General features: G+C 37.7%; 6 protein-coding genes and 1 non-coding gene across 15 annotated transcripts; 3 read left to right on the plus strand and 4 right to left on the minus strand.

Annotated features, from left to right (window-relative positions):
• Positions 1–17,303: 17,303 nt before the first annotated feature.
• LOC130856064 (tumor necrosis factor ligand superfamily member 4-like) lies at positions 17,304–17,855 on the minus strand. Its single transcript, XM_057740244.1, has one exon. The coding sequence runs from the start codon at positions 17,850–17,852 to the stop codon at positions 17,304–17,306; it is 549 nt and encodes a 182-aa protein (XP_057596227.1). The 5' UTR covers positions 17,853–17,855.
• A 5,782-nt stretch (positions 17,856–23,637) lies between these two features.
• Positions 23,638–64,714, plus strand: GPR160 (G protein-coupled receptor 160). 4 transcript variants are annotated; one of them, XM_057737735.1, is made up of 5 exons: positions 23,638–23,832; positions 24,546–24,686; positions 25,570–25,866; positions 59,864–59,981; positions 63,305–64,714. In XM_057737735.1, exon 5 carries the CDS (start codon positions 63,374–63,376, stop codon positions 64,388–64,390), a length of 1,017 nt encoding a protein of 338 aa, XP_057593718.1. In that variant the 5' UTR covers positions 23,638–23,832; positions 24,546–24,686; positions 25,570–25,866; positions 59,864–59,981; positions 63,305–63,373; the 3' UTR covers positions 64,391–64,714. The 4 variants fall into 4 exon arrangements, with proteins under 4 accessions (XP_057593718.1, XP_057593717.1, XP_057593716.1 ...); XM_057737734.1 differs by lacking the exon at positions 25,570–25,866 and adding an exon at positions 63,098–63,172; XM_057737733.1 differs by lacking the exon at positions 25,570–25,866.
• On the minus strand, positions 56,234–56,360 carry LOC130856229 (small nucleolar RNA SNORA40). Its single transcript, XR_009054520.1, has one exon. It is a non-coding gene; the product is annotated as a small nucleolar RNA SNORA40 (small nucleolar RNA).
• Positions 64,715–65,543: 829 nt separating the features above from the next.
• PHC3 (polyhomeotic homolog 3) lies at positions 65,544–140,813 on the minus strand. 5 transcript variants are annotated; one of them, XM_057737729.1, is made up of 16 exons: positions 140,782–140,813; positions 138,072–138,237; positions 134,597–134,740; positions 133,395–133,472; positions 116,216–116,374; positions 114,037–114,135; positions 107,341–107,587; positions 100,468–101,339; positions 100,136–100,183; positions 95,947–96,100; positions 90,917–91,167; positions 87,635–87,794; positions 81,987–82,101; positions 80,455–80,587; positions 80,132–80,363; positions 65,544–74,428 (listed from the first exon to the last, which is right to left on the minus strand). In XM_057737729.1, the coding sequence occupies exons 1-16, from the start codon at positions 140,793–140,795 to the stop codon at positions 74,274–74,276; spliced, it is 3,027 nt and encodes a 1,008-aa protein (XP_057593712.1). In that variant the 5' UTR covers positions 140,796–140,813; the 3' UTR covers positions 65,544–74,273. The 5 variants fall into 5 exon arrangements, with proteins under 5 accessions (XP_057593712.1, XP_057593711.1, XP_057593714.1 ...); XM_057737728.1 differs by having other exon boundaries at positions 134,597–134,752; XM_057737731.1 differs by lacking the exon at positions 116,216–116,374 and having other exon boundaries at positions 134,597–134,752.
• A 21,277-nt stretch (positions 140,814–162,090) lies between these two features.
• PRKCI (protein kinase C iota) lies at positions 162,091–229,195 on the plus strand. 2 transcript variants are annotated; one of them, XM_057738651.1, is made up of 18 exons: positions 162,091–162,534; positions 175,149–175,270; positions 194,873–194,962; positions 196,620–196,670; positions 199,478–199,563; positions 201,042–201,182; positions 204,366–204,420; positions 205,448–205,506; positions 210,702–210,878; positions 211,321–211,418; positions 212,385–212,471; positions 214,319–214,454; positions 220,121–220,208; positions 221,203–221,328; positions 222,500–222,579; positions 223,955–224,044; positions 224,420–224,535; positions 228,338–229,195. In XM_057738651.1, exons 1-18 carry the CDS (start codon positions 162,434–162,436, stop codon positions 228,423–228,425), a joined length of 1,791 nt encoding a protein of 596 aa, XP_057594634.1. In that variant the 5' UTR covers positions 162,091–162,433; the 3' UTR covers positions 228,426–229,195. The 2 variants fall into 2 exon arrangements, with proteins under 2 accessions (XP_057594634.1, XP_057594635.1); XM_057738652.1 differs by lacking the exon at positions 175,149–175,270 and having other exon boundaries at positions 162,092–162,534.
• Positions 229,196–259,287: 30,092 nt separating this feature from the next.
• Positions 259,288–261,315, minus strand: LOC130854994 (basic proline-rich protein-like). Its single transcript, XM_057737811.1, has 2 exons — positions 260,082–261,315; positions 259,288–260,000 (listed from the first exon to the last, which is right to left on the minus strand). The coding sequence occupies exons 1-2, from the start codon at positions 261,313–261,315 to the stop codon at positions 259,288–259,290; spliced, it is 1,947 nt and encodes a 648-aa protein (XP_057593794.1).
• On the plus strand, positions 260,116–286,277 carry SKIL (SKI like proto-oncogene). Its single transcript, XM_057739261.1, has 7 exons — positions 260,116–260,542; positions 262,183–263,947; positions 275,187–275,284; positions 277,114–277,346; positions 280,428–280,669; positions 280,957–281,181; positions 281,861–286,277. Exons 2-7 carry the CDS (start codon positions 262,850–262,852, stop codon positions 282,017–282,019), a joined length of 2,055 nt encoding a protein of 684 aa, XP_057595244.1. The 5' UTR covers positions 260,116–260,542; positions 262,183–262,849; the 3' UTR covers positions 282,020–286,277.
• The last annotated feature ends 2,081 nt before the right edge of the window (positions 286,278–288,358 follow it).

The raw sequence follows: 288,358 nt of genomic DNA on the forward strand, positions 1-288,358 counted from the left end.
ATTCATCAGTTGATGGGCATTTAGGTTGCTTCCATGTCCTGGCTATTGTAAACAGTGGCGCAATGAACATTATGGTACATGTTTATTTTGGGATTATGGTTTTCTTAGTGTATATGCCCAGTAGTGGGATTGCTGGCTCATATAGTAGTTCTATTTTTAGTTTTTTAAGGAACCTTCATACAGTTTTCCATAGTGACTGTAGCAATTTAAATTCCCACCAACAGTGCAGGAGGGTCCCCTTTCCTCCTCACCCTCTCCAGCATTGATTGTTTCTAGATTTTTTGATGATGGCCATTCTGACCAGTGTGAGGTGATACCTCATTGTGGCTTTGACTTGCATTTCTCTAATGATTAGTGATGTTGAACATATTTTCATGTGTTTGTTAGCCATGTGCATGTCTTCTTTGGAGAAATGTCTATTTAGGTTTTCTGCCCATTTGTGGATTAGGTTATTTGCTTTTTTGGTATTAAGCTGCATGAGCTACTTGTATATTTTGGAGATTAATCCTTTGTCAGTTGCTTCGTTGGCAAATATTTTCTCCCATTCCAAGAGTTGTCTTCTTGTCTTGTTTATGGTTTCTTTCACTGTGCAAAAGCTTTTGTTTCATGAGGTCCCATTTGTTTATTCTTGATTTTATTTCCATTATTCTAGGAGGTGGGTCAAAAAGGATCTTGCTTTGATGGATGTCATAGAGAGTTCTGAGTATGTTTTCCTCTAAAAATTTTATAGTGTTTGGCCTTCCATTTAGGTCTTTAATCCATTTTGAGTTTATTTTTGTGTATGGTGTTAGGGAGTGTTCTAATTTCATTCTTTTACATGTTGCTGTCCAATTTTCCCAGCACCACTTATTGAAGAGGCTGTCTTTTTTCCATTGTATACTCTTGCCTCCTTTGTCAAAGATAAGGTGCCCATATGTGCTTGGGTTTATCTCTGGGCTCTCTATTCTGTTCCATTGATCTATATTTTTGTTTCTGTGCCAGTACCATACTGTCTTGGTCACTGTGGCCTTGTAGTATAGTTTGAAGTCAGGAAGCCTGATTCCATCAGCTGTGTCTTTCCTTTTCAAGATTGCTTTGGCTATTCAGGGTCTTTTGCGTTTCCATACAAATCATAGAATTTCTTATTCTAGTTCCATGAAAAATGCTCTTGGTAATTTGATAGGGATTGCGTTGAATCTGTAAGTTGCTTTGAGTAGTATAGTAATTTTCATTATGTTGATTCTTCCAATCCAAGAACATGGTATGTCTCTCCATCTGTTTGTATCATCTTTGATTTCTTTCATCAATGTCTTATAGTTTTCTGCATACAGGTCTTTTGCCTCCTTAGGCAGGTTTATTCCTACCTATTTTATTCTATTTGTTGCAGTGGTAAATGGGAGTGTTTCCTTAATTTCTCTTTCTACTCTTTCATTGTTAGTGTATAGGAATGCAAGAGATTTCTGCGCATTGATTTTGTATCCTGCCACTTTACTAAATTCATCGATTAGTGCTAGTAGTTTTTCTGGTAGAGTCTTTAGGGTTTTCTATGTATAATGTGTCATCTGCAAAGAGTGACAATTTTACTTCTTTTCCAATTTGGATTCCTTTTATTTCATTTTCTTCTCTGATTGCTGTGGCTAAAACTTCCAAAACTATGTTGAATAATAATGGTGAGAGTGGGCACCCTTGTCTTGTTCCTGTTCTTAGAGGGAATTCTTTCAGTTTTTCACCATTGAGAAGGATGTTGGCTTTTGGTTTCTCATATATGGCTTTTATTATGTTGAGGTAATTTCCTTCTGTGCCCATTTTCTGGAGAGTTTTTATCATAAATGGATGTTGAATTTTGTCAAAAGCTTTTTCCACATCTATTATCATATGGTTTTTATCCTTCAATTTGTTGACATGATGTATCACATTCATTGATTTGCATATATTGAAGAATCCTTGCATCCCAGGGATAAACCCCACTTGATCATGGTGTATGATCTTTTTAATGTGCTGTTGGGTTCTGTTAGCTAGTATTTTGTAGAGGATTTTTGCATCTATATTCATCAGTGATATTGGCCTGTAATTTTCTTTTTTTGTGACATCTTTGCCTGGTTTTGGTATCAGGGTGATGATGGCCTCATAAAATGAGTTTGGGAGTGTTCCTTCTTCTGCTATATTTTGGAAGAGTTTGAGAAGGATAAGTGTTAGCTCTTCTCTAAATGTTTGATAGAGTTTGCCTGAGAAGCCATCTGGCCCTGGGCTTTTGTTTGTTGGGAGATTTTTAATCACAGCCTCAATTTCCGTGCTTGTGATTGGTCTGTTCATATTTTCTATTTCTTCCTGGCTCAGTCTTGGAAGTTTGTACTTTTCTAAGAATTTATCCATTTCTTCCAGGTTATCCAATTTATTGGCATATAGTTGCTTGCAGTAGGCTCTCATGGTCTTTTGCATTTCTGAGGTGTCTGTTGTTACTTCTCCTTTTTCATTTCTAATTCTGTTGATTTGCATCTTCTCCCTTTTTTCCTGATGAGTCTAGCTAACGGTTTATCAATTTTGTTTATCTTCTCAAAGAACCAGCTTTTAGTTTCATTGATCTTTGCTATTGTTTACTTCATCTCTTTTTCATTTATTTCTGATCTGATTTTTATGATTTCTTTCCTTCTGCCCACTTTGGGTTTTTTTTTTCTTCTCTCTCTAATTGTTTTAGGTGTAATGTTAGGTTGTTTATTTGAGATTTTTCTTATTTCTTGAGGTAGGATTGTATTGCTAAAAACTTCCCTCTTAGAACTGCTTTTGCTGCATCCCATAGGCTTTGGGTCATTGTGTTTTCATTGTCATTTGTTTCTAGGTATTTTTTGATTTCCTCTTTGATTTCTTCAGTGATTTCTTGGTTGTTTAATAGTGTATTGTTTATCCTCCATGTGTTTGTATTTTTTACAGTTTTTTTCATGTAACTGGTATCTAGTCTCATGGCGTTGTGGTCAGAGAAGATGCTTGATATGATTTCAATTTTCTTGAATTTACTGAAGCTTGATTTGTGACCCAAGATGTGATCTATCCTAGAGAATGTTTCATGTGCACTTCAGAAGAAAGTGTATTCTGTAGTTTTTGGATGGAATGTCCTATAAATATCATTTAAGTCGAGATACTCTAATGTGTCATTTAAAGCTTGTATGTCCTTATTTATTTTCTGTTTGGATGATCTGTCCATTGGTGTAAGTGGGCTGTTAAGGTCCCCTACTATTATTGTGTTACTGTCAATTTCCCCTTTTATGGCTGTTAGCATTTGCCATATGTATTGAGGTTCATATGGCAAATTCTTGGATTGATCCCTTGATCTTTGTGTAGTGTCCTTCCTTGTCTCTTGTAATAGTCTTTACTTTAAAGTCTAATTTGTTTGATATGAGTATTACTACTCCAGTTTTCTTTTGACTTCCATTTGCATGGAATAACTTTTTCCATCCCTTTACTTTCAGTCTATATGTGTCCTTTGGTCTGAAGTGGGATTCTTGTAGGCAGCATATAGAAGGGTCTTGTTTTTGTATCCATTCAGCCTGTCTGTGTCTTTTGGTTGGAGCATTTAATCCACTTACATTTAAGGTAATTATTTACATGTATGTTCCTATTACCATTTTTTTTAATTGTTTTGGGTTTGTTTTTGTAGGTCTTTTCCTTCTCTTGTGTTTCCTGCCTAGAGAATTCCTTTAGCAATTGTTGTAAGGCTGGTTTGGTGGTGCTGAATTCTCTTAACTTTTGCTTGTCTGTAAAGCATTTGATTTCTCCATCAAATCTGAATGAGATTCTTGCTGGGTAGAGTGTTCTTGGCTGTAGGTTTTTCTCTTTCAAGACTTTCAGTATATCCTGCCATTCCCTTCTGGCCTGCAGAGTTTCTGCAGAAAGATCAGCTGTTATCCTTACGGGTTTTCCTTTATATGTTATTTGTTGCTTTTCTCTTGCTGCTTTTAATATTTTTTCTTTGTGTTTAGTTTTTGTTAGTTTGATTACTATGTGCCTCGGTGTGTTTCTCCTTGGGTTTATTCTGTATGGGACTCTCTGCCTTTCTTGGACTTGATTGACTATTTCCTTTCCCATGTTGGGGAAGTTTCCCACTATAACCTCTTCAAATATTTTCTCAGACCCTTTCTTTTTTTCTTCTTCTTCTGGGACACCTATGATTTGAATGTTGGTGCACTTAATGTTGTCACCGAGGTCTCTGAGACTGTCTTCCATTCTTTTTATTCTTTTTTCTTTTTCCTGCTCTGTGGCAGTTATTTCCACCATGCTGTCTTCCAACTCACTCATTCTTCTGCCTCAGTTATTCTGTTGTTTACACCATCTAGAGTATTTTTAATTTCAGTTATTGTGTTGTTCAGTACTGTTTGTTTGCTCTTTAGATCTTCTGAGTCCTTATTAAATGTTTCTTGTATTTTCTCTATTTTGTTTTCAAGATTTTAGGTCATCTTTACTATCATTACTCTGAATTCTTTTTCAGGCAGTTTTCCTATTTCCTCTTCATTTGTTTGGTCTTGTGTGTTTTTATCTTGCTCCTTTGCCTGCAGTGTGTTTCTTTGTTTTCTCATTTTGTCTGATTTATAGTATTGCTGTCTCCTTTCCCTATACTGCCTAGTAGTAATTCCTCTTATTTCTGCCCTCTGCCCCCTGTGGTGGGGTTTGTTCAGTGTCTTGAGTAGGATTCCTGATGGGAGGGTGTGGTGCCTGTTTTCTGGTGTGTGGATCTGAGTCTTTTCTCTCTGATGAGCAGGGCTGTGTCAGGTGGTATGTTTTAGGGTATCTGTGAGCTTAATATGGCTTTAGGTAGTCTGTGTGCTGATGGGTGGGTTTGTCTTCTTGTCTTGTTTGTAGTTAGGTGTGAGGTATCCAGCATTGGCAGTTGCTGGCAGTCGAACAAAGCCGGGTCTTAGACTCTGATAGAGACCTCCATGAGAATTCTCTGTGATTAATATTCCCTGCAGCTGAGGGCTTTCTAGTGGTCTAGCATCCTGGACTCAGTGCTCCCTCCCCAGAGTCTCTGACTTGACTTTTGTTCAAGGAATCCAGACTCCAGAGATTGTTCATCCCAGCAATAAAGGGAATTAAAAAAGATTATCCAGGCCCCAGAATAATGGTAAAAGGTTAAGTCCAACAAACATTACTGAATCAAGGAAACACATACACGCACAAGAAACACAAAAATAGAGCCCAATAGAACATAAAGCACTAAAACAACCTGACAGAACCACCCCAGAACACAATCAGATGATTAAAGAGAAAACCAACAAAAATTCAAAACAAAAAACAAAAACAAAAACAAACAAACAGGGAAATTGTGAAAACGAGGACCAAATATAACAGGGACCAAATAGAAATGGAGCAAATATAACAAAGAGCAAGAAAACAACCAGATAGTCTGAAGATCCCCAAAATGAAATTAGACAATTATAATTAGAACTAAGATTAAGATGAAAACTGATATCAAAAACCGAAGCAGTGTGTCACCTGAAGAATAAAGCAAGGAAACAGAGCAGACCAATAATATTGATTAAAGGTATAATAAGATAAAATAAAATAAGAAGGGATAGAACACAGAGCAACAGAAGAGCGTAGTACAACTGGAAATACAAAAAGAAAAAGGAAAGAAAAGAAAATAGGAATGTATTAAAGATAAAGAAGAAAAGACAATAGGGGAGATAAACTCAGCACTACAAAAAAGCTAGCTAGAAATAGAAATATATAAAAAAACGAAAAAACTAAAAATAAAAATAAAAATAAAAAATAGAATAAACAATATGTTATAAAACCTGAAGATCCCTTAGGACTAAGATTGTTAAAAAAAAAAAAAAAAAAAAGCCAGAACTGACCACAGAATGGATCAGATCAATAGAAATAATAATAATAATTCTGTTTCCTTGGGGTGTCAGCTGTAAGTGTCCTTGTACACACCTTGAGCTTCAGGCCACCTTCACCTCCCCAGGAGGCCCTCTTCTGCCTCTGGGTTGAGCTCTGGACCTGCTGTGGGTCCTATGGGGTCTACTTAGGCTCTGATCTGGCCCAATTCCTGTGTGTGCTTCCTCCCACAGTCCCCAGCTGCCAGAGCTAGAGCTTTTTCATTTGTGGAAACATTCATTGTTTACTCAGATATTCCAAAGACATAGGTTCTACCTTGCTGATCACAGGGATTTAGCCTGCAGCTTGTCTATCTGATGGAAAGATTCTAGAATCTCTTCCTTAGCCCCGCTGTCCCTGGTGTTCAGCTTTGGTTTTGTCCCTGCTTCTGCATGTGGTCTAACTGCCAGAGTCTGGTCCTGAGGCTGCCTTGGAGCTCTTTGGGTTTGCCTCAGTGAGGGTTTCCTTTACTGTTCATCTGCAGATGCAGGTGTATGGGGAGGGGGAGGCTTTGATAGTGGCTCTTCTTCCTGCATGTGACTCAACAGTAGCATCCTGTTTGGATTGTGGGAGCTGCGGGGATGATGCCAAATGTTCAGGGATGGAGGCAGCCACGGGTATAGGAAATCTGGCCTTAGTGTGGTTCTTTACTGGTGCCTGGTGCAGGGCTCCTGATGGGCAGCCCTCGGGGGCTTTTTGTATTACTCTGCAACCAGCTGAGCTTCCTTTATTGTTCATCTGTAGGAGCCAGTGTGTGTGGAGAGAGAGGGAACAATAGTGGCTCCTTCCCCTGCATGTGAGTCCACAGTAGTCCCCTGCCTGGGTCACAGAAGCCCTGGTGGCAGTGGTGGTGCCAATTGCAGAGGGAAGCTGGTGGCCTTGGATGTAATAGGAATGTCTCCAGAGATGTCTTTCTCTGTGAACTTCTTCTGGCTCTCAGCCGAAGGCACACCAGGCCAGCCCTGCCAGGGGGCTTTTTCTATCCCTTGTTGACTGCAACAGCAAGGCCCAGAGGGGGCCTCCCTTTGTTCATCACAGGCTCTGAAAGAGAGGCTACAACAGTGGCTCCTCCCTGCTGCTTGTGAGTCAGCAGTAGGGCACCACCACCATGGCCACCCAGCTTTCTGTGGTAGGCATTCTTTGCTGCGGATTCTTCCCTCCTGTCCCCTCACAAACTAGACTTCTGATGTGACAAGTAGCCCCACTAAAAAAGCCTTCATGCTTGGCTTTTGGACCCCCCTTTTCTACTCCATTTCTCATTCCAGGGCTAAAATCACAATAATAGTGCAGATAGGGAGGAACAAAGTGGTCTGATGCAGACTCAGTCACCAAAACTACCTGGACCCCAATCCCAGATCCCTCATTTTTGTTCAGGGACACCCTAAGGTAGCTCACAAATGCTCCCCAGTGGCCACAGTGGTCCTTCTGTGACCCCAACATGCGTCCTTCCTCCCTCACCTGGGCTCAGGGACCACCTAGTCTCTATAACCATCCCTTCCTTACTATGCAGCTGTCTCCCTTCCTGCCATAGTTGCTGCCCCTGTCATCATCCTCCTGGTGTCACATTGTCTCATCCCAGCTGCCTTTTGCCTGGCTCCAGCTGTCACTACTCTGCCCCTTGGAGCCTCCTGCTCTCCAGTTCTGTCATTTGTCACCAACAGACTCTGTTTCATGAGCCATCTCCTTCTTTTTATAGGAAGGTGACACCAGGCACCAGGTAGGTTGGACTGGAAGGTGACTGAGCAGCACTGGCAAGGATGCACCCAACACCCTCTCTGACACCAGTGGCCACCCAGGTATTGTGTGCATGGTGAATTCCTTGCTTATCAGGTACAGTCACATGAGGATCTTAATCTCTGATCCAGCTTCAGCCCTATTAGCCAGTCATCTATCCATCCATCCATCCATCCATCCATCCACCCATCCATCCATCCATCAATTGTTCAGCAAATATACATCGCTGATAAATACAAATGAGACAGGCAATTTCAAGAACTGTGGATACAGCAAGTACAAGACAGAGAAGACCTCCAGGCCCTTAGAAGGCTATTTTTCAGTGAGGTGAAACAGACAATAAAAAAGCCTACAAACAATAATTTTAGAGAGTAATGTGTTCTTAAAAAAATCAAGATTGCACAGAAAACAAGAGGAGGGCGAGGCCAGTACTTTAGGTCAGGCTTAGGGAAGGTCCCTTGGAGGAAGTTACATTTAAATAGATGCCTGACCAGGTCCAGTCACGCAAAGGTTCTGGGAAATGGCTCCAGACAGGATCAACAGTGCCAAGGCCTGCAGGCAGGAAGGAACTTTGCCTGCTCAGAATGAGACATTGTGAGTGAGGAGGAGCATGGTATGGGTGAGGTAGGAGAGGCCGGCAAAGGGCTCTATAAGCCTGGTGCAGGGGAGTCTATGCACTGATGGACCACTATGCTGCTCTGTGGAGAGTGGACTGCAGTCAGGAAGCTGTGGCAGAGGAGAGGAGTGTGGTGTGCATTAGGGGACAGCGTGGAGATGGGAAAGGGGGCAGATTCAGAATATATTTTTAGTGTAGAGACAACAGGATTGCCTTACAAATATATCCTAAACATGTTACAGTTCTGGAGGTCGGAAGTCTGACATGGGCCTTGGGGGCTAAAATCAAGGTGTCAGCAAGACTGTTTTCTGGAGGTTCTGGGGGAACATCTGTTTCCTTGCCTTTTCCAGCTTCTAGAGGCTGCCTGTCTCCTGCAGTTTCAAAGCCAGTACTAGCTTCACTCCAACTTCTGCTTCCATTGTCACATCTCCTCTGACTCTCTTGCCTCCTCTTTCATTTTAAGGACCCTGGTGATTACATTGCGCCCACCCAGATAATCCAAGATAATCTCCCCATTGTGAGATTCTTAACTTTTTCACATCTACACAGTCCCTCTTGCCGAATAAGGCAACATATTCCCAGGTTCTGGGGATTGCAGTGTAGACACCTTTGAGGGGGCCATGATTCTGCCTACCACATTCTCCATAGATTTTTTTTTCTTGATGCTTGGTTTAATTGTAACCTTTAGCCATTTCTGAAGCTCTGGCATTCTTTCAGTTAACTGTTCAGGCCTTCCTTCCTCCCTTCCTTTATTGGACAGCCATTTTCTGTGCACTTACTGTGAGCTAAATAGTCTGCCAGTTATTATGGGGAGAAAACTATACACCCAGACCCTACCCTCAGGGAGTTTACAGTCGGCTTTCCTGGAGAGCCTAGTTACTGGTCCAACTAAAGCAAGCTGGCTGTCGTGAGAGGACACTGCAAATAAGACAGGCACTTCAAAAGGCAGTTAATGAATTGGCACCTCTGCTGAGCTTCTCCCATGGGGGTAATGAAAACACTATCTAAGACTCAGGAAGAAACATCAATAAATTCACCCAAGGTGGAGACAACTAACAACGAAGAATGGGGGCCGAGATTTGAAGAAATGACTCTCCCTGAGTGGGCACCAGTGCTGCCCTGGCCACCCCACACTCACCCAAAGTCTCGCTACCCACCAGCCATCTTCTCTGACCTGGCTCTCTACCTCTCCCAGTGCAGCTTTCTGGAAAACATCTGAGCCCTTTCTTGGCAAATGTTCTCTCAAACCAGTCTCAGGAAATGCTTGACAAAACACTCAGCCCCCAAAGAGTTCTTATCTCTTAAAGATACACACTGAAATATTTACAGATGAAATGATACCAAGTAGGGGATTTGCTTCTGAACAAACATGTGGGAGGAAGTGGCTGGGTGGGTACAGATGAAACAAGCGTGGCCATGAGTTAATCATTGTTGAAGCTGGATGATGGGAACATGGGGGTTCATTATAATCTTCTATTTTTTTGCTTGTTTAAAATTTTCCATAATAAAAAAAGTGAAGAGGAAAGAAGGCCCCACATTTTACCTTATGTCATTGAAAGAAACTTAACTTTTAGATATATTTTACTGCCTAAATCATTGCCTAGACTTAAAAATAAATAAATGCAGGCATATGAACATTTGACAAACAGTCATTTTGTACAGTCTCTGGAGTCACAGCAGGGAAGAGAAAGTACTAGATATCTTGTCTACTGATCGTCTTGAAACAATAATGGTCCTGTCCCCCAGGGAAGAAACACATAAAACTCTGGAACATTATTCCAGTAATTGGATTCAAAGGGCTAAAGATATCATCTGGGAAAAGATAGTTTAACTAGATTAAGAGATAATTGTGGTTTCTTTATGATGGAGGTGATGAACTGGCTTGACCTGTCTCAGAATTTTCATATATTAATTTCCAAGCAGCATTTTAGCATTGTAATCCCTTTGAATCATGAAACTGTACAAGCCTGATTTGAGTATACTGAAGAATCCTTCCATCCCAGGGATAAACCCCACTTGATCATGGTGTATGATTTTTTTTAACGTGCTGTTGGATTCTGTTGGCTACTATTTTGTTGAGGATTTTTGCATCTATATTCATCAGTGATATTGGTCTGTAATTTTCTTTTTTTGTGACATCTTTGCCTGGTTTTGGTATCAGGGTGATGGTGGCCTCATAGAATGAGTTTGGGAGTGTTCCTCCTTCTGCTATATTTTGGAAGAGTTTGAGAAGGATGGGTGTTAGCTCTTCTCTAAATGTTTGATAAAATTCACCTGTGAATCCATCTGGTCCTGGACTTTTGTTTGTTGGGAGATTTTTAATCGCAGTTTCAATTTCATTACTTGTGATTGGTATGTTCATATTTTCTATGTCTTCCTGATTCAGTCTTGGAAGATTATACCCTTCTAAGAATCTGTCCATTTCATCCAGGTTGTCCATTTTATTGGCATATAGTTGCTTGTAGTAGTCTCTTATGGTGCTTTTTATTTCTGCGGTGTCCGTTGTAACTTCTCCTGTTTCATTTCTAATTTTATTGATTTGAGTCCTCTCCCTCTTTTTCTTGATGATTCTTGCTAGAGGTTTATCAATTTTATTTATCTTCTCAAAGAACAAGCTTTTATTTTTATTGATTTTTGCTATTGTTTTCTTTGTCTCTATTTCATTTATTTATGCTCTGATCTTTATAATTTCTCTCCGTCTACTAACTTTGGGTTTTGTTTGCTCTTCTTTCTCTAGTTTCTTTAGGTGTAAGGTTAGATTGTTTATTTGGGATTTTTCTTGTTGCTTGAGGTAGAATTGTATCGCTATAAACTTCCTTCTTGGAACTGCCTTTGTTGCATCCCATAGGTTTTGGATCGTTGTGTTTTCATTGTCATTTGTCTCTAGGTATTTTTTGATTTCCTCTTTGATTTCTTCAGTGATCTCTTGGTTATTTAGTAGCATATTGTTTAGCCTCCATGTGTTTGTGTTTTTTACCATTTTTTTTCTGTAATTGATTTCTAATCTCATAGCATTGTGGTTGGAAAAGATGCTTGATATGATTTCAATTGTCTTAAATTTACCAAGACTTGATTTGTGACCCGAAATGTGATCTATCATGGAGAATGCTCTGTGTGCACTTGAGAAGAACGTGTAATCTGCTGTTTTTGGGTGTAATGTCCTATAGATATCTATTAAATCCAGCTGGTTCATTGTGTCATTTAAAGCTTGTGTTTCCTTATTAATTTTCTGTTTGGATGATCTGTGCATTGGTGTAAGTGGAGTGTTAAAGTCCCCCACTATGATTGTGTTACTGTTGATTTCCTCTTTCCTAGTTGTTAGCATTTGCCTTATGTATTGTGTATATATATTTATATTTGTATATATATTTATAATTGTTATCTCCTCTTCTTGGATTGATCCCTTGATCTTTATGTAGTGTACTTTTTTGTCCCTTGTAATATTTTTTATTTTAAAGTCTATTTTATCTGATATGAGTATTGCTACTCCAGCTTTCTTTTGATTTCCATTTGCATGGAATATCTTTTTCCATCCCCTCACTTTCAGCCTGTATGTGTCCCTAGGTCTGAAGTGGGTCTCTTGTAAACAGCATATACACGGGTCTTGCTTTTGTATCCATTCAGCCAGTTTGTGTCTTTGGGTTGGAGCATCTAGTCCATTTACATTCAAGGTAATTATCAATATGTATGTTCCTATTACCATATTCTTAATTGTTTTGTTTTTGTTTCTGTAGGTCCTTTTCTTCTCTTATGTTTGCCACTTAGAGAAGTTCCTTTAGCATTTGTTGTAGGGCTGGTTTGGTGGTGCTGAATTCTCTTAGCTGTTGCTTGTCTGTAAAGCTTTTGATTTCTCCATCGAATCTGAATGAGATCCTTGCTGGGTAGAGTATTCTTGGTTGTAGGTTCTTCCCTTTCATCACTTTAAATATATCCTGCCACTCCCTTCTGGCTTGCAGAGTTTCTGCTGAGAAATCAGCTGTTACCCTTATGGGAGTTCCCTTGTATGTTATTTGTCGTTTTTCCCTTGTTACTTTTAATAACTTTTCTCTGTCTTTAATTTTTGTCAGTTTGACTTCTAGGTGACTTGGCATGTTTCTCCTTGGGTTTATCCTGCCTGGGACTCTCTGCGCTTCCTGGACTTGGGTAGCTATTTTCTTTCCCACGTTAGGGAAGTTTTCGACTATAATCTCTTACAATATTTTCTCAGGTCCTTTCTCTCTCTCTTCTCCTAGAATCCTATAATGTGAATGTTGTTGTGTTTAATGTTGTCCCAGAGGTCTCTTAGGCTGTCTTCAGTTCTTTTCATTCTTTTTCCATTATTCTTTTCCGCATCAGTGATTTGCACCATTCTTCCAGGTCACTTATTCGCCCTTCTGCCTCAGTTATTCTGCTATTGGTTCCTTCTAGTGTATTTTTCATTTCAATTATTGTGTTGCTTATCTCTGTTTGTTTGTTCTTTAATTCTTCTAGGTCTTTGGTAAACTTTTCTTTCAGCTTTTCAATCTTTGCATCCAGTCTCTTTTCAAAGTCCTGGATCATCTTCACCATCATTATTCTGAATTCTTTTTCTAGAAGGTTGCCTATCTCCACTTCATTTAGTTGTTTTTCTGGGGTTTTATCTCGTCCCTTCATCTGGTACAAAGTGCTCTGCCTTTTCATTTTCTCTGTCTTACTGTGGCTGTGGTTTTCAATTCCACAGAATGAAATACTGCTGATACTGCTTGATACTGCTGTCTGCCCTCTTGTGCAGGAAGCTATCTAAGAGGCTTGTGTGTGCTTCCTGATGGGAGGGCCAGTTGGTGGGTAGGGCTGGGTGGGTGGAGCTCAGTAAAACTTTAATCCACTTACCTGCCAATGGGTGGGACTCTGTTCCTACCCTGTTTGTTGTTTGGCCTGAGGCTACCCAGCATTGGAGCTTACAGGCTCTTTGGTGGGGCTAATGGCAGATGGACTCCAGACTCTGGACTCTGGGGGAGCTCATGCCAATGAGCACTTCCCAGAACCCCTGCTGCCTGTGTCCCTGTTCCCGCGGTGAGCCACGGCTGCCCCCCACCTCTGCAGGCAACCCTCCAACACCAGCAAGTAGGTCTGGTTCAGTCTCCTATGGGGTCACTGCTCCTTCCCCCTGGGTCCTGGTGAGCACACTTTTTTGTGTGCCCTCCAACAGTGGAGTCTCCATTTCCCCCAGTCCTGTGGAGGTCCTGCAATCACGTCCTGCTGGCTTTCAAAGTCTTATTCTCTGGGGATTCCTCCTCCCATTGCTGGACCCCCAGGTTGGGAAGCCTGACGTGGGGCTCAGAACCCTCACTTTAGGGCTTCCTGGGTGGCAGAGTGGTTAAGAATCCACCTGCCAATGCAGGGGACACAGGTTCGAGCCCTGCCCCAGGAAGATCCACATGCCACAGAGCAACTAAGCCACAGCTATTGAGCCTGCGCTTTAGAGCCCATGAGCCACAAATATTGAGCCCATGTGCCACAGCTACTGAAGCCCATGTGCCTAGAGCCCGTGCACCACAACAAGAGAGGCCACAGCAACAAGAAGCCCACGCACCACAACAAAGAGTAGCCCCTGCTCTCCGCAACTGGAGAAAGTCTGTGTGCAGCAACAAAGACCCAACACAGCCAAAAGATAAATAGAGAAATAAATAAATAAATTTATAAAAAAAAAAAAAGAACCCTCACTTTAGTGGATGGACTTTTGTGGTATAATTGTTCTCCAGTTTGTGAGTCGCCCACCCAGCGTTTATGGGATTTGATTTTAACGTGATTGTGCCCCTCTTACCGTCTCCTTGTGGTTTCTCCTTTGTCTCTGGATGTGGGGTGTCGTTTTTGGTGAGTTCCAGTGTCTTTCTGTCAATGATTGTTCAGCAATTAGTTGTAATTCAGGTGTTCTTGAAAGAGGGAGTGAGTGCACATCCTCCTACTCCACCATCTTGCCCTTCCCCCTAGCATTTTATATTGTCTCCTTACGATCCTGAGGCCTTCAGGCTGGGCTACGTTCAGTGCCGAGAAAGCCCATCCTTTATCCTCTTTCACCCTCTTTGCTCAGCTTCAGCTACTGCTGCTCTGCTATCACCCTGCACATCACTTCTCAAGAGGTCCCCACGCTAAGGCTCAATGCCCCCTTGTCTGCTCTCTCAGTCCCCTGTGCTTCTCCTCCAAATATACATACATAATTTTGTAAGTAGTCATGCAAAGCTGTCTCCCCTCTTAAAAATAAACTCTGGGCATAAGAGTTGTGTGTGCCTTATTCCTTAATGAGAAACCCAGCACACAATCCCTTCCCTACAGGAGGTGCTTGATAGATATTTGTTGAATGAGGTCCTGAAGAAGGGTAAACACAAAAGCCACATCCACTTCATGTTATAAATTGCTTATAGACAGGTGTCCTCAATGTTTTATAACCGTTAGAGCAGTGTTCAGACCTTCAATTGTCAGTGTATTTTGTTATATTCAATGTGACTTCTTTCAAAGATTATGAGATGCGTTATGCTAGACACTGAGGAGTCAAACTGAATAATACATGGATCCTACCCTCAGAGAGCCAAGTCTAGTGGAAAAGATAGTCATTTAACTATTTAAAAATTGGTAATTTCTCATGTTTTATGTATATGAACCAGAATATTTAATTAGACAATTTGTAAAGTGTCAAACAACTAAGAATAAACAGGAGTTTGCTGTAAAAACAACAGCTACTGTCTACTGGATCCTTCCTTTGGGCCAGGTATAGTATAAAGCATATTTCACACATGATTTCATTTAATCCTCATAACATTCTTTGAGATGTGCCTTATTATTTCCATTTTACAGATTTGCCTCAAAAACTACCAAGGTATTAAAAACTTAGGCAACTCTCAGTCACCCAGGTTTTGAAACCAGGAGTCTAGCACTCCTACACTTTGCTGGGGCTGAGTGGTGCTGCAGGAAACACACAATAAAGAACACTTTCCAATTCATCAGTGCTTTCCACTTGGTGTCCTGGTTTCAGAAGCGATGCGGGCACACTTTCATGGGAAAACAGCAGCCGTTAAAAAACCTGTTACTGATAAGGGCAGGTTCCTGTGGGCCGAAGGCACTAGCCACTGAATTTGGACTTTGTACCAAACCTCTCCTATAAAAAGTATAAACAGGAAACTTTCAAGTTGTGAAGCTACTGCTGCCATGAAGTCAGCCTGTCCTAGCCGAACTGAAAGCTCTGCGTTGTCTCCTTCATTGTATACCGCATCTTGTCTGCTTACCCCCATAGATGGGTTCTGACCAAAAGGAAACTTATTTTAAAAGGGAGAAATTGTTAAGGTATACATACGTGGACCCTGAACCATGAAAAGAGATTTTGTATTAATTATGCATATTTAGGAATTTGTTTTAAACTTTTTAGTAAGGAAAATGTCAGTCATATACCAACGTAGACCAAACAGTGTAACAAACCCCCATGTACCCATCACCCTGCTTCAACAATGATCAGCTCATCGCCAATATGTTTCATTTATATTGCCAGCAACTTCTCCCCCCTCCCCTCCCCACCCTGTTTCATTTTGAAGCAAACATACTTGGGAATATTTTGAATGTTGTGTTCTGTTGGTAAAGAATGTATGCAATGGATAGAATAAATAAATATGACTTAGCAAGATATCTGAGGTCATGGGAAAAAGAAAGAATAGGCTCTGTGATTTTTGACCGCAGAAGACGGGAGGACTGGCATGGACTATGGGCGGCGTTTGCACAGGCAAACTATAATGCCCGTGTGGGGAAAGTTTTGTTTTTTTTTTTTTTACCATTTTTTAAAGTTTTTATAAAAACTTTACATTTGTAAAACTTTTGACACAGAAAACTTACAAATCATCTGGAAATTAAGAAAAATCATTTGTCCACAATTCCATAAGCCAGATACATTAAGAAGGACATTTCAACTAAACATTAGGTGATTTTTATTCTCTTGAAAGCCCTGGTATTGGCTGATTATTGATCCTTCTAGCTTCAATTATCAATGTGAGGTCATACGTGATATTATGGTGGTTTTAGACAGAGATCATGATTTTTTATCAGATGGAAGAGCATCTCAATGTCTTTTGACATAAAGTTGCAACTGATCATAGAATTGCTTCAGTTTTTTGAAACTAGCAAGGTGGTACATGAGTAGAAGGTGTGGGGCTTAGCATGTATCTCAGCATAAGCAGGAGGATGGGCATGTGTTACTTTGCCTCTGTGGCAAAGAATGTGATTTCCTCCCCAGACTATTTAAATTCCCACTGACTTTTACCCCGAGAGGTCCAGTTTCACTGCTCTCCTATGTGATAAAGAAAACCCTCACAATCAATTATCTCACTCTCTCAGTTTAGAAAAAATCTCTCTCAGTTTTCCTTAAATCACTGATCAGATTTTTCACAGTGTTACATCCCCAAGATGGTTCTTTGAAGGGAAGCTTCTATCAAGAACTTTTGGAGGCTGGGAAAGCAAAGTGGAGGGAAAAAAATAAAGAAAAAAGCCCAGAGCACAGAGTATTCCTTAGCCAGCTATCTTCATCAAGTCCTGACAGCTGTTCACAAGTTGATTTTCCTTTTGAACTCTGCCACATGGGAGAGGTATTTAGGCAATATGCAAATTACAACCAACTTCATCTTGGAGAGGCACCTTTGGCTGCCAGGAGTCAGTCCACACCACCTTTGGCAGATTCATAACCCCTCTCCTTGGTCTTCTTCATTTTGACAAGGCCAGAGGTCAAATATCCAGCAAATGGTAGTCAAGTGTCTTTTTCAACAATGAAAGTTTATTATGATAATTTTCTGACCAAACAGAAACAACATCTTGAGGAAGAGGCACCTATTTTTCTCACTCTCTCGGAGGTGCCTAATAGGCCTGAGGCAATCTTGAGGGATGAAGGCTAGGTGATTTAGAAGATATAAGGATAAATACATAAAGTTAACTGGTACGTAAAATAAAGTTTTAAATATCCCTGAGTGGGGGGAGGGAGTGATCTTCTGGTCACATCTCACGTGTAGGTACATGAGCTGGAGTGACTCCTCCACTCTCCAGGAAGAGTGTCCTGTCCACTCCCAGTTTGGCGTTCATGCTGGTTCCTGGCTTAGCTGCAGCCATCAGATCCTCAGTAGACACAGAATCCACCAGGATTTTGATGAATGAGAATCAATTCCCCACCATTCACCTGGATGTCTTCGCAGGAGGCATTGTGAGTGGTCACATTCAGGTAGACTTTGTCCTTGAAAGCCAGATTGGCCACTGTGACAGAGTCAACAGATTTGACCTTGTTCAGGGAGAGGAGGGGTTCCCAACCCTTCCGGTACTGAAGCCTGAGGCTGAGCTCCTGAGAGAAGTAGCCCTTCAGAGAGATGAGATAAAACCCATCACAGCTGATGATGATTGAGTTGTTCTGCACCTTCATGGTTCCATCCTTGTTTGGGGATGTGATGATGAAACCGTTCTCATTTTCACACTTGGTAAACTGCACTCTTATACTTTGGATTGGAGGGTATTGAGATGGCACCTGAGCATAGAAGTGCAGACAGATGTAGGTGAGACACAGGAGCAGCCCCAGCCCCTGAATTACAGAGGCTACCAGCAATAGCTTGTTCCTCAAGAATCTCCGTCCTGGTGTATTTCCAACATGCTCGCCCAGGGGTTGGACCCCTTCCATCTTCACAATAGTATAGAATGGTGAGTTACACCAGATATTGTCTGAGGTTTCTTCCAAATCTCTAATTCAATGGTTCCATGATAAAGCAGAACATAGGGTGTGATATTAACATAGAAGAGAAGCTGGTTTCCTTGGGGCCTCGGCAGCAGCCTCCACATGACCTGGCTCCTCAGGTGGTTGCTCCCCGGCCTCCTGGCCGCCACTGCTGCCCTGGTGTTTGCCGTAGCCTCGTGGTTCCTGTGATCCACTAAGCCCAGATCTCCTTCCTCAACGTAGCATTCTCTGGCCTCTGGTGCCGGACCCTGCACACAGATTCAGATCTTATTGCCAGTTGGTACACTCCCAGGCAGTAATAGCCAGGGTCATAGTAGTGGCCTGAGGGAGGAGGCTGCATGGCTGGCACGCCGTGGAAGCCCCATGCCTCCATGAACTCTACCGGTTGTGAACGCGGGCGGAATGGCGGCTGACAATGGCCGTGGGGAAAGTTTTGACAAGGGAATGTGGTGGGTCTGTCACATGTCTTGAGCTTACTACCTCTGCCTTTTGTTTTCCCCCGCAGCACATTCGCCACCAATATAATGAAATCACTTCTTTGTGCATCTATATTGACCTACCCCCTGCCTCTTTCCCCCCACCCTGCAACCCCCCTTACCTAAACCATAGCTGCAGGAAAGGAAACCCCAGAGCAGCATTGTCCAGTCGAAATATAATGTGAGCCACACGTGTTCATTTTACATTTTTTAATAGCCATATTGTAAAAAGAAGAAACAAGCAAAATTAATTTTAATTTTATATTTCATTTAACCCAATATATATAAAATATTATCATTCCAACACAGTTATCAATATATACAATTATTATCCAGATAGTTTACATTCTTTCTTTTGTGCTAAGTCTTTGAAATGCAGTGTGTATTTTATAGGTACAGCATATCTCAATTTGAACTACTAATATTTTAAGGACTTAATTCACAGTTATGACTAGTGACTACTGAATTGGACAGGGCACAGGGTAGGGGAGTCAGTAGCTACTTTGCAATTTTCTTGAAAATAATGCTACTAAAGATTTCTAGTAAAGTTGAAGTACAGTGTGTATATACTGGGCTTCTCCAGGAAATATACTGAAATGAACAAGAGAAAACAACTAAAAGCTTAGACAAGTCCATCTATATACGCAAAGAAATAACTACAACCTCCAAAATCCAGGCTATGAAGAAATGTGGCGCTTCAGATCTTTTTTTTCTTTAATAAATTTATTTATTTATTGGCTGCATTGGGTCTTTGTTGCTACGCACAGGCTTTCTCTAGTTGCAGTGAGTGGGGGCTACTATTCATTGCAGTGGACAGTCTTCTCATTACAGCGGCTTCATCTTGTGGTAGAGCACAGGCTCTAGGCACGCAGGCTTTGCGAGCAGAGCACGGGCTTAGTTGCTCCCTGGCATGTGGGATCTTCCTGGATCAGGGATCGATCCTGTGTCTTCTGCTTTGACAGGTGGATTCTTAACCACTGCGCCACGAGGGAAATCCCAGCTCTTCAGATCTCAAGCAAGGTTCTCGGTAGAAAGGACGTCAGCCGTTCGTAAGAGGTTCTCCGTTTACCACAAGTATGGTAAAGTGTAGTGGCTCTGAGTACTCAAATCCTGGTTCTGTTCTTTACAAGCTGTGTGTCTTGAGCAACTTCTTTCATCTCTCTGTGCCTCAGGTTCCTCATCTATAAAATGGGGATCATAAAATTTAGGGTGGTTGTAACAATTAAATGAAGTAATAGGGTAAAAACACTTAGGACCAGATGCCTGGCCATATTAACCTCTCCATAAATGTTAACCACTAAAAACAAAAATAAGTAAAGACCTGAAAAAGGTAAAGGATTAAGTCCTGTGTTATCTGGAAGAGAGTTCCAAAAAGAGATAGCAAGTGTAAAGGCGCTGAGGCAGACGTCTACTTGGCATATTAAAACAAACAAATGAACAAGCCACCAAGGAAGCTCCTGCTCTGGCTGGAGCAGAGATGGGAGTCTGGAAGGAGATGGTGCAGAGAGGTAATGGCAGTGGGGGCTGACAGTGTAGCTCTATAGGCCATTGTAAGGACTTTGACTTTGACTCTGAATGAGAGGGAAGCCCCTGAGAAGTTTGACCAGAGAGGAACAATATCTGACCTACCTTCTAAAATGACTATTCCAGGGAATTTCCTGGGGGTCCAGTGGTTAGGACTTGGTGCTTTCACTGCTGTGGGTCCACGTTCAATACCTGGTCGGGGAACCAAGATCCCGAAAGTTGTGCAGTGCAGGCAGAAAAAAAGAAAAAAAAAAAAAAAGATTATTCCAGCTGCTGCGTTGCAGATGGGTTGAAGGAGGACAAGGACAAAAACAGGGAGCCATTCATGAGGCTATTCCAATAATCCAGTCAAGAGATGGATGGTGGCTTGGACCTGGGGAGGAAGCAGTGAAGTGGGGAGATGTGGTCAGATTACACAAATGGGCAAAAGTGTAGGGACAAAGATGTTCAAGGCAATGTAGTTTGTAACTGAGATAAACTAGAGATAACCTAAATGTCCATTAATAGAAGGCAAGTTAAATAAATTATGGTACATCTTTTTTTTAACTTAAAAACTTCTGTAGTGATTGAAAGAATGTATTATTTTTTTAAATTAAAAGCCAAAGTGAATAATACTAATTTTTAATGTTATTCAATTTCAGCATAAAGGGATATGTTGTAGTTTCAACAAAAGCATATTTTTTGGACCATTAAAACATCTTGTTTGATAACTAAAAATACAAACCTAGAAGCACTGAAATTAGAGTTTCTTATTTAAAAAAAGAGAGTCAAACAGAAATATACATGTATACCTGCTAAACTAGTGTACCAGTAATTCATGGCTGGTCACTACAAAGTCTCTGCTTCTATTCTTTTTCTTTTAAAAACTTTGGTAGAGCATATATTGTCTACGAGATTGGAAACACAACGCTAGGCAAGGGCTGGTTTTTACTGAAACTCTAAGACTGACTTTGCTATTACAAAGCATCTAAGATCTGAATAGACAAAAGATTTGTCTAAAGGGTGAGACTGGTAAGTGGATATATGATTCCAATTCTACATATTGGCTTGGCATCCATTTGGTGGAGGCTCTAAACTGATCATTTATTAATCAGTCACCATATGGCAGGAAGCACTGTGCCTTGTATTTTTATGACAATTTCTAATTTTACAATATGTAATCTAATTTTACAAAATTGCCCAAGGTCATTAGCTAAATAAATGGAAGAGCTGAAATTCATAGATTGTCTCATGCCAAATCCAACTCTCTTTCTGCTGTCACACTGTATTAAGTAGGGTTGGCTAGATTGATTTTTGAGGTGTTTCTCTGGAAAGAATAGCGTATCCATTAGGATTGCATTCAATTGCTTGCAACAAACCTTAACCAAGAGTGCTTTAAGCAAGTAAGGGGATTATTTTTCTCATGTAATAATAAGTCTGGAGCTCGGCAGTCTGCCGTAGGTGCTGCTCCTCCTTTTCTCTTGTGTGTTGTTCTGTGGTCATAAAACTGTTGCTCACGCTCCAAGCTCACAGCAATCTCACAGCCAGGATAAAACAGAAGGAGAAAAGAGGTGCTGTCCATTTTTTCTCATGTAATAATAAGTCTGGAGCTCAGCAGTCTGCAGTAGGTGCTGCTCCTCCTTTTCTCTTGTGTGTTGTTCTGTGGTCATAAAACTGTTGCTCACGCGCCAAGCTCACAGCAATCTCACAGCCAGGATAAAAAAGGAGAAGAGTGGTGCTGTCTGCTTCAGGAAAGCAAAAGCCTTCTCAGGACTCTCTAGGCAACTTCCTGCTCCACCTCATTGACCTGGAATCGAGTCATGTGACTGCCACACAAGGCCTTCCAGCTCCATGCGTTGTGTCCTGGAACAAAATCTGAGCTCTCTTAGAAAGGAAGAAGGGTGCATGGATGTTAAGCAGACAGTAAGCAGTGTCTGCCCCATGAAAAATATCTAACAGATCAAAGATGTTGGTGGCAACAAAGCTGCCTCAAAGTACTACTGGATCAAGTGGATTCTAGGGGCTGTGGGCACCACTGTGGATGTATTTTGCTGCAAGAGAGGAAGGGAAATGTAGTCTTTGTTCTAAGCAGGCTTGGGCTCAGCTTTAATTCTATTATTATGGAGGAAGGAGAGAATGGCTATTAGGCAACAAGAAAGGGCTCTTCCACAGCCCCTCCACCAGCCCCTGAAAGTGAATTCCCCTTGGGAAAGAGTCTGGTGTGCACAGCTATGTGCTCTGGAAACTGTTCTAGACAGGAGCGGTGTGAGGGCAGTTGTTGACACAGGCTTTGGAGTGGAGAAACAGCTGTGGGCACCTGAGGATGCTGAGAACATCTGAAGAGAGTTCTTTCAGCCTCCTGGATTGGCCTGGGAAGGGTCATTAAGAGTGCAGGCTAGCTCCTCAGAGCCACCTCCTCCCAACCCTGTCACTAGCAAGACACCTCACCTTCCTAGTCCTCATTTTTCTTTTCTTTAAAGGGGAGTAATAACCCTACCATGTAGTTTGAAGTGATGCATGTCCAGTTCCTGTTTTTTATACCATACACTGCATAGATGGCAGGTGTTATTTTTGATAGGAGCATGATCTGGCCCCCACACCCCCTGCTCTACCTCAATTCACATCCTCTTCTTCTCAGCTATATTGACTCACTTGCTATTCCTCTGTCAGAACACGCACTCTCTGGCCAGCTGGCTTTCCTTACAGTGGAATCTTGGCTGAAACACTTCACATCCTGGTGAATCCTGTAGTCCTTCAGGACTCTGCACACCTGCCCCTTCGCCAGAAATTCCTCTCTGACCTCCCCAGGTTGGGTCAAGCTGCTCCTCAGGCCATCTAGCAGCCCACATTATTTCTATCATGGTTCAGTTCTTACTGCACCTTTGGGCGGGCAGTTGCTAATTTCCTTGCAAGACCAGTAAAGTCTTTCTGGGAGGTTAAGAAAGGCCCAGGCCCCTCCCCTTGTTCAAGGCTCTTCAGGAAAAGGAGGAGGAGGAAATTGTGCTATGGGGTTTTTTTTTGTTTGGTTGGTTTTTGTTTGTTTTTTGGGTTTGTTTTTTTTTTTTGTTTTTTGTTTTTTGCTGCACCGCCAGGCATGTGGCACTTAGTTCCCCCACCAGGGATCAAACCCGTGCCCCCTGCAACAGAAGGGCAGAGTCCTAACTACTGGATCACCAGGGAATTCTCTGTGCTGTATTTTAAATGTTTAAATGATTGGCAAGTCGTAGGTGCTCAACAAATATTTGTTGAATAAGTATAACAAATTAGTAATGTTGATGCAAAAAAAAAAAAAAGGCAATGCAGTAGAAGTGTGCTATTTGCAAATATGCAATTTTCAGATTTTTATTTTAACATGTGAATTCATAGTGCATTACAGGCGGTTGTTCATATCAAGTTCTGTCACTCTGTGTATACCCTCCTCTGGAGGAAATTGACAATGGCCCCCTGCCCACCCCGCTAAGGAGATGGGAGCTCCTTGGGCCGGGGAGGAGGTGGAGGGATCTGAAGGCCCGGTACGCAAGAAGGGGTCTCACCTTCCAACCCCACACCCTCGGGGCGTGCCCTGTGCCAGCCTCGACCCCAGCCCCTACCCCAGCCCCTACCCCAGCCCCTCTGCTGGGGTCTGGGTGGCGGCCTCGGACGCCTCTCGCCGCCCCGCCCGCAGGCGGCGCCCTCCGGCCCGGCTGCCGCCGGGGTCGCGACGGGGCTTGCGCGCTCAAGGGACTGCGGCCGCACTTCCTGGTCGCCGCGCGCGGGGCCGCTGCGGGGCCCCACAGGTCGTGCGCGCCGACCCCGCCCGTCCCCGGTCACCTGGGGCCGGGCGCGGCAGCGGGCCGGGCGCGGCAGCTGCCCGGGCGGTGACCTCGCAACGGCTCTGGGCGGGCGCCCAGCTCTGTGGACGCGGAGCGCGAGCCGGGAGCCGGGAGCCGGGGGCCGCCGCGCCTCGGGTGAGCTGCGGGACCCGGCTGCGGCTCGCCCCTGCTTCCCCACCCGGGGCTCCGGGGGGCCGAGGGCACCGCGCCGCTCTCCGCTTCCCCGGCGGCGCCCTGCGCTGCGGGGAGAGAGAGGAATTTCCAACCAGGGACTTGAGGCTGCGGTTCTCTATGAGGAGATCCCGGAGCGGGTGGGAGCCCTGGGCTGAAAGCCAAGGACGCCCGAGCCTGGCCGCTCCGGCTGGGGGCGATCGTAGCCTTCGCGCCTGGGGTCTGTCCGGGTGTGGAGCCCGGGGGGTGGGGTGCGGGGACGGGACCGGTGGCCTGGGTTGGGGGCGTACTCACACCCCAGACTCTCGCACACCCTCTCCAGGGGAGAGAGCTATGGAACCTTATACGACAGGTGATGTTTTAGAAACAGTGTGTGTAACTTTCCTTCCTGTCACACCGAGGTGGGCGTATAGGCACGGACACACACGCTCGTGTATTCGTTGGGGCGGACTCTGCGTCCCCTCTCTTGGCCCTCGGGCTTTGGGGACTGTGCTCCCGCGAGCGCGGGCATTGGGATGAAGCCCGAGGGCTTTTCTGGCTGTTTGTTCTCGGAGACCGTGGCGTCCTGGTTGCTTCCTCCGTGACCAGCCTGGATGGCTCCAAATTCTCTCGAAATAACCTGGGACCGCCCTCTGGAATTTGTTGGCTCAGGGAAGCTCCTTTTCTCACCTGGGCAGGTGGCCTCGGGAGGTGGCAGCAGGGCCCGCCCCTCCCCGCATTCCGGAGGCGACCGCGAGAACCTGGCTTGCGGAGGAAGGTCCAGCTGGGAGGAAACGCGCTTGCTTCGCCCCATTGCTTCGCTTGTGCAAATGACTCGGGTAAGGCCGGGGGCGGTTGTTGCTTAAGCCCCAGAGATAAACCCACACAGATCAGAATTGCAAAGGACACTTGAGTGTTTGGATCTCAGAATTGTTCATTGCTTCAGGTGAAATCATTTCACTTGTGCTTTTCAGATTATTTTTAATCTTCATTAATTATAAAACGACTAATTAAAATATACATTTTTTTCTTGACAGCCTCTAAGACGAGTTTCTTTTTGGTACCTCTAGAATAGAATTATTGGGAATTGCAGGTGAGGATCAGCCTGGCTGCTATGAGAATTATAGGGACCGGTGAACCTGTGGTTTAAAAACTGTTTCAGAGACAGAAGGCGGCCATGCGATGTGTAAACCTTGGTTGGGTTCTGATTTGATGAAAATAGCTTTTTAAAAATTGTGCCAATAGAGGAAATTTGTACTGGTTATTTTATAGTATTAAGAATATTAGTGTTTAGTTACTTTTGGTAATGGTATCATGATTACAATTTTTTAAAAAACTATGTTAGAAGTACATTCTGAACTTGAAACATAAGTTGAGGATTTGCTCCAAAATAATCCAGTTTTGAGGAGGGTTGCTAGTGAATAAGTGAGGGGGAACAAGATGAAGGGAGATTGGCCATGAATAGTTGAAGCTGGATGAAGGGTATGGGGGTATGGACTGCCTTGTACTCTTGACTCTACTTTTGTATGTTTGGCATTTTCCTTTAAATGTAACACCACCTGTGGAGCTTTTTTTCAGAAGATAGATTTGGAAGGTAACATTAATGATTCTAGATTCAAAGCCTTCCACAGATCCTCACTCTTTGTTAACTGGGTATAAAGGCTGCCTCTCCAGACTCATGACAAGTCTTTTTCTCCCTCCTGTCACTTTATTTTGTTGCAGAGGCATAGAGCATTTGCTGAGTGTGACAAAGCTGAGAGGATCAAGTTGATGCAGGTGGATGCTGGGTCAGCTTTTTTTTATACAAAGGATATTAGCGAGCCTGGTGGTTGAGTTTTCTCTAAACAGACAAGTTGTGTAAAATGTGTTAGCAATTTTTCTGAACTGCCCACATCCTTTCCAAGTTATACTCATCAAAAAACAGAGCTCAGAGTAGTGAACACACATAGGATTTGTGTCCACTTGTGGAAGCACTATATACATCAATACAAAGTCAACATTATGAAAACGAATCACAAGGTGAGTGGAGATCTACTTATTACCTGAAAGAGATCTTATCTGTGTATGTGGTTTTTTTCCTGTTCTTACCTTGTTTGCTTCAGGTATCATGCAGTGTAAATATTTAGCAAAGAACCGACTCCTAAAATTTCTGTGCATTGTTTTCCGAGAACCCTGTTTTCAAGAGGCGTGATGTGGGAAGTAATATCTATATATTCCCCCAACTTATTTATTTTCCCCCTCTGGATTTATCGTATAATTCCTACTCATTCTATCATGCCTGATCAGTAATTTGGAAAAGTGATGATCGTACAAGGGAGCTATTAAAGTTCATCCTGTAAGATAAACCCATATTTCTTAGTAGCTTTCATGGAACTGATTTTTACCCCTCCTTGCTTTTAAGAGAAAACAAGCCAAGTAAATTATATCCGTGATCGCTGTAAGTTGAAGTGTGAAATGAATCCCCTCAGCCTAGACCTTGCCCATGTAGATTCACTAGGATAAAAGAAGTTGTAAAGATGCTTTAAGTCAGATTCCGTTGAAGAAATGCCAAAGCATGTCCCAGTTTCCTCATAGCGCATGGGAAAATGAGAGAACCAACCAAAATCCCCTCACTGTTGGAAGATATCATAGTGAACTCATGATGGTATGCAAGTGAAGTTGTTTGGCTTGTGACAGTTTTCTTTGTGTGAATAAAAGAAATGTGCAACTCTGAAGTGATTTTATTTTCTACCTCAGTTCTCTAAAACAAGCGCATGGAGAGAGAAAAGAAACTTGCCGGGCCCTTAAGTGACCAGGCAGTGACCTCATATTTGCTCTCCTCTGTGAGAGAATGGTGAATTTGGGCTCTGGAGAGTGAATTGCTAATAGCCGTTTTAAGGAATTACCACAAATGTGACACCATCTTCTTCCTGCATCACGTTATGAAAGGGTATAAACACATTAGAAAAGCAAATTACATACTGCTTTGTTGGCCTAGAAATGAGAGGAAAGGGTGTTGGCAATCCAGTCAATAATCCTCTTCTAATTTGTAAGCACTCTCCTCTCATCTACATCACTTCATCCTGTCCCGTGAGGTGGAGCAGCGGTGCTGGAGGATTATTTTAGTTTTTAGCAGATGAGAACACTGAAAATCTAAAGAAGCGAAGCCTTGCCAGGTGGTTTCATTAGAGATATGGGGGAAGGAAATTTAACATTCATTAAGAGGTCAAGTCGTCTTCACACACATGTTTTTAATTCTCACAAAGCTCTCTAAATTGGGTATTTTTAACCCATGTTGCAGATGAATTTGTAGCTAAGAGAGGTTAGTAGTTCACTTGAGGTCTGGCAGCTGGTAAAAAATAGAGCCAGGATTCAAATTCAGACCTGTTGGATCTGAGAGTTTATGTTATTTCCAGCCTCTGTGCTGGTCCAAACTGTAGCAGACAGCAGAGCTGCCATACCCAAGAGTTGGTTAGTTAGTTTAGGCAAGCTGTCTTTTCGCCACACTCAACTACTTTGGTTACAAACTGGAGGCACGTACCACATGCAACCAACAGAGATGTTTTATCAGGCCAGTGCAGAGTTTGGGGAAAAAAAACAAAACTGAGCCAACATTGACAATTGGAAGATTTCAAATATTCTGCCCCCAAGAATCCTGAAGGCGGTACTGGAGCAGCCCTTTCTCTAGAGAAGGGTAGTGTACTCCGGTTCCCGCTGGTCTCCACCACTCCCTACAGTGGTCCCCATCCTTAAGACAGGGAACCATCGCACTTGCACCATTGTTTCTTATAGTAAGAGGTCTTCCTATGTGTGCATCTACCCAAAATGGAATAACCAAAGAGAGCTTGAGGGCTCTTGTCCCAAGAAAAAAGGGAAAGAGCATATTCCTTTGAGAGAATGAAGACTCTTGGGTTTACTCTGCAGTGATTCTATAACAGAAAATTCAAGGTACAGCATTAGTTTTCTCACACCCTGTCTGCGTCACTCATTTACATAGAACTTTAGAGTTCTGTGCAATACAATAAAAATGGAGTACATGTGTGGGCAAGCCGCTGCAGAGAAAAGGAGCGCCTCCAAAATCCCAAACCACTGACTCTTTGTGAGTGGGAAGAGGGGTCTTGTCCAACCTGGCGCTTCCCCGGGGTGTCTTGTGGGCTTGGGCTACCAAGGAGCCCTACCTCTTTAAGCAGCCTGACTTTGGGATCCAGAGGGATCTTGAGCTTGTAGGCTGGCTCTCTGCTTGAGGGGGTCTCAAAGGTACTCCCCTCCCCCTCCTCTGCCCACCCCTCTCCAGCTGGTGACGAGTCTGTCCTACACACCCCTGAGGCATAGCCCTGTCGGAAAGGTCCGCAGGCAGGAGGAACTGAGGCTCCCTAGTCTAGCCTTTGAGAGGTTTCTGTGGTACAAGGCCAAGGGTGGCCTGATTCCTCATCTTGAAACTTTCACTTAAGGGTCATGGGATAGATGTTCTCACCTCTGTCTGTACGTGGAGTTTCATCACAGTGGAAGCTTCTGTTTAGAATTTTGTTTCCTTCCCCTGAATTCTGAGTATTTGTGGCTGTTGGGTGGGTGTGTGGGTGTGGATGTGGTGGGTACGGCAGAGGTTGTGAGGAGGAAGTACAGATGAAACTTTGTGTGGTTTTGAGGACACGTCAGGTGTTGTTTTGAGACCTTTGTCACTGGAGCTATCTGTCTAGGTGTGTGCGTGCCTCAGTGTGAGAAGAAACATGGGACAAGGTGGTGCTTCAGGCAGACTGCCTTGTGTGGTTGAAAGAAGTACGTTAGATGCTGAGGGGTTTCCTCAGGCTGGCGGGTTGATGGGATCTTTTCTGGAGCGCTCTGGGCTGCAGGTGTGTGGGTGTGTTCTCAGGTGGGTGATTACGACTCCCTGGTCAAACAGGAGGCCGGCAAGGAGAGCGGGTGGATTCCTGGCCACAGCAAACAGAGCGGAGGTGCGGCGCCCCTGAGTGTGGACTCTCGCCAGGTCGCTGATGTCATTCTGGTTCTCCCACCACCTTGCTGTGTGACCTTGACTTATTATTTTTTTTTTAACCTCTCTGCCCTTCAGTTTTCTCCTGTGTGAAATGGAGGTACTAATAACACCTATCTCAGTGGGCTGTGAGGATGAAGGGGCCCGCGGAGTGCCTGGTGTGGAATAAGGATCCCCTCAGGTTGGCTATTGCTGTTGTTGGGGCCCTGCCTCCTTCGCTTTTGCCTTTATTTGGGGGGTTACCCCCCTCCCACACCCCACTCCCCAGAATTTTAGAAGGCAGGCTGCAAGGTAGAAATGCTTTCCGGCTCTGACCTTCCTGTTTTCAGAGGGAGCCTGGCCTGCCTTGTGGCCTTAGGGAAGTGCTCTCCATGACAGATGTCAACAGGGGTTTGGTGGAGCAGCAGCTTTGGAACTGATGACAAGAACAGGGCTGGGAACCAGGGGGCTTTGCTTTGGCTCAGTTGTTAGGGGATTAAAATGTGCTCTGACTCTGGAAAGGAGATGGATCCCTGGCTGCCTCCTTATGGAGGAGGAGCAGGCTGGGCAGATGGGACAGACGCCTCTGCCTCGGCGGCAGGGCTCCCGGCCACCTGAGTCCTATCCGGTGCCTCTTCTGTCAGCTGGGGACGCACACTCCTCACAGGAATGTCGCGAAGAGCTAACAGAAATATTACGAAATCCTGACCCAGGCCCAGTGAAGTACTGCGTCCAGCTTGCCCTTTAGTGGTGAAATCAAAGACCAGGTACTTTCAACTTGGAGATACTTTCAACCTGGAGAAGTAACAGAGGTGCTGTTAACCTGTATTTACAGAGCATTTTGTAGTTTTAAAAGGGCTATCTAATTCGATCTTTTGACCAGTGGTGCAGGGTTATTTGTTTGCTTTGTTTCTGTTGCCTTTTGCTCTCTGTCAGGAGAGGTGCACAAGTGAACTGAGGTTCAGGCCGGAGGTGAGCCCAGAAATGGGAACAGAAGGGTGCGTTTTACTTTATCAGAGAAGGTAACCTGAGTTCGTACTCCTTATGGCCTTAAGGAATCATAGGGAGTGGTGACATCTGGGGAGGGAAGGGGGAGAGTGAGAGCTGAGGTTCTCGGGAAGCTGAAAGCATCCCTTGATGCCCCAGAAGACTGAGTGGAGGGGTAGCCAGTCCCCCCAGAGTGCCCTGCAAGCAGCCGAGGCAGAGGTTGCCCAGTTGACAGCTCCTGCCCAGACCTATTCACGGACGTGCCGGCGGGGCTCAGAGAGGAGGAGGGGTGCTGGGCTGTTGGGCTCCTTCCTCCTCCTGCCCAAGTCCAGACCCTCATGGAACTGTTGCCTCCTCCTTCTTTTCTCCTCCTCCGCTCCCAGCCAGGTGTCCCAGTGAGATACTAAGCAGCCTCCATGGCCCTCCCCACCGCAGCTCATAGCCCACAGAGCTGCCCCCTTCTGACTGCTCTGGGGGGGATTTCCCTCCACGGCCCCTGCCGTCTCCCGTTGGTGTCCTGGCCTCTGCTGCCTGCTAGTCCTGCACAGGGGCCTTCCAGCCTTTCCACTTTACGTTATTCTGGAAAGTTGAAGGGAAGAAAGTCACGTGGCCCCACTCTCCAAGGATCCAAAGATATTATCATTTTGGCATATTTCCTTCCAGTTTTGTTTTGCCTTTATGTTTTAAAATAAATTTTAACATTTTATAAACATGCGTTTTATGTTCGCATTTTAACAGAGTTGTCATACTGTGATTAATATTTATCACAGCATTTTTCCCATGTCTTTACTATTATTATTTGTCATAATTGCATGCTGTTTTAGCCATTTTTAGCCATTCTCTTAATATTAGAGAAATAAGTGATTGCTCATTTTTCGATATTGTGAATCATTCTGAGTTGACGGTGCGTAACCCTTTGATTCTGGGCTATACTAAATATATTTGTACTCCAGCCCTGGTTCCTGAGCTCTTGAGGCGTGGAGTATCTTTTGTTATTCATAATAAGTGCCTTTCTACCTTACCTGAGTTTATGCTAATGAGGTGATTCTTAGCGACTGGGGGCTGCTTGCCAGAGGAAGCAACCACTTGATTAGAGGGATGGAACGTTCAGCCCCCACCTCCCCACCCTGGGAAGGGGAGAGGGGCTGGAGAATTGAATTCAGTCGCCCATGGCCAGTGATTTAATCAGTCGTGCCTATGTAATGGAACCTCCATAAAAATCCTAAACAAAGGGGTTTGGAGAGCTTCTGAGTTGGCGAACCCGTCAAGGGGCTGGGAGGGTGGTGTGCCCAGAGAGGGTATAGAAGCTGTGTGCCCATTCCCCATGCCTTGCCTTATGCATCTCTTCCATTTGGCTGTTCCTGAGTTGTATCATTTATAATAAACTGGTAATTGTAAGTATTTCCCTGAGTTCTGTGAGCCACTGAAGCAAATTATCGAACCTGAGGAGGGGATCATGGGAACCGCTGATTTATAGCCACTTGGTAGAAGTACAGGTGACAACCTGGGACTTTCCACTGGCATCTGAAGTGCAAAGCAGTCTTGGAGACTGAGTCCTCAATCCACAAGAGTGAGCCCTGTGCTAACTCTGGGTAATTAGTGTCAGAATTGCTTGATGTGGAAAAACCCACACATTTGGTGTCAGAAGTGTTGTAACTAGAGATGGTATTTTTACCTTTCATTTTCATTTCACGTTATTTGGGATGGATTTCTTTTTTTTCTTTTTCTTTTCTTTTTTTCTTTTGGCTACACCTTGCAGCTTGTGGGATCTTAGTTCCCCAACCAGGAATGGAACCTGGGCCCCCTTCAGTGGAAGTTCAGAGTCCTAACCATTGGACCACCAGGGAGTTCCCTGGGATGGATATCTATAAAAATAATTAGTAAGTCAAAGGTTTTATTTTTTATTTTATTTTTTAAAATTTTATTGAAGTATAGTTGATTTACAATGTTGTATTAGTTTCTGGTGTACAGCAAAGTGATTCAGTTATATACATATTCTTTTTCATATTCTTTTCCATTATGGTTTATTACAGGATACTTGAATATAGTTCCCTGTGCTATACAGTAGGACCTTGTTGTTTATCTATCCTATATACAAGTTTGCACCTGCTAATCTCAAAATCCCAATCCCTTCTCTCCTCCACCTTGGCAACCTCTAAGTCTGTGAATCTGTTTCTGTTTCATACATTAGTTTATTTGTGTCAGATTTTAAATTCTACATATAAGTGATATCACATGGTATTTGTCTTTGTCTGATTTACTTCATTTAATATGATAATCTCTAGATCCATCCATGTTGCTGCAGATGGCATGGCATTATTTCATTCTTTTTTATGGCTGAGTAGTATTCCATTGTATATGTGTACCACATCTTCTTTATCCATTCATCTGTTGATGGACATTTAGGTTGCTTCCATGTCTTGGCTATTGTAAATAGTGCTGCTGTGAACATTGGGGTACATGTATCCTTTTTAATTATAGTTTTGTCTGGGTATATGCCCAGGAGTGAGATTGCTGGGTCACATGGCAACTCTATTTTTAGTTTTTTGACAAAACTCCATACTGCTTTCCATAGTGGCTGTATCAATTTACATTCCCACCAACAGTGTAGGAGGGTTCCCTTTTCTCCACATCCTCTCCAGCATTTATTGTTAGTGGTGTGAGTCAAAGGTTTTGAATGGTAAAAAGTTATTTTTCTGATTACAAAAGCAATAAATTTTCATTGTGGAAAATCTGGTAAACATGGAAGAGCCTAGAAAGAAAACGCACACCCATGTGCTCACCAATCAGAAATAGTCACTGTGAGCAGAGCTTGGATCCGCCCCTGCAGGATGGGTGCCATCGACAGCCTTGCTTTGACACGTGTGGCCCGTGGACCAGCAGCATTGTGAGCTTGTTAGAAGTGCAGAATCTCAGGCCCACCCCAGCCATAGCAAATCAGAATCCCTCTTTTAACAAGATCCACATTCAAGCTTGAGAAGTATTGGTCTACAAGGCCATGACCTTACCCATCATGAGTGGCCTGGCATTAATTACCTCTGATCTGCATATATTCATACATTTTTCCTCTTTACCCAATATTGGAATAATAGTGTATGTACCACTGGTTTCCAACCTCCCATCCTCTACCATTAGACTATCTGAGGATAACAGCTGACTCCCCTCAGTAACACTGATTCTGCAAAATCTCTGAGAGGTAGAGGGGATTCCTTTACAAGTATGTCCCCCTGTGAGAAACCCTGATATATACAGCTTTTATATCGATTCTGTCATCTAACTTGTATTGTTAGCATTTTCTAGTTCTTTAATCTTTCTGAAGAGCTTATCTTTCATGGCTGCAGATAGTAGCTCATCTTATGACTGTCATAATTCATTTGACTGCTTCCCTATTGTGAGGCATCTAAATTGTTCTCCTTTTAGGGAGGGAGAGTGTTCTGTATGCCGAAGTGAGCTGCTCAGGCCGTAATTACTTCCTTCAGCTCTCTGATTATTTCCTTATGATGAATTCCTGGAGATAATGGATCAAAAGGCACCAGCGTTCTAAACACTCTTTAAAATGCAGCAGGAGGATAGGAAGTACACCGACATAGACCCTGCCGGGCACTGGCTGGTGTGGTCTGTAGACAGGTTCTCTGGGGTGCAGTGGTCACACATTATACTTCGTCTCACACGGCGAGGCCCAGCTTAGAGCAAATTCTAAGGTGTGACTCCCGGGGGACTGGGGAGTGGGAGCGAAGTTACCTGTGATGGTGGCATTTCTTCCTCCTGGCCTGAGTCCTGAGTTGTAATAGCTGCCACCGACCAGGCAGCTGCTGCCTTCAGGGTGTGTCTGCATGTTTTAGCTTGCCTTCCAGTGGCAGGAGCAGGCAGGATGCAGGGTTAGTAGAGGCCTGAAATGACAACTTCACTTACTAGTCCTGAATCTGCTGGACCTGACTGGCGCCAAACTTGTTTTTGCTTCATAAATCTGTGACTGTTAGGTTCCTAAGACTTTTTCCTCCCAGGAGCAGACCAGGAAACTCATGTTAAATAAACTGTATTCTGAAAGGTACACGCAGATTCTGTCATAAAGAAAAAATGAAATATCAACATTGTATTTGTGATTGAGTCATAGTTTGAACTTGGATGTCAGGAATATGTTATTGGCGCTCTATAAATATGTTTGGAGTAAATGAACGAATGTGCACAGAATGAGTGAGGTTATCCATATACAGATATGAAATATATTTGTGTGTATTACATGACATAATTAAAACATTTTAAACTGAATATTAAATCATTAGCCATTCATTTATAGTAACTATTTGACATGTTATGATTTCCAAATAGACATACACATACCATAGTTTCTGGAAAGAAGTGTGGTTGATTCCGAGTTTGTCCACAGCAAACAACAGACTCTTTTATGAATGGAATACAGTATACAATAGGAAAACAAAAGTGGCTTCTTTTGTCAACATGATGCTTTGAGATTCACGCGTGTTGTGTATTTCAGTAGTTCTTTTTTTATTAATAGCTAATATTCTACTCTTTGATTATACCACCCTTAATTTATCCATTCTGCTTGGAAGACCATTTGAGTTGTTTTCAGTTTGGGGCTTTTATGAAGAAAACTACTATGAACATTCTCTTACAAGTCCTTTTTTTTTTTTTTTGAAGATTTATTTATTTTATTTATTTATTTACTTTGGCTGCTTTGGGTCTTCATTGCTGCATGTGGGCTTTTCTAGTTGTGGCCAGTGGGGGCTACTCTTCCTTGTGAGTGGGGGCTGTTCTTCCTTGCTGTGCATGGGCTTCTCATTGTGGTGGCTTCTCTTGTTGCAGAGCATGGGCTCTACGCACATGGGCTTCAGTAGTTGTGGCTCTCGGGCTTCAGTAGTTGTGGCTCTCGGGCTCAGTAGTTGTGGCACACAGGCTTAGTTGCTCCAAGGCACATGGGATCTTCCCGGACCAGGGCTCGAACCTGTGTCCCCTGCATTGGCAGGCAGATTCTTAACCACTGCGCCACCAAGGAAGTCCCTACAAGTCCTTTTTTAAAAACACAGTTTTATTGAGGTGCACTTTACATGCCATAAAATCCACCCACTGTAAGTGTACAATGCTATGATTTTTATAGGCTTGTACAGCCATCACCACAATCTAATTTTTGAACATTTCTGTCGCCCCCAAAGTTCCCTCATGCCAGCTTAGTCCCCACTCCTAAGCCCAGGCATCCGCTGACCTACTTTCTGTCTCTTGCCTTTTCTGGATATTTCCTATAAGTGGAATCCTAGACTATGTACGCTTTTTGTGTCTGGCTTCTTTCACTTAGCATATTTTTGAAGTTCATCCACTTGCAGTATGTATCAGTAGTTTATTCCTTTGTATTGTTGAATAGTATTGTTTTATGGATGTACCACATTTCGTTTATTTCTTCACTAGTTGATGGACATTTGAATTGTTTCTGGTTTTTGGCTGTTATAAATAATGTTTCTATGAACATTCATGTACAGGTGTGTGGGGGCCTGTATTTTTATTTCTCTTGGGTAGATTCTTAGGAGTGTAATTATCAGATTATATGGTAAGTTTATGTTTAACTTTTTAAGAAACTGGTAAACTGTTTTCCTAAAGTGGCTGTACAACGTTAGATGTACCAACATGTACATCTAACAACGTATGATGGTACTGATTTCTCTACATTCTTGCCAACACTCAATATTGTTAGTTTTGTTTGTTTGTTTAGGTTACATTTATTTATTTATTTATTTATTGGCTGCTTTGGGTCTTCATTGCTGCACTCAGGTTTTCTCTAGCTGTCGCCAGCAGGAGCTGCTCTTCATTGCAGTGCGTGGGCTTCTCAGTGTTGTGGCTTCTCTTGTTGCGGAGAACAGGCTCTAGGTGCACAGGCTTCAGTAGCTGCAGCATGCAGGCTCAGTAGTTGTGGCACACGGGCTTAGTTGCTCCTTGGCATGTGGGTTCTTCCTGGACCAGGGCTCGAACCTGTGTGCCTTGCATTGGCAGGTGGATTCTTAACCACTGTACCACCAGGGAAGTCCCTGTATTGTTAGGTTTTTTTATTATAGTCATTCTAATGGCTATATGAGGGTATCTTAGTACAGCTTGTGTGGGTTTTTTTTTTTTTGGCCACACCACTGGGCTTGCAGGATTAGTTCCCCGACCAGAGGACTGAACCTGTGCCCCCTGCAGTGGAAGCTCAGAGTCCTAACCACTGGACCACCAAGGAATTCCTTTATTACAGTTTAAATTTACATTTCCCGAATGACTAATGATGATTAGCACCTTTCCATGTGCTTATTATTATTAGTCATTTATATATCTGCTTTGATGAAATATCTAGTTAAATCTTTTAAAGACAAAGGTTTTAAATTTGGTGAAATCTAAGATATCAATTTCTTTTATGGTTTGCACTTTTCTTTTGGCTGCGTTGGGTCTTAGTTGCAGCATGTGGTCTCTTCTTCTTCATTGTGGCACTTGGTCTTCTCTCTAGTTGTCAGGGCAGGTTTTCTCTCTCCAGTTGTGGCACGCGGGCTCCAGGGCGCTTGGGCTCTGTAGTTTGCGGCCTGCGGGCTCTGTCATTGAGGCGCAAGAGCTCAGTAGTTGTGGAACGTGGGCTTAGTTTCCCCGTGGCACGTAGGATCTTAGTTCCCCAACCAGGGATCAAATCTGCTTACCCTGTATTGCAGGATGAATTCTTTACCACTGGACCACCAGGGAAGTCCCTATGGTTTGCACTTTTAATTACATAAGTAAGAAATATTTCCCAGCTGTGTACAAGCCTTTTTTTTTTAATAGACTTTATCTATTAGAGCAATTTTAGACTCACAACAAAATTGAACAAAAGGTACAGTTTCCCAAAGAGATTTCCCATGTATTTCCTGCCTCCACATATGCATAGCCTCCCCTATCATCAACATCCCCAATCAGTGGTACATTTGTTACAATCGTGGAACCTACATTGACACATCATAATCACCCAAAGTTCATAGTTTACCTTCAGTTCTCTCCTGGTGTTGTACATTTTGTGGGTTTGGACAAGTGTATAATGACATGTATTCACCATTATAGTATCGTACAGAGTAATACTAAAAATCCTTTGTGCGCCACCTGTTCATCCCTTCCTCTCCTCTGAGCCTTGGCAACTGCTCATCTTTTTACTATCTCCATAGTTTTGCCTTTTCCAAAATGTCATGTAGTTGGAATCATACAGTATATAGCTTTTTCAGCTTGGCTTCTTTCACTTGGTAAATGTATTTTTAAAGGTTCCTCCATGTCTTTTCATGGCTTGATAACTTTTTTTTTTTTAAATGCTGAGTAATCACAGTTTATCCAGTCACTTTCTGAAGGACATCTTTGTTGCTTCCAACTTTTGGCAATTACGAATAAAACTGCTATAAAGACTGTGTATAGGTTTTTGTGTGGACGTAAGTTTTAAACTCCTGTGGGTAAATACCAAGGAAGGCGATTGCTGGGTAGTACAAAAAGAATATGTTTAATTTTGTAAGAAACTGCCAAACTAATCTGTCTTCCTAAGTTGCTGTACGATTTTGTATTTCCACTAGCAGTGAGAGTTCCTATCGCTCCACGTACTCACTAGCATTTGGTGTTCATACAGGTCTTTTTGTGGACGTGTATTTTAATTTCCCCTGGGTAAATACTTAGGAGTGGAAGTACTGGATCATAGGATAGATGTATATTTAAATGCCAGACTTTTCCAAGAGGTATGTCTTTTCCAATACTTGGTTAGGTCTTTTTAATTTTAGCCATCCTGATGGATGTGAAATTATATGGCTACGTGCTTTTAATTAGCTTTTTCCTGATGACTAATGATGTTGAGTACCTTTCCATATGCTGTTGACCATTTGTTCATTTTTCTTTTGACCTGTCTTTTCAAGTATTTTGCCCATTTTTGTTTTGCGTTGTTTGTCTTTTTAGTATTGATTTATAGGCACTATAGGTAGGTAGGTAGATAGATAGTCTGGTAGTCTGAGCACAGATCCATTGTTAGATATATGTATAGTGAGTAATCTCCCCCAGTGTGTCTCTTGCTTTTTCATTTTCTTATAAGCAGAAGATTTTAATTTTAATGAGTCTGCTTTATAATTTTTTCTTTTATTGTTGGTGCTTTTGTGTTTTGCTGAATAATTCTCTACCTACCTGCAAGATTGCAAAGATTTTCTTTTTTGTTTTCTTTATAGATGCCTTAGAGTCTTAGCTTTTATGTTTAGGCCTGTGATCAATCCTGAATTAATTTGTGAGTATGGTGTGAGATGGGATTGAGCTCCTTCTTTTTCATACAGTTATCCATTTGGTCTAGCACCATTTATTGAAAAGACTTTCCTTTCCTCCATCGAATTGCCTTGGTACTTTCTTGTAAATAGAGTGGACTGTTGGACCTCTCTACTCTGTTCTGTTTGTGTGTTCTTAAGCTAGTACCACACTGTCTTCAGTTCTGTAATTTATCAGTCTTGAAATCAGGTAGTGTGAGCCCTTCAACTTTGTTGTTTTTCAAAATTTTTCAACTATTCTGGCCCTTTGCATTTTTGTTCTTTTTCTTTTAATTAATTTTTATTGGAGTATACTTGTTTTACAATGTTGTATTAGTTTCTGCTGTGCAGCAGAGTGAATCTTTTGCATTTTCATATATGTTTTAGAATCAACTTGTCAATTTCTACAAGAAAGCCTGGTTGAATTTTGATCAGGACATTGAATCTACCAATCTAGGGAGCATTGACATTTTAACAATATTAATCTTCCATAGACTTAGTATATCTTGCAGTTTATTTAGATCTTTACTTTCTCTCAGCAGTGTTTTATAGCTTTTAGCATTGATGATTGGTACATATTTTTAAATATTTAATCCTATGTATTTTACATCTTAAAGTCTATTGTGAATGGCAGTTTTTACATTTTCAAATTTTGTTATGTATATATGCAATTTTAAAAATTGATCTGCAACCTTACTAAAGTAACTTAGTAATTCTAGTAACTTTTAGGTAGATGCCTTAGAATTTTTCTGTATATACGAGGGTTGGTCAAAAATTATCCGCACTCTGGCTGTAAAATTTACAGAAGTTTTAATATAACTGGAGTGCGGATAATTTTTGACTCACCCTCATATAAACATTATCTACAAAGAGTTTTGCTTTATCCTTTCTAATCTCATGCCTTTTCTTTTACCTTGCCTTGTTCCCTTAAGGGAAAGGTGGTTTGTTTTTCACAATTAAGTATGATGATAGCTGTAGATTTTTTTATAGATGTCCTTTATCAAGTTGAGGACATTCTCCTCAATTCCTACTTTGCTGAGAGGTTTTTATCATGCACGGATGTTGAATTTTGTCAAAAGCTTTTTCCTGCATTTCTCAAGATGATCACATGGTTTGTTTTCCTTTGTTCATATGAATATGTCTCTTCTTCATCTTTTGGCACTTTTTCGTCATGTCAAATTAGAGAACTAGATCACTGGTACTACTTCTATCACTTGAACATCTTGGAATAATTCAGGGAATGTAGGTTCAGGAGCATGATTTAGACAATTTGAATCTGATAATCTCCATAAAATACTTCATAAACTAAAAAGCACCATATATATTTAGGTAGAATTATTTGACTTAAGGGGCCTGCCTATCGCTCCAAACTTCTCTTAATCCCTGAAACTTATGCCATTAGTCTCATGCTTAAAAAAAAATCAACATGAAAATAACAGAACTGTACACAAGGAGATTTTGAGCTTAAAAGGTCTTACTTCCTACTTGCTGAGCTTGGGAGACCTAACTTATGGATATGACAAAGTCCTTCCATTTAAGTGTCCAGTAATAAAAAAAATTCTCCAAAAAATCTGTATACTCATTGCCTATATCCCAATTCTTCATTGACCTGAAAACCCTGGGAGACTGTGAAGTCTATGGTCCTTGGTCTAAGCACTGAAGAAATCAATGCCTTGAAGGGAATTTCAGATGATTTTCGGTGAAGCTATCACATTCTCAGACTTCAGACTATGCTACAAAGTTACAGTAATCATAACAGCATGATACTGGCACAAAAATAGACACATAAATTAATGGAACAGAATAGAAAGCTCAGAAATAAACCCACACAATTATGGACAATTAATCTATGACAAAGTAGGCAAGAATATACAATGGAGAAAAGACAGTCTCTTCAATAAGTGGTGCTAGGAAAACTGGACAGCTACATGTAAAACAATAAGATTAGAATATTTCCTCTAACCATATAGAAAAATAAACTTAAAATGGATTAAGGACCTAAATATAAGACCTGAAACCCTAAACCTCCTAAAAGAGAACATTGGCAAAACACTCTTTGACACAAATTGAAGAAATTTTTTTTTTTGGATCTGTCACCTAAGGCAAAGGAATAAAAGCAGAAATAAACAAATGGGACCTAATTAAACCTAAAAGCTTTTGCACAGCAAAGGAAACCATCCACAAAACAAAAAGACAGCTTACAGAATGGGAGAAATATTTGCAAATGATATGGCTGACAAGGGGTTAATATCTGAAATAAACAGCCCGTAAAACTCAATATCCAAAAACAAACAAACCCAATCAAAAATGGGCAGAAGACTTCAATAGACATTTTCCCAAAGAAGACATACAGACGGCTCTATATCACTAATTAGTACAGAAATGCAAATCAAAACCACAATGAGATATCACCTCACACCTGTCAGAATGGCTATCATCAAAAAGAACACAGGTAACAAATGTTGGCGAGGGTATGAAGAAAAGGGAACCCTTGTACACTTTTGGTGGGAATGTAAATTGCTGAAATCACTATGGAAAACAGTATGGAGTTTCCTCAAAAAACTAAAAGTAGAACTACCATATGATCCAGCAATTCCACTCCTGGATGTATATCTGAAAGAAAAAAAAAAAAAAAACAAAACCAAAAACATGAATTCAGAAAGATACATGTACCCCATTGTTCATAGCAGCACTATTTACAATAGCCAAGATATGGAAGCTACTGAAGTGTCCATCAACAGATGAACGGATAAAGAAGACATGGTATATATACACAATGGAATATTACTCAGCGTTAAGAAAAGAATGAAATTCTGCCATTTGCAGCAATGTGGATGGACCTAGAGAATATTATGCTTAGTGACATAAGTCAGAGAAAGACAAATACTATATGGTATGATGTATTTGTGGAATCTAAAAAATAAACAAATGTATATACCAAAACAGAAACATGTTCACAGATTAAAAAAAATAAACTAGTGGTTACCAGTGGGGAGAGGGAAGGATGGAGGGGCAAAATAGGGGTATAGGATTAAAAGATACAAACTACCATGTATAAAATAGATAAGCAACATGGATATATTGTATAGCACTGGAAATTATAGCCATTATCTTATAACTTTTAATGGAGAGCAATCTGTAAAAATTCTGAATCACTGTGCTGTACACCTGAAAACAGTATAATATTGTAAATCAACTATACTTCAATAAAAATAATAAATCAATATGAGGAGATAATGGGCTTCCTAGGTGGCGCAGTGGTTAAGAATCCGCCTGACAATGCAGAGGTCACGGGTTCGATCCCAGCTCCAGGAAGATCCCACATGCTGCGGAGTAACTAAGCCCGTGTGCCAAAAAAAAAAAAAAAAAAAAAAAAAAAACAATATGAGGAGATGTGTATATTGTATTTTCCAAATCCTGAGAAAATGGAAAAAAACAGGTGGGTGTTTATGGTAGTAGTGTAAGCCAACATAGATCTGTGATTCTGTTGTTGATGACTTATGGGACAACTAGACCCTGGTTGATTGGGTAGGCTATCCCAGGTTGTGTGAAGTTGAAAAAAGGATCTCCCTTAGGTAACTGGCCTGGTTCACTTTCTCAGCAAGGACCAACAGAGCCACAGTTTTAGAAACTACGGACAACTGAACTTGAGCAGTGTCATGTTCTGATTGTTGAGACATCCAAGGAGCCATGTTCAGTAGCTTGGGACTGTGAGTGAGGTCTCACTGAGCACAGTTTTCTGATTGGTACTTTCCAGATCATTGTATGCTTAAACCCCTTCCTTTGCTTTAGAGCAGGACTAACGTTGATGATAATCATTGAGAACTAGGAAGCAGTCTCTAGTTCAAATGTCCTTTGCAGACAATCTCTTTATAAACATGTTTACTGAGCAGGCCTCCCATATGTATTTGGACATTTCAGGTGGTGGTGCAAACACTAGCTCCCAAACTAACATGCCCTACTTTTGAACAACTCCCAACCTTGTAACCCTTTAACTATTGCTCTTGTGAATCCCTTTCCCATATGTGTTGACTTCTTTACGTATATTTATATTTATTGATATCTTTCTTAAAATTTGGTGGCAAAAAGAATTAATACAAGGCATGGAACGCCTTTCTCTTTAATTCTGAACATTGTACTTGTATTAATCTATTTGTTCACACCAAAAGGATGAAGAGGTGAATAAATATGTGTGGAATTTGCGATAAATAAGAAGACACTGTCACCGTGTGAGGGAGAGATATGTGAAAATATACATCACCAGAATATTAATTTACAAGCAAACCTAGAGCATTGGGTAAAAATTAATGATAGCTGTATGGAAAACTGAATCTCATCAGTGTAACCTAATTTTTTCAAGAACATTGTAAGGATCTGGAGGAAACAGGGCACATATATCTTGACTTTCTCATGCTGTTGATTTAATTATGAATAACATAATCGGCAACAACCCAGGGAAACATAGTTTAGCTTATATGATACCAGCAGTCAGACGGTGGGAAGATCGGAGATATTAAGAATAGGGTGCTGCTGTGGGATAGCACTTACCGTTTAACCCTTCAGAGGTCAGTCTGAGACCCAGTTCTATTAAATAAACTTTAATCTATGACTGGTGATGTATTTTGTATATGTTTGTGTGCCAGAAATACTGGAAACAGAAGTCAAAATAACTTGGATAGATAAATTAGGTACTTACAAACTGGACAGTGTCAAATGAATACTAATTTTGTAAGCAGGAAGTTCAAATTGGAGAGTGATTAGCTTTTTGCCTATTCTGGCAGAAAAAGGCAGTGGGCCGTGGTGAATCACAGGGTAGTTGAGCTATCAATAACTGTAATACGAGTATGTGCAGAGTACCACACCTCATAAGTCAGTGCTCTGGCTAAGAATACTTATGTGAGGCTGAGAGCAGGCAGTAGATACAGTGAAGACTTACAGTGGATAAAAATTTGAAATAGAAGCAGGGACATATATGCAGCAAGATGGGAGGGATATGAAGAAGAAGCAATAAGATTTTGTATTTAGAATGGGCTAAAATGCTATAAAGTAGGTAAAAAATACAGTGGCTCAAATTCAGTACAAGCTTATTTCTCTCACGTAATGGGTGGGTATTTCAGGTCATTGGGTGGCCCTCTGTGCTCAGGGACCCAGTTGATGGTAGCTCTGCTACCTTCACCATGCGTCCTTCAGAGTTGCTCTGATTGCCCATAGGAAGGAGGAATGAGCTTTGCCCAGAAATGGTTAATATCGTGTCTGCTCACATCCCATTGGCTAGAAATCAGTCATGTGAACAGACCTAGTTGCAAAGGCGACTGGGAAATATAGGTCCCCTGTGTGTTTCAGAAAAAGAAGAGGGCACAAATTTTGAGAACTGCTAACCATTTCTGCCATACCTCTAAGAAACAGTGGATAGCAGATTTCTCATCAACAATAAAATTTAGAACACAAAAGAGTACATACTTTCAGCTTAGAATTTAACACTAGTTAAACCATCATTCAGGAATGGTCAGCAGTCCCTATGGAGGAGAATTTGGCAATATCTGACAAAAGTGTATAAATAAGCATTTACCCTTTGACCTAGCAATCCCACTTATAGTAATTATTCCAGAGGAAACACCTCCACAAATCATTTTTGCAGAAAATACTTTGCAACTATAAACCAGAAACGAGTGATAAGGGGTAGGTGGATATGGGTGGAGGGATAAGAATGGAAATGGAGCTTTTCTGAGTATCAGTTTTTATATACGTAGCTTTGACTTTGAACCGTGTAAGTATTTTACATATTCAATTACATAAAATTAATAAAAATGAAAACAAAGCAAATCCTGTAATTGAAAATACAAAGAACAACTAATAATCAAAAACAGTATATCAAATTGATTATATAACCATGAAGAAAAAAGAAAGAATTCAGGTAACTTTTTAACACAGTGCACAGACTCTGTACCTGTAGTAGTACATAGTCTAGGGCAAAAAGAGTGGCATTTATTTATATGGTTAGTTGTTGGCAATGATATCAGTGTAGTAACTCAGACTATTTAGGATGTATTGTAGTTAGAATAAATCAATATCTTAATGTAACTGGGAACCAGGTTATCATTGTGGAAGAAGGAAATAAAAATAAGGATTGAGATAAGGAAGAATCCTGTGCTGTTAGCTTTGAATTGGAGGTTATCAGTATCAACTCCTGATTAAAAAAAAAATTCTAGTCCTGCCCACTAAAAAGGCCTGGAACCAAAGATACACTGTAGCAATGTGCACACCTCTCGCCCAGGTTTTGCTTTCTAAATAATGTTTTTCACTAAAAGGAACTAGAGCTCCTTGGAAAAAATGACTGGGTCTGCAGAGGTACAAGGTGCCCAAAAGCAAACAAATGCTTAAAGACCGGACATGTCAGGAGGACACAGAGTTCAGGTGGAGGGAACTCTGACAGCATGAGCATGGGAAAGTTTAAACATTCAAAAGAATGATAATGGCAGTGGACTATAACATACTGAATAAAAACAAATCCACGCATCTATATTTCCAGGGGAAAAAAATTGCTAGTTTGTAAAAGCAAAATGAGTCATAGAATTAGAAAAAATCACTATTTTGCAATTCCCAGTGTGATGATTGATTCAGGCAGTGAACGCTAGAACGATTACGTCAGACTTTGCTGGGGAACAGCATAGTCTTAACAGTCTCAAGGTATCACCTTAGAGATGGCTTAGTGATTACAAAAGGGAAAAGGTACCTAGGTGTACAGTAGAGAAATATGGCAGACACCTCCTTCATCAATTGCTCTAACTTAATGAGACAAACTGACAGAATGGGACATGTAATCTAGTGTTCTTTCAAAAAATGCTTATCTAGTATGGAGGAAACAATTAGACAAATACAGATTGTATAATATTCTATAAGACGATTGGCCTAGAGTCTTAAAAAAATATCAGTGTCATAAAGCATCAAAAAGAAAAAAATAGCAGGGAACTATTCTAAACTAAAAGAGACCAAAATGACATAAGTAAATGCAATGTGTTATCCTTGATTGGATCCTGGACTTTTTTTAAAAAGCTGTAAAGGATAATATTGGGACAATTGGGAAGATTTTAATATGTACTGTGTATTATTATGTTACTAACTAATGTCCCGGATAAAATAATGGTATTGTAGCTATTTAAGAAAGTGGTTATTATTCTGATCACAAAATAAAAAATCATTGTACGGAAAATGGGAACATATAGGGGTAGCCTATATAAGGATAACCATTGTTAAAATTTGGTATACTTTCATCCAGTCTACATGTATTTAAACAAAATTGAATTGTACCATACATGGTTTTTAATATTGCTTCTTTTTGTTCCATATTATTGATAATTCTCCATTTCAATAAATAGACCTCAAAGACATTATTTTATTCATTTTTTAAATAAATTTATTTATTTATTGGCTGCGTTGGGTCTTTGTTGCTGTGCACGGGCTTTCTCTAGTTGTGGCAAGTGGGGGCTACTCTTCATTGTGGTGCATGGGCTCCTCACTTGCGGAGGCTTCTGTTGTGGAGCATGGGCTCTTAGCTGCACAGGCTTCAGTAGTTGTGGCACATGAGCTCAATAGTTGTGGCTCACAGACTCTAGAAAACAGGCTCAATAGTTGTGGCGCACGGGCTTATTTGCTCTGGGCATGTGGATCTTCCTGGAGCAGGGATCGAACTTCTATCCCCTGCATTGGCAGACGGATTCTTAACCACTGCACCACTTAGGAAGTCCTCAAAAACATTATTTTTAATGGTTATATAATATCTCTGCATGTTTTCTTTTTTAATTTAAAATATATTTTTTATTTTATGATTTATTACTATATTTCATCCATTCTAACATGCCATCAACTGTGAGAAATTATTATTTTATGTACCACTAAAAAGAATATCCTGCCAAATTATGATGCAGTGTTTTTGTTGCTTTTTGTTTTTTGCTTTTTCACTTTAAATTGTTATATTTATTGAAAGAGCCCCTGTAGACTTATTAGTCATAGTTTTTTTTTCTTTTGGTCATACCTTTTTTGTATATGCCTAATTAGGAAGTTATAAGCAAAATACATTGGTTAAGGTCTTCCTAGAACTTCTTTGCATTGAGTGTCCAACTTTTCTAAATTACATTTCAATTTAGTCTTCAGTACCTGTGTTTTTTCACCTCAGTATCACCGCGAAAAGCATTGGATGGTACAGCGTATAGTGGTGCTCCACTCTCTTTGAATTTTACACTTTAATTGGGTGAATTGTATGGTATGTGAATTATATTCCAATAAAGCTGTTTAAAAAAAAAAAGTGTCCCCAAACACATGGAGGGGCATACCATGTTCTTGGATTGGAAGAATCAACATTGTGAAAATGACTATATTACCCAAAGCAATTTACAGATTCAATGCAATCCCTATCAAATTACCAATGGCATTTTTCACAGAACTAGAACAAGAAATTTTACGATTTGTATGGAAACACAAAAGACCCTGAATAGCCAAAGCAATCTTGAGAAGGAAAGACAGAGTTGGTGGAATCAGGCGTCCTGACTTCAGGCTATACTACAAGGCTGCAGTGATCCAGACAGTATGGTACTGGCACAAAAACAAAAATATAGATCAATGGAACAGGATAGAAAGCTCAGAGATAAACTATGGTCAACTAATCTATGACAAAGGAGGCAAGGATTTACAATGGAGAAAAGGCAGCCTCTTCAATAAGTGGTCCTGGGAAAACTGGATACATACATGTAAAAGAGTGAAATTAGAACACTCTTTAACACTATACACAAAAATAAACTCAAAATGGATTAAAGACCTAAATGGAAGGCCAGACACTATAAAACTCCTAGAGGAAAACATAGGAAGAACACTCTTCGATGTAAATAACAGCAAGATCTTTTTTGATCCACCCCTAGAATAATGGAAATAAAAACAAAAATGAGACCTAATGAAACTTCAAAGCTTCTGCTCAGCAAAGGAAACTGTAAGCAAGATGAAAAGACAACCCTCAGAATGGGAGAAAATATTTGCAAACGAATCAACAGATAAAGGATTAATCTCCAAAATATATAAACAGTTCATGTAGCTCAATATCAAATAAACAAACAATGCAATCAAAAAATGGGCAGACCTAAATAGGCATTTCTCCAAGAGGCACATGAAAAGCTGCTCAACATCACTAATTATTAGAGAAATGCAAATCAAAACTACAATGAAGTATCACCTCACACCGGTTAGGATGGGCATCATCAGAAAATCTACAAACAGTAAATGCTGGAGAGGGTGTGGAGAAAAGGGAACGCTCTTGCACTGTTGGTGGGAATATAAATTGATACAGCCACTATGGAGAACAGTATGGAGGTTCCTTACAAAACTAAAAATAGAATTACCATATGACCCAGCAATCCCACTGCTGGGCATATACCCAGAGTACACCATAATTCAAAAAGACACACGCACTCCAGTGTTCATTGCAGCACTATTAACAATATCCAGGACATGGAAGCAACCTAAATGTCCATCAACAGAGGAATGGATAAAAAAGGTGTATGTATATACAATGGAATATTACTCAGCTGTAAAAAGCAATGAAACTGGGACATTTGTAGAGACATGGATGGACCTAGAGACTGTCATACAGAGTGAAGTGAGTCAGAAAGAGAAAAACAAATATTATATATTAACACATATATGCAGACTATAGAAAAATGGTACAAATCAACGGTTTGCAAGGCAGAAATAGAGACACAGATGTAGAGAACAAACATATGGACACCAAGTGGGGAAAGCAGGGAAGGTTGGGGGGTAATGAATCGGGAGATTGGGACACCAAATTGTACAGTCTAAATATACGCAGTTTATTGTATGTTAACTGTATCTCAATAAAAGCTCTTAAGAAAAAAAAAATGTTCCATTGTTATGTCTGCAAATTCTGATGCTTCCTGATCTTACCAGGTGTCGACAGAGATTGTTTCAAACAGCAACCTGGAGTTCTCAAATGGTCTTTGAGTGGTAGTTGATCAAAACATTGAGTGACCGTATTTGCCTAGACCTGCCACCAGGAATAAGCCCTGAGTTCATTCCTGCACAGGCAGTGACAAGCCACAGTCTGACTAAGAGTGATTATAAGTTGCCATCTGCATCCTGACTTAAGAGATACAAAAAATGCTGGGAAACCGTGTGCCCTAAAGTAGATGAAATACAGTATTTTGTTTTAAAATAAAATTTCTTTATTTTCATTTTAAAATATAATTTTAATATTTATCCAAGTAACAAAAATACATTATTCAAAGGATTGAGTAGTTGGGTCACAAAGCTTATTCCAGGAGGGGGAAAATAGCCATTCCTCTGCCTGTTCCCCACAGGCAACTTCCACGCCTTTAGCTGATGGTATTTACCTCTGTACCTCCGGTAACATGTTATAGCACAGTTTTCAGTGTAAGCCTCATCTGTTGACTTCCTAGAGCGAAGATGATTACCTAGGCCTCTTTCTGCCTTGCTGGCAAACCCCACGACACCGTCACTATACCCGTGAACACTGTCCAGAGCCCATCCTGTCAGTATCACTATGTTACAGTTGGGGTTAGAGCAGTACATATTCATAATGTTAATGTTATAATGACTGCAAAAACTATCCACAGCTAACCAGTGTTGTATATTATGTTTCCTTTCCTCAACAGCTTTTTTTGTTTTCCTTGGAGTGGTCTCTTTGCCTCTTTGTTTCTTTATACATCACAGTAATTCAACTGCAAACTCTTCCTCATTTCTGTATATCTCTTTAAGTATGCTCAGAGGTATTTGGAATTTTCATCTCCTTGTAGCCACATGCGCTACTCTAATTTAGATTGTATGCTCTATACCTGGTGTATTCTAATCTTCTCCCACCTGCGGACCCTTTTTCCTCTTTGCTAATGAATCCTGTTTCCTGGATTCCATGTCTTTCTCTTTCTTAGTTTATTCCCTCGGCTTGATGAAGTATGCCTTCCATTTGCTTCCTAAAAACTTTGTTTGATGCAGACATTTTTGAGACTTCACATATTTGAAAATGGCTTTGGTTTATATCTATACTTAATTGACTTTATTTAAATTAATTGACTTAGCTTGGCAGAGAGTTCTGCATTGGAAATTAATTTTTTCCACTAAAGACTTAAAAGCCTTTAAAAGTAAGTCAAATACGTAGTTTGTATAGTTGAGAATTGTACCAGTTTGTAGATAACTTTAGTTTTTTTTCCTTATTCAGTCTATTTAATTTTTTTAAATTATTAATACATTCACATGGTTAGGAGAATTCTAATAGTAGGAAAAGGGTATTGAAGTTTCCATCCCATCCATGACCCAATCTGCCAAGTTCCTGCCCATGTTATCATTGTTTTCTGACCAAAGTGTCCTTCCAGGGTTTCTTTATGCATATATGGAACTATGGGTTTTTTTCTCACCCCTTTTACACAAGTGGTGGTGCATCCTATGCACTATTGTGTGTCTTGCTTTCTTCCACAGTAATGTGTCTCAGAAACATGTCTATGTCAGTATATGGGAGAGTTTCTTCCTTTTTAAAAAATAACTGCATAGTATTGCATTGGATGGATGTGTCATAATTTATTTAACTATTTCCTTATTGATGGATATTTAGATTATTTCATTCCTTTATTATGAACAGTGCTTCCATAAATAATCTTATAAAAACACTTAATTTTTCATGTATACAAGTGAATCTGTAGGATAAATCCTTAGGAGTGGAATTGTTGGCTCAAAGGACATATGCAATTGTTTGCAATTTTGATAGATACTGTCAAATTGCTTTTCAAAGGAGTTTTTCTAGTTATATTCCTACAGTCTCACAGATAGTCTATTGACAGATTTGGGGGAGGGGGTATGCCTATCTTTTTAGGAGGTAGATAGTATAGTTTAAATTTCTGGTTTTCTTTATGAGTGATGTTGACCATCTTTTCATATGTTTAATAGCTCATTTTCCTTTTTTGTGAATTCTCTCTTCCAGTCCTTTGCTCATTTTACTGTTTCACTATTGGACTTTTGATCTTTTTCCGTTTGATTTCAAAGAGGTTGTATTTTGTAATGTGTTTTTTCCAGTTTTCTTTTGATTTTGCCTATGGTTTTTATGCCAGAAAGTGTTGTTATTATTTGGTTGAACTTAACAATTCCTTAGGGTAAAGGTATCTCTGGCTTCTGGTGTTGCTGAGGTGCCTAACCCCATTCTGATTACAAACACACACACACACACACACACACACACACACTTGCCTTTTTACTGAGAAATAAAATACAGATACAGAAAGCCATACATAAAAATATATAGCTTAACGAATTATCATAAGGCAAACACCCTGGTAACTAACACTCAGATAAAGAGCTAGACTTCTGTTTCAAGAGCCCCTTCCCCCAAAAAACTTGACTCAGTGTAATCCCTTTCTTGCTTTCGTTTTTCTTTTAATTAATTTTATTGTAGTTTGTTTACAATGTTGTTAATTTCTGCTGTACAGCAAAGTGACTCAGTTATACATATATACACATTCTTTTTCATATTCTGTTCCATTGTGGTTTATCACAAGATGCTGAATATAGTTCCCTGTGCTACACAGTAGGACCTTGTTGTTTATGCATCTCATATATACTAGTTTGCATCTGCTAATCCCAAACTCCCAATCCTTCCCTCCCCCACCTCCCCTTCCTGTTGACAACCACAAGTCTGTTCTGTATATCTGTGAGTCTGTTTCTATTTCATGGATAAGTTCATTTATGTCGTATTTTAGATTCCACATATAAGTGGTATCATATGATATTTGTCTTTCTCTTTCTGACTTATTTCACTTAGTATGATAATCTCTAGGTCCATCTATATTGCTGGAAATGGCCATATTTCATTTTTTATGGCTGAGTATCCTTTCTTGCATTTCTAAAAAATAGTTTTATCACCCAAATGTGTGTCCCTGGAGACTTTAGTTTAGTCTTACCCTTTCTTTAAAAAGTATTTGAGATGTCTTTCAAGTCTCTCTTTCAATCTATAGATCACTTTTCTATTCCTTCTATTGAAGAACTGGATCACTTGACCATTATAGTTTTCCATTGTAACTTTTGCTGATTGCACACTCATGGTGCAGCTCAGTATGTCCCTCTGTATTTATTTCCTTGTTTGAAAACAGCTTTATGGAAGTATAACTGACATGCAATAAACTGCACATACACATTTTGCTGTATGTCTACCCCTGTGAAAACACCACCAGGGACTTCCCTGGTGGCACAGTAGTTAAAAATCCCCCTGCCAGATCAACTCGGTGATGGGTGATGCCTTAGAGGGCCAGGACAGGGAGGGTGAGAGGGAGTTGCAGGAGGGAGGGGATATGGGGATATATGTATAAATACAGCTGATTCACTTTGGTGTACCTCAAAAGCTAGTACAAGAGTGTAAAGCAATTATATTCCAATAAAGAGCTTAAAAAAAAATCCCCCTGCCAGTGTTTGATCCCTGGTCTGGGAAGACCCCACATGCTGCGGAGCAACTAAGCCCATGCACCACAGCTACTGAGCTGTGAGTAGCCCCTGCTCACCACAACTAGAGAAAGCCCACGTGCAGCAGTGAAGACCCAATGCAGCCAAATATAAAAAAATAAATTCACAAATAAAGACAATTATTAAAAAAAAAAACAAAACACCACCAGCATCAGAAGAGTAAACACATTTATCACCCCCAAAGTTCCTTGTGCGCCTTTGTAATTTCTCCCTCCTCCCCATCCCCTGTCTCCTCAGCAACTAATTATCTGCTTTCTGTCATTCTAGGTGAGTTTGTATTTTCTAAGATTTTATATAAATGAAATCACACAACATGCATCCTGTTTTTCGCCTGGCCTCTCACTCAGCATAGTTATTTTGAGACTCGTCTGTGTTCTCACATGTATTGATAGCTCTTCCTTTGTATTGCTGAGTAGTGTTCTGTTCCCTGGATGTACCACTCTTTTGTTTATCCACTCACTTGCTGATGGAAATCTGGATTGTTTCCAGTTTTGTGTCCTCTGCACTTCTTGCAAATTGGCAGCTGGATCCAGAGATTTGATTAGACGCAGGTTCAGCCTATAGGAGGCACAGAATGTCTGGTCCCTCTCCTGCTGTGACGATCGTAGCCATAGGTGCTTCACGCCTACATCCGTTAAGTAATGGGTGAAATTCCAGGTCTACAACTTATTTTTCATTTGTAAGTTGGAACACTTTTTAAAGAGATGCTTCTCCTCATCTACTACTGGGTTACCCAGTGGTACATCTCATATAAGCCAGGATAAATGCTTTATTTTTTCCCTTCATTTACTGATTTTCAAGATATCCGTTCCATCCCTTAATTCTTTGTACAAAACTTGTTCTTGTTGTGGTGGTTTCTCTTGGAAAATTGGTTATCTCTTCTCTTTGTTATCACTCTTTTGAAATTTCTGATGTATCTCAGCATGAGTCTGTTTTCTTCATCAAGGTGGAGCGTTTTCAATCTTGAAAAAGCTTCAGTTCTAGAAAATGTTAAGCCTCTTCTTCCTTGATTCCTTTCCTTCCAATATATTCTTTTTGTGACTTCTATTAAGCAGATTTTGCACCTGCTGGATTGGTATTCTATTTTCTTATGCTTTATCTTCTTGTTCTACATTTTCTGGGAAATTTCCTGAAATTTATTTTCTAGCTCTTAAGTTCAGCTTATCTTTTCTGCTATCAGACTTTTATTTTCCAAGAGTGATTTCTGTGGTGGTTGTTTTAAATAGCCTCCTCTTCTTGTTTCGTGGATGCAATATTTTCTCCCTGAAAACAATGAGTTTCTGAATAATGTTTTTTTCTAGCACTGTCTCTTTCCTCCAAGTTACCTTTTTTTCTGCTTGTGGATTTAACTTTTCATTGTAGAGATTTTCATCGAATGTCTAGGGATCCGTGGATGTCTAGGGCATAATCTGGGATGTTTCCTTAGGGAAGACTCAATGTCACTGTCTTTAGATATTTCTCCCTGGGCTGATTCCTAGAGAAGGATTTTTGGATCTTTATGTTTTGTGATGATGGCATTCCTGAAATCCAAGTGGGGAAAAGAAGGCTGGAGAGATCTCAACTTTTAATATGTATAATTTTACTCAGTCTCCATTTTCAGCACATTACCCCTTCATCCTCAACTCTTGCCACAGTCTAGAGACTCTCTTTCACCCTTGCCAGAGGAGAAGACATCCATTCTTATTCCATAGTTGGGGAGAGTTACCTGTTGCATTGAGTTGGGGAAGGGATCTGGGATCTGTTTATTTCATTTGCAAATAATCCTCGTTTTTAGCCCCATCTTTGCATCCCTTTTCAAAGTTACCTGGGCCAACAATTCCTGAGCCTTTTGAGGGCCCTAAGATATAAATTAGGTTGCCGCTGTGCTTTCTGCATTGCTGGCATTCTTCAGCCTATTATCAGTATATATGATTCCTCTGAAGATTTTATTAAAAACGCAGATTGATTCAGTAGTTCCAAGTTGGAGCCTGAGGTTCTGTATTTATAACAAGCTCCTAGGTGATGCTTATGTTCCTTTTCCTGTTTTCTTGGAAAGAAAAGAAGCAGCTTCATTGGAAGTTGTATCGTAATTTATGTAGCCAATTTCCTATTGCAGGATATTTAAATTGATGCCAGGTTTTTACTTTTAAATTCAATATTGTGAGATGAACAGCCTTAAAAATAAATTAATAAAACACACCCATTCCATGTTCAGTTTGAATTTTGAAAGATGTATATAAACTTGTTGAACCACCACCCCAATCCAAATAAAGAACATTTTCATCTCTACAAAATGTTCCCTGGTGCCTCTGCCCCAACCTGACCTAGGTTTCCACTCATGGCGTTTCTGGCCCTACAGATTAGCTCTGCTGTTCTAGAATTCCATATAATTGGAATCATACAGTCTGTACTTTTTTGTGTCAGGATGCTTCATTCAGCATGTTTTTTCAATTCATCCCTGTGTAACATGTATCAGTACTTTAGTTCTTTATATTGCTGAAAATTATTCTACCACATGGGTATATTACAGTTTATTTATCCTTCTCTTGGTGGTGGATATATGGGGTTTGGAGCCGTGGTGAATCAAGCTGCCACACACATTTGTGTGCAAGTCTTTTTGTGGACATATGTCTTCATTTTTCTTGGGTAAATACCTGAGAGTAGGATTATTGTATAAAATGGTAATTGAATGTTAACGTTGTAAGAAATCTCCAAACTGTTTAAGCAATGTCAGGTTTTTCTACTTCCTTGTCAACAAATGTATTGTCAGTCTTAAATTTTAGCTCTTCTAATTGGTGTGCAGCAGTATCTCCTTGTAGTTTTTATTTCCCCAACGTGTCTGTTCAGATATTCTGCCTGTTTTTCTAATGAGCTAATTGTCTTAGAGTTGTAGGAGTCCATTCATGTTCTGGGTCCAAGTCATTGGTAAAATATTTATTGTGAGTATCTTCTCCCAGTCTGTAGCTTGCCTTTTCGTTTTCTGAACTATGCTTTCAAAAAGAAGTATTTGCTTTTTAACAGAGTCCAGTTTATCAACTTGTGTATGTGCATGTCCTGAGAAAGCTACGCCCACTGTAGTGGGTGCCTAGTGTCCCCCCAAAATTCTTGTCTATCCGGAATGTAACTTTATTTGGAAATAGGTTTTTGCAGATGTAATGAAGGTAACATCATACCAGAATGGGGTGGGCCCTAAATCCAGTGACCAGGGTTCTTACAAAAAGAGGAGAGGACACACACAGACATACACAAGGGAGAAGGCTGTGTAAAGATGGAGGCTGAGGTAGGTGTTATGCTGTCACAAGCCAAGGAATGCTAGGAGCCTCCAGAAGCTGGAAGAGGCAAGGAAGGATGCTCCTCCAGAGCCTTCAAAGGGAGCATGGCTCTGCTGAGACCTTGATTTCAGATTTCTGGCCCCCAGAACTGTGAGAAAATAAATTTCTGTTGTTTTTGACTACCCAGTGGTAATTTGTTATGGCAGCCCTAGGAAACTAATACATCTACCTAGGACCACAACAATTTTCTCCTGTTTTCTTCTAAAAATTTCAGTTTCATTTCTACATTTAGTCTTATGATCCATTTTGAGTTTGCTTATGTGTATGGTGTGAAGTAAGGGTTAGGGTTAATTTTTCCCATATGGATATCTGCTTTCCAGCACCATTTTTAGAAAAGACTATCCTTTTCCCTCATTAATTACCTTGTACTTTTGTTGAGAATCAATTGACCATAAATGTGTGGGTCTACTTTGGGATTTTCTTCTGTTCCATTGATTTATAGGATTATCCATATGCTAATACCCCCCCCCCTCTTTATTTCTGTACCTTTATAGCAAGTCTTAAAATCAGGTAGTGTAAGTTCACCAACTTTGTTGTTCTTAAAAATTATTTTGGCTCTGCTAGGTCCTTTACATTTCCATATAAATTGTAGAATCAGCTTGCTAATTTCTACAAAAAAAAAAACCCTGCTGAGTCTTATAATCCATCATATATGTCTTCATGGATTTAGGTCTTCTTTAATTTCTTTCTGCAATGTTTTATTTATTTATAAGTGTAAAGGGTTTTTTTTAATTGTGTAACACAGGAGAAATTATTTAAGTCAATACATTTTTAAGGAATTTCATATGTTCTGATTCCTTCCACTGCCAGTCACTTAGTTCCTCCAATGTTTGAGTCTTAATCTTCAAGATAAGACAACCCTTTCAAAAAGAACTTTTGTTCAATCCACAGTTGTCATGTCCACAATTCTTTTAGGTCAGCTTCTTTGATCTCCAATAGAACATGGACACACTTTAGAAATTCCCCACCTGTAATCTTTGGGATCCAGTTTCCTCAAACAATTTTCTTTAGGACTGTGTTTAGGGTCAGAGGAGACGGAGCTGACTGGCTCTGAATTTTAGACACCATCTAAACATGCATTATGTTGAAATCATATTCACTCCTAAGAACAAACAGTACGGTACATATTCACACCCTAGAACAGTACATATTCACACCCTATGGGGCTATGCCAATACCTTTTTAAAGTCCAGATACTGTGTTCTCAAGATAAAACCCTTAAAAAATTAGAGTACTAAGTCAATATTGCTGATAATTTCCCTCATATCTTATGCTTTTAAATTATCAATTCTATAGTCCTGGAAGCAACCTTTATGTGTATCAATAACCCCATCAATTGAATCTGTTTTAGGTATCATGTTCCTTCTTATCTGTATCAAAACTCGTACTGAACAATGAGTTCTGGGTTGCAAAAGAGGATTTATTTTTGCACCTGTCTATAAGTCTTTGTCCACAAATTACACAAAAGCAAACAGAAGTGCTATTTCTGCAATGTTTAAAATACTCACAATACTGTGCTTGTATGTGCTTTGTCAAATTTATCCCTAAATGTTTCATATTTTTGATGCTATGGCAAATGTTATTCATTTTCCAATTATCACTGGTATATAGAAGTATGATTTTTAAAAAATTAACTTGCAACCTTGCTAAATTCACTTGTTACTTTTAGTAGCTATTATTGCGGACTTTCTAAGTACATGATCATGTCACCCATGATTAAAGACAGCTTTACTTCTTTCCAGTCTACATGCCTTTTATTTCTTGTGAATGACCTATTGCGCTGGCTAGGACGTCTGATAAAATGTGAGGAGGGTTGAAGAGTGGACATCCTTGCATTGTTCCTGATTTTAGGGGGAAAAGGGCCACTCTTTCAGCATTTGAGGTTAGATGTGGGTTTTTTCATTGATGCTTTTTATCTCATTGGGAAGTTCCCTTCTATTGCTTGTTTTTGTGAGAGTTTTTATCATGTTGGATTTTGCTAAATGCTTTTTCTACATCCATTCAGATGATATATAATTTTTCTCCTTTATTCTGTTAACATGATGAATTACATTGACTTTCTAATGTTAAACCAAGATTGCATAAGCTGTGATGTATTAGGTTATATTATTATTTTTTATATTAATGACTTTATAGTATATATTTTATTAAGGATTTTTGCCTCTATATTCTTGAAGGATGTTGTTTATAATTTAGCTTTCTTGAAATGTCTTTGGTTTGTCATAAGGGTAATTCTGGTCTTGTAAAATGAGTTGGAAGGTGTTTCTCTCTTCTGTTCTAAGTTTGGTATTTCTTCCTTAAATATTTGGCAGAATTTGTCAGTGAAGACATCTGATCCTAAACTTCTTTGTGGAAAAGTTTTTAAGTATAAAGTTAATGTCTTTAATAGGGATTTTTAGGGATCTTTTTGTTTGTGTTTTGGTAGATCATGTCTTTTACAGAAATTTGTGTTTCATCACAGTTTTCTCATTTATTGGTATAAAATTATTCTTTTTTGAAAAATATTTACTTATTTATTTTGGCTATACCATGTCTTAGTTGCAGCATGTGGACTTAGTTGCAGCATGTGAACTCTTAGTTGAGGCGTGCGGCATCTAGTTCCCTGAGCAGGGATCGAACCCCAGGCCCCCTGCATTGGGAGCACACAGTCTTACCCACTGGACCAACCAGGGAAGTCCCGGAATAAAATTATTCTTAATAGTCCCCTATTATCTTTTTAATGTTTGTAGTATCTGTACTGAGGTCCTCTCTTTCCTAATTTTGCTAAGTTCTTTCTCAGTTTGGTTGGAGGTTTACAATTTTATTGGGTTTTGTTTTTTTCAAAGAACCAGCTTTTGGTTCATTGTTTTTTCTGTTATTTTTCTGTTTTTAAAATTTCTTTTTATGCTCTTTATTATATCCTTCCTTTAGCTTACTTTGGGGTTTAATTTACTCTTCTTTTTCTTTCTTTCTTTTTTCTTTTTTGGTTGCACTGCGCAGCTTTATGGGATCTTAGTTCTCTGGCAGGAATTGAACGTGGGCCCTCGGCAGTGAAAGCGTGGAGGGAGTCCTAACCACTGGACTGTGAGGGAATTCCCTTACTCTTCTATTTCTTAAGGTGGGAATTTAGGTCACTGAATCAAGACCTTCTTTTCCAATATAGGCCAATATGAGAATATCAAAACAATACAATGCAAAAGCAATTAATGTAGTGGAAATTAAAACTGAATTTTGATTTTGCTGATTTTCTTATAGTTGCATTGCTGCTTTTCAAAGTGATTTTTTCTACTGTAGATTTATAAATTCTCATAATATAAATACATGCTAATTCTTAAAGAAATATTAAGGGTACAGAGAATTATAAGGAATTTTGTGTGTCAGGATAGGCCATAACAGAATCCTTCCAGCTTGATACAACAACCTTTATTTCTCGTTAACACTGTACATCCATTCTGAATACATCCATTCACCCAGGGCTTTGCTCCACTGCCCCACAGTCACTCAGGGACCCACCGGCTTGAGCTGTACCATCTGGAACACAACCTGCTTACTCCCTGTGGCGAGGGGACGAGAACACGGAAGGGGCCCTCATCTGATCCTTTGGGTACCAGTAATCTACAGAGTCACTCTTACTTGGAAAGCTCTTCCACATACACAAATCGGATCTCTTTCTACATTTCCAGTTGTGAGTTGAGCCATAATTGTGGCTTACTGAAGAGCTTTGAAATCAGACCTGAGGTTGAACTTCAGGCTTCCACATTTAGCAGTCCTACATCCTAGGGAAACATGCTTGTTAATTCCCAAGCTTTTCCTCATGGGAAAAAATGATATCTGCCTTTCCTGATTGTTGTAAGGATTAGATAAAAGGTATATAAAATCCACGGACAACACTCAGCGTATTCTCTCTCCCAGGGGCTTTCATTACTTGCGAGGCTCAGCAAATCTAGCTACAGTGCTAATCCCATTTTCTGTACAATAGTAGACCAGAATGTTTATGGTGCTAAGCTTCCATCCTACTGTTTAATGCAGATGGTTTTGTTAAACGTTTCTGTGATTGCATAACACAACTATTTGATTGTAATTATGCTACAACATTATATGCATGCCTGTTTTTACTCTTAAACGCTCATGAAGGTACAGCGGATTTTCCAAAAGCTACGTGTGATATCACAGCTGATTTTATAGATGAGAATTCAACTGTCTGCTGTTGAGCCAGATACTAGTTTGTGAAATGTGAAAGTGCCACTCTGCTCAATTTTTTTGTTTGGAAAAATATAATAATTTTTAACTTTAAAAAATGTTACTTACGTTAACATCCAACAAGTGTCAAAAGGTCCTGAAACAAAACAGTTTGAGAACTGCTAGTTTAGACTCAACCTGTGGGTGGAAATTGCAATGTAAGCAGGATTTCTGTAAACAGATGCCATGTTACCTGCACGCGTATCTTGGGCTCTTTTGTGACTTTTAATGTAAATATCCCCCCTCTTCCTTTTGCTGGAAAAAAGAATATAAGCAGTTAGTTACTTGCTCTAATCTCACAAATAGTTACAGTTTTTCTTTTTTCTTTTTTTTTAATAAACTTATTTATTGGCTGCGTTGGGTCTTCATTACTGTGTGGGGGCTACTCTTTGTTGCAGTGCTCAGGCTTCTCGTTGCGGTGGCTTCTCTTGTGGTGCACAGGCTTCTAGGAGAGCGAGCTTCAGTAGTTGTGGCACACAGGCTCAGTAGTTGTGGCTCATGGGCTCTACAGTGCAGGCTCAGTACTTGTGGGGCACCGGCTTAGTTGCTCCACAGCACGGGCTTAGCTGCTCAGCAGCATGTGGGATCTTCCCGGAGCAGGGATCGAACCTGGGTCCCCTGCATTGGCAGGCGGATTCTTAACCACTGCACCATCTAGGAAGTCCCTAGTTACAGTTTTTCTAAGCAGAGATCTGGAGACAGTTACACTGAACTCTGATTATTTAGATGGCTATTAATAATGGTTATTTCTGTTTTCTTTCACACAGAGCTTATTCATATGGCATTGTGGTATGCCAGGAACCAAAAGTAAGATAATTAAAGGCAGTAAAATTGAAGTAAAATAGGAAGATTATCAGCCAAGAAAGACCTGCTGGAGAAAGCAGAGTAAGTATGGTGTGTTCCTAAGAATTAATTGGGTTATAAGTGGAAATGCAGAGACTGGGTCAGTGAAAAGAAATCGTTGTTTCCCTCAGGCCCTACTAATACTTCTCAACTGGCCAGATCCCACAGCAAGTCCAAAGATGCGTTGAAACACACTTGCACATTAACTTCTTAAGTTGTATATGGAGCATGACTTCATTCATAAGTAGTTTAAAACATCATGCAGCAAAAGGATCATGTCTTAATAAATCTCTGAATCCTAGTAGTTAACGTGCACATTTTTTCAAGGGAAAACTGGGGACAGGTAGCCTATCGAAGGCTTTTTGTCTTGTGCGGGGAGGTCTTTTTAAAGAACAAAATAACAGAATTTTGAATACTTTCAGTGGTTTATGGAGGAAGTAAGGTTTAACATTTTCATCTAAGAAAGTTTTGATTGGTTTGCATGATCACAGTGTTCAGGAAGCACTGTAAAGTGACCAAAACCTCATTTTCCGATATACATTTTCCATACAGTCCCTTTGACTGCTTTCTGTTGCCTCAAGTTGCATATCTTCCCTAGGCCTTATTTTTCCTGTCTCTGAAGTTTATTCTAGCTTTATGATTCTCTTATTGCATTTCAGATTTGTCTCCTTCCTCCCAATCTTCTTCTGAAGAGATTCTTGGTTAGTGCCTTGGTGGCTGTAGCTGACGTCCCCTTCCCCCGAATCTTCCTCAGACCCTGGGAAACACTCAGAGTTCCTTCCCTCCTGCAGGGATGGGCCTGCTGTCCTGGCCTTCCAGTCACCTCCTCTTGGAGAGTCAGTGGTGAAATGGAAACTGGGGAAACATCCCTTGGATGTCGCCCACTTAAATATGATTCCTTAGCTTTTACTTTAATTTTGGATTGGACTATAAAGGATACAGTCATTTTCTACTGATAATTCTTTTTTTCTTGTATCCTAAACATACTTTTTTAAAAAGTGAGTCTTTATAAATATGAACCCACACGGTTTCCCTTACCCACCCCCATTCTAAACCAACATTTGCTATTTAAAACTAAGCCTGTTTTTTTTTCTTGGCACAAGGAGGATTTCATATGGTCTTATCATTCCACCCAGGTTTCCTTATCCAAGACCAGTAGTATTTATCAAGGTGGTAGCCATGATTCTGTGCCCTTGTATATCAAATCTGGAGTAGAACACTTTTTGGGAGGGTAAAGTTAAACTATATGGTATATTTAAATATAGGGAAAAAATTGAGCATACAAAAGAACTTGTTTCATTTGTTCTTTTACAACCTATAGTTATGAAAATAGGTATTGGATGATTTTTTTATTATTGTCTTTACATATATACACCTGTGTGTGTGTGTGTGTGTAAATAGATTTTGTGCCTTAATAACTGAGCTGATGACAAGGTAGAGTATGTTAAAGAAAAAATGACTTATGACCCTTGTTAAAGAACAACGAGGCAGACTTTATTCAAGATGATTGCAGTAGGTGTGGGGACCACAGTAATGGGATTTTGCAGCTGAGGTGGGAGGTATAGGGATTGGACTCAACTCCAGATACAACAAGGAAAAGTGGGAACGTATAGCCAAGGAAGAAGGCTGGGGTCAGTGAATGGACTCTTACTAAGGAAACATCAGGGTAAGAGGGGATTCTGGTTAACTGACCTACCAGAATTCTCGCTGAAGGCAAGTCACAGTGATTAGACATCACCTAAAGGATGGTGAGGATGAGGAACCTGATCAAGTATTGAGAGAGATCAGATACTGAGGGTGAGAGATTCCGGCTAAACTGACTTAGCAATATTCTTGCTAAAACTACAATGAAAAGACAAATGCAGAAGCTCAAAAGTTGGGCCTGAGGAGAGCTGAATTCTCTTCTCAACTAAGAGAGACTCTTTGTCAACTTAGGGTTCATTCTGTCAACAGAACTGGTGGTCCTCTCCTACACCAACTTTCTTCACCCTCAGACAGTATCCTCACTACTTTCTTGAAATTAATCATCAGCTATCTGTTTTTAGGCAAATTCAGTTATTTTACTTTTCAGACTTGATATTCCCTTTTTTTCCTTAAAGTTTGAGAAATTCAGAAAAACCTATATCACCATATTAATAACTTGATGTGTACCTTTTTAGTCTTTTTCTATACATGTATAATATCTGTAAAAAATCAGATGACATGTTGCTGGATAATTTTTTATTCTGCATTTCACTTAAGTAAACATATTGTGGAAATTTGTCATGATATTATTTTCTTAAACATGTAACAAATTCACAAGTCATAACAATACCTAACAAGTATAGAAAAGGTAGAGTGGAAACTAAGTCTTCCTATCCCGAGAAACATTTTTAATGGCTGCGTAACAGTACATCATAAGGATGTATCACTTGTAATCCACCCCTAATCGTTGACACTCGTGGGTAGGTTTTTGTTATTTGGGGGTTTTGTTTTGCTGTTATAAAACACTGGTTGAACAGTCTTGCAGAAACAACTTTGGGTCAACTGTGTTTTGTGTGTGTGAGTGTGTGTATGTTTTTTAAGGATAAATTTGTGTGTGTGTTAAGGATAAATTTCTTGAATTTCCTTGCTTTTCTTCCATCCTTTTCTGATTTCTTTTTCTTTGAACTTTCACTTTCATCAGCGTTTTCCTGCTTCAAATGCATTTACTCAGGCTCAACTCCTGTTCCTTTACCCTTACCTAGTAATCCTTCATGTTCTCAGGTACCCCACTCAGTCCCTGCTCCTTTCCTATATTCTTTCATCTCTCCAGGTGCCACACCTGACAGATCATATCCAGAAGATGAATCTTTTTCCTTAACCAATATTCTCATGATTTTCAGCTGAACCATCTGTTTTATATCTTTGAGCTTCAGAGATTTATTTGAATGATGATCCTGCGGCTAAAAAGCTTTGAAAACAGCTATTACTAAAGGGGCCTCATAAGCATTACCTAAATTTCACAGACAGAAAGACAAAAACGGGCAACGCTGTCTGGAGTCAGAGTGGGACTGACCACCAGCTGGCAGTGGGTTGTTCTGAGTATTCTTATCAGGCTGCTATTTGAAGCCTATATAGATATAAAAGCACCCCAACATATATATATTAGTAATTTATATAAAACTGTTTGGTTATAGATCTGAGTGTCCTGGACCATCTGGGCCTCAAAGAATGACCAGAGTATACCTATTAATTCTTCTTGGTCATATTCTGTAAGTATGAGAAATGTTAGTTTATTTGGGGAAATGATTAGATTTTTGAGACGAGGTGCTTACTTTGTAAAGTTTTAAAATAGTGACAGCATCAAGATAACATCAAGGTTTTCTTTTCACTTTTCTCTGCAGGAATGGAAAATAAAGTGAAGCATTGTTTTATTGTAGCAGCAAGCCTTTGAAATTAAAAAAAAAAAAAAAATGACTGCTCTTACTTCAGAGAACTGCTCTTTTCAGTACCAGCTACATCAAACAAATCAGCCCCTAGATGGTAACTGTCTATTATTCTTGATTATACTTGGGAAAACATTATTAAATATCCTCACTCTGGGAATGAGAAGGAAAAACACCCATCAAAATTTTATGGAATATTTTTCCATTTCACTAGCATTTACTGATCTTCTGCTTTTGGTGAATATTTCCATTATATCCTATTTCAAGGATTTTGTACTGTTAGGCATTAGGTTTACTAAATACCACATCTGCCTATTTACTCAAATTATTTCTTTTACTTACGGTTTTTTGCATTATCCAGTTTTTCTGATAGCTTGTATAGATTATTATCTGAACTTCTCTAAAGCCACCAAACTTCCACTGAAGTGTCAAAAAGTATTTTATTTCTTTACAGTTATTTTAATTTGGATTTCAGTCTTTACTTATGTTTTGGGAGATCCAGCTATCTACCAAAGCTTGAAGACACAGAATGTTTATTCTTATCAATGTCCTTTCTACATTAGCATTCAGAGTTACTGGTTGTCATTTTCCATGGTGATGATTTTATTTATGGCTTTTATAACCTCTTGGTCCGAAGTTATTACCTTGGTACAGGCTGTTAGGATAACTTCCTATATGAATGAGACGATTCTGTATTTTCCCTTTTCATCCCATTCGAGTTATACTGTGAGCTCTAAGAAAACACTCTTGCCCAAGTTGATTATCTGTTTTCTTGGCACCTGGTTACCATTTGTACTACTTCAAGTAATTATCCTCTTACTTAAGGTACAGATTCCAGCATACATTGAGATGAACATTCCATGGTTGTACTTTGTCAACAGTTTTCTCATTGCTACAGTTTTTTGGTTTAATTATCATAAACTTAATTTTAGAGACATGGCATTACCTGTGGATCCATTTATCAACTGGAAATGCTGCTTCATTCCACTTACAATTCATAATCTTGAGCAAACTGAAAAGCCCATATCAATAATAATATGTTGATGTTGCCATGTTAAAACTAAAACAGCTACAAGAATCGTAATTTTACAAACAGGAAAGAAAGAATGATGACTCAGGACATATACAGAATGAACTGAACTGAAGCTCTCGCCCTCATCCCAAACTTCTATACCTTTTCAGAATGTGTCTTTTTAGGGCTATGATATTATTTATTAGGGTTTATTTGTTTTAACAAAATACTTCCAAGAAGAAATATTTATACCTGTTGGCCATACTGATATTTGTGTTACAGAAAATTCTGTTATGTAAATCTAATATTCACTGCCAACTTTTCAGATTTAAATAAACATTTTTATTAAACTCAGAGCAAGACAATCAAGATTGTTTTCTTCAAATAATTTGGTGTAAATATTCTTTAACATAAGGGGAAAGATTAGCTCAATTTAAATTTAGCTAATTTTTTAAAATATATGTCTGTTCTTAATGCAAATATTCCTAAAAGTTTTGGTTGCTCACCTTACAGAACTGGGAGTGGTGACTGGGTCTCTTCCATGACGTAACAAACTCCTTTTCAGTTGTAACTTATCTGTCATATATTTGGGTGACAACCTGTAACCGCACTGGCAATGTATCACAGCGTGACAGTACAGTTTCTTATCCTCAGCACTACTGACATTTTAGGTTGGATACTCCTTTGTTGTGGGAGCTGCCCTGTGTGCTGCAGGATGGTTAGCAGCACTTCTGCCTTCTATCCACTAGATGCCAGTAGAACCTCCTTTCCCAATCATTACAATCAAAATGTCTCCAGAAATTGCCATGCTTCCCTCGGTGGGCAAAACTGTTCTTGGTTGAGAACTACTGAAGTGACGCAATCTAAATGGCAGAAAAATCTGCAATCAATCACTCTGTTAAGCTACGTAGATACTGTCTAATTTACCAATGTATAAACCTGCTCTACTTCTCTGTGTTACTTTCCTTCTGAATGTATGGTTTTTTAATTGCCCATACATAGGACTGAGATATTTAAATATATTTTACTTAATTAGTAAAGACTTATCCTCTCTTTCTGCAGATTTTAAATCTGGATAATGTATAACTATTTCAAGCCCCTCATTAAGCTGTTGGTTTATTTAGAGGATGCCCCATGCCTCATAAGCTTAAAGAAAAAAATTATTCAATAGACCAGCCAAATGGAAGAGGCTTTTATTTGTAAAGAAATGAACTCACAACTGGTCTACAATATATTATTGTAATATAAACAATATAAATAAATGATCCTGTAGGCCCACTAACCTTCCATCCAGACCCACATGAAGCAATGTTACAACAATATTCTATGTGAAAATGTGCAGGTAACAAAGGTGCAATTACAAGCAAGTTTAAGCAGCAGAGTATAAGGTGCTTTAATTTAACAGTTAATGTTGCCATCAACAAACATTTGAATGTTCAATTTTACTTCACTGAATACAGACACAACAAATATGAAAATCTAAAATTCATACACATGCTACTGTTAATATGAAAGTGCTTTCTCTTTTTTAAAAAAATACACCAAATGGACATTCTTTTTACATAGATCATGGTGTGCTCTTATAATGCAAAATTAACTTCATTGTCAGGTTATACATGTTAAAACTGTAGCTACAGACACCAATCTAGGAACGCTAATGCTAAGAGTGCTAAAACTATCTCATTTCCTGTAAGGAGGACTCTAGTACAATATCCAACATAAAGAATACATCTATATATAATCTTAACATTTGTTTTTTGTAAAGATAAAAAATGTTTTCTTTCCCCTTGGTGATGCTTTGTTCATCCTGGGTGGATCAGTGTTTGAGGTTTTAATATGAAAGTCCTATTTAATTAGAACAGTGGGAGGAAGCAAAAGGAGGAATTAAAAAATCAGTCACCATGTGCTTGCTTAAGGATCAAAAAAAAAATTTTTTTAACTTTATCACAATTTGCCTTTGTTAAATCAACAACAAAAAATGGTTTCAACGAGCAAGACAAAAAGCACTAATTTAACAAAGAGGCTTGAAATGCCTGACACCAGTGTCAGTATCCATCCTGCACACTGCTGTCTACAACTTCAGCCTTCACCACAAGCTCACCCCTTATTCTGAGGATAGTTTCTGGAGCTTACTTTTTTTTCCTATGGAAAAAACAAAAAGACCAAGCTTTTGAATGAGGTGATTGGGAATCTAGTTAAATGTCTTGGAAATTAGATGTCCAAAATGATACCATCTTTGCACATTCCCACTGACTTTTTAAAATTTAGAATACACATACAAAAAGTATTTATGTAATAGATATTTTAACAGCAAAAATATTTGAAAAACTAATTAAAATATTTTAAAACTTTTAACTGGTACCATGGTAAAATTTTTTTAAACCCAGACTATCTGGTTACTTGGATGTTAGTGTTCCTATTTACAAACACTTTATTACAGATTCTGGTCTAACACGTATTTGGATATTGTCCTGCTTTTAAAAAGCTGAGACTGTGACACATAAAAGATCTTTTTAATATATTTTCATTCTGTATTTTCATTCTGTATCTTCATGGAGAATGTTAATATCAAGGGATAGTAATATGTAAAGTTGTGTCAGTAGGAAATTACGTCATTCGCAGAATCCTAGGGTGGCAAGGGACCTTCTACCTTATTAATCAATTGTCCCATTCTACGTTTACTCCCCAAATACTTGTAAATTCAAGCTCCAAGCACGGAACTGTTTTGTTTACCAGTTCTGCATTTTAAAGGAAACCCTTTTACTATGTAATATATGTGTGCTTTCTAAAAAGAAGATGTCTGTGATAATAGTAAACTTTTATGAAATCTTTCTTGCTTCTAAAAAGACAAAAACAAAATAAAAACCAAACCTGTTCAGCGAGCTCCTCTGAGATCTTTCAGTTTTCAAAAGTTACTGCACTGTCAATACTGGGTGTAAAGCTTTTGTAGTTCAAAACGTATAGTAAGTCAGCACCAGCTTCTTTGTACTATTTTGTCACACACCCTGTATAGCAACACCTCTGGAATAGATTCAAGTGTCAAAACAATTCTGAGAAATATGGGCTGTCACAACAGTTTCAAAATGTAAATCCTAATATTACGTACCTTTAATTTTGTAACCTAATCAGATATACAGATTAGTATGCAAAATGTGTTACAGGAATTGTGATGTGAGTCCCTCAGACCCCTTAGATATCACCTAGCCTAACCCTTTACCCAGTACATAAAACTTCTCTCTCTGTTCCAACTTGACATTCAGTACATTAAGTAATAATAATTACATACATGTTTGTTTAAGCCACAATCAAAAATGGGGGGGGGGGGGGTGGAGGGAGGATTTTGTTTACTTATTACTAGTTCCCTAAGTCAAGTATACCACACACTGCATAGTAAATGTCCAAATGGTTTGCTAAATGGATGGATAAATGAATGACAGTGTTCAGATGTGTTCATGTGTTGAGTGATTTAGCAAGAAGCATTTAGAAAAATGTCCCCATTTGCTGTCTGTGTGGATTTTCGACCTTAATCTTTAGGAGAATAAAGACTGTGGGTGACCCAGAAAATGGATGCTCAACAATTAGCTTTTAGCAAAAGCTCTTAAGTGTGAAATGAACCATTAAAAAAGGAAATTAGGAGAATTAAGTAGGATCAACTTTAAAAAATACCCCATTATGTGGCCTAGAATCATAGTTTTATACAGCTTAAAGATGATTTAGCAAAATCAACATTTTGAGTAGTATAGGCTCCATACTGTATATTCAGAAGAGGAAACAGGTTAAAAGCTAAGTAACTGCCTAATTCACCAACTAGAAATAAAACACTAGTCTCCCAGCCAGTGTTTTATCTTCATCATGTTAAATTTGATGATTATGTTCATCTATTATTTACTACTTAAGTAATTATTTAGTACTACCTAAAACATAATTAATTATGGCTTGAACATGAGCATTCTGAAAGATTTTAAGCAGTGGACAATCTGGTTTGCTTGAGGCAATACTAAAAAAAGTTTCTTTTTCTAAAATAGGTTGATGTTCATTTCACTACCATTCCCCACCACTCTCATAAACACCAACTTTTTCACCTCCATCAATTAAAGCTCCACAAAATCAAGGATTTAACACTGATAATAGTCCCTTAAGTATAACTTTTAAGTCAATAAATGACAGCTACTATCAATCTTTAAGATTACTGGAGTCAATTTAAAATAGGTGGTCTAAAAAGAACTTATTTTTATTACTTTTACATTTAAAACTATACCATGTTAGCATAATAGTGCTTTAAATTTATATTGATTTCTTTTTTCCAAATTAAAATCTATTTATTACTTCTTTTAAACAATACATTTTAAGACCTTTGCACAGGTTTTCTATGGATTCATACTGATGCCACCAGTATCACTGAGAGCAACTGTACTTTTCAAAGGCAGTAGAAAAAAATATTTTTTTAATGTACCTTTTCTCTAATGTCTGAGGTTGAAATTGTCACCTTTAAGTAAATGTTCACAAGCTATAAAAGGGAAAAAAATGAAACATCTGTGGAAAATATTTCCCAAAGCTTCCAAAACACAGATGGCACTTAAGAAGTGTGTTCATGTGTTAGAGTAGAATGGGAGAGTTTTCATTATAGAAAGTTTTCACTATAGAAGCTGGGCTTCGGATCTGAAAAGGAGGGCTGGTCTCCCTTTTCATGTATGTGTACTAAAATGAAAGTTCAGGAAAAAGCCGGATGTTTTGCTCTGGAATATGATGGTATAAGTTGTATTTGTATTATAGTGCTTTACAACTTTCAAAAAAAACTATCATAGTAATATTTTAAAATAGATTAAATAAGCTCTGAAAAATAATATGTAAAACTTTAAAATTCTTAAAAATTTAGGAAACTTTTCCCAAAGAAGATAATATAATTTTCAACATTTTTTTTATTGAAGAAATGGCTTATATTAGTGCTATGAGGGAAACTATATAACGATACATTTTATGAACTTCTAACAAAAGAGGAATATCTTCCCAAAGAATTTTTTAAAGATGTACAGCTTATAATAGGTTGAAATTAAATTTTAATAAGATTGCATATTTACTTTCCCTAATACTGTATTTGTGCTTATTTAATTGAATCACAATTGTTAAGATGAAATCAAATGCTCTAAATAGATTCAGAAAATACCAATATTTATCAGTGTAGGTAAAACAGTTCATTTTATGATCCACACTACTGTGCATCAAAGAACTAGAGGTAGGCTTGTGTTTACTGAAATTCGCGCTAATAAACAGAACCCTATAGCTCTTAGTCATCCAATTCTTAGACTGAGACACAACCTAACAAAATACTGTCTTAAAAAATGCCTTTCTTTGTAACAATCCACAAGGTTGATTCAACTGTAGTATCTGAAATTGGATACTCTCTCCTCTATATAATTCTGATAACTCAATTACAACAATTAACCTTTGCATTCTTGACAAATATTCTCCAACGTAATAGGTGTCAGCTTTTTCAGAAGTCAAAAATCACCCATTTGTGTATCATTGGAACTACTAATATGCTCCTAAGGGCAGAATCACTTGATAAAGAGAGTAAAAGAATGAGTTTGATTACAGGTAAATCCTGACATTAAAAAAAACTATACCCTGTTTATGGCTGTAACTGGGACCCAGCCATTACAATTCATTATCTTGAACTACTGATGGCCATATGTATACTGCACCACCTCACTCTGTTAACCACATTATCCTCTTGGGTCTGGAATGCTTTTCCTCCTATTTGTCTCCTCCTCCACTTCCCCGTCCTTTCCCCTAGAAAACGTTCCCCAAGGCCCAGTTATAGTTACATGTCATGCACAGGAAACGGACAGAGCAAACACTGCACAAATGGCCAGTTTCCACTGCCCAGAGGATTCACGAAGACACGACTATCAGGTATTAGCAATTCCTGCCCCAGTTATCTCCCTAAAATTAACCCTACTACAAAGTCCTCTGTAGGGATTTCCAGGCAAAAGTCTCTCTAAGAAGAAAGTTTTTACACAGTTTCCTTGGGGCTTGAGGAGGGAAAGGGGAGCGAGTCTCTTTCGTCCTACTAGGCAATGATGCTCAAAGCCGTTGCCCGGCAGCAGCATGAGTTGCTGCCATTCACTAAGGGTGAGGATCTTCAAACCACAAAATATAACCAGGCCGTTCTGCTTGAAAAGGTATCTCTGAAATGTTTTAACAGTGTGTCCAGCCAGGGATTTCTTCTACTTGATATGGCTATGAGGATAGCTTCATTCCCATACACCTATAATAGTTTATTCTTTCCAAGAAATACATGTTTACAGACTGTAAACACAGCCTAAGACTACACTCAATCTATGTATTGCCTCCCTACCATACTTGTGCCATGGTGGTACCAAAACCCTACAAATACAAATAATGGGACTTCATAACATTTAATTAAACACGTCAGTGACATGGGGCACTAGGATTTCAATCCAAGATTTCAATCTAAGACTAGTGTCTGAATAAATGTCTGACTATAATATCACACCGGATATGGGAAGATAAGCTATGTCGAAAGTTAAAGCCGGCTACCTAAAAAAATCATTTCTACTTAAAACTAGGTAAAACATGAATGTTAACTTCAAAAGTGCAGAAATTTGTTCAGCACTGACACTGAAGTGGGATAAACTAACAAAGTGCCAGGTCTCTTGTCTGCTTCTCCACCATTCTCAAGCTCCTTCACTAACATTTCTTTCCTTCTATTCCACGTTCTCTATTCCAAGGGGACGGCCCTTAAACTGGGACTTTAAAAAATATCTGTTTAGAGGATGCCCCAGCATATTAAAAGTACCATCATGGAAAAATTACCAGCCACTTAAAAAGTGACAGGTTGTGGGACAGCACTCTCAGACTATTATATCAAAGCTGCATAGCTGTGTCAGACACATGCCTACACAGGCTTGATGAAAATGCACATCGTGTAAGAAACGACTTCTATAAACCAGCTCTGTGTACTTTCTTAGGAACACATGGCTTAAAGCAAATAAAATTTCAAACTTGTAGGGATTTTCTTCCTCAATAGGAAAAGAGTGCATCAGTATAAAGAAGTCAGAAAATGCAAACTTAGGTAGCAAAAAGTAGGAAGAACTTTCCATGTCCCCTTTCTGCTTGTCATTCCCTCTCTTCAATCAAAACCCTAAAACAACTAGTCATATGAAGGAAAGTGAAAATAACAGCACTCTCCCTGCCTATTTCATACTAAAACTGTGCTTAAAGCTCAAGAGAGAGGTGGACACCCAGTGTTATTGTCTATATCCATTATATATAACTGAAATTTTGAAACTCAGATGGTTAAATCATCCAGAAAGAAACAGCTGCATCAATGGGAAAACTACTAGTTAAAAGCCAATGAGCCATTTCTAAATAAAATAACTTGAAAAAAGTAAGCGTATTTTCTGGGTATGTTTTGAGTGCGGACAGCAGAAGATCTGGACTATTCTTAAGATTATTGTAAGATTTAGGATTATAAGGTGCTCTCCAATGGAAAGCCCTCTTGTAAGTTTTCTTGGATACCTAACACAGTGCTTTTTGCTTGCGGGCTTTCAGTAAGTACATAATGAATGATATCAGAAGAGGGAGTAAACAGGAGAGCCTGTAACACAGTTCCAAGTTAATGCCTTAAAGGCTAGACACAGATGCAGTTATGGGAGGTAATCATTATTGCTAGGGGAGTCTATCCCCAAAGAATCAATTCTGTATGAACTGTGTGTGGATCATCTGTGACAAAGTTTTAATTCCAGGGGAATTTTCCTTTGTGCCCTTCAGCCCTCATACAGTGGACCATCTCCTACTAATGCTTAGCCTATACACGTGTTCTAAAACTGCAAGATGAAGGGAAAAGTCAAAGCATGTGACAACTCTGTCATAATGATTAACTGCTAATAAATGAAAATTGACTACAGAATACCTACCTTTCCTTGAAACTGTAATCCAATAATTAAAAATGTGATATAAAGAAAGATGTGACATAGACTACAAGCTATTGTAGGTCTGGAACATGAGCCTTACACTATATTACATAATTCTAATCCTACACATAACTATCAGTAAACATCTTTTTTTTTTAAACATTACTACACAAAAGAATCCCACAAAGTATACATTCAAACAAGAGGCATCTAAAGGTTAAAAAAATTACCCGCTGTATTTTTGTATAAAAATAATCAACATTCTCTAATGTACACAAAGCCAAAAGATAAATATCTGTGATGTCTTTAATGACATCTTTAGTCTTCTACTAGTGTAACACAATCTTTCTTAAAAGATCAGTGACAATGACTGAAACCCACAGACTCTTCCTCACTTACTGAACTTCTAACAAATATCTGTGTATGTTCCTTGAATTAGTAAAGCATTTCCATTGTATGGTAAAGATAAGATTAAAAAAAGATTAAAACATTTTTGATGTCCAGGACTATAACGCTCACAGGGCTCCCACAATTTTTAGTGCCATAATTCCAACAGAACACTAACTGTTCAATGAAAGGTTTTGCTTTAAATTTTTTTTCCCCTGAAACATGGACATACAAAATTAGATCCAATTATCCAAGAGGGCTTTGCAGGAAGCATACAAGGATTTAGTCAAGGAAAAAAGAATGTGCATTCTAGCTAGGTCCAGCTTGTTCAACACTAGAAAAATCCAAAGATCAACCACATAGCCACTACACAGTATCGCCCTGCCAGCAAAGGCTGTGCACTGGTTCATAAGGCATAATCGTATTATGCCTTCATCAGTGCAGGGAGCAATGAGAGAGAATTATTATAAATCAATACTGAGTGTCAAATTATTGGTATGCTAGTCCTCATTTTACAGGCCAACTTAATGGATTTTCCTCCTTTTTCTAGAATGCATAAAACTGGGGAAGATACTCCAGCAGAACATTCACTAATGCTTGTGAAATACTTCCATTGTACAATGTATTCCCTATTACATTCCCTTTTCTTTCCCCCCCACCCTCCTCAAAACATCCCTCTGGGTGAAAAAGAGCAACATTTATCCCCCCTACATTATGGTTTCTCAACCTCGGCACTACTGACATTTTGGACCAGATAACCCTTTGCTGTAGAGGGCTGTCCTGTGCGATGTAGGATATTTAGCGACATCCCTGTCCTCCACGCGCCAGATACCAACAGCAATCCACCCCCACCCCTAAGCTATGCTGACACTGTCAGATATCCCCCGGGGAATAACACTGACCTCTGGTGAGAACCACTGCTCTACATGAACAAAAACTAAGAGGAAAACTAAATTCCTCAGTCACACCAAATTCTTGGTCAAATCTGGAATAGAAACCAAATCTTCTAACTTCCAGATCAGTATTATTCATGCTAGAATGCAATCCTTTTTATAGACAAAGCAATTGTCTAAAAGACATGTTTTTTAAAACATACACTGATATCTCGTTGCATATAATTCCAGTCACTGGACTCCAAAATTATTCCTAAATTACTCCTAAATTATATCTCTCATGACAACCTATAGAAAACTTAGAGGGTAGAAAAATGTATAAGAAAACCAAATCGAAAGAGGAGAAATGTAAATCATTAAATTACTTTCAAAAGGATTTTTTATATTAATGATAAACATCACCTTTAAAAAAATTATCTAGTAAAACACTTTGAAAAATATCATGGCCCTCTATAACAAGTCTTTCAATGTTGTGTATAACCTGTAAAATTAATTCACCAATGTTACCTAATTATGAAAATGTATCAATATAATGAATTATTATATCTGTAGAAGAAATGTCAGCCTTTGATGCAGAGATCCCAATGTGCTTGGCTATCCACCACAGTAAGTGATAATATTTTAGGCCAACTTGAGCCTTTACCTTACAAGTCTGTTTAAGAGTAAAACTGCTGTTATCTCAAAGCCTCACGATCCTGTTAAGATTCCTTCAGAGAGTTAATGCGTGCACAGATCTTTAGGGCTGGGCCTAACTTGATATTCATTGCACTCATAAGATGGTCTTCTTTTAGCAAGAGAAGAGCCTGTCCATCAATCTCCTGTGCTCTGAACTCATCTGCAATATCCTGGCAGCCTAGAATTTGATCAGAGGAAGGATGTTAGAATTATTACACGACAATCAGATGTTACTCCTAACAGTCACAGTTATTCTCTCACTGGGCCTGAGTATCTGAAATACAGGCTGAGAAACAAATGAAATTTATTGATGAGTCTTGGGTTCACTCTGAAGGAGAGAGTATTTCTTGACATTCTAAAAAGAATTTGAAATCCAGGTAAAGCAATTTACTTGGAATTCTTGTTCTAAAAATAATATTGCAGAAATAATTAGTAAGAGTCAGGTAAAATGTACAGATTCAGTCCAGATATATCATAAAAAGGACAATGTTGTCACCTGAAAGCATGCCATACATACAAGAAGTTTGGATTAACTAGTTATTATACCTCAAGAACTTTTCTTTGTATAACATATCCTTCACATAAAGGTACAAAAGAATAAAATGTAATGTTCTGCCATTTAAACAATTTAGAAATATTTTCTCAAGTACCACCTTCACTATCATTTGTACCTTTATTCCTATTTACAACCTTCAATTGCCAGGCACATCCAAAACATTTTTATTATCCACTTAGAACAGAACCAATCCATCAAAATTATAGTATCAATCTACTGCTGAAATGTATTTACAACATTCAACTTGTATTTCAACTTCAAATCTTAATATCACTGGACTCACCTCCACTTCTGATAAGAAAACATAAATTCTCATTGAAATCTTGAGCTTGCTGGCTAATCTCTTGACAAAACCACTATTTTACCTCTCAGCATAAACCAAGTGCTTTAGAGCAAGTAACAATGCGAGCACTCAACTTGGACCTCAAACGTTTTTATTATATACCAAATTTTGCACAGCCAGGCTAATAAGCTTCCCCACTACGGGTAAAGAAACCAGCAGGGAAGGTAATGAATTAAGGAACCAAGAGAGGAGAGAATGCAAAAATGTGGAAGCTTCCTTATAAAAGACAAAATTATGAAAGTGAATTTAAGAATAAAAACTAACAGCCTAAAGTCTTTCTTTTTCATTCAAATCAGCATTCTAAGGGAAAACATAAAGAAAAAGATAATGCAAAATGGAAATGGTTACATTATACCTTTGGATACAACTCGGCTGGAATGATTATTCTTTCTACTGCAAATGTATCATCTTGTTTATATAAGATAATAATGTCATCCCTATAACCCCAGCACTAAGCACAAAACACTGTAGGTGCTAATACATATATTTTTAGATAAGTCAAAGATTAAATGAATGAATAATGAACAAAACCAGAATCTGCTTAAAAGGAACTATCTGTACGAGTAATACAAACTTTTTTTTCTGTATTCAGCTGTGTGGCCAAGCTTTTCTCTTGGTTACTTCTTTTCCCGTCTTTGTTTGGTTGCATCCTTCCTCTTTCCTATATAGCAGTCAGCTTTTCAATTTCTGTATTTTAATAATTTCTCAGGTTTTTAAAAAATGACATTTCAAAAGTACCGTATGCAAAATTTTTGTGCTTTTGGCCATTTACCATATAAAAGAAACTATATAGTTAAAATGGAATTACTCACCATAGAAAAGCCCCTTTTCTTTTCCCAGAGGTAGCTCTCAAAACTGGGCAGACAAAACTGACTAATCTTGCATCTAGTTGTGACTTCATCCTTCTTTTTTATGAAAGAACTTAATGTTCTTCTCTCTTCAGTCTTACTTACAAGAACACAGGAAAGAAAAGAAGAGAGAGAAAGACAGCAAAGGACTTAACTTAGATTCAGAAAACAGAAGCAATGAGAAGTAACGAGGACCATAAAGAGCTACATTTGGGAATAGAAACCAGGAGTTCTCCATGAAGAAATTCACAGCATGTGCTCGCTCCTTGGTTTTATCAGCTCCCTCTTCAAATGTCTTCTTGTACATAGACAGTAAATGTATTAGCAAAATAATAAAGAACAAAAAGTGGGGAAACAGCATGATCAAGCAGGAATGAATTACCTTCAGAATTTTAGATCACAACTTTCTTAAGCCAACCACAAAAAGGATATGTATGCCATCCATTAGTATAGAAATGAACACCATAAAGTGATTTTAAAAAGAAGGCGGGGGGGAGGCAGAAGCAAATAAACTTCTTAAAACTTATCAGAGAAAGATAAACTAAAAAAAAAAAAAAACACCTAAATGCTCAAGGTATACTGAGCTAAAGTTCTATGAATTTCTGACATATTTAGAATCTACTTTTGTAAAACAGCTGACACCCCAGGGACATCACAGAACATACCCCAGCTGCAGCAACCAGTCAGCTCAGCTGGCTTTACATCTCCAAAAGCAGCCATCATGATGGGCATGGACCTCTCTGCACATGGCCATGAGTCCCAAATGAACCTTACAAGTGTCCAGTCATTTTTCCAGCTAAACCTAAAATGAAAACACCCCACACAAAAACTAACCTCAGTAAGGATGACTGAAAAGATGTCTATCACCTGCACTCCATACTACAGAATAAACAAGTCCCAATAGCAGTATTATGAAAACCAGTAAACAGTCATGTTTTTAGACACTACCTACTTTATAGGCCTACAGAGAAACCAAATCTACTGCAAATTCACAGATCAATAAATACAGACTAAAGTGATCTTTGCAAAAGGCAGTTTACTGTATCAAGGAAGAGTTAAAGAAGATAACTGCAGGAAACTGAGAATAAAAAGAACCATTCCTATAGAGAACTTTTTAATGTACAAAAATTTAGAAGAAAATAATTTTTCCCTCTGGTAGCAGCTCTGAGATTGGTCTGCATACCAGCTCTAATATAGTCCCACCAAGACGGTTCACAAGATGACACTACACAACAAGAAGAGAAAACTCTAGGAATAAATATAAGTGCCCTGATGAAAGAGGGAAACTTAGCCTCAACTGGAAAGAAAGAAAATACAAGAGATTACAAAATTTACAAATTTGTTCACTTCATGAGAAAAGCTCAGGGGAAAAAAAATCCAGCCCTGAATAAGCTGAAAGAGGCTCAAAAGGAAGTTTACAAAGACCAGAGGAACATAGAGAAATGAAGATAACAGCATTTTCTGGCTGAGATTTACCTTAAGTTACAGGCATTATTCAGAGAAAAACTTTGAGAAAGAAGATGTAACTGATCACACAAATAAGCCTGTCATTTAGCCTGTCAAAGCACTTTAGAAATACTCCCATTTAATCAGGTAAAAGAAAAGCAAAGTTATATTCAGCAGACTGTTAAAAACAGTGCCAAGCAATTCCAAATTATAAAGCATTCTGCTTTATATGTAATGTTCTCTAAACAACTAGCAACAAAATTAAGTGTCCTGATGAACTCAATAAGAGGAGCACCTCAAGTTATAAGAAATAATTTTTTTCAATTCAAATGAAGCAAGAGTAAAACAAAGGAGTTAGCCTTTGTACTAATAAAGCAGCCAAGAGTAGCCTCACAGCCAATGGATGCTTGGGAAAATTAGAAAACCAGCCCTAAAAAAAAAAAATATGTAGTCTTAGAAGAATCAGCAGTAACTATTATTTGTTAATTATCTGGCCAACTACTTTCCTCCATCCCAAAGGAAAAGAAATATTTCCCCCCAAATGAGAAATCAGGCTAACAGCTCATGTACCCCATTTGGAAGACTGAGACTATGTCTGAAGATGAAAGAATCAAAGTCCAGCCCCAGGGATTAGTGTCAGTTCCAATATTAATTCTCAAGATATCTAGACTGGTATAAAACTTAAAATTTATTTCATTAAATATTAAAACCACACCAAGTGAAAACTCACCATTCTCTAATACAACAACTTTTTAAAGCAGATTCTAAACCCATCTGGTCAGCATTTAAATCACACCTAAGGGGTTTCCTAGGTGCATGCTTAAAAATCTTCCCATGAAAAATGTATCCCTTCTTTAAACAATTTCATCTTTCTTTAAAAGTGACCATATCTTGTTTAAAAAAAAAAAAATTAACATTTCTAAAACAAGCTATTGAAAAAAAAAAAAATTTCAGAGTTCTGTATATATATATCTTCCTCAACTTATATCCTGATAAACGCATCGTTAAGTTGAAAACATCAAGTCGAAAATGCATTTAATACACCTAACCTGCTGAACATCATAGTTTAGCCTAGCCTACCTTAAATGTCCACAGTTTAGCCTAATGTAAGTTGGGCAAAATTATCTAACACAAAGCCTGTTTTATAATAAACTGTCGAATATCTCATGTAATTTATTGAATACTGTGCTGAAAGTGAAAACCAGAATGGTTGTGTGGGTTCAGGATGGCTGTATCAGTTATTTACCCTCATGACAGCGTGGCTGACTGGGAGCTGCCTTGCCCAACCTGAGGAGAGAGTATCGTGCTTCATGTCACCAGCAAAAGATCAAAATTCAAAACGTGAAGCACAGTATCTATAGAATGTGTATCACTTTTGTACCATCATAAAATGAGAAGTTCATTAAATCGACTCATCACAAGTCAAGAACCACCTGGATAAGGTTAAATGGCTGATGGATTTTTTTAAAAAGCAGAATACTTCTGGATATACTTTCTTCACTCATACAACACTTCAATTATTTACTTATTTACGTATGTATTTCGGCCGCACCACATGGCATGTGAGATGGTTCCCGGACCAGGGATCGAACTCGGGCCACCACAGTGAAAATGCCAAATCCTACCTCGAGGCCACCAGGGAACTCCCAACACTAGCTGTAAGTTTGCTTCTGAGACAGTGGTCACCTTCATAGAAAGATTCATTAGCAAAAACAGATGGATTAATTTTAATAAACCTGTAGACATGTTCAAAGGGGATATATTTTTCTGGAAAGCTTGTGTCAAGAGAAATGATATGATTCACCAAAAAACCAAAATGGAACAAATATTTTTAAAATCTTATTTTCCATATTCATAAGGTCAAAGTGAATGAAGAAGACGTGCTGATCTGCCTTAGCATGTATCACAGGTGGGTTTCGGGATGAACAAAGGTGCGGCTGTCTCCCGCAGCCCGCCCCTTAGAGAAAGTGGAGGTAAAAGATTACTGCTGTAGTAAAGAAAAAAGATGAAGCACATAACGACCTAAGCTGATGGAAAGAGCACCAAATGAGAGAGCAGCAAACACAAATAAGAAAGCAACCCTCAATATTGGAATGGAATATCATAACTAAATTTCAGTTGGCTACTTAATTTTAGAAGTGTTCTTGATGTCTATCGCAAAGAATCAAAGAATGCAGCCTCCTTTAAAAAGAAACAGCTTGTTTTTTTTAAAGAAACCAAAATTTTATATTCTAAAAGGTCTTGATTAGCTTTCAAAAAGGTAAAAAAAAAATATAGTCTCTCTTATTTCATTTAAAAAAGGTTAAATTAGGAAATAAGGAGGAAATAGAACAGAAAACTGGAAGAGCAGAAGGGAAGAAGTGTCTGACTCAATCTCTCTACTGACCTCTCGAGAGAAATCAGACTGAAGAGAAGAGAGCACCTTTAATATCTTCACCGGTTGAGGTGTCACAGCAGAAGCAGGACTAGTCAGTTTTTATCGACTTGGGGGGTATGAGAAAATACCCAGTTGTGCTGAGGGAATAAGCAAGAGGATACAGATCACATTTCAATAGTGAATGCCATTTAATGAGTACATATACACAGAACTTCCCTAGCCCTGCTGTGCAATAGGTGTGGATGGGTCTAACGTCATTCCTGGGTGTGTGCGCAAGACAAATATTAAGGTCAAAGTGGAGAATCACATACCAGGCAAAGAATGGATGAAGGCCCACACGTCATCAACTGTCCATATAGATGGCTCTGTTTGTGCAACTGGCAGCAGGTCACTGTTCTCAGGCATTTTCCTCATTCTCACATCCCGAAGCTCACGCTCTCTTTCCCGTTCACTCTGCCTGCGCAGGCGTGTTGTCATAGCAGATGGCACAGAATCTTCATGAGAAGCCAAGTCTTCTTCTGCAGATGGATAAGTAATTGGAAGCTGGAAAATGTAGTACAAGTAAAATACAGCATTGCACTTTCCTTGTATTTCTGAAAAGGGTATTGTACATTGAATCAAGGTTTCTACAGACCTGCCTAAGGATATGTTCTCTTGCTGCCCCATCAGGGCCACTTGGACGACGGCCACGATGCCCAAGACTCTGATTATCAGGCTTACGATTCCAACGACTAAGTGCAAATTTTTTAGAACAGCTAACATTGTACCTAAGAAATTCAAGTAAGAAAAAATATTAAATGATGTATGGGACACTCCATTTAGTAACTAATTACTCCATTTAGTAATTAATTATGACCTTAAAGTGCAGTTGTGAATCAGTAAGTACCATTTACAGAGAAGAGAGAGTAACTTTACACTTGGTATTTAGTCCCTAAATATTTGGATATCTAAGACAGATAGCTAGGCAGATATGTAAACAGCAGTTCTTGCCTGACCTAATTTATCTTCTCCTCCTTGCTCTACTCTCATCAGCATTTTCCTATGTTAAGACCCCTAAACCTCTAAAAAGCTTCGCCTAAAGGTATAATAACATGACAACTCAGCAATCATCTCTGGGAGAATGATGGTAGTGTGTTAAATGTCCTGAAATATTTCTAAATAGTCAAGAAGTTCAAAATATTCTGAAAAGCAATCCTTCTCCATCAGTTTTTGGTCCCTTAGAATCACAGAGCCTCTATTCTTTCTTGTGGTACATGCAAACTGGAAAACTCCAAAGTCAAAACAGGAGTTACATAATTTGATTAGGACTATCACTAACATGAAAGAATATCTGAAAAACAGATTGACAATTGAAAAACCAACAACCCATTTTTAGAGGAAAATACTTCTACTACTTATTTAACTTAAGTTTTACTAAGTATATTTTAGAGGCACCATACTAAACAATATATTCAAGCAAGAAATTCCCTAGATGTATCTTTAAGATCTTAAATTCTCTGAGAGAATAACTTTTAGAATAGAGAACAAATTTCAAAATAATCAACCTGTGCACACACTTCACCTTTAGCGGGAAATACCTGTATCAGGATTTATTATCAGAATTAGATGGGGTTTCTTTAATGTAAACTAAACTTGTGACTAGATCAATGAAGAAATTTTTATAGTAATATTATTCACCTGTAATATTACTATTGAAAATACAGATTTAGAAAAGACAGGCATTTTGTTGTCAGACAATGTAAAAATGTGGAGAGCTTATGCTATAGCTGTCCCACTTAGAAACCTAATATAAACAGGATATGGTTAAAAGAAATGAAAACATTTTAAAATATAACAAAGTAAATCCAGGCATTTCAATATTGATAAAACAAATATTGTTTTGACACCATAAGGACTAGCAGTCTATTCACAGGAGGGATTCTCCTAAGCATATTCTTACCACCAGAAGGTTGCTACTTCAGTATCAGATTATGCTGTGTTATGAATATGCAGTTTTCACGGAGCAAAATTTAACAACTAAATAGCAAAGTAGCTCCAGATAATGCTTATTTGATATCATTCCTCTATAATATCTACTTCTGATTAATGGTAAACTCTACAAGTTTTTTGGTTTTGTTACAGCAGTTGTTGGCTTGTGCTTTAGGATATTCAAGAGAACAGAGATACCTTTTGGCACATGACATAGTGCAGAATCGTTTTGACCGCAGAAATTCATTAGCATACCCCATCTTTCCACAGAATTCACACTTGAGCAACTCACTGTCCATTTCTTCTAATGTCTCTAAAAAGAAGAAAACAAAGAAAAAACTTCCAAAAATTTAATTGTGGCAAATTTTCTTTTAGTTTCTACGTTGGTTGGATGCTGCTAGTGTTCAGACCCTCCAGGAAACTTAAAAGGAATGGTCTTTTAACTTTTCAATCCATAGTCACTCTGGCAAGGCAAAGCCCCCAAAACAACCACTTCCACCAATTCCCTCTTGCTCCTGCATAAAAATTTTATGAGGTTTTCTCTATATAAATAAGCATTTTTAAAGGTTCGTTTTGCTAAGAATCCAACCGATCTAAAATGTGCAAATAAAACAAAACCACTACCTTTCAAAAAGCATCATGTAGTATATGAATTTTGATACAATGTGCTATGTACAATACATATACAGCAAAGAACACAATTCTAACTAGAGAAAATGAGAATGATTCCAAAAAGAAGGTAAAATTTTGATGTCTGATTTCAGAGGAGCATTTAAAATAGTTAACACTCTCAAAGATCTGCAGTGTACAACGGAATATATGAAGATGTATTTATCTAATTATAAAAGTCCCTTTTAGTCATATCATACTAAAAATAGTTCACATTTATCTTCAAAATCACCAATAGTTTTATAATTTCTAACCTCTGCTCCTTTTTGTCAGGGTGCTCTCTGTTAAATGAGAATGTCCTTCCTCTACCTCTATATCCATAACTTTCTTCAAGTCATACCACAGGACCCAAAAAACTTCCCACCTAAATCCTCATGTATTCAGCAGCAGTCACCTATAAGCAAGCAACTTAATCTTCACGACCCACAGTTTTCTCATCTGTAAAATGTGGTTTATAATACCTTTCCCAAAGAATTGCAGTAAAGATTATATGAATGCCCAACAAGTAGCAGGCATAAAAAAGTGACAGCTCCATTTCCTATTTTCCACATAAGAACTAGGAGTACCAGGATCTGTAATAAATGCTTAAGAAATACTTTGATGAAAACTTAAATTCTTAAATCCACCATATTTTGCCATTTTCATGCATCACCATAATTCCTATGCCGAGTCATATGAAATATACAAAAAAAGAACTCCACTAACTACAGCTTTTAGCTATGAGCTCCATATGTGCTTTTCTATGTTATTCATTTAACCAAGACTTGCTAAGATGGAGAAAGGGACCCTGTAATGTAGATATGGATGGCATGTACTCAATACATTCAAGCATCACACTATCCCAGTGTTACTGGAGAAGCAAATGGCAAAGTGCTAAATTAAGTGAAGGCAGCAAGAACTAAAAAACATACTGTGAAATATTTAAAGTTCCAAGGGACATCCAAATACAGTGTCATGACCAATCAAATCATAAACTAGCAAGTGATCATCTCAAGGAAATTCTCAGGACCATCTTCATAAGCAAAACTCACCTATTCAGTAGCAATGAGGAACAGAGAGTCTCAAACCAAGTAAAGTAAAAATCGCTCCTTCCACTGACCTGGAGATGGCTTTCACACAGCTGTGCCCCACAACACATTCTTGCAACCTAGCTTCATAACTTCCAGAAGTATTGTTTTTACTTTGTCACGCTTGTAATCAGATCTGACCTTGAAAAGCATGTACTGGAGACAGAACCTCTCATTTGACCACCACTGCCACCAATCCAGCCCCAAAGAGCCCATTTCTCAACTTGTTCCATTTCAACTATACTGAAAGCTTTATTTCAAAAGTTTGTATTAATTAACATAACAATATGCAACACTTGATAATAGGTTAGAATACCTTATGAAGGAGAAGGAAATGTTTTTGCTGGTGAGAGAGGGGAGATCCCAAACAGGTATGGTCTAAGGGTTAACAACCTGACAAAAATAGAACATCAGTTTTATTTCTCATAAAGAAGAGAGGAACATTAACAGATTCAAAAAAGTCCAATTCTAATGTTTGGTCAGAATTTCAACAAATTTGGTAATGTTACCAAAGCTACTTTTTCACATTTGTAAATAAAAAATTACAGAGCCAAATAAGTTTTAAAAAAACTATTGCTTTAGCTAATAAAGATGGGATTCTATGGCAGAGACAGCTGGTAATTCCCTAATATTCATTCTTCGCTTTTCTCCCACAGTAACAGAATCCTAATTTTTAGCTAGGAATATGGCCACTGAGAATAAGAAGTATAGTTTCTGCCCTATGTGTGGCCAATTTCTGACCAAATTCCAGGTGGTGCCCTTTCTCCCATCTTATTAGAATGCGATCACGAACATTAGCTATCTTGGAAATGTGAGCAACTTCTAGGGATAGCAGAGCCATGAGACACCGAGCACTTAGGTGCCCAACACAATGGAGCCCTGCACTGCTTACCTTTACACTATGTCACAGAAAATTAAACTTTTTTATTTAATCAGGTATTATTCTGGGTCTCTAATGGAATGGCCAAATATATATCCCAACCAACAGAGATCCCCGATTTTTCTCTGCAAGGAGTTACTTTCCAATTTTCCTGAAGACTTGAGATCACATGACAATCAGCAGCAAAGAAAGGCAATGAGATAGAAACCATGATCGGTGTGATCATGGGATCACATACTACCAGGGAAGACATAAGATATTTTGGTAAATCACATTTTGGTTGGAGATTCTGGTTATAGAACCAGTCCAAATAGAGAAATAATTTATCCTTTAAAAAAAGAATAATCCTTATATTGTTTTTCATACTGAATTAAACTGTATATACCACTAAAACCAAAGCCACTAAATAAGTGACTTCTCATTTCACCCTATAGTATTTCCCATAAACACTGAAGTATACAGTAATGGAAACACTTTACCAAATTACCTTGGGAAATTATTAAGTATTTTAAAATTTGATACATTTTCAGTAAATACATCTCCACTATGAAATAATCTTTTTTTTTACTGACTATAGTTAACATATAACAGTGTGTAAATTTAAGGCGTACAATGCTTTAATTTGATACATTTATATGACTGCCTTTGTAGCAATATTGAGCACTTCTATCATATTACATTTTTATCTTTTCAGTCATTGGGATAATTAAGTTTGAGTCTCTTAACAAAGTTGATGATTACAGTACAATATTGTTGTCTATGTTCATTATACTGTGCATTAGATCTCTATGGCTTATTTATTATTCATTGCATAGATTAATCATCTTTAAATCTTCCTTTTCCTTACTCCGGTATCTTGTTCTTTAAAACTACCCTCTGCCTTGTCTTCCATCAATCCTTTCCTTCCTCTTCCCACTGTAACTACAAGTATCAATTACATGCCAAACCTCTACATTCATCCTACACATGACCAGCAGAGTTTCCAAAAACACTCGTGTTTGAGTCACCTGCCTAAAAATCTTCAGTAATCATCCTCTTGACAGCAAGATAACTCCTAACGCCATAGTTGAATATCAAGGTACGCTAGAATCTGACTGCTTTACTACCCACTACTTCTCTAACTCAACTGTCTAACTCTTCACCGCCCCCTCCTGAAGTTACCTAGCACTTGCACATCTTTTGTGCATTTATTCATGGTATGCTAACCTGAAAGTTTCTTTTTGTTTGTTATCTTAAATCTATGCTTTACCATCTAAGACCCAGGTCAAATCCTATCTCTGCAGAAAACTCACCAAACTGGCAATAATCTCACCCAGTTTTAAGGAGCCAAGTTCTTACTGTCTATAATAATTCATTTAATACCTACCATATGTTGCTCCTTAGTTATCTTTCTGTTGTGGAGACTGCTACTTCCTACTAGATCAAAAGCTCCTCTGGGTTCTAGCATAGTCCAGCATGTTTTATTTGTATTATATTATAAACCATGAGCATCACAAAATATGCTGTGAAGCTTTGTAAGCAGTTATCCATTTTTCTCCAATATGTGCACACAAGAGGGCACATTATATATGCTTATTAGCCTATAAAATTTTTGTTTATACACTTATAGATATAGGCAAGAAAAAAAAATCCCTGCACACTCATCTTTACTACTCTTCATCTCAAATGAAAAATTTTCTCAGATAAACAGTATGCGTAACCAAAAGCAAGTATTTAGGAATTAAATGAAATTAAATTCATAATAACAAAAGGCAAAATGTAGACATTGTTTGGATCCCGATTTGAATGAAATAACTATAAAAGGACATTTATATAAGTTAATCAATTATACAACTGAGGAAATCTGAATATGGACCAGGTATCGGATGACACCAGAGAATTATTAATATTGTTTTGTGTGACACAGCATTAAAATGTACACTTTTTATAGATGCACACTGAAGTATGTACTGGCAAACTACAATAACAACTATGACTTTTTTTTTAAACAGAGGAAGAAAGGAAGAAAAGGGAAAGAGAAAAGCAACAGAAAGAGAGAATGTAGGGAGAAAAAATAGAAGGGATGGACGAAGCTAGTGTGGCAAAATAATGCTTAAAACTGGGTAATAATGTTGAGCCTGGGTGAGCTGGGATTCATTATACAGTTCTCTCTAATTGTATGTATGTTTGAGATTTTTTCATGTTTAACACTCTTTTAAATAAAAAAAATCAAACTGAACTCAACCTAAGTTAGCAGTAAAAGACAAATTTTATACTACTATCAAACTCTTTGCTATTCAAATAAGAAGTAAAACAGTGATAAATACATTGCGACAGTTCATAAATTACCAAAATGAGCTGCCTTCCTCTTAAGAATTAGGAAAACTGCGAGCCAAGTCAGTATCTATTTTGCTTACCATGCTATTTTACTTAATTTAGAAAAGTACAGGCACATAATGTATACTCAATAAATATTTACAAAATGAATAAATTTTAGATGAAATATACTGAGGATCTAGTGAGGATAATTACTTGGACACAGATGTTAACTAATTCACTATTTTAGAGCCCTGACTATACTAAATGATATTTAATTAAATTGAACCCATCAACTATAGAGCCATGATCAGAATCAATAAAAAATAAAATATACCATTTCTGCATTTATTTGTGTTGGTTTTCCTGAAGTCACTTTGCATACCACTTTGACTTTTATGGAATATTCACTTAGAATAAGGTCTATAAAAAAAGATTCTTTGACAGTGAGAAGATTTAGTGATATTTTCCTCTTTGAACAAATTTAATCACCTTTTGATTGAAGACTACATCCTTAACACAATTCTAATACCCACCTGATATCAAACATCAGAATAAAGTCTAAACCAAACAACCCAGAAGCTCTAAATTTTTAAGCAAACTCAGCAAAACAGTCATTTACTTAAGTCTTCTTAAGAAAGAGAATTAGTTGTTTGATCCTAAAATTCTGAATTACTTTCATATATAATGGAACTTTTCCCACCCACACTCCTTCAAATGTCAAACTGTTATTATACAAAATAACATCAATCTTGCTATCTTAATTATATGGCCATTAACAGTCTGGTTAGCTTTCCCACTATTTTAGTCAAATCATTATATGAGAATAAAACTAAATACTTCCAAGTGAAAATCTGTGTGGAGTAAAAATCCGTGTCCCATTTCAAGCAATAAAAGTCAAAGTTAAAGGGTATCTTAAAGAAGACTCCACAAACCTTCAGCAATCATGTCTTCCATCTCCGTGTCAGATGAATTATCTGCATGTTTTGCATTATTCTGCAGCTCTGGCTGAACACACACAGAATCTATCACCTGATTATCCAAAATAGGCCTTTTTTTCACAGGCTGTTCAATCAGCAAAGATGAACGACTCACCTTTAAAAGACAGAACAAAATGAAATAATCTTTTAAAAGACTTTCAGAAATAACGTAGTTTTAAAATCTCCTGAAATAAAGGTATCTGTGATAATTTTCTTATATAACTGATCAGATCCATTCACTAAGGGCTTTTTTCCTTCAGAAAAGGTTAGGCAATCTGAACACAAACGCTCTATATTACAGGTCATGTGCAGTATGGACACTTCAAAGTCTCAGTCAAATGGAACCAAGGGTCCTAGTTTAGGCCGGTAGACTAAAAAAGTCTTAAAAAAAATCAGTAATAAATTTTGATTAGCGAGTACAGTCAATATATTTTTTCTGCAATAACCTTTAAGATTTATTTTTCATGCACGAAACTTTTATTTGTAGGATTATGTCCTCAGGATAGATCATTATTGTATGTATTTTAAAGATAAAGGAACTAATATTCAAAGTGTGCAGGTGATTTCTTTACAAAAGCAGAATCAGGACTAGAACTCAAGTCTCCTGACGCCTAGTTCAGCAACCTACTATAATCAAAAAAGAAATAGAAAACTCCTCAAACATTAACATTAAAATCAACAACAAAAATAATTCACTTCAGTACACTTGCTTAAGTCATGAAAAGTTATTTTAGAAATATTTTCAGCAAAAACAGTCTAGACCAAAAATATTTACTGATTCACTAGTGAACTCTCGGCTAATCTGAAAAAATGGAAGCTTTCATTCTACTTGAGAATGCTGGTCAAGTCTCCAACAGTTTCCACATATGAACAACAGCTTACTGGAAATTTCTGCATGTAACCCTGGAGAATAATCACCCATAAACTTTTTTTTTTTTGGCCTGGACACACAGCTTGCAGGATCTTAGTTCCCCCACTGGGAATCAAACCTGGACCCCAGCTGTGAAAGCACCAAGTCCTAACCACTGGACTGCCAGGGAATTCCCAACCCATAAACTTTTAAATTTTGTTCATTCCAGTTAGTGTATGTAATATGCTTCAAATAAAATTAATGGAAATCACTGCTGAAAAAACTGTAACATACAGTGCTGCTAAGAGTACACACTTCTGGTATATGAACAAATTTAAATAATCTTCCAGAAAATAATTTGGCAATATATATCAAGTCTTATGAATACATACATAATGTGATCCAATATCTATACTTTTAGGAATTTATGATAAAGAAATTATTTCAAAAGTGGATTTCAAATGTGAATGATTTACATACAAAGATATTCCTTTCAGGGCTATCTGAACAGCAAAAAAATGGAAACCTGAATGTCCAACAATATATCTGTCCCTCAGCACCTGCAGGGGATTGGTTCCAGGACTGTAGAGGATACAAAAATACGCAGGTCCTCAAGTCCCTTATGTAAAATGGAATATTATTTGCATATAACCTATGCACATTCTCCCATATACTTTTTTTTTTTTTTTTTTTGGCCATGCCACGCGTCATACAGGATCTTAGTCCTCGACCAGGGATCAAACCTGTGCTCCCTGCATTGGGACCGCGAAGTCTGTAACCACTGGACTGCCACGGAAGTACCATCCCATATACTTTAAAAAATCTCTAGATTACTTATAATACTTATATACAGTGTAAATGAGAAATAGTTGCCCATGCATGGCAAATTCAAGTTTTGCCTTTTGGAAGTTTCTAGATTTTTTTTTTAATATTCTTGATCTACAATTGGGTTGACTCCCCAATGTGAATCCTGTGGATATGGGAGGCCAACTGTAATGGAAGGATTACATAAATTACAGTTGTCCAGAAAGTGAAATATTATGCAATCTTCCAAAATGTTTCCAAAGTACTACTAATCAAATGAGAAAATAAATGCTTGAGATTTACTAAGTGAAAGAAGCTGAACTATATATAAAATAATAATCTTGATCATATGAAAATATATATATTAAAATACTCTGTGGTATTAGGATTATTTGTTCTGTACATTTTCCAAAGTTTCCATTAAAAAAATAATACATTTTTTTTTAATCTGGAAAAAAGAAGTTGTAACTGTCACTAGTAATAATCAATAATAATAGCTAAGGCTATTAAGTGCCAGGCACTACATAGAACAATTTATGCACATTCAGTCCTCACAATAACCCTAAGAGCAAAGTATCACCTCCATCTGCTTCTATTTGCTGGATGAACAAATGAATTTCTAAAAGGCTGAATGACTTCACAAAGGTTACACACTCAGCATGTGGCAGAGCCAGGATCCAATCACTGAGGAGTAGGGAGGGAAAAAACCGTTCCTCCACTCACTGTATCAGAGATTCTTAGATCCAAGTTTAATATACACACAGTAAACTGAAAACAAAGGCAACCGATTAGATAATCAACTACCACAGTGCAATGGCAATGCACTACCTGTGAATCTGAAAAATAAGATGGTTCAAAGGTCTTCAAAATACGTAATTTTGTTTTCTTGTCTTTGATTTGGGCTTTGATTTTGGCCACTTGTCCTGGTATATTTTCAAAGGAAAAATGTTCATCTCTAGATATTAGCATGTAATGTAGCTAATGTAGCTGTAATGTACAGCTAGTCTCAAATCACAGTACTTTAGTGACAAGATAATAGCACCTCAATTTTGAGGTGAACATTTTGAAGCATTTTTAAAATCTGATTGAAGGCTGAAACTCAAAAATAATGAGAAAATCTGTGTGTTAACTATAAATCATAACTGGGTAACATCAGAAGTATCAGATCACTGGGAAGTTGTTATTTTCTGTGTCCAAGTTAAGGTTCACAAAGTATCACACTGTACAAGAAACACTATTAAAAAGAAAATAATACACTTTAGGTATCATGTCAATCCCCTTAAAAAGAAAAACAGAAAGCTTATTTCATTGGAGTAAACATCTAACTGCCTTCTCTAAAAATTATAAAACTGATATTCTTCTATCTGGAAAATTTTCTCCTTAGTTTATACATTTAAATGGCTGACATAAAATTCTAGAAGTATATCTGGAAATACATAAAGGATATATAAAAAAATTCTAGATAAAAGATTAACAACTTTTGAAATAAAGTTACAAGCTTTTTATTAGAGAACAATAGATTATACATTTTTAAATAATGCTACATGAATAATTTTAAAAATGCAAATTTGCTTGCTACTTACAGGAAAAGGCTCCAATCCCTCCTGAATCACAAAGCCTTCAATAACATGGGTCAAGATCTGTGGCTTAACAATAGCCTGTGGAGGTTTGTTTTCTACACTGGGTATGCTACTGGGCATAGATGTACTATTACTCCTTGTTGTAGCAGCTGGAAGTAAGAGCGGAGGTGGAGGAACGGACACATGTGAAGGATCTGATGGAGATTTAATTACTGAAGCACTGACTGATGCCACAGCAGGTAATTCTACTTGCTCTGAAAAAAAAAAAAGTCATTTTTTTAATCTTTAGCATTCTGCCCAGGCAAATATGAAAGAAGATTCAGGAACAAACACTAGTAACAATAATAGTTAATATCTGGTGCTTTAAAAAAACATTCTGGGGACTTCCAGGTGGCGCAATGGTTAAGAATCTGCCTGCCAATGCAGGGGACTCGGGTTCAATCCCTGCCCCAGGAAGATACCACATGCTGAGGAGCAACTAAGCCCGTGTGCCACAACTATTGAGCCTGCACTCTAGAGCCCGTGAGCCGCAACTATTGAGCTTATGTGCCGCAGCTACTGAAGCCCACATGCGTAGAGCCTGTGCTCTGCAACAAGAGAAGCCACTACAATGAGGAGCCCATGCACCACAATGAAGAGTAGCCCCCACTCGCCGCAACTAGAGAAAGCCCGTGTGCAGTAAAGAAGATCCAACACAGCCAATAAAAAAATAAACTTAAAAAAAAAAATTCTAAGGAGATCTTTATATTTATTATCTCATTTAATCTCCACAATAACCTGATAACCTTTAATCTCCACAAAAACATACTACTTACAGAGGAAGGGGGTAACTTGCTCAAAGTTATCACTCCAACTTTGGTTAAAAAAACTGTCCCATAAGACATGAAAATGTTTTAGAATGTCAATTTAAGAATAATTATGAAAAAAAATTTTTTTAATTTTAAGCTACACAGATACTAAATTCCTATGTTTCTGTTTATATATTCCATGTGGCATGGGGGGAAAAAGTACTTTAATCATGAAATCCATAAAATAAGTAGAAATTTTCATGAGTTATACAGGGCATTACCCTTTATTTCAAGCTAATCCACATCCACACACAAATGTTCTTTGTTGTTTTTTTTGTTTGTTTTTTAATAAACTTATTTACTTATTGGCTGTGTTGGGTGTTTGTTACTCTGCGAGGGCTTTCTCTAGTTGTGGCAAGCAGGGGCTACTCTTCATTGTGGTGTGCGGGCTTCTCATTGCGGTGGCTTCTTTTGTTGCGAAGCACAAACTCTAGATGCGCAGGCTTCAGTAATTGTGGCACATGGGCTCAGTAGTTATGGCTTGCGGCCTCTAGAGCGCAGGCTCAGTAGTTGTGGCGCCTGGGCTTAGATGCTCTTGCAGCATGTGGGATCTTCCCAGACCAGGACTTGAACCCGTGTCCCCTGCATTGGCAGGCAGATTCTTAACCACTGCGCCACCAGGGAAATCCCTCTTGTTGTTATTTTTAACAACTCTTCAGTGACACTGCACCTGTCATTTTGGGGGAACACTGTAGTACCAGGCAACTGCAAAATGCTGGGCTGGATCACTGTGATTCCTCCCCTTCGAACACTGAGGGCCACGATAAGACAGATCCACAGACCACGATGGAGACTTTACCTACCCATTCGATAGCACTGAACCTTTACTAAGCTGTACCAAAGTGGAGAGAGAGAACCAGCTGACAGCTAGGAATACCAGTAAGTACAAGATGTCTGAGAAAAATAACAAAAAAAAAGAGCATGTGGTAAGTATAATAATTCCACTTACTGAGCACTTATGTCCCAGGTACTGTGTAAATGTCTTATATGTTGTAACACATTAGTCCTCAAAACTAGCCTATGGGTAGGTACTGTTATTATCTCCATTTTATAGATGTGGAAACCAAAACACAGGAAAGATAAAGTAACTTGCCTAAAGGAACACAGCTAATAAGTAGTGGAGCTGCAATACTAACCCAAGCAGTTGGGTTCTAGAGACAGTGCTTTTAATTGCTACGGTAACTCCTCTCCACCATCAGTATGAAAAGGACTGATATCACTATCAAAGATGCCCAAAATATAGCTCAGTTAGGTAGAAAAGAAAGAAATCCCTATCGAATAAAAATTTCAGCTAACAAAATAGTGTAGTAATAATTGGTGTGGTGTCAGAAATGGAAAAGCTAACAGTTCACTTAGTCATTTGGACATAATATCACTATGTAGTGTATCACAGCAATATTACAGTCATAAATTAACCTAGTTCCAGCAAATAATCCACCAGGATAAACTGTACTGGAAAACCTATTTAAAGTCACAATCCCTCATTAAAAACTAAAAAAGAAAGTCAGCAGGAAATACTGGTTTGCTGATTTCTAAGAACAAATACACAATTTGTACACATGCATTACCAGACTGAAGAACTCCATAAAAATCCTATCCCACATACCCAATTTTCACATGCACTCCTAGAGAAAGAGATAAAAGATATAATTCTGAACAGGGACTAAAAAGCAATTTTTCTGTTGGAGGAAAATATAAATCTATGGAGAACTGAAAAATAAGATAAATTTTAATTTCCCTTACAGATTTACACTCTGTTACTTTAGAAATATAAAGCTGCATTAAGTATAATGTGGTTTATTCAGAAATTACTGCTTAGTACATATTCTAACTAATTTTTGGATCACACACAAATAGACCTAAGTTTTGTTGAAAACAAAGTTGTAAGTTACTGACTTCTTGAAGAAGTTAAGAGCTTTTACTTGCCAGATTATAATCAGCTGTTAAAATCAAAAACACAAGAAATACTGACATATGGTAGAACAAAAACACAATTATTAAACTCTCTAGATTTAAGACAACTGTTAGAGAGAAACGCCAGGTTAACTGATAAGAGTTTGCTACAGGTTACTCTGCCTATTCACAGTCTCATTTTCTGAGCAAGATCTATGAGTTTTCTCTTTTCTATAGATGCTTTTTAAAGAATTCTTATAGATTTATGAAGACTGAATCATGGGTGGAAACAGGTCCCACTATTTTTATAGGTTAGTTTATTACATGATTTGATGAGCAACCTATGCTTGCTTTCCCCCGCATATACTACAGAAAAGTAGTTAAGTTTGAAGTAAATTAAAGGAAGACTCAAAATATACATTGTACTTAGACAATTGAGCCAGAGGGATATGCCTGCCAGGATCTGAAACTATATTCCTGAGGAAATAACGTGAAGATATTCTTGAGTTTCAGTATCTCAAAAATGTTTAGATTTTCTTGAGTATCATTAGCAATGCTTATTAGGTAATTAAATTACAGTCACAATTCATGGTTAGTATCCAATTAAACTTATATTTCTGCTTTTAAATCAAAACTCCAAGAAATCTGCAGCAACATAAATCCATTTTCAATGTACACAAAGACTTAATACTATAGTTAGGTTTTCTTAAATCTATCTTTTGAGGTATTATTTTGAATAAGCAAAGGCAATAATATTGAACTAGTCTTAAATACTTTATATAATTTTATTGACTGTTTCCTATTTTTCAGGAGGGGGAAAAAGTTGGAGGAAAATTGGTTTTCCCCTCCATAATTTCCAGAGATTCACACTAGTAGTAAATGATATAAGCTAGAAAGAAGAGAATTAGAAATGTGGCATGCTGAAGAAAAGAGAGGACAAGGGCTGCTTTGGTAGCAAAGTCAGTGCCCCAGTACAGCTTGTTTCCATGCCTGTTATGGTGGTTCTTCTTCACTGAAAGTGATCATGAAGGCCATGAGATACTCAACAGAACAGAATACTTACAACAAAGCCTGAACCAAGATTAGGATAAGCGGTCAGGGAACGTTCTATAAAGGACATATGGTCTCTGCAATGACTCACCTTTGTTTCAGTAATGCAAAAGTAGCCATAGATAATATTTGAAAAAAATAAACGTGACTATGTTGCACAGAACTTTACGCATGGACAATAATATTTGAATTTCACATAATCTTCACATGACATGAAATACTACTCTTCTTTTGATTTTTTTTTCACACGTTTAAAAATTTTACAACCATCCTTAGCTCATGGGCCATACAAAAACATGCAGCAGGAAAGATCTGAAACGGGAGCTATCATTTGCCAACCCATGATCTAAATGAAATATTCAAAATTCAAAAGAAAAAAAAAACACTAACACAAAATACATCTTTTTTAGGACTTAGACACTGGACTGTAGATCATAATGTTTTAGTAAAATACCTAGGATTCACAGTCTCACTTTGATATTGTGAGACGTATAGAGAAGATTTACTTGAACTCGTAAGTAGTTCTTAAGTAGTGAATAAGAATTTGAACACTTAAGCTCAAGAATTTTTTAAGCCTTAATTTAAGTGCTGTCTGGGAAAGAACACTTTTTAAAATATTTACTGAGACTTCCCTGGTGGTACAGTGGTTAAGAATCCGCCTGCCAGTGCAGGGGACACAGGTCTGATCCCTGGCAGGGGAAGATCCCACATGCTGCGGAGCATCTAAGCCCCGTGTGCCACAAGAAGAGCCCACATGAAGCCTGCGCACCGCAACAAAGAATAGCCCCAATCAGAGAAAGCCGGCATGCATCAATAAAGACCCAATGCAGCCAAAAATAAATTTAAAAAAAAAAGTATTTACTCAGTCTGAATCACAAGCAATTAGGAGGAATGACTTTAAATGCTCTGTGATTTCTGGAAAGTATAATTGAAATCTTCTGATAGAACTTTGATTTATTCTAATTTTTAAGCGAGAAATAGCTTGACATAAATCTGAATGGGCATAAAACACATCTGTATCAACAACTAAAAATTCAAAGGGTGAAATATGTTTTTGATTTGGGTTGTTCCTCATCGACTTTTAATTGTTCCTCATCAAAAAAAAACTTGAATTCTAATCTTTGTTTTGCTGCAATTAATTACATAATAAATTAGTTTAATACCATCTCTAGTGAAAAAAAACTTTTTCCAATACTAACATTTATCTAATACAAAATTCTCCAAATCTAAGCATTGCCTCACCTAACAAAGGATGCTCAGAAGTCAGATCTTCTCCTCTCCCCACAGTTATAGCTGCTGGAGACAATGTGGGTGGTGGTGGAGTTCTGTCCATCCGGACACATTCTTCTGACTCTTCTGGCATTTCTTCTTCACATACATCCTCTACTTGATAAACCTGCAATGACAAACCACACTGCCTAAAAATGTTTCTAAAATACATTTAATAAGGTGTTCCTAATTTAATTAACAAAATAAATTCTAAGTGTTTTAAAATTTTAAAGGCAAAATGACTATTTGACAGATTGAAAGGAAAACTTTAAAATCATTCAAATGAAGTTTTTCATAATACTTGATGACTCATAATATTTGATGATAGTTCACTGAAAGCAAGTTGTGGATCAGTATCTAGGCTACTAAGGTTTCCCAAAAGGTGAAACAAGTCAGGACATATTTTTGTTAATTTTTTTTAAATGTTTTGATTTTATACACTCACGTAACTATTTGGGGAATTTAACTACTGTAGTTTATTAATTTCCAATTGTCATAAATCAAAATAGATATTAACGCTTTTCACAAGCATGTTAAGTAAATCTCCAAAATGACACATATTATATAAGGAAATGTACTACATTACAGGCTCTTCTTTATTATAGTTGTGTGAATTAAAGATTAAATTTTGAAAAGCAATGTCTGAGTACCTACAAAAAAAGGTATGTGATTACATTTTTAATCTTCTGATCTACTCAAGAATCTAGTGAATTTTTATAAGCTAATATCAAGTAAACAGAAAGCATCTGCCCCTGAAATAACACACACACACACACCCCATCCTAAACCATTTGACATATTATTTTTAGTTTTTTAATACTGTTCCATACTTATAGAAGAAAGTTTTCACATCTTTAACTACCTTGTTATCCAATGGTAAAGATAATACTTAGCAAGAAAACACGGACTCAAAAGCACTCTGAGAAGGAACTTAAACTGAAAATGTCTAACCTATTATTGATTTTTTTTATTAAATTTAACACTGAATTTTCAAAGTCCACTTGTAGAGACTGACACAGGTATTTTAATTTGTCATCATTTTTTAATTTAACCATTATTTCTGAAAGATGACAGGTTACTAAAAACAAAGCCACAAAGCAATTTACCCCTCTTCTTTTATGTACAAAGCTTATTACTTACGTTTATAAAAGCTGAGTTTTTAAGATAACTTACCCAAACTGATTAATATTTCTAATATCAAAACAAAAAATACTGCAACAACATTCACAAAAAATTTAAATGACATTGATACCTAATACTGTATATATTGTAATGAAACTATTGAAAACCTTTAATGATTTGAAATTAAATATAAAAATGATCAATATTTCTGAAACCAGCATAAACAATGTGTGATAAAAAGGACTATGAAGTTTTACCTACGAAGGCATATCTAACAACCGCAATAGAATCTAAAAACCAAAACAAAGGAACAAACAAAAAAAAACCCTAATTTTTCAAGACTCTGTTAAGAATAAAATAGCTTTCCTTTTGTTTTTTAAAAAATTTTAAAATCCTTTGTTACTGATAATTTTATATCAAATATAATATCCAGAGCTGTGATTTGAATCAGCTACTAAGTAGGCAACATTTTAAAAGTTATTTGCTCACAACCCTGCATCTGGAAACCTGTTTCACCAAGAGAGAGTTCCTTGCCTCACGTCTGGATCCTCAGGAGTGAAAGCAGTCGTTCGTTATTGCACAGTGCAAAAATGATAGCTGCTAGTACCTGTTCATGACGATTTTTTAAAAATGATGATAATGTCCAATACAGGGAAAGTCATCCAAAAAAATGTCCTGGGGGTTAAAGGAAAAACAAAAACAACAAAAAACTTCTAGTGAGGGGCATCTGCTGTAGCAGAGATTACCTTAATTTGGCACAGTGGTGTGGATGTTGATTCAGAGGTAATTAGACAAGTAATGGTTTTATCAACCAGCTCAACTGTATCTATGCAGCATTCCTCTATTAGATATTACTTTTCTTCCAAAGATCTTTTCATAAAATGCTGAAACTCCCTCTTTAATATTAATGCTATCACAAGTTCCTCAAACATCTACTACAGTACCTTTTAAGGAATCAAAGGTCATGCAAGATCACGCTCAGAATTCTGATTTTTAAAATATAATAAGAGCTTCAAAGGATTAAAAGAGGCAAACACAAATAGCATATTCTGAAATAATCCACCAAAGAATACTGTAAAGTACTTTTCATTCTTTACAGGTAAGCCTAACTATACATACTTTCTTCCAAATCGCTCATGTAAAGGCAAAAGAGGTAGGCAAAAGCACATCTGTCACTGACATCTGGCACCATCAGCATAAAAAAATCTAAGTGCAACAACTAAAAGACTGAATAAAGCAAAGAAGTGAAGGTTTTTCTCACAAGATCATCTGGAAACTATACATCACAATTTCTCTTTAGTTCATAACTACAACTATTCTATAACAATGGTTGCCCAACTTACCTCAATAAAGTAAGCACATTAGTCCTATCTGTCTCCCTTCCCTAAATAAACTGTGGAAAATATTCATTAGTTCTAAATTATCTACACTCACCACATCTTACTTATCATACCTAAATGTCAAAGAAAAAATCTTTTAAAAAACACACTGATTTTAGTTTGAAAATTCACACTTATCTTTGAAAATTTCACATCTCTTAAAAAGTAAATAATCTCTCTACCTTTAAATATTTGAAACAACCAGGAAATTGTGAAGGGATGTGTAATTCATGAAGAAATATGATGGTAAAAAAATAGATTTGATAAAGGTAATTAAAGAAAAATATAGCAATTTAATAAATAGGCTATGGTACTCAAAGAAAGGTAAAAGAAAAGAATGATAACATGGAAACATCTACAGCAAATATGACCACCCCAGTTATAGCAGAGAAAGCTGTTCTTCTCATGAAAAAAAAAAAAAAAGAAATTCCAAAAATGATATAACACAAATTTTAAAGAAGACAAGATTAATACAGGGCAGAAAATAATAAGATCTTAGATATTTTTAGCTTTAATTTAAGTGTTGTTGTGTTTTTGATATTTCTATCCAAACATGTTCCTCCAAGGTTCACCCTAACAAAAATAATTAGAAAAATATAAGGCATATAGAGATATTTTTTACTTGTGAAAACCAATTCACTGAACTAGAAAGTGAGAATATAAATTCAAATTAAATTTGATTTCTTTGAAGGTACTGTACACCTGAAGCCTGTGTTTTTATATTACAATATCCACTGTAAACTCTTCAAAAATCTATTAAAAGAAAATATAGAGACATGACCATCGAAATACAAACTTATTTCTAGATGCCCATTGTTGTCTTCATCAAGCTCTGCTCTTAACAAAAGTGAATAGGAAGTGGAATTCAGTCTCTTCATGCCTGTTAAGGTCAGTTAGATTGACAAGAATAAAGAATCTATAAATCTGCATCCTGAGAACCAAAATGTTTCCCATTAAGGAACAGACTTTGAAACTCATTTCCTTTCTGAGCTAATGGTTGTTAGTCTTTAAGTGATAAAAATCTCTTTAGTGAGGTTTGATATAAAACCTCTTTTGCAAATACTGTTTTCCTCAGTTATAAATTTAATTATGAATTTGATTTAGAGACCTTATTTAAACTATTATAAATTATTTTATAATTTTAAAAGTCCTTTATAGAATGTTTAAAAGAAAAACATTTTTCAGGATAATTTTCCTTTCTAGGCAATATGTACCATTTTTAGAGTTTTATTTTTATAAATTTCACCACAATCTCAGTTATTCAAAATTTTTACTCCTCCCAATGGATTTTTTCATCCTCAATATTCAACTCATCCACTGAGATTTTCTTAACTTTTTAAATGAGAACTATTTTAAGTACATATTCTCCCTTAGTAGAAATTTAAAAATCAGAAGTTTAATCATTCTAAAAGATGGCCTACAGTTAATGATTTTTTGCAAAGTTGGATTCTTTCCTAGAATAACTGTTTTTTATAAAATTTTAATTACAAAATATAAGTTTACCAAAAAAATTATATCATACAAGCATACCTCCACCTTGAAGCAAAAGCCCCGAAAAAGCCTGGTACTTCAGAATGCATACAACCAAAAAAGGTTAGCTAGATAAACCATACGTTTAAGAACATACAAGCCAACAGAAGGGATCTATGAAGGATAATCACCTTAAGAGAAAAAACTTTGTGCAGATGACACTGGTTCAAATGCATTCCCTTGGGGAAAAAAAATCAACTCTGTAAAGATAGCAGATGGATTTGTTTAAATAGTAATAAAATTAACGAGGGACTTTAATAACCATCACAAATTATCAAGCATGCAACCATACTACAACAAATGGCATTTTTTTTTTTGGCCATACAGCATGTATGTCAGACACTGACAGAAATTTCAAGCTTTTTAAATTCATAGGCATTTATATCTAATGACATATAACGTAAGAGAAAACTGTTTTTACTTTCAGTTCAGCAAGAAAGTCAAAGAGCTTCCAAGGGCTTACCACTGGTGGATCAACAGGTGCTGGTGGTTGTACTTGTAGGTTTACCGCAACAGTCTGTGGAGGAGGAAGAGTCTGAAATGGCAACTGGACCAAAGCTTCTGCAGCTGGAAGCTCCTCTTCTGACACCAAAGCATTCTGCACCAAAACCTGGCCCTGGGATAGAATTTCAGGCTGCACTTGTAAAGACTGCATAGACTGCAAGGGCAGTGGTGGAATCTGAGCTGGAGGAGATGTCGACATCTGCGGAGGGGTTGCAATTGGGATTGGAGAGGACTGCAGGGTTGAATATTGCTGATGTGATGCTGGAGACACAATCTGCTGACCTGGAGACACCAAGGCGGACTGCTGAACTGGGCCAATGTGTACAACAGGGGAAGCTGGAAGTGGAAGATGGGATGGAAGATTCAGCTGTGCTGGAGGTTGCACCTGATTAGCAGTGGACTGCTGCAAGTTTGACCCTTGCTGGAGAGCTGATGACACAAGAGGGTGTGGCTGAATAAGTGCTTGTGGATGAATAATTATAGCAGGAGACTGACTTGGTGAATGAGGTGGTGGAGGAGACACCACTACAGACTGCTGTGCTGACTGTGACTGGCTAGGAGACATTGTTAAAGGAGGGGGATGACTCTGAATTGGTGAACAATGCTGTGACTGGGCACTGCTGGGAGCGGGAGGCAGGCCATGGTTTTGGAGTGGAATACAGTGCTGGGATGGGGGTGGGTCTTGAGTTGGATTTTGAAGTGTGATTGGCTGAATCTGCTGTTGCTGCTGTTGTAGTATCAGCTGATGATGGGAAACTTTGGGAGGTGGTGAATGAAGAGGAATCTGCTGATGTTTTATTAGAGGATGAGGCTGAACTGGAGGATATGAAGCTGTGAGAGAAAAAAATGACAATTAGTATTTATTTCAAATATAATCACATAAATTTTAAATAAATCTAAAGAAGGAACGTTTTCACAGCAGAAGGTCATAATCATCAGAAATCTATTACAAGTCTTCCAATATGAGTGACTTGAAAATGTAATGACAAATAACTTTTCTTTGGAAAACTACATAATTTCATAAAACAAACTGTACTGTGGTAAGTTCCAAAAGAAAATTGCCTAAAACAACTGATTCATAAATGTGAATTTACACATGATATATTCTTATTAAATTTTATAGGTCACCAGAATATTTCCACTGACTTTTAACAGGTTATCCACTTGAATTCCTTCTCTGGGAAGAAGAGTGTAACTGAACAAGTATAATATAAAGATAAATTCAAAATCATAAAATAAAGGTCTCATCCTTTCTAATCAATGCCTAAGCATTCTTCCAACTAACAGTCAATGTAATTACTTATAAAGCTTCCCAAATAAGTTTCGAAATTTGAACCCAGATGAACCATTGCTACTATTTGACCCAGGAAAATATTTTGCATAAAAAGTTATTTCAGTTAAGCAAAACGCATGTGTGAATCCTACAGCATGGTTAAATAATCTTAGTAACTAAGAAATGAAATTTCAGGGGCCATTCCAAATCTAGGAGAGCACTAGTTTTGCTTGCAGAAAAAAATGACACAATCAAGCCATGCTGTCTAGATAAAGGATCTTGTTATACTTTTCTCTTTCCCACAAACACAAAAAAACCTACAGTAATCTGTAAGTGATAGTATCAGTTTTCTCCACAAGGAAGCCACTCATAACAGGAAAAATACATATAAGAATTAGCAAAATCAAGTAGTAAGTAGTTTCCACATCATTAGCCCCTTCTGCATACTGACTAGTGCATATGTTTACAGAGAGGGAGATGCTGGTGAAATCCTATCTAAGTAAGAATGGAAACTGGGTTCACTAGATGATAAACCGACAAAATTACTTAACATTAATAACGTAACAATTATCACCTTTAACATATATCTAAAGACAGGCAAAAATTTTTTCTTAATCTCAGAATGTAGGCCTTGTATCTATTTTTACATTCAACCATATCTGTGATAAAGACCTTATAAAAAATTCTAACAGTTTTTTTCAACCTTTCTGCATTTGGTTGGTTATTATTTAAAATTCTGGAGATTCTTTAGGGAAATTAACATCTGATTAACATCTCAAGAAAGAAGCATTTAGAAAGTTCAACAAATACCCATGAATTGTTAAAAACAAAATGGAAATTAAAGCTAAAATTTCATCTAACAAAATAATTTTCATATAACTAGACTAGCATTTCAAACTAAGATAAAAAATTTTGTCAGCACTTTATGAATATGTTGATAAAGACTATATTATATTCAATAAAATCTTGGAATTCTATAGAGTACCTTTCCACCAAGGGGCTTAAGATGCTTTCACATTGCTCTCCTTTGTACTCAGGAAATGCCTGTGGAGTAGGTATTATTATTCCCCTTTTACAGATAAGGAAATAGAGGTTTAGCAAAGGCCCACTTTAATTCAATTTTTAAGTTCTAATTAAAATGTACCATATTCTTGAAGTACAGTGAAGATTATATTCATGGGAACAAGAAGTCTTCCTGTGCTTTAGCAAGTAAGGAACCTTTGTTTTCTTGAGCTGATAATAGAGTAATAGTTATCCTCTCACCTAAATAAAATTTTTTTTTGATCAGAAATCAAAATGAGCCTATATACTTTATATTACTCCATAAGTCCAACTGACAAGCACATATACTACATAAAAATTGTTAGGATATCTTAAACAATACTTACAAGAAAAGTTCTAGTGTTCTGGAGAATCATATGACATTTGTTACTTTCTCTGATTTTAATAAACACTTTAGTATTGTCAGGGTGGCCTTATAATTGGAGAATTAATGATTGGCATCATCTCACATACATAGCAGAACCTTTTATTATGGCAAATTATTAAATATCATTGTAAATTATTAAATATATTATTTTATTCAGTAGTTACTACAACTCCATGAGGTAGACAGGGTACTATTACTAATCCAGTATATTTCAGGTGAAGAAACTTTCAGCAGTGAAGTGACTTGCCTAAAATCACCTGGCTATTAAGGGGCACCACTGGGTGTAAAAGAATCCACAATCCGAGCAGAGTCTGGGTTCCTATTATGTTCTGAATGTTTGTGTCCCCCAAAATTCATATGTTGAAGCCCTAACCCTTAATGTGACTGTATTTGGTAATGGGGCCTCTAAGGAAGTAAGTAAGTTGTTAAATGAGGTCAAAAGGGTGAGGCCTTGACCCAACAGGATCCTCTCTTCTTGCACTTAGATGAAAGACAGTGTGAGGACATACAAGAAGGCAGCCATCTGCCAAGTCCGGAAGAGGGCACTCACCCAAAACCAAACACTGTCAGTTCTTGATCCTGAGCTGTCCATCCTCCAGAACTGTGAGAAGATAAATTCCTGTTGTTTAAGCTACCTAGTCCATAGTATTTTTTTTATGGCAGCCTCAGCAGACTAATTGGGCTTTTCACTACATACTGGATTAATGTCTGCAAAAAATGATGCATATTTTTTCTAACTAGACTAATTTCATAAAAGCTCTAAAAACTGCTATAAAAAAACTTGAGCTCCAATATAGTTCATGGTAATTTCTGGACATTTGGTTAAAGTTTGCCTTTATTCTATATATTAAAAATAGGATTAATAAATATCAAGTGGGAATTCCACCCTCAGGAAGAAATGATGGGGACTTCCCTGGTGGCACAGTGGTTAAGAATCCACCTGCCAATACAGGGGACACGGGTTCAATCCCTGGTCCGGGAAGATTCCACATGCCACAGAGCAACTAAGCCCATGCGCCACAACTCCTGAGCCTGTGTGCCCTACAGCCCATGCTCTGCAACAAGAGAAGCCACTGCAATGAGAAGCCCACACACCACAACAAGTAGCCCCCACTCTCCACAACTAGAGAAAGCCCACGTGCAGCAATGAAAGCCCAATGTAGCTAAATTTTTTTTAAAAAAGAAGAAGAAATGAAGAAAACTAAATGATTTTAGCACCCTAGAAATACATGTAAGGAAATAATAACCATGTCTGTTATAGTAATTACTAGGCTATCTGCTGTTAGAACACAAGTAGATTTTTTTAATATTTGAAAGTAACCTGCGGTCATTCCTCTAATCAAAGGAAAGGACAAATTACCAATTCAAGATTCTCAAAAAATAAAAAATAAAATCTTAGCTTCATACTAACTCCACCAACAAGAGCAGAAAAACTAAAAGGGTAGAAAGATTTTAACTGCTGCCTTGCCAGAAGATACAAATTGCTTTGAATAACTGCACTGTAAGGCCTGAACGAATTTTTAAGTTTGGTAACGGCAAAGGTTTATGTGGCTTAGGATGTTCCATTTAGTTTTATTTCTAATCAATAACACCACAGAAAACTGGAGTTTTGGTTAATACACATAAGATCTAAATCTGGAATTACAATCGTCCTGGGACCCTTTGATGGTTTTAGCTTACTGGTCTCCTCCATACTTACATAAAATATTGGCCATCAGAGGAAGGCAACTATAAGCATATTATCACACTATCAATGAAAAGGGGAAGAATAAGTGTCAACTTAGAACCAGATACTGGGAGTGCAGGGGGACTGAAAATTTAAAAGCAGATCTGTTTGCCTGAACTAACCCTGAAAGAGTTTCTACCTTTCTCTTTGGAAGGAAATTAATCTACCCTCCATTATAATCTATTAAAACTATAGAAATCCCTAGAAATTGTCCCCTGAGCAGTCATTCCAAGCACAGTGGGTCACTTCCTCACCACACTAACACTGGCCAGGAAATTCCCTGGCGGTACAGTGGTTAGGACTCCGCACTTTCACTGCGAGGGCGCGGGTTCAAACTCTACAGTCGGGTAACTAAGATCCCGCACGGCAAAAAAAAAAAAAAAAAAGCAAACAACGAAACAAACCAAAAAAAGCACTGGCCAAAGGCTGGTTTAAGGCTAAGAATACTCTGGACAATACAGTACAAAAATCCTGTTATCATGCCATACACAGAGCAAGACCTGACACACAGATGTTTATAAAAAAGAATTCACATCTAACCACACTATGAATGGATTTATTATTTATACATTCTAACAAAGCCTGCACTTATCTAAGCTTCAGATTTAAGAATTCTAAGCAGTGATACCTAGTTAGTACAAACGTAAAAAATTGTTTATAACTTCCAAAATTCAAATGGAAAAAAAAATCAACTATTCATCCAACAAATATTTCCTATTGTCCACCTATTATAGATATAAGTATATATAACGCACAACTTGGTGCTGTCAAGATACAAAGAATGAAAAGGTTAATCTGAAAAAGGATTAAATGATTTAATAAACGTAAAGTACCTGACACATAGGTGCTTGTTATTAGTTCCCTAACCTCAAAGAGCTTACTTACTGTCTAGTAGAAAAGCTGAGATCAATAAGTATATAAATAACTATAAAAGAAAAAGTACCATAAAAAAGCATAAAAATGCTATACATAGGACTTCCCTACTGGTCCAGTGGCTAAGACGCTGTGCTTGCAATGAAGGGGGCCCAGGTTCGACCCCTGGTCAGGGAACTAGATCCCACATACCAGAACTAAAAGTTCACATGCTGCAACTAAAAGATCCCATGTGCTGCAACGAAGATTGAATATCCAGTGTGCCGCAACTAAGGCCCAGCACAGCCAAATAAATAAATAAATAAAAATATTTTTAAATGCTATACAGGTTCAGAGGGATGAGAGATTTCTAACTAGGGGAGTCACACAATCCCAAGATCCTGAGACTGCATGATATAGAGAATGTTGGTAATATTAGCACAGAGGAAACACGAAAGAGAAATAGGTTTAGATGGAGAAAAGGCAAACTTCAGCAGTGTAAAATGAATCTCAAAAGTAATACATAATGATAAAAGGATAGAAAAAAGATGCTTACCTGAGGCTTCCTTTGAGGCTGGATCAAAGGAAGATTTTTCTTTTTCAATGTAATATATGTGAGGTGTCTAGCCCAGTGCATTGCATCACTCACACACACACTTTCAACAAACAATAATTAAACTGGTATAAAAACATATATAGATATTTTAAGAATAGGAGAGATCTAAGTATGCTTAAGAAGCAAAAGAAAGAATCCAGCATGAGGGAGACAAAAGATGCTATAGTAACTACAAGAGAAAGTCAGGAGCCAGTTAAAAAAGATGCAGTCAATGACACAAGGAAATATTGCTAACTTTAAAGAAGAAAGCAGATAATTCCTTATCCTATTAGAAGTGAAGAAAGCTCAACACTGAGCTTTCTGAGATGAACAGAAGACATGGTAAGGAAACTCACTCTGCACGGCCCCAACATTTTCAACATGAGAACCAGGAAGCGAGATTATCTGTAGATGGCAGAGGGAGCACACATGGGAGTCAAAGGCTGATGAGAATGAAAACGACTTAGTTGTTTCCCTGACATCTTCATCTCAAAAAAAGCAACATGATGAGGAAAATAATTATGCATAATCATTATTTTTAGAAAGTGATAAGTTCCTCCCACTAATGACAACTTTAAAGAAAAATACATACTTGCTTTTTTAAAAAGCTTTTAATTTTCTTCCACTAAAGCATATTAAATAAACCACAGGCAAATCTTTTTTTAAAGCTAAAAGGTTTTATTGATATAACAGGAGACCAGCACATAATAAAGATGTTAATCAAATGTCAATTGACCAAAAAAATCTATTTTATTATAATAATTTGTTTTAGCTGTTTGGCTCTTTTGATTTCTTTTTTCAAGCTATGCTACTAAGATGTTCTTTTGTTAACTTATAAAATTCGCATTTTAAAATGTTTTAAAAGTATTCTTGTTCAAGTAATGGACATCTTTTGTTCTGCTCTGCCTGCTAAGAAAATGAATAATGCAACTATTTCCAACAAAAGCTTTATCCCACCTGGTGCTATTAACTGGTGAATACTTGATGTCCGGGTGACAGCTGTGCTTCGTGATTCCAGACTTGGACTTTCTCCTTTCTTATTACTTTCTGGAGAAGGATCTCGTTGGCTGATCTTAGAACTGGTCACTGTTGTTTTGTTATGACAAATAGTCAATGACTGAGTTTGACTAGTACTTTTTGGTGGACCATTTTGTGAGCTAGATAATACACCCAACTTCTGGCTGCGTAATGTTAAATTCTGAACCTAAGAACCACATAACAAAAAATAAGGATGAAACAGATGGTATTAATCGATACGGTAATAACTACCATTATAACAACGACAACAAATTTATATTATGCTTTTTATACATAAAGCTCCAAGCACTTGAAACAACTAATTAACCCTGAAGGAAAGGGGAGTTATTATATTAAGGAATCATATTTTAAACATCAAGTGGCAATTTTTTAAAAAGGACATTAAGGAAAAGAATCATTAAGAACTAAATGAAAATAGAATATACATATTGCAAATGAACCATGAATATGAGGAAATTACTCTGCAACATATAGCATCTCCAAGTTACCAGGTCAGAGACAGTCAAAGGGAAGGAGAAAGAGGAAAAGCATTCCAGGCAAAGGGGAAAACTTGAGCAAAGCTGCAGAGGTGGGAGAGCCCAGGGTGTGGAGGGAAGAATGAGCAATTTCTTCAACTTTACTCTGAGTTCTCCATGCCAGGACTGTGAAACATTAAGGCTACAAGTCCCTCATAAACCTGTGCAAAATTACCACACACAATTAGGAGAGTGTGGATACAATATTGCTATCTTAATAAAGATCAGAAAAAGATAACAAAAAAAAAGTTACTAGGTCTATAGAGATTATAAAGGAACACTAATCTTCTAAGTAAGAAAACAAATTCATGAAATCACCTACCCCATCGTGATAATTAGGAAAAGCAGTTCCTATAAACTAACTTTAAAGAGGGAGTTTTTGTTGTGGTGGTTATGAAGCACTCATTTGCCTTTGAGAACTAGATCTCATGAACTGAAGAGACTGTACATAGCCTTGAAATGGTTTACATGATGACTCCTTGTCTACACCAGGGCTATTTTAAGCACACTGCCAGTCCAGATGGTGGCAAGGATTATCCCAATTACTGTCACCTGAGGTCTATAACATTTTCAAACAGCAAGGAAGAAAATGTCTCTCCAGTAGTTGCCTAACCTTTGGCCTCTCTGAAATGAACGCACTAAATACATTTATGCTAGCCCTGGGAGGGAAACTGAAGTAGAAGATTCTAAAGTGACAAAACATATTGCTGCTTTACGGATGTTCATCAGTTTAATGTGTGTTCTGTCTCTACAACTGTATCATTAACCAATGCTCTACACCTTCTCTTTCCAAATGCCAATGCAGATGCTAAATGAATGTTTACTTCAGGGCAGCTGAAGTTTTAATCAGTTCTATTCTAAGCTACTGAAAGAATTTTCTAAGTGAAACCATACGGAGCATCTTCTCTGATTTTTGTCAAATATTTCACAGCAATGTAAATGGACTAACTACTGCTGTATTACTGATATTTAATGCAAAAATAAAATATGCTAAAATCCAGATTTCTCAGCTTGCCACACGAAGCCCTCCATAGTCTAGGCCCAAACCACTGTGAGCCCCTTTTCCCACTATTCCAGTTCACAATCCTCATATTCTAGCCGAACTGTTCTGCTCATCCTTCTCCAAACATACCTTGAACTCCCTTCATTTAGAGCCCTGTTCAAATTCCTCTCGCCTCAACGCTGCCTCCTGAGGCCCAACACATTGCTCAAGACCAGTGAAATTCCTACCCATTCCACCAAAGAAACCTCTCAAAAGTCTCTGGTTAGAAATAATTTCTCCTCCCCGCTACGCTTTTCCCATAGAATTTGGATCATACTGGCCTATACCACTGACAAACATCTAGCTTGTTTTAGAATTACTAATGTCGGTATGAAATACTGAGACTCGGACTGGCAGGCTCTCATCTCTGACATTCATTTTTGTAGGCTCCTCCCCCCTCCCCCCGCAATTCCGGGTGCAGACATATCAGAAACTACACTCGTCTGAGGTATTCTCCTGCATCTGATTCTGAAATACACATTACATGGATGTTGTTCTTGCTGTTGTTAAGTATCTTGTTCTATTCATGGTTTTCTTAAGCTAACATTAAAACCTGCTCATGTTTAATCAAAAAATCTCAACAAATATCCAGCACAGGAATATTAAAAGCTCTCAGGAAGCAAGGGAAAAACAGCATAAAATTTAACATCTGCCATAAATAATGTATAAAGTGGACTACATAATGATGATAATCAAAGGCTGAATTATAATCTGAAAAAAACTTTCCTTCAAATGAAAAGTATATTCAAAGTAAATGCAGATTTGACACAATGAACTCAAACCTGCAGCAGTCCATTTCTATAGAGAATAGACTTGTTTTTTATTCTAATTTTACTTTTGTTTTCTGGAATTCTGAAAGAAAATGTATGTGTGTGCATATTATATACTATATATTATTTATATGAAGAGATACATTTTAGAATATGGCTTTACTATCTATGGTCATCTTGGCTTAAATATTTACAATAAATTTCAAACATGTAAACTGTACTCCTTAAGTATATGCAGAGCTACCTGAGCTGTTAATAGAAAGGCTGCACATTCAGATTTCCCTGAAGAACTTCACTTTTAAAAAGAACCCACCCTTTCTAAGATAAAGAATATTATGGCACCTAGTGCCCAACTTTTATTTCATCTGAACTTTTACTATGATCATTTTGTGGAAACTTTCTGACTTTTAAAAAAGTCTACGCTTCACACAAAGCATTTTTGCTAATTTCGCACCTTACATTTTTATAGTGGATTACCCAAATACTCACTTCAATTTTTTAATTTGAATCTAACAGATAATGTGTGAATTATCATAGCATTTCATCTTTGCAGATAAGGAAACTAAGAGTTAATGTCACACTGCTGGCAGTAGAATTGTTTCTAGCTTTTAAATCTAAAGGGCTGTTTTCTCCTCAATTCTTACAGAATTTCCCAGATAGCCTTGGTAAGATTTCTTACTTTTCTACAATGTACTTTTTAGTCTTATGATATCTTTCTGAAAGCTAGATTTTTTTTTTCATGGTAGGGAGAAGAGATGCAGCATTGAAAATAGTAAACAAGAGTAAGATATTCCAAATTTCTCATTTTTTATAGCATGCTATAAATTTTAACACAGGAAAAATTAACTGTTATACTGACTTTTGTCAGTTACAGAGCAAAATAAAACTTCAAATTTGGTATTTCTCAATTATAAGCAAATTGTTTTAAAAACTGGAAATATATGTTTAAAAATTAACAAAATGGAACACAAATTTTTCAAAACTAACAGCCCTGAACTTGAGGAAAGTTACCACTGTAATATTCAAGGTATTAGCATCACCTACCACTGTCAGCCTCATTCACTGCCACTTTTAAAAGCACAGTAAAGAAAATCATTTGTAGAAAAATTTCTAAAGGTCAATCCATCTCTCTAGTTCTTCGAAGTCTATCCGTGAATTAAGTCAGATTATTAGAGAGCCACAGACCTATACACATCAAATAGGACCCTAAATAGCTAACTGTATAAATTACTTTGACTATGTGCACATTACAGATGCTATTAAAGATAATGTAAGATGTTTTCTCCATGAGAACCCACAAAACAGACTGTGCTCTAGAGAGTTTGTTAGTTGTATTTTCCTAACAACTGGTTTATTTTACCTTGGAAACTGCAAATCCTTTAAATGGTTGTGTTTTCTCTCTTCACGATTAGCTACGTGAAAGCTAAGAACCAAATTCATGACTCATCTTTAGACAGTGCATAACAAAAACAGTAATTAGCAGCATGTGATATCTTATGTGCCAGGCACTATGCTGAGTGCTTTATGATTACTGTCTCATTTATTCCTTATAACAACTCTGAGCTATTACTTCTAGTTTACAGTGAAGAAATTGAGGCTTAGCCTAAGTCATAATAGCAGCTAACATTTAATGAGTGCTAACTAGGTAACCGACACTGTTCTGTTTTTCATTTATTAACCTATTTAATCCTCATTACAACCCTACGAAACATTATTATTTATTTTATATTGTTGAAACTGAGATGAGAGTTTAAGGATATACAATGAGAAGGTGGTAGAAAACGTATTTGAATCCAGAGAATCTGGCTCCAGAGTCCAAACTTATAAACACCATCCTATACTAGGACCTGTCCAAAATCAGTCAACTGGCAAGTGACAAAGCAATTGTTGCTGAAGTTAGAATATAAACCCAGGTCTTCTTATTCTCCCCTTTGCAGAAAAAAAGTACTAATGAGTACCTATAATATTCTAGACACTAAACATATCTTACTCACTCTTCAACTTACCCTACAACTATGTATGACTATTTGAGATGTTTGGTAACTTGTCTAAAGTCATGCAACTAATAAATGATTGCAGTGGGAGTTGAACTTAAGCCCATGCAGGACTTCATGCATGTAATTTCAATAGCAATCTCACTCCTAGCTCCACGCCACTTTACCATTCTGGAAGCTGATGATGTTCTAGTTCTATTGTTTTATAAACCAAAACCAAGTCAAACCAAAACAAACAGGAAGGTAATTACTTCAACAAATTCATTTCACAAAGAGACATTTAAAGTTTAGAGCTGAAAAAACCTTAAAGCTGACAAAGGTCTCATTTTATAAATATGGAAACTGAAGTCCAAATAAGTTACGGAACTACAGAGGGTTACAGAGCACATTAGGAGAAACCAGAGTTTAACTGATCACTATCTTTATATGCTGATATATGAAAACTGGCCTTTATTATTAAATAAAGACATTCTATCAAAAATACCAAAGAATAGTATTGCCATCTCATTTCTTATTTTACCAGATGATTGAGATTATTAAATTAAAAATATGAAGCCAAGGATGACCTTGAGATACACCAGTTTCTGCCATATGCAATCCAAAACATTAACTATGGAAAAATACCAAAATGGTATCATACAATGTAGAAGTCTACACAACTGTTCTAATTTAAAATTTACTCAATTTCATTCATTTTTATTAACTTTACTGAGGTGTAACTTACATACAATAAAATGAATGAACCAGTTCAACAAGTTTTGACATATGTATACACCACGATACCACCCACCTCAATCAAGATACAGAACACTTCCATCACTCATGCCCCTTCCCAGTCAATCTCCCCCACCTTCTGCTCCAGGTACCACAAATCCATTTTTTCCCACTATACATTAGTTCTGCCTGTTCTGGAATTTCATATAAATGGAGTCACAGAGTATGCACTCTCTGATGTCTGGCTCTTTTACTAATTACAATGTTTCCGAGATTAATCAGTAGTTTGTTCCTTTTTATTTCTGAGTAATATTCCACAATACGTTTATCCATTCACCAGTTAAAGGACACTGGTTACTTCCAGTTTGGGGCTATCCTGAATAGAGCTGCTATGAACATTCATTTAAACATCTTTATGTGGATATATGTTTTCAAATCTCTCAGCATGAACATCTAGAAGTGGAATTGCTGGGTCACATGTTAAGCACACGTTTAACTTTATAAGAAAAAGGATTTTCACAGTGGTTGTACTATTTCACACTTTCACCAACAACATACAATAGTATGGTTGCTCCACATTCTCACCAACATGTGATATTTCCAGTCTCCTTCATTTCAGCCATTCTAGTGAGTCTGTAATGATATTCACTGTGGCTGTGATTTACATTTCTAGAAAAAATTAATGATGTAGAGCATTTTTTCATGTGCTTACTGACCTTCTGCATATCTTCTTTTGTGAAGTGTTCAAATATTTTGCCTATTTTTAAATGAACTGTTCATGATCTTATTACTGAGTTGTAAATCTACTTAGTATATTCTGAATACAAGTCCTTTGCCAGATATATGTATTGTGAACATTTTCCCTCAGTCTGTGGCTTGCCTCTTCATTTTTGTAGCAGTCTTTTGAAGAACAGTTTTTAAATTTTGATAAAATCCAATTTATCATTATTTTCTTTTACAGTTAATGCTTTTTGCATCCTATCTGAGAAAGCTTTGCCTATCTTAGAGCTGTAAAGATATCCCCTATGTTTTCTTCTAGAGGTTTTATAGTTTTGTCTTTTGTCTTTAGGCCTACATTCTACTTCTAGTTCATTTTTGTGAATGCTGTAAGGAGCAAGTTAAGGTTCATTTTTTCCACAGTACCAAACAAAGTATAAACAAAAAACTGAGTAATATTCTACTCGATTTCTTAAATTTAAAATTTACCCAACTCATTTTTAAACTTAAAAGCCCTCTTGATTTGGTTATTACCTAACTGTTCACAAAGGAATCTAAAGAAAAGAATACACTGCACGTAATAAAAGAAACAAATCTGCTTTACAATAAAACTAAACATACATTGTCATAGCAAAAACACATTAACTTTCATTAACGTCAAATAACCTAAATATCTGTGTTTAATGGCATTATAATTGCTACAGAACTAAAAAATTTTCTTGAAGTTCTCACTGTATTAAATGTTAATCTGAAATGTGTGACGAAGCACTGAAACCATCAGTAACTTAAACACAAACGTATGTTTGTCTTTAACCTAAAGACTCAGACCTTAAGTACCACATTATGAAGCTAGACAAGCTCACCTGAGTAGCTGCAGACTGACAGGAAGATGACGATGACGACGAGACAACAGGAATGTCAGACTGTACAGCAGCCACAGTGGTAGCGGGTGTGAAAATCAGCTGTACAGACAGAAAAACCAAAAAAATACCCTAAGACAAAAGAACATGTCCCACACACAAGGTATAGCAGGCAAGAGAGACTGAAATTTGTGACAGAAAGACAGTGCAGTTTAGGAGTGTCTCCTAAGCAAAAGGTTTTACATGACAAGGAGAAGTTTTTGATAATAGAGAACTCAAAAGGAAAAAAAAAAAACAGAAACATTTTTGAAACAGCTCAAGACTCTGATGAGTAGAAAATAAATCAGTGCTCAAAAAAGAAAATGCATTTCAGCAATATGAAATCCTCATACCAAATTTTTCCTCAAATAAGCTATTAAACTTTTCCCAGCTCAAAACTATTGTGGCAGGATTCCTAAAATGGAAGTCGTAACAGGCAACCACAGATAGTCACTACTCTTGAATGCAAATTAAATTTCACAGAGAAACATGAAAAGAAACACCAAAAAGTCTTTTCAGTCCTCTTTAACCCAAAGGATAACTATGCCACATGCTACGCTATAATATTTCACTCAGCTACACAGGATCTGTGTAGTACAAACCTAGGTTGCTCTTGATTTTAAAAACTATTTGTAAAGAAATATTCATTCTAAGTGTAAATGCCACAACATGTCAAAATTCAACAACAAAACAGCCTGCAAAAAAGCTTCACATCACAAAAAAAGAAAAAAGAAAGAAGACATACTCAATTTATTTAGTTATCACCATCTCTTTTCAAATGTTTTTTCAATACTTAAACAGAATGCCATTAATTTAGAAAGGCAATACAATCCACTCAGAGATTATCCAATCCAACTTAGTAAATTATGACAGTTGTTTCAAAGAACCTGTGAACACTCTATCTCAAAACTGCATCAAAAGTTATACAGTTCCACAAAAACCATTTCTGTTTAAATTAAAATTACCAATTAAGGGATCTTTTAAACTTCAGTTCTTTATATACTAAATTTAAAAGAATTAAACAACAAAGAATAACTTTCACAAGAAGGTAACTTCCAGTACAAATAGCTAAAAGCACTAAGCCTAAAAAAATGTTCTATCTAGCGTGAACCATATGAAACTGCCAGTTTTAGAGGTCAAAAGCTATCCAATAGCAACCATTTCAAATGGTTCTCCCTAGTTTTGAAGCATATTACTGATTAAATAAGATCTCATAGGGAAAAAAACCCAGAAATATGGTAATGTCTACTGAATACTCTATAAATAAAAAGACGGTCATATCATTGTTTCCTGTTAGAAATATGATGGAAATTTTCTTGGTAATTTTAGTGGAGAATTGAGGATCCAGATATATATTCAGTTCACCGGATAAAAAAGAATATAAATAAAAATGTGTCAGGGACAAAGCTCTTCTCTAGCTACCTGTAAAGACACCAAATAAAGTAAATGTCAACCAATTTTTACATTCCTTAAAGAAGCTCAACAAGTAAATTAGGAAACCAGTAGGTACTCAAATACAGAATAGCCAAATTAACATTCCTGTATTAACAAAAGATCAAAGTAAGCATAAGAACACAAATCACCTTGCAGATTTTAAGATGGGAATAAACAAAACTAAGACTCATCTTGGTAAATTATCAGGAACTCCAACCCAGATTTCAGAAGATCCCACAATATACATTCTAATTTACAGTTAACAACCAAGTTTTTAATGTTTCTAGCAATTTCATCAAGTCTAAAGATGTCAAAGATACACGGTGATTTTATGTAGCACTATAAGCACCAACTACAACTGTAAGATGCCGTCAATTATAAAATGCAGTTTATAATGCAGTTTCAGAAATGTTAAAATATGAAAAAGGGTTTGAAATCAAAGAAAGTTGATATTAAAAAATAATCACTCCTATGTTACAGAATCTGTTAGCTTCCTAATGTTGCTAGTTACTATTTGATACACCAAGAAGGCCTACCAATTAAAGGTAGAATCTTTCATGACATAAATGTATAAAAGCTAAGCACATACACAAAAAAATTTGTTAAACATTTCTTAAATATTAAAAATGCCTCCTGCATCAAATCAAGAAACATTTTGATCTCTCTCAAGTCTTTAAACACTGAAAAAATCTGGTAGCTCATATCTTACCATTTGAGCTCGGAGATACATTTGAGCTTGGCTTGCCGTTAGGGTAGGGGAGGTACTCCCTAGTAACATAGTCTGTTGGGTAATACTGCCACTGGTAGAACTGGAAGCCTGGGAACGGCTTATTAACTGTGCAGGTGTAGGAGAAGTAGAGAGGTTGATCTAAGGAAGAAAACATATCAGGTCATAGGCTTCCATTTCTTACTTCCATGTCACTGAACTTCACCAAGCTGCAGTTAGGCAATCAATGGTATATACTGTGGCTAAGGAACCTAAGAAAGGGCTTCATCTTTGACAGACCCGTCACTTCTTTAAGCGATTATTTGCACATATGCAAACAATAGCATGTACTAGTTTGTAATCAGGACAATTTTTAAGGATATTCTTCCAACATCTTAAAATATCATTTCCACTACCTCTCAAAAAATTAGGGCTATTATTCCATTATTTTAATATTCCATGTAGTAACTTAAAACATTTGAATCAACAGTTTACACTATTTTGTCATTTTCTGTCACATTTTGAGGGATTTCTGAAACGAACAAAAGTTAAAACACAGATAATCCATTCACATGTATAAAAACATACACGTAACATGTAACTAGTGTTAACATTCTCCTTCCAAAGCTCTCCGAAGAGAAGAAAATAGAATTGTTACTTGTCAAACCGATGGAAAACTCCTGAATATTGCTTACAAGATTAAGTTATAAACACTAAAACTGCTGTTAAAGAATAAACTAGTGCATGGTCCATCTCTAGGATATATAAGAGACTGGGAACTGGTTGTATCTGTGAAGGCAAACTGGATAGGATAGATAGGGAACAAGGCAAAAGGACACATGTAGACTACCACATGCATGTATTATGCATTTTAAAGATAAATAATATTTTTAACAAGAGTAATATAATCCGACCTCAAATCCTTTTCATGGACAATGCAGAGAATAAAATTAAGAAATAGTTTATTAGACTTTTGATTCAAGGAACAACAAAGACTGAACTAATACATTCATATGCCCAAATACACTCACTGAAATGCAAGATCAACATGAAAAATTATAAAAATATACAATTGAACCCAAAAAAAGGGGAAGGAGAGGGAAATTCCCAGGTTCTAGAAAGGAAGAAACTCAGAGATGTAAACTCCAACTGACATGAAGGTAATCTAGGGAGATACTGGCCTACAGAGATAAAAGACCTGATTCTGAGCCTATTTCAGGGGGGACATAGAAGTAAAAACCCATTTTAAGCCAAGATCTTCAAAAGGGCTCCTCAATAGGTGTAAAGGAGCTGGAAAAGCTCCACGCATGCATCCTGAGAAGCAGCGAGAAAGCTTGCTATCTGCGCTGCCCCTGGTGGAAGGAGAGAGGCTCTTATGAGAATCAAAACTCCGGGCTTGCGCCATACAATGGCGGGGGGGGGGGGGGGACGCGGGGTACAGAATCCATATTCACATTACCTGCACAGTTCCATAATCTATCCTAAAACATTAGCATTTGTGCTAGTCCAGGACATTTGTTAAACTGAACAAGTGACTGGAGGAAACTGAGTGAAGGCTATACAGGAGGACCTCTCTGTACTGTTTTTGTAACTTCCCGAGTCTGTAATTATTTAAAAATAAAAAGTTAAAAAAAACTGCATAGTGGATACACGAGTTGGTTAACTAATTCTCTAAATTTATCTGTATCAAGTATTTCTTAATGTTAATAAAATGCTTAAATCTGTAATTCAGTACATATATACAATAAAATAAAAAAAAATATTCTGCAATCTGGCTTTTATTCCTAGCACACCACTAAAATCCCATTAACAAAAATCACCAATACCCTCTGACAAATTCAGTGGATTCTTTTTAGACCGTTCCCTCTCAATTTTCTTTACTGGCTCTTCTTTCCAGCCCACCCCCAAACTGTTGATCCTTTGTCCTCAACACTTTTCCTCTTCAATTCCTAGATTACTGCATCTGTGCCCATAGGTTCAAACAATTCAATCCTGAGGACTCTCAACCCTTGACGACAAACCCTTACTCTCCAGGTCCAAATATTTACAGAACACATCTTTCTGAATGTCTCTAACCAACTCAAACTCAACATGTTCAAACATCAAACTCATTATCATTCCTTCTTAACCTAGCTTTCCTCAAACAGCCACTGGCATCTTCTAAAAATCCCCCAAGAGACTATCTGGAAGTCATCCTAATTCCTCCCTCTCCTATAACTCACACACAAAATCAGTCACGTGTCTTACTGTTTCTACACCTTTATCTTCCTCAATCTGATTCTGATTTTGAATCGCTTAGTTTGAGACTCTGAGCCCATAGCACTTCCTGCTACATTACTTTAACAGCTGCAAATTGATCTCTCTGCTTGGAATACTGTCTCCTCTGACTTGCCAGATAATCTTTCCCTGATTTTAATTAATAAATATTAATTAACCACGTAAAAATCTTCTAGATAACATTCAAACTCCCCCTGACCACCTCTCTAGTATCATCTCCTTCCACTCCTCCATACAAACCCTTCACATTAGCCATATGAAGCTATCTGCAATGTCATAATGTATCAGGCCTCTGTGGCCCTGGTGTTACCAGCTCTGGGCTGAACTGAGCATCACCTACCCGCCATACCCCACCTCTCTCCCCTCCCCGCCTTGTAGTGAACAACTCCCTCTCAAAAATCACCTGCTAAGCGTTTTCAGACATCCCTACACCCCAGTAGAACTGACTATTCTCCCTCCCTTTTTTGCCTGTTATCTTCCAAAACTTCCATGTACTTCCAGCATGTACTTCTATCTCACTCGTCTAAATGATAATTTCTTTAAGGGTGGGAACCATGTATTATTTTCTTCATATATCCAATATCTATGAGTGCCTTCATTCAACACATTTATTAACTTAATGAATGCCATGTTATTTTAAGGCATACTTCATACTTCAAATGTAATATATAAGCCCATTACAAAGAGTGAGTGAGAGTGCGTGTGTGTATGTGTGTGTAAGAGAAGAAAAAACAATTCTGCTATAGTGTGGTCATACTAGTTCAACTCTACTTCTGATGTGCTATATAATAAATTATTAGTAAGTCCCCTCCCCCCAAAATGTATTCTTTTTCTACACCACTCCACAAACATGTTTTGGATAAAACCTTGCTCCAAAGATTAAATCACTTAGCAGGGTAAAATTGGACCAGGTTTTCTGACTCATATTTTGGCATGCGGGGTACTTTCCTATATTCTGATAGCTTGTTAATTTGGATCGCTCTACAGTAATAATGCCTTGGTACTTTTTCCAGTCAGTGATTCTTTACAAAAAAAAAAAGGGGGGAAGAAAGAAAGGTACTCTAGTAAAGGACAGACCACACACTCTGAACAAAACATAAAAGTCTTTTTAAAAACTGGGACTTCCCTGGTGGCGCAGTGGTTAAGCATCCGCCTGCCAATGAACACGGGTTCAATCCCTGGTCTGGCAATATCTCACAAGCCACGGAGCAACTAAGCCTGTGGGCCACAACTATTGAGCCTGCGCTCTAGAGCCCACAAGCCACAACTACTGCGCCCACGTGCCACAACTACTGAAGCCCGCACACCCAGAGCCTGTGCTCCGCAACAAGAGAAGCCACCACACTGAGAAGCCCACGCACCACAATGAAGAGCAGCCCCTGCTCGCCACAACTAGAGAAAGCCTGCACCCAGCAACAAAGACCGAACGCAGCCAATTAATTAATTAATGGGGGAGAAAAGTCTTTTTAAAAACTGACTGGCTGACAGCTAAAGTGCCTGAGAGTGCTCTGTAAGGAAGCAGAACAAAAAGTACAAACAGAATTTTTTTTTTCTTAAAAAAGAAAAAAAGGAAGTAAGAAAACTAAATAGTAACCTCCTAGCCACCTGCATTTCACTTTGTCTAAGTTGTGAGATCAAAGAACAAATACCATGTTTATTTTTAAGTTCCAAATGGCAAGTATCATTTCAGACAGTGTCTACTAATGAATGTCCAACCCATGAGAGCGAGGAGATCAGCAGCCAATTCTGCAAGAATTCCCTTCCTTTCTGCAACTGATATGACTCTCCTTTATTTTCTGCTTTGCTCTGCTGACCTGAACCAGATGCCTTTAACTGTTTCCATAATCTTCTGTGTCAATTCCATCTCAACGTTGGTAATTCCCTTTCATTTTAAAGCCTTGGCCAATCCTGTCACCTCACACCTCAAGCCCCACACTCCATAAAGGAACTTACTCCTTTAACCCTATTACTGAAAGCTCTCTCCCTACTGACACTAAGAGTCACCAAAGAAAATCAAATCTGCCAAGAAAAGCCACTGAACTCTCAACCACTTTTTGGTGCTCCCAATAGGAGGTAACACACGGTCTCTGGCCCAGAGTATTCCCTAAAAAACCAAAGCCCATTTGAGACCCACTGCTGCCATTTGACTGATCAGAATCAATCAGGTATATCTACAGAGAGACATGGTACACAGACATTAAAAGGCTGATGTATATCTGTATTCAATGGCATGAAAATATCTTTATGACCCATTGTTGAGTGAAACAACTGTAGAATAACGTGGACTGCAATCCACTTACATAATTACATACAAATATCTGTGTGTGATGTGTGTATATACATACACACACACACCACACAGGTGAAAACATGTTGAGAGAAAAATGTCTGCACTGTATATACACACAATAATGCATACTCATAAAACTGCATCTGATTAGATCTGATATAGATATATACACATACACACACACAGCTGGAAGAACAGTCACCAAAATGCTAGAGGTGAATAATGCCTACTAGGGGTAAAATTTGGGTATGATTTATATTTTCTTTTTCAAAGTTTTTATCTTTTCCATGTAAGGTATTAACTTTAAATCAGAGAAGAAATGCTATTTTCCTTTTTTATGTTTACTTTAGCATATTGTTTTGTTTTTATCACATCGAAGCAGCATATAAATTTTTTTGCCTCATTATTCAGTGGGAATTTGTATGTAATTCAAATATCTAAAAGTGTAATAAAATATTACATAGAAATTTCAAGTACTAATATCTACCTATGAAGGATTTCCTTTTTAAGAGACCATGTGTTTTTAATAATGAATGAAATAAAATGTCTATCCTATTTATTGCAGAAAATCATTATTTCTACTTTCTGCAATTCAAGCTATAAAAACAACAGCAAACCAGTAAACGAAAAACAACTTCATGACCTCCCAATTGCTTTCAGATTTTGACACCCTAAAAAGAAAAGTTGCAATGCTGAAACAAAATATTGGAAAAAACTGTCATACTGTGTGCAACACTACACAGTAGCTCAAGTGAGACAGAAAGCTCTGAAGACACACTGTTAAGTGTAAAAACAAAATGCAGAATATCTACCTGTGTTTACACAGTGTTAAAAAAAATTGTGTATTAAACACATACGCACACATTTCTTTATACTATATATGTCCTTAATGCATAGGTAAAGATCTGAAGGGATATCCAGCAAACCGAGGAGACAGAAGGACTGAAGGGGAAAGGAGGCTGAAGGGGACTTAACACTTTTTTACTTTATCTGTACTATTGGAATATTTTACAAGAATGCAGTAAAACTGCTCATGACCATACAAATATGTAGGCTACAGTTTTATTTTAGACTGCTTTTAAGTCTTGGAATAGGTTTCTAACAATCACTTAAAATTATATATTTTTTAAAATCCTTGAAAACAATGCATTTTAAAACTTAAAATACCTCCTAGAATCGATAATAGAGGATAAGTACCTTGGTTTTAAGCAAGTAATTTTCCCTCAGATAAAATCATAATGAATTCATTTGATATGTGGTTGATCTGATTTAGACACTTTTAGAGAAAACTGATCATTTATAAAGTTCTTGATCGAAAAACAATCTCATTGACCCAAGAAGTACACTCTTAGGAAATTTTTTTTACAGAGAAGTACTAGATATAAAGATATATAACATTCAATGCAGGTTTACTTAAAATAGCAAAAAAAAAAAAAGGAAAAACTGCCAGCAAGAAGAAAATGTTTTTTTTTTTAAGGTAGAATATTACATAGCCATTAAAAATCATGTTTATAAAGCAATAAATACTAAAGATAATGGTCTGAGCACACCCATTTGCTTTTTCCTCCTACTAAAACCCACTGAAATAGCGGTTAATAACAAAAAAGATTGGGAGAAACAAACATACAAATTTAGACTATGGGACATTCCATAAGATAACTGATCTGAGCTCTTAAAAAAAGGGGGGGGGGGAACCTTTTTATATTATAGGAAAATAGGACATCCACATGCAATGTATGAGCCTTAACTAAATCCTGGGTAAAGGTATTCTGGAGACTACAGAGGGAACCCAAATATGAGGCATATATAGATATTATCCTGATATTAAATTTCTTAGGTGTGACATGGTACTAACGGTTATATAAGACAATCTCCTCTTAGATAACACATGCTAAGCACTTGGAACAGAAGGGTCATGAGTCTTCAACTAATAAAAAAAAAAATGGTCAAGAAAACAGTGTGTCAATAGAGAGGAAGTTAACAATTGTTATAGATAGCTACATGAAGGGTACACAAGGGCCAATGCTTATTAGTCTGCATTTTTCTGTAGGCTTAAATGTTTTTTCAAAAAAAACTTGGGGGATCAAAAAAGAAGGAAACACACATACAAGCAAAGAGAGAGAGAGAGGAGGATATCATCTACATTTCTGTAAGACCTAAAGAAGATGGGATCATACTGCTGGAGGAAATGGAAAGAAGGAAGCTGTAGTCCAGAATACGGGAAGAAACAGACCAGAGTGGATTTAGACTCAGAATTTAGAGACATGAAAGCAGAGATAAGAAGTGGGGCTAAAATTTGAAGGGTCTGTCTAGAAAACACTCACCAGTTATAACCCCACCCCTCTCCCACAGAGAACAGGCATCGAGATCTAGAAAGAAAGGACACTTCTCTAAAAAATGTCTAAGATCTGCCAAGGAAAAGCTAGGCTTCTAGAGTGGGTACTCATACCTTGAAGTAAAACCTTCCTTATAATGAAACTGCTAGCTCACCAGCCTAACAGCCAGCTCCTAACCTGAATACCTTCAATTCTAAACCTGCAAAAGGTATATCCTTCCCAATGTCACCACCACTGCTATTCCCACATGCAAATACAGAAATCTTAATCGGATTTTCCACTAAGGAAAGAGGTCTGCTAGCGGCTGACCTATCTTCAGAGCAGTGAAAGAAACCCATGTTAAAATATAATCATTTACTTTTAAACGTAAGCAGAAAACCAAGCATTTTAAGAGAAAACTTTCTCTTACAAGAGAAAAACCAGCAACATGAAAGAAAAAACACCAAGATAGTTTTTGTGGAACATAAATTATTCAAGAAACAGGAGGAAAAAAAAAAAAGTTTTAAAATCTGATAAGTATCACAACAGAGATCTAAAATATTTCATCCATATCAGAAAAACAGAATTCTAAGGAAAAAGAATAAGAAAACGTTCTTAGAAATTGGAAATACAAAGGCTGAACTAAAATTTTCTTTTAAATGTAAAAAGGGTATTAAAAAAAAGGGCAAGGAAATATATCACAACAGAATGAAAAGACAAAGACAGAAAATGAGTAAAATGCTAACAGAAGTAAAGCATCAACCCAGAAAGACCAATATCCAACTAAGAAGCTCCAGAAAAAGAGAACAGAGAAAAACAGAAGGAAGTAACTTTGTTACAACTTTCTTAGTTTCATACACAAGAACACGAAGTTTCACACTAAGAGGGCCCCAAAAGTGTCCTGAGTTTAATGGCAACTAGATAGCCTCATGAAACTCCAGAAAAACTAAAGAAAACAGGCAAACCTAAAAGACTGAAAAGTACCAATTAATCATAAGACTTAAAATAAGCCTTTTCTTTGGTAACAGTAAAATTTTGAAAACAATGGTCCTTGCTTTCAAGTTCCCTAAGAAAAATTATTTTCAAAATAGAATTTACATACAAATAATTATTTTAAAGGTATGGGGAGGGAATTTTTAGGCCTACAAAGATTCCAAATTTATCTTCCACGTACCCGTTACAAGCAAGTTATTAGAAGATACTTCAGTAAAACAAAACTCCTATCACAGTGTCCTTTGACTATTTACATGTCTGGAGACTATATCCACTGTACTCTAAGACCTTTGTTCACTTTGGATCCTTGGCACCTAACACCATGCCTGGAACCAAGAACCAATAAGGAAATATTGGCACAGATTACCCTCAGGAGTGTGGGAGACTAACACAGAATCCCATTCAGGAATGAATCCCTGAAACTAAGTTCTGCTATTTCAGGATCATGAGCTCAGGATGAGTCCTCTTTACTGCAAACTCCAAGTATTTTTTTAAAACTCATCTTAAGTCCCATACAAAAAGCCTTCTTCAACTACTCCAATCCCCAAAGATCTCTTTTCTGTTAACTCTCATGAAATTTATCACTTGATTATATACTGTTATGCTGTTTACTGTCTGATATATCTAGGCACAGCTCTTCAAATGTCTATTACTGTCTCTGAGGGAAAGGACTCTGACTCATGTGTACGCCCCAGGGCAACTAGCACAGTGTAGGACAATAGATGAACCTGATAACTGGCTGCCTGCTCATAGCTAGCAACAAAAGAATCTCATCACTGAGGTCAGGACTTAGACCCTCTTCTATAATGAAACTCAGGCAATCAGAATATATCCTAAAATAATTCTCTACATCAAAGATAAACCACTTGCCGTAATCAAGAAGTAAAATTATTACTATGTATTACATATTCTAGTTGATGATTATAATTAAACTTTATCTTTCAACAAATATTTATTACACACCTACCATGTGATAAGCACTATTTTTCATAACACATATAACCTATTTAAGAAACACCTGACAGAATCTTAGATTAACATCTAAACCACTGGTTCTCAAACTTTTTTTAAATAGAACCCTTTCTTCACACACTATCTTATTCAGAACTCCCAGATTCAAAAAGATTCTGTCTAAAGTTTAAGATAAGGCTCAGAGCCCCATCTATCTTAGTCTGCTCAGGCTGCCATGATAAGGTGCCACAGACTAGGTAGCTCAAACAACAAAAATTTATTTCCCATAGTTCTAGAGGCTAGGAATTCCAAGATCAAGGTGCCAGCCAATTCAGTTTCTGGTGAGAGCTCTGTGCTGGCTTGCACCAGCAGAGAAGACGGCCACCTTCTCACAGTGTCCTCTCAGCAGAGAGAGGGAGATCTTTGGTGTCTTTTCCTCTGATAAAGACACCAGGTCTGGGACTTCCCTGGTGGCGCAGTGGTTAAGAATCCACCTGGTAATGCAGGGGACACAGGTTTCATCCCTGGTCTGGGAAGATCCCACATGCCTCAGAGCAACTAGGTCTGTACACCACAACCACTGAGCTTGAGCTCTAGAGCCCACGAGCCACAACTATTGAGCCTGAGTGCCACAACTAATGAAGCCAGCCCGCCTAAAGCCCATGCTCCGCAACAAGAGAAGCCCACGCACCGTAATGCAGAGTAGCCTCTGCTCTCCACAACTAGAGAAAGCCTGCGCACAGCAACGAAGACCCAACGCAGCCAATAAATAAATTAATTAATTAAAAAAAAAGACATCAGGTCTATTGGATCAGAGCTCCACACTTATGACCTCGTTTAACCTTAACCACCTCCTTACAATCCCTATTTCTAATATAGCCACATGTGGGATTAAGGCTTCAATATATAAATTTGGGAGGGGTGCAATTCAGTGCATAGTACTATCTACTGAACCTTCTCCTTGATCTAGACCCAGAGACATATGGCTGTAAAGACTAAAAAACATCTAATTAGATAACAATTTTATATAAAAGAAAACTGGGATGTAAGGAGGTTAAATGACTTGCCCTAAGTCACACTACCAGTCAGTCACAGAATTAAGATTAGAAGCCAGATCCCTTGTGTCCTCCATTCTACTAAACTCTCTCTCATAATATTCCACAATTGACAGTAAAGTCATCATTTACTCCTGTGACTTGAATTGTCAATGAGATGCACAAGACATCACTAATCACCAAAGCTACCACATGAACTCCAAACGCATATATCCAATGCCTACTCAACATCCATAGGTGGGTGTCTAACATACATCACGTCTAAAGCCAAACTACTGATTTTCTTCTCCGACACCTGCTCTGACAGATCCTTCCAGAGACTCAGGCCAAAATACTACAGTTATCCATGACTCTACCTTTCCTCACATCTTTTATTCAATCCCTCAGCACATACTGTTAGCTCTGTTCTCAAAACACCCAAATTTCCTTCTTTATTTTTCTTTTTTTTTGGCCACACTGTGCAGCATGCAGGATCTTAGTTTCCCGACCAGGGATGAAACCCACACCCCCCTACATTAGAAGCGCAGAGTCTTAACCACTGGACCACCAGGGAAGTCTCAAAACATCCAAATTTCTATAATAAAATATTGGAGAAAGAAATATTCAGAATCTGGCTACTTTTTTACCACATTTACTGTCACCATCATGGACCAAGCCTCCAATATCTCTCTCTTGGATTATTACAGGAACCACTTAACTGGTCTCCCTGCTTCTATCATTGTCCCCTAGAACTTACTCTCAACATTGCAGCTAAGTTAAAGCTTGTGTGAGATCATGTCACATCCCTACTAAAATAGCTTTCCAGCAGCTTCCCAACTCATGCTGAGTAAAACCCAAGGGTTTAAAAATCTCGTCATGATTAGATTACAATGACCTCTCTAACGTCATCTCTCAACATACTCCCAATCTCTCTCTCATTCCACTCCCTCATTCCACTCCAGACACACTACCCTTTCTGTTCCTTAAGCATGTTTGCCTCCCTCACCCTCCTTCAGATGCCATTTTTATTAACAATGCTTTACCCTGATCACCCGAATTAAAACAGCAAATTCCCTCATCCCATTCCCCTTCCTTGCTTTATTTTTCTCTATAGAACTTACCACCATTGGACATATTATATACTAGTTTACTTATTATCTATCTATCCCTAGCTCCGTAAGGACAGAGATTTTGTCTGTTGTGTTGCTGTATTCCCAGCACCTAGAAGGGTGTTTAAATGCTCAATAAATATGTGTTGAATACATGAATGAATATATGAATGAAGTCATAAAACTAATTGGGCTTCAAAAGCTCATCTTAGGACTTCCCTGGTTGTCCAGTAGTTAAGACTCTGCACTCCCAAGGCAGGGACATGGGTTCAATCCCTGGTCAGAGAACTAAGATCCCACATGGTACAGCCAAAAACAAAAAAAAAAGCTCATCTAGTCTGGCACCATAGCCAGAAAGCTATCAAAAATAAGGCTTTTCCTTTTTTGACAAAACAGTACAGTGAATTAAAGTCAAAACATCTGGGATTAATGTAGATTCTAGGGCAAAAAAACAAAAAAGAAAGGGAATGAGATACAAACAGCCCTTGAGTCATTTAGAGACTTTGACTGCAATTTCCCACCACATAATCCTTTCCAGCTGAAAATGCCCAAAGACTTAGAAGAGAAAGATATAGGATGATGGCACTTCACTTACATTAAAACAAACAAAATTAACCACAGGCCTATCTCTTTGTGTTTATGTACAGAAATGCATAGTAATAAGATAGGAAAGCTTCACATAAAACTTTGTCAGGGCAAAAGGGACTACTGAAATGGGATATCACTTTTACTCTATACATTTGTATTGTCTGTACCTTAAACAACAAAAGCATATTAATGTTTTATTTAGAAAAAATGAAGCTCTTCAACCTACTTCCTCAAAGATAACCACTGATTAACAGTTTGTTACGTATTACAGATTTTCTTCCTACATAACCAGACAGATACACAGACATAAGTTTTAAAAAAAAATAAGTTAAGTGATAGGAATTCTGTTTCCAGGAAAGTGAAATAGAATAAAATAAAATGCAAAAAATAAAAAAAGTGAAATAGACATACTTTTTCCTATTCCTCCCCCTAAGCATAACTAAAAACCTTGGATGTTACATATAAAGTAAACATAAGAAGATCCTAAAATGTGGAGAAAAGCAGACTTCAGGGCCCAGTGAACGATGTGGTTGCGAGCTCCCTGGGTTTTCTTTTTAAATCTCATATAACTCAAACACAAAGGTGAACAAGTCGGTAACCCAGAAACAGCAGTGAGGACAGACAAAAAAAAAAAAAAAAAAAAAAACTCCAACAGGCTGCTCTTTCTAGCCACGGATCAGAAAAGGGGCAGCCTAACAGCACAAAGCTTTTAGACAACAATTCTCTTTCCAGCCAAACATCACAGAAAACACTGTGGCCCCATCCACATCCACACTAGCAAAGACCTAGACTTCTACCTTAGCCAGGCTGTAATGAGGCACCCCAATCTCACAAATCCTTCCAACAAGTTAGTGTCGGAGAAGGCCAGGGAGAGAACCAAGACTTTCATACAAGCCAAGCAGCAACAGACCAGGAACAACCCACTCCATCCCTGCAGTAACAGTGGAGACCATATGGGGAGCAGTAATGCAGCACTCCTATCCCTCCTAGCCAGAGAGACATCAGCAGAGGCCTAGCAAGGAGACAGAAGTCACACTCAGTCAGCAATTACAAGGAGCATCCCTTGGATATCAACGGAAACTAAATGGGAAACCTGGATTTCTATTCCCAAGTGGCAGTAAGGAGGTGGCACACACTCCCTTCCAGAAGCCAGCCAAAACAGACAATTTAAATAAGGTTCACAATCTCATAACATGATACTCATTATGTCCAGATTTCAATCAAAAATCACTCATTGTACCAAGAACCAGAAAGACCTCAAGCTGAATGAAAAAATCAATAAATAAATGCCAACACCAAGATGAAAGAAATATCTTAATAATCTGACAGAGATTTTAAAGCAGTAGTCAGAAAAATGCTTTGAACAAGCAATTATGAGCCCACTTGAAACAAATGAAAAAATAAACTCTCAGCAAAAGAAATCGAAGATATAAAGAACCAAACAGAAATTTTAGAACTGAAAAACAGAATAACCTATTAACTAAGTTAAATGAGATGATACTATATATTCTCGCTTTTTTCACTTAATAACTAATGAAAATCTAAGTCTCTTTATATACACACATACAGCATTTTTAAGCAGCTACAGTATTCCACTGTGAGTTAACTATCATTTAACTAATTCTTGATTAATGAACATTTGTATTGTTTATAATTTTCCATCATTACAAATCATGCACATTTGCAAAAATTATGTCACAATTATCTCTCATATTTAGTCAATGACATCACTAAAAATTAGAGCACTATGTGAAAGGACATGCATAATTTACATTTTCATACACACTGCCAAATAACCCTCCAGAAAAGTTGTACCAATTATTATTATACATTCCCACCACATTCATAGTGTATGACTGTACCATACTTGCCAACAACTGTTACTGTCTCAATGTTTTTCCATTTTCTAATTTGACAATTGAAAAGAGAACATTATTGCTGTTTTTACATACCTTTCTTTATTACTAATATGATAAATATATTTTCATGTGTTTAAAAGCCAAAAGCAGTCTTTCTTTTAAAAACTACCAATGCAAGCCTTCTGTGAATCTTCATTGTTTATCTTACTAATATAACAGAGCCCTTGGTATTTCACAACTATAAGCTGGGTGACATACACAGTGCAAATATATTTTCAACCATTTTGTTGTTTTTTAACTTTGTTGATGGTTTTTTTGCACAGAGTTTTTACTTGGTTTAGATTTCATTTTAGCAAATCAAATTTAACTAAATCTTAGTTCCATTAAATTGAAGTACAAAGACATCAACCTAAAGACTCAGTCCCAACTAGTTTTAGACCCAATCAATCATAAACACACACCCACACCGCACCCCACCCCCCCGCCCACCAAAACAAAAAAACTCCACCACTCTCACAACTGGTAAGAGTCTAGAATTAGCCTTTCTGTTCTAATGACTAGAAAGAAGAGGATGCTGGCACCCACTAACTACCTATACATTCAATTAACAATGGTCTCCTCCACATACATAGTTTCCCCAGGTGTATGACTGGACTTTTTATTTCATTTTATAAAATACAAGATTCCATTTTCCCATTGGCATTCCACTCCTACTCTAAACCCCAACCTATTTCTCTGGTGACTTGACAACTTATTTGTAGCGTTTTTATCTACTGAAGGCTGGACCCTTCCCCCATGGCATTCATCCGTTATCAGAACCCTATCTCAAAACACCAGAAACTCTGAAAACTGGCAGACTGCCACCTGACAACTTATTATTATCACAACCTAGAGATTTCTGCTACCATGCTCTGCTCCTCTTTAGAGACTGACCTAAATTTACTAATCTATCTTGAGTATCATAATTTAGACTGCTAGTCAACTTACTTGAGCTACTACTCAGCTGGGATAGAAAACAAAACAAATGCAATGTATCATTCTCTTGTTTTTTCTAGGCATCTATTCTTCCTACTTCTTTTCCCCACTAGTCACAGGTTCTGGCATTCTTCCTTATACAAAGTTACCTGGTTTATGACAAGCAGCACTAACAATGTCATAAAAAATAAGCACAATCACTGAAACTGTGATTGTAAAAGTCACATACATAAAATCATAATGGAACAAAAATAGTTTGAGGATACCTTTTTAATAATGTGAAAGGAAAAAAATTCAGAACACATAACTCTATACATATATACCCTAATGCTGTTCCAGTACTTTATAGAATAAAGAATTATCTATAATTTTTTTAACCAGTTTACCAGTCCTTCTCAAAACTACCAATGTATTAAAGATATTATCTGACATTTATAACCATAACTACAGCAATAATGCTTAGGGCTAAGTTACATAAATTTCTCATTTTCAAGGCATAAGTAATTTCTTTAACTAATTTTATTCATGTTCCAGGATACTTCCATGCTAAAATAGAAACTTTTATTAAAAATATCAGATCAAGATAGGGAGGGTGAGAAGGATACATGGAAGGGAGGGGATATGGGGATATATGTATAAATACAGCTGATTCACCTTGTTGTACAGTAGAAACTGGCACAACAGTGTAAAGCAATTACACTCCAATAAAGAGCTTAAAAAATAATAATAATAATACTTAACGTAATCAACACATGTAATACAGACATTTAAAATTTTTGCCACTCCATTAGGTGTAAAATAATATCATTTGGCTTCAATTTGAAATTTCTGGGTTCCTAACGACCATCAGCATCTTTTTCTATGTTTACTGGAAATTCATGATGCCCGTTTTGAAATTTTTGGTTGAGAATTCTGCCTAATGAGATACTATTATCTGGGTAGTCAGAGAGGAACTGCAGCAGAGCATATGGGGGACGGGTCTGTCCTGGGAAGGCCCCATAGGGTCCTGCTCAGTTACAGATTCTATGTTATGTATATTTTACCAGATTTTTAAAAAGTAGAAAATCACCTTGTTTTATTAATATGAGATTCCCTCTAATAGAAGTCTATAATGTAACTCATGACCTTTTTTGTTTACTTTGTGTTTTTTCTGGTTTGATTTTTTGTTTTTGTTTTTTTTAATTAACTTTACCTGAGTCCCTTTATACTTGCTGTAGAAGAGAAGATAGTAATCTGCAGAGAGCCCTACTAAACTTTTTGTAAAACTCTAAAATGAGGTTAAAGTTTGTGTGATAAGGTGGGATCCTAGTAGATTTTTATAGTTAATGTTCATCAAGTACATCTCAAAAGAAAAAGTAAAATATCTCATCAGTAATTATTATGTTGATTAGATGTTGAAAAGATAATATTTTGGACATAATGAATTAAATAAAACACATTATCAAAATAAAAAAAATCAGATCAACAGTCCAAAAATAACTGCGCTCATCACACGTGTACTCAGTAAAGATCACACCCTTAGCTAAAGAAACACAACCCAAGTTCATCTTTAACTCCTCAGCAATCCATAAACTATACTCTATTGGAGTGAATTTTACAAGGTATCAAAGTATTACCATCCTGGATCAGGAAAAAACAGCTAAAGAGGACATTATTAGGTTAACTCAATGGTTCTCAACAAGAGACAATTTGGCCCCTCAGGAAACATCTGGCACTACCTGTAGACATTTTTGGCTGTCACACTGGGGAAAGGAGGAAGGCACAGCCTACTGGAATCTAAGCTAGAGATGTTGCTTAACGTCCTATAAGGCAAAGGATAGCCCCTCTACAAGAAAGAATTATCTGGTGCATAATGTCTATAGTGATGAGGCTGAGAATCTGGGACGACTGATGAAATCTGAATATGAACAGCACTGTATCAATGTTAAATTTCCTGAATTTGATCCATTTCATGTGGCTTCATAAAAGAATGACTTTGTTCCTAGGAAGCACATATCAAAGTATTTAGGAGTAAAGGAACATGTCTCAACTTACCCACAAATGGTTCAGAAAAAGGTAACTGTATATATACACAGATAGAAAGAATGAATGATAAAGAATAAGCCAAAATGCTAACAACTGGTGAATCTGAGTAAATGATATACAGAAATTTACTTTATTATTCTTGCAATTTGAAATTATATCAAAATAAAAAGTTAAACAAGTATTACCACAACTGTAAATTTCTTTTAACTGGAATACTTTGCACAATTTCCCAGTATATATGTGCAATACAGCAAATCATCTTTCTTTTTACTCTTTTCTCAAAATAAATTACACTATCTTGAATGGATACTTGTACATTTGACCCAAATAACTCAAGTAAGCATAAGCTGAAAAGCAAAATTTCTAAAATGTGAATTGCACAGAAAAAGCTAGATACATTTAGATGTCTACCAAGGACATGACATTCCTTAGTATATCACAGTAAATGTATGACTTACTTCCCCTGAATTATATATTTCATGCTTTCAGTGCACACTGAAAACTGCAATCATTCAGAATCACAGATCTAAACACAATCAGTGGGAAATCATGTATAAGAAATAATACAAAGAATTTTTAACACTCAGATTATCAAAGTTTGACATTAGTTTCAAATTCTTGAAATTTATCATTCCTGTTTCTAGACACTTGTTACTTAAATAGTATTCAACAGATAAACAATAACAGCTTTGTAAATATTAACAGTTCACTTTTGGAACGCGCTAACATAAAATTTTAAAACCAGGAAAAAATTTAGGGCACTTACAGATGTCTGGGACATACTTGACTGTTGCGTGACACTTCCTGTGGGGGATGTAGGTGGTCTTCCACTGGACAAACTTGCCTAAAATAATAAGATCTTTAGAATATGTCTATAAAAGCCTGATGTTAAAAACTTTCTGGTACCAGGATACCACAAAACAACAATAAAAGTCAAAACATCTATTTTACAGTCATTTTACAGTCAATATGGATTAAGTTTTAGGCAAACAGATTAAGAAAAAAAGAAAACACTGAAGGGTGAAAACAGAAGACCCAAAAGCTAATCTTATTTTAACAGCTGCACTCATTGTCAGTTTTACTCTACAGGTCTCTGTCTTCTTTGAAGTGAAATCACCACTCCAATGTTATGAAAAAGAAATTGGAGCTATATCAAGTGCCAGTGGGTTTCGGTTTCCTAACTCGTATCATGAACACCATGTTATTTAAAATTACACTACTGAGAAGAAGTAACAGCTGGGGATGTGTTTATAACAGAAATAAACTTTTTTCAGGTTTGTCAACTGAGATTCTCCTCTGGTGAGGAGATTTAAGATTAAATCTCATGTGTAGTTTTATTTAAATAGATGATGCAACAATAACGATGATCTCTTTTAAAAACATAAGCATTTAATCACAAAATCATCCTGTTAGCAGTAGGAATCATATGACTGGATTTTAGAAAAGTGCACACACATATTTTTATACAGAACATTTCCAGAGAGATACATACTGAACTGTTGATGGCCACCTCTGAAGAGTGGAAAATAGCAGGGGGTGTGGAAAAGGAATACCTCTATACTTTATCTCTTATGAACAATTTTATACTGTTTGATTTTTTTTAATGAGTGTAAATTATGTACGTAATTTAAAAAAAACCTTTTTTGTTAAAATGTAAATATAATTCATGTAGCCCTAACTATTCACTGTTATGCCTAAAATCTTATACACAAAACCATGACGCTAGTATAGCATTTCTGCAATGCAGATAAAAAGCAGAGGGACAAAAGTTAGCAAGAGTAACACATAAAACATGTTCATTTTTTTTAAACTAACTTCTATTTGGCAGCCTATTATATTTCCTTAAGAAAAAATAATCACAGGACAACTGAAAACTCTGAAATAATACCCAATATATTTATTTTCAGTAATTATCTGCAGGTAATGTCAACTGTGGCCTCACAAATTCTCAATTCATTTCAGTCTCACCTGCACAGCAGCAAGGCTCTGAAGCTGAGAGCTGCTTAAGTGCTGCTGCTGGAGAGCTGCTGTGTGCAGCATTAAGTGCTGCTGCTGGGCGGCATACATTTGCTGTAGATACTGAGCAGCAGAGCTGGGAGGGCGATGCAATGCCTGTTGAATTACCTGTGATAAGTCAATTGAACCAATGTCAAACCGTAATCTTAACTATAAAATAAAGTATTAAAAAAGCAGCAGTTTAAAATGTCATGACTTTAATATTCAATGTCATCAAATTTATTAACGTAGTTCTCTCCTAGTTACATATCACTAGTTTTCACTAATCTGTACAAATTAAAGTTACCCAACAAGGCAATTCACAAAAGGAAAAAGTGCTAAGTAAGCATTTGAAAAGATCTTCAACCTCATTAGTAGTCAAAACTTACAAAATTAAGACAGGACACTAGGGACTTCCCTGGTGGCGCAGTGGTTAAGACTGCCCACTCCCAATGCAGGGGGCCTGGGTTCAATCCCTGGTCAGAGAATTAGATCCCACATGCGTGCTGCAATTAGGAGTTCGCATGCCACAACTAAGCAGCAGGTGAGCCACAACTAAGACCCGACGCAACCAAATAAATACTTTAAAAAAAAGACACTATTTTCCAACTTTCCAATGGATAAAGAGTTAAAAAAATACTACTACTACCGGAGAAACAGATACTCTCATACACTGTTAGTAAGAATGTAAACTGGTATAATCATTTTGGATAAAACTTGGTAGAATTCACAGCTTGCATGTAGAGAGGATACGTATACCCTGCAGGCATTACAACAGTAATGTAGATCAGTGCCACCCAATATAGCAGCCACGAGTCACAAGTATGTACTGAGCACTTACAAGGTGGCTAGTGCAACTAAGGAACTCAGTTTTTACTTTTATTGAATTTTAATTATAATTTAAATATAAAATAGCCACATGCAGGTAGTAGCTGCTATACTGAACAGAGCAGATATATCTATTAACAAAAAAATTCCTAAATATACGATTAGGTGAAAAAAGTAGGTTACTAAATAGTGTATAGAATAAGATACCATTTATATTAAAATATTTTAAAGAATATTCAGGAAAGCATTAAAAGACTACTGATGGGTAGCTAGAATAGAAGTGATTTTTACCTTCTCATTTGTATTTTTCTTTAAATGTCTGAAAAACCTTATTAGCTTTGTTATATTAATAACCACATAAAATTATAAAGCTATTTCTTTTTCAGAAAATTACTAATCACTTTTTTAAATGTTTTTAAACATCAGATTCAATTGTTTCAACACAGAATAAAACTATTCTTACTAAAAAAAAATTTCTGAAAAACTATTAATTACTGTGACTATTTATTAGTAAAATAAAAATTTTGAGCCTGAACTTCATAAACTGATAAATGTAGAAAAGTCAAGTATTCCAATAAAAGAAAATTCTTTATCTGTCCAAATGGTAAATCAGACTACACCAGTCCTCTGCGATCACATCATGCCCATGGTGACTCTGAAACAGCACCCTAAATCTCAGCATCAAACCAGAGTTTGCAAAGAGCTAAGGGAGTAATAGAACCATAATCCTACAGCTTGAGCTTCTGAGTCAGGACAAAGCTATGAATCTCTTTATCGAAATTCCAAGAAAAGCATATTTCCTTGTGTTGTATACCTTCATGTGTTCATATCTCAATTCCCCCACAACAGACGGCTATAATTGCTGCAGATGCCTGTCACAAAACCAATGCAGGCTTTTGACCCCTAGTTGCAGGAGACTACAGACCTGCATTAAGTGATTAAGAATCACAACAATATGTCTTTCTGGTCAGGTAAATCTATGTGTGTTCTAATTCCACAACAAAATTCTAAAATCAAACTGAAATAAAAAATGAATAACCTATATGTCAAATATTCCTCTCAGAGTAATTTTTTCTATTGTCAGCACAGCCTTTCATTACCATCCAATGCTATGCTCATGGGAGAGAGACTCTTTAAATACAAGTTAAAGATACAGCACATTGTTCTTATTTTATTCCACTAAAGGAGAAAGGAGGGTGAAGAAGATTCACAGGACTGGAAAAGAAAGCTGAAAGGTATTAAGGAACCACTGAGGTAGTTCGATAAATATTGATTTGATTACATTTTAAGGGAAGCAATTCTATGATCTCATAAGAGTTAGAGTTAATGCTATTTGTGAAATATATCTATATCTAAACATCTCCAATAACACTTCATTTTTTATTAACACATCTAGCTTAGGAAAAGCTAGAGAACAAAATGGCATTTAAAACATCACATCATCTGTATGCTCAAGATCTAGATACTCTTCCCTATATCACTTGCCTCACAGAAAGGTGAAAAAACATTAAAAACACACTCTGCATTCCAGTTTGAACTTTTACTTAACTGACTGGGTCACCAACAATACGGATTCTACTCCACAGTAACTTCAGAATCTTGAACTACAGACCATCTAAATAGCCAGTATACTGGGATCTCCACTCTAGAAGAATGTATCAGGGAGATGACTACACCACAAACAGGTTAAGTTTTTTTCAAGGTGGAGTGCAATTACACAGATTTAAAAGAGAAAACAGGTATAATGAAAAAAATAAGAACTCACAGAGTGGTTAACTCTAAAACCAGAGTACCAACTAGTTACATGAGTTTAGGAAAGTTATTTAGCCAATTTAAAACATCAGTTTTCCCATCTGTTAAATGGAGAAAATCCATGTAAAGAATTTATTAAATGCTTGGCATATAAACTGTTCTATATATATATTAGCTATTATTATTTATTGAGGATATATAATGTGCCCCACAGAATTCTAGATGCTTCCTTTCATCCTCATAACTAATTAAGCAGGTGGTCCCATCCTCATTTTTTTAGTTTCCTGAGGCTCAAGGAGATTTTGCCTCTCACCCAAAGCTACATATCTACTAATGATAAACAAAACAGAATTCAAACAAAGATCACATCAGATTGCAATGCCCATGCCCTTTTACACAAAACCATACTGTCTCAACCTCCATTATTATAAAGCTTAACCAGGTAAACTTTATCTTCTCAAGGAAGGCAAGAGCCTAAGACTTCTCCTAATTAAATATTCCCTTCCTCCTCTGCCCCTTGAACAGATCCAAAGTCCATATTTTGGGTTCAAATAGAAAAACCTATAGCCATTCTTCATGTGCGGCTCTTGGTTGAGTTTCTCCTCATTGCAGCGGCACCTAGAGACTTTTCAGTTATAATTTTCCTGATACACTTTTATAAGCTACATGCTGACAAATGTAGGCCGTCTCAATAGAATGATTATTAAATAACTCTGCAGGTTGTTCCAAACATTAACACTCCTTAATGTAGTCATTTAGACGGTATCATGTAACTCACCGGAGGACATAAAACAATAGATTCATTTGGCTTAAGCAAAAAGTAATTACATCCTAAGTCTTAGCCTACCCATCATGGTAACTGAAATACCTGTACAGCATGTCGGTCTGAGCCACTATAGACAGAAATCTGTGGTTGCTGCATTCGAGAGGAGGAAGTGGTGATGGTGGTGGTGGTAGTGCTACTGGTTGTTGTCGACACCGAAGATGTTCCAGGGTTTGGTTCACTATCCATAGCAGTACTGTGGTCCTTAAAGCTAGCAGATAACACAAAGGATTTGTATTGGCAAAAGCGTTATCTTATGGTGTTCAAAGAATATTTAATTATTCCAAGAAATAATCAGCAACAGTCTAAATTTCTAAGAAGGCCTTAAATAAAATACAGATAGCACACAGTCACCATCAACACGTGCAAAGGAAAAATACTTCACAAATATAGAGCATATTTAACAGTTCATACCTATTAAATTTGAGTTCAAATGACTCAGGATATGTAATTCAGATAAAGCCTGGCCTAAAGTTTACCTTTTTATTGTTGAAGGAAGGTAAGTGTTTTGAAACCAAAACAGGTGATGACAGAATACTTAACTACCTAGGAAAATTAAAACTTAAGCAATATCAGAGTATTAAAATATTTCTTTATAGTCTTTTGACCATACCAATTACAAAATTAAAGTGATTCTTATCTAGATATTAAAATAGGATGCTTATGGACTTGTTCTAGCTTAGTTTAGTACTTTAGCTTAGTTTAGTCAATTAACTTAGTTTTTGGCTACCATACATACTATACTTAAAAATAAGTTCTCTTAGAAAATAAGTTAAAAAATAATTTTTTATTAACTCACTCTGCTTTCCCTCTAATTATCCTACAACACTGTCCTTACTACATCTAATAACTCTAATTCTCATAAGCTGATTACTCTGACTGGGTAAATAAGAGAAGCAGCTGAAAACAATTTTCCCACTTCTTTACAAAAATCTGTTTTTCACAAAGAATAGCTCCAAATTTTGAAAACAGCATAACTTTGTCGCTTTCCTCACGTATGGGCAGTAAAGTGCACTTTTGTACCATACTGATTCTTTTCCCTCCAATATTACAAACTCATTTCACTGTTGTGGTACAAAATGCTACTAAATACAGAATCTGTATTTTAATAAATTCAAACAACATATTAAGTCATTTCTGAGAGGTTTATTATTATTAGAAACTAGAACCATTTTTTGTAGGGTAAGAAATGCATCACAATGGTGAAAAGCACACTTGAGAATACTCTGGCTTTCCCTGCCTCTCTTGTCTTTTATTTGAAAAACAAAATCTGACCCACCTTATGTGAACAGCATTGACAAGAATGTAACAGGAACACTTTCTACTTCACGAGAAGACAAAGGAATTTGGCACTAATTGGGTATGCATGCACTATTCCCATACGGTGTCCTTTTATGTACAAATTTTCTTTGTTCTTTATATCATGTATGTAAATAGTATTTATGTGCTCTTTGAGGAATCATATTTTTTAAAAAACCCCGACTTAATAAGAGGAAAAGTGAAAGGAAAAAAGTGGGGAAAGGGGGGAGTGCTGACTCTTACTAATTTTTTTGATTAGTAAATGACTCACACATCTTTATGCTTCTCTGGAGGGGGGTTGGAGGGGGGAGGGAGCGTTTTGTAGTTTTGCAAACTGCCTTCCAATCATCAAAGCACAGCATCATATGGTAACTGTTCAACATCGTACAGATACAGTGATTGATAAACTTTTTACCAAATTACTACCTGTCATAACACTTCTGAGCCACGTACCAAAGGTATGCAAAGAGGCAGCTTAAATTCTGGTCCTTTTACAGTGCTATTCTGCTCAACCATGTCCTCAACCTCAAACCCTACAGTAAGCAGTTCAGTAACTAAATATGGTCACAAAGAATCCAAATTCTAGGCACAAGTCTAAACATCCGTGGGGAGAACTGGCCAAAGCACTGCACTGCATTTGGAGACCTGGCACAAAAGAACAATTTTGGTAACTCCACCGTCTATACATAGTATTGCCTGCAAAATACAAACGGGCAGTTCTGCTGCACAAGCGGCCTACCCAGGAAACACTAAGTTTGAGTCGCTAACTAAGCATACCATCACACCGCCACACAAGAATGTGGCCCTCTAGGGCGGCATCAACGCTGCAGCCAGAGACCCGAGGCAAAGAAAGATCTTTCCTTCCAGGGTGTTTTCAGCTTTGCCAGACCCGCAACAGCCCCCCGCCGCTGCAAGGCCGGCGCTGGGACACCTCCTCCAAGCCTCCTGGGGGAGGGCGGTGAGCAGCCCCACGTCTCGGGTTCTCCCACTGAGGAGCAGTGGGGTGGCGCCGGGGCGGGAAGGAGGCGAGCGCGAAGGAGGCCTGGCAGTGCCCGCCCAGCCCTACCTAGCCTCCGCGGGCCCCCGGCGCGGGCAGCCGTCACAAGGCTGCCCGCGGGGCCCACTTGCAGGGATGACAACGCCTGAGGGGCCCACTCGGGCTCATCTTCCGGAAGACCCCGGCGGCCGGGGTCCGAGGGATGACCCTGCGCACAGGGCCCCGCAGATCCGGGACCAGACGGCGGAAGGGGCGCTCCCGCCTGGAGGTAACTGGACCCTCACAGTTCGCCTCCGTCCCCCCACAAGGGCCAAGCCGGCTCCCTCACGATAAGGAAGCTCTAACGTCCCCCTTTCCCCGCACTGCCCACTAAAGAGCCCTGCGCTTTCCCCCTGGGGGACGTGTCGCTGCCCCCACTCGCCCCCCGGTTACGACATCAGTCACCAGCAAGTCACTCACTCCGCTTCCGCCATCTTCTCTCCTCCATCACTAACACGGGCTGCGCATGCGCCCCCCGGCGGCGGCGGCGGCGGCGGCGGCGGCAGAGGGAGAAGGGGCGGGGTCGGCTCAGCTTCGGGCCCCCAAGGTCACGTGGGGTCCTCCTCTTCCAATCCCCCCTCCCACTTGAACTCTCGCTCGTGTTGGGAAGTGACTAGGTTTCCCCACTGTAGATACCAGTGTCTCACTTCCACCCCCTCGCTTTCTCTTGCCTAGGGTCTTCTTCCTCTTGGGAAGGGGTCTGTAACCAAGATATGAAAAGTTCTGATTCGACTGTTAAATTCAAAATTTTAAAAACGTCTAAAATATACCAAAGCCTATGCAAACTGCAAAGAGTGAGATGGAAGAGAATACCACGAGATTTGGATGCTGAGTTCTCAGAGAAACAAAATGCCATGGTAGCTGAAGAGTTTGTTACCTGGGGCGCATGGCAATTTGGGGATGGAACCAGCAGTCCCTCTCTTGGGCCCAAAGATACTGTTCTGGATGCGCATGAGGTGGGCGGTTAAGGAATCATCCCGATTACCCTATGAATATCATTCATGTCTTTGACGTGAATTTACCGAGCGCTTAGTGGAGATGGCAGACTTGCATACCGCAGGGAAAAAGCGGGAAAGACCACCAATTTACTAACGTAATTTACTATATTCTACGCATGTGACAACTAATCTGAAGCAGGATGAGACAAACTTGTAGATGAGTGAAGCAAGTCCCTGTCTTCCAACGTCTTAATCTGGAGAGCGAAGTGGATTTTACAGAGCTATCCACACAATCTAAGTGCTCTGACACAGCTCCATTAACTGCTTTGGAAACCTTACGTTCAATGAATAATAAATCTTTTTTTTTTGGGGGGGGGTACACCAAGTTCAATCATCTGTTTTTATACACATATCCCCATATTCCCTCCCTTCCTTGACTCCCCCCACCTCGAGTCCCCCCCACCCTCCCCGCCCCAGTCCTTTAAGGCATCTTCCATCCTCGAGTTGGACTCCCTTTGTTATACAACAACTTCCCACTGACTATCTATTTTACAGTTCGTAGTATATATATGTCTGTGCTACTCTCTCGCTCCGTCTCAGCTTCCCCTTCACCCCCCGCCCCCTCCCAAACCTCGAGTTCTCCAGTCCATTCTCTGTATCTGCGTCCTTGTTCTTGTCACTGAGTTCATCAGTACCATTTTTAGATTCCGTATATGTGAGTTAGCATACAATATTTGTCTTTCTCTTTCTGACTTACTTCACTCTGTATGACAGACTGTAGTTAAGGAATAATAAATCTTTACTGTCCTTCACCAAAAATAGCATACTGATCACAAACGAGTCCTTTTCACACCTTTCAAGAACTGAGATATGCATTGGTGATACAAATTCATCGCAAAGTGTAATATGGTCTAATGAAAAATATACTTAATCTTATAAATCCTATGATCAGGATGTCCCTAGGGAAGGGAAGAGACCACTTCCTATAAAAGCTAAATTGTCCCTTTACCACTTCAAACTGTCTGATAACATTGCTTCTTTACCTTATTTTCTTATCTGAAAGCAGTGCCCTTCCTACTACTCCTAGGAGAACTCACTGAAAAAGTCCCCTTTGAAAAGCCTCTGTACATGCTTAAAAATAAGATATTACTAATTTTCTTTCCTTTCTGACTTGCTGGTATGATGTCATTGTCATTTAACTCTCAAGAATCAACTGTTTATTGGTATTGCTGAAATTTTTGTTTAGTAAAACAAAACTGAAGAAAGCAGTCTTAGACCTAAACACAAAAAATGCATAATCCAAAGGAATGTTTGGAATAAGTGGGCCAAAATTTTTCCTTTTCATCCCTCTTTCCTTTGAATATCTAAGCCATATTATCTATATTGTCATCTCATGCAGATCAGGTTTAAAAGCCAGAACATATATTAGGGAAAGTCAGGCCAGTACTGCTTTTTGTTTTCTTTCTTTTTTTTTTTTTTTTTTTTTAGTTTATTATTATTTTTTTGGCCAGGAGGATCTTAATTCCCAGACCAGGGGTCAAACTCTAGCCCTGGCAGTAAAAGCACCGACTCACATACACTAGACAGCCAGAGAATTCCCAGTACTGCTTCTTAGAAACTTTTCAAAACCCAATATTTATTATAATAACAACTAGCATTTGTACAGCCTTTTACTAAAGGCAGAGGATTTCCACAAACTCATTTGATCTTCACAACAATCCTAGTTATCATTTTCATTTAGCACATAAATATAGTGAGGCTCAAGGTGACAAATGCCTATGGTGACTCTGCTAGAATGTACCAGAAATAGGGTTCTAACTTAAGCTTTCCATTGCCAAAGTCAAATTTTCTTCACTGCGTCATTCAGCAAGCCACTGTGTGAAATGTTAGAGGAGACAAACTATGATGGACTACTCTCAAGAAATTTATCATCATTTATCTGATGAAACGGAGGTGTTTTACATCTTTATGATTTCCTATGGAAATGATTTATGTGTCGTGCTAATAGGTTGAACTTCTTTCTAAAGTTTCCAGGAAACATCACTTTAGAGACGTGCTTGCATCTTATTTGATTTTAGAAAAATCCCACTAGCAACGATGGATTGAAAGTAAAACTGGAGACAGGGAAACTGGGAAACTGTATTAATCGTTAGAGAACGGTAAAAGGTCCCAGGAATGAAAAGGAGGGGTAGATTAAAATGTTTGTTCCTTTTTTTGCACTAGTCACACTTCAAGTGCTCAATAGCCATATATGGCTAGTGGCAACTATATTGTACAGTGCAGATATAGAACATTTCTATCATTACAGAAAGTTCTATTGGACAGTGCTGGTCTGAACGCTAGATCAGGGGTTGGCAAACTACTATTTCTGTCTTAGTCAGTTTGGGCTGCTATGACAGAGACCATGGACTGGGCGGCTTAAACAAACATTTATTTCTCACAGTTCTGGAGACTGGGAAGTCCAAGGTCAAGATGCAGGCAGATTCAGTGTCTGGTAAGGTCCCTGTTCCTGGTTTCCAGACAGCCACCTTCTCACTGCATCCTCACGTGGTGGAGAGAGAAGGTGGTGTAGCAGGAATGGGGACCATGGGCATTTGGGCCACTTCTTCATGGAACTCACTTGTGCCTTCAAGGCCTGCTCAACCCTATCACGTATAGTCCACTTCCATCTGATGGTGGAATGCTGCTATGCACGCCCAACTCTATGGCCTGGTGGACCAGATAACACTCAGTTCATGATGGGCAGCTCAAGTTGCATGGTAAGTTGGTGACCCATAGTTAAGCATTCAGTCTCTACCAAGGCCCAGTAGCAGGCCAAGAGATGTTTCTCAAAAGGAGAGTAGTTATCTACAGAGCATAATAGGACTTTGTTCCAAAATCCTAAGGGTCTGTGCTGTGATTCACCCACAGGGGCCTGCCAAAGGCTCCAAATAGCATCCCTATCTGCCACTACCACTTGGCATAGAGTAACACACCCAAATGAGGAAGATGTTGCCTCCAAAATCCAAAGAGGCCCTCTAGGTGTTAGGCTTCTTTTTGTTTGTAGGAGGGGCCAGATGCGACAATTTAACCTTCACCTTAGAAGGGATATCTCAACATGCTCCATGCCACTGGACCTCCTAGAAATTTCACTGACATAGAAGAAGAAATGTCACTGAAATTTTGTCATGTTTATTTCCTACCCTCTGACACACAAATTCTCACCAATAAGTCTAGAGTAGTTGTTACTTTTTCCCCACTACATGCAATCAGCATAATGTCATCAGTGTAATTGGCCCATGTGATATGATGTGGAAGAAAAAGGGGATCAAGATTCTTGTGAACTAATTATGACATAGGGCTGGGGAGTTGATTTAGCCCTGATGTAGGATTGTGAAGGTGTATTGCTGGCCTTGCCAGCTGAAAACAAACTGCTTTTGGTGGTCTTTACTAACAGGTCTAAAGACTAAAGAAAAAAAGCATTTGTCAGATCAACAGCTGCATACCAGTTACCAAGGGGTATATTAATTTGCTCAGCCAATAGAACCACATCTGGTACAGCAGCTGCTATTGGAGTCACCACCTGGTTAAGCGTACAGTAATCCACTGTCATTTTCCAAAATCCATCTGCCTTCTGCACAGGCAAGTTGATTGGGCGTGTGGTGGCACTAATCTCTGCAGGCCCTCCAGGAACAGAGCGTTGCTTTTGGTTTACTGTTTTCCTAGGTAGACGCAGTTCTGTTGGATTCCACTTGGCCTTTCCCACCATACTAGCCCTCCCTCCACAGGTCAGGGAACCAATGTGGTGATTCTGCCAGGTGCTCTGTGTTTCTACTCTAATTCCTCATTCCAGTTCTGGGGGAATAACCACAGGATGGGTTTGGGGACCCCCTGGGCCCACTATGAGACAAACCTGAGATAAAACGCCATCGATCACCTGACTTCCATAAGCCCCTTCCGTGACTGGTGGACCACAGTGATGTCTGATCTAGAATGAATGTCAGTTCAGAGCCAGTGTCCAGTAGTCCCCAAATGGCCTGATTACTTCCTTTTCCCCAGTGTATAGTTACCCTGGTAAAAGGTTATGGAGTCTGGAGGAAGATTAACTGTATAAACTTTTGCTGGTGTACCAGTGTCCTTCCTCTAGGGGATGTAGCCTCCCCTTTATTTAAGGGGTTCTAAGGTCTGTAAACTGGCTCATCTGGGAATTGATCAAAGAGATATGACTCTCTTTTTATGATTCAGGTTAGACTTTTGTTTACTTGACCTAGAACTTTTCTGCTGATACTGTTCAAGTTAGAATTTAGTAGGTTGCCTATCTCTTTCACTTCTAAGAATATCATGATCAACTAGCCAATGACATAGGTCTGCACAAGTCAGATTATTCTGATTGCTGCTTTGATTCTGCTGTCCATCATGGTAACCATGCCCACCTTGCACGTGGCAGTTGAGTGCTGTCACTTGGCCCGTGCCACCCTAAGATCCAATTACTTCTATTGCATTTAAGTTTCTCAGTTCAGTTGCTGCAGTTCCCACTGTCAGGTCTGGCCTACAGAGAAGAGCGATCACAGAGCCCTTCAGGGATGCTAGAGCTTCCCTGCAAACTGCTATGGACCGAATATTTGTGTCCCCCCAACATTCAAATGTTGAAGCCCTAGTCCGCAACATGGTGGTATTTGGAGATTTTAGGAGGTAATTAGGTCATCAGAGTTGAACCTTTATAAATGGCATTGGTTCTCTTATAAGAAGAAAGATGAGAGAGAGGATCTCTCTCCACCATATTAGGATACAGCAACAAGCTGGCCATTGTCTGCAAACCAGGAAGAAGTTCCTCACCAGACACAACATCTGCCAGCACCTTGATTTTGGACTTCCCACTCTCTAGGACTGTGAGAAATCATTGTTTGCTATTTAAACCACCCAGTCTATGGTGTTTATTATAGCAGCCCAAACTGACTAACACATCCAGCCTGCTGCTTGTTTTTGTACAGCCCTCAAGCTATAAATGGTTTTTGCATTTTCTAATGATTGAAAAAAAATCAGAGGAAGAATAATATTTTGTGACAAGTGAGAATTATGTGAAACGTATATTTCAGTGTTGGTGCACAGCAATGTTCATTTGTTTATATACTGTCTACAGCAGCTTTTGTGCTGCAGGGACACAGCTGAGTAGTTGCAACAGACACTGTTGACAGAAAAGTATGCCGACCTGTGTTCTGAATCACTGATCACCTCGTGCTGGACCCTTTCAGGGTAGTGAATATAGCACATACGCTGTCCTACACCCCAACTAGACTGGGTGCTCCCCTAATATCCTGTGTGGTGAGACAGAAGGTCAAGTGACCCAGATTTGAATACTGGTAAAGTACTGAGCCACTCTGGGAAATTGCTTTAGGTTTTAGTTTTATAATGTGAAAAAAAAGAGGGATAACACCCTACAAGATTGTTGTACAGTTAAAAAAAAAAAAACAAGAAAACTTAAAGTCTGAAAAAGTCCTCTTTTTCTTTTTCAAATTTTTATCAAGGTCTTTCCTCCCCTGAATTTGCTCAATAAATGTTACTGAGTATGCCTAATACTCAATAGGTTTTAAATGCTTGTTGAGGGCATGAATGCTTGAATATTTGGATGAACGAGGACTAAAATTCTAGTATATCCTGTAGATTGGAATGATGCGATGTATAGGCTTGCTTTCTCTTTTCCTTGAAAATAATATAGTATACTAAAAGCAAATACTTTTACTAAAGCAAATAGTATTGAAACTGAAAAGACAGTCAAGTCCTGCCACCTCTCATCTACTCATGCAATAATCAGTATGCTAATCATAAGCTTATCAATCTTATCTTCCCTTGTATATCTGTGGGCGGCACTGTACCTAGTCTGCTATATTTCCCCGGGTGCTGAATAGCAGAAACTGGCAACTTTAAAGCTTGAAGGGACATTAGATGGCATGTAACCCATGCTGAAGAAGAATCCATGGCAAAAGGGGAATCTGAACTCTGATCTCTTAACCTCCTCTCCACCCAGTCCGGAGTTTTTTGCCTTGTGCCACAAAGCCTTACTTCAAGCATGTAGGTACTTGATAAACACTTGAAGCTGCTATGGACTTTCATTTCCCTTCTGCTGTTACGCTTAGTGTTTGCTTAGCATCGTGGCAGCCTGCAAGAGCTGTTCTAAGTAGAGCTGTAGAATCAGACAAACTTAAATTTGAATGCTGGCTTTGCCACTTGCTGGCTGTGTGACCTCTAGCTTTGCTATCAGCTCCGCCTTCAACATATAACCTCATCATAGCTGAATGACTTTGCTGTACACCTGAAACAACATTGTAGACCAACTGTATTTCAACAACAAATTTCAAAAAATATATATTTAAGCTTATATATATATAAGCTCTTCTCTGGCCACACTACCATGAATACGCATGAAATTATCGAAATACAAACCAAGTCAATCTGACACTTCTCACCACCTCCACAGTTATCAGCCTAAACCAAGCCACCACCATCTCTCCCCTGGACCGCTGCCATGGGCTCCTGACAGGTCACCCTGCTTCTATTCTTGCTCCTCTATAATCTACTCTCCACACAGCAGTCTCAGTAAGCTTCTACAACTGTAAATCAGATCACATCACTGTCCTACTCAAATCGTCCAGTGCCCATCACACTCAGCAGAGAGCTCTGCTCCAGCCACACTGGCCTCCTTGCTTTTCCTCCTCACGCTTGCTGCTTCACAGCTGGGAAAGCCTTTTACACAGATCTCACTTCCTCACTTCATCCAGGACTCTGCTCAGACACCTCCTCAGAGCTTGCTCCCCATCACCTAACCCAACGTGGCCTTCTCATCACTTTCTTTCGCTTATCCCACATTACTTTTCTTCATGACACTTCAATGCTCCACACGTTATGTTATGTACATATTTGTTTACTTATTTACTACTCCCATCAACCTCCAGGTTATAAACTACACATTTTGTTTGCTTCTGCTTTCCTGGTTCTTTAAACATTAAGTGCTCAATAATTATAGTTATGCATTGAATAAATGAAGTTACTTAACAGTTCTAATCACCAGTTTGCAAATCTGAAAAATGGGGACAATATTTACCACAGTTATTGTACAAGTTAAAAAAAGATGAAATAATGTATCTAAACAGCAGAGCATTAAGTGCTCACTAAGCATAGCAGTAATTATCTAAAAATTTTGCCACAAATTATTATGCTTAAAAGAAAATAATCCTCCTATTGTATTTCCTAAAATTATGCAATTTTTGTGAGGCCGTCCTTACTTTTAAAAGTTAGTTAACATTACACTTTTTTTTAAATAAAATGATTGATGGATTGATTGGCTGCATTGATTGCCACTGCTGCGCACAGGCATTCCCTAGTTGCGGCGAGCAGGGGCTACTGTTTGTTGCAGTGCACGGGCTTCTCGTTGCAGTGCCTTCTCTTGTTGTGGAGCACAGGCTCCAGGGCACACGGGCCTCAGTAGTTGTGGTACCCAGTCTCAGTAGTTGTAGTGCATGGGCCCAGCTACTCTGCAGCATGTGGGATCCTCCCGGACCAGGGCTCTAACCTGTGTCTCCTGCATTGGCAGCCAGACTCTTAACTACTGCACCACCAGGGAAGTCCCAGCATTATACTTTTTTTAACATGCATATGCTGTATTTTAAAATATTTAGTGTCAATATCTGAGAATAGATTTTTGCCTGTGTGCTCCTAATGTATTAAAATAAAGTGTCATATCAGTTCATATTAAATCTTAATTGTAATGTTCTATTTGTGGTAGATAAGTCTCTCTTAATCACATAAAATGCCAGAGACAACAGGAGCCCAAACAAAATACATTATAGGGAACGAGCAAAGCTAGTGAACAGGATAAAAAGTTGGGGAAAAGTTATTTGACAGAAGCATACAATAATATAGAATGTAATTTTTCTAATCTTTTTTTTCCATATTTATTTATTTATTTAGGCTGTGCCAGATCTTAGCTGTGGCACGTGGGGTCTTCCTTGTGGCATGCAGACTCTTAGTTGTGGCATGCAAACTCCTAGTTGTGGCATGCAGGTGGGATCTAGTTCCCCCACAAGGAATCGAACCCAGGGCGTCTGCATTGGGAGTGTGGAGTCTAACACTGGACCACCAGGGAAGTCCCTAGAATTTAATTTTAATATTTATCTTTAGCAAATCCTGAATACAAAATTGTCCAAAAATCTAAATAATGCAGAAATACATATGAAATAGAAAGTGAAAGTCCACTACAATCCACTCTTTCCAAAAATAATCATTATTTATAGTCTGTTTTATATTCTTCTTAATTTTCTATGTTTTAACATACATATGTGTATATATAACTCTTTTATCAAAAATGTTATTGGATTATATAGACTCTTCTGCACTTAGCAGTGTATCTTTCCATGTATGTGTACATGACTTCCTTCCAGTTCCTCAAAGATGCCAAACTTTGGTTACCTCAGGACCTTTCATACAATCCTGAAATATTCTTTCCTATACTTTGCAAAACTAGTTCCTTGTTTCCCTTTAATCCTTTGCATAAATGTCATTTCTTTGGATAGGTTTTTCCAGATCGATTTACAGAGTCTTCCCCATCATTATTCTCTATCATTACACAATATTTATTTCTCTTGGAGCAGATACCACAGCTTGTAACTGTGTGTTTGTTCACTTGTTTTCTTGCCTATTTTTTCTCTCTAAACTATGAATCTCACAAGGACAGGGAACAAACCTGTTTTGTTCATTACTGTATATTCAGAGCCTTGCATGGTGCCAGGCACATAGTGAGCTCTCAATAGATGTGTTCAAATAAATAAGCATGTAAGTAACACACTGAAAAAAGTGTATTTGTTCTTTTACTTTCTGTCCATGATTGATAGAGCATTGCTTTCCTTTTTTTCTTCAGTTCTTTATTTATTCTTAGTTAAGAAAGAATACCGTACAGTTGGCCTTTAAACACCATGAGTTTGAACTGTGCAGGTCCACTTATATATGGATTTTTTTCAATAAATACATACTACAGTACTTACACGATACGCAGTTGGCTGAATCTGTAGATGTGGGTATTGAAGGCCAACTGTAAAGTTATATACAGATTTTTGACAGCACAGGGGTTAGTGCCCCTAAATCCCTACATTGTTCAACTGTACTTGTCTGGATTTGCACCTGGAATTTGTTTTAATCAGGTATGGTAAGGTGACAGACACAAGGATAACTGCTTTTGAAAGAAGAGTTTATTATTTACAGTTTTCAAGAGAAGGGGGTATGCCACACTATACAGGGCCACATGGGGAAGCACCAGGGTCAGTCTGGAGGCAGAAGGAGTGAAAGAGGAAGCATGGCCCAGAGGCTTTATTGTAGTTTCTGCAGGAAGGAATGGGTGAGACAGCGTAGGGAAGTTTGAGGAAATTTGGGACTGGCTAGTTTGAATCATTTTGGCAGACTCTGGTCTGTAGGGGTGGTCTCTAGTTGTCCAACACCTGTCCCTGGAGTGATTTAGAGCAGGGGAAGTATTGGCTTGGTGTATGAGAATTAATAAAGGAGGAAGTTGGAGATATGGGCTTTGGATTGATTGGTTTGCATGTGAAAGGCACATTCACAAGGAAGTCATTTGCTCTCTTTAGGATAATTTTTAGAGATAAAAGCCCTGGGAGGGGTAGCCTCTCCTTCATCAGTAAGGCCACCAAGATATCAAAGCATCATAAAATATACAAAATAAAAAGTGTGATTAAAACATTTCTAACTTAATTGAGGTGTTATGAATGTTCACTCCCCAGTTAAATTTTTCAGATGAAAGATATAAACCACATCTGCACATATGAATCTTTGTCTAATTTAATGCAGGAAGATGGTCAGGGCCTGAAGTTTGGAGTTAAGAACCTGAGTTTAAGCACTGGTCCTTCCCATTTCCAGCTGGGTGCTCTTAGCCAATCCATTTAACCTTTCTGAACACCAAGTTCATCATCACTAAAGCAGGGATAACAGTGATATTTACCAAATGAGCTTATTGGGAGAATTCAGTTAATCTAAATGTGACTGTATTTGTCAAAGTGTTTTGTAACTGCAATGCATCATGTACATGTGTAAAGTTTACTCTTACTGCAGTATACTGCAGGGACTTTTTTTCAGAATAAGAATTCAGAAGGTTTCGTTGTGATTGTTGAAATGTTCAAGGGCAAGACTGGAGAGAGAACACGAAAAACTGATTTAGGAAAAGAATAAAAATTCACTGTCTAGTTACATAGTGAAATTTCAGATTTAAAGCATACTTTCCATCCATGGACTTCAAAGAGCTTTGAAACGTTTATTTATTTTCATAGTATTTTGAAGTCCGTTAGGTTAAAGTTGTCGTCACATAGTCTCTGAAAGGGAAATAAATACACAGCAAGTTATGTAACCTGCTTGAGTCAAAATTAGAATCAAGCCTTTCAGTTTTGCCACGTAATTCTCAGACTGGAGCTGCACTGCTTCCTACAATAAGCAAACACCTTCTTTTGCTGGAATCATCTAAGGTTTGGTTTTTTCAAAATGCTTGCTGGATCAAGCAATTAAAACAGAAAAATCTGTCATCAAATAATTATTAGCAATTCATTACCAGCAAATAGGCCACATCAAGTGCCTCTAAGATACAGGTGTTGGTTTTACTTAATGAAGTTAAGAATCTGTGTCCTCTCCTGAGGTTCCAGAGCTACCGTTTTTGTCTCTTCTGAGCCATTCTTCCACTTGCTCTCCTCTAAAGAACCAACGTCTTCACATTCCTCTTCTCCATGAAATTTCAGGTGATTTAGGACTAAATCACAGGACTAAATCCAAAGCTCCTTCCTTGGACTCCTTACAGAGTCTTTATTTTCTGACTCAAAAACATCTTCCTCTGCTTCCAACTGCCTTTATATAATACTTAAGCCTCATTAAATTTCTTGCCAGGCAGACACAAGCTAGGTCTTTTCACTGCCCTGCCTTTTCACCCAACATTAATCTACCTAAAGTAGCAATAAGGGGAGGTTGAAGGGGAAAAGAGAAAGCTACACTTGCTTTTTATTTGGCTGGGGGGAGGGAGCCATACCACACAGTTTGTGGGATTTTAGTTTCCTGACCAGGGACTGAACCTGGGCCCTCTGCAATGAGAGTGAGGAGTCCTAACCACCAGACCTCCAGGGAATCCCTACATTTGTTAAATACAATTGTTGCTCCGTATCCACAGGGGATTGGTTCCAGGACCCCCTCAGATACCAAAATCCGTGGATTCTCATTTCTCTTCTATAAAATGGTGTAGTATTTCCATATAGCCTATGTGCATCCTTCTGTATCCTTTAAATCATCTCTAGATTACTTATAATACCTAATGCAATATAAATGCTATGTAAATAATTGTAAATACCATGTAAATGCTATGAAAGAGTTGCCGGGGCACAGCAAATTCAAGTTTTGCTTTTTGAAACTTTCTGTTTCTTCATTTTTTTTTAACAATGTTTTCAATCTATAGTTAGTTGACTCTGCGGATACAGAACCAGAGGACATGGAGGGCCGACTGTCCTTACTGAGTGCTCTACATAGAGTATCCTGTCTAATTTGCACAGCAAACCCATGAAGCAGGTATTATTATTCTCCATTTTGCTGATAAGGATACTCATTTTAGTGGGATTAAGTAACTTGTCCAAGGTCATGTTGCTAGTAAACGGCAGAATTAGCTTTGGAACTGAAGTCCACCTGCAAGATGCACGCTCTGGGCTCTTCCATACACTGACCCCCTCTACCCACTATTGTCATCTGGCATTATTCTTCAGATTCTGCTCAACCTTTTCTTCCTTAGGGCTTTACAGCCTCTCCCAGATGGAGTTAGTGCTCTCATAGTACTCTGTCTGTTCTTCTCTACTAATATTTACCAAGCATTTACTTTTAATTGAGATATAATTCACATGTAATAAAATTCATCTGTTTAAAGCATATAACTCAAGTGTATGTTCACAATGCCATGTAACCGTCACTATTATCTAATTTCAGCACATTTTTATCACCCCAGAAGAAACTCCAAGACCATTCATTGAGCAATCATTCCCCATTCCTCCTTTCCTGCCACCTCTAGCAACCACTAATTTGCTTTCTGTCTCTATAGATTTGTCTGTTCTGGACATTTAACATAAACGGAATCATACAATATGTAGCCTTTTGTGTCTGGCTTCTTTTGCTTAGCTGAATGTTTTCAAGGTTTATTCACATTGTCATGTGTTTCAATACTTCATTCCTTTTTCGTAGATGAATACTATTTCATTTTAGGGATATACCACATTTTGTTTACCCATTCTTCAGTTAATGGGCACTTGGTTTGATTTCACTTTTTAACTACTATGAATAATGCTTATATGAACATTTGTGTACTAGCTTTTGTGCAGACATATGTTTTTAATTCTCTTGGTTATATAACTAGAAAAGGAATTGGTGGGTCGTATGGTATCTTGATGTTTAACATTGTGAGAAGCTGTCAAACAGTTTTCCAAAGTAGCCGCACCTCTTCGCATTTCTACCTGAAATGCATGAGGGTTCCAATTTCTGCACATCCTCACTAACACTCATCAGCTGTCTTTTGATTATAGTCTAGGTTGACTAGACTATATACTAGGTTGTAGGTATGAAGCGATTGAATTGCATTTCCCTAATGACTAATAATGAATATTTTTCATGCTTTTATGGCTGCTCATATGTCTTCTTTGGAGAAATATCTATTCAGATTCTTTGTCCACAAAAAGAAATTAAATTATTGGCCTTTTTTAGTTGTAAGAGTTAATTATATATCTGAGTAGTACTCCCTTATCAGACATATGATTTGCAAATGTTTTCTCCCATTCTGTGGGAAGACTTTTCTCTTTCTTGATTGTGTCCTTTGAAATACCATTTTCTTTTATCTTTTTTTGTTTTTTGCTTTAAGAACTTTTATTGAGATACAATTGACAAACAATAAACTGCATATATTTAAAGTGTACAACTTGATATTTTTTTTCTTATTAGTAATGTTTATATGGCAATTCCAATCTCCCAGTTCATCCCACCCCAACGCCCCCCCCTTCCCCCACTTGGTGTCTATATGTTTGTTCTCTACATCTGTGTCTCTATGAAATACCAACATTTTAAATTTTGACGAAGTTCAATTTATCTTTTTCTTTTGTTATTTGTGCTTTTGGGGACAATCTAAGAATCCATTGCCTAATCAAAAGTCACAGATTTACTTCTATGACTTTTTCTAAGAGTTTTATAATTTTAGCTCTTATACATAAATCTTTGATCCATCTTGAGCTATTTTTTGTAAGTGGTTTAGGTAGAAGTCCAACTTCATTCTTTCGTGTATGCATATTCAATTGTTCCAGCACCATTTGTTAAAACAAATTAATGCCCCACCACCAAAAAAAAAAGACCAAAGCTATTATTTCCCCGACTGAATTGTCCTGGCCCTTACATGTGTTTTTAAATAAACGTTGACACGTCCGCTACTGTGAGTTCCTTGAGGACAAGGTTTTTTGTATTCCTACCTGCATGTCTAGCACAGGACTATGACATAGTAAATCCTCAACAAATGTGTTCAATAAATGAAAAGCTGATTTGAGAATCCTAGTGTCAACCTACTAGTACCAAATGCCATGGACTTTGCTAGGTGCTGGTGAAGTTTTATACATGAACTAACAGTCTAGTAAATTTTTCAAACCAAAAGTTTCCAAGCGGTCCCAGAATCTTACAGTCCCACACTGGAATGGGTCTTGGTGATCACGAACCCTCTCATTTTCCAGTAAGGAAAAGCAGACCTCAAAAGATTAAGTAGCAGCCTGTGGCCTATCTCATGGTTAATTTGCTGGAGGATCCCAGGCCTCTTTGAAATTACACCATGACTTTACAACTTAACAAAGGACTTTTTTTTCAGTTCGTCCTCAATAAAGCATTTTTTCAGTTAGGCCTTGATTAAGTCCTCTCCAGATGAAAGACAACTGCTTCTGTTTCATACCACTCTTATCTTCTGAGATAACTGCTATCAGAGATTAAAAAAAAATTTTTTTTTCTCCACCCTAGCTGGACATAATCACTCCTTTCTCTGAACTTCTATAGCTCTTACTTGCTCTTCCACAAAATTAGCAAGTTGTTTTGTACTGCCCTATTGCTTTGGATTTTTATGTAATCTTGAATTGTTATTTATCACAGGTTTGTGTGAACTTCCTAGGTAAACTACCCCAACTAGACTCAGGGGCAAAAGTTGCATTTTACATTTATTGTATGAAATATAGGGCTTTGTACCTAGCGGACAGGCAACAGATGTTTCTTGATATTATTTGTGTTTTTATGTAATTCATTTTTAAAATAAGAAGCTATTAGGCTTGTTTCATTCTGTTTTGCCCTAGAGGCTCAGGGTGAGAGGCTCAGGAGGAGAGGCTCAAAGGGAGAAGCACCTTCTCTTCTTTGGACAATTGTTAGTGACCCTTTACTTGCTTTCCTAGAGGAATGGAGACACCAGAGAACTAATAATTAGTACATGTACATGTTTAAATATTTCTTAATATTACTATTAAAGGTTTTTAAATTCTATTAAAAGGATTTTAAAAGATGGGCAGAAAAAAAGAAAAAGATTGGCAGAATTCCCCCAAGAACCCAGTAACTTAAACTAACTCTCAAGGGAACTCTGAGTTGCAGTTTTTAAATTATTGAGTCAGAAAGTAGAGAAAGAGGGACTTCCCTGGGGTTCCAGTGGTTAGACTCCATGCTTCCATTGCAGGGGGCACAGGTTCCATCCTTGGTCCAGCAACTAAGATCCTGCATGCCTCGTGGCTTGGCCAAAAAAAAGAAGGAAAGTAGAGAAAGAGATCCTGTTTCTCTTCTTATCTCAAGCTTGCTTTCTAGTTCTGAGGTAGAAGAAGGAGATGGCATAACCTAGCCTCATACTGAAGACTGCCTTGCAGAACATAACCAGAATCTTGGAAACTGTTTAACTGAGGTGAACAGAAAAGGCGGCTGAATGGAAGTGTGTATCATGACATGATGCTCAGTACACTGTCACGTACCTATGGGAACACAGGGAGCCTGTTAATGCATTATGATAAGAATAGATTATGTGTGGAGTTAAGTGATTCTCTAATAACAATGAATCCAGACAGCATTTTAGCGTATGGTTAGATCATGGAAAACAACAAAAAGCAAATCAACACTGAGAATTTTGTGAAGTTAATTCTTCTTTCCTCATCTGCCAGAAATCACTCAATCCTTATTTCAAGTTCATGGTATTTTAAAATTATGCTAAAGAATGGAAAACATTGGAACAATGATAAAATCATTGTCACTTCAGTGCTTTGGACTTCCTTTGTAAAATGAGGTGTAGATTTTTTGGTCTTCAAATTGTCATCAGTGGGGGACCAACAGCATCAGACCTTTAAATCAGAATCTTCATTTTAACAAAATCCCGGCCTAATCTGTGTGCTTATCAAAGTTTGAGAAGACTGACTTAGATGATACAAAGTAACTTCCAGCTAGTAAATTCTACTCTTCTGTGATTCTAGTTGGAAGAGTCCATGTTAGGTAAAAGGAGAGTCACTTTCTTAGGAGTAGTTTTTGACTTGGGTAAACAGATTGCTCAGCAAATTGAACTAACTTTTTAGGTCACAGCTTTAACAAGGCAAACGGAAAATAAAGACTGACTCTGCTTGTTTGGTTTCAGCTCCCTTCCCATGACACTAAGATTAATTTTGGTATTTAAGTGAACATAAACCAACAGAAAATTATTTCAATGTTAAATTAAATAATGTAATATTTGTCAAATACCAACAATTTTCTAAGTGCCAAAGAGAACTTAGAAGGGAAGAGTCCTGCTCTTGAAGCACCTAATAAAGATGGTCTCTTTGCCTTAAAAGTCTCAGTGTCTGGAGCCCTTACTGATTTAATTATAGGCTGATTCATAATTTGTTATTATCCAGAATGGGAAGCCATACTAATTCAGTAGAATACCTCATGCCTAAGTCACAGGATGATAAACATGGTGCACAGGTGAACTAGCAGGCAGCTTTATCTCTGGAGTGCTGTTCCCCTTGACATTGTACATGTGATCAAGCAGCCAAAAATCATTACAGACTATGAGCTCTGCTTTTCCCCTTGATTTCTCTGTGGCCCAAAATAGGATGTGATTTACTTTAAGGTCAGCAGAAATTCAATATGAAAAGATTTGAGTCCAATAGGAAGTAGGTGGAGGTGGTAGAGAAAATGAGCTAGTCCTCTGTGAGAGGGCAGAGGGGTTGACAGCCTTGCTGGGGAGAGGAATTTACTCCAGAGGCTGTGAGAGAGAACTAGGTTATTGATGGATGTGGGTGTGGGTGAGATGCTGGAGTGGGGAGAATTTATTAGATAGGTTTACATTTTCTTTTCTTTAATTAATTACCTTATTGGCTGCATTGGGTCTTCGTTGCTGCATGAGGGCTTTCTCTAGTTGCAGCGAGCAGGGGCTACTCTCTGTTGTGGTGCACGGGCTTCTCATTGCGGTGGCTTCTCTTGTTGTGGAGCTCAGGCTCTAGACTTCAGTAGTTGTGGCACATGGGCTCAATAGTTGTGGCACACAGGCTTAGTTGCTCCACAGCATGTGGGATCTTCCCAGCCCAGGGGTTGAACCCATGTCCCCTGCATTGGCAGGCAGATTTTTAACCACTGCGCCATCAGGGAAATCCCAAAACAAAGGCATTTTATTTCAAAGGCAAAACAAATTAAGGCTCAAACCGCTATATGTCATTATCCACAGTGTGGGAGTGAGATTGGGGAACTACAATGGAAGTAAGTGTATACGGCTGGAGTGAGGGGAGTATCCAGAAACAGCTGGCGATGTCGGTGGGGCAGTGAGAGGGCATAGGAGAAAGAAGGGGGAAAGGGAGTCATGGGGGTATTGTTTGCTAACTCAGTAAGGTTAATTAACAGAATAAAACCTAAACTCTCTTACTAACCTCAGCTGTCAGGACTCCAATCAGAAGTTTGGGTCATGACTTTTGCTCTTGAAGGTTCAGTAAAACAACTAATGTGACAATACTCGGACATGATTACACAGGACCTGTGTCTACTATTTATTATCTCATTCACCATCCTCTAGGCAGGTTATTTCTTTGTTCCACATTGGACAAGCACTCTGATAATGACAAAATGAGAGAATGTTGACCAAAAATATTTTAAATCCCTTAAGCTGGTGGATTTGAGCATTAATTTTTTTTTTCTATTACAGTCATTGCAGTGAGCCAAAAGTAAGTATAATTCAGCCCCAAGCCCAATATTTATCTCCACAGGTCACAAAATCCATCCAAATGATCAGGACTTGCAGTTTAAACACTATCCTCTCCTTTTAGTGGCATTATCACATGCTTAGTGAAACCACTGAAGAATGCTAGGCTAAGGGAGGCAGGCTTACCCAAAGTTGAAGGTATTAGTAAGCATCATTTTAAGTACAACAGAAAGTAAATGGGCTGTGGGAGGCTTTTCCACAATATTTGCCATTGACTTCCCATTCGGCATTATATGATTCTCAGTTGAGAAACAGGCATCAAAGATTCAGCAGCAGGATTTATTAGATGACATAAAGAACATGGCAAACAAATTTTCATATTTGATCTTGGCTGCAGGGCACACTGGTGAGGCTAGTTAAGATTGAATATAAAGATCTACCTATTCTGATTAGATATTTTCTTGTTAGAGCAGCTCAATCTGTAGAAAGAAAGCCAAATTTTCCTAAAGATATGATGAATGTGATGCCAGGTTCCTTTAAACCCTTTTACAGAGTCCTGTTTTCTTTAAAGAGATGGCACAATAGTTTCTCATATTTTGTTACTAAAAATGACATAATTTCTATGCCATGATCATCCTATATGCTTAACTGTTTGTGCCTTACATCTATTTTAATTGTATCACATTGACTTTAAAAATTAATGTCAGAGCACTTCCAGAATGGAAACATGAGGAGCTCCCTGTATATCTCCCCAGTGAAACAACCATAACTGGTGAAAATTGTAAATAAGAAATGACCATTGGATCAGACTATGGAACAATTTATGTGCTGGGCATTGTCAAAAACACTGGAGCTGGACTTCCCTGGTGGCGCAGTGGTTAAGAATTCGCCTGCCAATGCAGGGGACACGGGTTCAATCCCTGCTCCAGGAAGATCCCACATGCCATGGAGCAGCTATGCCTGTGTGCCACAACTATTGAGCCTGTGCTCTAGAGCCTGTGAGCCACAACTATTGAGCCTGTGTGCTGCAACTACTGAAGCCCGCACGCCTAGAGCCTGTGCTCTGCAACAAGAGAAGGCACCACAATGAGGAATCTGCACACCACAATGAAGAGTAGCCCCTGCTCACCGCAACTAGAGAAAGCCTGTGTGCAGCAATGAAGACCCAATGCAGCCAATAAATAAATAAATTTATAAAAAACAAAACAAACAAAAAACACTGGAGCAATCAGTTGCCAATTAACAGAGGCTAACAGCTTGGAGCTGTTAAAGGCAAACCATAAAGGCAAACCAGATAAAAGCTTGCTAGGGAGATGAGGAAAAGAGACAGTCAAAGAGAACCTAACTAAAACCACTGTCATCCTCCAGGGAAGGGACAAGGAGTCAGGGTGACAGTGTGCATGCCAAAGCTGCACCCTCTGAAGACAGACATTAGAAGCTGCACACTGTGGAGGAAACAGACTCTATTGACCTAGCCTGGCCAACTCACAAATAAACAAGCAAACAACAACAACCAGCCCTGGAGCCAGTTTGGTTTGGTCTTCAGAGTTGCTAGAATGGAAATGTACAGTTTGTAACAACAAAAAATTATGGCACATACAAAGAAACTGGCAGTGGGACCCATACACACAGAAACTGTCTTTGAGAGGACACATATGTTGGGTTTAGCAGACAAAGACTTCAAAGCAGCTGTTATAAATATGTTTAAAGAACTAAAGGAAACCATGCTTATGAGTATAGATCAAAATTCCTCAATAAAATATTAGCAGACTGAATCTAGCAACATATAAAAAGGATTATATGTCATAGCCAAGAGGGATTTTTCTCAGGAATGCGAGATTGGCATACATCTAAAAATTAACGTAATATATCACATCAATAGAATAATGCACAAAACCACACGATAATCTTGATAGACACAGAAAAAGCAAACAAAACCCACCATGCTTCATAATAAAAATAGGTAACAAACTAGGAATAGAATGGAACTTCCCCAACCTGATAAAGGGCATCTACAAAAAAAAACTAGAGCAGTAATCACATTTAATGGTGAAAGACTGAAAACTATCCACATAAGACTGAGAATAAGACAAGAATGTTCCCCTACTCCTCTTTATTCAACATAATACTGGAGGTTCTAGCTAATGCAATCAAGCAAGAAAAATGAAAGACATCCAGATTAGAAAGGAAGATATAAATCAAACTGTATTCTAAAGTGGCATAATCTTGTATGTAGGAAATTCTAAGGAATCCACCAAAACACTATTAGAACTAATAAATGAGTTTGCAAGCTTGGAGGATTCAAGATATACACAAAATCAATCGTATTTCTATACACTAGCAATGAATAATAAAAAATGAAATTAGGATGGGAATGTAAGTTGGCACAGCCGCTATGGAAAACAGTCGATGTTAACAATGAACGATGTTAAAAATGCTGATGCATGGACACTTGGGTGGATTGACTGATTGGCTAAATATTCACTGCGCACCTGTCCCATGCTATGGCAATATACAAGGGCAAAGATATGGGGGCAGCGAAGGAAGAAAAGTCCGTCTTCCATCATACCTTCTAGTTGAGTTTCTTCCTTTATTACATTCATTATCACATTTGTTACATACGCTATACTAAATTCTTTCCATAAAAGAGGCTATGCTGGACCTAAATGTCCATCAACAGATGAATGGATAAAAAAGATGTGGTACACACATACAATGGAATATTACTCAGCTGTAAAAAGCAATGAAACTGGGACATTTGTAGAGACATGGATGGACCCAGAGACTGTCATACAGAGTGAAGTGTCAGAAAGAGAAAAACAAATATCGTATATTAACACATATATGTGGACTATAGAAAAATGGTACAAATCAACTGGTTTGCAAGGCAGAGATAGAGACACAGATGTAGAGAACAAACACATGGACAGCAAGTGGGGAAAGCGAGGAGGGTTGGGGGGGAATGAATTGAGAGATTGGGATACCAAATAGTACACTTTAAATATATGCAGTTTATTGTATGTTAACTGTATCTCAATAAAAGTTCTTAAAAAAAAAAAGAGGCTATGCTGGGCAGGTAACCAAATTCTTCTTCTCAAAAAAGGTACTATATAATTGAGACGATTTATGCAATTGGAACGAGAGTTCACCAGAGAACAAAGTCTAGATTGTGACGAACCCCAGTCATGCCCAAGGTAGATTCGGGGTTTCCCGGGGAACAAGCTGGAGACAGCCGGCGAGAAGGCAGGCGCTCTACACGTGAAGAACCTCAAGTCCCAGAATCCCATGGGGACTCCAAATCCCAGAAACCCGCCCGGCAAACGTACTCCGAGTCCCGAGTCGGCTGACCGAGGACGCGACCAAGCTAGGAAACTGGGGTGAGATGCCGCAGCATTTGTTTCCCGCCCCCCCCCCCACCCCCGCCACCATTTTCCTTGCAGGGCGGGACTTTTTACAGAACTATAGCTCTCTGAGTCTTCACATTCTCTCAGTTACAGCTCCCACAAAAGGCCCCCTGCCGGCGAACGTGATGTGACGTTCGGCACCCCCCATCCTCTCTCCCCTTTTCCTTGCCCCCGTAAGAATGGTTCAGCCGGGCACTGAGGCTCCTTGAGTTGGATCCATGATTGCACCCGCCCTCCCCCGGAATGTGGGCCTGTGGAGCGAGTGAGGTGGGAGGGCCGGAGGCGGGAGGCGTGCTGGGCCCCGGCCGCCGTGGAGGCAGTGTCGGCCGCGGGCGGTGGGAGGAGCCGTGCGGTTCCGGCTGCCCGGGCGAGGCGACCCTTGGGTCCGCGCCGCGGGCGGGGAGGACAGGTAGGCGAGCGGGCAGCCGCGGCTCCGGGAGAAGCTCGGGCTGCGGAGTCCCCGACGGCGCCCGGCGCGCCCCCCGCGCCCTCGGCCTCCGGCGTTGAGGCGGGGGAGTAAGGAGATGCCGACCCAGAGAGACAGCAGTACCATGTCTCACCCGATAGTTGGCGGCGGCAGCGGGGACCACTCTCACCAGGTCCGGGTGAAAGCCTACTACCGCGGGTGAGTGTCTGGGGTGGGGGTGGGAGGGGAGGGAAAGGCCAGCGCGACTTGGCCTGGTGGAGGGGCTGGTGTGGGGCTGGAGATGTGGGATGGGTGGTTTGGGCGGGCAAGTCGGGGGACTCGGGATGGGTGACCGAGTGGTCGGGGGAGGAGCACGGGGCACTGGATTGGGGCACCCCCAGGGTGTGGTGCAGGGCGCCCTGGAATCCCGCGGCTGAGGGTCCTGAGTAGGATCCGAGGGAGGAGCCTTGGAGTAAGTAGGTCCACCCGCTGGGTCCGAGAGAGTCGCCTACTGAGAGATTTACAAGAGCTTTACGTATTTAAGTCTGGGTGTATTGGGGGTTGAGAGTTGATTCTGAGCGGTGGCTTCGTTAATTAAGTTTACTCTGTGTTTAAAAGACAGGATTGCTTCCGTTTGTCGACCCTTTTGATTACCAGCAGGCCTGAAGCCTCTGGTTCTCTAAGTCAGGTTTGTCTGTATCAGAGAGAAGAGTTCGCGACGTGTATCTGGACTGTGGTCAGGCTGCCAGTGTATTAAACATAGGAGTTATCTGAGTAAAGCTGATGCGTTTTCGGGGATATGCATTAGATACTTATGCCTCGCCAGTCTTAGGTTGTATATGTGTAAATTAAAATCTGTGAACGCTTGAGTGTTGCTTCAAGGACAGCCCCATAGGGTGAGATATTGCAAGGAGAGGAGAAGCATAGGCACAGTTTTAAAATCTGTGATCTTTACTCATATCACTACTTAAGTTATAACTACTGCGGTTACCAGAAATAATCCAGTCCTAAAACCATTGTGTTAAATCATATTCCGTAACCAGTGCTCTGAAGTGTTCCCCTTGCCTTGAATTCAGTTGTGGTCTGAAATTTCTTTGAGATAATTATATTTGGGAGCTTTAGAAAGGTGAGCTGTTAGTGTGAGTATAAAGGGTTGAAACTAAGAGTTAACAGAAAACCCAACCGCTGTGGCCTTACTGCTTGTCCAAGCAGAAGTAAATTGCTTTAAAAAACTCACGCACTAGATTTGAAACTGCAGTGCATACTTTTACATTCCTTAGAGGATCAGTGAAGATAGCAAACTTTCAAAATGCCTCTCTTGTTGTGATTTCAAAGAAAATATAAGCCCCTAAATATCTTATTGATTTGATGTAAAGACGTACTAGTTTGCTTCCGTGAAGCCTTTGACCTCTCTCTGTTCATTAGCTTGATTGTATTCAGGAGTTTAGAGGAGTTATTTTGGACAGTAACAGTTTTTGCCTAAATTGATCAAGGAAGTCTTGATTTTAAAACGAGAGCTATGCTCTTTGCACCGTGGGGGAAAAAAAAGCTTTCTTCTTTTACCTTACCTCCTGTAATTTGACAGATGAGATATTTCACTTCATAATGTGATCCATTTTATAGTTGATGGTCCATGAGTTGTTAGGTACAGAAAATGAAATATGGTACATTTTCTTCTTTTTTTTTTATATAGTGTCTGATTATTGACAGTTCAAAAAACTAGATTGAAAATAAATATACGCACATGGTAGGAAAGTGCGGATTGTTCAGAAGTATAAAATAAAAAGTGTTCCCCATCCAGTTCTTCCAACCTGCAGAGGTAACTGCTATTGATTCCTTTCTCTGGAAGATGAGTAATTGGATGCACACTACATTTTGCTTCCTCACTCCCTGATGCCTCTCAATTTTTGATTGTTAAACTGTTATTTTTAGTTCTCAGGTTTACCTTTATAACTTTAAATAATATAAATTGTTGACATTAAATTGTTTCCAATGATTCCAACTATGAAAACATGAAGAAACTAGTGCTTCTTCCTTTTTTCCTATTTTTATTAGTTTGACAACTGTAGATAGGCCTAGTAAGTAAATATAAATCATTGAAAGAAATCAAGGTCACCTATACTTTAGAATGTAGGTATCACATTATCTTGGCTTATTGCTCCAATTATTTTTTAAAAAAGAAGATAAGGACTTATAACCCTTGTAATGCTTGACTAAAATGTCTCCCAGACATTCAAGTTAACATTTTCTTTGCTTGTTTTTAAAAACCTATGAATTTTACTAAGTAATGAATCAACCCCTTGCCCTTTAGTGCTTGTATTCAATGAAAGCTCTCTAATAGTGCCGTCATTTCAAGCCTCATTTAAAGGCAACATCAGCACTCTAAATAGTACCAACTTCTGTCCTCTGAAATTAGATTTCTTAAGATTATATGTTTATTAACAATAGTCTAAACTGATGGTTATATTACATAGTCAGCTGCTCATTACTACAGATGAAACTAAAATGAGTCACCAATGAGGATAGTTAATAAACACGTTGGCTAACTAGAATACCTGCCTGATTTTAAAATAGAAAATTCTTCCCTTACTATCAAGAAAAGTAAGGACAATCTGCATTTGAAAAAGTTTCTGTTCCTTCAGATCATCAGAATGGCCGTTATCAGAGAGCTTTCCCCTAATCCCCTTCTAACAATATTTCTTTCCAGTGAATATTGACATCTTGGAATAGCCAGAATTTTTTAGTGAATGAATTGCCATCTCCTTTCAACAGTGTGTTTAGTGTTCTCATACTGTTAGATTTGTTCTTGCTGGAACTGTGATGTCTCCCTAGATATAACAGATATTTAATTAGCCTTTTTCTAGTTTTTAAGCAGGAGGTTAATAGCACGGAGAATCTGATTTTATTGGAGACCACATAAGAATGCCTGTCTCCTGGCCTGTGCTCCTCTTGCCTCACTGCGGGAGCCTGTCAATGAGTGGCCTGCCTTCCTTCAATCATTGCCTAGTGGTGTTAGTTTGGAGGAGGAGAAACAGGTTTTGTGGGTTAGTGGTAGATTGCCATTGTGTGCGCTATCCTTATATAAAGATACTTGATATTATGGAATTTAACAAGGAAATGTCTGGATTACTCATTTCTTTACATTATAAACATAAGAGAAATTTTGCAAAAAGCTTGTAAAATAGCTTTTTAAACCACTGCTGTTGAGCAGTTATGAATCCAGAGGATTCTTTCTGTGCACATCTACAAATAAAAAGGGATGAACTCCTCACATATTTGGAAAGTATAGCTTGTTCAGTGATGAAGTATGCAGGATTTTTCTCACTATGAACAAGTCTTGGCAAGACTTGTTTTTAAAAGTATTGCAAAATAATTTTAGTGATATACTTTAGTAATGGTTGTAAGGAAATAAAAATGACATATTGCATTGAAAGTTGGGGGAATGTGAGTTATCGGTTGTGGAGCTTTTGGCATGGCACCTAACCACAGGGCAGCAGATCCATAGCTTCACCAGAGAGAGAAAGGACATGGTGGCCTGGTGCCAAAACCAAAGCAACCCTCTCAGAAATTTGGGTTAGATAATGTGGAGATAAATTGCTTGTTAGCAGTGAGGACTGAAGTTGAAGCATTATGGGAGAGGCTGATGATGCCAGGATCACCTGCATGGGCTCAGTAGTTGTGGCTTGAGGGCTTAGTTGCTCTGCGGCATGTGGAATCTTCCCGGACCAGGGCTTGAACCCATGTCCCTTGCATTGGCAGGCAGATTCTGTGCCACCAGGGAACCCCTTTCCTAGATAGCTTTCTAATACAGCTCCCAAACCTCTCTTCAAGGTAAACTTGAGTGTATGTTTTTTTATGGTTGAAATGAGCCTAATGAAAACACGGATTTTAAAAATTCCAGTATTGTTTAGGACTTCACATTTTACGAAAGCGTGTTAAAACTCAGTTTAATAAATATTGTTGAACAACTACTATAAGCCGGGTGCATAGTACTGGGGTGGGCACAGAGGATGTAGAGGTGGATAATACAAGGGTCTGCCCTTGAGGAACCAGGAGACTTGTAAGAGAAAAGACTTTAAAAAGTTAATAAGGGGGGTGTGTGTGTGTGTTTATTTATGTGTAAGGTACGTGCAAGGATGGCTATTGGGGAGAAGTTTGGGGCGAGAGAAGCCCTCCAAGAAGATGAAATGTTTGAGGCTTTTAAAGGATAAGTAGGTTTGTCTGCTGGATTATGATGTGGTGGGAAGTCATTCCAGGCATTGCACAGCTGCATGATATGTTTGGGGAATTCAGATCAGTTTAGTTGTTAGTCCCATAGTCTTTCCTCATTAGGACATAAAGTGTAAAGTGGGCACCAATGAGAAGTGAGGTCATAAGAAGGTTCACAAGCACTAGATCATGAAGACTGTCGAATATCATGCTTCAGACTTTTTCTCATTGGTGAAGGTTTTAAGTAAGAGGGGTGCACGATTTAGATTTTTATTTTAGAAAGATCACTCTTGGAACCAGTAGAGTAGATGAATTAGCAATGGATGAGACTAATCTGGAGGCTTTGGAAGTAGTCTGAGAGATTCTTAGGAGATGGAAAAGAGGATATAGATTCAATGGCAATTTTACGGGGTAGAATCAATATGAATTGGAGAATGATTGCCTGTGGAGAGGAGAGAGGGTCTGAGTCTGACATGGATTTCTCATTTGGAGAGACTAGGGAATAGAGAAGGAAGAGATTTATTAGAGAGGGTAATTGATTACCTGAAACAAGTAATCAAATTTTGAACTCAGGGTGCTTTGGGGCATCCAGGTGGAAATGTCCAGAATTAACTGAACAACTCTTTCTTGTGTGCCTGCTCTGTGTTCCCAGCACTGTGCGTGACAGCTAACCTATGTAGGAACATGGGGGAGAATGATGGTAAGAACAAAAATGCCACCAATGGCCAAATACAGATCACAGAGACAAGGCACTAAAGCTAAATTTTAAGAATACCGAAATATATAAAGTAGCCTCTCACCCCCACTTCCTATGGGTAGCTATTATTAAGTCAGGGATATTCTGCACCACATCAGTATATCTGTAAGTACAGGTATGTGTATACACACAGACACACCCTTTTATTTTTCCAATAAATGGATTCATATTTCCATACATGTTTCTTTAACTTGAGGGTTTTCACTCATGAGGTCATTTTTCCATGTCAGATAGACAAATACTTAGGTAGATACATATAGAGTGAGCCACCTCTTTCTTTATATCTGATACATAGTGTTCCATGGTATTGTTGTACCATAATTTACTTAATCTTTTTTTCTGATTGATGAACTTTCATTAAATTGCTTTGTCAAATCATGCTGAAGGAACATCCTTATATTTAATTCATATTCTTGCAAATATGGTCAAAAATATGCCTATTTTAAAACTTGATATTGTCCTCCAAAAATGTATCAATTGACATTCCCAACAACAGTGTACAAATGAAGCATTTTTCTTATGTTCCTGTTGCATATCTGTCTTTTAAATTTTTGCAAATACAATTGGCAAAAATGCTAACTTTTTTTTTTAACAGCATTGAGAGGTAGATCTCACTATCTCCATTTTATGGATGATAATACTGAGGCTTAGTAAACCACAATTCAAAGCTGAGTTTTACTCTTCAGAGAAATTTCCCTTTAGTCTTTTACTATATTGAAGGGGCATTCTGAGATTACTTTTTTTCTTTATTGTCAGATTCGTATTTCACATTTGTTCTTTTTGAGTCAGTTTTCTAGCTCCTTGACTATTAAAAGTGAAAGTTGCATTATGGTTTTCTTATAATTAACAATTAATTTGAGGGGTGATACTTTGAGAGATTGTATGAATATTTCCTCAAAACCTATCATCCAGAGGTTTTGCCATCCATGGATAATCCTGCCTACAAAAACTTTTTTTTCCCCTGATGGTACTATATTTAATTTAGGAGAGAAACTTATGTTGAGATAGCAGAAGGACTGAATATGGTTCTTTTTCAGGTTTATTTTTAAAAGCAATTAGTCCTAAAGAAAAACTTTAGATTCTATATTTTTGAACATAGGAACATAATGAATGCTTAAAAATGTTTGACTGCTGAAGCAAAGATAAAAATGCTTTTTTTTTCTTTTTTTTAAATTCAGCTAAAACTATATCTAAATTTGCCATTTTGGGCATCTTTGTGGTGAAGCACACTGTATTCTGTTGAAGACCAGTGGTAAGCTAATTTATGCCAACACTGAAGTTAAAACCAGAAAAAAAAAATCTTCCATGCATAATTTGTTTTGTACCTTGAGAAGTAATATCTTTACTTTGCAGCTTATTTTTAGCTTTGGTAGTATAATAAGAATTTGGTGATTGTGGGGTATATGAACATGGTGCTCCTCTCAGTTACTTAGAAGGGTATTTATAAAAAACTCCCTTAAATGTTTTAGTTCCTGGAACTTAAGGAATGGCAGTTGATAAAGCATGACTCCTTCATTGAGTCTCTTTAGGATGTATGTACTTATGATTTTTAAAGGATTACACAGGTGTTTTAAGAATATTTGTATGTTCTGATAAATATTTTACAGCTCTTGAAAAAATAAGGTTTCTGAAAAATCCCTGTTGTTTACAGATATGCTTACATATGTGTTACTTTTAACTACATGTGGACCTTAATAAGGAAGTCATATTTTGAGGACATCTGATCATGCTAATTTTTTCTCCTTGCATTCGAAAAAGATAATGTCACACTTGTTCTTTGCCATGGAAATTCCGTGGGAGCCTTTCCTTCTCTTCTGATTTAATTTTAAAATATACTCTCCCAATCCTCACCCCCTCATACTAGTAACTTTCAGGATATTTTGAAAGAAAAATTGCTTTAAGGTAAGCAGGTTTCCCTTTTAATGTCACTAGAAGAAGGAACTGTTTTCTATTTAAGTTTTCTTTTTAAAATATAAATTTTAAAAATAATTAAAACAATTTTATTTATTTATGTCTTAGAATTTGTTTTATATTTTATTTATATTTTGTTATAAAGTAAAATTTATCATAGAATCATACCTTTACGTGGTAGAAAAATTAATAGTATTCTATGCCATTTAGAAGGGTGTAAGTAGCAATACAAAGTTACATCTTTCTGTCTCTGGTCTCTCCTTAATCCCCAGTTCCACCAGCCAGAGTTAACCACTATTACAGTTTTGCTTTCTTTTATTATATCTGTTGATGAATGAAAGATGGGGAATTTAGCACATCTTCATTGCCTCCTCTCCTGTTTTTAGTTTTTCTTATGGTTACATTTATAACTTAAATGATATACCTCCTCCTGCTTTTCTTTATGTATAATTGTGGTAAAAAAAATTTTAATTGACCATCTTAACCATTTTTAAGTGTACAGTTGAGTAGTGTTAACTATATTCACATTATGTGACCAATCTCCAGAACTTTTTCATTTTGCAAAACTGTAGCTACGTACTAACAACTCTCTCATTCTCCTCCAACCCCTAACCCCTGGCAACTACTATTCTGTTTTCTGTTTCTGTGAATTTGACTACTCTAGATATTTCATATAAATGGAGTCATACAGTATTTGTCTTTTTGTGACTGGCTTATTTCACTTCACATGATGTCTTCAAGGTTCATTCATATTGTAGCATGTGTCAGAATTTCCTTTTTAAGGCTGAATAATATTTCTTTGTATTTGTATATCACATTTAGTTTATGTATTCATCTGTCGGTGGACACTTGTGTTGCCTCCACCTTTTGGCTATTGTGAATAATGTTGCTATGAATGTGGATGTACAAATATCTATTGGATTCCCTGCTTTCAGTTCTTTTGGATATATGTACCCAGAAGTGGAGTTGCTGGATCATATGGAAATTCTGTTTTTAATTTTTTGAGAAATATCCATAATGTTTTCTATAGCTGCTGCACCATTTTACATTCCCACCAACAGTGCACAAGGTGCCAGTTTCTCCACATCTTTGATTACACGTTATCATGTTTTTTTGATAGTAGCCATCCTGTTGGATGTGAGGTGACATCCATTAGGATGGCTACTATCATTACATTCATTACAGTTTATTTTTAACTGGAGTATAGTTGATTTACAATGTGTGTTAATTTTTGCTGTATCATTATGGTTTTGATTTGCATTTCCCTAATAATTAGTGGTGATGAACGTCTTTTTCCTAAGCTTGTTGGCCATTTGTATATCCTCTTTGGAGAAGTGTCTGTTCAAGTCCTTTGACTATTATTAAATTCAGGTTGTTTGTTTTTTTCTTGTTCCCTGCTTTTATATTCAATTATTAGTTTTAGATAAAAGTATTGACCCTCCAACTAAGAGATATTTTTGAATTTACACTTCCTTTCGCTTCCTCTACATCTCGATTTTTCTTGGTAATTTTTACATTGTGAAGGTTTATAACATTCTGTGCTTTAACTCATATTTTTTTAAATGATTAATGAATGCTTATGTAAGTGTGATGCACTTGAAAAGCCAAGAAGTGTGGTTAGATGCTTAGAGAAGGAAAACTAATCTTGTGTCAATAAAACTTCTCTCTTTTAAGGGTTGCTGTTAACTTTTGTTTTGGGGGCTGGTATGTTTTCTCCATCAATTTTATCCCATCTGTTTCCAGTTATCTAGGATTGTTTCATACTTTCTGGTCTGCTGCTGGTTCCTTTTTCGTTTTCTAAGACTTTGATAAACTTGTCATTTCAGTGGGCCCTTAGGATGAAAGGTTATAGATGTTTGTACCCTCCACCATATTAAACCAGAATCATCTGTGTTGTTTTTAGAATGTTGGATTATTTTTATTTAATAAGGTTCCACTTCTATTTAAAGTGTTATATGAATACATAATGTTTTAAAATTTATTGAACACAGTGATATTATACTATATGCTAGGTACTATTCAAAGTATTATAATTATGAATTCAGTTAATCTATTAAATCTTTATAATACCATAGGAGATTATATTACTCTGATTTTATGGATGAGGAAATTGAGCCAACAGGAAAGTTAAAACAACTAACTTAAGGTTGTACAGCTGATAGTGATAGAGCCTGGATTCAAACCCAAGCATACTGGCTTTAGTTCTCACGGTCTTAACCATTGTATTATGGCTGCCTCTTATGTGTCATTCCTCCATTGTGGAATTTTTTTTTTTAATTAATTTATTTATTGGTTGTGTTGGGTCTTCATTGCTGCACATGGGCTTTCTCTAGTTGCTGTGAGCAGGGGCTACTCTTCGTTGTGGTGCACGGGCTCCTTGTTGCCATGGCTTCTCTTGTTGCGGGGCACGGACTCTGGCCTCATGGGCTTCGGTAGTGGTGGCACATGGGCTCAATAGTTGTGGCTCACAGGCTCTAAAGCGCAGGATCAATAGTTGTGGTACACAGGCTTAGTTGCTCCGCGGCATGTGGGATCTTCCTGGAGCAGGGACTGAACCCGTGTCCCCTGCATTGGCAGGCGGATTCTTAACCACTGTGCCACCTAGGAAGCCTGGAATGCTTTTTGTTTTACATTTTCTCATGCTTTTTTCAGTCTAACATATGACACCTCCATTCACTCAACATGTAATAATTGAACATCCACTCTGGGCCAGATGCTGCTTCAGATATTGGTGATATAACAATGAACAAAACAAAATGCCTGCTCTCATGGATTTTACGTTTGGCTGGGGGTGACAGACTGTAAAATATGTATAATTTATATATGCTGGCAATGTATTTTCTCTGAAGAATAAAAAAATTAGCTAGCTTCATGTACTAAAGTAGACTCATTTAATCTTTTTCTTTGCATGTGGTTAGTTCTAGTTTTAATTTTTTGAGGAACTTCTATATTATTATCCATAGTAGCTATACCAATTTACATTCCCACAAACAGTGTAAAGAGGTCCCCTTTTCTCCACACCCTTACCAACACTTGTTATTATTGTCTTTTTTGATGATTCATTTAATCTTGGAAACAAGGATTACAGTTTTTATTAGCCAAACTCCTAAGGGTGAGATTGACCATATCCAGTATGCTTTTGTCACAAAATAACATCTGATGATAGCTGTGCATTGGGTGAATTCTGCTGTGGGAGGTGGTGTTGCTGTGTAGCATGCAGGTGGTTTTTTCAGGAGTGTTTCTGGGATTGACAGCTATGGAAGAGAAGGAGGGAAGGAAGCAAGCTTAGGTAGGAAAAAATCAAGATGCCCTGAAGTCTCTACAGAAACCCTTAGTTGACCCTCCCGGGAGTTCTGAAAATGAGTTGACACTTCAGAACTTTCCTGAGTTACGTCTAGGACCTTTATACCCTGATATTGAATTGGTTGTTGGTTGTGGGCAGACCAGGAAGGGGGTTTGAAAATAGGTGAGGAGTCAAATCTCTGAAGGAGGCTGAACACTGGGGATGTCTATTGGCAGCACTCCCGGCAACTGGTATGGCAAATGCTCCATTGCTAGCGCGGATTCTGGAGGTGGGATGGAGAGGGGGAACGTCAGATCACAGCATCCACCGCAAGTGTCATTAGGAGATGTGGATTTGAATTTGCATTCTGTTTCATAACAATGAGATTCTGGCAAATATTCCTTTGTGTTTTGCTTTTTAAACTTGTAAAATAGGATTAGTAGGTCTAGTTTGACAGTTATTATGAAGATCATATAAGATAATGTTTGTTCAAACATCTGAACATACTAAATATTCTAAATATTAAATTCTAAACATACTAAATATTCTATACATGTTTATAGGCTAAGGAAACATAAACAGTGATATTTCCTTGTCAAGAGTGCACTTTTTAGAAAATGGGTTTCTCCTGGGAAATTCTACTTCTACATTCAGTTAAGAAATATTTGAGCCCCTATTATGTAAATAGTTATGTGAATATATTAAAAAGTCAAGAATTTTTATCTTCCCGTTGTTTATAATTTAGCTAAGGCTGTGTATTTATAATTAGTTGAGTAACAAAAAATGGCACATAAGATACATGTTGGACAGGTTTAAAAGTATAGACCATTAAGCTTATCTGGTCGAAAAAGGTTTAATGAAAGTTGATGTTGAAGAAAAAAGTTGATGTTGAAGAAAGATCCCCACCTCTCTCCTTAAACTGAGGAAGTGTCAGGATTAAAACTTGGATCATCAAGGTCTTATGGATGGGGGTTGTGAGTGAACCAGATGTCTGTAATGGAGTGTTTGTGTCTGCAGTGGTGGGATCATGTTGAGAACAGAAATTGGAACCAGCTTATCAGGAGCCTTAAATACCACAGAGAGAGTTGGAATTAGGAGACCCTTGCATAGAGATAATAGTTAAAACACTGAATGTGAATTCGGTTTCAGAAACAGAGAGAATGAATGTGAGAGAGGGTGTGAAGAATGTCTTGTGATTGGAGACAGAAGGAGACTTAATTAGTGTTCCGAATAGTAGAAAGGGAGCCAGGGAAGCAGATTGTTATGAAAGCCAAGGCAAGAGGGTTCTAAAAAGGCAGGGGCAGAGAACCATGAGATATTTAGAAAGAGAATGATTATCAAGAAAAGGCCATTCAGTTTCTATGTGTGGTTCTATGCTTACCTTCTGTAAAGCCCCTAAAGACTGCAGTTTTAACTTTTTTGCAGATGTCTAAAATTTTTAATACCTTCCTTCTTACTCTGTGCTCTATGTTCCAACTACCCAGTGTCTGCTTGCACAGTCTGTAACACAGTGTCATTTCCTTCCCTTCTTCAACAAATATGTATTGAATACCCATTCTGTGCTAGACACTGCGTTGGTCACTAGGAATATAATGAGCAAATATAATGAACTTCTTTAATCAAGCTTACGTTCTAGCTGGGGTGGACAGCAGACTATAAACACTGGTGTACCTGTGCAGTGGTGGAAGAGGTAGGTCAGAGGGGCAGCTAGGGCCAGTTCATACAGGGCCTTGTAGACCCTGCTAGGGACTTTGGATTTCCCTTTATTTTGGGGAAAGGCATTTGGAGATTTTAAAAGAAAGGAGAGACATGAACTACATTAATTTTGTAAAACCCTTATGACAGTCTGGCACACGGAGGTCACTATATGTTAAATTAGAGTCATTCAGTCTATTTGACTTACCTTTGAAAGGATGACTGTGGCTAGCTGCTACCTGAAGATTAGGTCACAGGGGGCTTTCTCATGGCTTCTTGGAGGAAAACCCAGGCTTCTGTTCTAAAACATTTTGTTGCATTTTTAAGTCTTGTAGTGAATAGGTGGATAAGTACTATGAATTATCTAACAGTAATATAAAAATAAACATACACTTATGTCTATTCCTTCATTTTTTTGGGGTGTCTACCTTAAACTATGAATCGTATTTTAAAACCAGTTTTGGCAAATGGGTTGTTAATCTGGGTGGTTAATCTGTGAAAGTCAGGGCTGAGGAAGAGGACATGACAGATCTTTGTCAGATTTTTGAAGGGCCATCTCTTGGATGAAGGTAGACTTTTTTGGGGGTGGGGTAGAGATCTGGGACTAGAGATTAGAAGAGATTTCAGTTAAGCGTAATACAGAAGCCAATCAATAATAGAGCTGGAGTGCCTCACAGAAGAGTGCGCTTCTGATAACTAACATTACAGCAAAAGTGGGGCTGCTGTCTGTTAGAGCAATTAGGGTGGGCTTCCTGAATGAGGAAGGGAGATTGAAGTAAGGTTTCTCACAAAACCACTAGGTTTATTTTTAAGCATTATCCAACATTGGTATTTTATTTTTTACAGAGTTAACTGAAAGCAACACATGTTGAAGCACACACAAAACAGCTAAAGTGTCAAATTGTCAGGCATTCAGTAACATGTGGAGCATTATTAGTCTTAGTCATTGTCTAACTTAAAGCTCCTTTTCTTTTTCAGGGATATCATGATAACACATTTTGAACCTTCTATCTCCTTTGAGGGCCTTTGTAATGAGGTTCGAGACATGTGTTCTTTTGACAACGAACAGCTTTTCACCATGAAGTGGATAGATGAGGAAGGTGAGTGGTAAAAAGAGGGCTGCCTGTGTGAGCATTTGATTTGCGATACCGTTCTGGCATTTGTTTTTAAAATTAATAAAAATCCTAATTAATTCAAGGAGGGAAGGGTATATTAGAAAGTTGATGCCATTCTTATTTTCCTTCAAGTGTTTAAAAGACTACCAAAGAGTACAACTTTGTTTTGCCCTTTTTATCTATAAATATAGTGAAATTAATGTGACTTTTTTTCCAGCAATAAGGTAAACATCTCATTAAATAGTTACATTTTAGATTACTTTTGAATGTGTTGCCTTATATTTTAAGAGATTACTTTCAATAATTTGACAATACTTTAAAGAAAAAATTCTTTAAAGAAAAATATTTTTTAAAAAAGTGTAGAAGTGATCATGACAACCACTTCAAAGATGGTGGCAGAAACTTGATTCAGAAAACATTTATTGAATATCTGTGTGCTGAGGATAGATACTTTCTATCCTCAAACTCCACAGGGAGATGAACATGCTAAAAACAAATGTGATAGTTGAACCTAAATGCATAGGGGCCTCAGAATACAAAAGAAACAGCATCCATATATGCCTGAAATATCTGCAGTTTGAACCTATAACAGAGCAAAAGTTTTTGAAGTGGAGCAAGTGAAGGGAGAACCAAAAAGAAAGAACAAGACATAGAAGAAAGAATAAGATATAAAAAGGCACGGAGGTATGAAGAACATGGTGTGTGGGGAAGAGCAGTAGTTTTACTAAATTGAAAGTATGGGGACTTCCCTGGTGGCGCAGTGGTTAACAATCTGCCTGCCAGTGCAGGGACACGGGTTCGATCCTGGTACAGGGAGATCTCACATGCCCCAGAGCAACTAAGCCCTGTGTGTCACAACTACTGAGCCTGCGTGCCACAACTACTGAAGCCTGTGCACCCTGGGGCCCTTGTACCACAACTGCTGAGCCCGCATGCCGCAGCTGCTGAAGCCTGCATGCCTAGAGCCTGTGCTCCATGAGAAGAGAAGCTACCACACTGAGAAGCCGAGCACCGCATGAAGAGTAGCCCCGCTTGCCACAACTAGAGAAAGCCTGTGTGCAGCAATGAAGACCCAGTGCAGCCAAAAGTTTAAAAAAAAAAGAAAGAAAGAAAGTATGGGGAGGCCTCCTCCTCTCCGTTCCATTATTGAACTTGAGTTGAAAGAGGTGAGTCTGTCTCAGAATGGAGGTAAAACAGCCACCAGGTCACTCCCAGCCTGCTGCCGCCGTAAGGAGGAGGGCCGTGATCCAAAGGAACCAGCACAGTTGAGAAAACTGTTTATTGGTGGTCTGGACTTTGAAACTGCAGATGATAGTTTAAGAGGACGTTTTGAGAAATGGGGCACACTGACAGATTGTGCAGTGATGAGAGACCCCCAAAGAAAATGTTCCAGGACCTTAGTCTTGTGACTTACTTGAGCACTGAAGAGGTGAATGCAGCAGTGAGTGCAGGACCATGCAAGGTTGATGGGCATTTGGTGGAACCAAAGAGAGCTCTTTCTGGAGAGGATTCTGTAAAGCCTGCTGCCCTTCTGAAAGTGAAGAAAATTGTTTGTTGGTGGTAAAGTTGATACAGAAGAATTTGAGAGACTACTTTGAAAAGTATGGCAAGATTGAAAGCATAGGAGTTATGGAAGACAGGCAGAGTGGAGAAAAGAGAGGATTTACTTTTGTAACTTTTAACAATCATGATACAGTTAATAAAATTGTTGTTCAGAAGTACCACACTATTAACGGGCATAATTGTGAAGTGAAAAGGGTCCTTTCTAAACAAGAAATGTAGTCTGCGGGTTACAAAGAGGTCATGGAGGTCGATCTGGCAACTTTGTGGGTTGTGGTGGAAACTTTGCAGGTGGGTGGAGGGTTTTTGTATTTAACCTGTTAACCAGAAGTCATGGGGGCCTAGTTATGCTAATGCTCCTTTTTAAAAGATAACTTTTACCCCAAAATAATTAAAATATTACTCAATTACTATTCAGATCAGCTGCTGATTATTCATAAGGGCTATTATTGCTGCCCCAAAAGGCCTTGTTAAAAATTGAGATTTGACGTTAATTAACATTTGATGTTAATTCACTGTTTAAAAAAATGACTTTTGAGGGACAGATGCTTAAAATAAAATTGTTTTCCAAATTATTTTTTTAATTAGCTAATTAATTTTAAAAGTTAAGGATGGGGATTGGTAAGGAACTTCACCTAGATCCTTGCTACTCAAAATATAGTCTGTGGTACTTAAGAGAAAAGGGGGCTCTCCAGCCCTATCACAGACTACTGAATCAGAATCTACATTTTAACAGGATCTACTGGTGAGCTGCATGAATGTTAAAGTTTGAGAAGCATAGGACTAGATCCCAGAAGGCTTTTTGCAAACCACATTAGACTATTTTACATGATGGAATGTCATTGAAGTGTAGTTGAAAGATGCCTAAATATACTAGTTTTGTATAATTGTTTTCCATTAATTGTAATACTGATGGAATTTCATTTTAAGAAATGCCATTTTAATATTTAGCTCAGTATTATGGGCTGGCCATTTCTGTGTTCCTGGTATGAAGAGCTCTGCAGAGATATTCCAGCTTCAAGCTATGGGTAAACTGAAGCCCATTCTCATTTTTTTAAGGACATTTTTAAAAGTTTCTGTAAAGTAATCCTTATTTACTGTTTGGGGGGAAAAAAGTAGTAGAGATGGTCATGTAATTTAAAAAGAAGTCTTTTGTTTGCCCTTTTATCTTCTCTCCTGTCTCACCAATCCTAGCCCTAAGGGAGGAAACCACAGCTTAGTATATATCCTTCTAGATATAGTCTATGCATATACAAATATTCTTGTTTCTATACATCACACAAAAAGAAATGTATACAAACCATTAAGCAGTACTTTATATTATGTATTGGACGTTTTTCATTTCAGTGTGCATCAGTTTGCATCATTACCTTTTTTTTTAAAACACTGCATAGTATTCCATATTGTAGATATTTCATGATTTATTTAATCTTTTATTGATGGACATTTGGACTGTTTCCAGTTTTTGCCTACTATAAGTAATATATAATGAACATTTTTATATGTAATTTTGTGCTGTTGTATGGGACTCTGTAGCAAATGTGCTGAATATGCAGATTGTAGATTTTGGTAGCTAGTGACAGTTTGCTCTCTAGGAAAGTTAAACCAATTTATGGCACAGCTACGCTGAATGAGAGCATCCCTTCACTCTTGCCTTCACCAGCCTCAGATATTATGTCATTAACATTTTTTGAAAATCTAATAAGTGAAATGCTAGCTTTGTAGTTTAAATTTTGTATTATTTAAGAGTAAGACTGAGTTTTCTCATCTATTCAACTACTTTTTGACCTTCTCTATCTAAAGGTTTGTTTAAATGTTGTTAATTATAAATGGTGTGGATATTTCACAGTATGTCTTCAGTGAGAAGATGAGACTATAATTTAGCACTGTGCATAGAATATGGTTAGCATAGAGAGTTCCCTGGCGGTCTAGTGGTTAGGACTTGGCGACTGCTGTGGCCCAGGTGCAGTCCCTGGTAGGGCAACTGGGATCCTGCAAGCTGCATGGTGAGGCAAAAAAAATAATAAGAAGAAGAAAGGAAAAGAATATAGCTAGTAACAATACACTGATTCTTACCCGAGCCAGTGTTCTCATTTTAATCCTGTCCTGATCATTTCATGTCATTTATCTGCCACTTAGGGTTTTTTCATTCAGTGGTTTTCAAACTGTAGTGCACATAGGAATCAGTAGATAATGCTTTTTTTTTTAAAGAAGTTTATTTATTTTATTTATTTATTTTGGCTGTGCTGCATGGCTTGTGGGATCTTAATTCCATGACCAAGGGTTGAACCTGGGCTCTCAGCAGTGAAATCACAGAGTCCTAACCACCAGACCACCAGGGAATTCCCTAGATAATGTGTTTTATTGAAAGAAGTTGGTTTAGAGACAATCTATTTAAAGTTTTTATAGTACCTTTATGCTTTGTATTGTCTTTGCCTGGAAAGTTCTGTTCCCAGACTGTCTTTGTGGCTGCCTCTTTCTTGTCATTCAGGTCTTAATTCAAATGTCATGTCCTCTAAAAAGGCTCTTAACCCCATTCACTTTGTATCTTATTTGTATGGTGAATGTAAGCTCCATGAAAGCAGAGATCCTGTCTTTTCCAGTGCCTAGAGCAGTACCCAGTAATAGCATGCTCAAAAAATTTGTGAATTGTGCAAAGGGTGATAGCAAGCCTTTCCACAATTAGTTTTATGTCAGTTATTAGAGATTAAAGCATTGGGAGTTGCAGTTCATTCTGTTTTTTCTTAACGTAACAGTGTATTTTAATTAACAGATTCACATAGTAAATTAAATTAATTATCTGATGAAACAGTATTATCCTTTTATAATGTAACTCATAGTTCTGTCTCTCTAAATCGCTCTTGTGTCCTAATTTTCCTGGGAGAACTATAAAACTGTAGCCTTTGCCTCATTCAAGTAAAGGTTAAACTTTTCATTAAGGTCTATTGATTCCCATGTGATCCTTCTTATGCTGGTTAATTCTGATACCAGTCTTTTCTTAATTTTAGGCCTACAGAGCCAGTAGTAATTATTTTTAAGTTCTTTGCAATTATTTTTCAATTGTAATTTTTCACCTTTATTTTTAGCCATGTGGGCATTGGGGCATTCTTCTATGGAGAAGAAATTTTCTCTAGAATCAGTGAAAGACAGGACTATAATTTGATTTCTCTGGTTTATGAGAAACGTTGTTCTAGAAGCTAAAAATTTAATTGCGGGATTTTATATCAGCAAATAAAGATCATACGCTTACTCCATTTCTTTATGCAGATTTATGACAACCGCTCTTTTTCTTTGTGTTCAAAACCGGTTTTACTGATTTGTTTTGATGTGCATGTGGAAAAACTGGTTTGGTTAATCTAACTAAACATTTTAGAATGACTGTTTTGTAACAATCACATCCTGGTTCTCATATGCAGTGAGAGTGTGGGGCAGGGCATGTTAAATGTGACTTTTTAGTTCCTTATGTAAGTGTTACTATTTTTCCTTAAGGATGTCCTTTAAAAACATTACAACTAATATTGAGTATTTTCTAAGTTTCTAATTCTATAAATTCTAATTTATTCAGAATCTGAATACCTGGTTTAAATTTAACTGTGTCACTTCTCTTTTACTAGAAACTAGTAACTTTTGTCACTAGCCTTTGGGTATTTTGTTTCTTGTTAAAGTTTTATTGAGAATAATGCATAATTTTAAACAAAAATATTGGTTTTTTTGAAGGAAAAAATATCTCTGGGGTTCCTCAGACTCTCAGAAATAGCTGCTTTGAACAAATTTAATGGTATCTTTTTCTGTGAATATACAACTAGAAGGGATAGGGTAACAATTTTTTTCTATCTTACAGATAAACTAATATACAAGCTGTTATTTAACCTGCTTTTTCACTTAACACGTTGTAGATACATTTCCATATCAGGGCTTTTTTTTTTTTTTTTTTTTTTTTTGGCCACACTGCACAGCCTGTGGGATCTTAGTTCCCCAGCCAGGGATTGAACCTGGGCCCTTCACCTAGAGAGCAAGGAGTCCTAACCATTGGACTACCAGGGAGATCCCCATATCAGTGCGTGTAGATTTATCTCATTCCTCTTAAAGGCTGTGTAGTATTATACAGTGATGTTGTACCATAACTTATTTAACTAATCCCTTTTTTTTAGGAATTTTTTTTTTAATTAAACTATTTATTTATTTTGGCCGCGTTGGGTCTTTGTTGCTGCGCGCTGGCTTTCTCTAGTCGTGGTGAGTGGGGGCTACTCTTCATTGTAGTGTACGGGCTTCTCACTGCGGTGGCTTCTCTTGTTGTGGAGCACGGGCTCTAGGCACGCGGGCTTCAGTGGTTGCAGCACATGGGCTCAGTAGTTGTGGTACACTGGCTTAGTTGCTCCATGGGCATGTGGGATCTTCCCAGACAAGGGATCGAACCCATGTCCCCAGCACTGGCAGGCAGATTCTTAACCACTGCGCCACCAGGAAGTCCAACTAATCCCCTTATGATGGATATTTGGATTATTTGCAGTTTAACTGTCAAAATATTGGTGCAGGGAATATCTTTGTGCATGTATTTTAGGGACACTTGTACTCTATTATTTGTAAATTCCCTGAAATGGAATGTGTCCTTGATGATAGGTGGTACCAAATTGACCTCCAGAAATACTGTACCCCTTGTTATACTTTTACCAATAGCATCCCTGTGAATTCCTTTTTTTTTTTTAACACCCTGTAAAAGACTATGTGAGGGAAACAGTTGAAAATGTAGGTGATTTGCAGAGTGGAATAGGGTATTATTTGAATATAGTTTTTTAATTCATGTCCTGTTGGCTTTAATAGGTGAAATTCATGGAAATTTAAAATCAGTATAAATTTTTTTTGACATAAAGAGTATGGAGTGTTTCTGGATTCTAGGAGGTTAAGCTTCTTCCTGACTTGCATTATAAAATCTGATTTGATCATGGGGGGAAAATAGAGTGCCAAGATGGAAGAAAACTATACTTAGGATGGCAAGAAACGTATTTCTCTTATGTGATATTTTCCAAACATCTTTAGTATGGTGTAATTTTAGCTGATATGTTAAGAACTAAGATAGTAAATGGTTCTTCTCACTTTTTCTTTATCCCCAATGCTGTGTACTGATACTGGTAATCATGTCAGAAAAAACAGTGGGGGAAAGCTTTTGACTGAATGTATATTCAGTGTAACTTCAGTTATTTAGATAGCAGTATTATAGCTCCAAACCTGAAAATTCAAAAATGAAAATCAACATCAATAAGAAAAAAAATCCGAGTTCCTCTGAGCAGATCTTGTTTTGTAACTGGTATTTTCCTTCTGCTTGGAGAACTTCCTTTTAACATTTCTGTAGTGAAGGTTTGTTGGTACTGAATTCTGGTTTTCCATATCTTTATTTCACCTTTAAAAATGGCTTTTTTGAGGTATAATTAACACATATTAAACTGTACATATTATAAGTGTACTATTTAATGAAGTTTGACACCCAGGAAACTATCACTACAAGCAAGGTAGAGAACATATCTGTTACCCTCAAATGCTCTGTGTGCTTTGCAATTCCTTACCTCCTGCTTCCCCATTCCAGGCAACTAGTGATCTGCTTTCTGTCCCTATGGATTAGTTTTCATTTTCTAGAGTTTTATAGGAATGGAATCATACAATGTGTACTTTCTTTTTTTTTTTGTTCTGGCTCCAGACCCATCAAACAATAACTCCCCTCCTCCAACTCCTCTAGCTCCTCCAGCTCCATTCCCCCAGTAACCTCTCTTATACTTTCTCTGTGAATTTGCCTTTCTGTCTCTATGAATTTGTCTGTGAATTTGCCTCTATGTCACCTTTGTTGGTTTTTGGTTTTCTGTTTTGGTTTGATTTTTGTTTTTGTTTTGGCTGTACCTCGTGGCTTGTGGGATCTTAGTTCCCCAACCAGGGATTTAACTCCAGCCCAGGGCAGTGAGTGTGGAGTCCTAATCCCTGGACCACGAGGGAATTCCCCAGGTCATCTTTGTTTTTGAAAGATAATTTTGCTGGGTAAATAATTACAGGTTGATTTTTTTTTTCATTCAGTATATATCTTGTACTGCTTGCCTTTTTCTGATGCAGAATCTGTTGTCATCTTTACCTTTGTTTCTCTGTATGTAATGTGTTTCTTGTCTTGAGATTTGTTTACATACTTGGATCCATGAGTTTATAGTTTTCATCAAATTTGGAAAAATTTTGGCCATTGTCTATTCAAATATTTTTTTTGTCACCAGATTCCTCTTTCAGGGACTCCAGTTACATGCATATTAGGCTTCTTGAACTTGTCATAAAGCTCACAAATGTCTTTTCCTCTGTATTTCATTTAGTATAGTTTTATTGCTATGTTTTCAAGTTCACTAATCTTTTCTTCTGCAATGTCTAATCTGCTATTAATTCCCTCTAGAGCATTTTTCATTTCAGACGTAGCATTACTTCCAGACATTAAATTTGGGTCTTTTAAAATATCTTCTGTTTACTTAACATACTCAATACCCATAGCTTCTGAACATCTTGGATATAATTATAATAACTTTTAATGTCTATGTCTGCAAGTTCTTTTATTGGTGTCAGTTTAGGGGTCAGTTTCAAGTGATTGATTTTTCTGCTGTTATGGGTCATATTTTCCTGCTTCTTCACATGCCTGTTTCTAGTTTATTGGATTCTGGACATTGTGACTTTTGCCTTATTGGATATTGAATATATTTGTATTTGTATAAATATTTTTGAGCTTTGTTCTGGGAGGCATTTAAGTTACTTGGAAAGAGTTGATCCTTCATTGCTTGATTTCCAATATCTTGAACCTTTTTTTTTTTTCCATTTATTTTGTTTAGTTTTTCTGTTGTTTTAGGTGAAGGGTTAAATCCAGTTCTTGTTAGTTTATCTTCTCCAGAAGTGGAAGTTGAGGATGGGCAGCCTGATAGGATAGCATACGCTTCTGTAACCACTGATTGCCACCTCCCAGTAAAAGGAAGCAAGAAGCCGGAAATCTCTTACTATCTGTGATGGGGCCTGATATTAAAAGGATGACCACCTTAACACCATAGCACTCTTGGAAAATGTTTGCAAATCTACATTTTAAGCAATGCAACTCTTTAAGGAGTGCTGTGACTTTCAGAAGTGGCATACAGTGTCTTGAACCCAGTATTCAGAGGCAGGGTGGCAGTAGGAACATCTTGGTGGGAACAGAGAGTGAATCTGTAAATCTATGGCAGCCTCAAAGATCAGGAAGAGGAGTGTGGTGGTGCTATGTCAGGCAAATATTAAAGGTTGCCAACTTTGCTAAAATACCTAATATAACTAGAGTTATATATGTGTGTCATGTTCAGCACCTTGTGAAGTTATCTCATAAGTAATTGGATCTTGCATATTTACCAAACACTTTTAGGCCCACCATTCAAATTTCTTTGTTTTTATAGGTGGAAAGAAAATGTAGATGCATTGAAAAAAGAGCAGGCCTGCTGGTTAATATACAGATTTCATTACCTTTAAATTCATTGAACTGAGCAGATCTCACTCTGGGTGTATGCCTTTTTTAGGATGTGAATTTGGACTTTAGTAACTGAGTGGGCTTTGAAACAGCTTTCTGTCTCGTCTTTGTTTCATGATGACTCTGCATGGAATGTTTTAGTTCTGAGTTATGTGTCCTGCTTTATCAGGCATTAAAACAGTTGGCCTGAAAAGGTAATACCTGAACCAAAGACATTCAGTCCAGTAGAAACAAAATAGATTTGAGTATACGCAACGTCAGTGATTAACTCTTACTTTCACACTTCCTTGTGGTTATTCAAAAGCATCAATCTCTAGGTACATACTGAAAGCAGGTACTTGACCTGGCTTAGGTTTCAGCCAACAGCAAGCACATACTGGCCTGGCAAAAAGACAGTGTCTAGCAAAGGGGAAAAACTGATTATTTAAAATATGGTTATTATGATACCTTTAACGATGGTTAATTCCACTCATGTCTTTTAATCAAAGTACAATAATAAAAGCCACACCTATAATGAACCAAGCATAGTATGAGTCACTTTAAATATATGATCTTTAGTTTTCCCATTGTCCTTGCAATATAGGTAATAGCCTTTGTTTTAACATAAGAGAAAATTAAAGCTCAAAGAAGTAATTTTGCGGAAGTCATACAAGAGTGGTGGGATCTGGAGCCTGGGAGAGAACCCTACAGAACACCTCTTTGGGAGATTTTTTGTTTTTGTTTTTATTTTTTGTTTTAACTTGCTTCAAACAATGTCTTTTTTTTTTTTTCCTTTCAATCTTTATTCGAGTATAATAACTTTACAATGTTGTGCCAGTTTCTGCTGTATAACAAAGCAAATCAGCTGTGTTTATACATATATTCCCTCCCTCCTAAGCCTCCCTCCCACCCCCTCATTCCACACCCTCTAGGTCATCATTTGGGAGATTTTTGATGCTCCTTTTCAAAGGCCTGACTCAGGCTTTTCCTAAGAACATAATTTATTTTATATGACATTTATCTCGATTATATACAGCCTGTAATGTCTGGCAGATTTTTTTTCCTTTGCTCTAGGAGCGTGTATCCATCTAATTAGGCTGATACGAATTGAGAATGTAACATTTTTCTCCAACACACACGACTCCTTAAAGGCTTTTCTAGATCTTTGATATCTTGTATATGCCAGTTAAAAATTTAATATTAAGTCAGTTTTTAAAGTTGTAAAGAAAACTTCAAAAATTGCATCCATAATCCTATCATCCTGATGCAGAATTGTGTTTATTTTTCATAGAGACTTGTAATCTTTTCAATGATCTTTTCTTAATTTAGTTGTTCATTTTATATGTATTTTGAATGTTTCCTTTGTGCTGTTTTGTGGGTTTTTTTAAATTTTAATGTTTTTCGTGTAATTTTTAAAAAATATTTTATTTATTTATTTATTTATTTGATTGTGCCAAGTCTAAGTTGCAACAGGCGGGCTCCTTAATTGCAGCATGTGAACTCTTAGTTGTCGCACGCATGTGGAATCTAGCTCCCCGACCAGGGATCAAACCCGGGCCCCCTGCATTGGGAGCGCTGAGTCTTACCCACTGGACCACCAGGGAAGTCCCTGAAGTTGTTTTGTTGAGATACTCCTAGCCCATTACAGGTAGCATTTAATCAATTTTTGTCTCATCTCTTATTATTTCTGGGAAATTTTTTTTTTAATTTATTTTTTGGCTGCATCGGGTCTTAGTTGCGGTACACAGGCTCTTCACTGCAGTGTGCAGGCTTCTCTCTACTTGTGGCTCGTGGGATCCAGAGCATGCAGGCTCCAGGTCATCTTCTTTTTTCTGCAAATAAGGAAATCAGGGGCCATCTTAAAGAACTGGTTTACCTAAGGTTGCTCAAAAAGTGAGGTGGTTAAGGTTTGGGTTTGTTTTTAATTCATACTACTGCCGTAAAATCATCCTAACTGTGGAATTCACTTGAATTGTGGAAGTCATAACTTGCTGGGTGCTGAATTTGGTTCAGTCTTACAAGGTGTTTTGAAAAATTTGTAGACATGGGCCATTAGGAGATCAAAAGCAGCTAGTGAGTCTAGAGAAAATTGGATTTAGTGTTTAAATTTTTTAAAAATCAAGATATTTATAAGGCATTCATTGGTATCATTCATGTGAGATTATATATGTATATAATCTATGAAGAGAGAGAGAATGATACAATATTTCTCATTGTTTAGAAAACAGTCTGAAGTGAGCTTAAATGTATTTGTCAGCCTGGACTTTGTTCCCTCCTCTGGGAAATTAGAAATGAAGCATTAATTATATTTCAGATTCATTCTGTTTCTAGAATTCTTTGACTGTTTCATTCTTTGGAATTAATTTAGTCAGCTGGCTTTTTTTTTTTTTTAAACTGGCTTATTTTTCTAACTGGAAGAATAATTTGCACACATTGAAATGTGAAATTTTCATTATTCTTTTTTATGTTGTTTTTCTATTTTTAAACTTTGGCCTGCACTTAAATATACTTCTGTACAAGCAAAAGTTATTTTTTAAAATTTGTGTCAAAAAGTGGAGTGTAATTATGTGACTTTCACTTTCCTGTGTGTGGCAAATTGGGACAAATTTGCATAACTGAGAAAGTGAGTCTGTAAAGAAGAATTGCTTTATTTCTTTGAGCAAGCTAAAACAGACTTTGCTTTTGGACTGGAATATTACTTTGTTATCGAACTCACTTTTATAAAAATGCTGCAGTAAGTATTTTTTAAACAGCTTTATTGAGATATAATTTATCATTTAAAGTGTACACTTAAGTGGTTTTTAGTGTATTTGTGTAGAGAGTTGTACAGCCATCACCACAGTCAGTTTTACAACGTTTTCATCACTCAGAAAAGAAACCCCATGCTCATTAGCAGTAACTCTCTGTTTTCTCCAAGCTCCTTCCCCCAGTGTCCTCAGACCTAGGTAACCACTAATCTACTTCTTGTTTCCATAGATTTGCCTAATCTAGACATGATATATTAAGTGTCACTACTTAATCCTTTTTTAATGGCTGATTAATAGTCCATTGTATAGATATCATATTTTATTTATCCATTCATCAATTGATAGACATTTGGCTTATGTCCCCTTTTTGGCAATTATGAGTAATGCTTCTGTGAACATTTGGTTACAACTTTTTGTGTGGACATATGTTTTCATATCTCTTGGATATATGTCTAGGAGTGGAATTGGTGGGGCATATGGTAACAATGCTCAACTTTTTGAGGAACTACCAGACTGTTTTCCAGAGCAGTAGCACCATTTTACTTTCCCACTAACAGTGTACAAGGATTCCAGTTTCTCTGCATCCTCACCAGCACTTGTTATTATCGGTGTACTGTGTTGATCTGAAAATGGTATATCTCTGCAATCTGGTTGAATCATATTGACCTGTTTTTCAACTAGCTTAAGATATCAACAACACGAAGACAGATATGAAGTTAGTATATGAGAGAACCAATAGCTTTCCTTTATAAAGATAATACTCAATCAGAAAGATATTGAAAGAAAATATTTCATCCATATTAATAACATAATTTTTTTAAATCTAGGAATAAACTTTAAAGAAATGTGTAGAAACTATATAAAGAAAACGTAAAAAAAAAAAACAACTATTGGGTGCCATAAACAAAACCTGGATGATGGGTTAGGGAGAAGGAGCATGTAAAAAGTAAACACCCTACAATACAGATCAATCTATAAAGAGCACAATTCCCCCAAAGATTTCTAATAGCATTTTTAAAATATTTCATCCGGAAAAATAAATGCTCAAGAATAAATGGGAAAGTTCTGAAAAAGGCCATGTAAAGATGGAAGACTTTTCCTAATTCTTTATATTGAAAAATGTCATAATCACAGATATAAGAGTAGTAACAACTGAGAGAAAATATTTGCAACATTTACAAAGGATTGCTATCTAAGATGATTATATCAAAAAGAAATAGATGAAGAATCTATTTTAAAAGGTACAAATAGCTAATTCATAAATTACAGAAAAGCTCAAGGATCACTAATAATTAAACAAAGATTTAAAAATAAGACATCAATTTTCACCTATCAGATTAGAAAATAGTTAAAATTTAATCATTACTGTAAAGGTTAGGAAAGATACGTGATTGGTTGAGTCTATTATGTCATAACCTTTTTGGAGTTACTGTCATTCCAAATTTTGAAATAATTGTCAAAATTTTAAATGGGCACACTTTGAAGAAATCAGTTCTGTTTCTAGGACATTATCATGAGAAATTAGTCAAGCACACATATTTCAGTTCAAGAATATTTACTGTATTATTCACTAATAAAAAGGACTAAAGTACTGATATGTGCTACAACTTAGATGAACCTTGTAAACGTTCTAAGAAAAAAAAATCTAGACATAAAAGATCATGTATTGTGTGATTCCATTTATATGAAATGTCCAGAAAAGGCAAATCTAGAGAGACTGAAAATAGTGGTTGCCTAGGTCTGACAGTGGAAGGAGAGATTGTGGGGAAGTGAGGAGTGACTGCTAATTGGAAGGGGTTTTTTTTGAGGGGGGTTATAAAAATGTTCTAAAACTGATGATGGTGATAGTTGCACAGCTCTGTGCATAGACTAACAGCCACTGAATTGTACACTTCAAATGGGTAAATTGAATGCTGTGTGAATTGTATCTCAATAAAGCTGTTATTAAAAATTAGTAGATTTATATTTAGCATTTTTTTCTTAAATGTGAAACATTACCTCCTTAGGTAAAGCCTTTCAGAAGAGGTGGCATTTGTCCTGGGTCTTGTAAGAGTCAAAGCATTTCAAGATTCAACTTGAAAGATGGCAACACGGTGTTTGTTACATAAGAAATCACCTCAAACCCTAGTGGCTTTAAAAAATCCACCGTTTTATTTTATAGTCTTTCACAGTTCTGTAAGTTGACTGGCTCTGCTGGTTTCACTTGAGGTGTTTCATGCAGTAGCAATCAGATGGCAGATGGGTCTGGAGTCATGTGGAGGCTCACCTGGGATGCTGGCATAGTAGATTCTCTTTTCCCACTCTGTGTAGTCTCAGGGCTTCTACTCTCAGAGGTAGCTGAACTTCTTACATGATGACTTAGGGCTCCCAAAAGCACAAAAAGCAAAAGATGCCAGATCTCTATAAGGTGGAAGTCTAGCACAGGCACAGCACCACTTTGTGGCTTTTTCTCAGGTATTGTAGTGATAGAGCCAGTCCAGATGCACATTGTTGTGCAATCATCACCACCATCCATCTCCAGAACTTTCTCATCTTCCCAAACTGAAACTCTTTACCCATTAATTTTACCCAGTAAAGTGACTCTTTACCCAGTAAATCCTTATCCCCCCCTCCCCCCAGCAACTGGCAACTACCATTCTACTTTATGTTTCTGTGAATTTGACTGCTCTAGGTATTTTATTGAAGTAGAATCATACAATATTTGTCCTTTGTAACTGGCTTATTTTGCTTACCATGTCTTCAAGGATCATTCATGTTGTAACGTATCAAAATTTGCTTCCTTTTTTTTTTTTTTTTTTTTTTTCCTATTTTATATATAATAGTGTGCATCTGTTAATCCCAAACTCCTTATTCCCTGACCCCTCCTTTCCCCTTTGGTAACCATAAGATTGTTTTCTGTCTGTGAGTCTATCTCTGTTTTGTAAATAAGTTCATTTGTATCATTTTTTTAAATTCCACAAGTAAGTGGTATCATAGGATATTTGTCTTTCTCTATCTGACTTACTTCGCTTAGTATGATAACCTCTAGGTCCATCCATGTTGCTGCAAATGGCATTATTTCATTCATTTTTATGGCTGAGTGATATTCCATTATTTATATATATATATATATATATATATATATATATATATATATATATATACCACATCTTCCTTATCCACTCCTCTGTTGATGGACATGTAGGTTGCTTCCATGTCTTGGCTATTGTGAATAGTGCTGTAGTGAACATTAGGGTGCATATATCTTTTTGAATTAGAGTTTTCATCTTTTCTAGATATATACCCAGAAGTGGAATTGCTGGATCATATGGTGACTCTATTTTTAGTTTTTTGAGGAACCTCCAAACTGTTTTCCATAGTGGTTGCACCAATTTACATTCCCACCAACAGTGTAGGAGGGTTCCCCTTTCTCCACACCCTTTCCAGCATTTATTATTTGTAGACTTTTTGATGATGGCTGTTTCAGCTGGTGTGAGGTGATATCTCATTGTAGTTTTGATTTGCACTCCTCTGATAATTAGCGACGCTGAGCATCTTTTCATGTGCCTGTTGGCCATCAGTATGTCTTCTTTGGAGAAACATCTGTTTAGGTCTTCTGTCCATTTTTTGTTTGGGTTTTTTTGATATTGAGTTATATGAGCTGTTTATATACAACTTCCTTTTTAAGATTGAATAATAATTCTTTTGTATGTATAGTCATCCCTTGGTGTCTGCAAGAAATTGGTTCTAGGGCCTCCCAGGGATACCAAAATCTGCTGATGCTCAAGCCCCTTAAATAAAATGGTGTAGTGTTTGCATGTAACCTATGCACATTTTCCCATATCCTTTAAATCATCTATAGATTACTTATAATACCTAATACATTGTAAATGCTATGCAAATAGTTACCAGTGCATGGCAAGTTCAACTTTTGTTTTTTTTTGGAACTTTCTGGAATTTGTTTTCAAATATTTTTGATCCAAGGTTGATTGAATCCACAGATTCGGAACCTATAGATATGGAAGGCCAACTGTATATACCACGTTTTGTTTATCCATTCATCTGTTGTTGGACACTTGGGTTGCTTCTACCTTTTCGCTTTTGTGAATAGTGCTGCTATGAACATGAGTGTACAAATATCTGTTGGAGACTCTGCTTTTAGTTCTTGTTTGTTTTAACCCTTTCTTTCTTTCTTCCTTCCTTCCTTTTCTTTCTTTCTTTTTCTTTCTTCCTTCCTTCCTTCCTTCCTTCCTTCCTTTCCTTTCCTTTCCTTTCCTTTCCTTTCTTTCCTTTCTTTTCTTTCTTTCCTTCCTTCCTCCCTCCCTCCCTCCCTTCCTTCCTTCTTTCTTTCTTTGTTTTTGGCTGCATTGGGTCTTTGTTGCTGCCTGCAGGTGGGCTTTTTCTAGTTGTGGTGAGCAGGGGCTACTCTTCATTGTGGTACACGGGCTTCTCATTGCGGTGGCTTCTCTGTGGTGGAGCACAGGCTCTAGGTGCACCAGCTTCAGTAGTTGTGGTGCACAGGCTTAGTTGCTCCACAGCATGTGGGATCTTTCCAGACCCCAGGGATCAAACCCGTATCCCCTGCATTGGCAGGCAGATTCTTAACCACTGTGCCACCAGGGAAGTCCCTGCTTTTAGTTCTTTTGAAGTATACCCAGAAGTGCAATTGCCAGGTAATATTATGTTTTGGTTTTGAGGTTGCTGCATCATTGTACATTCCCACCATCAATGCACAAGAATTCCAATTTCTCCACATCCTTGCCAACACTTGTTATTGTCTGTGAGTGTGTGTTTTACAAAACCTTGTGGGTTTGAAGTGGTATCTCATTGATTTCCATTTTCCTAATGATTAGAGATATTGAACATCTTTTCATGTGCTTATTGGCCATTCAAATATCTTCTTTGGAGAAATATCCTTTGCTCGCTTATTTATTTGTCATCATAAAGTTGTAGGAGTCCTTTATATATTTTGGGTATTAATCTCTTATTAGATGTCTAATTTGCAAATATTTTCTCCAATAGGTTGTCTTTTCGCTGTGTTGATAGTATCCTTTTACACACAAGAGTTTTTGGTTTTTATGTAGACCAGTTATTATTTTTTCTTACTTGTGCTTTTGGTGTCACATCCAAGAAATTATTGCCAAATCCAATGTCATGAAACTTTCTCCCTGTGTTTTCTCCCAAAACTTTTGTAGTTTTGGCTTTCACATTTAGGTCTTTATCCATTTTGATTTAATTTTTATTTATCATACAAGGTGAAGATTCAACTTTATTCTTTTATATGTGGTTATTTTTGGATATTTTATAGTGAATTTTTGTTAATTTATATAGGTTTATAATGGTATTGTGATTATCTTAAGGAATTTTTATCTAGAGTTATAGGGATTTGCTCAGAATGACACGGTGGAGGGGGATAAGTGAGTATAATCCAGGTGAAACAGGATTTTGTAATATGTTTGAAAATTCCCAAAATAAAAAGTTAAAAGAAGAGTTGGTATACCAGGAGAATGGTGTTTTAGAAACCCAGACACAGAGTTTCTATAAGTAGTCAGTAGATAACTTTGTTTGATGGTATAGTGAGGTCAACTAGAGTAAAGACAAAACATACCGTTGATTTCAGCAGCTGCTTCCATGACCTTAGATGCAGCAGTTTTAGTTGTATTTGGACTATAACCTGATAGCAAAATTTTGAGAAATGCTTGGAAGATAGGAACATGGAGAAAGCAAGGTGGGTTCATTCTTGACAGGAAGAAAAGTTATTGCTAATAAATCTAAAAGATTATAAACCATGATTAAAAAAAATACAAAAGAGAAGTATGAAGTCAAAATTCAAAGGCCCTGTTCCCTTTTCTTCCACTTCTTCTCATCCACTCCCTCCAGTTTCAGTCTGCAGTTTACGCTTGAGATGTGTGGCTACAGAATGAATGGCACCCTGGGCAGGAGAGAGGTTTTTGCATGAGAAGAGCTAGTGGAAGGAAAGAAAAAATGAAGATGGAACTGGGGAGGACTAGTGGAATAACGCCCAGAGAAGATAAAGGGAAGGAGAGATTCAGTGGCCAAGTTCAAGAAAAGAACAGAGGCACTCATTTCTTTGAGTCAGCAGGAAAGGAAATGACTTCACTTTTCTCTCTCAAGTAGTAGACCGAGTTCCTGGCTGAGAGTGATTGAGGTTTGGACAGGGTTGATGGCATCTCTTGGTGTAACCACAGGAATGAGTAAAAGAATGGCAGCGGGGAGGACCCAGCTCAGGCCCCACCTGTGTTCAAAATGACTTTTTCATTGAGGAATGCCACCATACAGGGGGATGTGCCATCTCATTGATTTCCAGGGTTAACTCAGTTCACTGGCTGGTTGACTAAGGGAGATCTTTTCCTTCCCCTCTCTCTGTGTAAGTTTACCAAACTAGGCATTTACATTTAAAAGCAATCAAGTTGGACTGCTCTTTAGTCCACAGTACTTTAGTAGCTATGCTTCTTTTCTGTGAGCCTCTTGAGCAGGCTCTCAGGTGGAGGAAAAATTTGACAAAATGATTAAATAGAGACCACCTCTGATCGTATTGTGGCAATGAAACCACTTCCACTTCCTCTTTTGAAGAAACAGGTAACAGAAAACTTATCCCTGGCCATTAATTATATTGCAGTAACAATTTAAAAAAAAAAAAAGAAAGAAATCTAGACCCAGAGTTTCCATAAATAGTCAGTGGATAACTTTGTGTTTGTTTTATTTCTTTATTTCTTTAGGCTGTATTGGATCTTCGTTGCTGCGTGCGGGGTTTCTCTAGTTGTAGCAAGCAGGGGCTACTTTTCGTTGTGGTGGGCAGGCTTCTCAGTGCAGTGGCTTCTCTTGTTGCGGAGCATGGTCTGTAGGTGTGCGGGCTTCAGTAGTTGCAGCATGCAGGCTCAATAGCTGTGGCACAGGAGCTCTAGGGCGCACAGGCTTCAGTAGTTGTGGCACTTGGGCTTTAGAGCACAGGCTCAGTAGCTGTGGTGCACAGGCTTAGCTGCTCTGCGGTATGTGGTATCTTCCTGGACCAGGAATTGAACCCGTGTCCCCTGCTTTGGCAGGATGATTTTTTTTTTTTTAATAAATTTAATTATTTATTTTATTGGCTGTGTTGGGTCTTTTTTGCTGTGTGCAGGCGTTCTTTAGTTGCAGTGAGTGGGGGCTACTCTTTGTTGCGGTGCGCAGGCTCATTGCCGTGGCTTCTCTTGTTACGGAGCATGGGCCCCAGGCGCGTGGGCTTCAGTAGTTGCAGCACATGGGCTCAGTAGTTGTGGCTCACAGGCTCTAAAGCACAGGCTCAACAGCCATGGTGCACAGGCTTAGTTGCTCTGCAGCATGTGGGATCTCCCTGGAGCAGGGATGGAACCCGTGTCCCCTGCATTGGCAGGCGGATTCTCAACCACTGTGCCACCTAGGAAGCCTGGCAGGATGATTCTTAACACTGCGCCACCAGGGAAGTCCCAGTGGATAACTTTGTTGCATCTTTTTTTGCACTGACAGTCTAAAATGTGGTCGGGATAGATTCTGTTTGCTATATTTTTAATGTAAACATCATCAAGAATTAAGTGGTTTTATACATTTAAAGTTTGGTATCTATGAACCTCATGTAATATTTTGTAGAAATAGGAATGGAAGTTATATTACTTACTTCAGAGAATAGAATTGTCTAAATAAATATCTAAAGATTTGTCTTTGTCAGATATTTCTCTGTGTGTATGTAATTGTTTTTCCTCAAGATTTTATGTAGTAGAAATTGTTTACTAATCACATTTAGAGGATTTAAAAAATGAGTTTACTTTTCCTTTTTATTTTTTTTAGGAGACCCATGTACAGTGTCATCTCAGTTGGAGTTAGAAGAAGCCTTTAGGCTTTATGAGCTAAACAAGGATTCTGAACTCTTGATTCATGGTAAAGGAGTAGTCATTTCTTTCTCTTCTAGGGCTATACTTTAAAAAAAAAAAAAAGAACCCTGTATTCTTGACCATTTAAAAACATGATCCTGATGTCATTTTCTTAATCTGTATCCCTCATTGCTATGTAATTGTCCTTATTCAGTACTATCTCAAATGGTAGAGAAGACAAAATCCATCAGCTTCTTATAATCTTGGGGAATCTCTTATTTGTGTGAGCCTTCTTGGATATTAAACTGTGGTCATCTCAGTGTTTCACAGCAAAGTTCTAGCATAGAGTTTAAGAATTGAGAGCCCAGTAGACCCTAAGTCATCCCCTTGCAGTTTTGTAATGTATGCAAATAATGATTTCCAAAGGTAAGATATCTTACATGTTCTTTCTTTTCTTTAAGTATTAACTGTGAAACTCTTTACGTAGTTATCATAGACATTAGTGAGTTAAAGATCAGCAGGCCTGAGAGGTGAGTAGTGGTATAGAAGGAAAGACCTAAACTCAGCCATCATGTAACTGGTACATTGTAGACCTGGGTTGTAAATCTAGGTATTCTCCTTCTAAATCTGTGTTCTTTTTATTCTGCCATGCTACCCTGCAAATTTTTTATGTCATGTAGAACCCACTTTGTATGATTAATATATATAATTGCATTACATTGACAATATTTCATGTAACATTTTTGGGAGCCTTAGGAGACCAGACCTAGGGAACTCTTTAAAACTTGAAACAAATATAAACCTACCCTCAGTATAATGACTCATTTCAATACCTTGTTATTATTCCTTTGTCCTTTCCTTTACAGTGTGTTTTTTAAAAAACAGTAGTTTGATTTTTGTCTCCCTTCAGAATTTGACGTAGTGATTTCCAAGGGATTCATACTCTAATTTGTTGAGATCCTGGAAGAACTTTTGAAGTCATCCTTTGGTCGTCTTTTTCTAAAATAAAACTACAATGAACGTTTAAAGAAATGATCAGTAGTACTGAACAGTCAGTTTGTTTTAAGTTTTATTGCTTTTTATACTATATCACAGATATGTTTTCAGAAGTTAGCTTACATTTCAACTTTTAAAAATATTTCAGGAACTATGCTTCCCGTACTGTATGCTCTAAACCATGTCCTTTTTGTTCGTCACAGACTACAAAGAATTGACTAGATGTTCCTAAGTGTATGATTTCGTTATATTCTACCTCTTTATAAAAGTGTTTTGAATTAGCATGTTTATAAATGTATAGTTCCTAAGACAAACCTTACATTTTTGAATTTGGGTACTGTTTTTTTATGTTACTTTATTCCTAGGTTTAGTACACATCTTATAAAAACCGTAGTGGCTTACGTTCATATTTGTATACACTGTGTAATTTTAATTCTTCATCATAGCAAATTTGTCACTAACAAGGATTTAAGGAAATAGTTAATGATTTCTCTAATGCCAAAATATCAATTAGTGATGTAACAGGGACTGAAATGAGAACTTCTTTCATTATAGCCTTGGTAAAATGGATCTCTTCCAAAAATAGTACTGACCATATGTTAAGTATCTTGTGTCAAGAGAGGATCAGATTTAAATTTAGATCAGTTTATGTGATATTTGAATTTTAAATTCTGTGTAAGTTTGATGTTTTAAATATGCTGTATTAATTTTTGTTTGTCGTCTTTCAGTATTCCCTTGTGTACCAGAACGTCCTGGAATGCCCTGTCCAGGAGAAGATAGTGAGTGTTTATATACTTCATACCTTTGAATAGAGTTATTTATGATACAAGAGCACAAAAAAGAAATCAGAAATAGAACTTTTAATTCATTTGATTTCTTTTCTAGTCTTCAGTCTAATTTAGAGTATATTAGCAAACTGCCTAAAGTCTCTATTTTTGCCAGATCAAAATCAGGCAGTTTTTCTTGAGAACTTACTGAGATAATTGTCTGTTGTGCATTTGAAAGGAAAATTAAGTTAATTTTATATCATTTCCTTTTTTTTAATTTTGGGAATTTTCAAACCTATAGAGAAGTTGAAAAAAACATTGAAACATTGAAAACAAAGATATCCATATCTTTTACTTAGATTCACCAATTATAAACATTTTCTGTGTTTGCTTTGTCTCTGTATCTGTGCACGCACATGCATACATGTGTATGCATAACAAACACTTGTATTTTTATTTTTTTGCTGTACCTTATGAGAGTGAGTAGCTGACATGACACTTCACCTCTACTTTAGCATGCGTCCTTAGGAATTGTTATGGGATTTTCTTTTGAATGTCTAAGCTAGTGGTTAACATTAATGAGAGGAATTGAAAGAGTCATACAACCATTTGGTGTGATGGAATTTAAATATGCAAACTTGTGTATGATCGTAAGTTATTGCTTTTGATATATGGTATAAATTTATAGGTTGTGGGAATTAGGCAACTCATTTTCATTTGTGGTTTCTGCACATATCCATGGCTTTACAAGGGATAGTGGTAAATGTTTTGGTTTGTGTTAAGTGAAATAGTTCTAAACTTTTAATTCTATAACTTCATGCAACTGGGTGAAAAGGAAAAATTAAAGAACTATGGGTGTTTGCATTTAGAGTGGTGTGGGTGCTATGTACTTTATAGGAAGGTGGGGAAATATAAGGAGTAGGTAGACCTCTGAAGCTATAGTGAAAAATTTAGGTTTGGATTCAGTTAGGACTGTCTTGCTGGATTTCCTGTGGCAGTTGGATTACAGCCAGCGTGGGCTGCTTTCACAGAGGTGTTGGAGGAGCAGCTCTCCTCTCTTTGGCCAGTTTTGAAGGACTTGGCATTGTAGCAGATCTTGCTTGCAGAGTCCCATCTCCACATCTGTTACGGGTCTGTAGCACACATCCCAGGTCAAGCTGTTTCCTGACTCTTCACTGTATTTCATGCTCACTTCCCCACACTGAAATTTGCTGGTGGAGATCTTGACACACTCCTTCCCAGTGTAGTTAACATTGCTAAGCTAGAGCATGGAGGAGGATTGATGACTGCTAGGGATCTCTTGGCTCTCTTAATTCCTGGGCAACATGAACATATTTAAATGTAAGATATATCAAACTGTAGTTTGTGAATGTTTCTGAAATAAAATGTTCTTTTAGGTTGAGCTAGTAACAAACTTTCTGCTTTGGTTAGTCCTAACAGAGTAAATAGTTAAAAATAAAAGCACGTATATTTCAGGTTCTGTATTATGCTATCTCAGGATTTCTAATTTAGAGCATTTCACCCATTTTTTTCTATCTTAAATAGTAGACCCAGTGCTACATATACTTTAAAATGAGTTTAGACACCTAATGGAATCTCCACAGTATTACTATTACTGTGGAATGACTAATAGACAATATATATAATGGTGACTGACTTAACCAAAATTACACTGGTGGACTTGATTTCATCTCATGGAACATCTTAGTTTGTTTAGGGAAAATATTTAGAATGTTTTAAAATACGTATATTAAAAAAAACATTGGATGAAAGGTTGTTGCAGAAGACGATATTCTTGTGGTTACAAAATGTACCTTATACAATACTTACAAAAATGTGCCTTTACAATGAAGAAAACTAGCCATCACTGCCCTTTAACAGAATGATTGAACTCCTAGTGGGAGTCAACAATCTCACATTTGTATATTTCTTGATGTGATGCAATAAGAAATACACATCACCATGTATTATTTTTGCCAAAAGTATTTAATACCTTTTAATCTGGAAAGTGTCCGTAATAGATTTGAGTCTAATGAGGAAAGAAACAAATCCAGAATGTAGGACATAATATAAGACATCTGCCTAGACTCTTGAAACAGCATGAAAAACAAACAACAACCAATGAGACAGAGTGAATGTTTTAGCATACGTTAAAGAGACAGAAAAGGTATAGTAATGAAATGCAGTGCCTGAACTTGATTGGATCCTGGAGAGAAAAAGAAAGCTATGAACGACACTTTTAAGGCAAATAGGAAAATTTGCATGTGAACTGTATATTAGGTGATATTAAATTAATGTAAATTTTCTACGCAGTAATGGTATTGTGGTTAAATAGAATTGGGGGGGGGGGTGTCCTTAATATCAGGCAATGGATACTTACATATTTAAGGCTGAAGTGTTATGATGTCCGAAATTCGTTTTTAAATGATTCAGAAAAAAAGTGTATGTAAATAGAGAAAAAAGCAAGTGTGGCAAATGGTAGTAATTGATAAATGTAGGTGAAGGATAGAGGTGTTTATTGTTATATTCTTTCAGCCCTTCTGTGGGCTTAAAATTTTTTCAAAATTAAAAGTTAGGGGAAAATTAAAAAACAGAAAAGCAGTAATAGTTATTCAAGTATTTATACTCCACGGGCTTTATTTTCATCTAGTCTCTTGATGAATCTATTTTATTTTTCACATTCAGATTTTTATCAATATATGTATATTTTTTCTTGCAATGGAATATCGTGAAAAAAATCACAGACTTAATTATAAAATGACTTATATTCACACTTGCTCTTCTTCTTCTTCTTTTTTTAATTTTTAATCTCTCTTCAGAATCCATCTACCGCCGAGGTGCACGCCGCTGGAGAAAGCTTTATTGTGCAAATGGCCACACTTTTCAAGCGAAGCGTTTCAACAGGGTAAACCTTAATTTGCTGAATGTTGATAATCTGAGAAATCTGTTTTTTCCCTCTCTACTGTTATTCTCTTCTAAAGGAGTAAGTAGAGTGACCTAAAATTCCCAGTTTGCTGGGGTAGTATGTCTGTTACCTTGAGGTGATTTTTAATGGCATCTCCTTTGACTCTTAAAAATGTTCCAGAGTGGATGATTAGTTATATGGTAATCCTAGCTGTAAGAAAGTTGGATTTTTTAATATAATTTAAGACAGCCAGAAATGGTTTATTTTGCAAACAATTTACTGTTGTAATTTTTTTTAGTTTTCCTTATTTTAGAAAATAGTAATTGCAGACATTTAGCTACTTTTTACTATGTACCAGGCACTTTTCTGAATGCTTGACTCATTTAATCCCTGTAACAACCTTGTGGGAGAGGTACTATGTATTTCCATTTTATAGATGAAGAAATTGAGGTACAGGATAGTTAGATGACTTGCCCAAGGTGACACGGCTAGTAAGTAGCAGAGCCAAGGTTTGAAAGCAGTCTGTCTCCAGAAGTCCATGTTTTTAACTACTCTTGATAACTACAAATGTATGGACTCCATTTTCATTCTAAAACTTGTGCTGCGTTCTCAATTCATTAATGTAATAGAAGCTACCACCAGAGGTTCCCAAATTCCTGTTCCTAGTAGTGCTGATATTTAAATAGCTTTGAAGTGAGAACTCACTTTAGGTGTCACTCTTTAGGAGAGAGGGCTTCAGTTTGACCTCTGAACAGCCTGGAAGGTTTATGTTTGTTAGGGAGTCCTTGCACAGCTTTTCTGCCATGTTTTTCAAGTTTAATTCACTTTTCCTATTGTCATTGTGTTTTTTTGTTTTTTGTTTTTAATAAATTTATTTATTTTGTTGGCTGTGTTGGGTCTTTTTTGCTGTGCGCCGGCTCTCTTTTTTAGTTGCAGTAAGTGGGGGCTACTCTTTGTTGTGGTGTGCGGGCTCCTCATTGCTGTGGCTTCTCTTGTTGTGGAGCACAGGCTCTAGGCGCGTGGGCTTCAGTAGTTGCGGCACATGGGCTCAATAGTTGTGGCTCACGGGCTCTAAAGCGCAGGCTCAATAGTTGTGGCACATGGGCTTAGTTGCTCCACGGCATGTGGGATCCTCCTGGAGCAGGGATCGAACCCATGTCCCCTACAATGGCAGGCAGATTCTTAACCACTGCGCCACCTAGGAAGCCCTATTGTCATTGTCTTGAACTTAATTATGTGAAGACTGAAAATCCGTGGACTTAGGAAACATCATGTTTGCAAATTTTGCTGTCTCTTTAAAACAATCTCTCTTTTCTATTTATTCTCCCATGACCATTATAGCTTTGAAAAAGTTATGTATGATGAAGGGAATTGAATTAGAGAAGAAAACCACTTGTTTTCACTATTTTATGAGCAAACTTTTGGGAAATGATTATGTTTTTGTTGCTAATAAAATGCTGTTGAATTACTCTCTCCAGCGAGCTCACTGTGCCATCTGCACTGATCGAATATGGGGGCTTGGACGTCAGGGATATAAGTGCATCAACTGCAAACTCCTGGTTCATAAGAAGTGCCACAAACTTGTCACAATTGAATGTGGACGGCATTCTTTGCCACCGGTAAGACACTGTTGTCTAATTTTTTTTAATAGAGGCTTTTTGATAACACTGCTAGAACAGAAGGCTAAAATAGGGGGGTGTTAAGGAATCACAGCCCAACAGTGTTGTTACAGAATGTGGGTAGGAATACTTTACAAGAGTCCAGTTAAGTGTTGTGAATTTTGGAATTGTTACAAATTCACTTGCAGGATATGGTTAACTTCTTTGTTTGACCTGCTACAAAATCCTTTGGTCTAAATGAGGAAAATGTAAGGAGAACCATTTAAAAGATATTTTTCTCTTCTTTATGCTAAACTCTTTAGTTTATAGCTCTCATTATTCTAGCATCTATACTAAGCATAGATCAGGGGAGAAGAGTCAGAGGCTGCATGTTTGCTGTGTGAAGTGTGAGATTACTGGGAAGTTTTTGCATTAAAAATTTTTATTTTTCAATTTCTACTTTAAATATGAAATTAAAACATGTTCATTACAGAAAAAATAGAAAATAAAAATGAATAAAGAAAAAATTAAATAAAAATCCCCCATGAAATCTATCATCTAAAGGTAATTGTCATTTGGTGTGTATTCTTCTAGAACTATGCAAATTTATATGCATAAACATTTAGACTTTTTCTTTATTGAAAAATTTTAAATATGTATAAGATCAGATGGAACAGTGTAATGAACTTCCATATACCGGTCATCCAGCTCCAGCAGTTATCACATCATGACCAATCTCGTTTCATCTATACCCCACCCATTTAACCTGCCTTCATCCTATAGTGTTTTGAAACAAATTCCAGATGTATTTCAGTACATACCTGTAAAAGATAAGGACTCTTTTTTAAAACTAGCTAAAAAACAATTCCTTATGTCAAATATCCAGGCAATGTTCCAAATTTCAGTTGTCACGTAAGTGTTATAATTTTGTTTTCATAATTTTTATTATGAATTAGGATCTAAATGAAGTTCATGTTTCCAATTGATTGATAATATTTGTAATTGATTGATGCACCTTAGATATTTTTTAATTAAGTTTATTTATTAGCTGTGTTGGGTCTTCATTGCTGCATGCGAGCTTTCTGTAGTTGTGTAGAGCGGAGGCTACTCTTCATTGCAGTGCGCAGGCTTCTTATTGTGGTGGCTTCTCTTGTTGCAGAGCATGGACTCTAGGCATGTGGGCTCAATAGTTGTGGCTCACGGGCTTAGTTGCTGTGCTGCATGTGGGAACTTCCTGGACCAGGGCTCAAACCCATGACCCCTGCATTGGCAGGCGGATTCTTAACCACGGTGCCACCAGGGAAGCCCCCTAGATATTTTTTAATTTACTGATTTTTCTGTCTCTCTCTCCCTTTTTCCCTTATAGTTTATTTGTAGAAGAAACTGTGTTGTCATTTCAAGTGTTTCAGAATTTTTCTCTTTGCTTCTGCATGGTTATGTTTAAACTGTTCCTCTGTCCTCTTTATTTTCTGTATATTATAGTTGAATGTAGAGGTTTGATTAGATTCTGGTTTTTGTTTTTTGTGGATTGTTTTGAGACTACTTCATAGAAGGTGGTATGTTTATCCATCAGAAGGCATGCAATGTTTGGTTATGTCACGTTCATTTACACAGTTTTAACAAAAGTGAGATTATACATTTACTATTTTCTAACCCATTTTTCTCGCTGAACAGTATATTTTGGTCATCTTTCTATATCTATATCGTCATCATTTTTAGCATATTTTATGTGTCTTTACCTTAATTTATTTAAGCTGTTCCCCATGATTGAACATTTGAGTTGTTTTCTAAATTTTCCTATAAGGAAAATCATAAGGAACTTTCTGGTTAATAAATCTTATTTCCTTAAGGATACAGAAGTAGAAATACTGGGTTAAAGGATACATGGGTTTTTGTTTGTTTTTAAATATTTATTTATTTGGTTGCGCTGGGTCTTAGTTGCATCAGGTGGGCTCCTTAGTTGTGGCTTGCTGGCTTCTTAGTTGTGGCATGGGAACTCTTAGTTGTGGCATGCATGTGGGATCCAGTTCCCTGACCAGGGATCGAACCTGGGCCCCCTGCATTGGGAGTGCAGAGTCTTAACCACTGCGCCACCAGGGAAGTCCCAGGATACGTGTTTTTAACAAGATCTGGATTCGTCTAAGTTATCTTTTAGAATGATTATACCATGTTTATTCTTAGTACCTTCTTGGAACATTGTGAAAGTAGGTTATTACTGATGGCTCACTGGTAGTAGAATTATTTAGCCAGTTCATATAAGTTCACAAATGGGTTTATAGTTAGGAAGGTTAAGAAGCCACTCTTGAGGAACAGCAGAAGACCAAAAATTGTGAACATAATTTATCCAGGTTACTGTTGATATTCTTGAGTATTCTTAGGCAATGGAATGACTTGTGTGAGTTCATGAATGTAGAAGGAAAAAGGCACGGGGTTAGTGATTATACTGATATTTTAGGATGGGTGCTAAACACAGTGAAAAACCCATGAGCTTATTTTTAAGGCAGCCTTAAAATTATAACTCTATAACTAATGCTGCTTCTCAAGTTTACCCTTTCTTGCTGGTATTCATCAAACTTGGGTCCACAGTTATTGAGTAAGTAACATTTTAGTTTGAATTAGCATTGTTCCTGAGGTTATTGGCAGTTAGTAAGTTTCTTGGAGGTATTTTGTTTCCTTTTTTGGGTCACTGACCCCTTTGAGAATCTTCAGAAAAAATGGGAAACCCATGAAATTTTACATATAATTTCAAGAGGTTTATAGACATCTTGAAGTCCATTTCTGGAAATCAGCTAAATAACTCTATACTAAGACTCCTCAAGTCTGTACTAAGACTCCTTAGCCAAAGACTTAAAGTGAGTATGTGGAGCCCAAAGGATGAGTAGGTGGTGTAGAGGAGAAATAAATCAGAGTATATAGGAGTTTAATTGGACTTCTAATTGATGGTCTGAAATTAGTTTTGTGTTTCTTCTGTGATGTGTAAAATGTGACTAACATTACATCATTCATAGGAATGTTATATGGTTTCATATAATAAAATTAGAAATAAATTATGTATAGTAATATAATTCTCACTTATTAAGTTATATCTTTTCAAATTTGATTTTAATATGTTGTGTCTTATTGAAATGATGTTGTTTCTGGATTCACAGAGATATTGACATTTAAAAAGTTACTAAGTTACTGTATCTTTGGAAATGATTGTAGGAACCAATGATGCCCATGGACCAGTCATCTATGCATTCAGACCATGCACAGACAGGTAAGAATGACACTGGCATGAACCATTATTAACAGAGTGTCATTTAAAACTTCTTTATGTGACTCTTTCACCAAAATTTAGACATTTATATTCTTCCCAAATTAAAGCTAGGTAACCATATTTTGTGGTGTTAACATCAGTCACAGTATTTAACATGTGTTTGGCATTTTAAAAAGACAAGTGTGTAAACTACAATAAAATGGCTATTTTCTTTAATTCAGGTAAATTTCTTTTGAGACCCCTTTATATTTAGCAAACCTAGTTTTTTTGATAATGAAAACATTTACTTATTTTGTGAACTGTGTTGACTATATTCAAGTGACCTGTTTTTATTAAAATCTCTGTTATGAGATGAAGAAATGATGTAAAAGATACAGAGATGCTGTATAGAAAATTCAAAAAAGATCATGTGAGTTCAAATTTTTAGTAGATATAAAACCTTAAATATGTCTCTGGGAAATGTGGAGATCAATTAAATGCTACAGAGCAGCCTGATCTGGGATGAATCAAGAAAAAAAAACAAGGGTGTTTTTCTGGAGGGACAGAATGTAGTATCTTGTTCATGGAAGAAGCTGGTTATATCAAATACGGGCTTTTTTTTTTTTGGCCCGAAGTGGCTTTAAGGAATAGAAGCCTAGAGTCCAATCTAGTCCAGACTAGAGACTCTCCATCTCTACGCCTCAGTCATACTAATGGAATTAAATAGGGTTTATAGAGTCACCCTTTTAGAAGGAATTGATTAATTTGTAAAGAAGAGAAATATTTTTCTAAAAAGTGCAAGTATTTATTACAATTAGTATTTGATTATTGATTGGTTCCTCCTCATTACCCTCATTAAAGATTAGAATTTAATTGATATTTATGTATAACTTGTTATTAGTATGACAGATATTCAGTTTTATATGCTGAACACTTATTCAGAAATAAAAACTAAGAAAAATCAAATGAGAAAATTCTAAATGTAATTCAGTTAATGTGTACTGTTTTTCTCCTTTTTTTTTTTTAATACTTGGGATTGGGTTTTTAGTAATTCCATATAATCCTTCAAGTCATGAGAGTTTGGACCAAGTTGGTGAAGAAAAGGAGGTAAGGAAATTAATTAGTCTTATGGTACATTATGTCATCAGCCTTTTTTTTTTCTTTTTTCTTTCTTTCTTTCTTTCTTTATTTAATTGGCTGTGTTGGGTCTTTGTTGCTGCACACAGGCTTTCTCTAATTGTGGTGAGTGGGGGCTATTCTTCATTGTGGTGCACGGGCTCCTCATTGTGGTGGCCTCTCTTGTTGCAGAGCATGGGCTCTAGGTGCATGGGCTTCAGTAGTTGTGGCACATGGGCTCAGTAGTTGTGGCTCATGGGCTTAGTTGCTCCGTGGCATGTGGTATCTTCCTGGGGCAGGGATCAAACCTGTGTCCCTTGCATTGTCAGGCAGATTCTTTTTTTTTTTTTAATTTATTTATTTATTTATTGGCTGTGTTGGGTCTTCGTTGCTGCACATGGGCTTTCTCTAGTTGCTGAGAACGGGGGCTACTCTTCATTGTAGTGCACAAGCTCCTCATTGTGGTGGCTTCTCTTGTTGTGGAGCACGGAGCTCTGGGCACGTGGGCTTTAATAGTTGTGACACACAGGCTCAATAGTTGTGGCTCATGGGCTTAGTTGCTCCGTGGCATGTGGAATCTTCCCAGAGCAGGGCTTGAACCCGTGTCCCCTGCATTGGCAGGCAGATTCTTTACCACTACGCCACCTAGGAAGTCCCATGCTGTCATTATTATTATAGCTTTATAGTAAGTTTTTTATATCTAGTAAGTTCTTCTGCTTTGTTCCAGGAATTATCTTGGCTACTCTTACTGCCTTTTTGAATTTCCACGTAAATTTTAGAGTCAGCTTACTAGGTCCATAGAATCAAGGAAATGAACCAAACCTGTTGATCAGTTGCAGAAGTGATATCTACAGTATTAAGTCCTCAATCCATGAATATGGCACGTTTCTCCATTTACTTAGCTCTTCTTTCATTTCTGTCAGTGTTTTGTAGTTTTCAAAGTTCTTGCACTTGAGGTATTGGATGCAAATAGTATTCTTTTAAAATTTAATTGTCTATTTAATATTGTTATATGGAAATAAGGTTTTTTCCTCAGTTGCCTTGTATTCTGAGACCTTGCTAAATTCACTTATTAATTCTAATAGCTTATCTAAAGATACTCTTAGATTTTCTACATATATAATCATCTTATGAATAACAGTTTCATTTCTTCCTTTTCCAATCTTATAGATTTTGTTCAGTTTTCTTACCTTACTGATTTAGCAAGGACCTCTATAGATGGCCAAAATGATGTTGAAAAGAAGTGGCAATCAGATATCATTGTCTTGTTCCACATCTCAGAGAGAAATCTTCCAATATCTTATCATTATGTTTGGTGTTTGCTATAGGTTTTTATTTTGTAGATAACCTTATCAGAATGAGGAAGTTTGTCACTATTACCTAGTTTGCTAAGATTTTTGTCTTCATCATTTTGAATTTTATCAAAAACATTTTATGGCATTTGTGGAGTTGATCATGTGTAAGTTTCACTAAATTTCAAATGTTAAGCCTATTTTTCATTTCCAGAATAAACCCCCTGTGTCAAGATGTATTATTTTCTTTGTATATTGGTAGATCTGATTTGCCCATATTTATTCTAGGTTTTTAAAAAAATTATTACTGAGAGTCATTGACCTGTAATTTTCCCTTTTTTGTATTGGATTGTCAAGTTTTGGTATCAAAATAATACTAGGCTTATAAAATGATTTTGGAATTTTTCCTATTCCCAAGGGGAATTCTTATAAGATTGACATTATTTCTTTCGCCAGAAAAGCACTCTGGGCCTGGGGTTTTTTTGGTTTTGTTTTGTTTTGGTTTGTGGGAAGGATTTAATTCTAGATTCTGTGTCTGAATAGATCTAGGGCAATTTAGCTTCTCTGTTTCATTTTGTGTTATTCTCTTGAATTTGTCTAACCTAAAATTTCAAAATTATTGACACAAAGCTGTTAACTGCTGAGAATATAAAATGATATTCTTTTTTTACTCCTGATAAAAAATTTATTGTGCGTTCCCTTTTTCTTCATCAGTTTTGCCGAGGGGATGTCAATTATTAGTCCTTTCAAAGAACTAACTTTTGGCTCTTTGTTGAACGCTTCTATTCTATTCTGTCCACTGATTTCTCTCTCATTATTTCCTTATACTTTTTTGTCATTCACTTTTAAATATATCTTAATCTCTATAATGATTTCTTCTTTGATCCATGTGTTATTTACAAGTATACTGATTCATTTTCAAATACATGAGAATTTTTTTTTTTATTAACTTGGAGCTTAATTCTGCTGCAGGTCAGAGAAAGTGTTCTGTTTTGTGTGATTTTGGTCTTTTGAACTCTGTTGAAACTTGCTTGAAGACCAAGTACATAGGCATTGGTGAATGTTCCATATGTATTTTTTAATACAATATATTCCATAGTTGTTTGGTGCAGTATTCTATACAGATTAATTGAGTCAAGAGTATTAACAGTGTTATTTAGTCTTCTGTTGCCTCACTGACTGCTTGTTCTTTCCCTACCAACAGGTTTCATTTTTAATTTACCTGTCCCTTTTAGTTTTGTTAGTTTTTGCTTTCTATATTTTGAGCCTATGTTATTGAGTACATATAAATTTAGAATCATAATATCTTACATTGGATTAACCCTTTTTCATAAAGAAATACCCCTCTGTATTTGTAGTAATACTTCTTGCCTAAAGTCATTATGTAAGGTAATTGCTACATAACAAATTACCTTAAAATTTAGTGGCTTAAAACAACAAAATTTATTATATCATAATTTCTGTGGGTCAGGAATCCAAGTGTGATTTATCTAGATCCTTGCCTCAGAGTCTCTTAGAGTCTGCAATCAGTGTGCTTGTAAAGACTGTTGTCATCTCAAGGCTTGACTGGGGAAGGAGCAGCTTCTACGCTTACCTCATTGTTGGCAGGATTTGTTCCTTGTCATGTGGCCTCTCTATAGGGCACCTCACAACAGGGTAGCTTGCTTCATCAGAGCAAGCAAGCAGTAAGATCCAGAGAGTAAATGGTGGCAAAACAGAACTCACAATCTTTTGTAACCTAGTCTCCGAAATGCCATCCCTTCATTTTTGCCATATTTTTTTCATCAGAAGCAAATCACTAGGTCCAGCTTATACTCAAGGGGAGGGGATTACACAAGTGCATGAATACTAGGAGGTGGGGATCACTGGGGTCCCCTTAAAAGTCAGCCTACAGTAGGCCACAGCTACTTTCTCTCATGTTAGATTAGCAATAACTCTCTTTTGGTTAGTGATTACATGGTATATCTTGCCATACACATATATATCTTGTTAATATCATAGAGTTGGACATGCCCCTCTGGGTTGATAGTCCTTGGCTATAATATTTAGTATGTTTTAATATTTATGTATTTTTACATTTAATGTAAGTATATTTAAACTAACAGCTTATTTGTATTTAAATCTACCAGTTTACTATGTTTTCTATTGATGTATCTCATCTATTTGTTACTTTTCATGCCTTCTTTTGGGTTTTTTTTTCCCCCTTTAGCTTTTGTAATATTTTTTTTGCTGTTTTATTACTGGTTGTTCTAGAGATTTCATCTTACACCCTTAACATATTTAAATTCAATGCAAATTATTAATAATACTTTTTACCATTTTCCAGGATATGCAAGGACCTTAGAACACTTTAAATTCACTCATGCTCCCTTCCTGCCTTTGGTGCTATTTTTGTCATATTTTAAAATTCTCTTTGTGTGTGTTAGTATTTTTAAAGTCAGTCCTTATTTAGGTTTATGCACATTTTTGTTCTGTTTTCATGCCTATGTGTCTGCCTTCCATTTGAGATCATTTTTCTTCTTCTTGAAGAACTCAGTATTTCCTTTAGTGAGAACCAGCTAGTGATGAATTACCTTAGTTTTTGTTTGTCTGAAAATATATTTATTTCATTTTCCTTTTGAAGGCTTTTTTTACAGGCTGTAGGATTATACATCAGCAGGGTGGGGGGGAGCGGTGTTAGGCCCTTTAAAAGGGGACGTTCCACTGTTTTCTGGCTTCTGTCATTTCATTGCCTTATTATTGTTTATGTGAAAGAACTGTGCTTTCATTGCATTTGATTCTCTTTTATAGTTTCCAGTTAATCATATTTAAAGTCTATACATTGCTTTATCTTTTTAACATTTTCTGCTTTCTTAGTCTGCCCTAATCTGTTTTTTTTCACTCTTTTTTTCTTTATTCTTGTTACCTGGTGAGATTATTATTTCTAAATTTTCTTTTGAATCATCACTCTTTCAGTTTTCATACTTTTTTTTTTTTCTGTTTTGTGCTTACTAGTTTATCTTTCTGAAAAATTTCTCCTTGCTTTTGTTGATAATCTTCACTTCAGAAAATTCATATTTAATTCTCATGGGTACATCTGTTGGTTGTATGCTGAGGATTTTGCAGGCATCTAATAAAAGATTATCTTTAGACTTTTCTATATATTACCAGAAGCCTAATTTTCTAGTTGTGAATGAATTACAGGGCTGAGTTTGTCATTCCAAAGGAGCCTTAGTATTGTATAAAAAAGAATGTTTTACTTAGCTGAACTGCCTCATGCTTGTTTTCTACATGTAGCTTAACTCAGATTTCATACATTAAGCTTCTGGTAGACTCTTTCATTTTATGTCCCGTTGTCACTTCTAATTTCAGTATGAAAAACTGAGTTCATTATGTCATCAACTCTGTCAATCTTGTCCTGTGATCACACTTTATTTTTCTATCATTGGTACCTCCAACCTCTCAGTCACCAAAGTTAGTATCTTTTTTTTTTTGGCCACGCCACACAGCATGTGGGATCTTCTCCTACCAGGGATTGAACCCGTGCCCCCTGCTTTGGAAGCATGGAGTCTTAACCACTGGACTGCCAGGGAAGTCCAGTGTCATTATTTTATTTTTATGGAGGCATCTGCATTGCCTGCATACCCAAAAGTTATCAAATTCTTTTTAAGACATCCTTTAATGTTTCATAGGTTTCAACTCCTCCATTCCTAACACCACCCCTCGGACCTCAGCTCATGAATTCATCCTACCTCTTGAGTAGTTAGATTGTATCATTTGGAATGATGTAAGAAAATAATTAAGAACTTAAATCAGAAAATACTTTAAAGTCTTATAGGTATAACTAGGTGTTAGAAGCATACTGTGTTATACAAAATACTTCAGATATAACTCTGATATAAATGTTCTCAACAGGCAATGAACACCAGGGAAAGTGGCAAAGCTTCATCCAGTTTAGGCCTTCAGGATTTTGATTTGCTCCGGGTAATAGGAAGAGGAAGTTATGCCAAAGTACTATTGGTGCGGTTAAAAAAAACAGATCGTATTTATGCAATGAAAGTTGTGAAAAAAGAGCTTGTCAATGATGACGAGGTAAAGCACAATGTTTTATTACTTCTAAACTGTTAAGTTGGCTTAAGTGTACTATTTCAGAAAAAAACACCTCAGTGTTTATTATGCCTTATTATTTCAGTTCTACTTTTCTAAATACATGCTTCAAACAAATTATATAAGGTATATTTAAAGTTATCTGATGATTATTAGATTTTTTTAAATAAAAATCAAACCATATTATTATCAAGGGAACGTACTTGAGCTTTGTTAAGTTTTCTAGACTGTTGCATAATATTGAAAGATTTACTGGTAGTATTTTTCTCTTTGTACATAAGTTATTATTTAATGATTATCAGTGCTTTTGATATTTAGCCTAGTTAATAATTGCATTTATGGTAATGGAATTACTAAGAACAAATTTATCATACTTTTGATGATATCACTTCAGTTTCACATAGATTTCTTTTGTATTTTAAAATAGGATATCGACTGGGTACAGACAGAGAAACATGTTTTTGAGCAGGCATCTAATCATCCTTTTCTTGTTGGGCTGCATTCTTGTTTCCAGACGGAAAGCAGGTAAGATTGAAAGATAATGGAATGATTCCTGGGTTCTACACATTTTGGTATATTACACAATAAAAACCCTTTCTACAGTAATTCCTGAAGTGAAAGTCACATGGAGACAGACACAACAGGACTATGCTTATAATTTCCTGCTACTCATACTCCAATTAGTGATATCAACTTGACATTGAATCAGCATTAGAAAAGTACCTGCTTTAGGCAAAAAAAAAAAAAAAAAATTAGCCAGGTCATAATTAGGGCAATAGAAATCCAACCTTTTAAATAGCACCAGGATTCTAGTTTTAGGACTTAAAGTTTCCTAGAGTTTAATTAGGGGGATAGATTCTAACTTCTCTTGCCTTAAGTGATAGTTGAAAATGACTTACACATTGCACATTCTAAAATTGGAGTGGGAGTGAGAGCTCTGGATTGCAAGTGGTACCATTGCATTGGCCAAAAAGTTCGTTTGGGTTTTTGGTTACATCTTAGGGTAAAATCCAAACGAACTTTTTGACCGACCCAATACTTTAGAATAGAAGTAGCAGGTTACAGAATTATCTTTCTGGTTTGCTTTCTTATATCTTCTGTGATTAAACAGCTTTCTACTCCAATCACCCTTTGTTTCCACCAAATTCCTAGAATTTTTGTTAAGGGTGAATCACGTAGAATGCTCTCTATGCTGTGACTGGTCTCTATAGTTTTATTTATTTATTTTTATTTATTTTTTATTATTTTTGGGGGGGGTACACCAAGTTCAATCATCTGTTTTTATACACATATCCCCATATTCCCTCCCTCCCTCAACTCCCCCCCCCCCACCCTCCCTGTCCCAGTCCTCTAAGGCATCTTCCATCCTCGAGTTGGACTCCCTTTGTTATACAACAACTTCCCACTGGCTATCTAGCTATAGTTTTAAAATACAAACTTATACCCCCTTATTTTGGCTCTTGGTTTCATGTGTTCTCTCCTGTGTTTTAGATTGTTCTTTGTCATAGAGTATGTTAATGGAGGAGACCTAATGTTTCATATGCAGCGACAAAGAAAACTTCCTGAAGAACATGCCAGGCAAGTTTTTGTTTATTGTTTGCTTGTGTTGGATTTTGGTGGGAGGAGCTGTGGGACTTTTCATATGCCAGTGGTTGGAAAGAGTAGATAAATCATTTATTTTGATACAAGCTAATTCTTTATAGGTCATGTAGAGGCTAAGCTAAAAGTTAATTTGTATTATAATATGATAAATATATCATTATGTATTACATATGTAATATAAGCAATTGAAAAGTATAAACAGTATTAAAGGGGAAAGCTTTAGTCTACTAAACTCAATTATTTTCAAATACTTTGTCTATTCAGTATCAGCCACTGAAATAATTAATGAATTTATATACACTTATTAATCTTATCAAGTTTGCAGTGATCTCTGACAGTTTTTCATTGGAAGATTATTGTTCATATATACTTGAGAGTAATAAAAGAATTCCTTTTAACCTATTATGTAATTGACTGTTCTTCCATAATTGCAATTTCTGAATTGTTTTGCCTTTGGCTTTTCCCCCTCTGATCCCATACGTGTTGATTAATGAGAGAAAAGAGTATTAAATATCATTTATTTGTTTAGTGCCCTTAATTTGATATTATTATTCAAGATTGTAAATTGTTTGTATGTTGGAGGACTTAAGTGGGGAAGGATCATGGCGTTGGATAAGAAGTTTAATCCATCAGTGCAATGTTTGTTTTGTTTTTTTACTCATAATTATCAGTAGTAATTACCCTTTTACACTTCACAAGAGTAATGCCAAAATGAAGCATGTGAGTTTGTATATGTATGTAACAAAGGTTAGACATTCATTTTAAAACATAACTTGTTTAGTGGAAATCTTGCTATTCATTGATATCTCTTGTCAAAAAGAAATAGCCTTCAATTTTCTAAAAAGGTATAAAGTATATTAATCTGTCTTGGGGCCAGACTGTTGTTAGTGTTGTTGTTGTTTAATTTACTGTATGTTCATTATTTATTTAGGCTTTAGCAAATGGTCACCCTTCATAGCAAAGCCACAGATGGTATTTTGAATTGTGAATATAGCCAGTGTTTGTTCCTTGTTTGTTCAGTTAGACTTGGGGAAAGTAGTCTAGTTTTCATTGTATTGAAGTGCCTATTCTGGTTTTATATCATCTTTGCTTTTCTAGCAACTGGAGTACAGGATTAGAGCTCAAGTTTCCTATTCTTAGAATTAAGTAGCTGGAAGGTGTGTATTATGTACCTCCAAACATGATCGTGATAACATTCATGAAACCATCCAAAAACCAGCGAGGGTGTTTCATTTTCATTATTCAGGTCGAAAGTTCTGCTTCTCACCAGGGAGTCGGTGGCAGTTTTGAAAAGCTCTTTCTGTTGTTGAATAATTTCTTTTAATTCCTTTTGTAGAATTTTGGTGTGGATTTTATGGTTTAGTCAACTTTCAGTATTCTTTCTATTTTAGACCAATCAGTGGTTCTTAGCATTTTGGGAGGTCATTGGTCCCTTAGAGAAGTGACGAAAGCTAGGTGAACTCTATGGAAGGTGTCCATGTACATGTAACTTTGCGTCCAGTTGTAGGAGTGAGGACTTTCTGAAGTCCATCCAAGGACCCAGATTAAGAACCCCTGCTTGAGACTTTCCGATTAAACTTTATGAAAAGTATGGGTTTAATTTAGACTGGAATTTTATACTTGTGTTTAGGGCTCAGCTGTTTTAAAGTGGCACTTCAATTTGTGTTTTGGCATTGTTCCTAAAAACATTGGGAGAAAAAAATCTTTTGACATGATTTTGATGTTCTGGTTTGCGATGGGAGTAGGATTTAAATACCTTTCTGTAGGAACTTACCACAATTTAAAAATTTGAATCAAATGAGTAATTTTTCATTTTATTTTAGATTTTACTCCGCAGAAATCAGTCTAGCATTAAATTATCTTCATGAACGAGGGATAATTTATAGAGATTTGAAATTGGACAACGTGTTGCTGGACTCTGAAGGACACATTAAACTCACTGACTATGGCATGTGTAAGGTGAGGGAAATTTCTAGTTATTCAGAAAATCTCAGCAGCTCAGGAAATTGTTTTGGTCAACTAGCTTTATATTTAAAGATGGGGGAATAATTGCTACTTTGTGCTAGAATTCCAAAAAGTATCCTAAACAAAGACAAATGTATTGATTTCCTTCCCATTTACAAAATTCCATATTTTCTGTGAGTGTTACATGTGCTATAAGAGTTTAGTTCTTCTTATTGTGTGTAATTTTTTGTCTTGAAAGTTGTGACACTATTGAAGAAAATTTGGAGGTAAAAACTGTCTACAAACCTACAACTTTAGCACAGTTGCTTGCATATCACCTTCCAGTTCTTGCCATTTAGTTGTGACTCTTAATGCACTGAAGATTTTCCTAGGAAATCTAACATTTTTTATATTTAAATTTAAATATTTGACGTTAAGTAAATAGAGGAAAATAAGAATTTTAGTTACTCTCAGGACATGTCCTTTATTTCTTGGTGTTTTATTCTTTTTGTAACAGTTTCATTTAAAGGTCCAGTATTTTTCCAGAAAATATGTAGGGGGCTTACTCTCCTTGTCAAAATAGCTGGGACAGATTTATCTTCACACAGTAAATTTGGCAACAAGCATGTGAATGTGTTAATTGCCTTTCCCCATTCACCTGAGGCAAGAGCCTCCAGAGCCTGGCTCTTTTTATTGAAAGAAATTTGGGCATCCTGTTTTGCCTGGAAGATATTATTAGAGAAAAATTACTTGTTCTTTTTGTTACTCTTAATGAAAAATAATATTAGTTTGTTATATATTCCCATTGTTTCCAGAGATCCTCAATCAAGTTAATCACGATCTTTGATAAATCTTAGAGGTTTTATTCAGTAGTTCTTTAAATTGGTTGTCCTTCTGCCTCCTTCTCCAGGAGCCGTTTAGTGTTACGAGTAGAAATGCCACCAGGGTTGGAACTTGTATTCAGAGACTTGACCAACAGTACATTGCCTCTTTTCCAGCTAACACATTTACACCCGATGTTAAAGCTTATGGGGAATACATCCCCTGGAAATTTTAATGTTCTTATCTTATGACTCAGAGTTAGTATTTAAACTTACCTAAAGTCTGACCTTGGGCAAATATTGGATGAATTTCTTTTCCTTATAATTATTCTTTGGGAAATCTAAAACACTAAAGTTTGTTTTCATCATTTCTCCAGAAATACTTTTTTTGGGTTTAATTAATTTCTTTAATTTCTCACTAGATGCTTTTATATAAAGAATGCAGAGAATAGTGATAACTGGAGGCATATGAAAACTGCAACTAATTCTTGAGAGTTATGTTTGAAATATTTTATGAACATTGATTTTTTTAAATAAATTTATTTATTTCTTTATTTTATTGGCTGTGTTGGGTCTTTGCTGTTGCACACGGGCTCTCTCTAGTTGCGGCCAGTGGGGGCTACACTTCATTGTGGTGCACAGGCTTCTCATTGTGGTGGCCTCTCTTGTTGCAGAGCATGAGCTCCAGGTGTGTGGGCTTCAGTAGTTGCGGCACATGGGCTCAACAGTTGTGGCTCACGGGCCCTAGAGCGCAGGCTCAACAGCTGTGGCGCACAGGCTCAGCTGCTCTGTGGCATGTGGTATCTTCCTGGGGCAGGGATCGAACCCATGTCCCCTGCATTGGCAGGTGGATTCCCACCCACTGCGCCACTTAGGAAGTCCTGAACATTGATTTTTTAATTGAATGAAAGACTTTAGCTCTTTTATAAATTGATATGCTTTTAACCTTTTGTTTTTTAAAGCTCTTTATTGGAATATAATTGCTTTACACTCTTGTACCAGCTTTTGAGGTACACCAAAGTGAATCAGCTGTATTTATATATATACCCCCACATCCCCTCCCTCCTGCGACTCCCTCCCACCCTCCCTGTCCTGGCCCTCTTCTTTAATCATTTTTTATCAGCAGGGGAATTTTATAATAATATCCATATTATGCTGTAGATAATTTAGCTGATGGGCCTACTATGTTCAGATATCCAGTCAAAAGGTGAATGATTTAGCGTAGCTCTTTCACAAGTTAACAGACTGCATCCCTTGCCTCTGAATCTTACCCTGAAAGTGCATGTCATTCACAGTGAGACTGTATGTCAGGTCATTGCCAATAATGCAGAGCAACTTAAATCACATTCATGTTTCTTTGGATAGGCATACCTCATTTTATTGTGCTTCACTTCATTGTGCTTCACAGATGCTGTGTTTTTTACAAATTGAAGGTTTGTGGCAATCCTGTTGTCTGATGAGTTTTTACCAGTAGTTTTTTTTAAGTTTTTATTGAAATATAGTTGATTTACAATGTTGTGTTTAAAGTATTTTTTAATTAAGGTATGCACTTTGTTTTGGCCATGCCACAAGGCTTGTGGGATCCTAATTCCCCGACCAGGGATCAAATTCAGGCCCCCTGCAGTGGAAGTGCGGAGTCCTAACCACTGGACCGCCAGGCCATTCCCAGCACTTTGTTTTTTAGACATAATGCTGTTGCACACTTAATAGATGACAGTGTAGTGTAAACATAATTTTTGTATGCCCTTGGAAACCAAAAATATTCAAATGACTCGATTTATTGTGATATCCACTTTATTGTAGGCATCTGAAACCAAACTGCAATATCTCCATGGTGTGCCTGTATACAAAAATAATATGTATGTATCCCTGTTAGGGATCTTAAACAATCCTTGAGGTCACAACGTATATTACTAAATGATTTTTTTGTGTATATCTCCCCCACACCCCCCACCCCGCCCCCAGCATGTTTTTGTTTGGAATCTTGTACCGTGTAATTTAACAATAGAGAAATGGTTAAATTCTGTGTACATATGTTGAGTTGAATTCTGTAGTCATTAACAATAGGAAGTCTGTAATTACATGGGAAATTACATGCTTATAAAGTAGAAAAAAAGCAGATGTTTAATTGTATATTTAATATTCAGCTTGTATTTAGACTTTTTATTGCTTTTAGTTTTAATTGAGGTATGGTTGATTTACAATATATTATTTTCAGATGTACAACATAGTGATTCACAGTTTTTAAAGATTGTACTCCATTTATAGTTATTATAAAATAGGGCTGTATTTCCTGTGCTATACAATATATCCTCATAGCTGTTTTATTTTATACATAATAGTTTATAGTTCTTAATCTCCTACCTCTATTTTGCCCCTTGCCTTTGCCTCTCTCTAGTGGAGAGCCACTAGTTTATTCTCTGTATCTGTAAGTCTGTTTTTGTTGTTGTTATTATGCTCATTAGTTTCTTTTATTTTTTTAAATTCCACATATAAGTGATAGCATACAGTATTTCTCTTTCTCTGTGACTTATTTCACTAAGCATAATGTTCTCCAAGTACACCCATGTTGTTGTTAACGGCAAAATCTCATTTTTTTTTTTGTGGCTGAGTAGTATTCCATTAGTATTTTGTCAATGAGTTCCTTTGCTCTGCAAAAACTTTTAAATTTAATTAGGTCCCATTTGTTTATTTTTGCTTTTGTTTCCTTGCTTAGGAGATAGATCCCCCCAAAAAGTATTGGTGCAATATATGTCAAAGAGTGTTCTGCCTTTGTTTGCTTCTAGGAGTTTTGTGGTTTTGGGTCTTACATTTAGGTCTTTAATCCATTTTGAGTTTATTTTTGTGTATGGTGTTAGGGAGTGTTCTAATTTCATTCTTTTACATGTAAATGTTCAGTTTTCCCAGCACCACTAATTGAAGAGACTGTTTTTTCTCCATTGTATATTCTTGCCACCTTTGTCATAGATTAATTAACCATAAGTGTGTGGGTTTATTTCTGGACTCTATGTCCTGTTGATCTATGTGTCTGTTTTTGTGCCAGTACCACACTGTTTTCATTACTGTAGCTTTGTAGTATAGTCTGAAGTCAGGGCACATGATTCCTCCAGCTCTGTTCCTCTTTCTCCAGATTGTTTTGGCTATTTGGGTAGACTGTCTTTTTATTGTTGATTTCTTATTTAATTGCCTTGTGGCCAGAGAATGATCTGAATGATATTAGTTCTTTGAAATATATTGAGATTTCCTTTATGCCTTAGTATTTGGTCAGTATCCCAAATGTACTTTTAAAAAGAATATATAGTCTGTTTTCTATGCAAGGAGTCTCTGTCTCCCTCCTTTTCCCTTCCTCCACATGTACACATAGATATATGTATATGTGTACTATACATGTATATATATATATTTTTTTTTTACTTATTTATTTTTTTATTGGCTGTGTTGGGTCTTTTTTGCTGTGCGCGGGCTTTCTTTTTAGTCGCAGTGAATGGGGGCTACTCTTTGTTGTGGTGCACAGGCTTCTCATTGCGGTGGCTTCTCTTGTTGCGGAGCACGGGCTCTAGGCACGTGGGCTTCAGTAGTTGCGGCACATGGGCTCAATAGTTGTGGCTCACGGGCTCTAAAGCGCAGGCTCAATAGTTGTGGCACACAGGCTTAGTTGCTCTGCAGCATGTGGGATCTTCCTGGGGCAGAGATCGAACCCGTGTCCCCTGCATTGGCAGGCGGATTCTTAACCACTGCGCCACCTAGGAAGCCCTATACATGTATATTTTTAACTGTAGCTTTTGTCCATATCTTTCTCTGCTTACTAATTTTTTGTATGGTCTATCATTTTTTGATATAGATGTGTTAAAAATCACCTGTCGTGACTGGGGATTGTGCTATCAGTCTGGGCTGCTAGAACAAGGTACTATAGATTAGGTGGCGTAAACAGCAGACATTTATTTCTCATGGTTCTGGAGACTGGGAAATCCAAGATCAAGGTGCTGGCAGATTTAGTGTCTGAAGGTGCCCTTCCTGGTTGGCAGACAGGTAAAGGCATTCTTTGTGGTTTGCAGATGGCTGTCTTTCCGTTGTATCCTCACATGGCAGGGAGAGAGAGAAGGCTAACTCTCCTTCTCTTCTTAAAAGAACATGAATCGCATCATGGAACTCCAACCTCATGACCGAACGACCTCCCCAAAGTCCCCACCTCGCAATGCTGTTACATTAGGGCTTCAGCATATGAATGTTAGGGGCACATAAACATTCAGACCGTAGCAGGGATTGTGAAATCCTCTTAATAATTTTGTCCATTTTTACTAGTTGTATTTTCAGGCTGTGTTGTTAGCTGCATACAAGTTTGTTTTAACTTCTTGGTGATTGTTCCGTTCGTTATTGTATAGTTTCTCTATTTATACCTACTAGTGTGTTTTACCTTAATTTCCTCCATCCTGTAGCTATTAAAATACAAAACCAAAAAACGTGTGCCTTAGTAGAAATGACCAGAAGGGAAACATCATAATGCCAGGTGGTTGTGTTAGGAAATGAGATTTAAAGAGCTTCTTTTCTTCATAAAATATGATTCCTTTTACTCATGTAATTTAAATTTTGTATTAAAATTTTACTTGAATATAAATTATTTTAAATGCAATTTTTATCTTAATTGAACTCTTTACCAGCATCTCATGAGAACAGGTTTTCTTTAAGGTACTTAGTAGCAACTTATGATTTTAATAATAAAGGCAACTGTGCCAGTGATATTTTATTTAAGCTCAATATATTACCTGTAGATGCTGACCTTATATGATAGATGATATAAAAGAGGTGAATTTAAAACAGAATTTGGATCTTATTTTTCTTCTTCTTTTTCTTTTATAAAAGGAAGGATTACGGCCAGGAGATACAACCAGCACATTCTGTGGTACTCCTAATTACATTGCTCCTGAAATTTTAAGAGGAGAAGATTATGGTAATAAATTGGTGATACTTTGGCTGTGAGCTAGAAGGGTGGTTAAATGTGGTGCCAGTCGCATTATAGTACAGTATAGTATTTCAGTACTGAGCTTATTAACATAAACTTTCTTGATCTTCTTGAAACCTACATAAACACCCTAAATTCTGAAATCAGAGACAGTGGGACTTTGGGGGTGCATTGAATAATATTTTGCTAGTGGCAAGCACTTAAGGGTACTAGGCAATATTCTAAGCAGTTTGCATATATTAACTAAGTTAATCCTCTGAATAATCCTATGAGGTAAGCACTGTTAATTCACATTTTACAAACAAGGAAACTGATGTACAGAAAAGCTAAATAACTTGCCCAAGGTCCTGTAGTTAGAAATTGGCAGAGTTGGGATTTAATCAGCCATGTGACTCCAGAGTCGTAAACCTCTGGAAGATTGTTCAGGTTTCCTGGGATATTTCCCTCAGGAGTCTGAAAGGTGGGGGAAATTGCCTGCTTGTCAGGAACCAGAGGATATGTTTATCTTAAGAAAACATTTGACCCTTTGGGTTTTGGCCCTTTGATTTCAGCAGTTGTAAAGGAGGATGGGTATTTCTGATAGTTGCTCATAGTCTGGTTCCAAAGTCCTACAAGGATCTTTAATCAGGTAACAGAAGATCAAGTTTCAAACCAAAGAAGGTTATTCTCAAATACAATTTCATTATATCCCCAAAACAAAATATTAGATATAGGCTGTGAGTCTGGAATTACAGACATATTTGGGAAGAGATACTTATGTTTCATTTCCATATTTTATTTTTACAGTTATCTTGTAGGTACCTCCCCTTTTTGATAAGTGAAATATTCCTGTAATCCTCAGTGCCTACCATGATAGTTGTAATGCACTTCGAGTTTACTTTTACCTTATGTTTGTTTTATTATGTAATAAAATAAATCTCAAATTACTGACTTTTAAGAGTGCAGAGTGGATAATTTGTTGCTTTAAAATTTCTTTTTGAAGGTTTCAGCGTTGACTGGTGGGCTCTTGGAGTACTAATGTTTGAGATGATGGCAGGAAGGTCTCCATTTGATATTGTTGGCAGCTCTGATAACCCTGATCAGAACACAGAGGATTATCTTTTTCAAGGTAATTTGCAGTATTTTACAGAGATTCTCTGTGAATAAACCTATTCTAGAGCGTGAATGAGGACTGCTCAAGTTATTACTTTGAGTAAGAAAGAGGAGAATAATCTGGACAACATACTCCTTGACACACGAGGCTTTGAGTTTGTTGTCGTCCTTGTTTTGATCTATCCTTCCTGCCTCTTTCTTCAATCCCATTTGCCAGTTACCTTCTCATGCTCAAAAACATAACAAAGCGGCTCCTTCAGATTGTAGATCACAGAGGTTGGAGGAAGGAATTCTGGGCTGGAGAGGACACACAATTGTGGACCTGGGCCATGAAGCTGAATGCATGTAGTCCAAGAGCAGTATGGGGAAAAAGAGTACCAGGAAGATAACAGGGATCAAAAGGTGAAGAAAAAAGCCCCACAGTTGGAAATACAAAGAACTGAGTAGAACAGAAACAAGCAGACAAGCACAAGGACCACCCCCAACACACAGTCCAGAGAACTGTGAAGACTGCTATAAAATTCTGTAATACATTTAATAATTAAGGCCATCATAGGAAATAGATATTTCATGTAATAGGAAATCCAGCTGGCTGTGGAATATATGGAAAGATGTTCAGCCTCACTACTAATTAGGGGTGTGCACATTAAAACATTAATGAGCTACTATTTCATACCTACACATTTGGCAAAAATTTTAAAGTATGATAATACCAGTGCTGGTGAGGATATGGAGCAACTGGAACTCTGGGGGTGAGAGTGAGAATTGACACCACAGCTTTGGAGGATAATTTGGCAATGTCTAATAAAATCAAGTATAGTAAAAAAAAACAAAAAAACAAATATATTAACAAATGCCACACATTTTACGATACTAACTCATTTAAACTTCATAACACCCCTATGAATCAGGTATGATTTTTATTCAGTTTTAGAGATGAGGAAACTAAGGTAAGGCAGTCAAAGAATAAAACATGCATGTAAATGATCAAAACTGTTTAGAGTAGAGGCTGTCTCTGAGAAGCGAGGAAAGAAATGGGAAAGTACTGGGAAAGTACACGACGCTTAGGTGATGTATGTACTGTCTTTGGTTTTTTCTGCTAGAATGCCATAAATACTTCATAATAAAAATGTAAGAGTAAAACCCTGTGAAAGTTAAATATAATGCCATAAATTTTATCTTTCTAGTTATTTTGGAAAAACAAATTCGCATACCACGTTCTTTGTCTGTAAAAGCTGCAAGTGTCCTGAAGAGCTTCCTCAACAAGGTATAAATTGTACATAAGATCTTTAGTGATTTATCTATATACAGATGAAACTGGTAAGGATAGGTTCAGGCAATGTAAAATTCCAAAACGTCAGTGTATATAATTTTTCAGTTAAATCTGGAACTTATCTCTTCACCAAAGAGTAAGTTGACAGAATTAGATCCTGAGGTGAGCTGTCCTTTCCATTTTGCCAGTGTAATTTACCCCCAGCTCTATATTGCATTTTTTTTTAATGTAGATGAAAAGTACCATGTACTCAGTGAGGGAAAAATTGTGTCTTTGGGGATAGCCTCAATTTTATTTTCAGCTCTATTTTTTTCAATTTTCTTTAGATTATTATTCATAGAATGTCTTAACTTATTGAGCACTTGATGCAGTAGTGTTCCCTACAAATTCTCATATCACAACCCATAATTCGGTAATATTCAGAAGAAATGAAACGCTATCATTGGCTCTTTAAAAAATCTGAACACCATTCCATCGTTGTTTGTTGCAGGTGGTAGGCTATAAGTTTTAGGATCTATCTAACATTAGGATTCTGAACTATTTTTACTTATAACACTTCTAACACCAAATGTGTAGGTTTTTTTCCTCACCAGCAACCAGTTTTCCAGCTCTTACTTTAAAATTGTATTTTAAATAAATGGTAGGTTAGAAAGTAGGTTGATATGCATTTATTTCCTAAGATAAATAGATAAGATAGTGATGAATTTTGAAAAGCTAAGAAATTCAAGCTAGTTTTAAATGAGTATTTTATGTGAAGAAAGATTTAAACTGGAAGCCTAAGCTTTAGCACAGTGAAAAATGAAGGTGAGAGGTGTCAATATGCAAAACAAAATGCCTTTTACTGCAAAGAAAAATGGGAACATGTTCTCATTCACGATAATTTTATAAGTTCCAGGCCGCTTCTCAGTTCAGTGATTTAGATAATGGTTGTATCGTTGTACACAGATTATGGTTATTGATGTAATTGGGCATAGGGCTTTTAAACTGAACTAAAAACAAACCTGTAAAGTTTGGGGGTTTGCATATTTTGACTGTCACCCCAACCCATGTCAAAGAGAGAGCTGGATGCTGCCGAGATGATTCTGCTGCTCTGTTTTTCCTCCCATTTTTCTGTGGCAAGGTGTGGTGACATCTTTCCACTTGAATTCTAAGGATAGCTGAAGAGAGAGCCATGAGGATATCTCACTTGTCACAAGCTTCAGATACTCATTTGAGTATCTAGTGTTGTAGTTTCTAGAAATGAAAGGTAGACCATTCTGATTTCAGACATAAAGGTATCATGTAATAGACACAAAACACAGATCACAAAGATAATTTATTCTAAAGCAGGATATTCACCCAGTTCTTGAAACATTTCTTTCCACCATAGGACCCAAAAGAACGATTGGGTTGTCATCCGCAAACAGGATTTGCTGATATTCAGGGACACCCGTTCTTTCGAAATGTTGATTGGGATATGGTATGTAAATTTTGATTGTTTTATATATGAGGTGTCATTATTGTCTTGGGCCAAAATTTATTAACTTAAAAAGAATATTGAAAAACTAGTATATCACAGTTTAAATAACTAAGCCACTCTCTAATGTGCTTTTAAGAAAGCTTTTGAAACAGTAAAAGCTTAGAATGTTAATTTAATGGAGCAAGTTGTAATATTATTGAGGCCTACATCAATGTTCAGATTTGTAAATTACTTTCATCATGTGACTATTGTAGAACCATGCCTAGCGACTCACTTTAATGAGACCGGGAAATATCCGAGGGCAGAGGAGAAATGTAGAGGTGGAATTTTTCTAAGAATACAGGCTTGAGCTGTCATCCACTGTGTCTTTTCTAGATGGAGCAAAAGCAGGTGGTGCCTCCCTTTAAACCAAATATTTCTGGGGAATTTGGTTTGGACAACTTCGATTCTCAGTTTACTAATGAACCTGTCCAGCTCACTCCTGATGATGAGTAAGTAATTCTGTAGACTGAGATATTTTTAAAGTTCTTTGAAAGTCCCATTTTTAATGGCTACACAATGTTTCATTATCAGATTATGCTACATTTTATCTGATCATTCAGTTACAGGATATTTGAATTTTACAATTATAAAAACAGTAATTGTCATTTTCTACTTTGCTTTGCTTGTATTATCTCTAATTCGCACAACAACCTTATAAATCTAGTGTTGTCATCTTCGTTTTACAGATGAGGAAACCAAGGCTCAGAGAGGTTAAGCAAAGTCACACAGCTATGAGGTGGCAGAGCCAGGATTCAAACACAAGTCTGACTAGGCCTGTGCTCTTTCCACTGCACTGCACTGTTTCCCATTTTGATGGTGACCATCTTTGTCTGAGTTCCTGAGTATTACCTTAAGATAGATTCCTAAAAGGGGAACTAGGTTAAAGGGTCTGAAATTTTTAAAGCTCTTGATATGTATTGCCAAGTTGCTTTTTAAAAAGATTACATCAACGTATCAAGTCCAGGCAGCAGTGATCTGACATAATTTTGTGTTTATGTTGTATCTTTTAAAGATATGGTTTAGAATAACTTGCAGATATTTGATCTTTCACCTGTCATTACAGATTCATTCTCTCATCTTATGGAAGACCTTTCTGCTTGGCAGTCATGTTACTTTTACATCTTATTAGTTCTTATCACATTCCTCACTGCAGCTGTTCCAAACTGTCTCTGCATTTTAGAAGCCTTCAATCCTACCCCTGCCTCCATCACTCTAAATGGATTAACCTTGCCTTGAGCTGACAGCCAGGTTTGAGACCTCCCTGCTGTGAGCTCTCTCCCTTTCCAGCTGTCACCATACCACCTTGCATCTCAGAATTGCTCTCTTACTCTTCCCAAACTTTTGCCTCTCCCCGGTTCTTGGAAGGCTACCCCTCTTATGCAAGAGGGTACCCTCCTCTTTTCCTAGACTTGTCTTCTTAGTTTCCTCCAGGATTCATTTTGTCAGTTATCTCCATTACTCCACCTTCCTTAATTTCTCTTTTGCAGTTTCTTTCCCTCTGCTTATAAACAAGCTCAAATATCCTAATTTTTTCCACTTTGAACCACCACATTTTTTTCTCATTTTCTTTTCATCTTTGTTTTTTCAAAAATAGTTAATAGATGCTTATGGTAAGAGAAAAATAAATAAGCACTATCTCTATTAAATTCTTTCAGAGTAGTCAACATTGGTTGTCTTACACTTTCTTGCTGCCAACACTTTAACCTCTTTTTTTTTTTTTTTTTAATGTTTATTTATTTATTTGGCTGCGTCAGGTCTTGTTGCAACATGTGGGCTCTTTTGTTGTGGCACACAGGCTCTTCGTTGTGGCTCTGGCTCAGTAGTTGAGGCGTGTGAGCTTAGTTGCGTTGCAGTATGTGGGATCTTAGTTCCCCGACCAGGAATGGAACCCATATCCCCTGCATTGGAAGGTGGATTCTTAACCACTGACCACCAGGGAGGTCCCCAACACTTTAAACTCTTACAATTTAACCTGCTCTTTCAGCTTTTGAAAGTTGAATTGACTTCTTAATTTCTAAATTTTAAAGCATTTTTTGATCTGCCCCCATCTCCTCTGATGTCTGTAAAACCTCTGGCACTCATGGCCTGCTTTAGTTGGCATTACGCATCCTGGTTCTGCATCATTTCTTTAACCACTTGTCATCTTATTTTCCCTGTCCCCTTGAGACTAGGATGCTCCGTGGTTCTGTTCATGACCACCTTCTCTTTGCTATATGCAGTTTGTACCTTGGAGATTTCAGCTAGCGCCGTAGCATGGATACCAGCTATTAAATGCTCCCAGCTAAACTGGCAGACAGTTACTGAGCAAAAAGCACTAAGCTAAGTACTACACATTCAGAGACGATCAAGGCATAGGCCAACCTCTCAAAGCTTACTGTCTACTAGGGGAGAGAGAGATGTACCCAAATCATTATTTCTGACAGCATTGTGTGTTAGAAAGTGCACTGGATTTAATCAAAAGATAGGAATTTGAATCCTGACGCCCCCTCTTACCAGCTGGGTACCCTGACTGTGAATTGCATAACGTCTCTGAGCCTGTATCTTCTCGTGTTGACTACCTCCCAAGGTTGCTGTGAAGAGTAAATGAACAATGGCTTCTAAAGCTGCTAGCCCCTGCCCTGATATCTCTTCTGAGCTGCGTTTCCCTCTACTAGTGTAAGCATCTCTTCTGGTTTGTCAGACAGGCACCTCAAACATGTGAAGTCTAAATTGTTCTCAATCAGGTCCTTGTTTTTATTTACCCTTTTCATTGTACCCCCATATAGTTCTGCATTCAGATTCAAGATCTGAGTCAGTGGTTGCTGACTCCAGCTTTTCCTTTCCAAACTAGATAATACCTTCAGCTGCCAAGTCCTTGTCTCTTTTTTCCTTTACTTCATCGCTTTGCGTCCTTTCCATTCCCAATGCCACAAGCCCAGTTCAGGTCTCTCAAATCATACGTAGAATATTATGCCATCCTAAAACGTTACTTTGCAGCCTATTTGGTACACTCATGAAGTACCACTCCAATTCTTTAACTCCTTTAATCAGAAACCTTCAGTTACTCCTACTATGCCTAGCAGATAAAATCTACGCCCTTGGTTAGTAACGAAGGCCTCCCACCATCTGCTCCAACCTGACTTTCTAGCCATATCTCACTATACTCTAACACAAATGTTGTGTTCTCATCAAGCTCAGTTACTCACCATTCCCTGATAGCATGCTGTTAACATTTCCTCTCTATCCCTCCTTCCTTTTCACCTGTTGAAATCTTCCCCATCTTTGAGAGCTCCTTCAGATGTAACCAGACCTTTGATAGATAGATCAAGGTGGACCTACTTAGTATAAATGGCACTGGCTTCTTTGAGCTAGCCATTCCCTTCCTTCCAGCAGCCTCTGCCACTTAACACCCTTCTGTTCCTGTGCTCTGACTCTAATAAATCATTGGCATTTCCCCAGGCCTACCATAATCTTTCATAATTCCATTCAGTAAGAGTTTGCGGAGTGATGCTGCCTTTCTTGATTTCTCCGAGTAGAAGTCACCTTTTTCGTTAGAACTGTGGTTAGAGCAGGACTTAGCTTGTTGTGTAAGAAACTTAGCAGGTACTGCTTTTTGTTATATGAAGTACCTTCCCTTCTTGAAGGAAGAGGCTACATCCTGTGTAACATTGTGCTCTGCAGTATGGTATGTACATTTAAGTACTAAAATATTTGATGGTGATACTCACTCTTGTATGTTAAACTAGAAGCCCAGTGTAGCCGAATGCAACCTCTCTGCTCCCTGTGACCCATTGCCTCCCTGTGGTGGTCCCTCCTCACTCCAGGTCGTCCCGTGTACTTCCTCCTATCGTCTTTTCACTTTGGTTAAAGTCTCCTGGGCCTTCTCTTCACCATCTTCCATCTGGCTGTTGAGGTGACTACTAAATTGCACACTAATTTAGACCTGGATGTTCACCTGTAATTATGAATGTTGTTCAGGTCAAAAGTTAAGATTATCTAGGATTGTGACAAATTGTGCCTTTTTTATTCCCAGTCTTCAATATTGGACCAGCTTTCGGTTCTAAACTTGCTCATGGGATTACTATTCTTTTGATTTTCGACACTCCTGATTCTTCTAGGAAATGTTTTGGGGTTAATCTAAAAACTTGCAGTTTTTTTTTATCTTCATAGCTTATATAAATTAGCTTTATTTATAGTTTTTTAATCTTATTTTGCCATTTAAGTAAAAAATCAGAGAAATCTTGATAATGAAAATTATTTTTCTTTCAACAGTGACATTGTGAGGAAGATCGATCAGTCTGAATTTGAAGGTTTTGAGTACATTAATCCTCTTTTGATGTCTGCAGAAGAATGTGTCTGATCCTCCGTTCTCAACTATGTATTTTGCTTGTGTTGCCATTTAATGCATGGATAAACTTGTTACCAGCCTGGATACAATGAACCATTTTATATTTTTCACCCACAAAAGAAGCACTCGGTATCTTCTATTATTAGCTGTAAGAGTCAATTATTACATCTAAGTTTAACTATGGAAAAACATGAAACTAGTTTCCAGACAATTGTGTCAAAATTTAGTTACACTGGTAATCCAGCAACCTACTGATGAATAATAAAGTTGTCTTTTTTGTTTAAAGGAAATACTTACTAAATAGAGTATCTGTTGCATTAAGGCACAGGGTGGGATTATGTCATAAGCCTCCCATGATTTTTGTCATACTCATGAAGTCATTTAAGTGTTTAATTTTGGAATAAAAGAGTAATGCAAAATATAACTTGTTATATTACCTATTACTTTCTGAGTTCTTTGTGTTTAAAAATTCAGCTGTGAATTTTACATTACCTTAGAAAATTAAATTATTGATTTTTAAGACAACAGTTATTAAATTGGTAATAAAAGATGTTGCTTGCTTAGAATACAGATTCTCCTTGAGGAAGAAAATAGGCACATTTTATTAAGAATCAGATTCCAAATCATTAGTTGTTTTTGAAAAACTGATTCAAGTGATTTCTTTAGTATATTAAAGGGTTAGCGTCTGAGCTTGTCCCTGTAGCAGCAACTTTAACTGGAATGTTAATAAATGTAGTTCAGAGAACCCAGGATGTAGTTAAATGGAAAACTTCTCAGTATATAAAGAGGAAAAAATTGAAACTTAAAATAGATACAGAAAAGTGCAATGTTAATATTTATTTCTTATTGGAGAGTAAATCCCACAGTCCCTTTTTGTGATTTGATTTAAATAATAAGGAGGCACTCACTTGTTTCCAAACTTGTAAAAGCATTCCATTATCCAGTGGACACAGAATGTATACTATTGTTTCCTTATAATTCAGTATAAAGGAAAATAATTTATCTTCCAAATAGTGTCTTAACCATGCTTGTTTCTTCCCCAGACCACACTATCCATACTTTCAGATCCTGTTCATGGAGTCTTCAATGAAATTTGAGAAAAAATAATAAAGTATACATGAGTAAATGTTCAGGATTTGCACGTACACTCACACTAACCACAGTTCCAGCTCCTTAAGTGAGTTTTTGTTCAGTAGGTAACACGTGTAACCAGAGTAGAATACATTTCAGGGGCAGAGTTCTTCAGATTATTTTTTATTAATATTCATGTTTAACAACTTATTTAAAGTGATGCTAATGATAGCATCCTTCTGTTGTTTATCTTTTAGTATTTTTTTATGAAAAGGGACTTTAAAAATAACCCTTATCATTTAAATTACTTACAATTGTCCAATCTTAGTAAAATGTAACTTTTAGGAAAGCTATCTAGTCTTAAATTTAGAGTGATTTAAAATATGTAGGCATTTAGTAAATTATCTCTTTGTGGGGGATGCTGCATTTCATTTGAAATGTTATTTTTCCAAAGTTTCTGGCCATGTACTTTCTTTTCTTTGAATAACTCAGTCTGAAAGCAATGAAAACCTCAAAGGAAATGTTTATATAATTCACATGTTTATTTAAGAGGTATATATATTTCTCTTAAGACCTGAAACTTGTTTTAAAACAAAAAGCAGTATTCACCTCAAATCATAAATTTATAGAAATTTTTGACATCTTATATCAGAAATATGTTTATGATCTTGCTTTTAAGTGGTACTGTTTCCCTTAGGGCATTCATCCTCAAATTTTAGAATGTGGAATAATCACCTAGTAAGTTTGTTTAAAATATACATTACTGGGCTCACCTTAGAATTCTCTTGGGTCTTTGAACCTCATTTTGAGACTTTTTTTTTGAGTTATTCTTTTATTTTGTCCTTAGTTACATATTAGAAAGAATATTCATGATAAAACATTTTGAGAAGGGGTAGACAGTTACTATCTTATCTACAATTTTAAATAAAGTTTGAATAAATGATTTCTTCAAGTTAGATATCTTCTAAAAAAAAAATCCATCAGTTTTCTATCAATGTTACAAATGATGAAGCATTTTTCTGTAATGAGGTTTTAACCATTATTCAGGGTGGCCTTTTTTTTTTATCTTTTAAAAAACTAATAATATTTACTGTGTATATTTTATACAGAATTGCATTACAATTATGTTTTTAATTGTATTCTGGTTTTTGTAGTCTTTATGTGCCATGCCAATTCTTTTTCTATTACATAGAAATTGTCTCAGATTACTCACCAGGGGACTAAGGCAGTTGACAGAATGGTTGGAATTTTGGTGTTCTAAGATAAAATTTATTTTGCATAAGCATGTATGTGGTCAGATCTTTTTTTGTGTATGCAGCCTGAAATGGATATCAAGTATTATGCTTGTTTAGTACCTGTACATTTACTTTTAAATTTTTGTTTTGTTTTGCTTTTTGTCATGTAGAATACTGCCTTGGTATAATGTGATCTGTATTTGTGTACCTTTTTTTTTACTTTAAAACCTTTAAATAAAATGTTTAATACTCATCAAGATTGGAGCACATTTAATATGTAGCATATCAGAGTTTTGTGTAAGAACAAAGTTTGTTCAAGAAGAAAAATAAAAATTTTAGAGTTTGGAGTTTTGCTGTACTTAAAGCAACATTCTGGTAGTTCTGATGCCATCTTGTAGACATTTACTCATAAAATATTGTTCAGTGTATATTTTTAAACACACTTCTATGCATCTCTTATGTTGGAAAACAAATTAGTAAAAAAATCAGCTGAAGGGAGCATTTTAACTAGCTTTAAAACTGAACCAAATTTAAACATTAAGAACAGTGTGTTCTACAGTGATCTATATATGTAGACAGGTGTGAGCCTGGTATCCCACACTTACAAACCTCTTTACCAATACCTAGTCTTTCCTTTCCTTTACAAGGAGAATGAAATCTTAAGTGCTTTTACTTTTTTTCTTAATTGACTTGTCAGAGAGCTACAGCCTATATATTGAAACCACCCAAGACCAATCTCCTGTGTCTTCTCTATTACTTTATCCTAATATCCCCTGTACCAAATTGTAAATTTGGTTGTTTTGTTTGTGTTAGTAAAATTCCAAAACAGGGTCCAAAGAGGACTTTGAAGCTTTAGGGAAATTTTGCATTCAGGCACATAGTCAACAGAGCAACCGGTTTCTCCCTGAAAGGTAAAATCACTCTCCCATCTTTAAAATCCAACAGGTTGGTTTCTGGATAACACCCAACAGTGAGTCATTTGGTATATTTGATGGTCTCCCTTCATAGATTTATGCTCCTGTCCACTAGGACTTAAGAAATCAGTTAAGGCCCAGATAGTCTTGAGTAGTTTGTATCCAAAGTTTATTGTTCCAGAATGTTCTCGAATTTACTATGCATGGTGCTAATAAGGCTAATAAAAAGAATCTCTGCCCTTGACGTTCAAGATAGAGAACAAACATACTGAGAAAGATGGTTGTCTCCACAGGAAATAGTCCAGTGATAAGAGTCAAGTAAACACAGTAAAATACATATTATGTGGCCATGATAGGTTACAGCTTTACCAGTGAAACTTGTATGAATTTTACTTGATATTCATATGTAATTGATCCATGCTATACTTTTTTTTAAATTTATGGTAGATTGCAAAAAGCTTTGAGTTCATATATACATAATAATAAAATCTTAGCTATTTATATATAATATACACACACATGCACACACAATGTACTATACTAGGTATATATATAGTGTGTTTATATATGATTATTTTTGGCTTTTGTGCTCAGAAATATGAATTGAAATTTACATGGAAATGGGAGAGAAAATGGTCAGATGCTTCTGTTTAGATTTTTTTATTTTATTTATTTTATTTTTTTCGGGGGGGGGGTACACCAAGTTCAATCATCTGTTTTTATACACATATCCCCGTATTCCCTCCCTTCCTTGACTCCCCCCCTCCTCGAGTCCCCCCCAGCCTCCCCGCCCCAGTCCTCTAAGGCATCTTCCATCCTCGAGTTGGACTCCCTTTGTTATACAACTTCCCACTGACTATCTATTTTACAGTTGGTAGTATATATATGTCTGTGCTACTCTCTCGCTTCGTCTCAGTTTCCCCTTCACCCCCCGCCCCCTTCTGTTCAGATTTTGTACAGTTCATCTCTGAAATTTATAGTTTGGTGAATACAGTTCAGAATTTGAGAGTGATTTTTGGCTTGAAATGTGGCAGTGCAATTCACCTTTATGTAGCAATTTGTGCCTTACTGGCATTAACACTATTTTTACTCCAATTACTATTTTTAACATTTTTACTGAAGAAAATGGAATTTCTAAGAATTAAGTGGCTGTTTTGTGTGATCTTTACAGGGTATCTGAAAGTTAAACCCCATACCAGATGTTTTCACTAGACTTGAGAGAGCTTTAGCTCAGGTTTTCATCTACGGTTTACAGGTCAGAAGCGAATTCTAATTGTGTAAGAAAGGACCATTTGCGGGGTGGAGGGAGGAGCCTGTTGAAAGGCTTTAGCAAAATCCTTAAAAAATTAGATGCTTTGTATTCTCCATAAAAAGGAAGTGCTGGGTTTCTAGAAGTGGTGCCGTGTAGTCAGATTTAAACCTTCCATGATGTAAACTATCTGCAATGTGGGTGGTTAAACTTGGTGACTTTTTACGTTATTTATAATATATTTAGGGGAAAATATCATGTAAAGATAGTTAAGTACAGAAACCTAATTCTAATTCACATTTTATGGTCTTCTACCAAAAAAAATTTTTTTCTTTTTAAAATTTCTAAAATTTTTTTCTAGGCACTCGATTTTTATTTAAAAGTTAGATTTTTAAATGTAAAGATCATGAAAGTATATACACTTAATCATTTGAAAGTTTACTCAATTTGAAACTATATTAATGAAGAAATTTGAATCTATGTTAAAGAGGATATTTTGCTACATTATTCTTACCTTAAGTTTAAATTTTTATTTCATACATTTATTGAAGGCTATGTAATGTGTCTAGTACTATGCTGATACTACAGCATAGTATTGGAAAAACTTGGAAAAGTTTTATTGTAAGGAATTTTTTTGTGATACAAGGAATAAATTCATTCCAGAAAAGCTGGCTTAGGTTTAAAAGAAAAAAAGTCAATGTGTGTGTTATCCTTTTAGGTAGGGGATATTTCCTACGATTAAAATAAAAATTAACATTATCCCCCCAGTAGTGAAAAATGTGGAAATGGGAGATAGTGTATGTGGTTCTGTCTCAGAATGGTGATTCCAACCACTTCACCACCACCAGGGGACAGTCTCTTGCTGTAATGAAGGTCAGAGTTACCAGCACTTTCGCCCTCTGAAGGAGGCAGGATATATATGTAGGTAACTGGTAACTATTAATACAAGCCAGTTACCAAGAGGTTCCAGGATTTCACCAGTACTCATCATGTGTGTTTTGATTTTACAGAACTATTCAAATTCAACATTTGAATTGCTCTTTTGAAGGAAATCTCACATAGTTATCTGGGAGTCAGGCAAGTTGTCATAGAACTGTTTTGCCTTCTTTAACTCTTCAGTGTGTTAGACCTTCTGTATTTATTCAACACAAATTGGGACCTACTACGTGCCAGGGAAGTGCACTGGGGACCTATCAAGCACGAGTCTAGTCTTGTCATATTTCATGCTGTCTGGGCAATTTTCCATCCAGGAATGATACCTTTCGCTGAAAATAAAGCCAGGGCTAATTTGGTCATTTAAATTTAGAGGAATTCAATGAAAACAAAATGCAAGAAATTGTCCACATTCTTTAGTTGTGGAATTTTCTATATAAACTATTGCATGGCATCACAGGTTTAACCCATGAATGTAGACAGTCCGATCATCCATTAAAAACATGATTTCAGGAAAGTTTTGACTCTCGCTATTTCACAAACACTAAACACTTTTGTATTGCAAGTAAATAGTCGAAAGCATCAGTTTGCCAAGGAAAGACATTTTCCTGCTAATTCCATTGAAAATTAATTTCCAGCATGCTTCAGTCCCAGGCAGTTATTTACTTTGTTGCCCAAAATAACTCTACAGTGTGCCGTGAGTTGCACGAAACAACTTCACACCTTCTCTTTCACAGGTTTTTCATCAACAACTTTTTTAGATTTGTTGTATTGTTGACACCACTTTATAATCTGCACATTGTAACTTGGTAGTAAGAGCGACTAGAAAGTATGAAATCTGTCCACTTACAAAGTATTCTTAAAAATATAAGAATTCCTTTTTGTGAGTCTTCTTTTTTGTTATATTCACTAGTTTGGTGTACATTTTCAATCCCAAATATAAGTGATATCGTACAGTATACTAAGAACAAACTAGTGGTTGCTGGTGGGGCGAGGGAAGACGGAAGGGGTAATATTGGGGGAAGGGATTAAGAGATGCAAACTATTAGGTACAAAATAAGCTACAAGGATATACTGTACAACACAGGGAATATAGCCAATATTTGCTAAAAACTATACGTGGACTATAACCTTTAAAAATTGTGACTCACTATTTTGTACATCTGCAACTTATATCATACAACAACTATACTTCAATAAAGGTTTAAAAACATATTTTACCAAAAAATGAGGAATGGGTAAATATATTTTTTGCAAGTTTCTGTAGTGACAGAAATAAAAGAAAGAGAAAAAAAATAATTTCTTTTTGTATCTCAAAATAGAGGGGAAAGCTTGTACCGGCCTGGCAATTTTTACCTCTGTTTGATTTTCAGTAATGCCAAAGGAAGTTAAGTTTCCCAAAGAAAATTGCTCCTCGCTGTTGGAGCAACCCAAATAGAAACACTATTTATGGATTTTAATAGCTGACATGGGCCAAGCATGTGCTAAACATTTCACACACGTCTCATTTAAGCCTAACAATCCTTGGACTGTTTCCCATCCCAGAGCTACTGAACTGAAATCTGCGTAGGTGGGACCACATCTCAGGTGGCCTCAAGTTAAATTCAGACAACCATTAGCCTGTATTAATATATACTATTATCACCATTGAACTGATGAAAAAAATAATATGGAGATTTAGGGAGGTTAAGTAACTTGCTCCAAGGTCCATATGATTCCAGTGCCTATTGCCTCTCAAGATAGTTTATGTAAAATTTGCTCAAAATTCTGTCTCTTTCTGAGAAATTACATACAACTAATTAATGCACTGCTCCTCAAACTCGTGCTAACTCCTTGGTGCCCATCGCTGTGGATCTGGCCTCAGTCCCTTCTCCGCAACCATCCGTGTTGGCTCAGCCCTGCCTGCCTTTTCCCGTGATGCTGCACTCCATCTTTCTGTGCTCTGGGCCTCCCACTTTATAGATGTATGAAGTACACTTTCTTGACCAGCCCAGGACTCCTTCCTCTCAAGCACTCAGAACTGTGTGGTAGTCCATCAGAAACCGTTCCTCTGTCCCACATTGGGTGTGAGCCTGCACAGTGAAACAATCCTGTGGCTGGCCTCACCCAACCGCAACTTCCTCGGATCAAGAAGTCCAGAATGCTGCTGATTTCTGGGAAACCAGGATGCCCCGTGAAACACACACACACCTCTAGTCCACTAGGCGACTGAGGGTTTGTTCCTTTAGACAGCTTGGAGTTAGTTATACCCATGTGCTTGTTATTTGTGGTGATGCTCCAAGTTGTGACAGGGTAGCCTACCCTGTCCTCTCATCCCCATTCTTCTCTATTCTTGCCTTTCCCAAGCTCAACCTTCCTTCTTCCTTTCCCTCCTAATATCTCTCCTGTACCCACTGGGACCTTCCTTCCTGGATAAATCAACGTCAAGATTCTCAGCTCGTTTGTGGCACTCTCCTTCCCCTTCTGAAGGAGGACATTGCTTTTCCCGCCGCCCTCTCAAGCGGAGGCTGCTCCTTCTAATGGTTCCCAGGATTCTGCATTCTCCTGCTCCCTTAAAGCCACTGCATACTATTACTCCTCTGCCTTGGTGTTAAAACCCTGCTTCTCCAGGGTCTATGATATATGGCTCTGCCCCTTTGTCATATAACATCCTGCTGCTCATTCCATTTCATTTGAAGAGGTTGTGGTACCTGGCACTGCTCTACCCTAAGGCCAGCCATCTGTGGCAACCAGCGTCTCAATGGACCAGGGATCCAACACCCAATCAAACACCAAATCCCATCCTTTCTTTTTTTTTTTTTTTTTATACATTTATTTATTTATTTATTTATTTAATTGGCTGCGTTGGGTCTTTGCTGTTGCACACGGGCTTTCTCTAGTTGTGGTGAGCGGGGGCTACTCTTCGTTGTGGTGCGCAGGCTTCTCATTGCGGTGGCCCTTCTTGTTGCAGAGCACAGGTTCTAGGCACGTGGGCTTCAGTAGTTGCGGCACATGGGCTCAACAGTTGTGGCGCACGGGCTTCGTTGCTCCGCGGCATGTGGTGTCTTCCTGGGGCAGGGCTCGAACCCATGTCCCCTGCATTGGCAGGCGGATTCTTACCCACTGCGCCACCTAGGAAGTCCCCATCCTTTCTTTTTTGTCAGTCTTTTTCCTGCCACACTTGTTTCCACCGAAGGATCTTAACACATGCTGTCCCCATGCCTCCTCTCCTCTTCCGCTTTCTCAGCTGGGCACCTTATATCCTTCAGGCATGTGTGTCTCTTCCCCAGAGAGGACAACCTAGGGCCACCTTATCTAGCGCCCCCACTATTCCCTGCCATTGCACTTTGTCTTCTTGGTGGCATCTCTCACAATACGTAATTATATGTTGCTGATTTATTTGACCGTCATCTGTCAGCTGCGCCAACCTGTATGTTCCATGAGGGCAAAAGTCATGTCAATTTCATGTACTATTACAGCCCCAGCACCTAGAACAGTGCTTGGCACATAGACCCTCCAGAAACATTTATTAAATGCATAAATAAATGAGTGAATGAACAAACGTTAGCCCTGTACTTTGGAAAGAGAGAGCTCCCACTGGCTTGTAGAGGTTGGCAGGGAAACTTTCATTGCTCCAACGGAGTTGGGACTAAGGAACCAGTATTTTTTATAGCCATGCAGATAATTTTTATGCTTTAATAACGTTTGGAAAACAGAACCAGGGCAGGGGTTTCACCTACACTCTAAATGCTGACCTAGGCTAGAGAATTTTTTGCTATAGTCGGGAAGGTGAATCATTCTGGGATTTTGTGGGATTCCCCAGTACTGATGTAAACAGAAGCATTTAGAGAAGGCCCTCAATCATTAAAGTAATAAATGGAAATCAAGAGAAAAGGGACTCCTGAAAGACTGCAGAGACCGAAAAGCGTAGACTAATTTTAGTTTGCTATTAGTTTTCTGGTTTGTTTTGTTATTGTTGTTTTGTTTAGCTATTTTATTTTTGGCTGCATTGGGTCTTCATTGCTGCACAGGGGCTTTCTCTAGTTGCTGCAAGCAGGTGCTACTCTTCATTGCAGTGCTTCTCTTGTTGCAGATCATGGGCTCTAGGCACGCAGGCTTCAGCAGTTGTGGCACGTGGGCTCAGTAGTTGTGGCACATGGGCTTTGTTGCTCTGCAGCACGTGGGATCTTCCCAGCCCAGGGATCAAACCCATGTCCCCTGCATTGGCAGGTGGATTCTTAACCACTGCACCATCAGGGAAGCCCCTAGTTTTCTGCTTTGTATGAGGAATTTTGGAGAGGAGAATTTCAGTTTGTAGATTTCCTTTGCTGTCTTAACCAGGTGAATAATCCCATTGAAAATTCTCAATGGCAGCAACTTTCACACCCTGAAGATGTCTTCTACAGGTAAACAGGACATATTGTCCCTTCTCTTTGGCCACAGAGGAGCTTCAGGTCTTCTCAGGGGAGAAGAAATGATGACCCAGAGAAATTTTTCTTTTTTCCAGCCAATAATTCCCCAAGCTGTGCCCTTTGTCTCTGCGTTGAGCTCCCTGGAGGTATCTCAGGTGCTCGCCCTGGGCCAGGGGAACAGAGGATCTAGTTCAGAAGGTCTTCCAAGTCAGTGTTCACAGACCCAGAAGCATATTCAATTAGTTCCATACTCCAGGCTTCTTGTGATGGGATTTCATGGGGGTTGGGGTGGGGATGAGGATGAAAGAGAGATCTTGCACCTCTTCTTTAGAATCCTATTCCCTAGAAGGTCACACAAGTCCAGGGTCTCACCCACAGGCCGTGGGAGTCCTCAGGTGGGTGCCCTCTAAAGATAGCAGAGAAGGTCCCACCAAGAATCCCCCTTCCGCTCCCCACTCTCCCCCACCCACCTCCTTTACCGCAAGGGTAACTGCTATTCCTACCCCACACCCATCTCTGCTGCTAAGTTAGCTAGGGGAAACACAGCGGTTGGAGGAGGGGAGGGAAGAACTGCAATTGCCTTGCTTCTGTTTTCTGTTCGTTTGTTGATTTGGTTTTAATTTGGTCACTTCTAAATTTCTTTACAAACATCAGACATCTTGCATTGTGAGAATTAATACCCTATGGCTACACCTCCAGGTCTACATTTAAGAATCATACTCTCCCTGCTAGCACAATTCTTGGGACTTGAGCATCTGTCATTTTTTTAAAACCTGGAGTAACCGTACAAAGTTCCCATCTATCAATGTGGACTTGACGGAAAGCATGTCTGATTTCCCCTTCCCAATTTCCCATTTCTTTCACTCTCTGACATTGGGCAAAGAGACATTATAAATGATGGTTGACTGTACTAAACTACTGCTTTTGGCACTGTAGGTTGAGCAGGGGTAGGAGTGAGGATCTAAGAGCCATTTCTGAGCATAAATATCTTCTATGTTCCAAACAAAGAACAGATGAGCGAACTAGTGGACCTGGTGTTACCATGGAAACAGTCCCTCCATGTACGTGTGGGTGGTCATACACATAACACACATAAAGGGGGTGCCCTGGGGCATTCTCTCTATGGCAATCCTCTTGGGACCCTGGGGAATCCCTGGCCTCACTGAGTATTCTTTAGGGTAAGCCACACTGCTCTAATAACAAATAGACCCGTAAGGTGATGGAATTTCATTTATTCTTCTCCTAACAGTCCAGGGCAGACACTCTGGGTCTGGACCTGGGATGATGAGGCTGTTTCCCATTGACATTGAGGTCACCAGGCCTTAGGTGCCTTAGAAAAGAAAAAAGCTAGGGGGCACGTTCGTGGGAGGTGTGACGGCCCTGGCTTGGCAGTGACTTGGCTCGCATAGGCTCATATAGCTTTGGCTAGAACTCAGCCCTGTGGCCTTTCCTAAAGCAAGGGAGGCTGAGGCATGTCAGCAAGCTGTGCACCAGGAAGGAGAGGTGGATGGATTTGGAAGGCCTGCCAACTGCCTCCACCACGCTGAGGCGGACTTTCTTTCAGACTGAGCTGCATCCGATGAGAGGCCCTGAACGGACCCTTGGAGGGGCATCAGCACGTGTTTCCTACCGAGGAGGAAGGGGTGGGACGTCACCAGCACAGCCGCCTTTGTTTCTGGAGGCTGCAGCGGCTGTGTCCCTCGCTGACTACTCTCTTCCATCCCTGGCTCAGCTGGGCGTCCAGACCCTTCTTTTGCTCTCCTCCTGGGCCTGCCCCCAGTCACTGTGGCCTCAGGCTCACAGTCCCTCCTTGCTACCAGGGTCCACCAGTTGAGCTTCCTGGTCCCTTATTGAGCTGCCCGCCAGACTCCCTGGCTTTAGGCTTGCAAGTCCTGTAAGTCCCCTTCTGTTCCTCCGAACGTGGACAACGGCCCCCGGCGCTCTGAGCCCTTGTCCTGATGCCTCATCCCAGGCCACGGCCCTTTATGTCCTCCCCTTGCCTCTGGCACTTGGGTCTCCTCTTTTGTTTCCCTCATCTCCTCTGGATGGCACTCCTGGATGACGGCTGGTTTGGCCTTCCTGAAGCTGTCCCTTTCACACTTGAAGACACTCAGCTTTTGGCTCCCCACAAACTCCCGACAGCATCTGTGTTAGGGGCCTTCCCCTGCCGGCGAGGTGCTCCCTAGCTGAAAACCAACTGTGGCCCAGGCAATTCAGAAAACGTGTAGACATGAAACACACTCAGTAAAAATCCTTCCCTTGTCACTTAGCAGATGTCAACAGCTTTGTAATGATGGTCTGCCACCTCCTTCCCCATCTAAGATGGAAATCCTTGGTCTATATTTAATGAATTTCTTATTATGTCCTAAGTATCATGGCACACATATACTTCTTTATTTACTCCACAGCACCTAGTACATACCAAGCACTCACTAAATACTACTAATACTAGCTTTTCCCTAGTCCACTTATTATTTGAAGGGAAATTCTTTTTATAGTGAAGATTTAGGTGATTTAAAACATTGCTGAGGACTTCCCTGGTGGCACAGTGGTTAAGAATCCACCTGTCAATGCAGGGGACACGGGTTCGAGCCCTGGTCCAGGAAAATCCCATATGCCGTGGAGCAACTAAGCCTGTGCGCCACAACTACTGAGCCTGTGCTCTAGAGCCCATAAACCACAACTATTGAGCCCATGTGCCACAACTATTGAAGCCCACGCACCTAGAGCCCGTGTTCCGCAACAAGAGAAGCCACCGCACTGAGAAGCCTATGCACTGCAACAAAGAGTAGCCCCTGCTCACCACAACTAGAGAAAGCCTGCATGCAGCAACAAAGACCCAATGCAGCCAAAAATAAATAAATAAAATAATAAATAAATCTTTAAAAAATAAAAAATAAAAAAAAAAACATTGCTACTCAGCCCTCGAAAAAGGTATTACAAATGAAGCAATCATAGAAAAGCCTGAACATGTAGCTCTGCTGAGGAAGATTATATTAAAAAACTAAAGTGAAAGGCCATTTAAAGACTATACATACTAGAAAGAGGTAAAGCTAGATATTTACTACACTATTCTGAAGCTGCTTTGTCTTTGTACTTATAATGTGGTCTGGCTGTATTTTTAACAGCATTATAACTACATTTTGAAATGAGGATCTGTCTTGATACAAATATGGAAGCTATAAAGAGAAATATCATGTATGCAGCCTAAAAGTAGGCTTGACCAAGAAATTGTTTAGAGATTCATTTATGTCTTTTGGCTCAGTGGACCTGGAGAAGGAGCTGTAAGTTATGGAATGATAGTCCAGATTTAAAAAGGGAGGTCTGCTAGGTTAGAAACAAATTCTTCTTTATAGAATCCAATTCATTTAAAATGAGGGAGAAAACTGATGGATGGTTTAAAAGGAAATGTTTGACTGAAACCTGCCTTCTGTACCCATAGCTACCTGCCCACCCGAACGTGGCTCCCTGGTGACAGCTGTACTAATTACAGAAAAACAAGTTGAGTGGAAGGAGTAATGTAAATTTACATTGACTGAGGATCCTGTTGGAGCTTTTAGGAATTTCAATTAATAATAAACCTAGGATTTTCTTACATTGAAAAGCAATTAAAAGATGAAGAATAATTTGTTATAGTCATAGAATGAAATCTGAATCACCCAAAACAACATTATTAGCATGTTTTCTATTTCTTACTGTTTATTCTTTATATTACATATAATTACATGTCATTGCGTGTTTATCATTTATTACTGTAAATTACTTGCTGGTAACAGCCATTTTGTGGATTGGAGAGGAAGTATAAAGTGTGTTTTAGGGTGCATGTTTATATTTTTAGTTTTAGTTTATGAAAAATAATGAAAGGTACCCCCAAAAAGTCATGTTTTTCATAAATTCATACTGTTAAAAGAGAAGCCTGCAACTTTCTCTGCTCCATTTCAAACAGCTTTCTTATTCTAAAATACGAACTTAGCTTAAAAGCTGAGGATTAGAAAACAATCAAGAATGGTAATCCACTCAATCTTCTAAAAGAAAACATTTTTGTTTGTGTTCATAGATGAGCCATTGAAACTAATACCTTAATAAAGATGCTTAACACGGTTCTTTACACATTTAGAAATTTGATAAACTCAGGCTTAGTGAATATGCTAAAAGTAAACGAAACTGGTATTTAAAAATTTTGTTAGTGAAACATTACTCAACACTTAATTTAGCATGCTGTAATTTTAAATGAATCTTTTTTTCTACTCAGACACATTGGAAATGCCGCTAAATTGTTTTAGTCGCCCACTCACTGAACAACAACAACCAAAAAAGACTTATTACTTGCTACATATGAAGAAGGTGAAGGGTCTACCACTAAGGCAGCACAATTCACAGGGAAGGTTCTGTTCTCACTCCCCATCATCATAGCACTTTGACTAAGCGAGGAAAGCACCATTACATCAGGATCAGAAAACCATGTGAATGCAAAATGCTCTATGTTTATTGCCACTCAATTCCCAAGTAATGTACATTTTAATAACCAAAGTTCAGGGGAGAATACCCAAGCCTTTCAAAGGCAGGTCTCTCGCGGTTTGTGTTACACTGAAAAACCTCTGTATAGACAAAGGACAGCTCGAGGATACCCGTGTGTTCATATTTAGCACTGACACAGCACTTTGATCTGTAACGTGCTTTACAAACATTAACTAATTAAGAGGAACAATACCCCTGCAAGGTATTTAGCAGGATGCAAAAAAGAAAATCTACAAGAAAGACAGCCAGGATGCATAAATCCTGAAGTGTTAAATCATCATGACCTGAAAACCAGCAAGGCTCCCTCCCTCTTTCTTGCCTCCATGTCTTTTGGGAAAGGCAAGAAGTTACATTTTACACCAGGTGATGGTGGCCATGGGGTGATGTCTGGGTGGGAGGGCTGTGATACATTTCCAGGCATCACATTTGCAAAGGGAAATGTTCTGCTAGCTCAGAGAAGGGGCTTCAAGAATACAACCCACTTAGAAGTACCCGAGAGAACAGGAAATCAATGTAGTATTTAATTAATCTACTGCAGATTGACTTCACATAAAGGAGCCCCAACCAGGAAAGTATCATGCTAGGAAATCCAACAGTGCACAGTTGAAGAGTCTAAGAGGGCAGGAAAGTGGCCTGGAGTATAATCTGCATTTTTCATTCTTTCAGGAGGTGGGGGAGGGCATCGTGACTGCCCTGGGGTCTGACTGCAGACTTCCCTCACTTGTAACAGGTAACAGCATTACACAATGGTGTGTGGAGTCAGTTCAGTAGCTTTTAGAGGACAGAATGGACTGTCATTTAGAAGAATCTGCAGTTTAGGGCTTTGGATGAAGAAGACTGGGATTCTAACTAGTTCTGTAACCTGAGTCTCTATTTCTTCTTCTTCTTCTCCTTTCTTCTTCTTCTTCTTCTTCTCCTTCTCCTTCTACTTCTCCTTCTCCTTCTTCGTTGCACTGCATGCCATGTGGGATCTCAATCTCAGTTCTCTGACCGTGATTGAATCCATGCTCCCTGCAGTGGAAGCACAGCCTTAACCACTGGATCGCCAGAGAAGTCCTCTTCATCTTTATATGGTTTAATAATCTCTATCTCAAAGAGGTGAAATGAAATGAACGAGAAAGTGCTTAAGAACAGAGTAGATGCTTAATGAAGTGTAGTTCTCTTCTTACTACCTTGGGTAAGCTGCAGCTATGAGGCAGGTACAGTTCTGTCTTAACCTCAGGAGGTCTGCCATCAGTGGAAGCAGTTGTAGAGTCAGGACGCATCTCAGATGCCCTCTAGAGCCCCCGAGGGTCCATATTTAACACAAGCCACATGTGCTACTGAGCACTTGCAATGTGGCTAGTCCAAGACATGAGCTGACACTGTAGACTACATGCCAGATTTCAAAGCCTTAGTACGAGAAAAATAATGTAAAATATTTTATTCATGATTTTAATATTTATTACATGCTGAAATGAGACTATTTTGGACATATTGAGTTAAATAAAATATATGAAAATTAATTCCACCTCTTTCCACTGTAAAAAATTGTGGCTGGGGAAGACAAAGTTACATATGGAGCTCACATTTGTGGTTCACATTATGTTTCCCCCTTTTTTTTTTTTGGCTGCACCTCGTGGCATGCGGGATCTTAGTCCGCAATTAGTCCCCAGCCAGGGATGGAACTCACGCTTCCACTGCCAGGAAAGTCCCCTCACATTATGTTTCTATTAGGCAGTGTTGCCTTGGAACATAACTCTCAAATATCTTAGGTCATGTACTTCATCAGTGAAAAAAAAATTTTGAGACTGCATCCCCAAACATATAAAATTTTAATTTGTGAGTATACTTTATAAACATGCAAAAGCAAAAGCAAACGGGCTTCTCTGGTGGCGCAGTGGTTAAGAATCCGCCTCCCGAAGCAGGGGACATGGGTTTGAATCCTGGTCCCGGGAGATCCCACATGCCCTGGAGCAACTAAGCCCACAAACCACAACTACTGAAGCCCGAGTGCCTAGAGCCTGAACTCCGCAACAAGAGAAGCCACCACAATAAGAAGCCCAAACACCTCAATGAAGAGTAGCCCCTGCTCTCTGCAAGGAAGAGTAACCCCCACTCTCTGAAGCTAATAAATTAGAAAAACTTTTTTTTAATTAAAAAAAAAGCAAAAGCAAACAGATGGATAGAAGTCTTGGTATCTTCTTCCCATATCCTGATGATCAGGAGTGTGCCGGCTGGGTGTGCACAGGCACTTTGGAGATTGCTCTGGTAGAAAGGGCTCTTGATGAGGCAAGGGACTCCCATACTCCTTTGGGGAGTAGGGGAGGTGGGTGATTATAATTGGAAAGAAACAAAATTACAACAAAAATTGTAACAATGCACAGATTGCACAAGTACAACCAAAGTAAAATATTACAAATGTAACAACATGAGTAAGAAAAGAATGCCAACAGTAGGCTTTCCTCAGTTGCAGCTGCAGAATTGTTGGGTGGGGGGTGGCCAAGGGAGGAGGGGCCAAGTGAGAAGCCTTGAGATCTAGCTGGAAGTTCCTGCTATGTAGATCTTTACAGAAGATTGGGAAGATGTCAACTGTCTGAATCAAAGATTGTGGAGGAGGGACTAAGGCATAGCCTAGGTGTTGCTTGGTAGCTTCTTCTCTCACCACCCCCGTACAGCAAAGAGGGGCAGATCCTGGGTTTTAAAAGTTCACTAAGAAGAGGGGGAAAGGAAAGTGCTGGGGAGGAAGGGGCTGGAGAAAGGGTTGGTACCTGTCTTCAGGTCCTGTGGGCCAAAATGTGGAGCTATAGAGTCCCACTCCATGCAGGGCCCCACAAAGTGACAAGATCTTTCTGATGAGTCGTGTTGGGAGATGCTAAGATTTGAGGGTAGCAGACAAAGACTCCTGTGCCCAAGTTTGGCCCAAGAACCAAAGAGATTATGGGCTTGGGTGAGTCATGAGGCCCTGTGTGCGCTAGAGACCAGAGGACCTGCCCCACATATTCTACAATACATGAGACCATCTGGGACTCCTGGATGACTTTAGGGGTGGGAAGAACCCCAAATCATGACTGAGATTAATTTCCTGGCAGCAGAATTATTTGAATTAGAGATATATAGGAATGTCACACTTTTTTAATGAAAAATATCATAGTTAATATACATAGTTCCATAGTTTAAAATGTGAAATAGAGTATAGGTATACCTGATTCACTTTGCTGTACACCTGAAACTAATACAACATTATAAATCAATTATACTCCAATAAAAAAAATTTTTTTAAATGCGAAATAGAAATGAAATTAAAAGTCCTGTGTCTCACTTCCACACTCCAGATTCCCACATCCTGTGAACAGACACCTTCAATTTTTTTAGCTGTTTCTTCTCACGCTTACCTCCATAATTCTAAATAAGGTATTCTTACTATTTCTGAAGTTTTTGAGTTTTATGTGTTGTCTAAGAACTTCTCACTATAAAAGATGAAAGTTCACACACGCGCGCGCGTGCACGCGTGCACACACACACACACACACACACTTTACCTCCCCTCTCTCCTCTCAATACAGTTATATCACCATTTCATAATTTTGGCTATTAATAGAGTATTTATATTACTATGACTATACCAATTTTATTCACAGCAGAGCCAGGTAATGTATTGTAATTTCCTTTCCTGAATAATTTTTTTTTCTAGAGTTAATAAGTACCTTAAAAAAAAACTTTGCTTAGTTTTCTATTTGCCTATGAACTACTCATTCATCCTGGAACTTTCTCACTGCACAGTAAGGCTCTCAATGTGTTCAAACATGAGAAAGTGTGTCATTTCTCTGTCATTTCTCACTCTCTTGCGTTAATCTGGACTGGGATGTGCTTGTCATCCTGGGACTTCCTTTCACCATGATTCTCACATTTTCCTTTACCCTCATTTCTTGAATTTTTTTTTGTTCTTGTGGGTTTATGCTTAGTTTATTCATGTACTTCACTTTTAATGAGGGTTCAGGAAGATGCAGCTATTAGTTTTTCTCAGGAGTGCCGCTTATCAGGTAGTAGCAGGAATGTGACATTTCCCAGTCTCAGTCTTGTGGAGTAAAAGTCATAGCAGCCTCACAGAAATAGCAGCATCTGAAAACCAAGACCAAGCATTGGTGCAGCACCAACGACACACTGAAGAGAAGCTCCTTCTCCAGCTGGAGCTGACTCCAACCATCTGCATGACAGTCGACTTCACAGTCAAATGTAGAGTCCTCTTAAACTCTAGTAACACACTAATTTGGGGCTATAAATACCACATTATATAACTCCTAACGTCATTCTGTAAGTTCTGGAAAGTAGCTCTTACTCATATGGGAAAATAAATGCTTCTATGACTGTAGGTCATTCATCTCTCAGAACCAAAGCAGCTCCTACGGCCAAAAGTGAGACACTTTGAGCAAAACTAAACTGTAATAGATTGAGATACATAAAAGGGGCTAAAACCCATGAGTTCACAAGGACACAAGAAATTAAAACCCGAAGAACTCCTTGGTCGTTTTTGGAGGATACTCATTATTGTGAAAACTGCTAAATAAAAGCGAAGAATCAAATATCCTGCCTTTCCTGAAACAAACGAACGAACAAAAACTGTACTTCAGGTTAACCAATAGATGACAACGGAGAGTTCTTCTTTAAAAAAAAAAAATTCCAGCTAATAACTGAGGAAGAAGTAAACAAGTGCAACCCCTATTGAAATGATGGACCCAGGCAATGATCATGAATGGTTACTGAAACCACTTGCTGAAAACTGATGGGGAACTTTGAATTAATTAAGTAATTAATTAATTAATATTTATTCACATATTTATTTAGGCCGTGCTGCAAGGCATGCAGGATCTTATTTCCCTGACCAGGGATTGAACCCACACTCCCTGCAATGGAAGCGCTGAGTCCTAACTGCTGGACCGGCAGGGAATTCCCTGATGGGGAAATTTATAATAGATGGATCAGGCTGACAACATCTGGAAACACTGATCAATCGTAATATTACAAAAAAGAGAGAAAGGAGACAGTATGTGCCTCATGTGATATAAACAGGAAGTATACAACACTGCCAATAAAATATTCTTGCCAACCAATTACACACAATCTGATGAAGACTCTAGATTTACTACCACTGTGACAGAAAACAGAGGGAGCAGGAAGACGATACATCAACATTATAGGCACGGAGTCAACACAATGATAAAAAATCAGATTATAGGAAACTCCTATAGGACAAATGACACTTTCTTCCACAAATAAATTGTAAGGAAAAAAAAGAGTACCTGTGAATTAAGGTACTCAAGAAACATACCCAAGTATGGTATGTGGCTCTTGATTCAAACATACCAACTATAGAAACAATCAAACAAGCAAAACTTTATGAGACAACCAGGGACCTGTGAACACTGACCAGATATTTGATGATATTAAGGGATCACTGTTAATTGTTTAAGGTATGACTCTGGTATTGTGATTATTTTAAAAGAACGTCTTGTTGTTCAGAGATGCACACCAAAGTAAGGAGAGCCTCCTATTGCCTGCCTTCCTTGTCCCGCAAACTCTGATCCCATAGGGTTGGTTCTCCTTACAACAGTCAGAAAGCTAGCGTAGATGCGAAGACCTACACTGGTTTATCACTGAGCCAGCACTAGGGACTGGTGGGGCCATGGTAAATTGGAGAGCACATTCTCTACCTGAAGTCATTCAAATTCAATGTTGGGGTGGGGGTGGGAGGGTGGGGGGAGTGGAGAGAGAGAGAGAGAGAGAGAATGAACCAACACTGGAGACCAAAGAGCACAGGTCTAGGCTATATCCTTTAGCCAAATTTGTGACCCCTGTAGCAGACCTAAACCTATACTTGAGCCCAATCTAGATTTTTTTGGAAAGTACAACTTTTGGTCATATCCATCTCTTTGACAATCAGTACAGAACTCTAGCGTCTAGTCAGAGTGGATTAGAGAATGTTATGCTTATCAAACTGACAAAGCAGGAATTGATAGGAAATGTACTACCAGGAAAAAAGCAGTCCCTTGGGGAGCCTGTCTGTGTTGATTTAATGATAGGAATCTATACAACAAGGGTGTCAGCCAGACAGGAAATCCATCCTGGTGGAGAGTCAGCAGTGCTCCAGTTGGACTGACAGGCTGTGGCCACATTGATTGGCTCCAAAGGGCATCCTTAGACACACAGGCAAAGGGCATATCTGGACTTTGCAGTCACCAGAGACTTTCCTGGGCACTGAAAGGGAGCATAGGGAAGAGGATTAAGGGCCTAAGATGGAGGCAGGAAATGTACTTCTTCTTTTCTCCCTGTGATCAATTGATTTTTTATTCAATTTAAAAATAATTCTGAGATTCTTCCTAAATACTAGAGAAATATCAGAATGTGGTAGAAATTATTTAAAAACAAAAACAAAAATGGGATTTTTGATGTGTTTCAGGATCTTCCTAAAAAGGGCTATTGATTTATTTGGTGGGTTAGCAGGAAACTGGATCAACTTCTGCAAGGTCAAGAACAAACCCTTCTTAAGAAAATGATGTAAAGGAGCCATACTAAACCCTGTGGTGGATACAGACATGAATAAGAAGCAGTTCCTGCCCTGCCAGATCTTATAGTACAGATGAAAATCTGAGATCAAAAAAGTACACTGTAAGACATAATGTGGTAAACGTAAATGACTGTGAAATTAGGAAAGGCAGAGATGGAGAGGCAAAGCTTCACAAAAGATCTGGGAACTGAAAACTTTGAAGGGTGGCCAGAATTTCAGTAGGTGTTAAAGGGAGAGAGAACCTTATTCCCAACTAATTCTGTCATGGAATATTAGATGCTCTGAGGGCCTGAATACCTGCCTTCCCTCCAAAGAAACTGCCTTGCCCAAAGGCTCTTCTAGGCAGTCATGTTTTAACGCCCACGACCCCCTATTCCAGCAGGTTAGGCCAGAGGTGGTTTCCCAACCCTGGACTGTCACTCCCAGGTGCGATCTGACTAGGATAGCCTGGCTTAGAAAGACATTCTGATCCTGTGAGAGTCTTCTTTTCAATAATTTAAATGTAGAAACATGAAAGAGCTCAAGTGAAAGGATGCCAGGCTAAGTCAACGTTATGAAGGAAAGAAGGTGGTTCCAGGCTCCCTTGCAGGTCTCCTTATAACCCTCCACCTCTAAGTGACTTGAAGTAAATGGAATGGAAAACTGTTCCTTAACCAAATTATCTGATTAAATTCTGTGGACAAGATGAATGGAAATAGTAACAGGTTTTTTTTTTTTTTCTTCTCTTAGTTCTGAGACTATCTTGGTACAAATACCTTGAAAGTCATCTTAGTAATTATAAGGTGGACATTGACCTTATATTTGTATGTGAGAGGATTTGACAAATGGCATGTTAGCCACAAATTCCTGTTTCTCTTCCTTTTACCTCCAACTTCTTTCCCACCCTCCTTCATTTCTTGTCTCATGGATGACATGAGAGCAATGAGAAATTAAAGGTGGGAAATAAAATCAAACCAAGCATAGAGCGAACACACAATTGTAGCTGGATGTAGCCTACAAATTTGCTTCTGAGCTTCTAAGGAGCTGGAGGGAAACGGTTAATAACAACCTTTTTAGTATTTGCGAGATGGAAGCAAAACAGTTGAGGCTCAACAGAAATTTCTCTCATGGGTCCTCATAAAGGGAGTACCCATTCTCAACCAACAGATGACAGGTGGCTCTTAGAAAACTCCTGCTAAGGAGGGGACCTCTCCTTGTTTTAAGTATGAACATTTTGGATGGTTCATTGCATCCAAGGAAAAAAAATCTAAGAGGAGAAAACATAATATACCTAAGAAGAGTGGATGGTCTTCCAGTCCTCTAGGCAATCTTTGGTGAATATCATTCCTTACAACTGTGCTTTGATAAGAATTAGAGGGCAGACAGGTTATATCCCGAAGGGTAGAAATTGGATATAGCTGATAACAGCAGATGCATATTTCTGACATTTTGATATGCGCACAATCAATGGTGCAGGTGTCATAGTTGGCATCATTTTCTGGAAGCAAGGGGCCAAACTTGGAGAGCAGAAACCAGAAGATCTTCCAATTTAGGCAGAGGTCTCAACTGAATGTCTGAGCAGGTGTGGGGCTGCTGGTGGGGACATAGAGGACTGTGGGAGACTGGACTCATTTCCTTTTTGGCTGACCTTGATCTCTGCGGTGTATACTTTGCAGAGGGTCTTAGGAGTCTACGTCAGTGTGGATGATTGTTTACAAGTAAATAATTCAGTAACATTTATTGGCAAGCTGTTCTCCACTTTCTTACAATTATGCTAATGCAATGTTTATTTTATCTATTTTTAAATGTGTAAAACATACTGAATGCCTGGCACTTGTCCATCCAGGAGAAAGTGACTAAAGCACATGAGGAAAATATTATATAGAGCTTTTTTTGACAAGTTGATTTATTGAAAAATCAACAAAGTGGCTAATGGAACTTTAGGGTAGTCATTTCACATTTATATTAACCTTTAATGAGCCTGTGTGGTTTCTTTAAAGTCTATATTACCTGTGTAAAGAAAACCTATTCATTAGAAACCCAGTCCCTGATTTTGGTAACAGAGCCAATATTCATAGCCCACAGAGGCCAATTCTAGTGAGCTTTAAAATTCAAGATATTTAACTTTATGAATATAAGATTTTATTATCAACACATTTCCCATGCTGTCAGTTAAAAGAATACATTGACCACCTAATGTAACTAATTTAACTGCTAAATGACCGAGACATTAATGGATAAAACAACAGAGCTGTTAATAATTTTCTTAGGAAAATAACTTTTATGCTTATATTAGGCATATTTGCAAATAATCATTTTACTGCCTGAGGTTTTAATATATAACTTCATAATTTATTTATGAAGAAAAATGTATATGTCAATTCAAATTGGCTAATTCTATATTTTTCTGTTAAGTTGTGCAAGGAGAAAGTCTAGTTGGCCTAATTCATTAGTATTACCTTTCTCTGGGCTGGGCTTTTGGGGTCAGGCTAAGTCCAGCTTGTTGGGAGCCTATGGTTTGGGTCCCCACTGCTGATCCACTCAGTGATCACCCTTTGCTCAAGGAAAAGTCCAAGCCCCCAGCAAGGGACTGGGAGCAGAGAAGGTTCTGTTAAAAGGGGAGGGAGGAGTTGCATGTGTCATGATTGATGTATTTCATATCAGAACTTTCCAACCTTTCTATGTTGTTAACAACACTGATCTACAGCCTTGTTACACATCGAATTTGTCCAGTAACTTTGTCAGGATGAATTTCCAGAAGAGTAACTGTGGAGGGTCAAAGGGTATAAAAAATTTTAATTTTGCTACATATCTTGCCAAATTTTTACATTATATTTCTCTTAGTCTCTTAATATTTCACTTCCTGAACACCAGGAATATAACACTCCCTCTTTCCATATGTGTAAACATATAAGAAATAAAAGTTTCACTTCTGTAACCTGCTCACAAACATGGTTGAGTCTTAAAACTTTGTTCTCTCTTTTTTTTTTTTTTTTTTTTTTGGTGAAACTGCTTATGAAAGATTTTTAGTGCTATTTTGGGAAGTATTCCTATCTCTAGAATGTTTTTTTACGTCAAGAAAAGGTTAGGGTGGCTTGACTGCTGCTAGGGAGGCTACAATCCAAGAAAGAGGGAAAGATTAAATTCCAGGTGCTTTTTCTTCACTTCATTTTGTGAATTTTGTAAAAAATTCATTAAAAAAAACCCCCAAACTGCTCTCAGGGTGCTGGCACAGCTGACAAAGTTTGGAGAGTCGGGCCTGGCTGTTCCCTCAGCAAAGTCTGCATTTGTACTCTGCTCTGCCTGCCTGAGTGGCCAGTCTGAGTGATGCTGCACCCTTGGGTGTCTCTGGTCACACTTCAGGGAGGAGAATTCTTCCCCATGCTTTTCTTTATACTTCCCTTGGAGTAGAGCTTGTCAAATTCAGAGGGCATAGAAGCACCTGAGAATTTATGCAAAGTGCAGATTCCTGTGCTCCAACCCCTGAGATTTTCTAACTTGGTAGTTCTGGGGCCCTAGCATCTACACGTTTAACAAGTTCCTCAGATAACTGGCACAGGTGCTTAATAAACCGCACTTTGAGAAAAATTGCTTCAGGGACTTAATGGGTACTTTTTGGGTGAGAGGAAATGAAAATTAAAAGTTTTCTATTTAAAAAAAAAGTTTGTTCTATAAAAAAACTGGTTATGCTACTGCTCTTTATTTTAGTAAGTCAGTTCTGGGTCTTATCAAACAACTTTCTTAAAAAGAATATTGAGGGGCGGGGAGGGTGGGGGGGACTCGAGGTGGGGGGAGTCAAGGAAGGGAGGGAATACAGGGATATGTGTATAAAAACAGATGATTGAACTTGGTGTACCCCCCAAAAAATAATAAATAAATAAATTTTAAAAAAAAGAGAGGAAGATAAAAGTGAAAAAAAAAAAAAAAAAGAATATTGAACTCTGTCTCCCCAGTACTTTGAAAACAAGAATGCTATTGGCCCTTGCTTTTTCCTACTCTCCATCCTCTTTCATTGACTCATCTCTTCACTGTCTTCCATTCCAAAATCCTCTGGTTCTCTTGTTCTTTTTGGACCATGACAGAATCCATTGAGGAGCTCTACAGTTTCTCCTGATCCTACTTTAGGAATTAGTATTTTGAAGACTAGTCCCTGGGACAGGTCAGGGAGCATGTGGGGAGGTCATTCGGCTGTCTGCCAGGAAAGGACGACGGGGCTGATGTTATCTGGGTTAGTTAGAACCTGGCTCTTTGCCTTGAAGGTTCAGATACTTGATTTTGTCAACAAATAGGACTGGATCTGGTGTGTGAGCAGGTTCACTTTAACCAAACTCACAGCACCTGGTGCACATGACCAGCCTGCCACGCATTTGTTTGCAGTTAGAAAGGAATTGGAATATTTGCACTGCGAGGGACTCCCCTACATTCAAGTGCTTTGGGAAGTCCAGTCACAATCAGAAGTTTGCTTCCTGGGTAAGAAATCAGAACAAGGGAGGTTCAATACATAATTTGCCTTCTGGATACCTTGAGGCTGATGCATTCATTGCCCCAGTTGAGAAAGCCTTGCTAATCTTGCTGACCACATAGCTTTCTGAGGGATACATTTATTTTGCAGATTTGTCCAAGCTATCAGTTAAATTTTACTCCGACCAGAGAACTATCTTTTCTCTTGAAAGTGACTTTGCCCCTCTCTGCTTCCCTCCTTCCTTCCTTTCTTTTTGTTTATTTTACAGGTAATTCTTACTATCCTTTATCCACCTTAATATCCTTTTCCCAAGTTACTGTGTGGAATAGGAGGTAGGAATGCAGTTTACAGTGACTGGACTGGCACTTCACAGCTGTGCCCTAGTGTTTTTGTACTGCTCCCAGTTTTCTTTTGATTCTCATCTTGACACTGCAAGCCAACTTTACTATTTGTATCTTGTTACAGAAGAAAATCTATTTCCAATGATTAGAGAGCTGTGCTCTTCAATGTGGTAGCCACTAGCCACATATGGTGGCTATTTAGATGTATTTTTTTTTAAAATTTGGGGAATTTGCTGGCAGTCCAGTGGTTAGGACTCTGCGCTTTCACTGCCGAGGGGGAGGGTTCAATCCCTGGTTGGGGAACAAAATCCCTGCAAGTCACTTGGCATGGCCAAAAAAAAAAAAATTAGGTTTCTTAGTTGCACCAGACACATTTCAAGTGCTCAGCATGTAGGTAGGATTCCCTATCGGACAGCACAGATATAGAATATGTCCATCATTGCAGAAAGTTCTATTGAACAGCACTGGTCCACAGATGCTTACATTTAAAGAAGTGAGAATATTTAAATATTTCATATGCCAAAGGCAAGGAAAAATGATTAAAAACAATTTTAATTTTTTTTTTGGTTGAGGGCTCTATTGCTGAGATTTGGGGGTTTATAACTGAGTCCAGCGATACATAAAATTGAAGCGTGTGGGTCTTTCTGCCGCTATCCCATCCTTCCACTTCTTCTTCAGACTCTCTTGGTTGAAAGTAACAGAAACCCACTCTGAGTAGCTCAAGCACAAAAGGGGATGCAGTTCAAAGCTGCAGGATCATCCAAGGACAAGAGAACAGCTCAGCCTTGGAACCAAACTGGAACTTAAGACTTAGGTCTTAGCAGCACTCTATCTACTCGTCTCTTTGCACCTGCCTCATTTTGGTTTCTCTCTGCAGACCAGCTCGCACTGCTTTTCTACTCCATGATACAGCAAGTATGACCACCAACAGCTCCCAAGATTATATTACCTCCATTCAATATGTCAGCGAGGCTGAGGCTGAACTCTTTCAGTGCTCATTCCTATCATCTCTGGGAAGGTGTTCATTGGCCTAGCTTGGCTCAGGTGTCTACTCCTGGTCCAACTGGCTGTGATTAGGGGCAAGGTCAACCACAGCTGCATGAAGCCTTGCTGCCATTGCCATGTGGTTAGGAGGGTGAGGCAGGAGCCAGGAAAAGGCACAGAGCTTGGCAGCCAACCCCATGGGAGGCCACTGCAATTCTCTATCATTTGGTGGCCCAGGACTCCCCTCTTTAGTCATTTACCTGAGCTTTCATTCCCTGAACTATACCATGAATACACTCGATTTCTACATCCTTCTCTAAGCAAAGTTTTTTTTTATCTTGTGTACCATTTTAACAGGATTCTGCTAGAAGGCCGATTGTTCTGATATTGACAGCAAACTGTAGCAAAGATTTCAGATAAACCTAGAATATCTGTTTTCTCATCTGATAAATGAGGATAATTTTGTCTAGCTTGAGGTGTTGTTTTGAGGTTTAGAGATTAATAATAATAATAATAATCCTATTCCCTTCAAAGTAATACATTTTCAGTTTAACCTAGATATTAATGGAAATAAAATATCTCATGGAAATTTCAAACGTGTCAGAAAGGCAGTAGGGGAGACAAAAACTTTAGTGACTCTGAGGTCATATAATGTAAACTTTGATTCTACTTTTTTACATCCAGATTGATCCTGTATGGAACTCAGATTTGAAAATCAAGTATAATCTCTTTCATAATATGAGGGGAAGGATTTACCTAGCTGTGTGATCATGAGCACAACACTGTGCCAGTTTCTTCATCTATAAAATGGGATAATAGCCACTACATCACCGGTTTGTGAAGATAAAAAGAGTTATTACATGTAAAATATAATAGAACAGAGCCTAGCAATAGTAAATACTATATAAATGTTAACATTGATTACTACTCTTTAACGCATTGTTTCTTAAACTGTAGGTTGCAATGCATTAGTAACAAATTAAAATACAAAGAAACAGAGCAAAATAAAATATTAGAGAGCACTGCACATGGTACTGGTAAGTATTATTGTGGGTTGTGATAAATATGACATAATAATTGGTACAATGCTACCTATCCTGTAGGCTTCAAAATTTGCTCTTTTTTGGCTAATCTGAATCAGTTCTTAAAGCTTATCTGAATGAATACCAAGAAGAGTGAGAAAATGAAGAATGGAAACTCCACTGATTGGGGGTCAAATGCATTTAGTTTTAACCCCTGTTCTGCCACTGATCAGCAAAGTGGTTCGGCACAGGACCTAAACTCTGTCTTGACTTCTCTTTTACTGAGAAGGGAATTTCTTGTATGTATCTCAAAGGAAAGTATGAAGTAATGCCAGCTTCTTGTAGTCCAGCACTACATATGAATTAGACAATACCTCTCAACTTGCAAGTTTTGAATTATAGCTGGGCAACATCATAGGGCTAATTATGACTTCTCCCATTTTTTTTTTTTGGAAAATAAAAACCACACACACAAAGTTCTCTGATTTGCAATAAGTCAAACTTTGCCAAATTCTGTAAACACTCATGAAATCCCCAGAATTGACAACAAAATACACTTAATATGTCTGTTACATTGATTTTAGAGTTTATTGCAATTTAAGCCTGAAAATTCAAACATTTCTAACATCACCTCTCCCTATTTTACCCTTTCTGGCTATTTCTTTTTGCTTTCCTCCTCTTACCTCCATTCCAGTTCCACAAAGCCCAAGTTAAAACCTGAAGAAAAGAATTGCTATGTGACACTATTCAGGAAGAGAAGGTTAATAGTTTTTTAAAGCATCTGGTTCTTGTCTGATTTAAAGCATGAAAATGGGAACTGGAATCTTGTAGATCCAATATTGATTTGGCAGCTAAGAGGAGAATGGAGCCCCAGGAGGAAGTCTAGTCAATGAGGGGAAGGAACTTTGCACCAGCAGGGACAGTAGCATTAAACTAATATGGGAAGTAAAGTGCACGGGGAAGAGGATTGGTAGGAAAAAGATAAAAGTGCTCTGAGAAAGTTAAAGAGCATCATCAGCATCATTCTGACAAGCAGAAATAAATGAAAAGCTACAGAAAAAAATCAGATGGAGAAGGAAATAGTTGAGATTCTTTTATGAAATTGAAGGAACTTGTAGCATCTGACTTGCTGCTTTAAAATATTTCAAGCAAGGTTTTTATTGTTGTGTATCAAGGAAGGGGGGGAAGAAGAGGCATTAGAAACATCAAGCTACATCTACTTTCTCTTTCTTGGAAAAGAGCAGAAGGTATAAACGAAAACACAAGCCTGTTGGTACGCTCGATAAACATTTATTTGACTTTTCTTCCTCATACTTCATAAACATAAAATGAATTTACATTGAATGTTTGCACTTTACCCTATCCTTGCTTCTATATGCTTCATAATTAATATTAGTAGGTCATTATCAATAGATCAGTAAACAGACAAGAAGAAAGCACTTGCTTCAAACCACTTATCAGGTCAGAGGGCAGAACTGGTCTTCAAATTTATAACCTCTAAATTCTTGGTTTCTATTGTTACCAGATGTCCATAACTACTGAAAAAAAAATCTAGACCACCTAGTACCAGTTAATTTGCATCTTCTATCTGTGCTGCTTAATGGAAGTTGAGAAAATGGGTACGTCCCCCCTAGCCCCACCCCCACCCCAATCGTTTGGAATTATAACGTGCACACAGGCACACCATCTCACTGTGGTCTGGCTCAGCACCTGCTGGCAGCCAACACGGTAAGGTAGGAGGCTGTGCAAAACCAATCTAATAGCTATGTACTAACTGATACTTAAACTGACTCTTCAGCACCGATCAAGACCACCAGTATGTGGGGATTACAATGTTCATTACCTCACCGTGATTATTTTTTCTAAAAGGCCTGTATTCTCTGTGTCCATTCCATTTGGTTTCTGAGATAAAGAACCATTATCATTTGTTTCAGTGCTTTTTGTTTTATGTTATACAGTCCATATTACTGATAATTTCCGAAAATCCTTAAGCAGGCCTGCAAAAATGTGGGTTAGTGTGTGCCTCCTCACCTGCATCAGAGCTGTGTAAATATACCCTGTTTAGTTTCACTTGAGTTCAAGCCTGTACCTTTGAGGCCAAGACCTTGGGAATTCAAGGGCAAAGTGAATTTTAATTTGGTGCATTTTGTACTTTGATGAATAATGGAAAAAAAAATATCCTCAAAGCTTCATTGGTTCTAGTCACATTTGCCTGTCACTATTTCTCAAACCATTGTACATAAAATCACCCGCACAAAAGATCCTTCACTCAAAAAACAGATGCCTGGGGAAAGCAAATCAAAAGAACAGGGGAGAGGACAATGTGTTTGATTTCTCAGAAGTCTATTTACTGTCCAATTGATTTTGGTCCTTAGACTTTTGGACGTGCTAGCAAGTAATTATTTTTATGGTTGACAAAATGAGTACTGAATATTTATCATTAAACTGCAGTTTGAAATCACTTAAAAAAAATCTGTCATTTTGGTTTCCAAAAATTGTTTCTTCTCGCTAGACATGAGCCAAGAGCCGAGAGATGACCAGATGCCAAGTCTCAGGACTGTCCAGTCTTCCACATCATACCTTCAGCCGGGCCTTCTGACTATTCTCGAGGTTAGAAAATCCACCCCCCAGACTCGCAGATGCTGTTCTCCCCCCACCGGCTCTGCACAGAACATCATCATCTTTACTGAGCTTCTGTCTCTATGGCAATAACAGATGGGAAGTGCTGCGGAATTATTCATGTTCTGGAAAGGAGGCAGTCAAGGAGGGGAAGGTGGGGGGTGGGAGGAGAGGGCACGACCTGGGAGCATGGCGATGGGGGTGTGAGGCACGGAACTCGGGTGTGGAGGGAAGGAGAAGCTTGTGAGCCTTCAGTAGGCCCGCTGGGAGAAAGAGAGGAAAACAAAAAAAGTCTATGAGCCCAGGGGTAGTCCCAGGCTGGCTCCAAATGTGGACCCCATAGGGGTGACCTCGAAGCAGTAAAACCAGGAGAAATTGGACGAAAATGGGCAAAAAGAAAAAAAAAAAAAGGAGGGGGACAAAGCTCGAGTCTTCTGAAATCGGTGCACTGAGACCTGGGGGACTATTTCAGTTCCTGATTTTGCGGTGGGGTGGAAAAAAGGGGTTTTTCTAAGTGTTTCGAAATATGACGGAGCAGCTCGGCAGAGTTCAATATGCTAATTGGCCGCCGCGGAGCACTGACCAGGGAGCCCACTCTGTGCGGCCCGAGGGTCACAGCCGAAAGCTCTTCAGTCGTCGCTTTCCTCGTCTCATCTCTTGTGCGCTTCCAAAACAAAACCCCAAACCCCTCAGGAAACACTGTAGAAACATGTAATTTCTACCTCCCTTTTGGAACCGAGAGAGCAGTCTGCTGAGGGGGTGGGGGGTGGGGGGAGGGAGGCCGAGGAGTGGAGACGAAAATGTTTTCTCTGGGTTTTGCCGGAACTCCGGCCAGCCCTCCGGCCCGGCCCGATGGCGGAGGAGGTCAGCCCGGGGAAGGCGTCTGGGCGGAGGCCGCCCGGGCGAGGCGGGGGCGGCGGGCGTGGGGCGGAGCGCAGCGCTGCGCCGGCAGCTGGCGGGGCGGCCCTCGGGCGGGAGGCCCCGCGGGGGCGGGAGGCAGCCCCCGCGCGCAGGGCCCACACCAGGGGCGCGGCTGGGCGGCTGCCACCCGGCTGCCTCCGGGGCGGGGCAGCCCAGCTGCGGCCCCGCGGGGGGAGGGTCGCCCGTGCCTGACCTCGGGCGGTGGCGCTCGGCCGGGCGGGCCCTGCCTCCGCCCCGCCGGCTGCTGGGGTCGCGCACAGTGCACCGCGCGGCCGCCCTGCCCCCTCTCTCCTTGCAGCGCGGCGGCCGAGCGGCCAGGGCGCCCCCGGGTCTGGCCCGTCTCCACCGAGCCGCGGGTGGGGCGGGGGCGGGGCGGTGGCGGCCCCAGACAGCCGGCTGGGCGACTCGAGGAAGGAAGGAGGGAGGGCGGCGGTGGGGGTGGGGCGGGGAGGGAACATCCTGTCTGCGCCGGGTGCACCGCAGACAGCGCCGCGCGCCAGCCGCCCAGACGGCGCGCGGGGCTGGGAACGCCGGGCGCGCGCCTGGGGGGGAGGGGCGCGCGCGCCAGACGACGGGCCGGGGGAGCCCTCGGGAGCCACAATAGGCCAGACGGCGCGCGCGTCCCCGAGGGGCTGGGAGTCGCGAGGTGGCGGCGGCGGGCCCGCGCGCGCGCGCGCGCGGGGCCGCTGCTGGCTCCGTTCCCCGTCCCTCCCCTCCCCTCCCCCCCTCCGCCGCCCTCGCTCTCCCCCCCCCCCCCGCCGCCCTCGCTCTCCCCCGGGCGGCCGGAGACGGCGGCGGCGTCTGCGGGAAGCCGTGTGTCTCCGCAGTGACGTGGGCGGGCCGAGGACTCGGTGACGTCAGAGGGCTGTGTGTAGCGATGTGTGTGGGGTTCGGAGCGGCGCCGGCAGAGCCGAGGGGAGCGGGCGAGCGGCGGCGGCGGGCACAGGTGCGGCCTCGACTCTCGAGGGGGACGCGGCGGGAGGCAGGGGGCGCGTGGTCCTCCGGGTCGCCCGACGGCGGCGCCGGGCGTGCTGGGGAGTTAACAAAGCTCGTCGGGGTTTCTGGGGGCGGGGAGGCCGGAGTCGGGGGTCCGGATGCGCCGGTCCCGGGGGGGATGGGGGTCCCGGGGGGGGGGGGGCGCAGGGCCAGTGTCCCACGGCGGATCTTGCCTCGCTGATCCCGCGTGATGGGCGCGGGCAGGGGCAGGGCGCTGCACTTAGCCGTAGCCGTCGGGACCCCGGAGACCGGGACGCCCGTCACCGCCACCCCCCACCCCCGCCGCCTGTCTGCGCTGCGCGGGGATGCCCCGGGCTCGACCCGCTTGGTCGGCGCCCAGCGGCGGGGGGATCCCGACTTGGCATCGCACCCGCCCGCTGACCCCTCTCTTCTGGCCGCCAGCGGGCGGGCGAGGGGAGGTGCAGCCTTAGGGGTGCTGAGGTAACACCCGAGAACTTCCCGGGGAGCGGGTGCACGGGGGATTTCCGCCGTCCTCCCCGCGGCCCCCTCCGTGGGGCTGTGTTGAGAGGGCACTGGGGTGTTCCGAGACCGCGGGTGGGGGGGGGGACTCCTTTTCCTGCACTTCGCACTACACCCTTGCGCTCCCCGAGGCGTCCCAGGTCCCTGGCCTCCCCCCTCCCCCCCCCCAGCACCTCCTCGGGTTTGAGGTGGGTGGGTCGCTTTGCGTGGGCTGAGGATTTCAGGGTTTGGGGGCTCCCCCATGCTAGGTCATGCCTCTTGCCCTCTTCCGTGGCTTGCGTTGGCTGAGGTGTTCCTGTGGTGGGCGAAATCAGTACGTTGGCTAGTGGCCTTGGTCCTTAACCCTTTGGGTCTGTTTGAAGGTAAATTGCTCGGAGTTTGGGAGTCAGACATTTCTATTTATTGGATTTCTTTTGGATTTTCTCTCAAGAAGGAAGTGGAAGAAGAATCTTTTCTTTTTTCCTCTTCCTCCATTTGCATTCTTTGTGAGGTCTGTCTGCCTTGTGCTTTTTTGTCCCGGGCTAGTCTTGTTCAAGGATGGAGATTCCCAGGAGTGGAATCTATAGCTTTTGGCTTTCATTAAGCAAATTCTCTAACCTTTTAAAGGGAAAGTTAATTTTTGCCTACAGTCATTCTAGAAAAATAGGGTACACTGACTAGATGAATTATGTACTTAAGATTGTAACTTACATGTATAGAGATATAAACTAGTATCTGATTTTTTTGGATGAAACTTGTGGTTTTTGTTGCTGTTGTTTTTAATTAAGAGATGAAGCAATAGGTTGTTTTAGTTAAAATGGCATAACTGAGAAAACCTCTAGTGTTGAGTTTTGGGTGGGATGATTTCTTTAAGGTTCTTCCTGTTCAGAGTTGGAGTAGTCCTCTCCCTTTTGAGGGATATTGTTGCTCCCTTTACCCATTCTCCAAATTGCTTTCCTGTTTAAATGAAGGTACTTCTAATTAACTGGTGTTAGATTTAAGGAAATCACTCAAGTGTCACCTTTGGTAAAGTGAACTCAGTTGAAGATTAAGAAACTAGTTTCAAACTGACCCTTTGTCCTCTGGAGCAAATTCAAATGTAACTCTTCCCCCAACCCCCTTCTTTTCCAGATTAATTAAAAGAAGAATGAACAGTAATTCTGGAAGATAGCTGGGCAGTTTTTTTTTAGGTTTCATTTTTAATTGTAGAAGTTCAAGTGGAGTCAGAGGCTCTTCTTACTGGTGTGGGGATTTATACAAGCCTTCAGTTTGTCCACACCGACCAACAGATCATCATTTTTAGAGAAGATACTTTTGCCCCTCCTTTTTTGGTGTCCTTGGTGCCAAATACTAAATTTGGGTGCATAATTTTGACACAAGTAATTGCATAAACTTTTTGAGTGTTGTTTTTAAAACCAAACCAAACTGTTGCTTTGAACTTGGACATCTTGAATTGAGAGAACTGGCAACTTTATTTTAATACATGTATCTGAAGAATTTAAAAAAAAAAGGCTTCCTCGGAGGTGTGCCTCTTAATTAAAATTATTTTATTTGTTATTAGACATAAAATAAGAAACTATAGCACTTGCAGTGAAATTATACTACAGTATCAGCAGAACCAAAACAAAGTTGCAAAATCTATTGAGTAGTTTAGGGAGATCTCTCTTTGGAAATTTAAATTTTTTGTGAGAGTAACTTACGATAAGTATTGGTATACATTGCTTTTCTCTCTTCAAATAAGCAGCTAAATAACAATGCAAATATCAGACTTACTTTTTTAATACTGTAGTTTTTAGCAATGGAAAACCTACAGACAAGTTTTTCCTTGGTTCAGGGCTCAAATAAAAAACTGAATCGGATGGGAGAAGATGGCAGCCCTCCAGTGAAAAAAATGATGACAGACATTCATGCAAATGGAAAAATGATGATAAACAAGATGCCAGCAGTAAAGAAGGAACACTTGGATGACTATGAAGCGCCAATGGAAACTGATGAAGAGCATGTCAAGAGAACCTGTGCCTCTGTGCCTGAACCTTTACATTTAAATCCCAGTTTGAAACACACTTTGGCACAATTCCACTTAAGTAGTCAGAGCTCTCTGGGTGGCCCAGCAGCATTTTCCGCTCGGTATTCCCAAGAAAGCATGTCACCTACTGTATTTCTGCCTCTTCCATCTCCTCAGGTTCTTCCTGGTCCGCTGCTCATCCCTTCTGATAGCTCCACAGAACTCACCCAGACTGTGTTGGAAGGGGAGTCTATTTCTTGTTTTCAGGTTGGAGGAGAAAAGAGACTCTGTTTGCCCCAAGTCCTAAATTCTGTTCTCCGAGAATTTTCACTCCAACAAATAAATACAGTGTGTGATGAATTGTACATCTATTGTTCAAGGTGTACATCAGACCAGCTTCATATCTTAAAGGTCCTGGGAATACTTCCATTCAATGCCCCATCCTGTGGGCTGATCACATTAACTGATGCACAAAGACTATGTAACGCTTTATTGCGGCCACGCACTTTTCCTCAAAATGGTAGTATACTTCCTGCTAAAAACTCATTGGCCCAGTTGAAGGAAACTGGCAGTGCCTTTGAAGTAGAACACGAATGCTTAGGCAAATGTCAGGGTTTATTTGCACCCCAATTTTATGTTCAGCCAGATGCTCCGTGTATTCAGTGTCTGGAGTGCTGTGGAATGTTTGCACCCCAGACATTTGTGATGCATTCTCACAGATCACCCGACAAAAGGACTTGCCACTGGGGCTTTGAATCAGCCAAATGGCATTGCTATCTTCACGTGAACCAAAAATACTTAGGGACACCTGAAGAAAAGAAACTGAAGATAATTTTAGAAGAAATGAAGGAGAAGTTTAGCATGAGAAATGGGAAGAGGACTCAATCCAAGGCAAGTTTTTTTGTTTTGTATTAGTTTTTTAATAGCAATTTTGACTAATGGTTTACTTTGAAATTAAAAGTCTATGTAGAATATAATTGTTAAGAAACTATTACTGCTCATGCAGCAACAGCAAAAACTCATCTATATAAAATGTTAATGTTTGTATTACACATTTTAGGCTATAAAGTACTTTCCTGTATGTGTTCTCATTTGATCTTCCAAACAACCTACTGAGAGAAGTGGGATTATTCCCATTTTACAGATAAAGAGAATGAGGCTCAGAGAGGTATCAAGTGGCTTTCCCAAGATAATATAGCCAGGGAGTGGAGGATTTGGGGCTTCTTTCTCAAGCCATGTCCTCTTTTTCACACATCTTGCTTTTTGATGACTAAATCAGTTGCTTTCCTAGGACTCCGGATAATTTACACTTTGGTATTATCTCCATTTGCAAATGGTATAATAGCTAGTCAAAACAATTCTGGTGGTGGGCTGCAAACAGCATTTTTCAGAGGTGTATTAAGGATTTCTGACATTGTTTCTATAATTGAATATTCAGACTTGATCAGTATTGGAAGTAAATGCAAAAGACAGATTTACCTGAAGACTTTGTGATTCTAGTCGCCAAGATTTTTTTTTTTAAAGAGGAATAATTAAAAAAATTATGACAGCTAAAATAAAGATTATTTTAGATTAAATAAATATTAATATAAAAACCTATCAGCAAAGAGATTTTAAACTTATTATTTTCCCACTACATTATGTGGTAGGCTAAACTAGTATCTTCATTCTAAGTTTGAGGGCTTGGCTAAAAGGTAAGATTTAGGCTATTAAATATTCAGTTTGTTGATCTGGTTTTTAAATATTTTCCTACTTGATTAAAATCAGTATAATAGCTAACACTAAGTGTTTAAAATGTGGCAAGCATTGTTCTTGAACAGTTTTACATGTATAATTTTGTTTGGTTGGCACCACAAAAGGTTGGCCATGTTTCATCTTAAGAATCTAATTTTTCCACTATTAATTAGCTTTTATTCCTTGAAATAATCTCTGCCCTTTCTTCTTCATGGATGAAATGAAAGAGGTGTATTAAATGACTGAAGGTTATTTACAGCAAGATTAGAGCTTGGACAAGAGACTAAGGTTTGGTGTCCTGTGCTTTAATAGGGTACTCTTCAGGTTTTGAGGGAAATTTTAGTTACAGTGTAGTTTTAAGATACTGATTTGCTTCTGAAGGCCAAGGAAAATAATTTCAGACTTGAACTCAGGGTAGTTTGCTACTTGCTGATTCCAAAGGGTCAGTACTTCTTCCAAATTCCTTGCCTGTGGCTACCAGATAAGTTTATATTGTTCAGGAGCAGTTATTAACTGATTTTAAAGCAGAATTGACTTCAAGCCAGTTCTCACATTGTGGGACTTGCTTACATGTGCCCTGGTCCCATGCTGAAGATTGTGCTTAGAATTGTCTATATTCTCAAAATGTAGAGTGCCTCTTTTGATATTTATGGTATCTTGCCCTAACCTAAGTAGGACTCTTCCATGTCCATAGGTGGCCACATTATTTGCCAGATAGTCTTGGTCCAATCTTGATTGCTCTGACATAAGCATTTTTGGGATAAATTACTTTGCCTAATATTCCTGCTCTGTGTTTGTGAGAAAAAAAACTCTGAGAACCATGATAAAGGTTAAAAAAAAGAAGGTGCTGCATTTGCTTAACTGAAACCGAATGTGCTGGGGTTTGGTTAAAATTGAAACCATCCTTCATTGGGATGTAGTCGTTTATTGTTTCAGAATTTATTAATTTGAGTTGTTTTTATTTGGGGAAGGCATGATATTTTTTTCCAGTCTTTTTACTGTGTTATTTTTTGCAATATTTGCTACCGTGTTTCTGGTGTATTTTAGTATTTTTTCCAATTTTATGTAAATTTTAAGCAATCTAAGGGAATTTGAAAGTTTCCAGTACTCAAATCTTGAAGAAAGACGTTTTTGGGGAGTTCATATGCAGTAATACATGCTTGCCACTTCACATTTTGAAAATTTACTCCTTAAAACTTGGTAAAGTAGTTCTTTTTTGAAGTTCAAGTGAGAAACCAGTCCCAGATGGGTCACATGCTCCTGGTTGTATAACTGGTAAGTGGTAGAATCAGAAGTTGAATGCAGGTCTTCTGACTTGGAGTCTAGTAATTTTCACAGCTTTTCCCTAAAGCAAACTCAGTAGCAGAAACTGAATTTTGGGAAACATTAACTTTTCTTATCAACTTACCTTAGTATAATGGTTCTTAAGCTCTCTATTAACTTGTATATAGACTAAGGTATTTTACTGGGAAGGGGGCTAGGAGAGATTCCTTGACTGGGGAACATTTTTCATTATCTTCTGTGAGTCACTGAATTAGTTGCCCAACAAACCAAATACATCTAGAGGAAGCTCATTTAAAAAAGTCATAACAGCCTTTTTTAAAAAAATTAAAGAATATACTAAATATATTAACCTTTTATCTAAAGGACCTTATGTTTAGTGTGGACACTAATGTAATTGGGTATGTTTAGTTAATGTAGTCAGAGTAGTTCTTTGGATTTTTTAAAAAAACCCTCAAACTCAGTAGGCAATTGTTTGAAATGTAGCAACTGTTAAATTATTTCTAAGGATGGAAATTATATTAGTAGGGGTCACCAAACTATTTGCATAACTAAAAACTATATTTACTTTGCATAGTTAGGAGCTATATTTGGGTGGGAGAAATAAGTGGTATAAGGTCAGTGTTCTAAGTGAAGAACTGACTATTTGCAGACACCAGAGGTATAGTATTTTGAACTCTTTCTTACTCAGGTCACCACAAGGAATAATACTTGATTTTTAGATCTGCCTAGTTTTTTTTGCGAAATGGTGTTATCAAAACTCTCTCTTCATATCATTTGAGTTTAAGTTTTTATAAGAAAAAAATGATTATTGTATTTTATAGTGCACAAATACATGGAAGAGTATCATATTCTTGATTCTTTTCCAAATCTCCAGTGGGTATTATTTATTTGATCTAATTCTGATTTTGTTTCTGTGTGTGGAAAAAAGGTTTGCCAAGCAAATCATTTGTAAATAAAATTTGAAGGGTGATGTTTACTTAAGATTATTTTCAAGCACATTAGAAAAACCTATTTGTAGTCAATTGATAAGATTATTATAGTGATTCTTTACTGTTACAGCATGTGGCTGGCAGTCTCTAGTTCACTAAGTAAAGATGGTTTATGCCCGTATTTTTTTAGAAGTTAAAATTTAGATTTCTAGCATTTAGACTTGACTACTCTTAGGTAAGTAAAATAGTATAGTTTTTACTTTGCTTAGGGAAAAAACCCTCTGGATTATCTAAGATGCAAATAGATTACCTAAAGATATCAACTTAAAAGTTTTCCTCTTAAAGCCTATTATACATTTCACTTTTTTTAGTTTTGCATTTTCCTTACAGCTCATTTCTGCATAGGTCATTTGGAATAATGATAATACTACAAAAAACTTCTCCCCTTTTGTAAGCTATTATACTTTTGTTTAGAAAGTGTATTTCTTAGTACAAACGTAAATGAAATAAGGAAATACACTGGAGAGGACTGGTAACTTCGAAGAGTAGTGTTGGGACAAAATATGTACCAGTAATAATTATGATAGATTTGATGGTAATTTGTTACATCAGAAGCATAGTTTGCATTTTATGATTAGCACAGATTTTTTATTTAATGGCGATAAGGTCAGAATCAAATGAAGTATTTCTGCTTATATAAGGGATCAATGTGAGTATTTTTGTCTAACTTTCTAAATTAATAATTGTCTTAATGAGTTTAGAGACTTTTTCCTCTTTTCCCAGAATTTAGTTTAGTGCTTGGCATGTCTGTGTTACTCAGTGAAAAAGAAAATTTTTTTTAAACTGAGTAAATTTTGGGGAGATAACACTGTATTATGATTTAGAATATTTGAGGGTTTTTTTTGAAAAATGATGGTTTAACCCTTAATAAGCTTGTATAATTTGCAAATAAATTATTGACTGAGACACCTAATCAAATGAGAGAATGTATGTAAAAGTATTTTGGAAGTTAAGAGTCTAGAAACATAGGATGGTACTTCAAACTATTATTGAAATATTTACTAATATGTATTTGAGGATTTTTCCTTTCCCCAGAAATTTTCTTACCTAGAATTATCTGAAGATATTCCTAAGTAAGATAACTGAATGTTGGGCTCAAATGTATCTCACTTTTAGTTGTTTGTACACAGTAATTATACTAATTGGATATTTGTTTACTTACCAGAATGAAGTATGCAAGAAGAAAGCACAAAACAAGTTTGTTATAAGATGTTATAAAAAGGACATTTCGTTGAAATGTTTAGAATGGCTTTGGGAAGAGTGCCCTCTCATGGCTTAGGAAACAAAGAGTCTACATTCATTTTTATCATTAAAAAATGGTAGAACATTTAAAAAAATTAACATTTAAAAAAAGGCTTCTCATAGAAAACTTTATCCTTTTGGTCTGAAAAATGGGAAAAAAGGAGAAACTTTAAGGAAGAAAAGAAAAAGGATAGGCCTGAATCAGTGCATAGTCAGCCAATAGTGTTCTCATTGCTATGCGTACGTTATAATTTATGCCACTTGGAGAACAAGGAAGAAAGTAAGAATTGGATTAATTTCAATACCTTTAGGATTCTGAGAGTAGAAAGTGTGGAGCCAGAACTCAGTTTGTTCAAGTAAAGAGGTAGAACTAGTTTGGCAATAGTTTTAGTAATGGCTTGAACCTGTATTTTTTGTCCGTGTGTGAAATTTTGGTCTGTTGAGGTTGCATTTTTTGGCCACCCCAATACGTTACATACACATTAAAATAATGTAAGGGCTTTATTTGACTACAAAAAGCATAAAGAATATATAATTAAACTGTAACCCTTTTTAAAGATGTGGTTTGGTTCCATAGGAGAAATGAAGGAAAGATATAAAGTTAGTTTAAAACTCATTTTGATTTCTAGACTTAGAAATGGGTCACAGAAATATATATGTAAAGACTAGTTGGAGGCTCCCTAGGGCAGAAATTCATCTTGTAGTTTCTCAATGTAGCATGTGGTAGATGCTTAACAAAGGTTTGAATAAAACTGAATGAAAAGTCTTAGTAGCCCTAGAAAGAAAGCTACTAGTGATTTTTGAGGAGGAAAACAGTTTAGTTTTAAAGCAAAGCAGCATTTTGTTTTTATTTGTGGTATTGAATTTGAGATTTCACGTAGCCTTAAAAGTGCATATTTTGTTTATCTTATGGAGACAAGGAATACAAAAGTTAAACTTACTAAAGACCATTTTGGTACATAATACTAGGGCTTTTATTCCATTTTGAAAAAGTTTTTTGTGTGATTATGAAAGCAGTATAGGCCCATTATAGTAAATCCTAAAGAAAGTACAAAGAAGAAAACGGAATTTCCTCATAATTTCACCATGGAGTGATAACCGCCATTGGAATTTATTCCTTTACATATGTAATGCTTTGTAGATCTGTTTGTGCAAAAGCATCTGTAGAGTGCACATGTTATTTATTTAGGACTAACTGTTGAAATAATAATACGTTTGGACAAATTTTAGGACATGCACTTTAGAGCAGTGTTTATCAGATTGCAAATTGTCACCCATGCAGCCTTTCTCATCTGGGGTTCTATGAGAGGAGAATTAAGCCCTATAGAAAGGATGGTATAGAGTACCATTCTTTGGAGAAGAATTTAATTTAATGGAGAGAAGTTAATTTAATGTATACAATGGAAGCTTTGCAGAATTTGGGCTTAATTTTCTTGAGAACCTTAGTTGAGAAGGGGGGGGATGTCAAGTCAATTTAGTGGGTTACCAGCATTTTAAAAATACATGAAATAGAGTAACATTTTAAAAATGTAATATGTTGCACATAGTAAAATTAATTTACATTTTGGTATTGTCAATTTACATTATGAAAAGGCCAAAATAATCGGAGATCATAATTTTTTAAAAGCATATATGCTGAAATGGGATAGAAAAGCAAAGGCTTACATTTATATAGATTAAAACTTTTGACAGGGAATATGTTAGTGAAGAGATGTATATGACATGGAAATTTTCAAGTAATTTCAGTATTAAGTGGATTGGACACCATAGAATTCCAGTGTAAAGAAATTATTTCTTTATAAATTTATTTATTTATTTATTTATTTATTTATTTATTTATTTATTTATTTATTGGCTGTGTGGGGTCTTAGTTTCTGTGCATAGGCTTTCTCTAGTTGTGGAGAGTGGGGCTACTCTTCATTGTGGTGTGAGGGCTTCTCCTTGCAGTGACGTCTCTTGTGGAGCACAGGGTCTAGGTGTGCGGGCTTCAGTAGTTGCGGCATGCGGGCTCAGGAGTTGTGGCACACGGGCTTAGTTGCTCCAAGGCATTTAGGATCTTCCTGGCCCAGGGCTTGAACCCATGTCCCTTGAACCTGTGTTCTCTGCATTGGCAGGTGGATTCTTAACTACTGCACCACCAGGGAAGTCCTAAGAAATTATTTTTAAAGTCCCAGAAATTAACAGGGTTTTTATCGGTTTGTCCTATTTGTTTTTTTTTTTTTATTTTAGTTTTAAATTTTTTACTTATTTATTTATTCAGTGTGCTCAATAGTTGTGGCTCTTGGGCTCAGTAGTTGCAGCGCACGTGCTTAGTAGCTCCATGACATGTGGGATCTTCCCAGACCAGGGCTTGAACCCATGTCCCCTACATTGGCAGGTGAATTCTTAACCACTGCACCACCAGGGAAGCCCTCTTTTAAGTTTTACATGGCTTTGTTTCCATGAAGGATTTAAGATGATAGATGCACGTTATAGGAATGTGAGCCTTTGCTTTTCCTGTGAGCATTTTTAAGCACTTTAAACCTAACATGGGCATTGTGAGGTAGAGGATATGATTCTGCAGTGTGGAGGAGCCACAGACGTTGCTATGATTCCTGCAGGTCCATCTTTGATAAGTTAGTGGAAGTGTTTAGATCTTATTGTTGCAGTTTTCATTGGGTTGATTAATTCTAATAATTACAGTGAAATGAGGCACAAAAAAACTAAGCCTTAAAAATCTCTTAAGTAGCTATTTGCTACCTTGTAACACTATTCCTATTTCAGTTGTTGAAACACTCATTCACAACGATTGTTGGAAGTATTGAGGAAACCTGATCCTATTCTGAGCGATTCAGTTTCTTTCAGTAGGAGTTGTTGGCAGCTGTCTGGTAGGGTGTCTTTTTGTATCCTTCTGAAATCATTTATGGACCACTCGAATGTCTCAGTATTATACCCAGGAAAAGGAACCTGGCAGGTATATTGGCTTTGTACCTATTGGCTTTATACCTAAGGAGTTGTTGCTTAACTTTGTATTTAGTCATGTATTTACTAAGGTTGCTAATGATTTAGGTTTGGCTCGTACAAAGTAATGTGTATTTAATATGGATTATATTTTACTTTTTATGTAAGCGCAGTATTATAGGAGGATAGACTATGAAAGTTACCAATCTACTAGTCCTTTGTATGCTTACTGGTTTATAAATACCAAAATATAAAAATTAATCTTTATGTTTCTAAATTCTATTTTAAAAAATATTTTTTCCACATATTTTAAAAAGATTTAATTCTGATTTTTTGAAGGGAATTTTTGAAATCCTATCAGTACTTTGAGATATTGTCTTGATTTCTTTAGTTCATCAATGTTTGTCATTAGGACTTACTTAAAGATCATAATATTAATCTGACACTGTAATTAAAAACTGGAGTGCCAGCTAAAATCAAAGTTTATTATTGAAGGTAAGTTTGGGAATTTTAAAATGTTTTAATTTGTTTTTTTCAGTGCAAATTGGAATGTTTGTATATGAATGGTGCTAAGCGGGTGGAATTATTTTTGTAACTAGAAGGTGGTGACAAAAATGCTTGTTGGTCTTTTTGTAAATGAAATCAAGTTCTCTAAATTTTTTGTCATTGTGAGACTAATAAGCATTGTACCAAAATACAATGGTTCTTTATTAGGAAACCTGATTATTAAAGGGTCATGTATACATAACACAGTAAGTTGAAATTGAGAGAAAGTTGCATAAAACATTCCCTAATTTTTACTTATTTAAAATTAACTCTTCTACTATACATTTTGAGCTTTCTTAATTTTGCTTTCATAGATGTTATTTGTTGTTTAACGGCTTAGATAAAGAACTTTTGGAATGAAATCATTATGTCTGAAATTTTTCTTATGTGTTTCAGATGAGGATGCCATCTGTTCATTTTGTGATAGATAATGATGGGAAAGTTGGGTGATAGAAGTATTTTTAAATGTTAAGGCTCTAACTTAAGCTACTAAATGATCTACTTTTCTTCTTTGCCAAGTAATGTAATATATTCTATTTTAATGTTTAGATACATGAAGGAAATAAATTATTCTCATATTGAAAGATAAAAGAAAAGGCAATAGATGCACGTATCTTGGTGTCTCATTTTTATTCCTGATTAGTAGTAGCATTACTGCTGTGCCATTTAATTATATTGTTATTTTTTGAAGACCTAATTTGTATGTTGCCACAAATGCAGAATAAATGAGAAAATCTGGCATGTCTGTGAATGTTCTGTTGTATAATATGTGCTTTTTCTTAATTGTTTTTAACATGCAGTTAGGATAATTTGTTATAAATGTGTTTATGGCTTACCACAGCATATTAGGTAAAATTAACTCTGAACATTTTATCATGGTTAGTGTTGTACATTTCCCCATCATTTATGTTATTTAATTTGTAGATCTGATCTCTAAAATACATCCCAGACACTGTTGGGAATCGATTGGTACTTCATGGAACAGAAGGGTATTAAATGTGAAAGAGACTATCTTGTGAGTTTTGTAGTAACAAAGTAAGCTTAAAAAAGGCCGCCCTGGGAATGAGCTATATATACTGTCATTCAGAATTCATTCAGCAAATATTTATTGAGTCCCTTCTACATGCCAGGCATGGCACTAGGTACTGAAAATACAAAAGTGATTAAGACAGTCCTTGACCTCAGGCTGCTGTTTAAGCAGAGACTGGCTAGCCACTTGTCAGGGATTTTGTATAGGGAATTCAGACATTACCTAGAGACTACACTAGGTGATCTTTAAGGAAGGTTTTTTTAAAGAACTCCTCCTCTGTGACTCTCTTGGTGGGTTGGTACAATAGGGAACAAAATAAATGTCAGAAACTAGAGAGAGATGGATGTTTAAAAAGAAGGAACGTGCTTGCAGTTATTTAAGGTGGCATTTGAAGTTTAGAGACATAGAAACAAAGGTATACTGAGTTTGGATCATGAATAAAAGTAAAACTTATACAAATCAAGCTGTAGGGTTTTGAAATGAATTTGATCAAAATTTAGTCAGATTTGACGTCAAGATCTTTGGCTGAAGAAGTTTAGAATTTCTTATTCTGAAGATTTGAAATTCTACAGATTTATAATAGGAAAAACTTTAAAATGTATAAATCAATTTTAGTAATTTTAATTAAATCTGGAAACAGTTGATTTCTTGGGCAGTACATCCAGTATTGTCTCAGATATAAAGCTGATTTAAAGTGGAGCTTTCTATATTTTCTAAATAATGTTTAACAAATGACTTCTAAAAATGAAATTCTCATTTAATTTGAGCCAATCTTATATTTCATTGATTTGTTAGAGTGAGCTTATCCGTGCTCATTAACACCTCTTTTAGCACAGTGTTGGGGTGAAAATTGTTCTGCGTAAGTGAGTTTTCTAGATAATGAAACTACTCTTCTCAGCATTGTCTTTTTTTTTTTTAAAACTTTAACCTTTTTTTTAATGAATTCTAAAATGTCTTAAATAGTTTTCAGTCTTTCTAAGTGGTATGTGTATGGTGTATATATATGTATATGGTATACTACTTGTAAATATAAGTATAAATATCGACTCTGTGTCATGTTGACTCAAGACTTCTTAAACATCAGTTGCTCTGTTGTGGTATTAAGGGTAGGGAACAATGGAGGTGTATTAAACTAGTTGCCCTGGCCTATGTATGATAAAGCCCTCAGATTGTCTTGCTTTTTGAATGAGTTTTTGTGTTTGTGTCTTGTAATTCTTCTCTCTCCTTAGGCTGTCAGCTGGCACCTGGCATCTATCATTTAGTGTTTCTGTTGCCAGCAGTCAGTTCCCTTTCTAATTTATGGTAGAACTAAGCTATAGGCTGAGAAACTATGTAAACAAATGATTGATTTATTTTATACATACATAAGCAGTTGATTTTGCCCCAGATTCTGAACTTCTTTAGTATACCTGATCAGGATTGTGAGGTTTTAAAACAAATTCTAACCTTATATACAGTCTAGAAGCCCTCACTAAATACTCACCTCTTAAATCCTTTCAAATTATTATTCTTTTCCCTATAATCTTGTGGTCTTGTTAGTCTTTCAAATTCCTTGCCCAGTAATTGCTAACAAAATGTTGATCTCCTACCAGTAAGTGTGTGTGGGGGGGAGAGACAAAATATAAAACAAACCAAGTGAGGAAGTTAGTAACCACAAGTTGTTTATTCTTTTTTTTCTCTGTTTCTGAACCTCAGTTTTCTGAGCTGTAAAATGGAGGTAATTATACCTACTTAATGAGGTATTTGTTAGAACTAAACAGGATATAAAGTTCTTATGAACTTTGAGGTAGCTAGTTACCTTCTCCTTTTCCTTTATTTGCTGGTACAGTTCATCCTTCACAGCCAAAAAGAGCTTTTCATATTTATGAGAAAATGTGGCTTACTGTTAGGTGTTGGCAGACAATGTGGTTTCAAAGTTTGGCAGAGTATTGCTGTAGAATGTTATCTAATGTAATATGCTAAGAAATGCTGTAGGAATGGGGTATATTCTAGCTGATTGTAATAGAAAGAAGAAGAATCAGAACTTACCAATGCAGTACATTTACAGAGCACTATTATTTAAAATGGACTTTTAAAATAGATTCCGTAAGTATGATATTTGATGAAATCATTTCTGGTAGTCCATGTTAACATACCTGCTGAAACTGTTATTGTGATGGGGTAGTTCATGTCTCTTTGAGTTTTAAGTGACTAGACATGGTACTTTAAGGAAAGACTGCCTTATTAGAAGATGATCCTTAAGTAACATAATTCTTTACTAGTCAGTATTCTCCAGAGGCAGCCTATGGCTCTGTCAGATAGACACATAAAATTAACCGTCACATCTTCTTTCGGTAAACTTTTCCCCTTCTACATTTTTCTGCAGATAGATACACCACCAGGAATGGAATTACAGTCATGGTATCCAGTTATAAAGCAGGAAGGTGACCATGTTTCTCAGACACATTCATTTTTACACCCCAGGTGAGTGGGTATTGGCTCGTTCATTTATTCATTCAACATCTATACATAGGCACTATTCCAGGCCCTGGAAATTCAGTATATAGTTTTAGGGTTTTTTTGCTAATCAATGAAATGAATTATAAATTGTGTTGAATATTTGAAGTAACCTTTTCTGTATGTTTCTTTGTTTTGTTTTGTTTTCTAGAAATAGGTCATTCCTTTTTTGCCCTGAAGTGAAAAAAAATTACAAGTTTTCTTTTTATTCCCTTACTTCCCTTCAAAGGTAAACTAACTCCTCAAGAGTGTGGTGTGCAACTTTGATATTTAAAGAAAAACTGTTTTGAAACTTAGAGGTTTTCATAGTAGCCACACCTCTCAAAATCAATTTTAATATTTTCAATAAAAATGCACCTTAGGTTATATACTTTTTATTTATAAAACCTAGATTTTTATCTGCTACTGTACATGTTTATCTCCCCAAGCACAGTGTTGAAGAATCTTAGTCTTACTTACATTTGTCTAGTTCCTTCTATATCTATTACATTTGAAGTAAGTTTTTGGGCAGTATTAAATTTGTCAGTTTTTTTTTAGCAGAATACTGAGTTTTCATCCTCAGAATTCATGTGATTGGTAAAGAGGGACAATATAGATGTCCTGTACAAAGAAAATGTGATTCAAGAGGAGATTGTTGAGAGTTCAGAGGATGAAGTATTAGGTCAGTTAAATGGTTGCATCTTTTGGCTAAAGGTTAAGCAGATTATAGTTAATCATATGGTACTTAAATATCTGGTTCAAACTTGCTTCATGAGTCTCTCAGATAATCTCCTGAACAATTTTATGTGAGCTTTGAGCAAAATTGGTATTTATCCCTTTGATCTTAGGTTTGCACAATTTATTATTGCCATTTTATCAAATAATTAAGAAATACCAAAGTATTTTCAGAAGATTGCTTTGTGGGGTTTGATCCAAGGAGGACTGCCCAGTAGCTGGGTAGCATTCAGAATGCTGGTTCTCAGGGCTTCCCTGGTGGTGCAGTGGTTAAGAATCTGCCTGCCAATGCAGGGGACGTGGGCTCGATCCCTAGTCCAGGAAAATCCACATGCTGCGGAGCAACTAAGCCTGTGTGCCACAACTACTGAGCCCTGTGCCCTGCAACGAGAGAAGCCACCGCAATGAGAAGCCCGCGCACCACAACCAAGAGTAGCCCCCATTTACCACAACTAGAGAAAGCCTGCACGTAGGAACGAAGATCCAACGCAGCCAATAAATAAACGAATTAAAAAAAAAAAGAAAAGAAAAAGATTGCTGGTTCTCTCCCTGAGAAGGGAGACGGGCCCTGGGAGTTCCTTGTTGGGTCTGTGGTGAATCAGGCCATGGCCATGCAGTGTGGAACTGAATCAGCCTAACCACAGCAAAGAGCAAGGATTCCTTGCTTTGGAGTGGTGGCAGACAAGGAGATGGTCCTCCAAAGTAGTATATAGTCTGTTTTCTTTTGGCATAAACCTTACCTACTCAGGGCTGTTGAACTGCTCTGTAAAGTACTTCATGGTTTTAGTTCTCATGTGGTTTTGAGGAAAGGAGAAGAGACTGATTTTCCGGGGAGTATCTTTTTAGTGCTTAGAATCTACTTTTTGCAAAGTAAAAAAAAATAATCTCATAATTTTCCTGTGTCTGCCTCAACTGCTTGCTTTTTCCAAGAATTCCTTTCTATGATCCTTGTTTTCTGAGTTGTTCCATTATCTGTTTTGGTAAAAAAAAAAAAAATTATTTAACCATAGAAATTGATGTAATATATTTTGCTTTTTACCTAAATGTAATATGTATCTTATTTTGCCATTTTTTGTTTTCAGCTACTACTTATACATGTGTGATAAAGTGGTTGCCCCAAATGTGTCACTTACTTCAGCTGTATCCCAGCCTAAAGAGGTCACAAAGACAGAGGCAAGTAGATCTATACCAAGACAGTCAGAGAAGCCTCACAGTAGTGGGAAACATCAAAAAACAGTGTCTTATCCAGATGTCTCACTGGAGGAACAGGAGAAAATGGATCTAAAAACAAGTAGAGAATTATATAGCCGCTTAGGTAAGTATTCAGAAATTATCTTTTTAAAATCAGATATCTAATAAGCATTCAGCATTTTCGAAGAGAATTTCTATTTCAGAAAATTTTCCAGATAATTGAAGCTTTTCTCTTAAAAAAAAAAAACCACCTTTTTAAAACTCTTTAGTGATTATATAGACCTTCAGTTGATCTACTTATCTAGAATGGTGATAGCTATAGAGGCTAACGTGTATTGTCATTAAATAGACAATAAACTAGATGGCTGTATACTGCAAGTGATTTTTGTCTTAATAATTTTTTCTTCTTCCTGCCTTTTCTTTACTGTCAGATTTCTTAAAGGTCTGTAATTTGTAATTTGCTGTGAACTGAGAAACCTTTTAACTAATAATGTAAGAAGAATATGATAATCTATAAAAATATTAAATCAATTTTGTTGTACGCCTGAAAATAATACAGTATTGTGAATCAACTATTTCAATTACAAAAAAAAAGGAAGTGCGTGTAAGAGTAGTTAGGTGTAGGACTCAGACACTTAGTCATGGAATAAGCAAGGATTGAAAATCATAGCTGTGAGAGCCAGGCAGATGGTATAAATGCAGAATGCTGGCTGGACTTTAAAAAAAAAAAGCTGTGTAGTTATGGTGCCTTTTAAAATACCGTAGACCAAACAAGACATGTCTGCTTACATGCTGCCTGTTACCTTCTGTATAGTGCAGAGCTTTGTTTACAGCTTAGGCAAGTGTGACTGTTCTTTCAGCTTTCTCAGAGGAGTTGAAGAGTCCTCTAGTTATCTGTTTCCTTAGATAATTAAGATTCTTCAGGAGTTTTTTGTACTTTAATTTTGAGATTTTTAAAACTCAGTTTTCCTTGGATTTAAATATGGCGAACAATAATTAGTAATGTATTAATACCATTATACCATGTCTGCATTATATTTCCCATGTTATTTAATTCTAGAGGCTTTTAAAAAAATTATTGAGGTGTAATTCATATACCATAAAATTTACTCTTTTAGAGTATACAGTTCAGTGGTTTTTGGTAAATTCACAGAGTTGTGCAATGATCACAACTATGTAATTTCAGAACATTTCATCTCCCTAAAAAAGAAACCCTGTTACCTAGTGGAAGTTACTGGTCATTCTACCCTTTCACCAAGCTCTGTCAGCCACTAATCTGTTTTCTGTTTTTATGGATTTGCCTGTTCTGGACATTTCATGTAAAAGGGATCATACATCATGTGGCCTTTTGTTGTCTGGCTTCTTCCACTAAGGATGTTTTCTCAGTCCATGTTATAGCCTGTGTTAGTCCATGTTATAACATGTATTAGTACTTCTTCCCTTTTTATGGCTTAATAAGATTCTTATTGTATGGATGGATAATACCCCATTTTGTTTATCCATTCATCAATTGATGGGCATTTGGATGTTGTCCACTTTTTGGCTATTATGACTAATGCTGTAATGAACACTTATGCACAAGTTTTAATGTGAACATACATTTTCATTTCTCTTGGCTATATATTTGGGAGTGGAATTGCTGGGTCTTATGGTAACTCTGTGTTTAATATCTCAAGGGACTGCTAAACTTTTTCAAAGCAGCCGCACCATTTGCATTTCCAGTAGTGGCTTCTAAGGACTCCTATTTCTACATACCTTTGTCAACACTTGTTATTGTTTGTCTTTTGATTATAGCCATCCTAGTGGTTGTGATGTGCTTTCTCATTGTTTACATCTGCAGTTCTCTAATGACTAATGATACTGAGTATCTTTTCATGTTTTTATTGGACATTGCAAATCTTTGGAGAAATGCCTGTTGAGATCCTTTGCCTATTTTTCAATTGGGTTGTCTCTACTCAGAGAAGTTGAAGAGTGGTAAGAGTTCTTTGTACGTTCTGGGTACTAGACCCTTGTCAGGTATAGGATTTGCCATTCTGTCAGTTGTCTTTTCACTTTCTTGGTGGTGTCCTTTGAAACACAGAAGTTTTACATTCTGATGAAGTCCAGTTTATTGTTTCTTTTGTTGCTTACTTCAGAGGTGTCATGTCTGAGAAACCATTGCCTAATCCAGTTAAGAGCTTTAGCTCTTACATTTAAGTCTGTAATCCATTTTGAGTTAGTTTTTATGTAAGGTATGAAGTTCAACCTCATTCTTTGTATATGGATACAGTTGTCCCAACACTGTTGAAAAAACTACTGTTTTGTGATTGAATTGTTTCGGCACCCTTGTTGAAAACTAGTTACCCGTAGAGGTATGGGTTTGTTCCTGGACTCAGTCTTTATGCCAGCCCTACCCACAGTTTTGATTTCTGTAGCTTTGTAACAAGCTTTGAAATTGGGGATTGTGAGTCCTCCACCTTTGTTATTCTTTTTCAAGATCATTTTGGCCATTTTGGTTTCCTTTTATTTTCATATGAATTTTAGAATCAGCTTGTCAATTCTGCCACAAAGCCAAGTTGAGATTTTGATAGGGGTTGCATTGATAAAGTAGATCATTTGTGGGAGTATCACCATTTATTGTAGTCCATTTGGGCTGCTGTAACAAAAATAAAAGAGACTGGGTAGCATATACCACAGACATTTACCTTTCAGAGTTCTAGAGGCTGGAAAGTTCAAGATCAAGGCACTAGCACATTTGGTCTGGCAAGGGCTTGCTTCCTGGTTCATAGATGGCCATCTTCTCACTGTGTACTCAAATGGTGGGAGAGCTCTCTGGAGCCCCATCATGGGGCCTCCTACCTTTATGACCTAATTACTTCCTAAAGGTCCCATTTCCTAATACCATCACATCGGGGGTTAGGATTTCAACATGAGAATTTTGCAGGTCACTGGCATTCATATCATGATATTATCTTAACAGTATTAAGTCTTCCAGCCCATAAACATGCAGTGCCTTTCCATTTATTTAGGTCTTTTATTTCTTTCAATAATGTTTTGTAGTTTTCATTGTACAAGTTTTATATTACTTTTGTTAAGTTTATCCGTAAGTATTTTATTATTTTATTTGTAAGTGAAATTGTTTTCTTAATTTCATTTATGGATTGTTCTAGTAACTTTTTAACAGAGTAACATTCATACTTTCTTGCTTTATTTTTGTCTTTCAAAGATCCGTCAGTCTCAAATAATTCTACAAGCAAAAAGAAACCTGAGTCTGCCACTTGCAGCTTAGCCAGAGACACAAGCAAGGCAGGAATTGACCGTGATGCTGCAGCTTCATCTCCACTTCTTGTCAAAGATGTCACTTGTGAGGATGATAAGGGAAAAATCATGGAAGAAGTAGTGAGAACTTATGTAAAACAACAGGAAAAACTGAACTCAATTTTGCAGAAGAAGCAACAACTTCAGATGGTAAAATCTAAATGATAGTCCATTGTGAAAAGATACTTTTGCATATTCTTAAGGAAAGTCAAGATGAGATGCTGTAAATGTATTTAAGATTATTCAGTTTTACACTTCTAAGAAATATTAATATACTTTTAAATTTTTAGAGAAAATAGTTTTCAGGGTAGTTATTTATGTATAGAATTGATATGACAGCTGACTTTTAGATGTTTTCTGTCCTGTTTTTTCCTGAATTGAAAGTTTTATGTGATGGAAATAAAGTAAAAATTATATTGTGATTCTTTAAATTACAGGAAGTTGAAATGTTGAGTAGTTCAAAAGCTATGAAGGAACTCACTGAAGAACAGCAGAATTTACAGAAAGAGCTTGAGTCTTTGCAGAGCGAACATACTCAAAGAATGGAAGAATTTTATGTTGAACAGAAAGACTTAGAGAAAAAATTAGAGCAGGTAATGAAGCAAAAATGTACCTGTGACTCAAATTTAGAAAAAGATAAAGAGGCTGAATATGCAGCACAGGTAAGAATTACACAGTTTCTATAGTGTTGCCCTTTCAATGTGGAAATTGAAGCTGTTACTTTAATTTCATTAAAGAGATTATTTTTTGTTAAGTTTGTTTCATTTAAGCTAGATTTCAAAATAGATAATTCTGTTAAACACAACTTTATGGTGTATCATCCAAGATGTTTTTTTGACCTTGATGATTGCTTTATTACTTTAAACTTTTATCAAGTTTCTGTAGTTTAGTTGTCCAAATTGCTAATCTCTAGCTATCTGAGTATCAAAGGTTATGTTATTTTAATGTAGTATATGGACTTTCAAATCAATGAATTAACAAACATGAACTGTTGCCTACTATGTTCACAGCACTGGGGCAAAAATGGATAGTAGCTCACAGCTTGGGAAAGATGAACAGATAACTCTTAACCTGAGCAGGCTGTGATGAGAGGTATACTGAAGTGTAGGGCATAATGAAAGTGTTCTAGGTGCTCAGTTCTCTTGACCCTTTGTTTTACTGTCCTTTTAAGGTCATGTCAAAGTCAGATGAACAGTATTAGATATTCAGGAGATTATAGTATGCATGAAATAGTCCATTTTTGTAAAAAGTAATTTGAAAGTAGGCCTTTGCCATGATGTGAGGAGTAAGTGGAAGAACAAAACTGAATGAAAACTAACAACAGTCTTTTAAATCACACAGCTGGCAGAACTGAGACAGAGATTGGACCATGCTGAGGCTGATAGGCAAGAACTCCAAGATGAACTCAGACAGGAACGGGAGGCAAGACAGAAGTTAGAGATGATGATAAAAGAGCTAAAGCTGCAAATTTTGAAATCATCAAAGACTGCTAAAGAATAGAAACCTTTAAAGAGATTCATCTGTGTGTTCCCAACAGGGTTTATTTTTGTTTGTTTGTTTGCTTTCGTATTTGAATTCTGAACAATTTATTTGCATGAAAATAACTAGGCATTCTATCCATTTGTAGATCAGAGAAAGTGAAGAGATTATATATTAGTATATAAATTTTTACATTTTCCAAATGAATGAAAATGTATGTTTCTTTGTACTTTTTTTTCAACCAGCTTAGTAACAATGTGGTTTCAACTATTAGATAATCTGCCTATATTTCTAATACAATTTAGCAGTCGCATACTTTTTGAAAAGCTGCATTGTGTGATGGAAAATAGTTTTGATCAATTTTGTTATCCATATTTCAGACTAAATTTTAGATACAATGGTGGCGTCATATTTCATATATAGAGCTACTCAAGGAGTTGAATCCATTTTTTTCATTAATACAGTCTCCTCTGTAAGTTGATATAGTATACTCATTATTATAATCAAAATTTGCTTTTATTTTGTTCATATTGTGGAATGAATTTCTACCAGTTCTCTTCTATTTAATGTCTCCTATGAGACATTTTGTCAATAGAGGAATTTCATTGATGAGGTTGTAGCACACCCCATGGGGAAGGATAACATGCTTTCTTATATATTGCTGCTAAACACAAGAAGCAGTTATAATTAGATTTTCTGTTTAAATATGGTTATATTTAGAAAAAAAATTTTATGCAGCAATTTAGAAGAGGGAATAAAATAATAATTTTTGAACTTTTATGTTAATAGTGGTGTGAAAATATTAATGTACTTGAGAAAAACTGATACCATTGATGTACATCAGTTTCTATACAATCCGTAATCCTCCTGTACAGTTTTTGTATGTAGTTGTGGGTCTTACTGAAATTTATATAATGGATTTGTTTTCCTTAATGGATTTGTTTTCCTTTAAATTGTAAAATATTAAACACTTTGAAGGTTATTTTGGACTTTTGTATGTTTAAATGTTAAGTCTTACCAAAATGTGCACGAATGGACCATTTTCAGTTACTATTTAATATCAAAATCAGGAGTTTACAGTCAACTGGTAGTGTATGATTGATAGGTTAATATAGGGAAGTTTAGTTATCTGCTACGAAAAGATTTTTAGATAATTTTTAGAAGGCAGGAATTCCATAGTTTGGGGGAGGGGCAACTTGTTCTGCACTTTTCTCTTTTTTGTTTTTGCACAGAAAAGCCTGTCATTCTTTAATGGCAGATTTCATATTAGTTTATTCTTGACTTAAAAGATACTAGGTAAAATTCTTAGTATGCATTTTTTAAAGAAAGTTTCCTGAAGCTACCATTAATTGACATTATTATCCCATGAGTTTTATGTTTATGTTCTTGTGTAAGGTACTGTATGAAATTACTTGAGAGCTAAGTTTATTTTTAAAATATATCAGCTAAGGTTAAGGTTATTTACTGTTCCCATCATAGACAATAAATACTTGGTATGGAACTTCAAAAATAAGTAGGTAATCATTTAACCAGTTATTTTCATATTTTGCTTAATGGTACTTACATATCCTAAAAGAATTTTTGTACTTCCCAAAGTGTAGTTTCTTTACTAGAGTATGGTCTAAATGTGTATTTTCTATTTTCCATTCAACTTTTACTATATTAACCCTGCAATATAATTTATTGATTCTTGGAATGTCCTTAAGGAGGAACACATGTTAAAATGACATGCAGGAACAAATATTAAAAATGACATACACCCCTAATACGTTTTATTTATCTTTATCTGGAGAAAGAAAAATCACACATTTTATGATACAGTTTCATTTTAGTTGTGAATTAGTTGTGTCACAGCTAAGCTTTTTGGGAAATAAAATTCAAGCCCAGCACCTATAATTTAATTTATTTTTCTAATTCACTCAAAATCTACTTATGTTACTTAGTTAAATGACAAGCTTACCTAAGCTTCAACTCGAGACTTCTAAAATAAATTGCTTGATCTTTGAAATATGTTATTTAAAAATTCTAAGCAATGCTTAATCACCTTTAAATTATCATAAACTCTTAATTTAGAATTGAGTAAAAAACTATTTTTTCTAGTTCTTCACGTAAGGGAAACTTGCCACATGAAATTGTATAGTCTTCATTTTCCAGAAGATACATTGATGTGCCATCAGTTTCTGTCTAACTTCTTTGAAAATAGTTTTTTTAGTCAATTGTAAATAGTATGCCTATTCTAGTTAAAAGTAATTTTAACTTAAACTGTACAACATAGCTTAAAAATATAGAGACTTTGTAATACTTTACAAGTGGCCTCTGCTATAAATATCTTATCCATATAATTCTTCTATTCTTTGCATGCTCATTTTGTGTGTTGGTTGCTAGCTTAAAGTTTGTTTCGGTGTTAGTTTTTGTGTGCCAGTTCATCAGGCAAATGGATTTTCCCTCCGACTTCATAATATTTTTCTTTTTAGGAAAAACATAAAAACTTTTACTATAAAAAGCCGCATTAAAGAAATGGCCTACCAAAAGTGCTAGAGCATCTTTAAAAGGAAGAAAAGATAGAATGTTAGTTTACTGAGTGATGAGTAATGTTTAATCTGGGTGATGATAATTTCTATACTCTAAAGTTTATGAGAAAAAGTAAATGTAAAACCTGCTGTCATTGAGGAAGCTCTAAACAATCCTGATTTCACAAATGCAACTTGTAACACTAGGAAAGGATTTGACCAACAACGTAAGTTTGGCTTGTGCTTTAGTTATGTAAAGCATATTCTTTTGCTTGAATTTCTGTGTCCAGGAGAGATAGGATGTTTTATGGTTCTTGAACTACTTTTATAACATATTTAATATATTATCAGTTGAGATATAAAATCATTGTACGTATTGAATTAAAAACCAGTTACTAAAGTAAGTGTAATAGACTGAGTACAATGATACTTGCAGGTTATCCATATATTTTAGAAGACATGACAGAAAAACCAATTTTGTTTGCATATCTGTGGCTTCTGTTTGAAGGAAAGTAAAATGATAAACTTGAGTAATGTGAAACATGCTCAAGGCTATTTCCCTAAAAGTAATAGTAAAGCTGGTGCTGAAAGTTTTTGATCAGTTTCTCAAATTTTCTTCTCGATGACATGTTTTGATTGCTTAGGGAAGAATCCTCATTTTTATTTGCTCTTATGCATTTAATCCACACGACAGGATGTTAAAAATTAATAGAATGAAAAGTTGTGCTTATACTGTATATCTGTTTCTGTGCTTGAAACTACTTGTTAGTTTTTTATTGAAGCTGCCAGCAATAAGGGACACATTACTGCTGTATTATACATTGTAGGACTGAATAATTTAAACAGCTTAAAATTTTCTTCTAGTATAAGACACAAGCATTTCCATTATTGGAAGAAATTCATATGGATATTCTATATTGCATCTTGTTTAAAAGGACAGTCTTTTTTTTTTTTTTTTTTGTAAAATCTTTCCATTCTAAATGGCTTCTAAACTATAATACATAATGCAATTTGGAGCCTGTTTTTTAGTGATAGAATTAAAAGTCTTATATAGTGCTACTGTGTTTAAATTAAAGTGAACAAATGTAAAAACCGAAATTAAAAAATTAAGCCCAGAAAACAAAATAGTGTATTTAGTTGAATGTAAAAGAAATTTGTAAGATTTTTTTTCTTCAATATAGATACCTCACTTGAAAATAAAGCACAGCATACTTAAAATAGTTCTAGTGAAAAAAAAAATCCTACTAAAAGAATTGCGAAATCTTGAACAACTCTTGGGGAATTATAGTTTGGGAGAAATAAAATATACTTGCTTTTAACCACCCTGTTAGAAGTATTTATTTATCCTGATAATTTTAAGCCAACACAGTAGTCTTAAATTATTTCCAAAGTTCTAATCTGTGAAGGCAGTAAATGAAAGATCTGTTGTGCAACTGTAAAACAAATTGTTGATTACATTGACCATAATTCAATTTAAAATCTTGCCAATGATGTACAGTTTTATGGTTAAAATTGCTGTGGTTGGTTGCATTACATGACACACAAAACTGTCCTCTACCTCACGTGAAATAAATATTTTATATGGTTTTACTATAAAACAAGACATCTATCTGGTCACTTAGTTTACAAATTTTGAATTATATTTATTGAAACATGACATACTGTGCTCTTAGCTTATACCTCAATTGTATTTTGTGCTGTTTTCCATTTTCATGCCTTGTAAATAACTTGTATAGATTGTGGACTAAATTCCAAATAAACACTTTTAATGCCAATGAAATTGATTCAAGCTTTCTTGGTATCCTGTGTGAGCTCAGTGTTCTCGTTTCTTAACATTGACATTTTCTCCTATTGTTCCTTTAAAGTTTATTCATTACACAGCAAACAACTAACTTGAGAAACTTTTTAATTGTAAAATGTGAAGTTTTATGTGATATTTTGGGTGATGAACTGTATGTTCATTTTGTGATTGTTCTCTTTCAAGATACTTGGACTCTTGCTTTAACATCTTTTCCTCACGTCTACCTCTGGTATTAGTTGTCAATTATTGCATAACAAATTATTCTACAATCTAGCAGCTTAAAACAACATATCTCTCACAGTATCTGAGGGTCAGAAATCCAAGAGCAGGTTAGATGAGTGTAATGGCTCAGGAATTCTTAGAAGGGTGCTTTTATAATGTTACCTGGGGCTGAAGTCAAATGAGAGCTTGACAACTGTTGGATCTACTTCCCAGCTCACTCACGGGGCTATTGACAGGTGGTCAGTTCCCCACTCTATGGACCCGTGCATGGAGTTCACAGTATGGTGCATGGCTTCTCCCAAGTGAGTGATCCAAAGGAGAGAGTGATGCCACAGTTTCTTTGGTGACCTGGACTCTGTGTCATATGCTATTACTTTGTCCTTGTACAACTTGTTAGAATTCAGTCACTAAGTCCAGCCCCTACTCAGTCGGAGGAGATCATACAAGGGTATGAATCCCAGGAGGCAGGGCTCATTGAGGGCTGTCTTAGAGTCTGGTTACCATATCCTCCAAACTTCTTTTGTGTGTGGCAAAATGTACATACCATAAAATTTACCATTTTAACCATTTGAAGTGTGTAATCAAGTGGCATTAAGTACATTCACAGTGTTATGTAATTATCACCATTATATCCAGAAGTTTTTCACTATCCCAAACAGAAGCTCTACCTATTGAACAACTCCCTCTCCCCGTCCCTCCAGCCCTTGATATCCTCTATTCTACTTCCTGCCTTTATGAACTTGCTTACTCTAGGTAGCTCATGTAAGTGGAATCAAAATATTTGTCCTTTTGTGTCTGATAGAGCATTGTATTTCACTTAGCATGTTTTCAAGGTACATCCATATTGTAGCGTGTATCAATTTCATTCCTTTTTATGGCTGAATAATTTGCCATTGTGTATGTATACAGTTGGAGAAATGTCTATCCAAGTTCTTTGGCCCATTTTTAAATTGGGTTGTTTTTTGTTGTTGAGTTGTAGGACTTTATATGTTCTAGATATTAATCCGTTATCAGATATATGATTTGCAATAGTGTTAATAGTATCCTTTGATACACAAAAATTGTAAGTTTTGATCAATTCCAGCTTATCTATTTTTCTTTTGTTGTCTGTACTTTGTGTTATATCCAAGAAATCACTGCCAAATCCAATGTCATGAAGCTTTCCTCCTTTATTTTCTTCTAAGAGATATTTTTAGCTCTTACTGGAATTGTTTTCTTAATTTTCATTTCAGATTGTTCATTACCAATGTGTAGAAAATGCAATTGATTTTGGGGTGTTGATTTTGTATCCTGGAACTTTGCTAAATTTATTTGTTAGCTCTAACAGTTTTTGTGTGTGGAGTCTTTAGGGTTTTCTGTGTATAAGATCACATCACTTGTGAATAGAGATAATTTTACTTCTTCCTTTCCAGTTTTGATAATTTTGTTTCTTTTTCTTGCCTAATTGCTCTAGTTAGACCCTCCAATGCTATGCTGAATAAAAGTGGTTAAAGGAGGCGTCCTTGTTTTGTTCTCATGTTAGAGGGAAAGATTTCAGTCGTTTATCTTTGATGCTAGCTGTGGTTTTTTCACCTATGGCCTATTTATTATGTTGAAAAAGTCCCCTTTTACACCTAGTTTATTGAGTGTTTTGTTTTTATCATGAAAGGGTGTTGAATTTTGTCAAAAGCTTTTTCTGTATTAGTTGAGATAACACTGTAGTTTTTTCCTTCATTTTATTGCTGTGATATATTACACTGCTTGGTTTTTGTAAGTTGAACTGCCTTTTGCATTCCAAGAATAAATCTCACTTGCTCATGGTGTATAATCCTTTTAATAGGCTGTTAT

Source organism: Hippopotamus amphibius, chromosome 6 (assembly GCF_030028045.1).
Source record: "Hippopotamus amphibius kiboko isolate mHipAmp2 chromosome 6, mHipAmp2.hap2, whole genome shotgun sequence".
Lineage (NCBI taxonomy): Eukaryota > Metazoa > Chordata > Mammalia > Artiodactyla > Hippopotamidae > Hippopotamus > Hippopotamus amphibius.

Coding starts and splice junctions, on each gene's coding strand:
- LOC130856064 (XM_057740244.1), bottom strand. CDS start 17,852: ATGGAAGGGGTCCAACCCCTGGGCGAGCATGTTGGAAATACACCAGGA.
- GPR160 (XM_057737735.1), top strand. CDS start 63,374: ATGACTGCTCTTACTTCAGAGAACTGCTCTTTTCAGTACCAGCTACAT.
- PHC3 (XM_057737728.1), bottom strand. Junction 134,753..138,071: donor CAGACCGACATGCTGTACAG/GTATTTCAGTTA, acceptor GACTTATCACAG/GTAATTCAACAGGCATTGCA. Junction 101,340..107,340: donor TCACCAGTTAATAGCACCAG/GTGGGATAAAGC, acceptor TTTCTCTCACAG/CTTCATATCCTCCAGTTCAG.
- PRKCI (XM_057738651.1), top strand. CDS start 162,434: ATGCCGACCCAGAGAGACAGCAGTACCATGTCTCACCCGATAGTTGGC. Junction 196,671..199,477: donor GCCCTGTCCAGGAGAAGATA/GTGAGTGTTTAT, acceptor ATCTCTCTTCAG/AATCCATCTACCGCCGAGGT. Junction 199,564..201,041: donor AAGCGAAGCGTTTCAACAGG/GTAAACCTTAAT, acceptor TACTCTCTCCAG/CGAGCTCACTGTGCCATCTG.
- LOC130854994 (XM_057737811.1), bottom strand. CDS start 261,315: ATGGGGGAGCCCCCAAACCCTGAAATCCTCAGCCCACGCAAAGCGACC. Junction 260,001..260,081: donor GGCGGCTGGCGCGCGGCGCT/GTCTGCGGTGCA, acceptor TCCTTCCTCGAG/TCGCCCAGCCGGCTGTCTGG.
- SKIL (XM_057739261.1), top strand. CDS start 262,850: ATGGAAAACCTACAGACAAGTTTTTCCTTGGTTCAGGGCTCAAATAAA. Junction 263,948..275,186: donor GGAAGAGGACTCAATCCAAG/GCAAGTTTTTTT, acceptor ATTTTTCTGCAG/ATAGATACACCACCAGGAAT. Junction 281,182..281,860: donor AGGCTGAATATGCAGCACAG/GTAAGAATTACA, acceptor TAAATCACACAG/CTGGCAGAACTGAGACAGAG.